This window comes from Sebastes fasciatus, chromosome 12 (assembly GCF_043250625.1).
Source record: "Sebastes fasciatus isolate fSebFas1 chromosome 12, fSebFas1.pri, whole genome shotgun sequence".
Classification (NCBI taxonomy): domain Eukaryota; kingdom Metazoa; phylum Chordata; class Actinopteri; order Perciformes; family Sebastidae; genus Sebastes; species Sebastes fasciatus.
Window position 1 is genome coordinate 32,419,271 of NC_133806.1, and position 288,358 is coordinate 32,707,628.

General features: G+C 42.3%; 3 protein-coding genes and 2 long non-coding RNA genes across 6 annotated transcripts; 1 reads left to right on the top strand and 4 right to left on the bottom strand.

Annotated features, from left to right (window-relative positions):
- Window positions 1–15,377: 15,377 nt before the first annotated feature.
- On the bottom strand, window positions 15,378–182,065 carry znf407 (zinc finger protein 407). Of its 2 annotated transcripts, XM_074654749.1 has the most exons (10): window positions 181,929–182,065; window positions 178,902–179,633; window positions 176,309–178,564; window positions 167,199–167,313; window positions 110,272–110,346; window positions 83,705–83,871; window positions 74,596–74,679; window positions 70,985–71,105; window positions 63,540–63,718; window positions 15,378–16,929 (listed from the first exon to the last, which is right to left on the bottom strand). In XM_074654749.1, the coding sequence occupies exons 2-10, from the start codon at window positions 179,572–179,574 to the stop codon at window positions 16,064–16,066; spliced, it is 4,536 nt and encodes a 1,511-aa protein (XP_074510850.1). In that variant the 5' UTR covers window positions 179,575–179,633; window positions 181,929–182,065; the 3' UTR covers window positions 15,378–16,063. The 2 variants fall into 2 exon arrangements, with proteins under 2 accessions (XP_074510850.1, XP_074510851.1); XM_074654750.1 differs by lacking the exons at window positions 15,378–16,929; window positions 63,540–63,718; window positions 70,985–71,105; ... (2 more) ...; window positions 110,272–110,346; window positions 167,199–167,313 and adding an exon at window positions 171,060–172,094.
- A 7,068-nt stretch (window positions 182,066–189,133) lies between these two features.
- On the top strand, window positions 189,134–192,494 carry LOC141778282 (uncharacterized). Its single transcript, XR_012596035.1, has 3 exons — window positions 189,134–189,261; window positions 189,895–189,977; window positions 190,902–192,494. It is a non-coding gene; the product is annotated as an uncharacterized LOC141778282 (long non-coding RNA).
- A 27,531-nt stretch (window positions 192,495–220,025) lies between these two features.
- LOC141779748 (homeodomain-interacting protein kinase 1-like) lies at window positions 220,026–224,397 on the bottom strand. The gene is made up of 9 exons (XM_074654754.1): window positions 224,080–224,397; window positions 222,685–222,878; window positions 222,410–222,601; window positions 222,091–222,272; window positions 221,874–221,997; window positions 221,663–221,782; window positions 221,501–221,593; window positions 221,227–221,396; window positions 220,026–220,441 (listed from the first exon to the last, which is right to left on the bottom strand). Exons 1-9 carry the CDS (start codon window positions 224,117–224,119, stop codon window positions 220,291–220,293), a joined length of 1,266 nt encoding a protein of 421 aa, XP_074510855.1. The 5' UTR covers window positions 224,120–224,397; the 3' UTR covers window positions 220,026–220,290.
- Window positions 224,398–231,355: 6,958 nt separating this feature from the next.
- has2 (hyaluronan synthase 2) lies at window positions 231,356–247,330 on the bottom strand. Its single transcript, XM_074654756.1, has 4 exons — window positions 246,638–247,330; window positions 234,410–235,036; window positions 232,647–232,748; window positions 231,356–232,537 (listed from the first exon to the last, which is right to left on the bottom strand). Exons 2-4 carry the CDS (start codon window positions 235,034–235,036, stop codon window positions 231,608–231,610), a joined length of 1,659 nt encoding a protein of 552 aa, XP_074510857.1. The 5' UTR covers window positions 246,638–247,330; the 3' UTR covers window positions 231,356–231,607.
- Window positions 247,331–250,036: 2,706 nt separating this feature from the next.
- On the bottom strand, window positions 250,037–254,179 carry LOC141779752 (uncharacterized). The gene is made up of 2 exons (XR_012596418.1): window positions 254,059–254,179; window positions 250,037–253,709 (listed from the first exon to the last, which is right to left on the bottom strand). It is a non-coding gene; the product is annotated as an uncharacterized LOC141779752 (long non-coding RNA).
- Between the last annotated feature and the right edge of the window lie 34,179 nt (window positions 254,180–288,358).

Sequence of the window (288,358 nt, forward strand, 5' to 3'; positions counted from 1 at the left end):
TGGGTTGTGCAACTAATATAATAGCTTTCTCCATTTTGAACTTTCTGGTTCTCTCTGACCCCTAAAAGGTCAGATTATTCGGTTTTCATTTGCCAACGTTGCAAATTTGCAAGTCAAAGTTTACAAAATATCTTCGCCTCCGTGAGCAAATCCAATGATTGCAGCGATTCCACTGAAATGAGCTGGTTTTGGCCTGAAATTTTGTTGTCATAAATGCCATTGACTGAACTCTTAGTCTTGTGTGTGTGTACTGTATGTGTGCGTGTGATTGCACACATGTATGTCTCCTGTCACTGAGTGTCTGTGTTGTCCTGTTCCAACCAAATTAATGAGTGCCAGTTCATTTTGTGTGTGTGTGTGTACATGTCTGTGTTACGGGATCTACCCGCTGATTACTGAGGGCGAGTCTCAGCCTTTGGGAGTGTGGTGAAGGACTGGCTAAGCTCTCGGTGATGTCAGTGGCGTTTATCGTAGAGAGGAAAGCCTCAGCGGCGTCGCCCACTGAACCGGACTCTGACTGCTGCGTGTTTGTGTTGGACGTCAGCGCGGCGGCGCTTGACGCTGAGCAGACCCCAGACCTCTGCCAACACAGTGCAAAGGGAAACGGGCGGAAGAAGCTGTGGCATGCTGGGTAACGAGATCCGGTGAGACCGGGGGCTGGATCGTGGCAACCTGCCACACTTTATGGATGTCAGAGTTTGGGTCACTATTCCACTTTCTGCACCGCACATTATTTATTACTTTGACGTCAGAGAGATGAGAGAGTGGGTGACATATACGACCAAGGCTGAATCTAGGCTGTTGCATCCAAAGCAACTAAATACATTTAACGTTATTGAGTATCTTGCAATTTTAAATAATTTAAATGATCAATTGTTTATTTTATTGTTTATATGTTTTATTCTCTTGCTTACCATGAATTCCTGTATTTACCTTAAAGGAACAGTGTGTAGGATCTGACGGTATATAGCGATGAGGAAGCCGATAACAACTTCTACCGTGTGCCAAGCGTGTTGGATTGCTACGCTGGCCGACGCGAAAACATGAATGGCCCTCTCTAGAGACAGTTGTTGTAAAAGTAGAGTGCGTAGAGTGTGTGTGTGGAGGTGGGAAGTGAGTGGTGAAGCAAGAGAGAGAGAGCGGCAGCGACAGAAGCGAGTAACGTTATCAACTCCGGCCCAAGCAGGAAAAGTTAGTGTTTGGTTTGTTCGTTCTGGGCTTCTGTAGAAACATGGCGGTGCAATATGGTGGACTCTGTGGAAAGAGGACCCGCTCCCTGTGTAGATATAAACGTATCATTTTAAGGTCACGAAAACACAACGACTTAGTATCACGTGATTATACACTAAATAAAACATACTTATTAATACTATATTCCATTTCTGCCAATAGATTCCCCCCTAATTATTACACACTGGTCTTTTCACTACTAAAAGAACAAGGCCTTTATTTAATATAGGTTTTAACTTGTGCTTCATGCATACTCGGCTTCCTCTGTTGTCTTAATAAATTCAGGATAATGTACTGTACATTTCCATCATACTGTAACAACAATACAGCCATGTCATATTCACCACTCATTTTTGTGTTTTTATTAAGCTGCTGTCAACCCAGCACATCACGTTCTCCACAAATGTTTCACATTAAAAGCCTTCCAGCATCTTCAAGGGGCATAATCATCCCATTTCCTGGTATAGGCTTTTAATGTGGAACCTCTGCAGGAAGTGATGAGCTTCACTTACAGTACAGGTGTTGAACAAAAGAGTTGTAAAGTGAAGTAGGAGTGATTGGATTTCATTTTTTGTCAAAAAAGATCAGCCTTTAGCGACTGGCCTTCATTTGTTTATGTTATTTACAGTAATTCAAATTTATTCTAAACTCGTATAGAGAATTTAATCTTCCATGACTGAGACTGTACTATAGCAAAAATAAAATACTAACATGCTAATACTAGCACGTATATTCAAAACAAAATACAGCTTTTACCTCAATTAGAGATCAGTATACCATTATTATTCATAGCCACTAAAGAATATAAAGACAGTGAAATTGCTTGTGGCTCCCGTGATAACAAGCCACTAATGACAGTAAGTATTAACAAAACCCCACAGCTTCTTGACATGTTAAAGCCGGGTTAAAGAATGACACACACACACAAACACACGCACACACACACACACACACACACACACACACACACACACACACATACACACACATACACACACATTCGCACATCAGCTCAGGAGAGGCGAGAGGAGACGCTAAGGTAGTGGCACGGGGGGAACAAGGAGGGAGAGAAAGTGAAGATCTGGGGGCCTTGGCAGGAATCAGCATGGCATGACAAGGCTCCCATTACATCTCATGTCAGCTCATAAACTAATGGAGGCATTAGCATAGCTTACACTACGACTATGAGTCAGTGGAGATGATATATAATTTAGAGAATCTGCAAATCGGCCCCTAAAAACAGCGATTCCAGTTTACAAAGCTCTTGTTGATGAGAGCCCTCAGCAGATGTGGGAATATACTGGTGTTCATTTGTGTGCTGTGCATTAAAACAGCATCTCCCTCTCTCACACACACACACACACACACACACACACACATGCAAACACGTACACATACTTGCATCAGGAGGCTAATTACTGTAGCTCATGCGTTACTGATACCATCTCTTATTTTTCTCCCCTTCCATGTCTAATAGTTGTGACAGTAAATGAAGAATGCCTTGGGGGGGGCATTTTCATTGTGACACATTTAAAAACGCCACGTGACTTTAGTGTGTGCGTGTGTGTGCGTGTGCAGCTTTTGCGTGCCTCTTTACAATTCTTCAAAGTGCTGTCACAAAACACAAACACACAAGCTCAGGCTTGATAAGATCTGTTCAAAATCTCCATCAAAGAATCACCATTAATTGTCATCTGTCACAGCTGAAGCGGTGCGAGGGCAGTGCCGTAGCGTTTCGATCAAGACGAGCACAGAAAAAAAGTGGCTGATAGGCTGTGACGGCTCCGGGGTGCGCCTGGCGCCTCGGGGGCATCTCCCTGCCCAGAATCAAGCCTTCATTGTGGGGGAAGGAGCTCTCAGGGCCCCCTTCTAATCTGACGCCCATTCTCCTCTCCGTCTCACCTGCAGGTGGGAGCTCACACAGCTAAAGGCCCGCTCACAATCAACTCCCTCTTTCTCTCCCCCCCCACCCCCCCCTACTCCCTCCTGCCTCCTCGTTTTAATCCCCCCATCCATCCATCTATCGCTCTCTCCTCACAGGTGCTTCCCTCCATTTCCTCCACACAATTAGCTGCTTTCACATTTTGGGGGGAAATTTGCAACATCGTTCTTTTTGGCGAATTCCCTTTCATGCCTTTTATTTTGTCCTCTCTGGATTTGTCTCACCCTCCTTCTCTCTACTGCTTCTTTCTTTTCTCCATCCTTTCTTTCTTTCTTCCTCGCCCTCCTTCCATTCCCTCCCCTCCCTCCCTCCCTCCCCTTCTGCTATACCTATCTATCTATAGTCCGGCAGATGCTGTCCCATTTGTACTCTCCCCCATGACATTCCTACGGGGGATTGCTTAAGGATTCAAGAGCCTCGGTGCTCATGGATCACACTGACACTTGGTCAGCATCAGCAGATTATGAACTATAGGCGCCTGACACCCCGCCATTGTTCCTCCATCTAAATATGAACAATAAGGCCCATCCGACGCCCACGCTGACAGCTTATTCGCTCTTATCACTCCTGTGGAGTCGCCCGGCATGATCTGGGCGCCTCCCCCTTTCTCCCCCCCGCCATGTACACGCCTCCCCCTGCCTCCCCCTCGATCCTCCACCTCCCACCACGTGCGCCAGCCTCTTCTTAGCCCAGCCACAGGGCAGGGGTGGAGGGACTGGAGGGAGAAAGGGAGGGGAAGGAAGGAAGGGGCAGAGGGCAGATAGAAAAGCTTGCATTCAAATGATGGCTAGAAGATCATGAGGGCCCTTCACTAGAAAAACTAGGATACCACTGTTTTGTTCATGGACACTTCGGCAAAGGGGAAGGATCCAAATTCATTTAAACCTCAAGAGCCCAAAACTTTTACTCTCTGCTGTTATGGAACATTCATATTAAAGCAGCACGGAAACGCTGGTGGGGCATCCTGGTGGCTCACTTGACTAATGTACTTATAATTGCAGCGCCCTGGGTTTGATTCTGGCTCAAAATCTTTGTCACATGTCATTACTGTCTCTTCTCTCTAATTGCTTGTCACTGCCAACTGTCAGTTAAAGCCAAAAGTCAAATACTGTTTGAGAAAAGATATTTTTTAATACACATAACAGAAAATGATGCTGCTATGGAGAGCTACGAACATTAGCTCAACTTTCATTTGGAGCTACTTTATATGCAACAAAACCACATCTTTGACATGGAAGACAAAACCCCAGATAATGTTCCATTGCAATGTTTGTTTGTTTTTTTACGTCCATTGCCAACAATTTCAGCATTTTCACTTTCTACTGTGGTCGTGGCTAGCGTTGCTAAAAATACCAAGTATCGACGGTTTAAATACAGATTTTCCGCAGTATCGATACACAGGTATCAGCTGCACTTTCTGCTGTCTCTTCTCTCCGACAGTGAGTTGACACACACACACACACCACTTTTAATAAAAATCAAAAATGTAATGCCGTCAATGTTGTGTTAATTTTTCTCCGTGGTATCGAAAATGGTATTGAATATCGATATTTTTCAAGGTATTGTATTGGCGGTAGAAATTTCAGTATCTTAACAACACTCGTCATGGCAACTACGGTATGGTTATAGTGAGGGAAAGATTGTGGTTATGGAAAATTAAATATAGATAAGGTACGGTTATGGGTAGGCAACTAAAACACATGAACTCCTGTCTCCTGTATGAACGTAGGACGCGCTACATGTGCATCCACCACCCCGACCTTCGCACCTTTACTTCCCGCCTTTCTTGCTACATATAAAGGCACGTTACTTCCTGTGTTGGCACTGAACTTTGCCATCCAACGTACAACGCGAGGTGCAGAATCGTCCACCATGGACTGAATTCCTGTAGATCCTGGGCGGTTTCCACATCTTCTATTAACCGAATATCAGCAGCGTTTGGTTAATGGACCGTTCCTCCAACCACGACACTACCCTGCCACTGATCTGCACGTCTCTGTCACCGTCACAACTTCACAACCTCCACCAGCTTTTTAATGAGACTGGCCGAGTTCCCTGTTGACAGCACACCTACATAAAGAACAGAAAGAAAGAGAGAGAGCCAGAGAGTACGATGGGTGGATGAAGAAGAGGAGGAGAGCAGTGTGAAGAGAAGGAGGAGGAGAGCAGTGGAGAGTGGCGAGGCTTTCTGAGCAGAGCAGGAATTAACAGGGCCCCGGGGACGGCCAGATCAGAGCCAGGGTCCCCAGAGAGCACTTACCACAGGGGCCCCCCACGCTTGTTACAGCAAGGCAGGGGCCACTAGGGGACTCTCAGGGCTACACTTCACAAATGCGGGGCTCAATTCGCCATGCAAGATGGTTAAAAGGCAGACGGTCAGGGTGGCTGGGAAGGAAGCACACCGCAATTATGTCCTGCTTTGAAATACCCTGCTATGAGAAAACCAGAGAAATTATAACAAGCTCAGATATGTTTAAGATCAATTTGGGAATAAATCCTCTCAAATGACGTATTCCTCTTCTCTGAGGACATTATACTCAAAGGCTAACTCCCATGCAGGGTTTTTTTTCTCGAGGGCTGAAATGCCAACCAGATCTTCGGGGATGAGGGAATTAGCCAATAATATGAGTCCTGTTGAATGACACAGACACCACCCATTGGCAGCACCATAAATTCGTGACTGCACTTCTCCAGTGGCACCGTCATGAGTACTATCACATCTAATCCAATATCAGCGACACTAAAACTCAATCCAGCAAATGAGATCACCCCGCGAGTTGAGGCCTGACTTCCTCGTTGTACATTAGGAGAAAGAAGCAGGAGACAGAAAAAGGAAAGTAATAGACACGAAGCGGGGTGACTAAGAGGAAAGCCTGCTGCGAAATACAACTTTGCCCATGCAAAGAGATATTTGACATTCTCATTTTAGTCACATCATTTTAATAGCAAAGATGCAAACACACATGGGCCCATTTATAAACATTTCACGCACTGCCGATAGTCCAACTGGACTGGAATGTAAGTGTAATAAATGAAAACAGAGCTGTGTTGCAAGAGCAGGCTGTGGGATCTTTTTTTTTTTCATCTGAAAGCTGTCACATCTCGCCCTAAGAAAAATATTCTTCCTGTTTCTCTTGGTGAAACAACATCAGGCAGTTAGTAAAGCTAAGGAAATCTGCAGCTCAAAGTTTTCAGCGGTTGTCGATATGCGGGTAGTTGAAGCCACAGGATGGGGCCTCACTGTGTTAAATTAGTAAAAGGATACCAACAGCTTTGTTTCCGTCCAACTGACAAACACATTTTCAACAACCTTTTGAAATGGTGCAATATTAATAACATTTGAATTGGGTATCCGCCAGACGAGTTGCGGTCAATCAATCAGCTTTGTGAATGTAAAAAAAAAAAAAAAAAGGCACATCCGCAAGAATAATGGAACAAGCCTTTCAGGATTGGATTAATATCGGTCAGGTTGTTGTTGTTCTTTCATGTCAGGAAATGTTGGACATGTTTTTTTTGCTATCAAAATAGAAAAAGTTAGAATGTACTTGGAAAAAATTCAGTGTGATAGTTAATTTTGACAACATATGGGAGAGACAACAGGTATGATATTTGTTGAGGTAGTGGTGGATAGAGGGGATATAAACTACTCATGTTTTCATCTCAGGTAGGTAACAGACAACACTATTCTTTTCCTCTCTGGTTTCTATTGTTTTTAGCTATGCTAGCAGAACGGCTCTCTACGGATGACAAATGCCGATCGATTGGTCCACCACGTTGGTTAAGACCATAGACATATATATGAGAAGTGGACGGAGTCACTGTGACGTCACCCATTGGTTTGTGGACTGCCGTTTTGAAGGCATTTGGCCGTCGCCATCTTGTTTTTTTGCAACTAGAAGAGTACAAGAGGGCAGAGCAAAGTACAACCACATGCTGAAGAAGACGTTTTCAGGCGACCAAAATGTTACAATTACCTTCCATGAACTGAAAACACACTGTGAAAGGGTTACGGTTTTAAGATGAAAACACGGACAACTCCCAGACTGGACAATGCCGTGATAGCGACCTGTCAATGGTTTATGTGACTCTCAATGGGACCATAATTTACTAAATGAACATCATGCTGTATTGAAGCGTTTGAGACCATAAACTCAAGTTTACAATGTTTACTGAGGTAATAAATCAAGAGAGAAGTAGGCTCATTTTCTCATAGACTTCTATACAATCAGACTTCTTTTAGCAACCAGAGGAGTCGCCACCTGCTGGCTGTTAGAAAGAATGCAAGTTTAAGGTACTTCAACATTGGCTTCACTTTACAGACTTGCAGGTAGCCCTCCGGTTCAGACTGAAATATCTCAACGACTTTGGAATTGATTACTATAACATTTTATACCAACATTCATTCTTCCCGGAGGATGAATCCAAACAACTTTGATGGCCTCTAAATTTTGACATGACACCATCATCTGGTCAAATTGTCAGTTTGCCTAATACTTTGGATTAAATCAAATACCTGCTAAACTTTTGATTCCCATCGGCATCAGATGTACTTGTGCTTTTTAGCAAATTTAGCATGCTAACACTCTAAAGATTGAGAAGATGGTAAAAATTAAACCCGCTAAACAATAACATGTTAGCATTGTAATTGTGAGCACGTTAGCATGCTCATGATTTAGCTCAAAACACTGCTGTACCTGTTACAGTTTGACTTAACTACTGATCATTTGCTTCATTTTGGTGCATTAGTATTTTCAGTGTTGGCACAAGTTGTTTTCTCTTTGCTGTAAGTATTTACTGTCGGAGTGACACAACTTTGTTGCCAAGCAAAACATTAAAGTTTCAATTTATCATGAAATATTTTCTGAATCAAGAAAACCTCATACCTTTTTTTCTCTCTCTCTTCATCCGTCATGCTGTTTGTTTTGATAAAACGAATATACCAACAGAATTAACCCCTATATGGCAGGACTGACATGAAGCAGATGGCTGCAGCAGCTATGTAGAAAGGTGTTATCACAGGCTGACAGTGAAAATCTGCTATTTAAACAGAGTGGCATGTTGGCGCAGGGTAGCGTGCCGACTTCTCGGAGTCTGTACACGTGAATCCGACTCTGTGAAGGCCGCTGATGCAAAATTGAGGATGTCAAATTGTTTAATTCAAGAAGGTAGATTTAAGGCATAACATTTTCTTGCCCTCAAGAGCTCTATATAATTTTAAATATTGTAAATCTAAATGGAGAAGAAACGAAACTGGAACTGTTTTGAGGGCATTTCAGCTCAATTCAATCTCAAGTTTCTCTTCCATGATGTGCGTGGTGTTGAAAAAGTGATGCTCTTGTAAGGGCAGAGGGAATAGGCCTCCCACTGATCCACTCTTTGCCTCATCATGTACTTTCCCTTCTGCTGGAGATACTCGTCTTTCACTCCCTCTTTTTTATGTTTTGAAGTGCTATTCCTCAGTGTTGTGTGCCTAATTAAAAAGCACTTACAGTTGTTTCTGGTTCAAGGTTGAAACGTTGCTATCTCATCATAGAGAGCTAATCAGATCCCTTTTCAATCACTGCTTCTCCTTAATGAAGTGCTGCAGACGGTCAATGGGACTGCCTGCCTGGTGTTTTGTTTTGTTCCTTTTTTTGGGGTTGGGTGAGAGTGGGGGGGGTAAGCTGCTGGGAATGGAGAATGCTTGCCATTTTGGAGGGGGGTGTGTGTATGTGTGGGATAGAGTGGGCTGTCAATTTCTGTCAGGCGCTGAGGTGTGTGTGGCAGTGAGTCTATGGCAGGGAGAGCGAGGGGGCGTGGGGGTGGGCGCTAGGCAGGGATTAACATGATCAAAGACACAAATGCAGAGCCACATAGGAAAAGTAAGAGAAAGGGAGAAGAGCCATGCAGTGCTCCCCACATACCCCCTCCTTCCCAACCCCCCCTTTTCCCCCATAATAACTCCCACGGAAGAGATGAACCGTAACTGAACCGCGGCATCCCCCCTGCACTCTACCTCTGCCTCAAACAACTATCGATTTACAGCAACAAAAAATGACAAAAACAAACATTGGATTCTGACTGTACATGCAACAATACGTGGCCTATCGATGTTAGCTATGTACACACCAGGATTCGAGGTTCCGGCAAGCAAGCAGGGGCACATGTAGAGGGAGACAGACAGGAAATAAACAAACAAGTCGGGTTTAATAGAATTGTACCTGCAGCCCCGAGGACATGCACGCACACACAAGCGGAGCATATCAGCCGGCATGCTAATACTGCCAAAGGGAAGCCAAAACTAATAGCGGAGACATTAAGAAAATGATCCCCAGGCTGATATGTTTTCTATAGATGGCGACTAAACAGAATTGCTATATTTATCATACTCAGGGAAACAGAGAGAGAGAGAGAGACCCCATCCACACTCCTGTCCCTCTCAGTTGTCCCCAGGAGAGTGATGAGAGTTGCCCCCGGGAGAGGGTGCACGTTACTGTTTCTATGTATGAGAGAGTGCATTTTATGTGTGTGTGTGTATAACCCAGCATACCGAGTTCTCTCCCATCCTCAGAGTAGCAATGCCACAATGTAAAATAATACCACATTACAAGTGAATATACTGCCTTCAAAGTAAAACTACAGAGGCATTAACCTTTTAGCACCAGCTGTTCCGCCTGAAGGATGTGAGTGGAACTTTTACGGACTTTCATGGAAGTGTAACCCACTCCTCCTGGGTAAGTACACCTCGCTCTAGGTTAGGATGGAGCTACGTTTTGAGTGCAATAACCATAAAAACGGCGACACAAGTGAATTCATTTAACTGCAAATTTAGTTAGTAATGGCAAAACAGATGCAACATTTACATGGATATGAAAAATAAAAAACTGGGCCCCTCAGTTTGGTGATCAGCTGAAGATATTATGCGTATTTGCACTAAAGTGGGATTTCCAAGTCAGGTTCTGATGACCATATAGGGAGAATTGTTCAAAGTCGAATTTGTTTGAGTTCAGATCAGATGGAGGAGAAGTATATTGTGTGTTCAAGTTGGTACCAATCCATGATGTGACCGGTACGATCCCACCTCAAAGCAGGAAGATCATCCGGCTGTTTCAGTGTCAGTGTAGTAGATCCGGGTTCCTGGAAATCCAGCTGGGAGGCTCATCATCTACTGGAGTCGTTGGATCTTCTTCTTCAATAAAAGACCTGACCTGCATTTACAAACAGGTTTATAGTCTCTGATCTACTTTCCTCCATATTTCATAAATGTTTCTCATACTAGATCATAACAACATCAAAGTAAGTGCTGACTGAATGCAAATACTTAAAATATTGAAAATTATTTGTTACTCTCCAGTTCAAATTCTCAAATGATATTAGAATGATTTTGTTCAAACAAAACAAAAGCTTATCATACATTGACATAATACAAATATCAGACATGAAAATATAATCAATGGTTTCAGCTTAGCCAACATCTGAGTAAGCAATAAAACACATTAAACCTACAAACCTTTACTATCTCAGTGAAGCAGTTATATTTTTCTGTAGAAACACAGCACCTGTTTCACAAACTGAATAAACACAATCATTTGACAAATACTGTTGGCAGCAACAATAAAACTACATTTGGTAGTCCACTATTTCTTATCAGAAATACTGTGTGATAAATCTCTTAATTCTCTCTAGCAACAGGAGGAGGAGCTAAGTGGTTAAGAACTCCACATTAACTCTTTTAGTACATTAATATGGTAAATATTATTAAGAAACTTACACTTTAAGCGTCAAATACATTTCCCTTAAAGACACCTGATATTTACAAACTACAGTGAAATGATAGAATAGTTTTACATGGAAATAACTTTGTTGCTAACACACAACACAACTAGCGAGCTAACGTTAGCTTAGCGAGGCTTTAAGATGAAACGGGTTCTTCTGGTCTCGTGGCTTCTGCAGGGAAACTAAACTGTTTCACTGTCAATTGATAACTGCTCCACTTCTACAACTGTTCTGTCTTAGTTCCTACTGTTCATCAACTTCTGGTCTTAGTTCCTACTGTTCATCAACTTCTGGTCTTAGTTCTTACTGTTCATCAACTTCTGGTCTTAGTTCCTACTGTTCATCAACTTCTGGTCTTAGTTCTTACTGTTCATCAACTTCTGGTCTTAGTTCCTACTGTTCATCAACTTCTGGTCTTAGTTCCTACTGTTCATCAACTTCTGGTCTTAGTTCCTACTGTTCATCAACTTCTGGTCTTAGTTCCTACTGTTCATCAACTTCTGGTCTTAGTTCCTACTGTTCATCAACTTCTGGTCTTAGTTCCTACTGTTCATCAACTTCAACTTCTGGTCTTAGTTCTTACTGTTCATCAACTTCAACTTCTGGTCTTAGTTCCTACTGTTCATCAACTTCTGGTCTTAGTTCCTACTGTTCATCAACTTCTGGTCTTAGTTCCTACTGTTCATCAACTTCAACTTCTGGTCTTAGTTCTTACTGTTCATCAACTTCAACTTCTGGTCTTAGTTCCTACTGTTCATCAACTTCTGGTCTTAGTTCCTACTGTTCATCAACTTCTGTGAAGCTTTATGTTGTTATATAGAGCAGCTACTTCTAGCTCAGTATAGCAACTCAGAGGAACTCTCTCTCTCGACATCACAGACCGACCCTCATGCACTCAAAATGCACTGCAAAACTTCCTGTTACTTTTAGTAAAAACTTCCTGTTACTTTTAGTAAGAACTTCCTGTTTGGTGAAACAAAAGATTTGACTAGGTTGTCACAACTGTAGTGTCTATAAAAGCCCATGTAACATAAATAAAAGCATTAAGTTAAAACGTAAGTCAATAGTTCAACTGTTTATAACTTTATTCATTAATATTTAACCCATTTTGTTCAGCTGGACATTCACATCCTGCAGATACAGAGCAACATTATCATTCATTTGGAATCATGTTTATGGCCACCTGATGAATCCAAGTCAAATATTCATTTTCCTTTTTATCCCTTTTCAGAATGTACTATTATTATTATTATGCTGCATATTATGGGCTATTATTTAATTAGCATTATAAGCAACATTTTGATCATCATCGGACGCACTAATTTGAACTATTTTACATACTTCTGGGTAGTTTTATTGTTAACACTGTATCATATTTCATAAGATGATTATAATGTAGGTAGCAAGGTAACTAGTAACTACAGCAGTACATTAAAGTACCTTAATGTAGCCTACTGGTGATAAAGAAGTCAAATTACTGCTGTGGATGATTTTTTAATAGTTACATTCTAACTGTTACTTAATACTTTAATGTGTTACTTCCACCCTTGCTCCCACTTCTTTACCCTCCTCTCTCCATCCAAGCCCACCGCCTCCTCCTCCCCCACCCCCCACCCCCTGCCCTTTTCCGGCTCTCCAATTAAGCATCAGCAGCAGGTTTCCATCAGCCGTCTGGTCGTCTGCAGCAGGACTCTTCGGCACAGAGGCCTGTCAGGAAATGAACTCATCACTGGGTGACAGCTGCTAATTTCTCTCTCTTCCATGTCACACGAGTGGCCTGCTGCAGTTAATAATGAGCCATCCAGCCCTGATTAGGGACGTACACGAGGAGGGTGGAGATGCACACAATACAGTACACAATCACTCAGCCAGACGTGTAGAATAATGTGCGACTGCACACGGGCGCAGACGGACATTCCTATTGAGGACAAAAACACCAACACACACGGTGAATGAACACATGAACCCAGTTTAGCTCAGGTCACTCACTTTATTATATGCATCACAGGGTTAACATATAGTTTAAAGTGGATATTAAGAGAGCATGTTAGCCAAACACATACAAAACACTCACATGTGAAACAGCACATCCAAAGTTATGAATAGAAATTAAAAATATATTTGATAATAAATCATTTTTATACTATCAAAACTATTATCTGGATTTCAGTGTGAAGGAAGTATCTCCACTTCATGAAAATAATCTGGTATTTCTGCAGTGGTCTGGAACCCCGTGAGAGGTCATGAAATAAATCTGGGTGGTCGCAAGACTGTTAGACAACTACGCTTCATAAAATAATACTTTTTTTCCTCCTACTTTATTCTTACCTCTAAAAAGAATCCAAACAAATGTCTCTCTTTGTTGACATAGTTATAACGTAAGCCATCGATCATAAGTAGACAAGGCTTGCCTTTAAAGGCACAGTGTATAGGATTTGGTGGTGTGGTTGCAGATTGCAAGCAAATGAGTACCTCTCTCCGCTCACTCCTCCCTTTACAAGACTACGGTTACATGAGCGGCTCATGGTTCGTGTCCACAGGCTCCGTCCTTTCCACGCTTCCCATTTATTGTCTATGTAAGCAGCCGTGCAATGCAATCCGGTAGCTTGGCGGCGCGATTCGAGAGACGGAGCATCACGACGGCTGTTCGTCATTTGCATAAAGTTGAGGTCTAGTCTACTTTATGCAAATCACGGGCATCTGACGCGACCCGCTGCCGCTCGAAACTCCCGAGAATCTTTTAAAATAAACGTTGTCGATCCAAGATAAAGACAGATTCAGTAACTGCATGGATTATTTCTTACCTTTCAGAAACACATTTTGGTGAACTATTTTGGTGAATAAGAGAAACAAGTTTCCAAATGAGCCGCCATATTGGTTCTGATTTGAAAGCTGGGAGCAGCAGCCCACGGAGGGAAAGCGTTCGTCCAATCAGGTGCCGAGTGTGTTGTGTCTAGTGGCAGCCCACCAAGCGTCCAATGCTTGGAAGGTGTCCCCGGTGGACATGTACCATCAGAGGACAATGCGCATCCTTACCATAATAAGTCAGACGGCAGCTAGCGGTACCACAGTTTTGCACTCGGCAGCTCACGTTACCGCAGTTTCACAAGTTTGTCGGAGAACTACGGTGGCCTCCAGGTAAAAAAAAAGGGTCTCTCTAGAGCCAGAGTTTGGTTTGTCCGTTCTGGGCTACTGTAGAAACATGGCGGAGCAACATGGAGGACTCCTTGAAAAGGACCCTCTCCCTATGAAGATACGAAGGGCTCATTCTAAGCTAACGAAAACACAATGATTTATAATACATACTGTTCCTTCAGGATAGTCACAAGCCAAAAAAAGAATTCCACCATTTTGCAATTCATCATGAAATGCAAACAAATTCAGGTTACATGGACTATTTGAATATTTAACCCCCTCCTACAGCCACCACACACACTGCTTCCTGTATTTTGATATTAAACCTGAATAACATATGGTAATTTAGCAATTTCAAATCAGACGGCGATGACAGATTGTGATAAATTCTATAAATGTGAGGCATTGTTATAACATGTAAATGTTATTGTTGCATCTTTTTACCACTCGCTGGGTGTTGACAAATTTTGGTTCCCGCTCACAGGCAGAGTATGGATGGTCACACAGAGAATGTGACCTCTGTTAAATGTGCCTATCTTTACCAAATGGGGAAAAAGGAGCATGAAAAGACTGTGTGTGAGTCTCTAAATGCAACATGGGGCTGAGAGCAGGAGACAAAGACAGGCTGAAAGGCAGACAGGTGTTATGTGAAATTACAGGCTCCCTTCTCTCTGTGCGGTTGTGGATTTCACTGCTCTTTCACTTCTCTCTGGCCTCACCTCTCTCAACATCCATCTATAATCCTCTAATTTTTTCCTGCCCACTCCTCCACCACCACTTTCTCTCTCTCAGCCCACCTTCTCGCTCGGCGTGCGCGGTGCGTGTGTGTGTGTGTTAAAGGGATGATCTTTTGATGCCCTCTGTGTGTACGAGTGCTTTGTCTCTCTACTTTCAGCGGTCGGCCATTGTGTTTGCAGCCGTCATACTGCTCTCCCACTCACTCCATCAGAAACCAGGCCTGTGTAGGGGCCTAAATGAATATTGATTCTCCCTCCAGTGCTGAATACTGCTGGGGGGGAAAAAGGATGAGTGTGTTGCATGCAATGAACAGAATGGGCCTGATGGGGGGAGAGAAGAGAGGATGACGATTAGGATGATGGTGATCATGATGACGATAATGATAATGGTGATGATAATGACTGTGTTAGTGATCAGCGAGCATGATGGGAGCCATCAACTGATGCATGTATGTGCATGTTGCTTGTATGATGGCGCTGTGCTGTACATGTAATGGCAGTATTGATGGCGAAACGTGCGCTCGACGGGACCATTCACAGCAAAATACTACGAAGAAAAAAAAATCTGGACACGGTTGTTAAAAATTAGACTCAATCTTTATTGTCAGAAATGAAATTGCATTAATGTTTTTTGGAGGTTTCCCAAAAGCTGAACTTACAAACAGCTGAGGGGCTGTCAAAAAACGGAAGTGTATAATTATCAACTGTATTTCATTACATATAAATCATCTGTGAGATCTGTTTTAGAGTTTTTCAAACTCAATCAAGTTATTATTTCATAACTAGTAACATACTAATCCCTACAAAGGATGGAAAGAAAAAAAATAATAAAATAATAAACCATTGTGTCAAAGTCAAAATTCTAAAATCATCTTTATCATATTTAAACAAAGGTATCATAAAGAAAACAAAAAGCAGAATACATATTTTCCTTTGTAATGACTGTCTGAATATTAGATGCATTTTCAAAAAAATATTTCAGGAGGAAATATATTCATTTCCTGTAGTTGCACGGCATTAATCAAGTGGTTTATGTAGTCTTGGTGGTTGTGAGGATTGCAAGTTAACTCACTTAGCACCAAAACCTGTTTCCTTCACTGTCCCTCTGAATAAATGATGTTTAACCTGAGTTTAGCGTCGCCCAAGACAAGAGAGTAAAAAACAGAACACAGAATATTAAAAAAAATCAGGCTTTAACAGAATTAAACAAAGAAAACTGAGATGAAACAAGAGATGTATGTCTTTTAGTGAATTCCTCTGTCCTCTACCCTTCCAGAACTATATTATGAGGGGTTCCATCCAGATAGACCACCATCTCCTCTCCAGCGTGCGACTCTGCCTGCTGCACCTCCCCGTCACATGCCACAGCCTCTCCATACACGCCTCCCTCCACCTGTAAGGTGCAGTTGTCCAGCTCCGTCACGATGTAGTGCGTTCCTTCATCGTTGACAATAACCTGGTGCAGACCTTCCTTCATCATCTGGGATGCGGCGAGCTGCAGCACCTCCTGCATGCCCCCCTGGCCGCTCTCCTGGATGACCTGCATCTCCTCCTGTTCCTGTTTGACGCTCCGCACCGCCTCGGCTATCTCGGGGTTCAGGACCTCATGAACGACGGTCGTCTCCCCCTCCATCTCCTCCTGATGGCCCATTTCGCTGACGGCGCTGAGCAGAGCGTCCAGAGCTGTGGACGACTCCGAAACAACGTGACTTTGTCCTGCGGCTGCTACCGCTACCCCTCCTCTAGCCACAGCCCGCAGCTCTTTCCTGGCCTCCCCCGACTCCAGCACCACGTACTGGGTGCCGCCTCCGGCCAGGTGGGCACCCGCGGATGCTACTTCCCTGCCCGAGGCGATGAATTGTCCGTCTTCTGTGATGTGGAGCACCTCTGCCACCTGGCCGGCCATGGCCAGCGTCTGCAGGGTGGCGGCAGCCGACTCTTCCAGGGCCTGGTCGATCGTCACCTCCCCGTCGCCGTAGCCCTGGATAATGATGACCTGCTGGACAGAATCATCGTGGCAGGACATCTCAGATGAGCCCTTAATGTGCACAGGGGACTCCACGGCTTCTGCTTCCACAAACGTAGCCCCCTGACCCTTCAGACGACACTCGAAAGACTTGGACACGATACCTGGAGAACACACAGAGACACATTCAATTGTTTGGTATTTTGCTTTTATTCAATTCCTGGATCAGTAAATCTTCAAATTTCAGAAGGGTGAGGGCTTTAAAGCATTTGAAATCTTCCTTTGGTCATGGCATGTGTTAGAACGGCTTAGAGATGGAACAGAACTTAATCGGCAAATCATTTATGGTCAAGTTCATATCCAAAAGACCAAAAACAGGCATGAAAATGACTGAACATACAGTACCACACATGGCCGTTTATATCCATCCTCTCTCTTAATGTTCCACAACTGTTAAACTGACTATGTTTACGGATTTATCACTGTGACAAAAAAGGGAGAAAAGCTATAAGGAAGTGGATATAAAAAGGTGATGCAACACTTCACATATTTGTGTCACTTAATGCATGAAAGGAGACAGAATATGGAGATATTAGGCTGGCGGAAGAGTGCGGTGAGATACGGCTGGTGCTAATTGAGCCACACTGTGCCCTCTCAGATCACAGGTTGCCATGGCGTTTCCAAGGTGATAGGAACAGTGTTAGAAATGCCATTGTTTAAACAGCGCCTGGCTCAGACATTTGTAGGCTAATCTATGCAGAAAAATGGGATATTTGAGACAGTGAAGAGGGGACTCTGTTCAAGGCTCGGCTTCAGAGCACAAATGAACTTATTGTACAAATACTGGAAGCACACACGTATTATGGTCCTGTGAAGGACTACGTTGACCCTCATTTGCAATGTTTTAGTTTCACCTTAAGGTTTGCACTTGAAACTTTGCAGATTCTACAACCCTTTAAAACACATATCAGAACCTCTCTTCAAAACATCAACTTTTTTGGGAAAGAACAAAAGAACTTTTGTTGCTTTTAGCTCATTTCCTGAAAAAGTTGACATTTTGGCGGTACAAGGTTTACCCCCCAGGGTGGCGGCGAGATCACACAGATCTCACAGTACATACAGGAACAAACTCATCAATCATTGATATTCCTATCTCCCCCTGACATTTAATGTCCTGCACTCACAAGGTTGACAATGTGATCAGAAAGTCGAGAGTTGTGCTGCGAACAGTCTCTGACCCAACTGTGCCCTGTCCTCCTCCAGTGGAAAACAGGCACCGAGACGTGGGAGCTTCAACTCCCGCTATTATTGGAAAAGTAGGCAGTGACCACTAGTCCTTTGGTGACATCAAGCCTGTTAGTCCTGCGCTGATCCACTCTCAAAATGGACTACCTGTACACGCTTGTACATGAAGTTAAAGGCGTTGTGCGTCATATAGTCAAACACAGCTCTCAGGTTCAGCTAAGAACTCAATTTTACAGCATTTACGTTATCAATAAAACACAAAATTAATGTGTTTTCTGGCATTTTCTAGCAGCACATGCATCTACTGACACATCCTGTCTGTTAAAGGCCGTAAAGAAATACTCTAGTTGTTGTTTCATTGCTCAATTTGGCCAACATCTGATGAGGAATATATGTATGTGAATCTGTCCTGTACTAATGTTCACGCTTTGGCATACAGTATTATAAATCATCATAAACTGGCATTCTCCTAGAAGTGAGAAGATGAGAACATGTTGTTATTTGAATGACATCTGCACACATAACGCCCACACCTGTCTACAACGGCCAGGTTTATTTTAGGAGAGCAGATAAAACAGAAAGAACACTGGACAAAAGACAACCATTTCAAGATTTCTTTCCACAAAGACCGTGCAGAAGGGTGGAAGAGTTAGCGTTAGTGTAGATGGACAGGGGGGGTTTTCTTCTGAGGATGAAGCCGTTTTCACTCATTCACTTCTAATCAGAAAATCGTTCATACCTGGTGAGAGCAGTTACTACAAACTCTGGAACCGTTTCCTTTGCCTAGATCAGAAAACATGCGATTCAACAAACCAGTCAGATGTGGCTCCCCTTCCTATGTCACATGCAGGCCCATTAGAATATATCACCCACAGCTTGAGAACTACCTTTGTAAAGGTGCACCATATTTTTCTTGCAAGCCAATCAGAGCAGACTGGACTTTATCACGAGGGGGTCTTAAAGAGACGGGAGCTAAAACAGAGTGTTTCAGACAGAGGGTGAATACAGGGATATTCAGACAAAAATAATGTGTTTTTTGAACATTAAAGCATCTAGACATGTTCTAGTAGAAACCCAAAATACAAATATGAACCTGAAAATGAGCATAATATATCCCCTTTAAACTTAAAACAACTTTTCCCAGCTCTGATTCTGATCAACAGAGAACAACTTTAGTTTGGCGGCCTGCTGTATTTGTCTTTCTCCCTGTCTCCAACTCTCTTAGCCTGTCTCTTCTCTGCCGCTATGAGTCTCGACGGAATTTGTATCTATACATCTACTGCAAAGCTCTCTCTCCTTATATATGTAGTATAAGATAACAATGTGCATTTGTTTAAAAGCAAATGAATGAAAAACCCACAGTGACGCCGCAGTACACAGGCAACAAGTCTGTGTAGTAAATATCAATTCGGACTCTGCTATTTGTATCTCAAGTGACAAGCACAGTAGTTAGTGTGTGGAGGGAGTCAGCACTGCCGAAGACAGCCAGAGGAAGTTGGCATTTTGAGCAGCAGAGGTTACCTATTTACACAGAGCTACGGGGCCGATGCTAACTGCCTACGCCGAAGCGCTGCGAGCTGAGAGGTCGGGTGGAGAGGACAATAACTCAATGGTTGTGCAGTTTCTGCTGCATTTCCATAAAACCTGTTTATCTATATGTGTGTGTGTGTGTGTGTTATAAGAGAGAGAGAGGGCACGTTAGTGTGTGAACTCCTGACTGTATGTGTATGTTCAGCTTGGTAAAGCTCGGGTTTTGCCAGTTTGTGCCAAATATGTGTTAATGAATATACGCATTCATGTGAATTCCCATGTTGTGTGTATGTGTCAATATGTGGGTGGAGTGTTAAGGTCAGGCTCCGCTGGTGTGATGTGCTACTATACGTATTTGTATGTATATCCCAGCCCCTGCGTGTGCTTGCTTATATAAGTGTGTGTGTGTGTGTAGCGCTGTGGGGGTGGTACGGCTACGCGTTGCTAGTGTGTGTCACATTAGCCATGGGGTGCTGTCGGCGGGACCCGGCGGCGGCCCGCTGAGGTTTATGGAGTGTCACTCAGTCGCCGCGGCCGTGAATCAAGTTAATGTTGCAGATCCCATCTCTTCAGTTGTCCTGTGCTCCCGGTGGAAGAACAACATTTGAACAGCGTGATTTGGCCCCGGCGAGAGGCTGATGCCTGTTTAATATGTGTTTTGAGTGTTCTGACTGACTGATTCCTTTAACAGGAAGTAGGAGAGAGGATGAGAGAGAGAGAGAGAGAGAAAGAAAGAGAGAGAGAGAGAGAGAGAGAGAGAGAGAGAGAGAGAGAGAGGCAGGCTGCTTTATTGGCTGTGATCTGAAACAAGATGGAGGCTCCCTGAGAGGAATAAAACAACAGGAGGAAGAAAAGGATACGGAGACGGGCGGTGATGTCATTTTGACTTGACAGGAAAGTCTTACATTAAAAGTGAATCAGTGACTAATGATACACGTGTACAGAGCTCATAGTATGTGTGGGGGAATATTACTTATTATATGAACTTAATGTTAATTCAGATTGGGACAACGTGCGGAGGGATGTGGATGACATTTTATTTCCCTATCCAGGTGATTTATGTGAGAACTTGTGGGAAAAACAGCAATATGGAAGACATCAGATACAAAGAGTCAGAGGGAAAAAAGAAAGAATGAGATGAGCGGAAGGGACGGAGAGATATGAATCTATAAAAAGAAGGAGCATTAATCACAAGTTTCATGACAATACAATATTATATTGATTCTTATGGACAACGATACTATATTTGCTTTTATCACAAAGTCTGCCACGATACGATTTATTTTCGATATGAGACGATGTCAAATGCCCATTTAACACTATCAGATACATTTATGTCAACTCACAAAAAGCAACTAAAATATGATTTGAACATGTTGTTACTAAGCACTACCAGACATTTAAATGAAAAACAATCTATTCTTTTTTTAATAAAAATACACCACAACAAATAGACCACCTCCTGTTGTTCACTATAAAGTGCTACATTTCTCATGTTAAACGCCGTTTGAATGTTCAGGAAGGAAGGAGGTGCGCTCGGACAGAAATGGTGACACAGAATTGTTTAAAATAAAGGTGTATATTAAAGATGACGATATGTATCAATGTTTTCACTTTGCATCGATGGATCGTTACACCCCTAATAAACAAGGATGACAAATGACAGAGAATAAAGAGCAACATTTTGAATTCTACATTTATCAAATAAATCTAATGTCAAATGCAAAGCATAGCTTTTCTTTGCAATTTCCATTGGCAAGAATTATGTCACATACTGTACATGTCATAAAAACAGTCCAACTGGTCCAAAAACGTGTGTCCCAGAAATGGGCCTGATTATTATTGGTGTGCTGAAAATCAATAATAGAGTTGAAATAGTTATGATTCTTTTTTATACTCTGCTTTGTTCTCACAGTCTTGTTTAAAGTGTCTGCACTGCGTGGAGATATAACAGTGATGAGAGTGAATCTGTTCTCCAAATGGAATAACTCCTATTATGAATGAAATGATACTGAAATTAAACTAAATATGATTCTGCTGGAGACTCCTGTGGAAGCTCTTTAAGGACCCTTAGGTGATCCCGGTTCGCCTCTGCTCGCCTCACACCAGTCGGTGTGTTAGCGTCAGGTCAGCGCGGGGAGCCTCCCTCCCCGCTCGGTGTACGGTACAGATGCAATTATCGATCAGCGGATCAATGGGCTGGCCGGCGGCGAGGGCCCGGGGCCTCTAAGTGGCATTACTTCAGCTCGGAGAGGCCGCCAGGGGAGCGGTCAGACAGCACTTACCAGCAGTTAGAGAAATTAACCTTAACACCGAGACACCGGCACACACACAATCAATTACACCGGCTGTAACACAGGTCAGCTCGCTGCAAATGTAAGCTCACTTGCACATGTAATCATGCCTAAATGTTAAGTCTTGTTATACTTGTGAGGACATGCACTGGTTGTAATCCCTAAACCTCACCTTAACCCTAAATATAACACACACTAAATCCTAACTGGTTCTCACAAGGAGAGACGAACACACACATGAAAGACAAAGAGATCAACCTGAATAGACACTAAAGCAAGCCAAAGTCAAATATCAAACCATAACACGAGAGCGGAGAAAAAAAAACATGCCCACCAAATCAATTACAAGGTCAACGGCGGGACCATGAAAAAGCCACGAGCTTATGATCAATTCTTAACTACGGCACAAAACCCTTTACAATCCTTTTACCAGCCGATTACCTTCAATTATAGATATGAAGCCGCCGTCTTAAAAAGAGACCCCTAAAACTGACACACACATATAGCTGTTATTTGTGGGGGGAGTTTTACAGACGAGGTAGTGTGTGTGTGTGTGTGTGTGTGTGTGTGTGCGCGTGTGTGTGCGCGTGTGTGTGTGTCATTGGTGCAGGCTTTTGAAGGTGACACTGTTAAGTAGATAAAGTGTCAGTTCTGGGTGTATCCAGGTCACCGGGGAAGGCCTGCATACGAGTGTGTGTGTGTGTGTGTGTTTCTAAGTGTTTATATTTCTGTGTGTATTTTAATATATATATATGTATCGCATGATTGTTCATACTGTAGTTAATTGTGATTATTTGCAAATGAATCACACATTTTGTATCTGTTCAAAATGTACCTTAAAGGTAGATTTGTCAAGTATTTAATACTCTTATCAACATGGGAGTGGACAAATATGCTGCTTTATGCAAATGTATGTATATATTTATTATTGGAAATCAATTAACAACACAAAACAATGACAGATATTGTCCAGAAACCCTCACAGGTACTGCATTTAGCATAAAACAATATGCTCAAATCATAACATGTCAAACTGCAGCCCAACCGGCAACAACAGCTGTCAGTGTGTCAGTGTGCTGACTTGACTATGACTTGCCCCAAACTGCATGTGATTATCATAAAGTGGGCATGTCTGTAAAGGGGAGACTCGTGGGTACCGATAGAACCCATTTACATTCACATATCTGGAGGTCAGAGGTCAAGGGAACCCTTTGAGAATGGACATGACTGTTTTTCCTTGCCAAAATTTAGCGTAAGTTTGGAGCGTTATTTAGCCTCCTTCGCGTCAAGCTAGTATGACTTGGTTGGTACCGATGGATTCATCAGGTCTAGTTTCATATGATGCCAGTATCTTCACTCTAGCTTTAAAACTGAGTCTAAAAATCGCAAGTCGCATTAAAGAAATTAGTTGCGTTACAACATATTTGTGTTAACGCGTTATTATGGCGTTAACTTTGACTGCCCTAATTTCATTATTTTCATTAGAAACTGATTTCCTTTGTTTTTCTACTTTGTATTTGTTTCAATGATTTCATGCATCATTTACTCATAATATCATATTATTCTAAGAAAGGTTCTATATAAACACACTTTTATTGTTGTTTTATATATCTTTTATACTGTATGTGCATGCTGTTTCTGTCTGTATTTTATTATTCAAACAGTATGTATGTGAATTTATTTACACATTACTGCAGGACATGTATAGTAATATACAGTATGTAAAGGTTGTAAGGTTTGTACGGTGTAAAGGTTTATGTTCATTTCTTTACATATTACATATCGGCCATGAGCTATGCTGTATGTGAAGACACTATTTAGTTTTATACAACTACATGTGTTGAATCTCTTTACATACTATAAAAAGACAATCTCCTGTCTGTGTATGTGTTTATTCACTTTAATGTGTGTGTGTGTGTGTGTGTCTCTTTGGATCTTCTTTGGTCGAGCTGTGTACATGACGACCTTACCTGCCTCTCCTCCCCTGTGAGGCCTCAGGCAAAGCTGCATGTGTTTCCTATGCGTGTATGTGTGTGTCTGCCTCTGTGTGTGTGTGTGTGTGCACAAACTAGCGGGTCAGCTGAGGTCTGGCTAGTGATGGCTCTACTTTGTCTGGTAGGGACAGCCGCTACTGTCACCTTTACAAACGCCATGAATCAACGCCAGGGAGGACAGGCCGGCCGACCAAAAAACAACCAATTATACAGCAGCCAGATTGACACCGGGTGGACTGGGCAGAGAGAGAGAGAGAGAGATGGAGACGCACTGAAACACACCCCAAGGACGAATAAACAGAAGAGAATGAGGGCACGCAGACTGACAGAGGGCCTTCTGGGCTGGAACACCGATACGGTGGCTCTGAAGGCCAATATTAATCCATCAGTGACTTCAGCTGGAAGTTAAAGAGTGAACGTCTTTTACATAATCTGAGTTGTTATTCTCTGCTGTCAGCTGATGTAACACAATGTTTAGTTTATAGAACACATTCATGAAGGAAGCAGAAATCCTCTGACACACAGGAAGTTGTTATGCGTGTTTTCTATAGTGTTTCCTGTGAAAAGTGTTTTCTATAGTTTAAAGTCTCTTTACTTTCTTTATTTTGGGTTTTCCACCATGAAGAGAAGAGTCTCAGGAACACCCCATAATGTGTTTTCCTCCGTGTCTCTTCACTGTGTATGGTGAGTAGTAGAAGCTAAGCGGATAAATGAAGTTATTTGCAATATCAAGACTGACGCATCGTCTATGAGCACAAATGTGAGAGTGATGTGAGTGCAAGCCGATATTTTAAGACGTTCCTGCTGCACCAGGTTGCAAAGACAACACACGTCTAACCAGGTAGAACAAATACTAACTGGCCATACAGCTACTTTAGTCATGTTTTCAGATTGCATAATAAATGTCAGGCCTCACATGAGCTGGCATGTTTCACCTACATGCAACAATAACACAGGGTGAGAATGATAGAAGAGCTTAAGAGAACTTTTAACTGGCAGTAATTTCAACAGAAAAGAAACAAAAACAGCTAAAAGACGAGCTGTGTAACTAAAACACTGTGTTTTAAGTCTTTCCCACAAACAGGAAATCGCTACCTCCCGATGTAGAAGTAAACAAGACTGGATACACCGATAAACTAAGATACTCCATTCATGACTAAATCATATCCAAGGGTGGATTTAAGGGCTGTCCCGAATACCATTTTTTTGGGCTCTGAAGCTTCGGTTGGAAAATATTCGAGAGTATTGGAAGTTTGGCGGAGCAGCGCGGCGCAGCAGGCTGACATGTTCTTCTGTCTTTCTGTCTTCATAACTAATAATAATTCATGTTGAATGCTGCGTCTTCATCAGAGTCAAAGGTTTTCAGTATAAACGGTAGAGCAATAATATTGGCGTCTGAGTAGGTGCGTGGAAAGATTGTCCGCGTTGCCGTTGTATTTTATCTGGCCTTTGCATATTCTGCAAACAGCGAGCGATTTATCAAGGACATGTCCCTTTTTACAAAAAGCCAAAATGTTTCCACAAGCTGGACTTCTTGAAAATGTTGCTCGTCTGGCTCTTTCCTTGCCATATCAGCCATGCTTCGTTTTGTTGTCGTCTTTCTGAGATTGGCGCTGCTGGCGCATGTCGATGACGTCATACGCAGGGAGAGTGAACCGGAGTAACATTTAACAGTTCTTTACTATTAAAAGTGCTAAGAAATACGTCCATATAAGGTATAATGTTTCAAACTGAACATGAATACAACACATAAAAAAAAACAGGAAACCGTATAAGCAAGTGATAGTCACAACACCATAAACCCTGGACAATGAAATATATTGTAGTAGTCCATAGATTGAGCTGGGAAGGGCTCAAAAGGTGAGAAGTATACACAGTATATACACACACATATATACACACACAGTGGTCAGAGGGAACACAGGTCAGTGTCCTGCTCTCAGCTCTTTTTCTGCTGACAGAGGATGACCCAGTGTGAGTATAATCTGGTCCACACTAACTCTATCTACCTCATGTCCCCCGGGTCTGCGCCCCCAGAGAGAGAGAGAGAGAGAGAGAGAGAGAGAGAGAGGAGAGAGAGAGAGAGAGAGAGAGAGAGAGAGAGAGAGAGGGAGAGAGAGAGAGGTGAAAGGGGAAGGGAATAAAAAAACACAATCATCGGGGAAACCATCCCCACTACACCTTCACTTTTCATCTTTCCAGCCTCTGAATAGCTGTTGTGTCTCTTGTGGCCATTAACTAAATTACAGCGTGGTAAATACTATTTCATTTTCAGCTGGGAAATTAGCATCAATAAATACACAAACACATTTTTTTGGACGCTGTCTAAATTGATTAGATGTATTCACGCTGCTTCAAAAGCAAATGACGGGCTATTTTAATTTCATAACACAAAAGAAGCTTACAAGAAACTGCAGCGACACTGATTTTTCACAAAAAGAAGAAACAGAAACAAACTTTTAGAAATGAAAACAAGATTCAGTTCAATATTTGGAAACGTAATGAGTGTAATAAATCCCAGAGTAACAATTGTTCTCAGGCAGTAATAAATAAATAAGGTAACAGTGCTAACCGCATCCTGTGAGAGAACCAGGTGGAAGGGATTTTCAAATTAAGACGCCGGTTAAGTATGAAGGCTCCGTTTAGCAGCAGTACAGTTAGTACAGGATGCAGTGCCTCTGCAGGAAGAGTGCCGCTCTGCTTCACAGGGAAGACGAGCGTCATCTACCACAACACACACAGAGGCTGCTGGGAATTCATCTGGTTGGCTGTGGATAAAAAGAGCAAACGTGTGGGAGGTTGCTGCACACAAAGTGAGGCCTGATCCACCTCAGTGGGGCTGCCAGCGAGAGGGCGTCTGATGCTGAAAAGGCCTAAAAAACACCTGATGACTGCAGGTTACATCACTGATTCTGTGCCCCAGAAAAACGCATCATTTCAACTTGAAAAATGACTAACCAGATATGACTAATGCGCTACTTTTTTGTTGGGAGTGCCGCTTGCTGTAAATCGCAGCTATTTGCACTCTGAAGATGAAGGTCAGAAATGATCACAGAGTGATGGCCTGATGCAGAAAGAGAGACAGAGAATAGAGAGAGAAGGCGTGTAAGAGCCTCATCCAAGAATCCAAGAGGGACGGTTGACATATGAAACAATAACAAAGATCACAACACTCTTCTCTCCCATGTCCCCCCCCCCCCCCCTTCCATTCCCTTCTCTCGTTCTCCCCATTAGGCCCTCTTTCTGTCTCTCTAGCCTGTTTCCTTCTTCCTCTCTCTCGTCTTTCTCTCAAAATCTCTGGAGGTGGACCTTTGATTGCTTCTTTAATTAGCCATGTCAGACGGCTCCGTGGATTTACTGGGGATGTCGAACTTCTGCAGATAATTACATGCCTTTTCCCTTTCTCTCCACCGCTACATCCCTCCATCCATCCATCCCTCCATCCTCTTTTCACTGTGTCCCCCTATATCTACCCCTCTCACTCACTCTCCCATGATTTAATGATTAATTATGGATGTGAGTTTGAGAATAAAAGCTTTTTTGCTAATCAAAATGAAATCCCCCCCCCCCCATTCTGGTAATTACAGTGTGAAGATGATGTTGCTGATGTCTTTTTGTTTCCAAGGCCTGGCCCGCGCACTGATCTGAGGTCCGTCAAGGCGGGATGGAAGGAATAATCACAACATAATGGCTCGCTTCAGAATAAAAAACAAAAACTGGGGTGGAGAAATGAAGCAGGCCGGATCGGGTTGGGAGAGAAAGACAATAAAAGACGAATACAGACAAAGAGACAGAAGCAGATGGAAGATGCCAGTACAGAAGCCAAGAGCGTGAATCAAAGAGAGGCCTAAATCTTTAAGCCTGACCGCAGCCATCAGTCATGGAGGCAACTTTTTCTTCATCCAAAGATAGTGTTGGAGTTAAAAAATTCTTGGTATCACATCACAACTGACAAGTACTTTATCGATTAAATGATCAATTGTTTGGTCGATGAGATTTCAGAAAATCACATTTTTCTACAGACCGAGTGGGCTTCAAAGTTTTCAATCAAAAATCCAAAGAAATTTGATAAAAACATTAACAAAAATATTTAAATTTAATATTCATCCACCCCACAATAACCAACTAATTATTTCAGCTCCAATAACATTGAACCTCTTATACTGACTTGGCATGATGAGAAAATGTATTGATAGTAGGTTGTCTTTCTGTTGATATTAAAGGAATACCTATTCAAACACTAGGGCTGCCCCCTCTCAGTCCAGTAGTCGACTAATCTGTCGTTTTGGTCTAAATCTACTAAGATTTCTTCAGTCCATTAGTTGTTTTTTATGCTGTTTTCATGCTGAGGGACTTATTTCCCAGAAATGTATGAGCACATCTCTGGTAAACACCAGATTTAAACTGGTGCTTTTGTGTGATTCTTCGTGGAGAAACTCAAGGATCTGTCGATTAAATCAACTAATCGATTAGTTGACGAAATTGTATGAGTGTTTGTTGACTAAGGATTTCTTTGGTTGAGGACAGCCCTACCAAACACACTGGTGTTTGATTCAGTCTCAGGTACTGTAGGAGCTGAAACAATTAGTCGATTAACGTCGACCCAAAGTCAAGCAACCTCTATTCCAATAATCAACGACTCAATTTCAAGACAATTTCACTCAAACGTTCTTTAGTTCCGGCCTTTTTCTACTCTGGGTTTTGGACCGTTGGTGGGACAATATACAGCGATTTAAGGACATTAAGGCATCAGTATGCTCCACATGAAGTGCCTTTCAGGAAGGGGGTCAAATACTGTATCTTTTCTCCCTTTACACTCCTGATGTCAGAATAGGGGCGGCTGCGTCCCACAGTCTCTCCAACTTTTTGAAAACCAACGATCCGACAGCAGAGATCGAAGGTGTGTGGAGGTGAGAAAGTCAGCACCTACCTGTATCTATAAAGCTGTCTTTTTTCATTCTTTACCAACTATTTCAGACTATTTATCACATTTGTGTGTACAAAATGAATGAATTAGAATGATTGTTGGGCTGCAGCCTTAATTTATGGACATTATTCTTCTATATATTATTAAATATGGGGCCAGCTTTTCTTTCTCTGTTGCTCCTCTATTTTGTATTAATGGTCATCCGGCTTGCGATCATCATCTAAAATAACAGGTTACCTACCTTTTGATCAAAGCCTGGCCATCCATACAGTATATCCATACAGAATATTGTACGACAAGTCCCTATTGTTCCCTGCTGAGTGACTCACACTCATATACAACACACACTCACAGACTCACAGGTCTGTTTGGCTTAGTCTCCGTTCCTCCCTGCCATATTTACTGGGTATTTACCTAACAGAGGCATGCTGGAGATATTTATCGTCCTGATGGCTCTATATATAGGGCTGAGGAGCTCGGCGAGAGGAGAGGCAGGCGCGGTGGGAGGTTGCTTCTCTAATCTCCATCTCCAGGCTGACAGGCCTGAGAAGGCCCTAATGAATGACTCTTTTCATCTGCACGCCCGTGTGTATGTGACAGTATAAATATTTAGCAATATTGGAGTCAGCTCGTGATTTTACACAGATGGAGTGATTGATGGCTCAGCCCCCTGATGCATGCCAAAGACCATCCTGGAGATGTTATATAAACCACCACAGCCTCTCTCTCTCTCTCCCTCCATCATCATCATCTCCATCTCGCTCCCTCTCTCTATCTTTCACACTGCCTCCTCTGCACTCCGCCTCCTTCCCAGCTTGTCTTCTCGCTGTCGATCCGCCCTCTGTGGCTCTGCCAATTTGCTTCACTGTTGAATTTCTATCATACAGCGTGGTGTCCCTACGGCTGCAAGACAGGCTAAATCAGAGGAAAACAACCTGACAGGGAGGAAACTCCGAGGAGATTGGCATCGACATGTTACAGTGCAAACCAGTTAAGTTATCGTAAACCTCGTATTATTAAAACACATTTTTCTCTACAAATGAATTCAGAAACAACTATTTCAATTCTTGGATTTTATTCATTTCATCTTTGCTGTGGCCCCTTTTTTAAGTTCTGTAAAGTGCTCTGTAAACTTTTTAAAAAGTTTGTGATTGATTGATGATGATTATTCTTCTCCGTACATGAGGAGTGTATACAGTGTGAGCACTGTTCCTATCAGCCCTTGCTTTGTAGGAACAGAAAACCAAAGGTCAAAGTCAACATGTGAGTGAGGGCTGCTCTTTAAGTCTGCAGACTCACACATAAACACACATGTACATTACATATGCATACACACTCACACACACACATTCAGAAACACATGCACACAGTGCTGTCATCTGTGTCAGAGAGAAACCAGACAAGAGCCACTATCTGTTTGTGCAACACACACACACACACACACACACACACACACACACACACACACACACACACACACACACACACACACACACACACACACACACACACACACACACACACACACACACACACACACACACACACACAGACACACACAAACACACGCTGCTGCCAATATGCTGCTGGAGCTCTCCATGAAGAAGGAGTGTGTGTGTGTGTGTGTGTGTGTGAGAGTGCGTGTGTGTGAGAGTGTGTGTGTGTGTGTGTGTGCGTGTGTGTGTGTGTGTGTGTGTGTGTGTGTGTGTGTGTGTGTGTGTGTGTGTGTGTGTGCATGCATATGCAGTTTGGTTTAGCTCTACTTGTGACAGCTCTCGACTACTTCTGTGAGGACATCGTCATAGTGATCTGTTCCCATCAGGGCTAGTCACTGAATAGTGCTTCTAAAAGTTACAGCATTGGTTGGGGTTATGCATGTAGTGGTTTTGGTTAAAGGTAAGACTAAACCTCAAGGGAGTTAATGTATAAGAATCTATTGCATTTGAGTGCTTGTGTGTGTGTGTGTGTGTGTGTGTGTGTACTGCGCAGACGTTCTGCATAGCCTCCGCATAGCCAATTAAACTAAAATACAAGAACAAAATCCCTGAACAAATATATGAGGACTTTAAGGGGCGATGTTGAAGATGTATTAACCTTGTAATTGCCTGTGTAAAATATGCTCCCCTGGTAATGAAATTTCTTGCTTTAATTTGGAAAAATTGGGGAAATATCTCCCCTTTTTTTGCCTTGTGTTTTCTCATTTAATTGCATTTAAAACTTCAATCTCAAACACCCCCCACTGCTTTACGGGGGGGGGGAAGGCCCGGCGCTGGACCGCCACATCTATTAATCTAACTGTCCTTTATCGGAATTAGCATTCAAATGTGATCGGTTCCACTGCGCCTTCGCCACCGCTTGTAATTCCAACAAAATCCACTCCTATGCAATAACTACAGTGCCCTTCAAGACCACTCCCACCCCCCCCCCCCACCCCCCTCGCTTTGAGAGGTATTGATTTTTATTTGTTCTGTAATGAGAACAATTAGTCTTTTTCCTGCCCTCCTTCATCTATCACCTCTATGTTCCCGTGGCTCTGCCACCCAGCCGGCCTCTGTCTTTAAGCCCAGCTGGAGGTCCATCCTCTGGGCAGAGGACACCACTGTGTCCCTCTGCATAGGAAGCACAACAAGCTCAAAGAGAGTTAACAGAGGGCATTTAGATTTTTCTATCTGACTAAAAACTAAGTGTCTACAACTAGTTTGATCTCTCTGTGTTCATGAGGTTTGATCCACAAAAAGTATTTTGGAGGATGATGCTGATACTTGTATTTTGCGATGGAGATGCTGAGAGACAATATTTAAGAAGAATTTTCATAGCAAAACAATTCCTGAAAATCATTGAGAATCCCTCCATTTTCTTTTCTTGGCATGCAGAAAAAGGTTTAGATTAAACAAAAAAATACAAAAATGTTCAATTCATTATTAATCAGTGCCACAAATACAGTATAATTACAGAAATAAATTGCATCCTATCTATCATACTGGCTGGTTAATCTGTAATTCTAATGAAAGGCCTACATCTAACCCAGGTGCCAGCCTGACTCTAATTGACATGGTTAGAGGAAATCACCACACTCTAGATCCAGTGAGGCCGGTGTTAACATGTATCATAAAACGTGAAAACACAATAAAACACTCACGTCTATCCATTAAGGACGCTTCAATTTCCGCTGTGGGAGCAGAGTGGCGTGCTGGACTGACTGACTGAGTAGCGGCGATCAGGAGACTTTAGCCTCTATAAACCACCTGATTGACAGGGTGATTTGTGACTGACTGACTGGATAAGTGGCTAGCTGCTTGCTCCGTGCAGCAGTTTGTGCCTGCATCCGAGCATGTGTGTATATATATATGTGTGTGCGTGTGTGACGTCAGGTCCTATTTCAGCCATGGCCGGTGAGGAATGAAGCAACGGAAAGAGTCCATTTCTCTTGCCGCGCTGCCTGAGCCTTACTTACCCTAATGATGTATAATAGCCTGCAACTACACTTAACCTGAGCATTACTGTGGCAAAGACTGAGTGGAAGAGGCACACACACACACACACACACACACACACACACACACACACACACACACACACACACACACACACACACACACACACACACACACACACACACACACACACACACACACAAGTCTAGTTTTTCTGAGGACGCTGTTTACCAAAAGGCTGCGAGGGCAGGAAACGACCTGGCATGTTGAGAAATGAAAGACTCGCAAATCGCACTCCATCAAATCAAATCAAACCCCGAGATGTGTATTAACATCGACAGCTGTATCCTCGCTTTCTCTCTGATCCTTCGCTCGCACTTCACCGTGCCGCTGACTCATTCTGTAGCTATAAGCTAAATGATACAAGCAGTTAGCATGCCGCATCTGTTGTCTCTTAATTAAACTCATTTTCCTGGATGCCTGTGTTATGTTCATACATGCAATATGGAATCTGCTCCTTTAACCTCTTTCGCATTCATTAGCACGGAACGAGAACGAGCTCATCGCTTACACGCACGCTTTCATAAGTGACTGAATGAATGTGTGTGTGTGTGTGTGTGCAAGACAGGTCGGAGACAAGAGGAGAGACAGTAAATGACAGAGTCACGTGAGGCGGCTACTGTATGAAACCTCAGATCTAATCAATAGGAGTGAGGAGGACGCCAGGCGCCAGCCAGAGGGTCACCACTCATCACTCAGGTCAGCGGCGAACACACACGTGCATGCACACACAAACACACACATGCAAGGGAGGGCACTGCTCGGGGCACATTACTAGACAGGACTATGAGGCGGTAGAGGATGGGTCAGAGAGGGGTTGAAGCACATAGCAACGGAGGGGGAGACGGATCGATGGGAGAGATTGAAGGAGCTCCGTAATACCAGAGGAGTCACGGATGTCCAGAATACAGCTAAGCAGGGCTAGGAGACAGGTCAGGGGGGTTAAAACAGCCTCGCACCGCAGGGAGGAGGCATCGACGGGCCATAAAAGAGGTGAGGGAACAGCGGAACTGACTGATTCTGATGCTCCTCATGGTCGAGTGCAATTGCGGTCACCATGGAGAAGCAGAGGCGATGGAAACGGCCGGGTTGTAGCTGGATATTAACTAATATGACAAATACAGCAGGCTTTTAGCAACATTTGCAACAGGAGACAGCCTGCTAAGCTGTGGGAGCTCGACTGAAAGTGGGGCAGCAGAGGAGCACACCAGAGTGTGTGTTTGTGTGTGTGTGCGTGGGCTTGTTGTGTGTGTGTGTGCCGTGGCTCTGCAGCAGAGAGACACCAACGGAGAGAAGGACTAGGCCTGGTGGCATTTAGCCCTGTTCCATAATGACACTGAGAGCTGGGGAGGAGACACAGGCACTGTTATTGAATTATTGAAGGTGCACGGTGAGGTATAAATCTGCCATGGAGATGCCATACTGTTGTAACACACACGCACACACACACACACACACACACACACACACACACAGAGGCCACCGACACACAGCGAGGCTGGCGTGACGACTGCAGGCTTTGACTTGCTGACCTTGAGGTTGTTAAAACAAGCTCTCCGTCAGCTTTTCTGCAAAATATGTTTACCTCGTGAGAGAGAAGGAGAGAGAGAGGGAGTGAAAGTGTGTACGTGTGTGCGGTGCTGACATTGCCGGAATAAACACAGCGACTCCATCAATTTCTTCCGGATTGTGAGGCAAAATAAAAAAAAGGAAGACACTGCGGAGGGAGACATAAAGTAACTACCAACCTGTACTAGCCAGCCAGCTTTTACTACACGGCGCCGTCGTGACTGAGAGAACAGATTAAGCTCTCGAGAAACAAACATTTGAATCCTGTGAAACCGCCGCGCACACACAGATTAAAAGAGAACGGTTGTATATGTGTACCTGTAGCGAATGCAGCCAAGAAACCGTACATCAACCACCAATTACTGATGTTTATCTCTTAAATAAAAAGAGACAGAGTATTGCTACATGCATGAAGACATCACTATATGTGATAATTCCCTTTTCTTCCTTCCAGCGGAAAGATTTCCGCCGCACGCACCGACACATTTTTATTTCCATTATTATTTCTGTATCTCTGTACAGATAGGGAGGTAGTGTTTCTCAGCTCAGCCGCCTCCCACCTCGAACAAACCAACGGCTTCCTGAAGAATCGAGGACGTAACGTACTGTATGTGTGTGTGAATGAACCGTGGGATTACAGAACGTTGTAAAATGCTTATATGTGCATTTGTTTTTGTTTTTTGGAGTGTGCGCATGTATGCATATTTGCGCATGTATGTTTGTAAAAGTGTGTGTGTGTGCACGTGTGTCCTGCCTGAGCTCTGTAGCCGAGGGGGGCACCTCTTCTTATTAACATCATCAGTCTGCATCATTACTAGGCTGCCTGGGTTGGGCAGCAGGTGCTATGAGAGTGCCAGGGTTACAAACGACCACGGGATTTCTCTCGGAACACACACACACACACACACACACACACACACACACACACACACACACACACACACACACACACACACACACACACACACACACACACACACACACACACACACACACACACACACACACACACACACACACACACACGCATACACAACACACACAGACAGACTCCGAACCCCCCTTTCAAATCCCCAAAAGGGATGTGGGGTGTCTGTGTCTATCTGTTATCCAGTGGGTTAGCGCTCGGTGTCTGGCCAGGTTTTCACTGGGGGGGACGGACTCCATCCATTCTCCTGACAACAGGCCGGCGATATGCAGCAGAGGCTGAGAGAAACTCGGCTCAGAGCAGGGGAGGGTCCGCAAGTCAACCAAAAAAAGAACATTACACAGGCTGCGTGCAAGACGGTGTGCAACTAACTGGAACATGCACACAACACAGTACTAAAGAAGAGAAAACAAAAAAACATGTACTGCTCAGGTGCAGGTGAAAATAAACACAAAGGTTGGACGGATATTCGTGGATGATACTGGTCTTTTAACAGAACTGTAGCATATGTTGACATACAAGAGTTGACTATGGGAAGCCTTTAAAAGTGCCCTATACAATATCCAGAACATTAATGTAGCATCAAACAACTATTTGATATGTAAAGATATATAGGAGTAATGTCTACCTGAGCAGAGAATGAAGTCTCCCTCTGTGTGTTGTGATCAGAGCTTCTCTGTGTTTTGTTGACATAGCCGGGCCGGCCACGCGCCTTTTAGTGCATGTTCGTGCATGTGAGCGTGCCCCACTGGCTAGCTCAATGCCGCCACTCTGCACTGCGCTCATATGGTGGTGACAGCTGATAACGACGTCCAGACTGACGGCGCCATAGCGGAAGCGTAGCACCCACCCGCCGGTTCCCCACCTACGTAAACACTGTCAGCACTGTTTTCACTGTTAGCACCGTTAGCTGTGCGCACCGTTAGCTGTGAGCCGCTGGCTCAGCCGTCGCCAGAGATCTGTTCTGTTTCTTTATAAAAATGAATTGAATTGAACGACTGTAAGTGGCAAGGTAACCGCTAACACTAGTTTTAGCAATTGAAGAAGAAAAAAAAAAAGCTCAACAAACTAACTAGCTTACTTACTCTCAGTTAGCTCATTAGCTTGGTCGCTAACCGGACAATAACTTCACATGGTTTATTCAAAAGATGTTTTTGTACCATCAACTCCTGTCTTCTTTTATGGAGCAGTTACTACTCAAATGGAGGAGGGGAAATAAAAGTGGATGGTGTTTCTGGTAAGACATACTGGATCTTGTTTGTTCAGAGAGGACCACAAATGGAATTCCATTTACCTCCACTGTATTGGGTTGGAAGCGAAATCTCAGAGACGGATCTCTCAAAACTTGAGCAAATAAAACCAAAATGATCTGTGTAGCTCGATCCCACTAAGTGTAAGTGAGATAATAGGATTTTTTCTGTGATTTGGGTGAACCAACCCTTTAACCTGAACTGACTGTAATGAAGTATTTTAATCAGTAACATACAGATAAGACTTGCTCTCCAGAATTTCAATGCAACAGATATAAATCTATGTATCTATTGGCTATCAGGTTTTTGAAATCTTAATAGAAAAACATGTATGCACACACACACACACACACACACACACACAGCCATGTGCACACACAATGCGACAACACAAACACATGGACATCCCATAAATATGAGCATGGTCATATTGACAGATGGATATCTACACCAGTGGAGTTAATGCTGATAAAATGCCCTGCGTTATTACGGCGCGTAACCAGAGAATGGTAATAAAAGCTATATGAATGGGGACTGGCCTGTTTCTCAGGCGCCTCTATGGCACCACCCATGACACCAAAGATGTGTCAAAGACAACAGACACTCAATACAGTGCTGCGCCGCTCTACCCTGCCCACCGTTATGGATTATGTAGCCGCCAGCGTGCGTTCATTTAAGATGTACACATTGATCTGGCATTGACGAACCATTTCATATTAGCCAGGGTTTGCTCTTTACGGCATCAAGGGCAATCAGACGCACCGTACTGCATCAGGCTAAATTTAACCTCCTATCAATCCAAATGTGATACACTCAAAGTCATCCGGCTTCAGTCACTCGCTGGTGGGTCACTTTCAAATAAACCTGGACATCAGGATTAATGCGAAAAGCATGCATTAATAATGGGATTAAAGTTAGTTTGGGTTAGATTGAGAAACTCAAGTAGCAAAATCAGTTTTGTTGATTGCACAATATGCTGATATATCCCTCAACCAAGCACTTAAAACTGAGTCAGAGCACAGATAGGTATGCCGCTGAATAAATCAGCATTAGAGCCATATTGATTTGACTGCAATTCAATGAAAAAAATGAGCAGGGTGGGGGTGCAAAAAACAAAATGATAAATAAATAAGAGATTCACAACAGGGAAAAAAAAATTGTATTCGGTTCTCTAATATCGAAGCCGCAGCAGAAATTAATGTCCCCGGTTAGTTAGTGCTGTTAATTGGGCGTGCAAAATTAAAATGTTAACGTCACTGCGAGCTGGGAACGCAGAGAAGGCCCCTCCAGCTGCGTTTGACCTAACAGAGCGTGCTTCTTCCCCTTCCTTCTCTCTCTGCTTCAAGTGTCTCCAAAACTAATAAACCCCCCCTCCCCCTTCTCAAATCCCCCCATGAAGCCCTCCATATGAACTGTCACATTAATAACACTGCACTTGTATTCAAATTTTCTGTCGAAAAGCTAAAGAAAGATTGAATGCCCCGCCGTCGCGCGGCCAAAGATTGAAGACGTGTCTCATTGACATTGTTAAAAGTTTATGAAAATATATGAATTCTCAAACGTGGCGGGCCGCCGTGCAGCTCCACTCCCAACACTTCTGTTAGAGACTGCGGCTTTTAATCAAAATGATTGAATACCACAAGTTTGGATTCAGGGATTCTAATAGAGGACGGATAAAGTGTCACGGTCCAGAACTAGAAAATCCACACGGGATCACACATGCATGCATAAAAACCTTTCTATATTTTTTTCTTCTCTCTCTCTCTCTCTCTCTTTTTTTAAACATATTCCTCATTGGAAGGTATCTTGTTTTCCTCTGTTTCTGAGTGCTTGTGTAAATGGCATGTGTGCTGACTGCAGTGTACAGTGGGCGACCGTTGGTCTTTTGGCTCTGTTCCTTTGCTTTCTGGAGCTGATATGAAGCTGTATCTGGGGAAAGAGACATATGGCACCAAACATGCGCATATACATACACATACACACACACACCTATAAAGTGTGCTGAGCATACAGTAACAGCTGCTGGCAACGTCACATGTGAAGACTAACGGAGTGACAGGCGGCCGTGTCTTTATGTGTCCATGCGTGTGCGTGAGGTCTGTTTACGGTGTGGCGTTGGCAGCAAAGGGCTGAGGTAGAAATGCTCTCTGAAGACCAGGAGCACTGCAGAAAAAAAGACCGCTCCACTGGGGATGACACATTTCATTCCATCTCATTGGACCACACACTGCATATCAATGGAGGAGCTAAAGCAAAAAGAGCCTTGTTTGATCCTTACCACTATATCTTTCTGAATTGATATAAACTGACCTTATTCCCACAGGGGTAATCTGGACTTCCCCTGGAGAATTTGGGAAGCCCTACATAGAATAAAACTACTACTATGTACTTTAACAAAAGTAAGGGGCTTCAAGTATACTTATGATGATTTATGATGATTTATTATTTTACTGGTGAGAGGAAGTCTCACAACAAAACTGGCAATATTGGCTAGGGGTGTATGACAATATCAAAAACATCAAAAATATCGCTATGTTATGTTTTGTGATACTGTATCGATTCTCAAAAACACTGTATTGAATTTAAATTTAAATTTAAATTAATAGTTTACATGCAAAAAGATGAACTCAGTCAGTTGTTTATTTCATTTGCAGAGAGACGCACACTCTCAAAGTAGTGCTATGATGTTACACGTTACAGGGACTTTGATAAATGCAGATGCAGATCCCACTGTTGTGATTGGATAAAAAGTCAACTTTTTTACTCAGATTTTATGCATATGGCGGTGTGTTCTTTATACTATGAAAGTTTTCCTAAAATTTGATTTAAAAAAATATCGCCTTGCTTACAGTACCACAATATATGGCGATATATTGAATCGTGATACGTACCGTGTCGCCAGATTCTTGCCAATACACAGCCCTAATATTGGCTGACTTTCCCATTTTTTGACTTTCCCCTAAAAAATAAGTTTTTACTGGGTGGAGCTTTGGTGGGACAGTTAAACGTAAGCTCCAACTACCAGCATGGATAATGACCATGATGCCTCTCTAACTTGTGCCCACCTCAACTACAGCCAGCTGGTTTACACACACGTGGCCAATATGATGACGTTATAGTTGACATGTTCTGTATTATCAGTTTCTTTAACGTCTTTTTACTTTTGTCAAGCATGTGCATGTTTATTTACATGACTCTGTTGCAGCAGAGTTAGGCAGAGACAGGTGGGAGTAGCTTTGCTTGGTAGGTGGTGGCTAAGACACAAACATGAACCCATATCAATTTGTGGTCTTTTGCCTGTTTACTTAACTGTGTTTTTATAGAATCTATATATTATATATAGTTTATGTATAGTCGAGCATCAAATATATGCAGCTGAGGCAGTAAAAGCTTTAGTTTTGCTTGTTATCCATCATGTGGCTAATTAATGTCAATTACTGTAGGTTACACATCCCCTCACATTCCCTGCTGAACAGGTAACAATCATCTAACAGTGTTGATTCTAAATGAATGAGCAATCATTTGTCACATCTGAGGTTTAGTTGATTACATTTGAATCCAATGTCCTTGACCTTTACCAAAGTGTATAGCGTGGAATTTAGTGTTAAAGTTGTTTTAATATTAATGTATAGTGAGACATAATATCATATTGTGAAAATTCTGGGCTGCTGTTAAGTTTGCCTAAACCCCTCCTGCACTGTCAAATGTTGGCTGAGCTTGTGCACTGAGTGACGTGTGTATACAGTATATATATGTGTGTGTGTGTGTGTGTGTGCTCTCGTACTGCTGTGGCAAGCAGGTGGTGTTTTTCTCTCACTCCGGGAGGCTCCTCAAACAAAGAGCTTTTAGCATCAACTTATCAATCTCTGCTGCGACACCACCACCAGCTGGGTGGAGGGCAGGTTGCGAGGTGGGGAGAGTACAGTATAAACACACACACACACACACACACACACACACACACACACACACACACACACACACACACACACACACACACACACACACACACACACACACACACACACACACACACACACACACGTATACACACATACATATGCACACAATGTAAGTGTTGCCTGGAGAGCGCTGTGGGAGGTGACTCATGTACCTGTTTATGTGAATGAGTTCAGCATGAGAGGACACAGGTGAGAGCAGAGGCAGAGCAACTCTGCTGGGAAAGAAACTAAAATATAATAATAATAATAATAATAATAATAATAATAGTATAATAATAATGATCACAGTTATCAGTATTATTTAAATGTCCTGAAATGTCCACACAGTCTATCTTCTGTGTTGCATGTGAGTAATTGCAATGGGCCAAACAACTGACAGAGGAGTCTTGTAAACTGTAGGAGTCAACTCACGTTGCAGAAAAGCTGCTCCACCTTAAAGGTGCAGTGTGTAGGATTTGGCAGCATCTAGTGGTGAGGTCGCAGATCGCAACCAACTGAAACTTCTGCCGTGTGCCAAGCGTGTAGGGGAACTACGTTGGTTGACGCGAAAGCGTGAATGTCCCTCTCTAGAGCCAGAGTTTGGTTTGTCCGTTCTGGGCTACAGTGGAAACATGGCGGCCGGCTCCGTGAAGAGGACCCACTTCGTAATCAGATGTAAACGACTCAATCTAATCTCATTCTTATTTTCAGGTGATTATACACTAAATAAAAGATAATTATTAATATTATATTCTAATTTCCATCTGTGGCCTTGATGTAAGCTAGCCTTTCCATAACGTTTAACTCAATACAATTTGCTTTATTTGCTAAAGATGAAGGAGAAATGTGGGACATTAATCACCTATAACATCAAACAAGTTACGACCACTACATGTACAGAGATCTCTACCTGCCTCGGGGAGAGGAGCAGAATTTGAGAAAGAAGAAGCCCCGGTGACAAAGAATGAAGACAGGGTATTCAATATGGATGAAAGAAGTATAGGCTCATCAGCACCGTTAGAACCTGAGAGTCAGATGGCCGGTACAAAAGCTTTTATTATTTGTTTTAATGTACTTATGTCACAGATGGGTTTGGGTTTGCAACACAATCAATCCCCTACGTCTTAGAGGATGCATTTGAAAGTAATGTCACTACACTCTCCACTAACTGACAAGCGACCTTACACAATTGTCTCCAGGCAATTATATCCAGCTACAGCATATCTATCTAAATACTCCTACAAGCTGGAAAGAAAAGCAAAGATTTAAACTCAAGTCTGTTATCAATATAAACCAGTCTACTGTCCTCCAATACAACAACCGCTACCTGAAATCAACAATTAAATCTGTTTGAAAAATGAGGAATATTAAATTGCTGGCCTGAACATCTCAATATAAAATATCAGTATCAAATTTGAGAAATGACTCCTTAGACTCTAGTCTTTGTCATGCATTTGTTTTGTCGTTCTGTTGGCTTGAAACAAGCTAGAGATCATTAAACTCAAAGTTAGTGCTTTTATTGATCATGTTAGATAAAGATAATAGATCATTTCCACACATGATGCACATGACTTCAAGTTGCAGTCAACTGTACACATTGAGACAGGGTTTCTCATAACCGTCATCAGTGTGTGTGTGTGTGTGTGTGTGTGTGTGTGTGTGTGTGTGTGTGTGTGTGTGTGTAGTTGGTAATAATCATGGCCAATCAGATTGGCTCCTCTCATTCCCTTTAAAAGTAGAGCTCCATCACTATAAACATGCTAACAGTTTGGTAGCGGAGAGGACAGTCTGGAGGAAGTCCTACTGAGACTGAACTCGTCTGGGACCTGCAGCAGGGTTGAACGTCCAAGACGAGTTCCCAAATGCCCAAATAAGCTGCCGAGGGCTGTCGCTTTTTCACTATATTTACAGTACATAGTTGCATAAATAGAAATTCCTGTAATAGATCATATTTACAATCTACATCTAAAATTGAAAATTGTCCCAGTCCCACCATGAAATGTAACCAACACATTCTACAAACAGCCAGGATGCTGTTCTACGGCAGCGACAGGTCTACCTCTATACTGCCATTAAAAATGTGTTGCTTCAGAAGACACTTTTGTGACACAGCTGTTGCCTTGGTAACCTGTTGTTGTTGGATGAGGATGTTTATGATGTTTGTCTTCTGATTACTCATGGAACTAAAAAGTGAACTGTGTGGGTCCAATGTGTCCTGAGGACGTCACCGAGAGTGTGAAGTTATTTTGCCAGCAAGCTTCATGCTGATGTAAATAACGTAAACGCTGTCTCTGGCGTGCACAGTTCCACTTTCATCTACACCCGCATGCTGCCTTCAGAAGGCATTGTGGAGGAAAGATGCTGGCAAAACTTTAAAAAAAAGTAACTTTATTCTATTCATTTCAGTTTGTTTGCATTAAGATGTGGACTCTGGTTGAATAAATAATAAAAAACTGAAACAGACAAAGAAGATATGAAGTAAAAGGATTAATTAAAAATGCTCCCTTACTGATCTCTAAATGTGTTGTATGGCAAGTCATCAAAATACAGAAAAGATGGAAGGAAAGGAAACAAAAATAGAGTCTCATAAGACATGAACACCGTGCCAACCCATCAGGAGATAAAAAAAAAAAAAGGATTGGAACCCACCGATGACCGTCGTGGGGTAGTTTAAGTCCATCAATGATGAGTGAGGTACGGCTGTAAATCCTGCCAGTGACAGGTTGGGGTAGAGATTGAGGCCCAACTAGTGAATGATGGGCTGAGTTGCAGTCAAATCCATCTACATCAAAGCTCCAGGCCTCGTCTTCCTTCCTCTAAAGAGGCTCAGGAGTCACAGCTATCACTCTCTTCCTCAACCTACCCCCCCCAACACCACCACCGACACTGCTGCTGCCTTGATTCACCCTTTCATTATCTCCACGGCGAGAGAAATGGGTGGAGAAAAAAAAAGACAGAAGAAGAGGAGAGTGGAGAGGTCTGAAGAGGTTTTCAAATCCAGTGAAGCCTGTCATATTACAAAAACATGTCGCTTTAAACTAAATGTGAAATATCAGTAATTGAAGCCATAAATCCACTGTTGTGTTTCCCCTCACCTCCTCCACCCTCCTCCCTTTCTCTCTCTCTCTCTCTCTTTACCCATCCCTCCCTTTGCTCTCTTTATTTTTTGTAAGGGTGCTTTTGATGAGCGGTAAATTGGAAATTATTTTGTGTTGTAATGCCGCTCTGAAACGTCTTCCCATTACCATGCGTCAGTCAGCGCTGACAGTGAAATTACTCAACTGTCAATCTGGCTATCAAAAGAGGTGGGTGGGGGTTGTTCGTGGAGGTGGGTGGTGGAGGAGAAGAAGAAGAAGAGGAGGTGGGAAGTGGGAGGGGGGGGGGTTATACTAGGAGTTAGAGATTGATCAATAAAGAGAGGATGATAGAGGAGGAGAGAGGGGGGGGGGGGGGCAGGAAGCAGAAGAAGGCAGGGTTGGGAGGATGTTTCGTCCGTCATAATACTTCTGTTGTGATTGAATAAATCAAAGCTGTTGCAGAATTTAGCTGTCACTCTTACCCTCCTCCTGAGTGCTCTTATTACTGTGTGTGTGTGTGTGTGTGTGTGTGTGTGTGGATGCCATTACTGGTACAGGCACCAGCTCGCGAGGGCAGCAGCAAATTAAGCATAATTGCAGATAAGGGACAATAAGAGGGAGAAATGTATAGAATCAAGTAAATGGAATAATTCCTTTGTATGGCAATAATTTACGGTCTGACCGGAGCTCCCGAAACTTAGATTCTCTCCTGCTGCGACCCTCCAGAGTGTGTGTGTGTGTGTGTGCCCAGAGGGCACAGCTGTGTGTTTGTTAGGGGTTGTGTGACTACATTTCTAGTGATATAGCTGAGAAATAACAAGCTGGATAGAGCATTCCCTCCAGCCGGTGATCATTATAAAACAAATATCCACCAATATCACCAAGTTTGATGCCTTTTGATTCAAATACTCTTCATTCAATACAAATAAAGATCGGTTACATTCTAACGATGGAGTAACTCGTTTAGCTTTCAATTAAAAGAAATTTCAAATTGGAAGCGACGGCCTCACCTGCATCCCTGCATGTTATACAATAGCTCACCAATGTTCCACTGTTATTACTGCAGCAGTGTGTGCGTTGTTGTGATGTGTGTCTGTAATGACTGGTGTGTTGAGAGCTCCTGCAGTATATAGGGAGAGAAAGAGGGGGGGTGGGGGGGAGAGTGAGAACTCCTTTATTGCTCAATGCTAAATTAATTGCACCAATTATTCACGGAGAGAGTTGTCTAGTGGCGGCCTTCGGGGGGCGAGGCCCTGACCGCTCTCCCTCATTTTTAATTGGCTGTCCTGTTGAATAATTGATTGGAGCAAATGTGAAATGGATGGGAAGGTCCAAGTGTCTTTCATCACAACGGGCTGGCCGCTCTGACAGCCGGCCACAAACAAACTCTGCTGCTGTATACGCAATAAACAAAACCGCACGCAGTTTTAATCCAGCCCGGCCGCTGCAGCGGGGGGTTAGAATAGCAGATATGACTCGTGTACGGGACGCTGCCCTATGAAGACACGACAAGATGCACAACACCAGTAAAACTGATACTGGTGGGGGCAGGAATCAAGGAGGGAGGCAGTGAGGGTGAGCAGGGAAACTATTTGTATCGTTGTGTAAATGGTGAGCAAAGGTAAACGGTGCTGAAATAATCTGAATAGTGAACTCTGTTTAATGTTGGTGACTCAGACTAACGGGGATTTCAGGTAAAACGCTTACTCAAAGTCATTGCAGGTACAATATCTAGCATTTTAACTTAAAAACCATACAATAGCGCCACCGTAACTTAAAATAGCAGGGTTTATGGGTAATGTAGTCCTGACACACACCAGCAGCTACCTAGACCCCTGGTATGACACGTCAAACTAGCAGTCTTTACATTAGGAGTGGAAGAAAACATAGAAAATATATCATGAGTATCACCATATTATGTTTTGTGATTCTGTTTCGATTCTCAACAACACTGTATTGATTCTTTTACTCAGATTTTATGCATATGGCCGTATGTTCTTCATACTATGACAGTTTTCCTAAAATTAGGTTTTAAAAAATCGCAATTTATCGCAATTAGAGCTGTCGAAGTTAACTCCATAACGCCATAATTCATTTTAATGTCACTAATTTCTTTAACGCATTAACGCAATCAATATTTCGGAGGTTGTAGTAGGCTTAAAGCTAGAGTGAAGATACTGGTATCATATGAAACTACAAAAAAGTAAAGAATCCATTGGTACTAACCATGTCATACTAGCTTGTCGCAAAGGATGTTAAATAACGCGCCAAACTTACACAAAATTTTGGCAAGGAAAAACTGTCATGGCCATTTTCAAAGGAGTCCCTTGACCTCTGAAAAATAAAGATAAAAAATGTGTGATTAATTTGGGATTAATGATGATTAATCATGGACAATCATGCGATTAATGGCAATTGAATATTTTAATCGATTGACAGCCCTTATCGCAATATATTAAATGGTAACCCCCTGTATCGTGATACATATCGTATCGCCAGATTCTTTTTACAAAAACTGAATTCACAGAATTACAATATATTTAGTGTTATATTTACTCTGACACTGAAGTGTCACCTTAAATAAATATTGTACACTGTCAATCCTTTACTTGAACCGATGCTCACACTGACGAATAAGGACATAATTAGAATTCATTATGATCACACTACTATTTCACGCCCAGAACAAAACAACTAATTTTCATGTTCTTCTGCAAAAACAATCTGATGTTATTGGGTGTTATGACATGCTTTGCATAAAAAAAAGTGACCAAAATTGTATCCGCCAAATTGTCACATTAAAAAGTGATTCTGTAGCAGAAGTCAAATCAAACACTCACAGATGTGATGAATGTTTAATATATAAATCTGTTCATCATTTTATACAACCCCTCGTTCTCTCTTACATGTGCCTCATCCACAGCCACACACACACACACACACACACACACACACACACACACACACACACACACACCTACACAAACATGCACACACAACCCCCTCGGTAATCAAAGGCTATTAACTCCCGGTGCTTTCGCAACAAAACAGATGTAAGATTCATGAGTCCCTGCCCGTGACTGTTGTCTTTGCCACAGGCTAGTAAAGAAACAATTAGTGCAGAGCTGGCCTCACTGTCCGCCACAATCAATAGTCCCTGATGGTCTCCTAAGCCTATTGACCGAGGCCCGTTCCTCTCCCTGACCCCTCATCTGTAGCGGCCGACAGCCGCTTCACTCCACCTATCTGGACCTTGGGAGAGGGTTACCAGGTTAAACAAGGCCGATCCATGTAAACAGGCTTTTCTTAACACTGTCTGCCTCAGTCTGCATCTGTATGCAAGGCGTGTGGTGGACGCTGTTTAATAGGGTACCAGCTTGATATAAAACGTCACACTTAAAGCAGCAGTGGGTAGATTTGGAGCAAATGTGATTAAAACAAAAATATTTTTATAAAACGGCCGCTATATCCTGACAGTAGTGCATGAGACAGGTAATCTGAAAGAAATCATGTGCCTCTGTGTCCTCCGGTGCTCCTAACGGCATCTGCAAGATTTCACAGACCGGAGGAAAACAACCAATCAAAGCCGAGCTGGAGCCTTGCCGTCTCTGAGCAGCTGTCAATCACTCACAAACTCTGATCAAACGGTCAAACTAGGCAGCGCTGATCAAATATGAATCAATATTCTGTTGCTGTAATGCCTATTTCTCTCCTCAAATGTTTTCAGAATCATCTTGTATTGCACTGTTTAAGAACCGCCCACCAGCCGGAGCACAGCCAATAGGAACGCTCTCTCTCTCTGAAATGACCTGTGATTGGCCAAAGTCTCCCGTCACAGGCTAGATGTTCTAAAGCCTGAAAACAGAGCCACGAGGAGGAGCAGATGTCTAGATTTCTCTCAGAACACTTGAGTTATGATATGCTGAAAGGTTATAATGGGATTTTTTTCCCAATGATGCCAAAAACATTTTGCCTATTGCAGATTTAAGGGTGCGCATCATACACAACAAGCAAAGTAACGGGAGTCATGCATGAAAAGGAAGCCAAAAGTCTTGAAAACATCACCTAATTTTTGTTCATCATTGAATGTTTGCATTGCAATTATCGTGAAAATGGGATTATAAACAGTTTGCTCCTGTTGCAGAAGCCTGGAGGTTAGAAAAGCGTGGTTGTGATGGTGTGTTTGACGGTCTGAAGCCCTGGACTGAATTGGAAAACGACTGACAATCTGTATGAGTCTCAGCAGGTTTATAGTTTAGGACAATAACACAACTCTAACTGCAACTTCATCTGCTCTTCAAAATGAAAACTTTATGTTGAACTTTGGAATAAATTTAGCATACTCCAAAAAAAGCGGTACAATTACTGTGTATTACTGTTTCTCAAACACATTGTAGGTCTGTGTGTTTGAAGACGGTGTGTGTGTGTAGCTCATGCCAGTCGACTTACACACACCATCTTGTACCAATCATCTCACTTAACAGCAGCCTTAGTGGCACTGAGGCAATCTGCTGATGTTACAGTAATTGTCTGAGTTTGTGTTTGTGTCCTGACAAAAACCCTCCTCCTTCCTCGCATGTAAGAACATCTGGACCGGTCCAACTCACTGCTCCCCGGCCTGCTGTGACGAGCTTCTTCTCCACTATGCTGCCTGCTAAGGAGGAGGAGGAGGAGGGCAACGGAGATGGAAGGTGGGGAAAAAGGTTGAGGCAGAGGAAGGGGAGCAGCTGTAAGGATGAAGGGGTGGGCAGCGGTGAACAGGTGTCACTCCCACTGACGGGCTGCCACCGTGGCCCCCACCCTGACCCCCCCCCTCCACCCCACCTGCACACCCACGCAGGGTAGTGGGTATCGTGGTGGTTAGGAGAGCACCCATCCCTCACCTGTTCCTTGCCCCACGCCTACCTTCCTCCTCTTCCTCAGATGGCACCCAAGCCTCAGCTCAATCTGGCTGCAGGGCCCACAGATTGACATACAAACACGGCACACATGTGCTCATTAGCACACACAAATGCCCGTACATATTCATAAGTGTGCCAACACGAGAACGCATGGGCATCAGCTTGCGGATGTGTGCAAACTAACACGAATACCCTTTTCTCTCCTCGTCTTCTTTAAACGGTGCTCAAGCTGCACAAACTTTATCGGTAAAACTGATAAAACTGGATTTATGTCAGTAAATCATCACATCATTCATATTGAGGCGTAGTATACCAGCTCTGATTGTGGCGGATGTCAGTGTAAAATGTCTCAAGTGTTTTTACTTTGTGAACCAGCAGCTCAGATGAACTGGATGTTACATTACAGCACAGAGCTGGAGGTGGTTGCTGTGATTACAGCTCAAGGCTGAAGTTTTCAATGTTGTTGGCAGACTGTCAGAAGACTGAAACGGTCACAGACAACTCAACTATTTACAACTACAGCAACATATATATTATATTATATTATCTTTAGTGCTAGTTTGATCAACTAATTATTTAGTCTATTAATGTCAGAGTCTAAGGCGGCATTTTGAAAATGCTTGTTTTGTCCAATCAACTGTCCAAAAGTAAAATATATTCATTTATAATAATATTAAACAGAGAAAATCTGCAAATCCAAACTTTGTGAGTATTTTGTTTATATATATTATTGTATATATCAGCTCCTATACCTTCTTTTGCTGCTGTGACACATTTCCCAGCATGGGATCAATAAAGTTCATCTTATCTTATCAAAACTGTTAATTTTCTGACAATTGATTAATCGTTTAATCAATGAATTGTGTCAGCTCTGAGAAAAAGAGAAGCAATAAGATGATAATAATAATAATAATAATAATAATAATAATAATAATAAGATGCAGAGAAATAATCCATCAAAAAGGTCAGAACTAATTAGGCCTGTTTAAAAATATGAAATGAGGAATGGAAAGGACTGTCTCCCCAGTCAATAAATCAATCAATCAATATCAAAATCTATTTATCCATTGACTGTATCCATCCATCTATCTGTCTATCCATCCATCCATCCATCTGTGTCCAATCATCACTGCCCTTACAGTCTTCATCACCCTCCTCACTTCACGCCGGTGGCGTTACAGGACAGAGTGGAGGGAGGGAGGGAGTGAAGGAGGGAGGGAGGGACGGAGGGAGGTGCAGGTGTGTGTATAAAGCACCTCCCCACCCCCCCACCTCTCTGCCCTCATCCCTCCTCCTCCACCTCCCTTCCCTCCCTCCCTGCCTCCCTCCGTTGCCGTGGTGAGGAGGGCAGTAATTACTCTGGTGTCAGCGTTGCCGGGTGCGACTCCTCCCCCGGCAAGGGGCGGCGGGCATCCATAACCCATCGTCCTGCCACGGGGTAAACGCCGGGCCATCCATCACGCACCCACTTGACAAATACCTTCCATAATAGAAGTTTATTTTTATGGGAGGCTGAATCAAGGACTTTCCCATGCATACAAAAACGTGTCAGAATTATTTATGGCTTGTGCTGAGACGCACAATATGTCATATCAAAGTCCCATCCCGCTTGCCGGCGCTGCTGCAAGCTGCCGGCGCTTGGCCTGTCGATATCTCCGCTCGCTATCAATAATGTGGAACACCGCCACGATAAGCCTCAGGATTCGGAGGTCATACTCGACACACACAGACGCACACGCATGGGAGCTGACACACGCACACGCACACGCACACGCACACGCACACACACACACACACACACACAGAGGCATCACATGCATACACAGACAGGGACACGCGAAAAAACTCACACATGATGACATCGATGTGTTTTCAAATGCATATCATACGAAGGCAAACATTTCCGTTTGCTCACACACATAAACGACACTCACTCACACACACACATACACGACACTCGCTCATACACACACACACACACACACACACACACACACACACACAGACAGGGAGGGGAATGTAATAACACAGAGTTGAGATGAGAACATAAATTCATACATGAGCCCACATTCCCACATGGAATGTTCTTAGCCATGAAAACAAGTATGCCTTTGCACTCGCACATAAAAACACAAAACAAGAGAAATACCAATCTCTGCGTAAATCAAGTGAGTTTTTTTTTCTGTTTCCGTTGAACAGTTTATTTTCTTTACCCCTCAGTTCCTCCCCCAAGAATAAAAACAATTACCCAAACAAAGATGTTCACAAGGCTGAACTTGACCCGCCGCGTGGCGAACAGGACCACGGATCTGCCGTCCGTCAGTCAAAATCACCGGCAAGGTCAGACGAAAACAAAACGGTTTGGAGACGAGGGAGCGGGTGCTGATGTATCCGCTGTGTCTTTTCTGTATGTGTGTAAAGTGTGTACCATGTTGCGGTAGAATAATCTCCGACAGTACGGGGGGGATAAAAAAAAAAGAAAGGAAAAACATAACAACTTAAAGGAAATCCCCACACTGCAGCCGGCAAATCTGAGAGCTGTCAGTCAGTGTGAGTGGCAACCCCTTTCGCCCAGAGAAATGGCAATAAATTGGGTTTCCTGATAAGGCCCCGGCATTCACCGGCACGACGTCTGACCGAAAAGGGAAAAAAAGAAAGAAAAATGAGCTGCGTTTCCGTAGGCCACTTGAGTGCTGTCAATCAACGTGACTGGCAGGCTCACATGTCGCCAGTGGAGAGAGCAATGGAGGGAAAAAATAGATTAATGTACAGAAGAAGGAGCGATGAGAGAGGGAGAGGAGAGACAGCATTAAGCCTGGCTGGGAGAAAATGAATAAATATGATAAATATGATAATTGAAATGATGAGATTTTGGTACTTGGTATTGGATTCCGCTATGTGCCCAAAGGGATTAATCCACCATTCGCTGTCATTTTCAGCCTGTCTGTCCCCTGTACGCACACGCACAAACACTGAGCGCCCATGCATGCTTAGACAAATACATACATTTAACAAAAACGATCTAATTCTACCAGGTGGGTTGTTGTATGTGTAAAACTCTGAGGCAGCAAGAGGTGATAAAAGTAGTCTGCGAACCCACCGACAAAAAAATAAATAGGGGAAAAACAGCGTCGGTAGCAGCGGGAGAACTTTGTCCTGTGAAGACAGAAGATGTATGGCTCAGGGGAGATAGTAGCAACAGTAAATGATTACCTTTTTACAAACTGGGCCTTTGTAATAAAATGCGTAGGGGGGGAGTATTATCAATTCAGCCGAGCCGGTGAAGATAGCATTTCTGAAGCCACGGCGAGGCTGATCACTATCTAGAGACGAGCCTGAATCTGTATTCCTCACCGCGAGTCCAGGAGGGAGAGGGGTCTGGGACCTGTATCGTGTGTTGGTGTGTGCGTATGTGTGTGTTTCACTGAGAGAGACATCCGTTAAGGCCTCTTATGCCTGCAGGCCCAGCCGTGACAGAACCAAGATCTATTTTCTTACACCCACAAACAGAAAGACATGCAAGCGTGTGAGTGTGTATTCCCAGAAAACACACATGAAATCTCTTATATACGTGCAAACATTACACACTTAGTCCTTCGGGGCAAAAGAACTATAAGATTGGAGTTCTGTGTGAAACTGTGTGCATGCATCTTTATACAGTATGTGTGTGTGTGTGTGTGCCAAGCTGAGATTCTCTGCTAGATGTCTGATTCTGGAGAAAGACACTGACAGATGACATGTACACACACACACACACACACACACACACACACACACACACACACACACACACACACACACATGCACGCACACACAAACACACACACTCTCAAACAACACTTGTCTGATAGCAGTCAAACAGGAGCAGAAGAGACAAACAGACAGACCGGCGAACAGATAGAGAGACAGATAGCATGGCAGAGAGCTCAGCTGCTGGCCCAGAGTCACATCACTCACTCTCAACACACAAACACACACCCGAATGGTAAGACATCATAACAAAAACACACGCACACGCACGCACGCACGCACACACACACACACACACACACACACACACACACACACACACACACACACACACACACACACACACACACACACACACACACACACACACACACACACACACACACACACACACACACACACACACACACACACACACACACACACACACACACACACACACACACACACACACACAGACACAGCACCAGAAGAAAAGAGGCAGAAAGCGAGCTGATGTACTGAGAGAGTAGAACGGGTACAGTTATAAAGAGATGGCAGTGTAGCTCGTGGCGTTAATGCACGCTGTTGAATTGTGGGATATTTATATGAAGCGATGATGTGACACTCGCCTGTCCCTCACATGTGTGCATGTCTGCTTTACGGCTCTCACTCTTTTTGCCAACGGGTATCACAGGTCACTGAATTAAAGAAAAATAAATCAGAAAATTGTGAGCCTGTTCTCGGAGACATCATATTTATAACAGAAAGTCTGCTTTATATAAACAGAGGGCAAGGATGTTTTAAATACTCCATATCTCATAGTAGGGACTTAAGGTCAGTATATCTCTGCCTGCTCTTTCAATTTAACACCTCATTCTTTTTTTAATGTGTCTAGGGGACTGTAACGGAGGGTTATTTCATTGTCAATTAATCTGTTGGTTATATTCTCGATTAAAGCTGCAGTGGGTAGAAATGGAGCGAATCTGATTAAAAAAAGTTATTTTATAAAACTTGAGACAGGTAATCCAAAAAAAATCATGTGCCTCTGTGTCCTCCGGTGCTCCTAACGGCATCGGCAAGATTTCACAGACCGGAGGAAAACAACCAATCAGAGCCGAACTGGAGCCTTGCCGTCTCTGAGCAGCTGTCAATCACTCACAAACTCCGATCAAACAGTCAAACTAGGCAGCGCTGATCAAACATGAATCAATATTATGTTACTGTAATGCCTATTTCTCTCCTCAAATGTTCTCAGAATCATCTTGTAGTGTACTGTTTAGCTGTAAAATGAGAAAGTTTGTGACTCGGCAGCCATGTTGAGATCAGCTGAGGAAATACCAAGCACCGCCCACAAGCCGGAGCACAGCCAATAGGAACACTTTCTCTCTCTGAAATGACCTGTGATTGGTCAAAGTCTCCCGTCACGGGCTAGATGTTCTAAAGTCTGAAAACAGAGCCATGAGGAGGAGCAGAAGTCTAGTTTTCTCTCAGAACACTTGAATTACAATATGCTGAAAGGTTATTATGGAGTTTTTGCCCAATGATGACAAAAATATACTGCCTACTGCCACTTTAATTGAATAGATTTTTTATCTATAAAATGTTGATCAGTGTTTCCCAAAGGACAAGATGACGTCCTCAAATGTCTTGTTTTGTCCACAACTCAAAGATATTCAGTTTACTGTCACAGAGGAGTAAAGAAACCTGAAAATATTTACATTTAAGAAGCTTTTCTTAATTTTTTTTATTCAAACAGATTAATTGATTATCAAAACAGTTGAAGATTAATTTAATAGTTGACAACTAATCGATAAATCGTTGCAGCTCTACTTGTCCCTAATTGTTGTGGAAATGCACGAATGCAAACGCCTTTCAAAAACGCTGCAAATAAAGCCCAAACTAACTGCATGGTAAGAGATTACAATTGAATTGACCCTTAAAAAGTTATCAAGTTAAATGAAATGTTTTATAATGTCAGTTAGAATTAAATATAAGACGTATTTCACAACATGAAATTCAGTAAAAGTTTAAATATTTTCGTTAAACATCCATCACTGATAACACAAGTTAAAGGCTGCTCTGATATTTTTAGGTTTCATATTTAAATACTAGATATTTTTTTTTAATTTTAATACATTTGTGGCCCTGCTGTCCTGAAATGATTTTGCATTACATTCATTTAGCGGACACTTTTATCCAAAGTGACTTACAACAAGTGAGTAAGTAAAAGAAGCAGACATGTCCACCAGCTGATCAGCCGACCCACGCACACACTGACGACCCGGCAGCTTCCCAAACTCTGATGTCTAATTCTAAATAAAGTGCCCCGTTCAGATTCTCATCTCAACAAATACATGGCACAGAGCTCCGCTATAGAAATACAAAAGTTTTCCCCCCTCTCTCTCCATCCTCCTTATTCTCCGTTTTTTCTTCTTTTTTCACAGGTGTCAGAAGAGATTTCATGGCCTGTGCGTATGTGTGAATTTGCCACACCCCTTTTGAGTGCTAATTTACCCTTTTAGGTTTAATCTCCCAGTGAGTGGCTTTCCTCGCCCTTTAATTAGGCTATGGGGAGTCGACACCAACACTAAACACACACACACTTAGACTTCCAGACACGCACGCAGACTATTTCTTGCTACCACACACACAAATATATATATGTACACACACACACACACACACACACACACACACACACACACACACAGAAATGCTGCAGTCCCAGACTTGAGACACGCTTTGCTAAGACAGTCCTCATCAGCCCTCTGTGGGCCTCTTTCACACTCTGGCTCCCCTCAACTGCACCAGTCACCAAGACAGGACAGAGAAAAAAAAACAAAACAGGGAGGGAGAATAAGAAAAGAGGAAGAAAAAAAAGTGAGATATTCTGCACATGTGAGAGGACAGAAAGAGGTGCTGCTGGTGGTGAAGGCATTCATCTCTGAACCTTTTCCATTTCAAATCTATTTGTCAAGTTAAAGCTGCATTAAGCCACATCAGATTTTTTGGCAGACCCAAGTGGCAGCGGGAGATAGATGTTGGAATTTTTTAAAGTTTAAAGACTTTCGCTGCTCATAAATTTTCTGACACGATTTTGGTGATATGTGCACTCATTGAACCCCAAATAATGTGGTGGAAACATCTCGGCAACAGATCCGGCCAGGCGTTCTCTTATGCTAATGAGATGAATTTCACTCATTAGTTTCATCACTAGGTTTGTGATTTAGGTGGAAAGCAGGAGGATTTTTACGTGAAACTTTTGCTGCGCGGCCTCAAGGTGGTTTACGAAAGCCCTTTTTGTTTATTGTGCGTCTTTGATGAGCTTGACTAACAAGTGCACCAGAAGAGCTTTCACAGGAAAGGGGGTCTTGGACAGAAACATATTAACCATAGAAATAGAATTAGGAGTAGAACGGACATTCCCATTTAAATGAATGTAGCAGGATGGTCAGAGCAGCGGCCATTTTTTTGTGTACCGACTTGCGGCAAATCGCGGACTCACTGAGGTGAGGTTTTTTGCAGTATTGACGACTAAACGAGCAGTGGAGTAGTAACGTTATGAGGCACATAGAATATATAAATGAGTCATATTGAACAACTTAATGCTTCATCCACACACTCTCGTCACAGCAGAGGAAAGCACATTGCTATCGCCAGATGAGGGACAACTTTGTTTGTCTCAGGCAGTGTGGCATTGAAGCATGGTGGAATTAACAAGCTAGCTAGCTAGCTAGCTAGCTAGCTAGGTAGCGGACAGCTGGCTGGTTAGCTCTTGGGCTGGTTCCGCCAGGCTTTGGTGCTGCACTGATTACGGAAAATGAGCCAAACAGCAGCAGCGCCGGGTCTAAACGGTCCCTCCTCCTAGGTACAAGCGAACTAGCTAACTAGCCAGCCAGCCGCCTCTGGAGCTGCATCCGTTCTCTTCTCATTGGCGTGGGTTCTGTTCTGTAACAATAATAGCCATTTTCTTTTGTACTAGTCAAATTACCACAAAAAAACAGTTCAATGACCCTTGTACCCATTTTTTATTTTCTGATCCTAACCAATGAGCTACATCAATCAGACAGTAGAAACACAGGCAGATCTGCTCTCTGGATTGTTGCCCTAATTACTTTCTCCATCTACAAGTGTATTTCTTAGAACACCACCTGTACCAGCGCTTAACTTAACACTGAAACTCCCTCTTTTTCTTCTTGTTCTCCAAACAGAATTTACCCAAACAAAACTGGCCACTAAAGAGGGAAACACAATAACAGCAGTGGTGATAGTGGCTTGTTATGTTGGAAATAAGAGGGCACTTAATTGGGGTCTGATAGTCTAATAGGCAGCCCCTCTGATTACCGACTCTGCACACTGGCTTAAATTAGCCCACTGATGAGCAGCCAGGGGATTCAATTATGCTGGGGGAGAAATAAGGGGCCCTAATAGGCCACTGTATCAGAAAACATGAGACTGGGCTGGGCTAAAGCGTTGGTAATTGGTTGTTTTAGTTGGGAAAGTTGAGCCTTTTGGTAATTAGAGACGCCGAGACGTTCGGAGAGCCACCAAACAGACGACACGCGGAGCCTGGAGAGGTGAAGGAGGAAGACGAGGGTCCTTGGCGCAGTAAAAGGGGGCAAAGGTCGCGGTGGAGATCTCAGAAGTGCACTTCAGCCAATGAGGGTGTAGATCAGGGAAAACATGTTGGTACTAGGAGCTGTGTTGACTCAGTAAAGGTCAAGATGGGGCGAACGGGGCTGAAAGTGAAAAATCAGCAGTCTGACCTCGTCTCACAACCTCCTCTCCTCAACAATTTCTGCTCTTCTTTCTTATCCTTTCTTTTTTACTCAACTTTCTTATCAGTAACCACTCTCTATCTTTCTTTCTTTCTTTCTTTCTTTCTTTCTTTCTTTCTTTCTTTCTTTCTTGTGTTAGACAGGTTAGCTGTTAGCCGTAGCTAGATATGTACAGTGTCTGAATTGAGGGGCGAAGGAGGATTGAATTATGGATGAGGCTTTATAGGAGCCGGCGGCCTGTCTGGTCCCATATTCACTGTCCCATACAGGAGGAGCAGCCCTGCCTGCCAGCATCTCCACCACACGTCACTCATAGGAGGTGTTTCTGTGTGTCTATGTGTGGGCTTCTGTCTGAGTGCTGTATGTTCACATGAAAGCATATGGCGTACGGAAAGCGGTGTTCCGACGAACGTTCTTGCAAACATAACAGCAAATGTTTTTTCCTTTTATCTCTTGATTAAAGAGAAAAGAAGTTAAGCATTTGAAGTGCGCCGACGCATTATAAACAATCCCTTCAGGATGTCGGAAGAGTAGTAGTTTATATAAATGATACTCCGATTCACACTATGGAATTGTTGTAGTGCATCCAAACAGAAACTGACGCCGTAGCTTTCTAGGAAAACAAGTTTCAGTGTTTGAGTCTCAGAAGAAGACGTTTGCACACTTTAACCAGTTCAGAAAAATTAAGATTTTGTGGCTAAATCTCATCGATACATGAGGTTACAAAAATATTTACTGTTGTTTTCCTTCTTGTGCCCTTGAGCATCCATCTTTCTACGTTCCAAATGAACAATTTTATCCTTTCGTCCTGCTATCGCACTGTGCAACTGTTAGGCTGTGCCCTACATAAACCATCTGCAACTTTTTAGAATAGTGCAACATAAGCAAGCACCTAACAGAACTGTGCCATTGCGACTCCAGGGAGCATATATCAAGTGTCATCAATCTGCCTCAAATTTTCTGACAGTGACAGAACTCGTCCAGAGGCTCAGACGGAGGCAGAGGTTGACCCAGTCTGTCAATGACACTACACTCCCAGTCATCATTTACCGTCTGTGATGGCCTAGAGGTGGCCAAAACACAATGTAGACATCAGGAAACCTACTGCCTCTAAGTCTTCGCACTGATTGGATGGGACTTGTCAGCCAAGGCTCTGAATGGCCACTAAACGGCTGAGCGGAGGTTCTTGGATTGATGCCAGGAGGACGGGAAGGGAATTGGAAAAGAAGAGGATGAAACAAAAGGCCGTTTGTTGTGGCTGATGGCTGATAAATGCGGCCGGTTGGGGGAGTTTTCACGCTCATTGGAGCAGGTCATTATGCAGGAATTGCTGCTTGCTCGGCCCAGACCGGCCCTGTATTGGTTTACTGAGACGCATGCAACCGACGGTGTGCATTTTCCCCCTAAACCGCTTACCCCCCAAACACACATACACACACACCCCTTGTTGCATGTCTCCTGGGACACACTGGCATCGAGCAGCTGCTTCTCAACTGTAATATCTCAACCATGGAGTGTATGGATTGAAAGAGGTTGGTATTAAACACAGAGCACCCAAATGTGTCCAAAAGAGGGACATTTGAGGGTGTGATGAAGGGGCACGACGAGGGATACAGTGTTAGGAGTTCAGAACAATTCCCTTCGGTCCTCAACGTGAGCCATTCAGGACCAGACGAAGCTGAAAGGTGTTCCTCCATGAGGGAATTCTCCAATTAACACCCCGACACGGGCTGGAGCTGATCTTCAAGTTTCTACATGCAGGCCTGCTGAGGTTGCTTAGTGCGGTCGGGAAAATTAGACATGATGGAGACAGAATAACAAACACGGGCACAAAAACAGCGAGTGTTGTAAAGTGTAAAGAAGTGACGACATACTGTGACTACAAAAGGCCACATTTATTCATGCTTTAGGCAGTGGTGGAAGAAGTACTCATCTTTCACTAAAGTAAAAGTATCAATACAACAAAGTAGAAAATACTTTGTTATATGTAAAAGCCATGCATATAAAATCTTATTTAATCAAAAGTACTGGCATCAAAATATACTTAAAGTAAGTGTGTAAAGGTGGAGCTAATTTTTATTCATTATATACACTGCCAGGTAGCTTATGAATTTTACTAAGGGATCAATATGGTTTTATCTTAACCAATAATACATTATAATTTATTTGTTGATTATATGTTGTATTATTAATCTGAATCTGCAAAGTAACTAAAGATATTGAATAAATGAAGTGGAGTAAACCAATACAATATTTCTCTCTGAATTGTAGTGGAGTAGATGTATAAAGTAGCATAAAGTGAAAATACTCAAGTATACTTCAATATTGTACTTAAGTACAGTACTTGAGTAAATATACTTAGTTACTTTCCACCACAGGTTTTTGGGCCATATTTATTGGATCTTGAGAAACATTCAGAGAACTGCATATGATGTGTTTTCTATGTGGGATTACTTTGATCATTTGGATTTAAACTACAACAGCTGAGCTCAACTCTGTCATAGTTTGCTCTTTCCTTTGCTGGTAAAAACATTTGTTGGCTTCCTGTTAAGCCAACAAATGCCTCATTGTTGACTTTCTACGATCCAACTCAAAAATAACTAAATCTACGCTGTGACAGCATCAGCACAAGGAGCCTCCCTGTTAATCTGGCTTTACATCGTACTGAACAGAACCACTTTTTTCATTAATGCCTATCATGTGAATGCAACATAAGGACGGTGACACAAAGACGCAGGTTCATCACTAACGCTGACGACTTGATGTCCTGTAGGTGTTTTTTTCTCTCCCAAAGAATATGTGATGCATTGTTTTTTTCCTCACATATTTTCCAACACAGAAACGTGTCACATGTAACACATTGTTATTAGAAACAGATGTTGATTTTATCGCCGGTGTCTGTGGCTTCTTTCACGACGTCGACACGGTGTCATATGCGCTGGGATACCAGGACACATTTGCATGACATACACACCTGTCCTCCACAATCCAACACGCCGCTGCAACACAATACGCAAGTAAAACTCAGGAGAGTAATGTTTCATTACATGATGAACAGAAGGTGAAAGCGAGGGAGGGGAGCCGGGGATGCATAACTTAAGTAAAAGCCATCCAAACCCAGATTTGTTTACAGATTTGTTTAATAAGGAGAAAAAAAAATATATGCAAACAAATGAATTTGCCTGTGGTTGTAACTGTGTATTAAGATCATCACTTACAAGGCCAGGTCTCCTCTAGCCCCCTACAGTAGCCATCCATCATGCATTATTAAGGAAAATAGAATCTGCATAAAGCAGCAACAATGCCTTGAAGAAGTTTATTTATTTATTTGTTTTATCTTTTTAGGCGCTAAGCAGCAGATCCTAGTACTCAGTCGCTGTTAGCTAATTACAAAGCATTTGATCGCTATGCCTCCAAGATGTGCAATTATAACCTTGGTTGAAAATTAGGAAAATATTTCACAATTTAAAATAGCGGGATGAAGATGCTGACAAAGCTAATGGCCACTTCTCACCTGTATGTGTGTGTAACGTAGGTTTGGGTACTGAACAAGGGAGGAGGCTGATTTAACAAAGCCATTGCCCTGAAACCACAGCTGACCTCGCTGGAGGGAGATAGCAAAGACAGAGGGAAATATGCCGTTTCCCAAAGCTGCTCCAGTCGTAGCGCACTTGCAGCATTTTAACTAGAAAGAAAGTTCTAGCAGAGGGGTAATTTAGCAAAGTCGCAGCGCTCTGAGGTACCTGTAGCTCGAGTTCTGCTGCAGTGCTATCTATGCCGAGATCACACAGGCGCCGCCACTTCTTTTCTGGCGTATCTCTCTGCACATCGCACAAGGAAGACAATTGTCATTACCATTTTATTAAAATGTGTCCTATCAGCAACATTTCCCCCTCACATATCTAACCTCCTTTTTCCTTCTTTTTCCCCCCCTCTAATTCTAATCATCATTCCCCTCCATCACTTGCTGGGTCTAATTCCCTCTCTTCCTTCGTTTGCAAAGGACCTCTGCTTTCATCCTTGAGAAGGGCTTTAATTCGAAGTGCGACGCTGAATAAAGAAGGGAAGACGGAGAGCGCGAGAGAGAGTGATATGGAAAGACAGAGCGGCGGTGGAGACGTTCGGGTGTCAATCAATCCGGCGCGAGGGGCTGCAAGGGCCCGTGACTAGGGTGCGTTTGATCTGTGTCTTTCAAAGGGGGAACAGCGGGAAGGGCCATCACAGATGATTTGCCTCTCGCTGCTGGCCCTGGTGCCACTCTGACAGAGAGCAATCACAAGCAGGTTAATTCAACATCTACCTTCTTAATCTTTTTTTCCCCCGTCTCTTTCTTTTGGTCTCGTTCTGTCTACTTAGATGAAACACTGCTCTTTCCGCTACCACCCCCACCTCCCCTTCTCCCTTCTTTTGAAAGAGGGAGAGATCACAAGTGCACTTTCAATGCCTTTTTCAAACCACCTATAGTTTGATTGCTTTGGTCTTAATCAGGTGAAGAGTTGTTGATTTCCTGCGGTCCTGCAATAGTTTATTTACGTGTATGAAACTGTCATGCATCAATTGAAAGCAAAGCGGGATCAATTATTTCTCTTTGGAAATTGGTGCAAAAAGATTTTTCTTCTCGGGTAAGAAACACCATCAGCTGCATTTTTGGATCATTTCTTTCGCTGTCATTCTTTGGGTTCATATCTGTGGTGTGCTGTGACCAGAATATGAATTAGAGCGTCATGATGACATCTTGAAAACATGCTGCTTAACTTGACTGAAAGAGGAAAATATGTTTCCTCCAGATGACTGAGATCTGACCTTCGCTCACAACACTGAAAACTGAAACCCACAATGTACGCTGCTTTCTAGAACTGGGTGGAATCTCATTAAGATCATAGAGCCGTAGCAGTGGCCTGGACACATGTGGAGAAATCTCCTCCTTTACTCCTATAACAGACCACACTAAGGGGGACACAAAGAAGGTCAGCCATGCATAAGGACAAACAGAGGTGAGGGAAATTCTGGGGTGAAAGGGTAAGAAGAAGCGTAAAGGTGTGCTTTGGTTAAAGGTGAGAGGGTACGGAGCATATGAAGGTGTTTTAAAGAGGAGTTGAAGGTAAAAAGGTTAGGACATGGAAGTAAAGGAGATCAAAGATAGAAGTTGGTCATTGAATTTGAAGAACAGAAATTATACCAAGAATAAGCCTGTTTGAGAAATTCAAAGAACATAAACTTTTGAGAGTCAGCACAAAGACTCCAGATCCATTCAGGTTCAACAGGAAATAAACCACAGTACTTCCAGTAATGTCCCTGCATGGCCTCTTTCCCATGGCGCTCCCCTCTAACTCCACTGCTTTTATGTAAGGTCAAAGGGATAACAGGATAAAGGCTGTCCTCTCTGCTCCTCTGAAGGACAAGCACTCGGCCGATTGGATTTGGTGGCCTTCAAGGACAAAGGGAGAACACTGGGATACAAAGGAACCAATAGTGGAGGAACACGATTTCATCTGTCTCTATGGCCTGAGTGATTGGCAGGGATGGCTAGACCAGCAATCTTTGAGTGCTGCCTCTTTGTGTCCGGCTGCCCTCCATCAGCATTGAACAGCGAGACTCGATCCATTGACAAAAAAACACACTCAAGGACTCTGGAAGATCTGACCTCTGCAGAGTGATAGAGCCTGGGCAGGGTGGCAGCCAGGTGGTTTAATTCAGTGGAATGATTTCAGATGTTGATTTGTATGGATATATATAGTGTGTAAGGCAAGTTGGAAAATGGAAAGATGTAGAGTTCAAATGCTTGAAATAGCAGAAACAGAATAATATGTTCTATGGTTACAGCTATGGTTAAGGTGCCTTCGGCAAGGCACTTAAAGGGGCAGTCCACTGATTTACTACGGCCCTTTCATTAAGTTGGGGGGACTCTAAAAGACAGATTATACTACAATTACCACCGTGCGGTTGTATGCCTCCGCCAACCAGTTAAGTTGCATGTTTGTCCAAAATGGTCATCACTTCATCATTTTATCCCTTTAGATAATTAACATTTGAATTCTTCAGTTATGGCCAACAACGTGTTTTGTGAGGTCATAGCGACTTTGACCTTAGACCACCAAAATCGAATAAGTCCATCATTTGTACCAAATTTGAAGAAAATCCCTTCAGGCGTTCCTGAGATAACGTGTTCATGAGAATAGGTCGGACGGACAACATAATGCCTCTGGCCTCCGGCCACAGCTGCAACAGCAATAGATACAGGAGGGGATATCCTGACTTTTAGCCCATAGTACCGGTAAAGGTCCAGTTTTTTAGTGTTTTTTTCTGTTAAAACACAAGTTGAGATAACCCTGATGATGTCATCAATATGACATCATCAGGGTTATTTTCCCTCCAGAGATACAGAAGAAGAATTACTTTACTTTTAATCAACACATAGGCCCAAAATACATACATACATGCACACACCACCCATAGACATACAGTTGTCACTGAGAGATGTTAGAGTGATGGGGCCGCCACATAGTCAGGCACCCTAAGCTGTTAGGGGTTCATTGCCTTGCTCAAGTTCACCTCTGCTGTGCCCAGGAGGGGAACTGGAACCTCTCCAGCTACCGGTCCACACTCCATATCAACTGGTCCATGCTGGACTTGAACCGGTTCCCAAGCCAAGTCCACACAGACTGAGCTCCTGCCACCTCATCATACAACTATTGTATATTACAATCTGAGTAGCACCCCCCCCAGAACTGATCGTCACATGTAAATTTGATGGAGCGTCCCTTTAAAGGTGCAGTGTGTAGGATTTGGCGGTGAGGTTGCAGAACAAAACAATAGTATTAGTGGGCAGCTAACAGATGTGTAACTGTGAAACTCAGGCATTAAGACATTACTGTAAATAAGACCTGGAGCTTCAATGACCTTCAAAAACAGAGGTGTTTAGGACTGTCTTCATGGCACTGTTATTTCTAAATGTGGCCATCTATGTTCAAGTCCCACTCCTGACAGGCAGTTTGTCATTAGGGGCAGGAATCTCATCGAATGTTATGGATATTGAGAACAGGAAACGCACAGATAATGCGGTATTTTCTCTCTAAACAGAGCCACCTCAAGTACAAATTGAACAATCAGTTACCTGCATGTAGGTAGGCGAGATCCGGGTTCTCAATATCGGTGTGATTATCCTTCAAGTGGTTGCGGAACTCCATGGGAGCGTTGGTGGCGTAGTTACATTTGGGGCAGTTGTACATCTTCACGCCCTCGTGTTTGCCCGTATGGAGAATGTGCTTCCGGATGTTCTCAGCACAGTTGGATCTGAGGGGGAGACAAACAAAGATAAAAGGCCTCATTCCTTTTTGGAATAGATAAAAAAAAAACAAAGATTAAAAGATGAGAGTCATGAGGGAGAAAACACAAGATAAACGCTTGGCAACTTTCCCAAGAAAAAGGTTTGCTGTACTAACATTTTATTTTGTTGCAATGATGACACACACACGCTAGAAGAAAAGTCAAACTGGGCTCTGGAGCTGAGGGAGCAGCCGTGTTTGGACAGACTCTCAAAGCATTCATCGCCTAAATGCGCCTCTGTGAAACAGGCCGCTTTCACAAACACAACTTGTTACACAAACAATATTTACATCCTGCAAATTCTTTGATATTCTGTCATGCTCTTGCATATCTCTTATTTTCTTTGCCTGCAGTTGTTCAGGTTTGGTGTGTAATAGTGGTGGGAGCAGTGGGTGATGCCTGCTGTGAGACTGTATGTGAATCTAGAGGCCTACTGAGTGCACTAGAGATACGTCTGAAGACATCTGTTATGCATTATGTATCTATTGTATGAAAGGTATAGAAATAGTGGTGTACGTTGTGTGTGTGCGTGTGTTTGTGGGTCTTTGGGCTGGTCAGATAGGGCAGGCCAAGCAGTGAGCTACTGCAGGGTGTACGATGTAATGATGTCAGCTCAGAGAGTCACACACAACCCTCTGCTGATTAATGATGCTGCCTGACCTGCTCCCAGGCTCTATCTAAACCTGCCCACGGACACACACACAAACACAAACACACACATGAGGCCCTGAATGGGCGAGACAAACATGCACATTCATACACAGACATGAACCTTAGTTTGTTGCCAAAATAAAAAAAAATATATATAAATCTCTGATATGACTACACAGGTGCAAATATACAGACATGAATGAACACACACACACACACACACACTCCACGTGCACAAGAGAGCACACACATAATGCATCATGCAAGCAAGCATGTGCGGTGTAGAACACCGTCTCATACACACACATAAACACACACCATCATGTGTTGATGGATGGGGCACTCGTGCTCAGTTTGGACCTGACATTCTCGGACAGTATAATACGCAATTACTCTCCCTTATCACCTTGGCCGGGACAATAAAGCCTCACAGTGCCATAGCTCACGCCAGCCAAGGAGAGAATTTGTTTTCACTTTTGCAGAGACACCTCTCTCCATCATGGGGCCACAGTCCAGCCCGGCTCCACTGGGGCCTTAAAAAAAACAGAGCGGGCCCTCACTGGGTTCTGTTCATGCCGTATGAAATACATAAGTACTAGTAGCCACTGGTGAACAATGAGGACTCTTCACAAAGCGGAACACCACAGTCGGTCGGGGCGCCGCGCTCTCAACAAAAAGAAAACGCTTTTTTAAAAAGCAGTAATCCACAGCGATGTAGAAATGTCTGCCATGTTTGCCAGATCACTGATGAATATAATTGACTATATATATACTATCATTCTAAATAGATCTAATTCATGAGAGCTTTTACATTTGCGTTGTGTCAGAGAGGACATTCCTGGCTCACAGGACATTCCTGGCTCACAGGACGTGATGTATTTGGATTTCTGTTTTTTTTTCTTCTGGAAATTAAGCAGAAGAGCCAAGTACTAGTAACGTTAGCAATGATTGCCACAGGGAAGGAACAGACAAATAAAAGGCATGAATGATGCCACAATACTGACAACACTTTGATTCACGGGACATGTGGTACAAAAACACTAAGCTTAATATCGAGAATTTAAAAAGAAGCTGCAGATGATGAACCTTAAAGGAGCAGTGTGTAGGATTTGGCGCCATCTAGCGGTGAGGTCAAAGACTGCAACCAACTGAAACTTCTCTCGTGTGCCAAGCGAGTTGACGCGAAAACGCAAATGACCCTCTCTAGAGCCGGTGTTTGGTTTGTCCGCTCTTGGCTACTGTAGAAACATGGCGGCCGGCTCCATGAAGAGGACCCGGTCTGTATGTAGATATAAACGGCTCGTTCTAAAGGCCCCGACACACCAAGTCGACAGTTGGCCTTTGGACAGTTACAAGGATATTTTCACAATGACATGAACATCTGGAATGAAGCTAAGTGGAGAGTGAGAGTAGTTGACAAACGCCGCTTTGTTTCATGTACGCATCATAACAACGGCTTGTATATCCGCAGTCCTCAGTCTTCCTGTTTCCCTTTTTGAATGACGAATACAGACTACCACCGCCTGCTGGTGTGGAGAGTTATTTCCTCTCATGCAGGTGCAGGACGTATGTGCTAACTGGCCGTCGGCAGTAATCTTTGCGGTGTTCAAATGCAATTTGTCGGCCACAGTCGGCCTTCATCGCTGCTAGTTCTTTGATGTCGCTTGGTGTGTCTGGGCCTTAATGCCCGGTTCAGACTACACAATATCAACCCGATTATAGCCCGACACGGCCGTCGTATGGTGTCGACTTGGATCGGGAACGATAAATGAGTGTCGTGTGCAAAAATCAATGGTTTTATCTTGTGTAGTGTGTCATAGTACACGACAACCGACGCCGCGTCTGGGACGCCTCACGACGTTCAGACAAAAGGTCTAGCATGTTTGATTTATTTTTTTTCGCTTTCCACGACGTGTTCCGTCACGGCTGTGAATTTGACCGGCTGAGCACAGATGCACATAGCTGTAAACAGAAGCACATGGCTACTTATTATGCAGAATGATGTCATCTGACCTTCCCAGCGCAACTGCTGCCGGACCTCGCGGTAGGATATTCAATCTAGGTTGTGTCGGAGTAAAAAAACACCATCGCCGTTGTGTCTTTGCGCATGGAGCATCCCGTTGCAAGCCCGCTTTCGCTTCTCCCTGTGAATTATATTTTTATTGTTTTCCCCAGGAGCCTTGTGGGCCCCTTTGCATGGTCGGACCCGGGGGCTTGAGCCCCGGTAAGCCCGTATATTAAAGACGACTGTGCCGGGAGTTTGTGTATTGTCAGAACAAGGGACCAACGTGTAGTCTGTCATGTGTCGCGGCCAAGTCACGACAAGAATTTATGACTCTCAATCGTCTAATCTGACATAGTGACCATCGTAACCGTCAAAAATATCGCGTAGTCTGATCCCGGTATAAGGAAATAAAAACACGATTCTTATTTTCAGGTGATTATACACTAAAGAAAACATGCTTATTAATATTATATTCCATTTCTGCCTAGAATAGATCCCCCTAAATGCTACACACTGTTCCTTTAACTTAGGCCTGATAGGAAAACCAGACATTTAAGGTCTTGTAGGTTTACATCAATGTCAAGTGTAAAGGATGTGAAGACTTTAAAGAATTTTAAGTATGTAATTGACTGACGGCTCATAAATATGTACAGTACATAACCCTTAATATTTACACATATTCTCAATCATTTATCCAGCAGATTGTCACACACACACACACACACGCGCATGCGCACACTCACACACACACACACACACACACACACACACACACACACACACACACACACACACACTGTTGTGATTACAGCAATCAGTGGCAAAACTATAAACAGGTTCACAGACAAATCATGGCCACGTCTGTTGACTGTTCTTCTGCTTAATGAATAAAAAAGACAGGACTGTCACATGCTCACGAATCACCGCAAATCACGCTGCTAGAAAAATGCATTTTATACTAAAAGTGAACTGATTTCTTATTCGAAAGTGGGAGCATAAATAGATAAAATTTGAAGCGGAGCTAAAAGGTTCTAAAGAGAGCGCGGGTGGATTCCTAGGGGGGCCATGCTATCTCTCAGATATGGTAATGGCGTAATTGTCATATTAAAACAACACAACGTGCATTTAGGAGTCAGCAGGTGTCACAGTTAGTGAAAGCCCACACCAGCCCTCCTACTATACACTGTATTAATTAGTCCGACACTGTTTCAACTTCCTCCCCCATCCGTGCACTCGCCATGGGAATCAGCCATACTGATGCTCAATGGATGCATCACCCCTTCTCTGCCTCTCTCTCTCATTTTAGCCATTTCCATATTCCTCCTCCCAACCAGTGTATGGTAATGGGAGAGGTGTAATTGAGAGGCGCTTCGTTAGAGGAGATTTAAATGCGTTTCTTTGTGTGTGTTAAAAGTTGGGAGGAGGGAGGGGGGGTGAATTTGGATCATTGGTGCTATTTGGATCTTATTCTGCCAAGAAGGCCCAGTTATCATCATTAATGTCTCCCCCCCCTCCTCCCTCATCTCTCCCTTCACTTTACAAGGTCGCAAACCCTCCTGGCATTGACGGTAAGCGTGTCATCCTCAAAGCCGCCGTCGCCTCCCATTGAAACCGTATTTTAACAGGTAGATTGAAACATGAATGCCGCAGCATTCAATAAACAATAATAGCCCCGGAAGGATGGCGACGTAGCAGGAGTCAGAGGCTACGTATCAATTAGACCGCTTAAGATGCCACTGTGACTTTAATGAGAAAAAAAAACCTCCTCATTGTGAACAATAGAAACGATTCCTTAAACACTGAAGTGAAGAAGTTTTGCGGCTTTTTGCATAAATAGCTGCAGAATAGTCAAATAGACATCATTAATTGACAGCCCAGGACTCCCAGTGCAATATCATTAGAATATTTTTACCACTACTCCCCAACTGTAATTATCCCCCTCTATCATCTATCTCTGTCTGAATAGGAGATGAGTGGCATTTGATAGATCATTCACTCCCGGCTCATTTGCATGCATTTGAGGAGCAGCGATGATGGAGATCACATTGTATCAAGTGGGGAACCTTCGATGTCATCCATAACATTTTAATATGGATATCTTAAATCAGATGTATACCTGTAAAACAGATATATATGTATATTTTCTGTCAATCACAAACAACTGCTCCATTTGTCTCACACCTAAATATGTCTTTACAACGGCTCCATATTTATTTCATCAGCTTAACACTGAAAGGTCAAACGTGCTAACTCATCTAGTCGCTCCTCATCGTGGTCGGGCCACCAGAGACGTCGGGGTTTTAAACATGTATTCAGAGTGTAAAAGCAGGGCGGAGGCGAGGGCGAGGGCCCTCGCGGCTGTCTGAGGCCCCCGCATTCAATTCCTCATCCTCACATTAGTAAGCCAGCGGGGCGTTTCCCCAACCTCCTCCCCAACCTCCTCCTCCTCCTCCTCCTCCTCCTCCTCCTCCTCCTCCTCCTCCTCCTCCTCCCACCTTGCCCCCCCCTTCCTTGCCCTCTGGACCTCTCAGAACCCCTGGGGCCACCAAAATGTTAATTGGACTTCTAATTTACTGTTTCATTTGCCACTATCTGTAATGATCATTAAGTATCAGTGCGAGGAACAATGGGGCCAGGACCATTTGGCTCGTATGTATCTCTGATAGCGGGGTTAGTCTACTGGAGAGGTTTGATATGGGACCAAAATTTGCCCTCAGGGGATTAACAATTTTACACATACAGTACATTTTCAATACTCAGAGCCTTTGACCCAATAAGCTTAATGACACATTTGGATAGGATTTAACAAATGTTTGCAAGATGGTGTCTTCTACATCATACAGGTTATTTTCCTGGGTTCCCATGAGGTACAACATTTCTGTCAGAGCAAGAATGCAATTCTGAGTAAAACAAATTCTTGCAGTACGCAAATTTAATATAGACTATCGGCAGTTCCAACCTAACAAGGCTAAGAGCCCAGAGCCATGCTAGCGGCTCTGTGATGATGTACTTGGGCACAGCGGTGCTTTTAACGTCAGCATGTTAACATGCTCACAATGACAATGCTGATAAATAGCTGGTATATTGTTCACCGTCTTAGTTTAGCATGTTAGCATTTTCTACTGAGCACTAAACACAGATTACAGCAGTAAGGCTGATGGGAATGACATTAGTTTTGCAGGTATTTGGTCATAAACCAAAGAATTGGAAAAATACATTTTTGACCTTATGATGGCGCTAGATGGAAAGTCAGGAGGTCATCAAAGTCAGCAGGATTCATCCTATTGATTCCATGGATATCTGTACAATGTTTTGTGCCAATCCATGACGTAACAGTTAAGATATTTCATTGGAAATATCTTAAGGTGAGAGGATCACCAGAGTCATTACAATTGATGCTCTGGACACCAAGAATGCCTGTGTACAATTCTATAGCAATCCACCCAATAGATGTTGAAACATTTCACAAAAACAAACAAAGATGTCAACCTCATGGTGACACTGGAGAAAGGGTCAGTGGATCAACAGCGTCAACGGGATTCATCCAATAATTGTTAAGATATTTCCATCTGAACCAAAGTGGTGGAATGACCGTCAATGTCACCCCTGGAGTTGTGCCGCTAGCAAGGCTGATAAAAATATCCAGCTATTAAATGATGCTAGTAATTATTTGAGCACAAAAATCCTCAAAGCATCTTAAATCAAACGTCACTTAAAATCCTCCACACTGGTCGATCCCTTAATTGATACAGTCAAGAGAGAGTTCACGATAACTTTGGGTACAAGGTGAGATAATCCTTTGATAATTGCAAGATAATAGCCTGACCACAATTATTACATCTCAGCATTTCACAAGTTGGACTGCACACAAAAGACTTATGAAATGAGTCGAGCGGAGCAGGTGTAGCAAGCTGCCGAAATGACTTTGTCACAGAGGGGAAAAAACGAATGAAGAGTACATCTAAAACCAATGATGGGTTTGAGATCATTCCCTTTCACACTCTTCTGCCACAACCTGACGAGGAAGCACGGGATGAGAGGATGAGAGAAAGAGAGAAAGAGAGAGAGAGAGAGAGAGAGAGAGTCAAGGGGAGACAGAGGGAGAGATAGAGAGAGAGATGGAGATGTGCAACGCCAGCCAAAACTTTTTCAATTTCACCGACAATTTCCTGTGTAATTACTGATCTGGTATGATGGTGTTTTAATGACAGGGACCTGCCAGTGACAGTGACATTGTGTGTGTATGTGTGTATGTGTGTGTTGGGGGGGATCTGGCTGGGCCTGTTGATGATGGCAGAGTGATGAGATGGAGCCGTGCTGTGGAGATTAGACCTGTCTGCCCTCCACCTCTCCCACACCCACCCTCGACACACACACATAAAGCCTCTAGCATTAACACCACCCCCCCACCCCTCCAAACTACCTTACAATGCCACCTGCTATCTCATCATCACACTCACTCACTTACATACAGACCCTCCTACCCCCCACCCCCCACCTATCAACCCCCTGATCATCAGTGCCATGGTGGCGGCCATCAGCGCCACCAACCATGGGAGGGGTCAATGAGCCGGTACCTGTAGTCGCACCAGGGGCAGCGGTACGGTTTCTCCCCGGTGTGAACACGCTTGTGCCGCGATAGGTGGGACTGCGTGGTGGAGGCGAAGTTGCAGATCTTGCATTTGAAGGGTCTCTCTCCTGTGGAGGTGAAGATAAAGGACAGACAATGGTGATGAGACCAAGATGACGGAAATGTTTTCACGAACAAACACACGCAGACACATAAATATACAATCCCAGGTTAAAGGCTACACCTGACGTGGTTTAGCTAACATGGGACAGCATTTTGCTGGCTTCATAAATGCAAATTTAGGACTTCTTAAAGCTTCAGTAGTCAGTATATCTTTGGCATCTTTGGGCAAAAATTCCATAATAACCTTTCAGCATATTGTATTTCAAGTGTTCTGAGAGATAACTAGACCCTCTTCTCCTCCTCATGGCTCTGTTTTCAGGCTTTAGAAAATCCAGCCTGTGACGGTGGACTTTGACCAATCACAGGTCATTTCATTGAGAGAGCGTTCCTATTGGCTGTGCTCCGGTCATGTGACCAGAATTTAGCGTTCCTTCACCAGATTTCACAATGGCGGCCGCGTCGCAAACGTTCTCATTTTATAGCTAAACCGTGCACTACAAGATGATTCTGAAAACATTTGAGGAGAGAAATAAACATTAGCGTAACATAATATTAATTAATATTTGATCAGCGCTGCCTAGTTTGACCATTTGGTCGGAGTTTGCGAGTGATTGACAGCCGGCTCTCATAGACAGCAGCTGGACAGCAGACTTCAGATCAGCTCTTACTGCTTGTTTTCCTCCGGTCTGTGAAATCTTGCAGATGCCGTTAGGAGCACCGGAGGACACCGGAGGACACAGAGGCACATGATTTTTTTTCAGGTTACCTGTCTCATGTACTACTGTCACGATATAGCGACCATTTTATAAAAATAACTTTTTTTTAATCATATTTTCTCCAATCTCGCCTACTTCAGCTTTAAGTTGTTCATAATGCTGTGTGAGATTAATTTGGAGACCAATTAATGACAAAAACAAAGCTATCAAGAGCAAATTTTGCATTATGAGCTCTGAATCTACTTTAAAGCTACAAAAGCTACTGTAGTATGTTTTTCAATAAGCAAATGAAGACACCGATTTCTTGAGTTGAAACTTGTCGTGTTTATTGAGAGAATGAGACTCCCAGTCTGCAGAGTGGCAATAATCCAACCCTCACCTCCTACATGCTCTTTTATACACTTTTGACATCGTCTTATCTATTCTTTCACTCCTTCACCTTGAACCATCAGAGACACATTCAAATGGTTATTTTCTTCACACAAAAAGCAGGACAGACGGAGGCCCGTTGCCGTTCACACAGGACACAGAGAACATGTTTTTGCAAAGGCTTTGGCATTTTACACAGCAGTAAATAATATATATATATATATATATATATATATATATATATATGTATAACAGTAAAAAGGCTGATTATACACTACACTACATTTTCTGAAATAAATTGAAGTGTGCTTGCTTACTTTGAACACCGCAGGTACAAAGACTGAAAAACAAGTTAAAATGTCTAAAAAGCAGTTTTTAGTTTGCTTGTGAAATGTTGAGATACAGTGGAAGTACTGAAAGGATTGAAATCACTTGAAGTGTCTGCTCATAGTTTCAGCCCTGTAGGCAGTTACTTGTCCATTTGTATGTAAACACTGAAAGTAGTTGAACCAGCAGTTGAAGTATACAGTCCTTTACATACAGGGGGGGTAAAAATGCAAAATACTTGCCTGTGAATATTATATATCTAGGGCTTTTATTGTGAAAGGTAAGAATGGAAGAAGTGGATCTAGTCTGCGCTGCCTTTGTCAAGCTTGAAAAGAGTAATAAAGTTTGCCGTCCTGGTTCATACTACAGAGCCTCTGTGTTGTTGTTTAATATAAATATAGCTGCAACCAGTTCCACACAATTTGATTGGTTGACGCCTTTGTTTGCGGTGCAAAAGCTCAGAAAATCTAATTTTCCCTGCGTAATATTCATATTCTTTGTGAAAGTAATCGTGATAAAAACGCCCTCTGAGTGTAAAAGGCCTTAGAGATAAAAGCAGTTGAACTGCCCCTTTAAAGAGTAAAATATGAAATGTGAGTTGAACTGCAAACAGAGAAAGAAACCGAAGTTTCAGTTAAGACTGAAGTGCCAGATACAGTATAGTTGAAGTGTTTGCACTGTAATAGTTGAAGTGTCGGTTGGTATGTAGCAGTGACAGCAGTTGAATTGTCAGCTGAAGTTTGAATGTGTTAGTTAAAAGTAAATATAGATTAGTAGAAGTGTAAAAATGTTCTCTCCCCAGACAGTTTATCTGTCTGTCAGCAGGATGTTTAAAACTTATGAATGCATCTCTATGAAACATAACTACAATTTTGATGGAAATCCAGAAGGGAGATTTCTATCATTAGATGATAGATGATTACCATATTTGACATATAGCCATTAATCTTACAGAGACTTGATTCTAAATTATAAGGGCATGCTCACAGGGTTATGGTATCAATTGAACTTAAAATCAAAGTGGCGGGATGGATGTCTGTGGGTGGAACAGCAAGTTGGAAAATTGTCCATAGCTGGCAGAGGTTTGTGTTCTCTGGGAGCGTTTTTTTATTTATTTTTAATTTCAAGTGGCAGACCAGAGTAGTGAGGGAGTGTTTTACTCAACAGCTCTGAGGATGTCAGGGTTTAAAACCAATAAAACGTGCCAACCTACAGAACATTGACCAAGTTTATTAACATTGGATTGACTCTTGTAGTGTCCAGTGACATTTCCATACTGACAAGAACAACATTAGCCACTGACTACGGGTACATTTTGAACACGAAAGGGGGAATATTGTGAAGGCACTAAATAATGGTGCAATGTGGTCTTTAAAAAAAAAAAGACGAACCACAAAAACATTGGCGTTAGCAGTGGCCTTTAAAAATCTGTCAGACAAGAGAAGACGGGCTGGTCCCTCCATGTGCAGCTGCATGACAACAGATTCGGATACGCAGCCAAATCAGTGGAATTGACACATGTCAACACGGGAGAGGAGGACAGAAATTGGAGGTTTCGTGGGGGTGGGGGGGGAATGGCAGAGAAACTGAGGGAGCAAACAAAATGAATTATGAAAACCTGAATGAATATTTATAACAGGATTCTTGATCCTTGGGCGCCTGCCAGACAACGGTTAAGAACAGTATTTGTTTCACTATCCCAATTTCCAAAAAAAAGCACTCGTTATTGACAGCCTATCTGAAAAATGCAATTTCCCTAAGCGACAGAATGACATGGTGAAATGATAACTGAAATTAAAAATCTCAGATTCAGTCAGCCACACTGGTACACATGCCTATCACTGACAGCAGCATGTCACACTGATGCGCCTGTGTGTGTGTGTATGTGTGTGTGTGTGTGTGAGACAGCAAACAGTTGCTAAAACTATGTGAAAGAAAATTGTCTGTTCAGATCTTCAAGTGTCAATCACCGTCTGAGATTATGAAGGTCTGCACCGTTACTGTGTGTGTGTGCTTAGATTAGTTTTGGACATGAGTTCAGGATGTGCGTGTTTGTGTGTGTGTGTGTTGTTGCTTACTGTACCTGTGTGTTGGCGTCTGTGTTTGGTGAGGGCGTGTCTCGTTCCTCCAGCAAAACCACACAGGTCACACAGATAAGACTTCTCTCCTATAGAGAAAGAAAGGGAAGGATAAAGCATTAGGGGGCTTCTCAGACAGAAAGAGAAAATCAGAGAAGACAAATTGGCAAAAAATTAATGAGAGGCAGCAGCAACCTGAGAGGGAAGGATTAACTTTTGTCTCATTTATAATATATTTATACACAAACCCAGAATTCTTTCAAGAGACCAATAATTCTTTACAGTAAAATTACAGTTTATTTGAACCTGAAAAACAACCAAACAACATAAGCAGTCAGACCATCATACATGTCTTGAGCTAACCTGGAGGTAAACTGTATTTACTTGCAAGAGTAAAAAGAAAACTGTAAAATTACCCACAATGCCAATTTGAAACATTCATCACAGTTAATAGACTTTGACCTTGATCAACCTCTGCCATACTTGACGTAGTTGTGCACACAAAAAAACAACAATCATGTGCAATGAGGGCTTAGTGCCGACATTTTGGGTGCACTCAATTTTGTTTTTCTTTAAAGGAACAGCATGTAACATTTCAGGGGATCTATTAACAGAAATGGAATATGATATTCATATCTATGTTTTCTTGAGTGTATAACCACCTGAAGTATTGTTGTGTATTCGTTAGCTTAGAGTGAGCCCTTCATTTCTACGTAGGGAGCGGGTCCTCTTCACGGGGTCCACCATGTTTCTACAGTAGCCCAGAACGGACAAACCAAACACTGGCTCTAGAGAGAGCATTTCACGTTTTCACATCACCTGAAGGCCACATAGTTCTCCGACATATTTGTGAAAACTGAAGTAAAGTGAGCTGCCGAGTGCGATACCGTGGTAAGGATGGCCTTGCCACAGTTTTGCACTTGGCAGCTCACGTTACTGCAGCCTTGGTAAGGGAGGAGTGAGCGGAGGGGTACTCTGTTGATTGCAATCTGCAACCACACCACTAGATTCCGCGTAATCCTACACACTGGCCCTTTAAATAAAGTTTTCTCCAAATAATCAGGCTAAGCTGTTGGCTTCTTTACAACCTGTCTGATCATCTGACCACTCATGTAACTTGCCCCAAAGGACTTTGCTCCCTGATCTCAAAAATGACTTTAAAGCTGCGGTGGGTAGAAATGGAGCAAATATGATAAAAAAAGTTTTATTTTTTATAAAAGTGTCACTATATCTTGACAGTAGTGCATGAGACAGGTATCTGTAAAAAATCATGTGTCTCTGTGTCCTCCGGGGTTCCTAACGGCATCTGCAAGATTTCACAGACCGGAGGAAAACAACCAATCAGAGACGGCCGCTGGAGTCTGACGTCCAGCTGCCGTCTCTGAGCAGCTGTCAATCACTCGCTAACTCCGACCAAACGGTCAAACTAGGCTGCGCTGATCAAATATGAATCAATATTATGTTATGTTAATGCCTATTTCTCTCCTCAAATGTTTTCAGAATCATCTTGTAGTGTACTGTTTAGCTGTAAAATGAGAAAGTTTGTGACCCCGTTAGCCATGTTGAGATCATTTGAGGAAATACCAAGCACCGCCCACCAGCCGGAGCACAGCCAATAGGAACGCTCTCTCTCTTTGAAATGACCTGTGATTGGTCAAAGTCTCCCGTCACGAGCTAGATTATTTAAAGCCTGAAAACAGAACCATGAGGAGGAGCAGGAGTCTAGTTTTCTCTCAGAACACTTGAATTACAATATGCTGAAAGGTTATTATGGATTTCTTGCACGATGATGCCAGAAATATTCTGCCTACAGAAGCTTTAATACATTGGCCGGTGTGACTGTTGGGATTTTTGCCCAATGATGCCAAAAACTTGTTGCCTACTGAAGCTTTAATGAGTACAATGTTGTGATAACTGATAGAAATGACAGCCACAGATATAAAAATAAGACCCAAGTTGTAATACAACAAAAACATTTCTTCTTTTAATAGGACTTCGGAAACAATGCTGTCCAATCATGCCACAGACAGGAGGAGGATACGTCTAAATGCTGAAACTGTAAAAGGGAATCAAACCTTTATCATTTAGGACCGTTAATTCCAATTGAGCTTAATGAACTAAATTCAAATAAAAGACAACATGTTTATGTTTTTAATGTATATTAAGCGTGTTATGTATTAACCTACATGTTGATATGCATTTGGATCAAGATTATTATGACACACTGCAAATGCAGGTCATCACTAATAAAATAAACTGCTGGTTTCATTTCACATGTGAATCTACACAATCCATGACGTGTGTCTCATACCAGTTCTTTCCCTCCGTCTGCCTCAACTAAATACGGCTCAGTATAATTAATCTGTCACTAATAGTTTTTAATTTCAAAGTTGCATCAACATTAATAAAAAGAAAATACAATTAAATGGTAAAATCACAAGCTCAAATATCAAGGGATGGTAACAAGTGAGAGGTTACTGAAGTAGATTTATGAAACCCATGAATCCTTCCCAGTGTCTGGTGGAGGAAGGAATGAGTGATACTTCCTTCACTCAGAACTACTGCTGATGTGCCACTGAGCAAGGGGAGCTAGAGCTCAGAGAAGTAAAGACAAAGAAGAAGAAACTATGAATGTGTTAATGGATTGGGAGAAATGTGTAAAAAGGAGGCAGAAACGGAGAAAAGAAAAAAAGGCAGACTGAGCAGATGAGCGGCGGGTCTAGTTGGCTAACAGATGAGCCAAGCAGAAGTCACAGATCACTAGTGTATATCCATCAGAGCTCTCACAGCTAACTAATTCCTCCAATCAGATGGATCCGTGTAAATATGTCAAATGGGGGACGGGAAATTGCCAGTGTGGTTTATTGACTGTGATAAAATCTGAAAAGCACCGCTGAACATAATTACATACTTGTCAGAGCCATAAAAATTAGCTTTATTATCAATGGGATGGTTTTGTACAACTTCATTTGGGGGCGATGCCTTCCAGATGGGGAGCGTGGAGAGCTTTTTTACACTCCTCCTCTCTTCCCTGCATCTGGCTCTGTCATTAACAGCATGATGGGCTCTCTCTCTCTCTCTTTCTCTTTCTCTCTGCCACTGCACACAGCCAGTCACACACTCCTGCACACACACACACACACACATACTCACTCAGGGAAACACATGCACATACAAACACATTTGTAGAAAGGACACAGATGTGCATGCAAATTCGCACACACACACACATGCAGATTTTCCCAAACAGCATGTGGTGCACGCCAACACATACATGCAAACACTGTAGGTTACCACGCATCCTAACGTACAGGCGCGCGCCGCATGCGTGTACATCATGTGCAGCCGAGATCCCCATCGCTTAAATATTCATCTAAATGCTGATGTTGAACTCCGGCTCTCGCCACACACTGATAACACATTTGGGTGACTCTTCCAGCTGGGCCGCAGCGGTTGCTCTGCTCCTCTTCTGCACAGATAGCAGCTTTCACCGAGTCCGCAGAGACGAAAGCAGCCTCAAGTTTCCTCTATTACACCCATTTAAAGCCACTCGACTGTGAGAAGAGTTTTAATGCAGTGCCACTTAGAGGGGAGAAAAACAGCCTTAAAAAAGGTGCATTCGTTAGCCGATTCGTACGGGTTCACTTTTCGATCCCAGCGCGAGTAGCCTTTTAAAGGAACAACGTTTCCGTATAAATAAATGTCCATTCTGCTTCTTTCTGTGGCCACATGAAATCACCCTTTACATTTTACTGTTCTAAATACCTGACGTCTGGTGTTCCCGGAAAAGAAATATCACTGGATGTGAAAATGTGCTACAGAGAGTACATTGTGTAGATTACATGGAAAAAAAACTGGGTTGAATAAACTTTTGTCACATTCAAATATGGCCAAAGAAATATCAAGGAGAGGAAAACATGCACATTCTCAAAAATGTTTGTGGTGCTGGGAGTTGATCCCATCCAATATGTACTTTTTAAAAAAAAATGACCTGCTCCCGCACACACTGTTCTCTGCTTTGAGAGCTTTGAAAGCAGAGAAAAGTGTGTGCGGGAGCAAGTCATTTTTTTGAAAAAAAATACAGAAATATGTCATGTGAAGTATCCAAATATGTTTGCCCAAACTTTGTCAGACAGGTTTGTGTTCATTTAGAGAAAATGGGTTTTATTGCCTTTAATGCAAAAACAAATGTTCTTTATTCTTTATTCCTGTTTTTCTAAACTCTGGAATAGTTACTAAGGATCTGGTCAGACCTTTTTCCCCCCTATCAGAAAAACAGCACCGGTCCCTCCTCCTCTCCTCCTCTCCTCCCCTCCCTCCCTTCCATCTCTCATTACGCCCAACGCTACAAGACCCCACCACAGAAAAATCCATAGCCATCGATCCCTGCTACCAGCTGCGGTCGCCACAATTATTCTTGAGGAGGAAACGTTGGCGATAAATTACATGTGTGCTTTTCATCTGCTGCTCTGTGGCGGTTGAGCCCTCTCGGAGGACCTGGGTGGGGACGGCGAGGTGGGGTAGTGGGAGAGTGACGCGCCGCTGTCAACACAGGAGGATGTGGCTAAAGCAGCGTGGACCCCCCCCCCCCCTCCCCACATACATACACACACACACACACACACAACCTTGCATTGACTTCATCCATTCCTGATTCACCTTAACCTCTAGCTTTTATCGGTAAACGAATAACACTTAATATCTTAAACTTTATCCTCATGCAGCATTAACCCTAAAACCACATTTATCAGCCTCAACCTTAACTCTAACCTGAACTCAATTCTTACTCTAAACTCTTAAACATTAACCCTGCAGACAAACCCAAAAGCTATAGGTCACAAACATCCATTTAAAAGCACACGTTTCCCAGTGTACCTGAAGTCTAGCGCCAGACACCAAAATGCCCTAAAAACTGTATTTCCTGCTAATGTGTCGGCACTGAGAGCCCTTCAACTTTTTGGCTTTTGGAATATTGGCTCATCGCTTCTTCTCTTTTGTTCCCATGATACACCTCAGCCACCCCCCCCCAACCCACCCACCCCACCAACCCTTACTGGAATTAAATGTGCCTTATTGCGAGACAATAAAAGAACTTTGAAGTCAAAATATACAACCTCTCTTTGCATGTGTGTGTGAATATATATATTTATATATATATATATATATATATGTGTGTGTGTGTGTGTGTGTGTTTTAAATAACCCCAGAGGCGTCTGCATGCAGCTATAATTGCCTCCCTCATTAGTTATGTTTTAGCAGGAGCGGATGGGAGGGCAATTAATTTTACCGCTTAATTTTTGACACGGAATCCGCTGCTGTATTGATGTGCTCGCCATTTTGGGTCTCATTTTTCAGGGAAATTAATTGACAAAGTGCGAAGATTTATCAGCATATCGCCAGATTAAGCGACAAACTGAAGCAATGAGGAAATCAATTGTGGCCCTGTCGCTGTGTTCAACCTTCCTCTACCCCCACCCCCCACCCCCCCTCCCTCCACACAACGCCCAGGAGCCTGGGAAAAGCTGGGTGGGTCAGATGCAGTGCACTTATTTATTTATTTGAGTCGCTCATTCATCAGCCGTTACAAATGACCCTGGCGGCTGACGACCACTGAATCCCCCCCCCGCCACCGCCCTCCCCCCCAGACACGACTGGTGTGTGAGGGAGGGAGTGATTAACATAAAAAACACACAAATCAGAGAGGAACAATGAATCCCGTTAGAGGCAGGAGAAGCAGAGCGGAGGTGTGAACTTTTTTTTTCTGTTTTGGGAGGGGGGCTCCGCATGTCACAACCAGCAACTCTATCCACAGGATGATGAAATGTAGCCCCTTACTCTTGGTTGGTTGTTTGGCTATAATGTTTTAATGGGTGCAAATAAAAAAATATGTATTGTTTGCTTTTATCAAGTGTTTATTGTTGAACTGACCACTTGCTTAGTTACTGTTGCTATGCCTGTCAAGCTTTCCATTCTCACATGGCACATACAATGATAATGGTGGCAGATTTACCACATACAATTTGCCATCATGTTACAAACGCTCCATTACTTAATTGAAAATACTAATATCCGGCTGACTTTTTAATGTTTCAAGCTGACTCATTTTAAAACGGGAACTCTGTAAAAAGGCCTTAACTATGCGCTTGATGGCTACATACGTGATATCATGCTAAAAGACTGAGGCTAAACTGCATGTCCCGGGCAAAAAAAAAGCATTTGCAGTTGTATTTTAGACTGGAAAAGGCTAAAAAAGACACGCGCCTCCACAGTTTATACACAGTGTACCATTTGGGAACCCATTGGTTATCGGTCTGACAACCATTTAGACACTGGAAGCAGTGGCCAATATTTCAGGAGTTCCGGTGTAGCCAGCGGATATCTGGGTTAAGACTTCCTCTTCCATGCGGCGGTCAATTGTTTAAAGTCCGATGAGCAACTTGAGACGTTAGACTGGAGTTGTAGTTGAGAGACGACGATTGGATTGCTTCGCAGGTAGCTAGTTTACAAGCTAATTTTAAACCAATAAAAACATAAATCATCATAAAGCGATAGCTGGTCTTTCCCAGATTGCATTTCGGCTGATGCGTATGAATGCAGAATCTCTTTTTAGAGATTACACAGTGTATGACTCTTACTGCAGTTCCATGCATACCGCCTCAACATGTGAAGAAGTCCAAAGCTTAATAGGTGTGCCCCGCGTTCTTATGGTTGACAATCACTGCTCGGTGGTGGGGTTTCGCAAACAGTCAATTATCGAAAGTTGTATCTACAGTAAATGTGAAGTTGTATTTCTTGGCCTTGTTCATGATGTATATCTTGTATCTACATCAATTTTTTTTACATTGTCTCAGTGCTCAATATGTCTCATGGTATTTTATTTCAGCATGAGATCACTGGCTGCTGTTCCATGGGATTATAAATGAAGAGATTATAAAACAGTAATGCACACTTGACAAAGACTAACTCATTCAAAATTTGCCACTACAAAGTTGTTGGTAGAGGGATAGTTCTTCTTTGAATTTTACAGTTCCAGATAATGAGCTAGATGTGTGTATCATTACAGTACAAACTCCCCAGTTAGTCATTGTCCTGTGAGTCTCTACATAACCCCCCCCCCCCACACACACACACACATACTGTAACTCACATCGCCTCCATTACCGACTGCTCTGTTCCCAGGAAAGATTAGCTCAACTTTAAAATCTCCCACTTATTTTATTAGTATTGCATCTTAGTGCCGTGAAGGAGCCGATTTATAACCTTTAAACAGATCACACACATGCAGATAATATTTCAGTGTGTCAGGTTGGCTGCTGGAATGTGATTGCAATGATTGTATAGCTGTAGCTAACCGTCCAACCCAGCAGCAATTACAACTAGCAAAGGAGTGTCGGGGGTCACAGTAGAGCAAATTGCGTTAGCTTTTTTTTTAGGGTGGATGCTAATCGAGTCAGGTCTTGTCGCTCACTAAAATGAGCTTGTTTCAGGTTCAATCTTAATTCTCTTATTTTCATATGTTCGTACTCGGTCACCCCTGATCTTTCAAGCTCTCTTATTTCATCACTCTCCTGTTTCCATCTCAATCACTTCGCTCACTCTCTTCCAGTCTGCGTTTCCTCCTGCCAAACTCACACAAAGACACCACCACCACCACCACCACCAACACACACACCACCCTACGCCTCTCCAGGTGACAGCTAGGTGACAGTGTGACGCCAGCCGCCTGATGGGGAATGATGAGGGCTGGAAACAAATGAAAATAAAACGTCTAATTATGTCAGAGGCGCCTTGACGTTACATCACTGTTAAAACACATTTAAAATAACATCCAGCAAGTCTTACACTCACACACACATACACACACACACACACACACACACACACACACACACACACAGCAGGCACCCGTGACGGATGGAGGGCTCTCCTGCAAGCGCTCAGTCAGGCTGTCAGGCCACTGGCTGCTGCTGCTTCTGTCATTGACTTAAAAGGGCATCAAGGAGCCGTGTGTGGGACATTACTGAGGCCGAGGGGAAACTGCTGGGCTGCAGCATAAAGACACTTTCAGAGAGCCCGACTTGGGCTCCTATCGAGGGGCTATTATTCAAGACAGTATCCTCCCACCGCCCACCGCACCATCTGTCTATCCAAAGCTTTTAGTAAGTAAAAAAGCACGACTCAGTGCAGTCCCACAGTGTACTGTACTGTACGTACAGAAATGAAAGGGAAGGATGGAATCTGAAAGAAAAAGGTACTGCATATATTTAAAAACATACAAAATGACAACACCCACTGATTTTAATACTAAATTTCGCGTTTTTTATCCTCTAATCCATTTTTTAAAAAATTAAATATTTCCTTTTTTTCCCGTTTTGCATCATAGAGGAACAAACACTGGACCGTTTCAATGTGGGAAAACACACTCTGGAGGATCAGATGGATTTGGTGAACACACACTTGCTGACCAGCTGGGTTTTGAGGAAGAAACACTTAGTGACCAGATGGATTTTGGGGAAATACACATGACGACCAGTTGGATTTAGGGAATACACACAATCTCAATTCCCTCATCAAGCAACCCTCTGAGTCTGGAGGATGGCAGAAAACAAAAACAAACATGAAATCTTTTCCCTTCTCTCTTTGGCTATTACTTGTCTCAAATATAACTGGCTGATTATACATCATATAACTGTGACGGTCCTGTCGGGATCAGGATGTACAGGGTTTACCCATCCGACAAAAGAGTGTCTGCAAGATGGCCAAGAACTAGTTCTCGACTTTGTCTGGATGTTGAATATCAGTACAGATGGACAAGTCGTGGCTATTATCAGCCAAAAACGTGTGTATGTTTTTTTTTCCAAACAAAGCTGTGAAGATTCATAATTAATGTGAGATTTTCACAGTTAATTTTGTCTGTAGAAGAATGAAAAAGCACATTTTGTCTGATCCAAGTTTAGTGTTTCTTGATAAATGACCTTTTGTCCCACACTCTGAAAACACTATTTGCCTGTGAAAATCATGAATTTTGCACTTTAGAGTGTCAGTCGACGTGTTTGTGGAGGAGCGCGGCAGTAAATGGCTCACGGTGGAGGTTACCAGCTCTCATCGTCTCACCTGTGTGTGTCCTGTAGTGGTCCTTCATGGCCGACAGGTTAAGGAAGGCGTAGTGGCAGGACGGCCAGGCGCACTTGTACGGTTTCTCCCCACTGTGCAGTTTCATGTGGTTGTTCAGGGCCCATTTTTCACTGAAGGAGCGATCGCACAACTCGCATTCAAACTTCCTGCAGGAGAAGCGAGGCAGAGGAAGGGGGTGGAGGGGTCGGGGGGGTGGGGGGGAGAAAAAACGAAGAGTTATTTACTGATCCCAAAGCTGACGTAAAATGCTCAACAATCTACCCTGCGAGAGAGGAAATGGGGGTTGCTGGGTATTCGCACTCGCAGCCACGGAGCACGGGGCCGTATGACTGCGTGCTGTACATCTACGCCCACGCTCTCTCTCTCACACACACACACACACACAAACACACAGAATGCAGTTGGCTGCTGGTGTGTCATGTCTGTATAAGCAGGCATTGATTTTTCTGTCCTGGCCTGCCACCTCTACCATTTATTCTCTGCTTTGCACCAGGGCCCAGAGGACTAGAGAAATTCTGTTACAGTCCGTCCACACACACACACACACACACACACACACACACACACACACACACACACACACACACACACACACACACACACACACACACACACACACACACACACACACACACACACACACACACACACACACACACACACACACACACACACACACACCCCCCCCCGCAGGGCCAGCGGGGAGAATAGAGTTCACCTGTCCAGCGTCCCTGACCACTTAGCCAGGGCTAAATGAACAGTTAGCAACATTTTACCTCCCGCCTCTCTCTTAAGGCTCCTGCACCAGAGCTTCCCTCCATCTTAACCTCTCTACAAACACGTCCTTCCGACCTCGGCTCACATCGCCATCTCTGCTTTGGATAGTCAGTGTCAATCCGATAACTGCAAATCTATCACGTGTGGTGTTTGTGGAGCCAAAACATGTGACTACAGTATATGCATGCTGTTCTTTCTTTACTCTGGACGTCCGTCTGCTCTTCGTGCCGACACCTACCACCCAACAAAAGCAGCGTTTTTAAGTTTACAATGTGTAGGATGTTTGCGCCTATATACATCTGCTGTGTTATTAAAGAAACACACACACACACACACACACACACACACTCAAGTAAAAACAATGGAAAAAGCCTGTGCTTGAATTAATCTTTACCCCTGCGCTATAATTTAGACACAGAATGACTAATGTGCGAGTCATAAACAAATGAAGTCGGGTTTTGGGGAGCATTCGTCTTGCAGCGAGGGCCATGTTATTTTAGGGAGGGCGGCTGTCTTTAAGTCCTGATTGTGTCGCTTAATCCCCGTGGTATCTGTTTCATAGCGAGCAGCATGACACTCACCTGAACAAATAATGACTCCAAGCAGCATGTAGCATGTGTCTGAATCAATAATTCAAACTCATACATCTTCCTTACTGGAAGAAGAAGGGGCGGGGGGGTTGGGGGGGGGGCAAAGGAGAATGAGAGGGAGGGAGGGAAAGGAGAGAAAAGCAGGGAATTAAAGATGGGGAGGTGGAGAGATAGAAAGGAAAATGTGTTCTGGCTTCCATATCAATCTATATGTTCCATAAAGATGAATCTAAATGTGATATGTCATCCGACGCTAGTTGAGAGGACATTTTAAGCTCACTTACCAGGAAGGATGGAGCAGCTTTAAAATGGCGCCTTTATCACCTGGCTCTAAGCTCAAACGCATATTTAAATAGTCCTGTTTTCCTCTCATCAACCGACTTGGCAGAGACTTTATTTGACTAGCAGATGTATGTCTGCATCTGCATTTCCTTCCCCTTTCCTTCCTCCCCGCGGTATTTATATAGAACAGCCCCGTCGCCCATGCCACCGTGGGAGAGGTAAATAAGATGAGTGAAGAGATGCTATCTTTTATTGTAAGCATTATGCACAACACTCCTGCTTTATGAGCTAAACGGGCCATTGTTTATCACAGGGCGTAATCGCAAAGTCGGGCAGGCAGGCAGGCAGGCCTTGACGTGGGCATGCGGCATGCTGGGATGGAGGGAAAAACGAGAGAAAAAACAAGGCAGGAGGAGAGGAGAGAAGATGGAGGAGTCAGGGCTGGCAGAGTTGACTATCAGTGGGGGTTTTGTAAGGATGAGAGGAGGGTTTGCGTCTGTTTTTATGGGATCAGATGGAGCGCTTTGATCTTGTCCCCGCATGTCAGATCCCGTCACGATCCACCGTCTCGCCCATACATATGCATACTGCCTCTAAACAGCCAGGCGCCATGCAAAACACACCAAAGGTAGGAGGTAGAGGGAAGGCAGATAGAGAGAGAGAGAGGTTGAGTGAATTTGTGTATGCATGTGTATAAAAGAGGGAGAAAGGAAAAGACAGACAGAAGTAAGCGAGAAAGAGAGGTCTGCCAATTTTAATTATCTCAAGACAATTTATAATGCTTTCGAGAACTGAATTTAAAACCAACAACCACAATTAATTCAGAAATGCTGCCAAAGCAACCTGTTTCAGATTCAACACAGCCTGAGAAACTTCTCAAACTCATCTCTTTTTTAGGGATAGAAAGTATATGTCTGTGATTTCTAACTGCATGTAATGAAGCAAAGGAAATAAGAACACAGCCTGTCTCGCAATCACACCTGCATAAGTAAAAAATGTGTACCACGCTCCTAAAAGAAGATCATGATAGGATTTTATATTAAAATATTCTTTAAACATGCATACATTATTATAGGATCTCTATTTTTAGGGCCTTTAAATTGATACATGTGTTTTCAAAAACCTGCAGGTACCCGGCCATGAATTAGATAGGAGGACACAAGCACATTTACATTACAATTATAGAGTGACTACTAATTCCTTGTGTGATTATGAAAATACATGCATTGGCATGTACATATTACTTTATAACTGGCTAGAATAGTTAGTGTGAAAGTCCACAAAACTTCAGCGGGAGAGGTGCTGGACACAAAATAGACCAGCATTTGCACGCTGGAGTGTTTGGACTGGACACAGGTCTTACTCAAGCAAACAACCCATGTGAAGGAAATTAGATGTAAATATGACTAAATAATATATCATGTTTTGGACATGTAAAAGGACAGCAAAGTTACGAAGCCCAAAGTCCACACCAAAGGGAGTTACTCTCCCCCACAGACACACTGTTCTTGAACTGCTTAAAACGTCTCACTTCTGTAACGTGATGATGTCACTAAGTAACACATTTGCATAATACCTGCCTAGCGGCTAGTTTGGCACGCCCTCAACCACAGCTAGTTAGGGTGGAGCTGGAGCGGAGTCCACAGAGTTCGGTTTGGCTGACCAATCACAACAGAGTGTGGGCCAGCTGACCAGTCAGAGCAGACTGGGCTTTTCGGGTACTCAAACTACGCGTTTCAGACAGAGGGTGAAAAGAGGTGCTGTAGCACAGCCGGTGTGAGAAAAATGAAGCATTTTTTGAACATTAAAGCATATAAACATGTTCTAGTAGAAACCCCAAATACAAGTATTCACCTGAAAAATAAGCAGAATATGTCCTCTTTAATTACAATCATGTGGGCCTAATCACAAGATAAATAAAATACATTAACACAAAGAATGATTTTGAGATGCTGCGATGACACAATTTTATCTTGAGATCTCTCGTTTCCTCCACATGAGGAAGTTGTGTGTGTAAAAAGGAGCTCTGATTTCAATGTTCGGGTACCTTTCTATTGTATTCATGTACAGATTATAAGTCTGTTTGAGTGCTCATAGCTGTTCAGGTCCAAAATTCAAATCAACGCCTATTTTATTGTTAAATTACCACACGCTAGAATGACCAAACAACAGTCAAAAGATTTAAAATCCTAGAGCAAAAACTTACAAAACTGAGAGAACAAAAAATGGAGGAACTGTTAGTTAGAATTATTTTGCATCGACTGCTCTTTGGCTTTCTCATATAACTGTCAAGCTCTGATCAGCAGTCACCACAACGGGCATAAACTGTAATCGTGAGCGAGTTCTACTTCCAGTCATTATATCTCTGCTCTTCTTTTTCCTGCACCTCTCTCTGTCCTCCCTCTCTCATTGCCTCCTCTCTTTCTGTTTCCTTCTGATCACGAAGCAAGGCGACATGATTGACACCCCGTGCAGATTTATTCAAAGACCCAGGTGGGCCTCTCTTGCCTGTACGTTCAGAAAGCTGCACGCCACTGTGTCTATACTGTCACTCATTACCATATCTATACTGTGGTGTGATCCTGTCATCAGTTCAGGCATATAGGGCTACTGTCAGAACATCACAGGCCACACTGGCCTTAATTGTGATAGAAATCCCTCAGGAGCAGTTACTGTACCTCTAACAGGGGTTGGAGTAAAAAAAAAGAAAAAAAGACCTGACTCATTACCACACGCTCGCTATCGCCCCCAAGTGGTGAGGTGGTGCTTGTTGAGGGGGAGTGTGAACTGTAATCGTGTGTTCTGGATGAAAACTAAACAGTGTGTTAAAAAGAGGCCAGTTTTGTTTGATAAAATAGATGAAAATGATTCAAATGTTTCCTCTTTCTCCACAATTCACTGCATCGGACAAAAACATCTTTCACTGCTGTAGTAGCTTAGTGATGAGCTGACACCAAAAGTTTGGTTTGATGCTGTGGAGCATCACACTAATCAAATGCCATGTTGTTTTTAATTGACTGGATTAATTATATTGTTTTTTTGGACAGTTCAGGATTCATTCCCTGGTTTATTTGGTGTTGTTGTGTTGGCCGGTCGGTGAGAGGAAATAATCCGCCGATGCTCTCGCACTGCAACGCTGAGACAGAAAGAGAGAGAGAGAGAGAGAGAGAGAGAGAGAGAGAGAGGCCGACTCTCGCCTCAAGCCAAACTGACACAAACAGACAACTTCAAAGTGAAGACTGTTGTTTATTTGGTGAAGGGAGAGGGGGGGGGGGGGAAGGAGAAAATTTATCTGATATGCAACTGTCAGGAGAGCATTTTCACATGCAAAATAGCGAGTGAGTGAGAGAGATTACCTAGAGGGAGGAACATGACAGCATTCACTAGGGTCAGGATGGATCATCATCTTCAGCCTCCCGCCCTCCCTTCCTCGTCTCTCTCTTTCTCCCTCCATCGCTCTATCTTTATCTCTCTCGCTCCCTCGTTTCCCCTCCCTCCTTCCTTCCGTTTTCCCCTCCTCTCCCTTTTTCCCTCTCATCCTGTTTTCAGACTCCATCACTCTGCACTTCGACAACCCGGCAGCTTAAATCCAGACTAAATTAGCTGAATGAAGATTAAATCATTTGGCCCTGAGCTCTCCAAGATATTGGGAGGAAGACTGAGTAAGCCTTAAATGGTGTCTGACTGGGTTCGGACCTATACATGTGTCTGAGGAGAGACTCTTCCTTCAATGGCAGTCAATTGAAACCTGATTAGAGGGGGGGCAGTTGGGTAAAAAATGGGGAAAAGATTAAATTTCTGGGACAAGTGTTTCCTAAGTAAGGACGCTGGCTTCGTTATTTTTCGTTTGCCTGCACAATGTCGACCGACGACAGGCTTGTTCCCGGGCTAAGATATCGAACCGGGCAACATCATCGCTCACGGTGCTTAGGAGAAATGCTTTAGAAAGCGCTGTAGTCAATGTGGTCTGCTGCGGGTACACAAATCAGATTCCTGGATGGTGCTAGTTTAACATTCAAGTGAACACAGACAACCATCTCTGGCCCGCTGCAGCAGAGACAACGACTGAACAAACTCTGCTGTGGAAGGAAGAAGCCGAATCTCTCAGGAACAAGTCCAAGAATTATCCCAACAGCAGAGCATTTTAAAGTGAAATATCTACGGAGTTATATCATACTGAGACCTGCAGGAGCGTGCAGCCGGCACGTCACACAAAACAACAACTAAAACCTCCGTGAAGAGGCCACATGTGTCTGCAGAGTATTGTAGATGAACCTCCTCTGAGAGGACCGCTGCTGCATATGACTGCAATATAAACAACGGCACACAACAGAGATGCTGCTGCTGATTTATGTTTACCTTCAATCCCGGGAGAAAGAGGGGGAGGAGAGAGAGAGAGAGAGAGAGAGAGAGAGAGAAGGAGAGAGACAAAAAAAAAAAGATAATGAAATAAATAATAAAAGACCAGGCCCATCAGATAAGCTCCTGTTTATCCCGCTGTAGGGCAAATACAAATTGTCAATTTAATGAACACGGTGGACGTGATGAAAGCGGGGTGAAGGAGCCTCCTGCCTGACAAACAATCAGGAAATGTTATCTTAATATTGTTGCGCTGTTATTCAGCTCATAACTTAGGGGGTGGGGAGAGGCCATGAGGAGGAGGAGGGAGGTGGCACGGAGGGGAGCGGGGAGCGAGGGGGAGCAGGGAGGCACAAAGGCCAGGTCCCTCTGTGGTGGCCCCGTTATTGCCTGTTTTTATTATGAGCCATAGCTCAATGGTTCCAAACACACTTTGAAACACACAGACCTAAATTTGAGCCTGGGAAGTGCGCGCACACACACGCTTTGTGCCACACACACACACACACACACACACATGCAACGTTAAATTACAAGAAAGTCTTTTTTGAAAGAGAATGAAACAACATGATTCTGAACAAAAAAACGCCCCGAAATGATCTCTTTCTCTGAGTGTATGCGCATACTGGTGTGATGTCTTGTTTCCACTCTCAGTTAATTTAAAAGCTTAATAGGTTTTACGCATATCAGACTATTAATCAAAATGTTTCGACCAAAAAAAGCTGCAAATCAAGAGCTCCAAAAAGCTTTGCGTTGAAATTAGCAGCCGCTGAAAAGTACCGGAAATCTGATTTGTGTGACACGGCTCGGTCAAAGGCCTCTTACCAAACCCCACCCCCCATCCCACCCCGCCCACACCATCCTTTAAACGGCACTTTAAAAAGTGTCCAGATGCTTCACAGCTCAAAGTTTTTTTTTTGTAAGTCTTGAATTTAAAGCATCGCAATCTGAGCAGCCACCAAAATTAACTATTATCTCCATATTTATATATTGCCGGCACTAAATTGCGTCGGGAAGAATTACTATCAATATGAATATCTGCAACAATAACTCAGCCGCAGTGCTGAGGACAGGATGCTCTTTATCAGGCTTCTGATAGGCCTTAAATACAGCACAAGGCAGCCATATCAGAGCTTTTTCTCTCTAATATCAGGCCGCATTAGCACCTCGTAAATCAAATTACACTCCTAGAATTTCATTAGGCTCACCTGCCAGCGCTGCTGTGCTGCAGAAATATTTATGTTTTTATGCTGCGATTGTGTGCTCTCAGGTACACAAAACGGAAAGAAAGGGGGGGTTGAGAGGGGAAAAAAACGGGTGATAAACCTAATTATCTTTTAAGAATACAGAGAAAATGTGTCATAAATTGTGGCGATCCTGAGGAGAGCTGGCGTTCTATCGCAGCCTGTGGGGCTGCGAGTTGGGGGACAAGTCTGCTCTGCTGTTTACCATCTTTAACCGGGGCTAGACTCCCGCAATCCAATTAGCGGCTTCCCCCCCTAAATTCGCTGGAAACAGAAATCAAACAGGATGATGTACGACGCCGATCACCGGGCCCTCGACAACGAGCTAATCTGATAAAAGCATGACTGCTAATACTTGTTCAAACTGGATCCAAATGTTATGATAGGAGTCTGTCTTTGTTATCTAATTACCTCAAAAGAATTTCACATTTCTATTTGTTTATTTGTTGCTGCTGTTTGTTAGATTATATTATCTGCATCGTAAGCATCTCCGGTAGCTTTTAGCTGAATATGAGCCGAGGATAGAGAAAGGTGGCCGTGCGAAAAAGGGGGAACGCCGACATTCCTGTAATTTCTTTCCCATCTGGCGCGGCTGGGTCTGGACGGTGGGGTTGTCTGGATATGGATTTTGATTAGACACAAAGGGAAATGACTGAGCCAGTGACCGTAACGACAGCCACTTAATAAAAAGGTACAGTCTATACATCAGAGAGCATCTAGCTGTAAATCATTCGGCCCTGTAACGACGTGCATTCCCGTCCCATTACCGAGCCCCTAACAGGCCACTCATATTTACTCTCTGGGCCTCAATATCATTTTAAAATAATGAGCTTTGTCCCTTATCTAATTAACAGGGGCCGAGGTTCATTTGTTTTTCTCCCCTCTCCTCTTTCTCTCACTGAAATTAGGAAGCTGGCACATTGGTTTAACACAAATATTAAGCACATTTGCTCCGTGGTGTGACCGGTAAAAGTTATAACGCAGATAGGGCGGGTTGTGACTATTGTTGTATGTTGTGTGTAATCGCTGCATGTTGCAACTGGAGGCTGTTTTGTGTGTGTGTGTGTGTGTGTGTGTGTGTGTGTGTGTGTGTGTGTGTGTGTGTGTGTGTGTGTGTGTGTGTGTGTGTGTGTGTGCGCTCCACTGGGCAGAAGTAAAAGACCAGGTCCATTCTCTCTCTTATTACTGGAATTGTAATTCAATGATCACCTTAGATCACACGCGTGCCATAAATCAGATAGGCTTGACAGAGGATGAAAAATTGTATTAATAATGTGAAACTTATTATACAGTCCCAAATGCTCCCTTGATAAATGACATTGTTTGGGCCTGACAATGATTGCATTTAAAACATTATTTCTGTTTTGCTGCTGGTGTGTGTGTGTGTGTGTGTGTGTGTGTGTGTGTGTGTGTGTGTGTGTGCGTGTGCGTGCGCTGCTGGACACAGCAGCAGCGGTGGCGGCGGTGGTTTACAGGGTGGGGAAGACGGAGGTGGGGTTCCCGAGCTTCATAAAATATTCAAGATGTTTCCCACCCTTCTCTCTGGAGTCAGTGGGCAGGCGATGGCCGTGGCAGTAAGAGTATAAAATGTGTGTGTGTGTGTGGCCAGCACAAGTGAAATGGCTGGTGGCTCACCGCAGCGCAAACACCCAAACTCCCAAACCACAGAAATGAGCTGTGCACATCTTCCAAGTCATACAGCAGCGTACTTGCATTATTATTATTATTATTATTATTATTATTATTATTATTATTATCATTATTACGACACGTCCTGGCCAGATATTAGCAAATGTGAAGAACTGCAGAGAGGAGGTGCACAAGGCTAATCATTTATGAACAAGTCGAGTATAGTTTTCTTTTTTTGAATTTAGAAAAGAGTTTATTTTTTTATCATAACTCAATTTAATACAGTATAAGAATGCTAATATAAGAAAAGCAAGTCTAGACATGGGCCGAGACATGAAGAAAGAATGTGTAAAAAGATTGAGATTCAATACAAATAATGTGTCTGCACTCTTTCTTTCTTTCTCTCTGCGCGGTGTCGTATCAGAACAAGCTGGACGGCAGGATTTAACTACATGAGTCCAGTCTGCATTCACTAACAACAGACGAACCTCTGAATCGGAGCGTTGTGTGGAGTTAGAAAGGCAGCAGAGAGAAAAGCGTCTGGCACAGGTCCTGTTTCTTTTTCACAAGGACGAACACATTAATTTGTGGCACAGTATTTTGGATAATTCTGTCTCATTTTCAACACTTATCTATACGAATTAACTGCCTTTTCTCTTAGTGTATAAGCCATCACGAGGGGTGTAATGTCCACAGCAAACCTCAACCTGACTGCCAATGCCGCTGTAAACAGCAAATTAAAACTCTGATGCTGATACACCAACTCTCCGTGTTCAAGTAACAAGAAGAGACACCAAATCCCCGGATCAGAAATCAAAAAAGAAAACACAAGTTACAATCTGATTAACAAAATATTGACAAATATAGTAGCAAAGCCTCCTGGAAAAAGCTATTGGCAAAATGTTAAGAGAGTAATACGAGTGTTTCAAAAACACATGTAGAAGCATCATGTAATATTTGTACAAGCAACAATAAGACAAGTGTGCTGGAGCAATACAGAATAGTTGGAAGCGATGAGGATGTGAGAAAACAGCCTCCAGACATCAACGGAGTAAAGTTAGCAGCAGAGAAAATTGCAGTGGTGTAATGTAACAAAGTCATAATACTTTGTTACAGTATTTTTGGGAGTATCTGTACTTTACTTGAGTTTTTATATTTTATATATATGTCAACTAAATTGGATTTTGTTCCTTAAATCCTTTAAGTTGTGTAATGTAGCCTCCACTTTTAAGATGGTGTACATGTAAAGAAGAATAAACTTCATAAATCTCAAAATCCGTGATTTTTATTAACAGCGTTTACTTTCATTTTCAATACTTAAGTACATTTAATATCAGAAAATTACTTTTGATACTTAAGTACAGTAAATATCAAGACTTTTACTCAAGTAATCTTCTAATAGGTGACTTTAACTTCTACTAAAGTCATTTTGTGGTTAGATTTCTGTACTTTTACTCCATTTTGGCATTGAGGTACTTCATCCACCGCTGGACAAATGTGAGAAACTTTGATGTGCTGGATGACCAACAGTTACAGTTGTCATATGGGGCCTTAAACGTGACATCATTTTATAAGTCTGACAGCAGATTGGACAGACTCTTCTTCACTGTAAAAAGTGTTGCTCCAGCTGAACAGATTTGCATATCACACATGCAGAAAACAATTTTTGCATGATGTTTTTTTTTCATAGCTTTCTAAAGTTAAGTGCATCTGATGGTTTATTAATGGTTTATCGTGGCTGGGTAGGTTTTGAAGAGGGAAAAATCAAATAAATAAAGGCGATACACTTGTTCTTGCAAATGTTTTGTAACAGGCCAATAATAGGTGGCATGAATAAGTAGTACTTTGACTGGTACTTGAATCTCCAGCTACTTATATCAGCTGGAGAAAACTGGTATCAGAGCAGCTCTGGGTTCAGGGAAAGTCTAATTAAGTTCCTGGACAGTTGGAGTCAGATCCCTGCACAGGGACACCGAGACCCAGACTGGTCTTTCCCTGTAGACTTGGCTTTCCCTGGCTGGCCCTGTCCATGTCCTCTACTGTACTGTATGTGCCCCCCCATCCCCCTCCCCTACTGATCTTATTACCCAGCCCACCCCACTCTCCCTTCTCTTCTCCTCCTCCTCCTCATCCCTGCAAATGACCATGATGGGAGGCCATTCATCTCACTCCTTCGGCCACCACAACGAAATAAATCAAGAATTTTCCCCCCAAATATAACAATATTTGTATTTGGGGTGGGGCGCACGTAATTGATGACTGCAGCCGTGCTAATTAAAAACGGCGGAGGTTTCATTAATCTTGGTCATTGGGTTGGGGGGATAGTAGGGTGGCTGCTACAGTGTTGGCTGGACGGTGGGGGGGAGACAGGCCCGCCTCCATCGTCCTCATCGCTCAGGTGATTTGGGCCATTGTCGAGCATATTAGCGCGACGAGGTTAATGTGAAATGGCCATTAATAATCACAACAAAAGTCCATAGTACACAAACTCAGTGTCTCCGTCTCTCTGGCCTTCTACGGCGACGCGACTCCAGGAGCCAAACAAGACAATATAGTGAACAATCACACGTGTTTACTGCCATGTCCCGGCTGGAGGAGTTAATTGCTTTTCTGACTTTGCTTTGTAGCAACTGTTGGGTTTCCCTGCCCTCCCCCCCCATCCCCTGACACACAGTCCTACACTGCTTTGGAGAATTAATTACAGTCCCAACTTTTGCTGCTTTGCCTGTGTTTGCGTAGTCAAAACTATCCGGCCGCAGAGGAGCAAAGTGTCACGGACTCTTCAGAGGAACACACAATATGAGCCTCATGTGTTTCACAAGATTCGACGCAATTCGACATGACATTGTGTATTTTGTATTTCATATTTTGATGCTTTGGCAACATTGTTTTTTTAAACTTTCAAGCCAATAAAGCCACTTTGAATTGTAATTGATAAATTTATAATCTTCACGCTGTGTATTTGAACATTTTTGACCTGCTGACTTGCCTAATTAGCTTAGACATGCAGATACTGTAGCATCATTTAGGGTGCTTTCACATCAGGGACCTGGGCATGGATCCGAGTACGCTTGACCTCAGAAGTCCAGTTCGTTTGATTAGTGTGAACGCTCCGTACCGTACTCGGGCACGGTTCGTCAGTTCATGTGTACTCGGGTACGGTTCGCATCAGGTGTGAAAGCCGACTGTACCAAAACACGGAAGTGGAGTGCTATTTAACACGAGTACCGTTAGCAGTCAGCGATTCGTTTTGAAAGGGCGGGCTTTTTTCAACGCCGCCGGTCTCCTCCGAAATCCTCAAACTGCATTGCCATGATTGACAAAGCACGGAGGCCAGCGAGAGGTTCCTTAAAAAATATAAACAATAGTAGACATTGGGGTTGAGCATGTTTGTTATTTTATTTAGCTAGTGTAATGGTCTGCCTCCGAAGAACGAGAGCTGCTCAGCTGCTCAGTGGGCAGAGAGAGAGAGACAGCGGGGGAAACAACGTTTAGATCCGGCATATTTTCACATCAAACTCTGTGATTGTTAGAAAGACTAACGACGACGGTGTTGGTGAGTTTTATTTTGTTTCTGTGGAGTTTGAATGAAGTGTTTTACGATGCTGCGCCGCTAGAACAGCTGATCTCAACATAAACAAATACATGTGGATGATGACGCAAGTGTACTCGGGTGCGGCACAACTTTAGTAATGTGTAAGCTGAGCGGCGAGGGAGTGGAGAGGGGGAGCAATAGTACTCGGATCAATCGTAGCTAATATGAAAACGCCCATAGATTATGACGACTTTGTTTATATACAGTATTATTGCTTTTATCACATTTGTGTATTTTATAAGTGCATTTCCTAAGCTTTCATAAAATGTGTAAGTTGTTTAGTTTTATTTGTATGAACATTGTGTTTCAGGAAAAAGGCAGATCGATTAGACATTATAAAATACAAAAACGATATCATATAATGTATAATGTGTGGTCAATCAGCACAACAAAAGTGCAACAAGACAAAAAGGTTTGCTAATCTATAAAAAAAAAAACTCAATAATATGACATAATGTGCATATCTAATGGTTCATAACTACACTTTGAAGCCAGGAGGATTAAAATGCGTTTCCATGACTCCGCTCTGACCAACAGGGTGGAACCACGCAGAGCTGCGACGAACCAAACACTCAACGGCATCCAGCAAATAAGTCACATCATGAGCATCTACTTAACGGAAGAGACGGGAACAGACCGTAGAGTTGATGAAACAGAATCATATTGTTACTGTTGTGCCATTACAGCGCAGACAATTTACTAAGTAGCACCTATGAACGGCGCAGATGGATATCATCATCACTCCGTAATGGCTTCTACATGTTAATTCACAACTTTAGCTCCTCCACCACGACTCCGCCACAGAATAATGGCTAGCCTGCATCTGGTAGAGGCAGTGTAGGGCAGTGTATGAAGCATAGAGAGGAACGGAGAGAGAGACAAAGAGAAGGAGAGAGGGAGAGAGAGGAAGAGATGGGTGGGTGGGGTGGAAGCAGTAGCATATGGTGCCACGCTGCCATAAACAAGCTTTATGAAAAGACTGGGGACGTTTATTTAATCATGGAATACCTGAGGAATCGCAATGAGACACACACTTTGTCCCATTATTGTTAGCCCATAAATTTAACTGCTTTACCAGAACGACGAGGAACCTGATACAGCCGCCGAAGACAACGCGGGGAAGCAGGTGAATTTATGTGTGTGTGTGTGTGTGTGTGTGTGTGTTTGTGAAGTGCACTGTGTCCTAGCTACGGTAAAAAGTGTGTGTGTGTGGCGTTACAGATGAATAGCCATAACTGCTACACACCGGTATCTGTGGATCTGCAAACACAGAACAATACAGTCTGTAAAGTTATCTAGCAGAGAACACACAGGTACAGATGAGTTTCTACTCTATTACTCAATTCCTCTAATTGTATTCTTCTAGCCGCCTGCATGCAGAAACATTTGATATTTCCACCTGTCGTCGCCCTCATTTTCTAGAAAGTAGTCTCTCAGAACCTATGTAAAGAATTAAAACATTCATTAGTGTTTGGACCACCCGGGTCAGACGAAAAAAACAAAACATCAGAAAATAACAAGGTGGGTCTAAAGGCCCCCCCACCCGCCCCCCGAGGTAAATGCATTTCTCATTTGTATTGAACTGAAACAACAGTGGACATCCAAATAAAGCTCGCCACTGCACTCGGGTCATTTCAACATCACGCACACGCTCACAAACACACAACTGTGCTTGCACGTAGACATGGACACACGTGCAGACAAAGATCACCATGTTGTCCACACACAGGACTATGCAACGCACACTCGAAAGTTCAGTACAAAGAGCTGGTCTTGCAAACACAAAAACAATTGGACTGCACGTGCAATTTTGTGTCCGCGAGCATACTTCCACACACGCATACACACACACACACACACACACACACACACACACTAACACACACACTCACATCTCTGGGTCAGGGGGACAGCGGTAGCTCAGAGCCAGCTGTGACCTGCCGGTCCAGGTGCTCAGGAAAACCGCTGTTAACGGCCACGATTGATGATCTAATCAAACTGTCACCACGGCGATCCGCTGCAGGGGGAGGGGAGGTTGGGATGGGTGGGTGGGTGGGGGGGTTGAGTGGGAGTGGGAGTGGGGTGAGAGCAGGTGGAGGGGGGGGGGATATCCAGGAGGCCTTGTGCATGCTTACCGTTAGCCCAAATTGAGAGTGACAGTCTCAATAGTGAAAAGGCCTCTTTTTTCCCCCTCTAAGTAATGGAGGAAACAACTCCAGCGGTCTTCCGGAGGATGTCACATAATCAAGGGAGCCCCCTCCCAACACCGCCACCCATCCCCCTTTCTATAACGTCTCTTCTCTGGGGGGGGGGGGGGGGTGGAGACTGGACATGGTTAGATGATGTGGTCCAGTGCTGGACAGAGCTGATTATGATGAGTTCTGCATTGTTTGTCACTAAACACACACAATGTGCTCCTGGACCTGATGATAGGCCTCATGGACCCGCAGCGTACTGCATCACTTTCAGTCCTTCTGGGCTATAAGGGAACATTTTAATTGTTGATTTAGTGATGAATTGTAGAACTATCTACACTGTACATGAAGAGATGATCCTAAACTTGCAATATACATTTTTTTTTCAATCTCTAAATGGAGTAATTTCCAGTGAATTATTCTGCAGTGAACCGAGACTGTTCCCCTAAAGGACCCCTACAGCCTGCTCAAGACTGTCCGCTGCACAGGCCCCAGGCCCGCTTTGGGAACTGCTGTCCTAAACTATGACGGATCAGCCATATATGATGTCCAACACATGAAACTTTACACACACTGCACAGGTACATCAGATACCAGAGGATACGTAAATGCTCGCTGTACGCCACATGTGTAGCTGCTGATTTTTGCAATAAGCCCATGAGAGGAAATGGTTTGTATCAGTGAGTTTGGAGCAGCAGCTGGTTTCCTTGAGGGTGTACTAAGGGGCGGGGGGGGGGCACCAGTAAAATGAGGAATAGTTTCATTTCACAATAATTTATTTTATCAAAAATGATCCCAAATTAGAGAAAAAAGTTGAGATGAGTGAGAGTGTAAAAGTTCTGCTCTAACCATCTCACGTACAGCAAACAGTTTTCATGTATGTGATGAGATTATATTTATAACATTTAAAATATTTTATTACATCCTCTTTTACTTATTCAAATACTAAATAATTAATAGAATAAATAAATATTAATTTAATTTTGTAATCCCCAAAAAATAGAAATGTTTGGGAAAGCTGTCTTAATAATAAGGACAATATCTAACTAAGTCATGTAACCAAATTGTACTTATGTGATGACAGGTGAGTGATTATTATTTTACATTGTTTATTTATTAGATACATATTAATATATACTGTATATGCCATTAATATGTGGTGTGAAAGTGTATATTTATTAGTTATTTGTTTCAGAAGATGTTACTTTAAGATGGCCGATATAATTGGAAAAAAAAAAGATAATAACATCTCAATCTCTCTTGAGTTCCACAGCATATTAGCGATGCAGAGTAGTCATATGATTTCTCTGGTCCACACAAAACAAAACGAATTAAGCTGTTCTATATTTAGCTGAAAAGAGAAAAGTTCAGGAAGTTGTCCAACTTAATAGTGGCCTTGTTGATCGCTGCCTGTTCTGCGTGCGTGTTAATCACCTTCCCCAGGATATATCCACGACTGCCGCTTGCCCGTCCAGCTCGCATTAATTTAATCGCTGCTCAGCTAATTCATTGATTAATTGGCTCATTAGTGATGCCTGGCAACATCCATTTCTGCCATGACAGTCTGATGTTTCAATAGAAAAGAAAAACAGGCTGGCAACAGCCCAGTTTTTTTCCACGGTCCCACTGTGCATAATGTCCGACCACTGTCAACAGCTAGCCGCACAATTGTGTCACTGTATAAACTGCCTGGTTTTGTGCCACGGGATGTGAAATGAATATGAAGGTGAACTGTGCACATTCTCCGTTCTTGTCCGGTTGAGTAATGTCACTTGGGTTTTTCAGCGGAGGGTGACATCATTCTAAGGGGGAAGAAAAACTTCAAAAAGCTGGAGGGACTGTTGGAGCTGCACTAGCGAGATGAGGTAGACGATGTTGTGAGGAGACAAACTACTGCTGCGGATTTATTCCACAAGTCAAGGTCACGTTGCTCTGACATGACGAGTGGCTTCCAACTCTGGGACGAGCTGTCGACCGCTAACTAACATTATTATTAGTAATAGGAGCCGATAGGACCCCGCTGCACCCTGCAACAAGGAGCTGGATGTTAGAGTGACCAACAACAATACATCGATAGGAGTGCTGATGTGACATCACGGGCCAAACGACGTGACCATAAAGCAGCTGAGACGTACGTGACCTCTGACCTCTCTCCTCCAAGACACAGGCCCAGATTTATAATTGGCATTTTGTCACAGTTGCTGCTACCAGGCTGTGGTAGCACTGAGCTTTAACTAATGGCGAGTTAAACCACAGAGGTAGAGAGTTTGCGATTAAAGTGTGTCAGCTTTTTCAGAGAACCAACATGTTTCCCTCACACACACACACACACCCACAAACACACACACTCCCACAATTCTGCACCATATGCCCATGACAAGTGCATAAAAATCGTTCCCAAGCGATAGCACAGGCCAACCCATAAAAACTTAATGCACCTAATTTTCCAGTAATCAAACTTTTATAGACTGCGATGGCTTTTAAACTAACAAATTTTAATTATCGCTTAATTTTAACAGCAATATTAACGCGATCCCTCATTCTGGGAGTGTTCATTCTCCATGAAATATTGAGTAGGGTAAACAGCGAGGCGCTGTCCGCTGGCTCCTGTTCAAACAAGGAGCCAGCAAACACAAAAGGTGAGCTAGGGGTCGCTGAGGCCTTGCCAGTATACCACGCCGTGGACTACGTGAGCTGCACGGACCTCTGGGAAATGGAGCTTCATGAGTGCAAGCACACAGAATCAAGTCCGCTGATGCTGCACTACGGTTATTACACGTCACTGATCACTGGTGTATGTTGGTCAGTGTTGTAGTGATCCTGCTTCGGTGCCAGACACTGGTTTATTATATGTTGTTGCACTGTTGCACTAGGTTTGATTTGACATGAGATAAAAAAAAAAAATGATTTCCCTTCATTTTTTTTTTCAGGATTTAAATATGTAACATCGCAAATTAATCGCACGTTTTTTATCTGTTCAAAATGTACATTAAAAGAAGATTTGTCAAGTATTTAATACTCTTGTCAACATGGGAATGGACAAATATGCTGCTTTATGCAAATGTATGTATATATTTATTATTGGAAATCAATTACCAACACAAAACAATGACAGATATTGTCCAGAAACCCTCACAGGTACTGCATTTAGCATACAAAATATGCTCCAATCATAACATGTCAAACTGCAGCCCAGCAGGCAACAACAGCTGTCAGTGTGTCAGTGTGCTGACTTGACTATGACTTGCCCCAAACTGCATGTGATTATCATAAAGTGAGCATGTCTGTAAAGGGGAGACCATTAGAAACCATTTACATTCACTGATCTGGAGGTCAGAGCCCGCTGCAACCTCCGAAAGATCGATTGTGTTCATGCGTTAAAGAAATTTAGTGACGTTAAAATGAATTAACACGTTATTATCGCGTTAACTTTGACAGCCCTGGTGTATAAATATTTCTTCTGTCACACCACAGAAAAATCTGTTGTCAACAACACAGCCAAATTTGATTGATTAAAATTGGCAAGTTTATAAAATTGGGTTTCAAAATCATGAAAAAATGAGCAGTATTCTCTGCTCTGAAACGCTGGGGGGGTGCGCGTCCGCTGCAAGCGCTGAAACCACGCCCAATCAAGGGTGAGGGTTGATAACATATATACAGTTACCGCAGTATATACGACACTTCTTGTTTGTCATCTCACAATCTCACACTGCTGCACGCTACTTTAGAGCATGCACACCAGAGACTTCCTGCCGGCCGAGCTGGATAACTTTCGGTTTAGCCCTATGCTAATTAGAATGGGGAGAAAATAATGCAATCAAGCGGCTCTTCTAGACTTTCCGAATGTTATCGGACCGAAAGGATCAAATTCTGATAGTGAAACGAGTCATTTCGTTGAGGTTGTGACGTTCAAAACAATTGATCTACTGTTTTACAGCCATAACAGTAGCAACGGAGTAGGCTACGGCTAAGCCTATGACGTAAGCACCAGTTTAACTAAGTCTAAGAGCCTAGACCTGGAACATGCACACAGCATGCTCTCATGCGCACCCTGAACGATAGGCACACTGAGAGGGCCGGTGGTGATAGACAGACATGGCTGGACGGCCGGTAAAAACTTTATGGATGTATTGATGACCCACTGGAATTGCTCCTGGTATGCCAGATAGCCAGTACACCACAACTAGCAAACTGTAGGCTGTGGTAAGTAAGTGTAACTCTCCATTGAGTGGGAGAACCACCGCTACCATGTGCTAATATAATGTTAGGGGATGCTAAGGATGGCTCCAGTGCATCATCGAGCTATAACTTCAGGCCGTTTCAGGCCGGCCCAAAAAATCCTGAACACGAAAAACAGTTTAATGGTCTAACTCCACAGTTCAGTACTACATAGTTCAGTCTTTTCACATACTTTCAGCACTTATTTTCTAACATGTATAATGTGTTCAGAAACAAATCTCTGGTTTTACTTTCCCCGGACTTTAAGAATATTTTAATATCCCACAGTGAGTCCAAATATCCTCGGCTACTTTCAAGTTCATATTTTCCTGCTGCCTTTCTCTGCGCTTCTCTGTGCTGCTAATCACATCCCTGCTTACAGTACCAGCAGAACGGGATGTTATTGACTGCTGCCCTTGGGTGGCTGAAAACTAGGCCTTACCACCCAACACCAAGCCAGAGAGACAAAGTGCTGACACAGGCAGATAAGGGAGGGAAGAAAGAGAAAGATTAAAGAGCAGATTCATTATCAATAATTAAGGGAAAGGATTTATTCTAATGAATTAGGGGTTGTCTTTATCTACTCTTTATCTCCCTATCGCACTGCTAACTCTCTCTTTTTTCCTCCCTCACACACACACACACACACACACACACACACACACACACACACACACACACACACTGGCCCGTGGTTTTTGTGTGACTTGACCCCTGCCTGCTCCGTGTGGTCCATATTGCCACCACGCTGGCTCCAGGCAGGGCTCTTCCGCCCCTGCTCCACCCGTCAAGCCTGGACGGTCCCGGCCCTCGGTGCCGGGGCAATATGGCCACGCTGCACGGCATGCTGGGACGCGGCTGCAAGCCCAGAGCGCGGCGCTGCAAAGCCAGATGCCCGCTCAGCCGAGCTCGGCCCCTGGCACAGCGACGTGACCGACCGCAGCAACATATAGTATGTATCAATATAGAAATAAACGTGGTGCATTATGTAAATATAGATTTGGCTACTGATGTGTCAGGACAATTTTTTTGATTTCAAAATAAGATACGATCATTGTTGCCCATTTCTGATTTGAGGTATATTTCCTGCAGATTTTTTTCCACCATGCCAAATTCTTGAGAAAACACTGACTATAAATGACAAAAATGGACAAATTTAAACACACAAATAAAGATGCTAAACATTTACATAAACTACATGTATTTACTATTCATCTCCTTTAAAAAGTCTCTACAATCTCCTCACTGCAGTTGTGTAATAACGGATGCTCTGACTATCCCCGTCTTCATTTTGTGAGTCATCACACCTGCGCTGCGTGCATCGTGCTAGCTATTTCTGGATCTGTATTCATGCCTTTTCACCTGGTTTCTCCGTTTTCTTCCGAGGGATTTTAACAACCGCTTACTTGGCTCAGGCATACAGTAATACTGCAGAAAAAAAGGCAACTGCACTTGAGCAAAAACTGTGAGCAGATTTTAGCAATTAGACATCTCCAAAACACTGAAAACATTCTCCCCAGCTGCTTGTATCATACCTCCCCCCCCCCCAACTCTCCTCTACTTAAACAAATATATCTTTCTTCGAGGTTGTCAGCACTCCTGTTTCAAGAGTGATGAGTGTATTAGTTCAAGGAGTTTATTATTATGAGCGTGAAAATGGCAGGCGTTTTAACAATTACCTATGAAAACAGGTATGTGAGACAGGTCAGTTGTCTTTTGGCGGCCTGTTTTTAAAGAACTAATTACGAGCAATTGAGGCAAGGTCGCTGCTGTCAATCACGCTCGACTCAAGCCACTCCCTTGTTATTGAAGTGTTGGTTTAGGTGCCGGCAGACCCGCCGTAACATCAGGTAACACACACACGGAGAAAGGTTAAAATGGTAAACTACAACAAAAAATGAAGATTGATGTAGATAACATCATTTCATAGAAGTCCGTTTGAGTCATATAAGAACGTGTTTGGGTTGTTACTCTAAAGAAGTGATACACTATTTATTCCATGTTCCTCCTTAGAGGCAGCTATTCTTTGCTGTAATTAACACCACGCATTCAAAACTGCTGGCTGTATCCTCTTTTTGTTTTACAGTCGAGATATGTTCTCATGTGAATGAGCAGGAAAAAAACATTCTTGATGTGCAACACTCAATCGCAATCAATAAAATCAAACTGGTGGGGATACTTTTACAGATCTGGAGAACTAACTATGTTCCCACTAGGCTGACTAAATAAGGGAGATTATATATTCAGATGAAAATGCACTGAGGAACCGGGATAATTCAACTCAGTGTGACACTACAAGTGGGTGATAAAAAGTGACAACTTCTTATTATAATTCTGAGCCGTAATGCAAAAAAATGTTACAATAAAAATCTTTCGAGATCACTGCGAGCCGTTACAATCAAGACACCATGCAGCTACATGTAGGTTTATGTAAACTTGCGAGGATCTCGTAAGAATACGGCTAGGAGAAAAAGCACACACACAGAAAAGGACAAAAAGCCCTCATCTCCGCTCAGCGCCTGCAGTGAGGAGTGGTGGTGTGACTGAGACGAAGACCCAGTTGTGTCACTTTATAACAGTTCAGCTCTCTCCCTCTCTCACCCTGAACCTGTCAGATAGTTGGAGTTTGTCATCTCACCCATCCTCCCCTCCGATTCCTCTTCCCCACCGGGGTTAGAACGGTATGTGGAGCTAATATTAACCTTGTTGACCACCGTTGCCGACTGCGACTCATCAGTGGGAACTGATTGTAATGAGACGCCGTGATTGGGTTACATATAATATAATTCTTCCTCATGTGAAAATAATCATGTTTGAATAAACTGTGTGTTTTTAACATGGCCTTCCTGTGTTTGTGTGGGTTTTCTTCAACACTAAACACATGTATGGTACGCTGAAAGTAGACTCCATATGACAAGAAAATGTGCAGGTTTGAAACCAAAAGGAAGTGCTTCATTTAGCTCTGATCGCTGCAGTGTGTACAGGACGGCCAGCTGAATGGTTTTTTTATACCGAAATGTTTTCGGCTAACCCGCCATAGAGTGCTGCAGGGATGAGTCCGAAAACACGGTTTTCTGGTTCCCTCGTCTTAAAGGTCTGTTTTAACACAAGCTTAAGAGATTTTAACGTTCTGTTCTACGATATAAAATATCAGTAAATATACCACTCGTGAATTCTGAAGCTTTTATTACGTGTCTTAAATAAAGCGGTTGCTAACGTCATCACGCCAACGTGTCCTCCTTTACAGCCTCGCTGTGTTTATTCTCGCGCTCACGTGACCCTGGTATAGTTCATCTATAGCCTAACGTTAGCTTTTTACTTGTAGAGATTGCATTCACACTTCCAAAATCATAAAAAAGTGTTCATTTGTGGAAATTGTCTTACGGAATAAAAATGTGTAAGTATCATAAACGCTTGTTTGGCCTACAGAAATATCCCTGCACGGCTCTATACTGGTGCATTTTGCTTCACTTTCAAATATATATTATGTGTTATTGTTGGGCTAAGGCTGCTCACTTCCCCCTTACTACTTAGGAAAGGTCAAATGGGAACAGATTTCCTCATGTGGATCAATAAAAGTTAGGCGGATAAACCAGAACAGACTACTGATACTAAAAATCGTCAGCACTTTGAGTCTCATAATAAAAGCCAAATCGGTGGGACTCTCTCCTCCTCGTAGATACCACCCAAAATAACTTGGCGTTTTGAGGCCCCAGACGGATTTGGCTAAGTGGAGCCTAGCGTTACCTACGGCTAGTCAGGTCTCTTCCTCCTCCTGCTCCTCCTCTCTTCCTTTGACTAACAGATCTCCCCAGTGTTCTAAAAATATCAGGTGAACAGGGCCGTAGAGATGGTGATGAAACTGCCTCTCTGACACTGTCCCACTGCAATCCATCTCTCCACCGCCTGCCAGCCAGCATATGTTTGCAATTGGCTCCCCCCAGCAACCCCCATTGCCTCTCAAACCCCCCACCCCCCTCACTGGTCCCCAGTTGCCGGTTCAGATACCCCCCTACACCCACACACACACACATTTCCCCATCCTTTCCCTCTCCCTGTCTCTCTTTCTCCCTCAGCTACCGTCCTAGTCTCCAGGCCTGGGCTTTCAAAAACCGGTGCAGTTATCAATCATTGAGCCAGCACTGTCATGTCGGACCAAACCGCTCATACACACATCGACACACACTTCCTCTCCCTCTCTATTTCTTTCCTCCTTTCTTTCTTTCATCTCCCCTCTCTGCCCATCTCTTTGTCATCCCACCTCACTCTCTCTCTCTCTCTCTCTCCTCCGTCTCCTCCGTCCTCTGCCTCCTCTCCTTACACTTGCCCAAATTTGTTCCACTTAATAAGCCCTCCCCAATGACCTTGTGCTAATTAAGCTGCACTGTGTTGGAAATATGATGGTTAATTAATGATGAGATAAATTCTGTCTGCAGGACTGTCAGAAAAATGATGACACCGTGTTTTACAGGTTTAAATAGAACAAACCTTGTGGCCGTCCTCCCTCTAAGTGCGCATGCAGGGGAGTGTGTGTGCGTGTGTGTGCACAGCAGGCATGTGTTTAAGTGTGCATGAATGGGTGCAGTAAAAATAATGGCGGAAAACAAGGGATGAAAGAATGATCTTTTGATGACGAGTGGGAGCGCACGGTTTGTGTGTTTATGCGTATAAACATGACTATATGCAAGTTTACATGGGTGTGTATTAACATGCAGTGACTTAACATATAGTAGTTCTATGTGTGTGTGTGTGTGTGTGTGTGTGTGTGTGTGATGTAATGATGCTGTGCAGCATGGTACTGAATGGCTGAGCAGAGTGACAAAAACACACATTGAGCTAAACACTATGAGGCAACACAGAGACCTCACAGCTTCATTCATGTCCAGTATCCTTGTGTGTGAATGTGTGAATGTGTGAATGTGTGTGTGTGTGTGTGTGTGTGTGTGTGTGTGTGTGTGTGTGTGTGTGTGTGTGTGTGTGTGTGTGTGTGTGTGTGTGTGTGTGTGTGTGTGTGTCTCCTCTATGACCTTGGCAGTGTCGCCACCTTCTATCACAAAAACAATGAGCACAAAAGGTCTTCGGGGGGGTCATGCAGTTAGAGATGGGATTTTTTTTACCGGATAGTCAATTAAATCCAAGCGCTGTCCAAGTTGTCGTCAAAAACTAGAAAAATCTGTGTTTTTTTTCTCGCTGGCTTCGGCTAAAACTGCATTTCTCACATGAACAAGGATCCACTTGTGTGGCAGACACAGAGACTAATCCGCTGGATGGTCTAAGTGTTCGCCACCATTACTGGGTAGGCAGAATCAAACTGAACGCAAATTCCCTGAGATGTTTGGGTTGATCCCGGTCAGTGATTACCTCCTCTGACAGATTGGTAGCCTGTGTCGACGTGGAAGTTATTCAGTCTCAAAACACGGGTGAGAAATGTATCTGGTCGTGTAACCTTCACCAGCTTTGCTTTTCTACGCTATGATTATAAATCAACAAACTTGCAATCCATGATGTTTTGCATTGTAATAAGATGTAACACATCACCTAAAAATACAAATCTGAAACATTTGGCAAGGAAGCCTATGCAGAGCGTACCCAGAACCAGCTAGTAAGGGATTAGAAGCACACTGTAGGCATGTCACTAATAATGCAAATATTAGCATTAAACAGAGTTGAATGAAAGTTGAGTTGATTTCATTTCAAATGGTTTGAGCAGCTGAAAGCAGCACAGTCCAGTAAGTCTGGTTTGGGGGATTTTCAAGTGAAAATAACTTTTCAACATGAAACTTGGCAAAAGTGGTTAAAAAGTAAAACCCTTTATATAAATTAAAGTCTTACTACTGTGTGGGTTTACAAATAAGATGTCACCGCAGTAATGGCAGCTGGTTTACTTCCGCCTTCAACCCGCATTTGTCTTTAGAGCCCACCAATACCTGAGGTTATGGCAGGTGCTAAATACGATATCCGGAGCATTAATATAGCAGCAAACAACTATTTGCTATGTAAAGATATAGAGGAGTAATGTCTACCTGAACAGAGAATGAAGTCACCCTCCCTTAGTGTGTATTGTAATCAGAGCTTCTCCTTTCTTTGTTGACATAGCCAAGCGTGCTTTTAGTGCAAATTTGTGCATGTGAGCGTGCCCCACTGGCTAGCTCATGGCCGCTGCTCTGCACTGCTCTCATATGACAATTTAAAGCTGATAACGCCGTCCCAACCGATGGTGTCGTTGCGGAAGTGTAGCACCCACCCACCGGTTCCCCCTAATATAAACACTATTATTTTTGTCAGCACTTTCGTCATGTTTGCACCGTTAGCTGCAAGCCACCGGCTCGCTGTCGCCGTGTTGAGAGCCGTTGAGAGTCAATAGAAATGCTCCCAATCTCGCGTTTAGCACATTTAAATAAATAGTTACATAAATGTTGTTAACCACTTTGACAGGAGAGGCTTCTGCTCTGGGAAAAGGGAAAAATACCCGTTTTACTCGTTCATCTTTAGAAAAGTAAAAAGCCAACATAAGCTGTTTCAGTATTTTTTTTTCTCCTCGGTTTGCTTTTGTTCTTTCCTTTACAACTGGATAACAGTAGCATAGATGTTGGAGTGGGAGGTCATCGGTTCAAGTCCCCGGTCAAGTGGCAAACAGCAGAAAACAGTGGTTGCACTGGGTAGGTCACAGATGGGAACATGTGTAACTGTGAGTGTGGTAGTATCGGTTGTCCTCGGATCAATAAAGGTTACAATAACAGAAACTGTGGATCACACAGAGACTTGAAGCAGCTGAGGATATGAGGATTTGTTTCCATCTAATCCAGATGAACAGCTGACAGTAGGAATTTAGTTGATAATGTCAGAGAGATGGAGAGGCATCTGGTCGGGTTGCTTACTTCCATATCTGAAGCCACTTGTCATATCTAATACCACACGTTGTCAAAAGTATCAATTTGGTTGCGGAGTAATGAAAAAGCGGGTCTGTTTCTATTTTAGCAGCTCGCTTGACAGATTGAGAGGTGTTTAACGTCTCGTTTTGGCTTGTCAGAGTGGGGGGGGGGCTTCACAACTTCATCTCCTCATCTTTCTCTTTCACACACATACACAACGCACATACACTGACAGCAGGGCTCTGCTTCTGATAGACAGGGCCAAGCGGGAGACATTGCACATACACAGAAACACACGCTTGCATACGCAGACAAAAATGGTAAAAGAAACATCATTCATCCTTAATTCAAGAGGGAGAGTAGAGAGTAAGATGAGGGAGGGAGCCAGATAAAGTTTGACAGAAAAAAAAAGGGATGTAAGCAAGAGACCGAGACAGACAGAATGAGTGAAAGCCATTTAACTCATTAGGGAAAGGGAGGATCTCCAGTTATATTTAACTTGAAATTTAACTGGAGTTTTTTTTAACTAGTGGGGACGTTTTTGCTTAAAAGCTTGCAGACCTCTGTAGGGGTTTGTTGGAGTCATCCTCCAAAATCTAGAATTAATTGCCTGCTGTGTTTACTCTCCTGAAAACAAGCTAAATTACTTGACAGTCAGGATCAGGAAATCTGAATCCAATGCTCTCTCTCTCGTTAATGTAAATGTGCTAGAATTGATTTGTTTTCTTTGACTGAAAAGCTTAAAGATTATGATATGTAGTGCTGGATGCTAGTGTTTCATTTACCTCTCTTTACGCTGTCCAACTCCATGTTTCCCCAGCAGGTGGGTGCTGAGGTGTTTCTTCATCACAAAGGCCCATCTACAAAACACACAAACAGAACACGAGTTAACGTACGTAGTTAAGTTTTACAAGAGAGTTTGTCCAGTATGGGTTCATTCCGACTCTGCGGGTCTTCTGCTGTTTATTTTAAGAAAATCCGGACCATAAATGCATCACTTCAGTACATACCGAATGTGAAACAGACAAATTCTCCCCAGGATTATAAAAGAAGGAACACTGGAAGACAGCCTCTGCAATCATGTGTACTGAAATGAATGAGCTAGAGTTCTTCAAGTAAGCTGGATAGAAACACATTTTCTGATTGTCAGTGTAAAACAGAAAATATGTTGTGTCTTTGCTTTGGTTATTCCTCCATTTTTCTTCCCGTAAAGATTGTGTTTCACTTTAGGAATAGGAAGAACTGTCTGTTGCTTGTCCTTTCGAACAATCGCACGAGAACATGAACCCGTCCATCTCTTGCATTCCAAGGCTTTTCCCAGGAAACCTTCATCTGACATTGAGTGTTAAATATAATCGGTCATAAATAGGTTTTCGGGTGGAGAAACTATTGTTCTGTTAATAGATGACAGACCGGCAAAAAACAGACAAAAATGTATATGAACACTTCGCACCGCAAGAGGAGTGTAAAAGTTTGAGAAGTGTTTGTTTTACGAGCACCTTTTTCGGTCAGACAGTAGAGTGAGAATCGAGGCAAAGAGTTCCACATGTTGTGCATCAATGTGTCAGACAAATATGCAGGCCTACACACGTGCAAGGATTCAAATGCACATGGATCTACAGTAAATAGAGTTGCACGCACACGCAGTCAAAAAATACCAGGGCACCATAGCTCGACGGTGACCACAATGTCCTGACTTTGTCGAGGGCCCTGAGTTTACCGTGTCTCCTAAACTGCATATGAAAACATAATGAACGGATGACAGGACTAACTACTCTGACATCCAAGCTGCTTCACCAGAGTTTTCATCCCCTGGCCTTTTCATTTAGCACCCATCACTTCCCATTATTGTGCGACTGAGAGACAATGACCACATCTGAGAGCTGAGGATGGAGCTACATGAAAGAGGCCGAGGGAGTTGAACCGACAGTCATGTGGTTGGCACTGTCACTGCACACACTCGCCCCCCCCCGTCACTCCTCCCATTTCTTCTTTTCTGGACGTTTTCACTTTTCTTTCTTCCAAGTAGATCATTATTCTATTTCCTCTCCGGCGAGCCCCGTCTGCGCCTTTCTGAAGCTTTCCTTCCAACTTTACGAGTCAGGCTTTCATAAAGCGAAAGCATAATTATTTCACTATTTATGTCGCTATGTCAGCTACTTGCCCCCCCCTCCAACGTCTGGACATACACACACGCACGCACACACGCACGCACACGCACACGCACACACGGCTGTGTCTTCCATCCCATCATGGCCCCAGAGTCCCCGTCCGTCACCGAGGCCCCTGAGGCCGACGCTAACTAACACCACAACATATTCAAACATGTTCCACTGTTTCGCCTCACTATCATCACTCTACATTTTTCTCAATCCTCTCCAACTCCATCCATCCACCCGTCCTGAGCTCTGCCTTGGAGTTAAACTGGGAGCGACTGTACGACTAAATCTTGTACACTCCAATCAGGGAGACTGGCAAGATCAAAAAATGCTGAGCTTCCCCGGCCTACTGGAAGCGCCTCTGACTGACGGCATCATCTATAAATAAACAAACAGCATAATTAAGATATTTCTGAGGGTAAACTAATTAATCGATATATATTTGAGAGAAAAGCACGGCCTTGGAACGCTCCACGCGTGCTTGTTGAAGTCGTCGTGTTTAGACGTGGAGGAAAAAAAAAAACAGAGCTTGCAAACATTTCTGTTAATTATGTATTACAGCTGTCCTTCATAAACCTAATTACAGAGTGCTGAAAGGCAACAGGGGCAATTTGCATATGCGCATGAAAGACAAGACATATGCAAAATATGATTTTAATTAGCATTCTTTGATAGCGAGGGGTACAAATCAAACTGGCATGTTGTGAGATTCTCATCTCGCCCATTTTTTACTGGATTATTCTCAGAGTGGCACGAGTGCAAGATGGGTAATGCCCTGTGGAGGCACCTGGCACAGGCTGCGCACACACACAGACACACAGACACACAGACACACACACAGACACACACACAAATGGGTGTTAATATTCACAGAGATGCACAATAACAACATGCACGACTAAAAATAACCACAAACAAATGGAAAATGGGCATAAATGGTGATGATAACACATTTACAATTAGCTATTCACCATATGATTATCTAATACACACAAAATACTATTCTTGATAATGTTGAGATAAAATACAGGCAGCACACACGCACACACACACACACACACACACTAATACATATTCCGACAAATGACAGTCCTTACTCACAAAAACAGGCATCCACAAGTACCCTATCTCTCATGCGTACACACACACACACACACACACACACACACACACACACACACACACACACACACACACACACACACACACACACACACACACACACACACACACACACACACAGAACGATCCCATATCTAAATGTTAAAGGGGCAAATCCATTTGTTTAAGGCAGTGTGTAATCAGCCCCCTGCCCTTGGTGTGTGTGCATCCTCTGCCATCCAGGTCAAGGCCTCAGCTTGTCGTCCTGCTGCCTTGGGCTGCATCATCAGCCCGAACCATCAGCCTTGATGGTTATTGTAACAAAGGGATACTTTAACATGCCATTCATCCATATCAATTCTCTTCCCCCCCATGAATTGAACTAATAAGGCTGTGCCTCTTGCCCTCCAGGGAGGCTCATAATATCCATTGCAGATATGAAAAAAAAAAGAAAAAGAAAAAGAAAGACGGAGACTCTGGTGTTTCACGTTCGACTTTCCCTTCAGACTAATCGGCGCGCCACAGCTCGTTAGGTCCGTGACGTGCCGGAGCTTTACCGATAAGCAGGGGAGACACGGCTCAATTACCCACAGTTACAATCTTTCTCTCTCTCCTCCCTCCCGCCGCCTGATGATGAAGAGATAACATGTCAATATTTGATACAAACAACTTCATTTGCCTAATGGTGTTCCTGGATAGGCCCATCTACAGGTCCGGAAGGGATGGGAGATCTAAGAAAAGGCCTGGAGCAACGCTCGGCTTAGACGCACCGTAGCCCGCCGCCCCTCAAAATCACATACACACCCCGTTCCCCAGAGCTGTGCACAAGGCATGCTGGGATAAGAGCCAGGTCAGACATGACATACTTTGCCAACTTTTGCTTGAGTTACTTTCAGCTGGTTTCTTCAGGTTTTGACAATCAACCTTGAAAGGTAAAAGAGGACAAATGTACCTGTAGAGTCTGTCGCTTAATTCTGACGTCTCTGCACTCATATTGTTGCCTTAAAAAGGTCACACCAGATGGGATAGCAGATAGTAACCGGATCGGTTATTGGATCCAATAATGGGTTAATTTTACCCGGCACCCACAGGTAGAAAACCACCCAACAGAAGGGTGGTTTAGATCCAGTAACTCTATAATAATATAATAATATAACACCAACAATAATATAACTACCCCGTTAGTGGTAGGTAAGGTAAAGTTAACCCAATATCTGTGCTATACTGACCCATGCTGGGTCATTTTTTTCAACCCAGTGATTTCTACTGTGCGGCATTAGGTACAAGAATGACATGACCGGGAAATATAAACTTCTGTCACCAATCAATGTGAACCTGTGTGGTAGGAAACACTCTACCTCGGCGGTGATGGAAAACAAACTTCTTGTTCAATATCAAATGGGCACCACTGTCAATGTCAGACAAGTCAATGCACACTAGAGCTGCAACGATTAATCGATTAGTTGTCAACTATTAAATTAGTTGCCAACTACTTTGATAATCAATTAATAGCTTTGAGTATGTTTTTAAGAAAAGAAAGAAAAAAAAGAAAAAATTCTGATTCCAGCTTCTTAAATGTGAATATTTTCTTGTTTCCTTCCTCCTCTGTGACAGTAAATTGAATATCTTTGAGTTGTAGACAAATAAGACATTTGAGGACGTTATCTTGGACTTTGGGAAACACTGATCGACATTTTTTTTTTACCATTTTCGGACATTTTATGGACCAAACAACTCCATTCTTATACATTGGGTTCTAATCTCTGCACTGGGGAAATGGAGCGCATTACCAAAACCAAACTTATTTTCTCCGAGACACTACAATGAACAACCAGAAGACTAAATCAGAAAAGAAGCAGGAGGACGAAGCACGCAATGCGTATATTTCAGATTTTTAAACAGCTGTGTTGTCCTAACTATGGCTGTAGAGGACAAAAGTGAACAGTTGGCACAATTTCTTATTGTTCTTCCTTTAAAAAACGACTGAACATCCAGTTTTTCCGCCTGCTGTGCGCCGCCACAACGTGAACGCAACATAGGAAAAGCTATGAGCTGAAAAATTAAGCTGAAAGTGAACAAACTGCTGTATTGTAATTGGTTAAAAGGTAACTGAAAAGCCATTACGAGAGAGCCACCAGATGTAGGAACCGCTCAACCCTCGCCGGGCGAAGCCGGCGAAACCTGGCGAGGAAGAGGGATTCCATGTGGGAGAGATGAAAAGGGGGAGGTGGGGATGAGCTCTGAAGTTATGGGACTATGCTCCAGCTCTTTTTGAGGAGAAGCGCACACATACACACACATGCTCTTCAGTGGTCCGCTGGGCCCCAAAGAAATGAGTGTGTGCGGGCTCATCCAGCCTCCTGTGCCAGTCCTAATGATGGCCTCCACCTGCTGCTTTAATGTCACAGCTGGATCGCCCTCCATCCCTCACTGACTCTGACTGCCATCAGCAGCAGGTAGCTCCCCTTTGCACACTCCTCCCTCCATCTCCTCTGCCATCTCAGCTTCCTTCATCTCTCTTCGCTTCCATCTTCTGTTTCTCCTACCACTCATCTCAATATCACCTCCTCCCATCCGTCTCTCTGCTACACTTCTCTTTCTCCTCCCCTCCTATAGCACTGAGCCTTGCAGCACCTACATCGCTTTACCACACCGCCCTTCACCTCCTCTCCTGTCCATCTTTTCCCACTTCTTCCCCTTTCTGTCTATTCGTCATGTTTGCCACCTTAAATTGAACCCGACTCTCATGCAGGGTAAGTGAAGAAGACCTAGGATTTATGCGAAATGTGGTCTTAATTTAGAAACACGTGCAAGAACACCGATGTGACAGTCAGTCACACATTCTCATTTATTTTGTTTTGTAAAAAGCATCACAACTAATGTGACAATGATCTACTGACAGTAGAACTGCTATACAAACATTAGGACATTTAATGTCTAAGGATACTGCGCTCACAAACTAGATTTACCATGGAAGAGGGAGACCCATAGCATGAAAAAAAAACTTTTCTCAATGTCACAACTAATTTACTCTTCTGAGTAAAAATAATGCGTTTCTTCCTTGTTTATTTTTTTTATAAACCCGTCCTGGAGAAGCGGAAAAACCTGGAGGTAAGTTGACAAGTCTAATCTGAGAAGCTTTGACAGGCAGGTGAACTGACAGAAGAACAGAAACCAACACTTGGCTGACAGCAACCCTGGAGCGCTGAGACAGCTGCCGACGTGTCAGAGAGACAGATAAACAGACAGGAACAAGAAGTCGAGAGATAAGACATTTATTGACAGACGGAGCGACTGCTTTCCTGACAGACATCCTGACAGACAGACAGACAGACAGACAGGAAGACATCAAGAATAAGGGCTGAGGAAGGAGGGATTCTGCTGAGTTTACAGGCTGAGTTTAATGGATGTTCTACAAGCGGGCCTGTAGCAGTAGGTGGGGTGAACTAAATGTGGTGTCAAATTTGCAGATGTGGAGATAGATGGTGATGGAAGGATGGAGAAAGAAAAGCCACAGGAGAGAAAGAAGGGGAAATGAAGGAATATGAAAAATCATGATGGAGCATCCAGATAAGCTGGAGTGAACGTGAACGAGGGGAGAGGAGCGGAGGCAAATGCAGTTTGCGGTGCTGTCGCTTTGTTTGAGCGAAGCGAGAGGCGACTTCGCATCAATATTGCTCGGGCTTCTAAGAGATCCGCTTATGGAAACATCCCATAATGTAACAGATATTGGGCAGGAAAAAATAAATAAATAAAACATCCGAATTGATTTTGTTTTCCTGCCCGTGCCAGAGCAAAAGCAAGCACTTGATCTATTCTAAGATGATCCTGATAAAAATAAAAAGAGAGGCAGAGTGTTTTCTCTGACGACTGATCAACGTCAAGCCTCTCAATGAAACAGACACCTCTCACTTATGATGCTGGCGCTTTGTGCGTGCGCGCCCGTGTGTGCGTGTGTGTGTCCTCTAGTCTTAGAGGAGGTACATAAAAAGCTCACTTTGCCTCTCCAAAGGGGTTTTTGGATCATCTGCTGAGGCAGGTGATGGGGCTTGACGGATTGATTGAGGCGAAGTTCTCATCGACAGTGGCAGCGCCCCATAGAGTTCCCAGCTCCAGTGCACACTGTTCCATTAAAGGATCATTTAGAGGGAGAGCAAGTTCCACCTGCACTTATGCAGAGCACACCCTAATGTGAGATGAAACAGACATTTTCGAGCTACGGAGAAGGGGAGGGAGGAAGGGAGAAAAAAAAAAAAAATTATAATAATGAAAAATAAAAATTCAGTCCCTTCCCAACAGCGCATTTCCATCTTGGAGAGAACGGCGATTGATGAAGTAATCTATTATTGATATCATCATCGTTATGCGCCGATGGCAGTTTCAGTGTTGCGGAGCCCCCAGCTCTGAGCGTCATAGCACTGTTTGCATATTATGCTACTCAGCATCATTATATTTTCTAATTAACTGCTTTAATTTGGAATTTTAAATCCTAAGTGAGGGGAGAAAAACTTGAAAACGCTGAACAAGAGAGAATAATACTGTATTTGGTGTTGAGATGAAAGGAGAGGTGTAAAAGGAACAAGGTACAGACAGTTACACGAGTGGCTGTAGCACTTTTCAAAATAGGCTTGTATTAGCTGCCACATTGTGTGGGATCAGCACAAATACCACTCACCTTTATGGATAAAACAGTATCGGGTATGAAGACTGAACATGTCCTGAGAAACATTTGAAATGAAATACATATAACATAGTAAAATACTGCTGCGTTATGGCGAGGTGAGAAAGTCTCATCTTACACAACAAAACAAAATGAATCAAAAATGCTGGTTGTTAAAGGCCGTTAGCTTCTCCTGCTAATGCATCTCTCTCTCCTTCCTTCCCTTCCTCTCTGCAGTGCAGTTAAAGATATGAAAAATATATGTGCTTTCCACCCCCCCGCCCCCCTCCCTCTCTCTCTCCTTCTTTCCACCGCGCCGTGTTAAATCATTAAAGAGAAGTCCTGCTCATTATCTCTCTAAACAAAACTTCTCTTAAACCAAATAAATCACCGTTGCGCGCCGCGGCTAACAGCCGTGAAGGGATAAATTACAAAGCGCCTCACTGGCAGCGCTGGTATTTTAAAAAGCTTGCTGCACAATTTCTATGATGTGCAGTAATTTGTAATGCAGGTTTCCTTATGTTTAGAAGGTCTCCTCAGGTGTGTGTGTGTGGTGTATGCTGGGAGAAGAGGTGAAGGGTGGGGAGTGAGAAATATAAAGAAAGAGCCTATTTATGTTCTTTGTACTTTCAATATTATTAAGCTTGTTTTGGCACTAAATCTAGCGCTAAGCAAAATTGTTTTACATTCCTGAATATATTTTTATAAAGTTGATAATGCTACTTAGACAGAAAAAAACATGATTATTGGTAGTAGAGTTTGACTGATAACATTTGAAATACTGTATTGAAACTGTATGTTTGGATTGAAGGTAGGGGTGAGGGGACAACATCGATACAGCAGAGAGTAAAGAGATTTTTGCATGGCAATATTGTATCGATACACGGACGTCAAGTATCGATCTTTTATTTTATTAACTCTTAACCTCTAGGGCTGCACGATTATGGCCAAAACGATAATCACGATTATTCATAGATTTTAGGACAAATTATTTCATTGTTGTTTCACATTAAAAAACCAGAGCACTGATTTTACTTCCATGTTGTGCTGCATTCCAATATTGACATCTATAGTGGTTATTTGCAAAGGAAATAAAAGATTGTATTTTTCATTTAAATATTTACTTTGATAAAAAAAAATGTTGGCATCAGTAGTTCTAATTATATGTTATTAAGCTGCTTAGAGCTAGTGTTATTAGTTCTACTATTTCAATCTCTAATATCTATTTTATATTGCTGTGAAAACATCTTCAAATAACTGGATTTATTCAAGTTTCACACCAAAAATTACATTTTACAAGATTGCATTCGAACGCATCATGATAACGTTTTAATTTACCATCGCGCGATACTCATATTTACTGAGTAGAGCTTGAATGCACCATAATGTGCTCCATGCTGTCGGCAGACGAGCTGGTCATGGGAATTAATTAGAATATAATAAGAAGTCTGATTACCTGAGTTGTTCCAAATGTTTTTAAGGTTGTCCCTCCCTACACGGCATATTTTGGACTTTCAGTTGTTACAAATTATTGTTGTCGACATGTTGTGTGTGAGACGTTACTGACTGTGCCGCTGTGTGCCGACATAAAACCCTCATGTGGCGGCACGTGTGTGTGTCTGACCGGCGAAAAACTTGGATGTGTGAATATGAGACTGCTGAAAAACGTCCGGCTTCGATCGACCAATGATTGACGGTGCATCTCTAGCTGTTAGTTTAGGAAACGCTTGATTTACACAGCAGACACAGTTTTCTATGAGCCGAGCACGTATTTTAAACATCGATATCACAGTTGATCATCTTCATTTAATTGTTGGAAGCCAAAATCGTGATCGTGATTAATATTCGATTAATTGTGCAGCCCTATTAACCTCTTAACAATCCAATGGCCGGCGGGCATAGGCGCTATTCTTTTTTTCAGAGGTAGTAGCGGGCTCTCTTAAAGCTAGCGGGAAGAACGCTTGATAACGCTACAAAGTTACGCTAAACTTTGGCGAGGAAACACTGACATGGCCATTTTCAAAGGGGTCCCTCAAGATATGTGAATGAAAACTTTGCGATACGTGACTTAAGTATGGTGATAATATCGTATTGTGTTGCCTCTGGTGATTCCGAAACCCCTAATTGAAGGTCACAACTTCAGCTAACATGCTGCATTAAAAAGGCCCCCAATAGCAGCTAGCATCTTGTGTTGATATTAAACAGCATTAAATGTAATCATTTATGGTTTAAAAGAATCTGATTCTGCTAGAATAGTATTCTTGGCAGGTAGGAAACACTGAAACAGCTTAGACCATCACAGGATGCAGCTAAAGGACACATTGATATAATTCATTTAGAAGGCTCCTTAAGGCGAGAGGTGTTTGCTTTCATTTCCAGATTTACGCACTGATACTACTGAAGCTGTTAACACTGAATCCTTCCTCGCTGCCCCGAAATGACTTCTTTGAAGGAGTAGCAAGAATAAAACCTGTGGTCAGAGAGGTTGCTGCGTTGCATCAGAGGTAGACAAACACTGCTGATGTTAGCGTTATATTTTTAATCAGCCAGTCAAACTGATATATTGGTGGAACTGGAACCAGTTTTTTTCCAGCTGACCACGGCGTCATTATAACGGGAACACACAGCAGCAGGGCCTCATCTCCCGTTAAAGAGTCTAATTTGAGGGGAAAGACACCAGCCAGCGCTCTCACCTCTGTCCTCACCTCTGTCCCCACCTCTGCACCCTCTGTGCTCCTTCAGGGATCAGGAGCTGTGATGAGCCCCCCCACCACCCCGACCTCTCTCTGGCCCCCAGTGGGCAGATTAAACTGCGGATAACAGGGCTGCACTTGGGTCCGTTTACAACAGCAAGCCCCCCCTGTGCCTCCTGGGGATAAAAACCAACAGTATCCCCGAGACCCCCCCACAAAAAAAAAGAAAAAAGAAGAGAAGAAAAAAGCTCAAACATGATTTATTCAGTCTGTTTACTGTACACTGTATCTGCCTGTCCTCTGAGAACAAATTAAATGTATGAAAAAGAGGGTGAAGAAAGGGAGGAAGAAAGAATGAGCGAAGAAAAAAGAAAGGGAGAGAGAGAGAGCTATCAAAATAAATAATTAAATCCCGGAAATAAAAATAAAATACGCTAAAGTCTAGAGGCGTGGAGCGTGTTTAATTTGCACAGGAGATTTAGAATAAGAGGCTTTGTTCAAAACACACACGACACTGTGTTAGCAAAGATCTATTCTAAATGATAACTTATAAAATTAAACATAAACCCCAAACTCTTCAAAATCAGGTAGGAAATGTAGGTTTTTGGTAAATCAAAGAACAACCAGGTCGCCGCGTTCCAACCGGAGCGATCGGGAGACTGAGGAGCGAGAGGCGGGGAGAGGGAAAATTGAAAAGAAACAAACAAAGGAGACAGCCTCTAATTTCGACCGTTGTTTGTTTTGGCGAATGGTCTCGCACATTAAAAAGAACTGAAGCAACATGACAAGCGAGAGTTGTATTTCTCCCACTATAGTTTTGCTAAAGCAGATAATCCATAAAACATAAGGCCTCCGTATTGACGTTTTTCCTCAGCCAGCTGAGTGAAGGGCGTAGCTGGGGATGTCAGGCCTGTCTGTCGGCCGGCTACCACTCTCATTATCCCCCGCGCCTCTGTGAAGGGCGGCTAAGGTCACACTCCAGAGGAGCAAAATAAACCGCTACGGTACTAATCTAATATTCAGCGATCCTATCAAAGGATGACTTATTAGGCTCAAAGAACCAGAACTGTTGATGGAGAGGGGAGATTGTACAAAGTGGAAGTTCACACTCTCACTACGTATGGAAAGTTGAACTGTGAATGTGACGTCTGACATCTTCTCTGGTTGATGATATTGAAAAGTACTTTTCTCTCAGCCAGGAGGAAGTTTTCTGCGTATTTCCTCCTCAGTGTCAGCTGTCTGAAGTCTAATAAAACAATGGAGACTTTCTGGAGATTGAGTGAGAGAGAGTACAGTTTAGGAATTTATACAATGCACCATTCAAGTGTTATTATAGATGCTGTTGCCTCCTACTCAAAGCTAGCGCACTTCTACACCTCTCAGAAAGTATGCACGCACACACACACACACACACACACACACACACACACACACACACACACACACACACACACACACACACACACACACACACACACACACACACACACACACACACACACACACACACACACACACACACACACACACACACACAAGGATGTCTTTGTTTGGCTATTGCTGCCGTTGTCTTGACACCCACCATCTGCCGCCCCGGCAACAGAGAAGAGTGAAGAGAAGACTTTCTCTCTGGAAACTCGCCCTCCACCCCGCAAACCCCACCCCACCGACAAAAACACTCTGCAAGGTTTCACTCACAGGAACGAACGCCGGCCTCCCTCCCACCGCCTGGCGCTCTCCGATTGCTCTACAGGTTGAATCACCGCTCAATAAACAGCCAATTTCTACCTTTTCTAATGCCTTTGTTTAAGTCCTTGCTGAAATGTGTAAAGTGGTAAACAAACGGTTTACAGTGCGAGCCATCTAAACATTCCTCCTTTTCTTTTCCAAGAGCAAAGAAAACCTTGTGAAAGCTCATTCAGCTATTTAATAAAGCCTCGTCTTATTGAAGTGTGTGTGTGGGGAGAGAGGGGAGCGGGAGGGTGGGGGGTGGGTAAATTGCAAAGGTCCTCCTCAGTCACATCCTACAGACGAGAGATGTATCGCAGAGAGCAGGCACTCAAAAGTAAATGAATAAATAAATAAATAAGTAAATAAAGTGTGCTATGCAGATGAGGGTGACGAAGCCTCCATCTCGGCCTATTCGGCGATGCGCCGGCCATTCATCACCTGCACATGCAAAAGCGCCGGCTCTGGTCCTTAGCATATTCGCATATTCTAATGAAGGCTTGCATGCAAATGAGGACGACCTTTTCCTTTTGGCTTTTTCCTTTTTTTTCTCCTTCTTTTTTTTTTTTCTTTACAACTTTACATTAACAGGAAGGGGAGTGGAGAGTAGCGGCTGTAATGGCTATTAGAGCGACAGGCTGAGTACGTGACGTTGTGATCTAAACTCAGGGACGCTGTAATTAGGCTAATCTATTACCAGACGGCGGCTGTCAAAGATCTTTATGGCAAAGGACGGACTTGTCAGACACTTTATTTATTCAAGCTGGATCTGGATTTTGTCAAAGGATGGTCAGTTAGTGCCACAGAGAAAAAAATTTACCTGCACGGTGACATGGGATCAGACGTGGATAACAGACCCAACACAGGCACCCATGGGACCTCAGCGCTGCCCCTGGACCGTTGAGGTGCTACATGTTGTGCAACCTAATATTTGCTGAGGATGTGTCAAACCAACGGACAGATATTGGCTTCGACCTGAATATTATATATTGTCCAATAAGGCTAGATGTAATGCAGCTTTTTTTTTTATCAAATCCACGATTGATTGAAGATTACACACGTTTGTCTTTGAAAAACACTTAACTTGAGCAGTTGCATAGTTATTATTAGAAAAAACACATGCTTTTTTCACACTCCTTTCCCTTTAACGCCTATTTTCAAAAGGATTTATGATAAATATCAGCAAAAAAATAACTGTAAATAGTGTCAATCTAAGGTCTGTCTGTGTCGCCGTAAGCTTTAAAATCGGTTACAGTTAAGTTCTAGCTGTCTGTCTTTGCATTCCCGAGCCTTGCCTCTCCTCTCTCTCTTTCTGTCACCGGTGACCAGCGGAGGGGAGGGGGAGACCGGCCGTCACCAGCCCTCTCCTCTCCTGTCCACCGGGCAGGGTCCTGCGCTGTCGGCGGGGAGGCGGGAGAAAGTTATGCCTCCTTACTGTGACTTTGAACTTTCTCAGATGAGGCATAAATATTGAAATATTGAAATGAAAGATGCGGCGGGCGCAGAGGGGATGGGAGGGGGAGGAGGGAGGGAAAAGGGGGAGAGGGAGAGAGAGAGAGAGAGAGAGAGAGAGAGAGGATAGACGGATTGGGGGGGTAGAAGAGACAGGAGGCCCACTGAGAGAAGAGACAAGGCCCTCACCCCTCTGCCAGGCTGCATTCTAGCAGGCCGACAGTTATGGATAGGAAACATTACTGCTGCTGGTAATTAAAGCAAAAACTAATACTGTCTCTTGGATGAGGGGGTTTCATAGTGAGCATCCATTTGTCACTGCTGCACACTCGCCAAGGCCAGATTAAATCACACACATATTTAGTCCTGCTGTGCACAGAGGCTATCTATCTATCTATCTATTTATCTATCTATCTATCTATCTCTCTATCTTTTTAATGATAATTTCTTCCTGAAAATGGTAACTGTAAACACTATTGTCAGCTTCAATCCTCAACACTGGTATCAGTTTTCAAACACACATGTAGGTCAGCTCCTACTAAAGACTCCTCAGTGAGGCAGTAAGTGACTGACTGAGTGACTGAGGAGGAGGAGGAGGAGGAGGAGGAGGAGGAGGAGGAGGAGGAGGAGGAGGGGATGCCATGTCACCAGACGGAGGGGATCGGTGACACTGAGCGTGTCACAGGGTGACGGCTGCACTCTGCTCGGACCAGCGGCCCCTCCAGCGCTGTCAGAGGAACCAGCAGCTCCAGATACTGACACTAGAGCCACACTGACAGGCCAAACATGACTCGTCTCCGCTCTCGCCACAGACGAGGCCTGACGGCGCACAGAGACACCGAGAGAAGAAGGAGGGGTTAGAATGTGGGGGGGAGGAGGAGGAGGAAAGAGCAAATATATGTATACAAACTGAATCTGTAGTCTCCTGAACTGGACTAACAGAACTGTGTGAGACCAGGAGAAGATTCAGTGAAGAGTTGATTGCAAAGGCAGCACACTGTTATAGGTGAAAGGAACAAAAACTGACTGGATAGAGACCAATCAATAGTTTCCTCCTTATTTCACAATGAGTGGACAAAGTTAAAAAACAGTGTCTTGAAAAGTCTCTTTTCTGATAGTTCTTTGACTGATAAGGGACTTTTGACAACTTGAAAACGCGCTCTCTGACTTTTCTTTGTTTAGCAAAAAACACTTTGTTGTTCAAAGAAATAAACGTTGAGCCTTAAAATATGTTTGTTTTGGAGGAATTTCCTCTCCTTTTTGAAAAAAAAGAAGGAAGATGAATACATGATTGGTCAAAAAAGTATTTGATTTGTAGAGTCCACACCAAGTTTCTATGGAAACACTTGAATAGCAGCCAGGATAATAGCTAGACAATACATAGTTTTTTTTTTCTCTTGAAGCCTTCCTTATATGTTTTACAAAAGAAAAGGTTATATTGTTCTATTTTACACGCAACACACCAAAGAAGACCATGTAAGTTACACCTGACGTTACATGAACAGCTTATGTCAGACTATCCTTACTTCTTGTGATTTCACATCTGAGCTGACCTCATCATAGGGAAGGAAGAAAACATTTTTAGGCTGTTTGGATCCAGCGAGAGACGCAGCATGGGGGAAGGTGGGAGAAAGGCAGGATGACAATGATAAGATGTAGATGGAAATATGGTGATTTGAGGGGGAAAAACACGAAAGGGGGGAGGGTGGTAATGCCAAAAGGGGAGAGGGCAGAAAACAGAAAGGAGAGAGAAAGAGGGAGGAGATGTAGAGGACTCGGAGAGAGAGAGGGAGCGCAGCGGCGAGACTGATCGCTGTTGATCTTCACGATAAGCGCTCCCGACAACTTGTGACCAAAGTGGCGCTTCGACACTAATCGGCCGTGAAGGCTGACCTGCAGCGAGGCAGCGAAGTTCAGATCGCATAGGGCCGGTGCTGCAGCTCAGACGAGATGGACCCAGACAGGAGACATCCAGGCATCAAAACTCCCTGAGAAATTGCGACATGGCTTCAGTGCACTGTGAGAAGAACATAAGAGGAGGGGGAAAAAAAAGCAAGCAGTGATACTCGGTGCTCTTGGCAGTCGAGGCAGACTTATCTGGCTTAAGATGAAAAGAGAAGGACAGAGGCAAAGGAGAGTGGAGTGAGGGAGTCAAGGGAAGTGTGTAGGGGAGGGGAAGAGGATGGAAATATATGAGCAGGGTAAAAAAAAAATAGAAAGATCAATTTTATTGACAATTATCTGTGAGCTGGACTGAGCTGAATTGGAGACTAACCTTGAACTGTGTGTGTTCAACCTCTGCAAGACATAAAGGGAGTGTGTGCAAACTATGCCAACAGGTCTGAATACTCTCATGAGCAAAGAGTAAACAGGTCAAACGGATACAAAAATAAGTAAACTGTGTTACATGTACACGGCCTTACACTGTGCACATCTCTCTGTGCTATTCTACTGGGACGTTTTTTTGTCGAAACGGTCCCACCTTCTTAACAGTGAAAGAAATGACTTGCTGTTGCTTAAAGGAACAGTGTATAACATTGAGCCCTTCATATCTACGTAGGGAGCGGGACCTCTTCACGGAGTCCACCATGTTTCTACAGTAGCCCAGAACAGACAAACCAAACACTGGCTCTAGAAAGAGCCTTTTGCGTTTTTACGTTACCTGAAGGCCACCGTAGTTCTCCAAAACCGTGGTACCTCCAGACGCCGTCTGACTTCCGTTGCTCCTAAAGTAGAGTTATTATGGTAAGGATGACCTCTGAGCGAGTTGAACGGCTTTAACATGGTTTTACACTCGGCGGCTCATGTTACCGTAGTCTTGGAAAGGGAGGAATGAGCGGAGGGGGACTAAGTCGGTTGCAATCTGCAACCACACCACTAGATGCCACCAAATTCTACATACTGTGCCTTTAAATAAAGTAGAAATATTTTATGATTTAGAAAATGTTTTCCCACCAGATCTGTAGATCCATTATTAACGCAAAATTACAGAAAAATCTATCTGTTGGCAAACTGATATGACGGCTGCACGTAACCCTCCATCTGAAGAAATAGTCCAAGAAATCCCCATCATTAGCAACTCAACGAAGATGTCAAAAAACAAGAAACTCAAGAATTACTACTTCAACTATTTGTAGGCTTTTTTTTTAACTGTTTTAGTTCAGTTTATTTGACAAATTCCAAATACAGCAGTAAAAATGCAAGCGTATAAGACATAACACGACACAGTCCAGAACTTATTTCTCGGGATTCAACCATACCGGATCGGATCTTGGGCCAGTTCTGACTCAGATAGCTGGATCGGGTATCGGTGACAATGAGGCTGATCTGTTTCTAAGCTATATATACTTTTAATTTGTGTTTAAGTTTTGACCAAGTGCATTTAAAAGGTTTACACTTGCCTGATGTTTCCTTACACATAAAACAATGATCCCAGTCACTTCCACACAGCAAGGCATACAGCTTGTTAATTAAAGACAGGTATCAGATCGGTACTTGGTATCGGCCGATACCTAAAGCCCAGATATCGGTATCGGAACTGATAGAGTCGGATCGGTACATCTCTACTTATTTTCATCGTGGTCATGGTGTTCCATCAGTTCATCCTTGGCACAACAAGACGGAGACAGACGGACAATGTCCATAAAGGGGAGACACGCGACCACATCTTCCAACACAACAAACCACTCACAGTCCACATACTTTAGGACGGACTCATCTCCCACTAAAACACTATCTGTCCACGATCCGGGTAAATTAAAGTCACGGTTTTCATTTACCAGAAAATGTCCATTCCATGCTTTCTGTCACAAGCCCCGCCTTGAAACAAAAACAGATCTTCAGTCATATTACACATTCTTAGATAAATATTTTCACTTTCACTCAGAGCCGGTTGTCCTCTGTTGCCAAGGCGGCGGCGCCGCCACGACGGTAATGGGGAGGAAACATGAAACTGTATTATTTTTAATAAGTAGGGAACACGCTGTTTATTCAGTCGTTAATGACTACTGTCTCCCACTTAAGGCGCCACATGCAAAAATGTGTCCGTTGTGTAAAAATACATGGGATCTAATCATATCTGGCACCATAAATCATCTGTGGCTGTGTCCCTTTAGGACAATTTACGGCAAGTAAACATGAGCTAGGTGAAGAGTGGGGGTGGTGGTGGTGGAGATTGTACGTGCAAGACGGAGTGCATCCACACATGTGTGTGTGTGTCAATATTTCATAGCAGCAGTGTGCATGATTCCAGAGAGGACAGTATAGTTGGGCCTATATTTTATATAAGAAACAGTACAGCGGGAGTGTATTCTGATTGATTGATGAACACATCACAAACAAACAGGAGACACAAATCTAACCGGAGTTACCCTTGACTTAAGAGCTCAGACGAACCCACATATGGCTTTTCTGAGTCTGATAATATGCCAATAGGTTCAATAACGGCAGCTAAGTTCAACCTAACCACCAGCACACAAGTGAGGTTGTCAGTCTAAGTATTCGTCACACACACGCACACGCACGCACGCACACACACGGTTTGGTTGAATTGGAGACAGAAGCAGGGATTCTAGAAATATTCCCTTATTGATCTGTTGTGGGAAGATGCTATCTCTTTACATGAGGAGCAGACCACTGGAGCCAGCACACACACACATACACACACATGTACAGACACACCTAAATAGTATCACTATAAACACATGACACGATGAGTGTACGCTATCATCTACAAAAACACAAACGTGCACGATACATTTGCACATTTACAACCCCCGAACCCACCCCCGCAAACCACACACACACACCAAACACGCATGGCATAAATGTCCTCAAAAATAAAGCTTACCAAGTACAACTACAGCAGTCTGAAGACACAAATACCATTCAGCGCAATTACAAACCGGCCAAAACACTGTTTACTTATTTATTGATGAAGTTAATTGCTCGTTAAAATTGCACATGAATTCTTTTGCACAAACTGCATAAACATTTCATGTTCCGTCTAAAAAGGAGGAAAGTTTGGGGGAAATGGAAAGAAGAAAAAAAATAAAAAGAATCACACTCTTCTCTTCACTTAACACATGTACACATCTTGAATTCTTCACCACAACAAATTGCTTATATTTATTCTGCAATGCTGGAAAATTAGTTATTTTAGAAAGGACTGGGAGAGTAGTTTTTTTTTTTCTCAAACCAACACACCAAAAAGGACTGTCTGGGAGACGTGCAGCACAGTGCACGCTATTAGTTCTGACTGCTCCGGCTTTCCCATTCCCTGTACTTACAGTATACCGCAAATAGGACCATCACTTTTCATTACCTACTGTTTCCAGCGGAGCCTCACTCTATCATTGCCGCGGCATGCTAATGTAAAGCAGGCTACTGTCATGTAAATTAAACTGTTTGTTTTGTTTGCCTTTCCCTCCTTCGGCTGATTGTCAGAGCGACTTGCCAGGAGCAGCAGGTGTGTTTGTTTGTTTGTGTAGGAGTGCACCGGTGTGCCGGGTTTGCTGTTTGTGTGCCACCGCCGCGGCTGCTGCTGCTGCTGCTGCTGCCGCTGCTTTACGCGCACAAGGCTCCGGCAGCACAGCAACAAGTGAGCTCGCGAATGTGTGTGTGTGTGTGTGTGTGTGTGTGTGTGTGTGTGTGTGTGTGTGTGTGTGTGTGTGTGTGTGTGTGTGTGTGTGTGTGTGTGTGTGTGTGTGTGTGTGTTACGGAAACACAGAAATGACACGCCACACACACACAAACCTCCCAGTCAACCAGATGTGCTCCTGACCCTGAGCTCAGCCACTGAAATGCAAAGTCGGATGCCTACTTGGCGCTCTTCTCCCCCCGGCGCAGGTACAACCAACTGTCACAAACAATGGGGGAATATGCATACCGTGGGCTAGGGTTTGCTACAACATGCTCTCAATGTAAATCATATTTCACAGGTTTCCAAGAGACAAGCCAGTCAGCCACAAAGTCAGCCACCCAGCCAGTCACCCAGCCAGCCAGCCAGCCAGCCAGCCAGCCAGCCAGCCAGCCAGCCAGCGCAACGCTCTGCTGTACCCACGAGGCTACTGCCTCTGGGTAATTGACAGTGCATTTAAAAAAAAAGAAGAAAAAAATACAAGCGACCCTGTTTACAGCGCTGCCTTAAAAAAAACCTTGTCCCCTGTTCATTTGTAGACACAGTGAAATATCAGAGAGAAATGAGAAGCCTTCATGATTCCTCATTATGAGACAGATGACAATGACTCCTGTCTCTAATTAGACAGAAGGGGTTTGTTGAGCGTCGACTGACATGCGTTAACTAGATAAACAATTCTTCAACATCTGCAAGGAGTGTCGTAGGAAGCTACCATTTCCCTTTGCAAAACAGAAGCAGGCGAGCGGCTTTGAAACTCTTTCTGCTCAGCTGAGAGAGCAGTATGTTAAACTAGAGAGGTTTTTACACCTAGTTGGTTCACAGGAGTTACTTTAAAGCGGAGGGGGAGGATTTCTCAGCAGTTGGACCGTGACCTCGGTGAGAGGAAGGTTTCCCACTAGTTTTAAACTCTTGGACTAAAACTGTGATTCAACCAGAACAAGCACTTTACATTAAAACCTACCATACGCTTTGGGATCTATTCTCAGTGAAAGAAAGCCTTCCACAGCCGTACTGCTCAAGCAAATCACCGCATCTACGTTGCTTTTGTTAATAAAATGTCAGTGAAATAATCAATTTCAGCAAATGAAATGTAGCTGAACAGATGCCTGTTTGGTTTGTGTTTTATTACTTTAAACTTTGAGCAAAAATGTCACCGAACATCAAATCGTTTCCTACGTAACTGTTCAAGTTTGTTGGTTGAGCAACAATTAAATGTCTTAATTAATCATCTATGTGGCTTCATTTAAATTTTCCACCTGGCGAAGTGCAAAAGTTGATAAAAGCAATTCAAAGCTTTTTCTTCAGTTATTTAAATAAATAAATAAGACATAACGAAATAAATGATCAAATTAATAATATGTAAATGAACCAATATATTGTTGAATAACAGATTATTAAAATTCAACTAATGATTACTGGATGTTATTTTATCATTCTTAATTCATAATATGAGGCTTTTAATTAAGTTTATTTTGATTTCATTTTACAAAATTTAATTTCAAAAGCCTTTTGATGACAGCAGTGTTGCACCGCTCCCTCGTCTTTCAGCCAATTACGTGCAGCAGGCTCATCAACACATTTAGCCAGTTAGCTCCTGTTAGCTAAAGCAGCAATGATGCAAAACCATCCTGAATCAATCAACCAGCTGCAGCTGTAAACAAACACGGGAAACACTAGCTATAGGCTGTGTAGTGAGCTTTGGGTTTATTACAGCTGGTTGGTTCATTCAGAGTTACCTCAGCAGAGTTTTGAGTCTAAACATCTTTCTCAGAAAGACACACAACTCTGAAGAGAGACAGTCTCAACAGGAGCTTGTTAGCTAGTTGTTGAGCTTGGTGAGTCAGAGGACATGTGTTTGACATGGAGATGAAGGGGTGATGACATAAAAGAGGCATTTGGACAAATGTCATTATGAAATTAAAAACGGACTTTTTAAAATAGAAATGTGTCTAATGAAATAAAAATGAACTCCAGCAAAAACACAAGATTTACAGGAAACATCTGATCACACACATTCAGTCAGGCACATCTACCTCGTTGTTCAAAAAAAATGTGAAAGCAAAGCAAGGTAAGAGTATTCTCATTTACACAAAGCAGTTTAATCCATGTAAATCCAAATAGCTGCCGAAGAGCCCTCGCAGGTTTTAAGCCCATTCAACAGTTGTGCCTCTTCTAAACAGCTTGATGAGACTGGCTGAAAACAATCAAAAGACTCAAGTGTTTAGAAGAAAATCCATGGAAAAACTGTCTTCCATTTCTACTTCAAGTAATGGTAACTCACACACACACACACACACACACACACATACACATATATATACACACACAGCAGCCTGTGCCAGCTCCGTCCACCAACAACAGGCCCCGTCTGTCAGAGAGCGTTACACGTCATACCTTATCCCAGTGTTTAGTGCCCAAAACAAAACAACAGCAAGCTATAGCAACGTCAACGTGATCCCGTGACAAATCTGAAGCAACACAAACGTGGCAGAACTTAAAGTAAATTAGCCCTGCGTGATGAGTCGACCATGTCCGTCACTGCGAATCGCTCAGCTCTCCTCTAAAGCAAAGCAGATGCCATCAGAGCAGGCACAGAGAAACGGACGCTTCATACCATTATGATAAAAACAACAGAGATCTTTTTATACCAACACAAAAGTACAGTATGAGTTTCGGCCGTGAGACTGGAATGACCTCTCCACATGTAATCTGGCGATGACCCACCCTTTTGATTCTGTTTAGAAGAGTGTGTAATCAAAACATACATCGTATATATCAGAGGTCATGGACCCAGACGCCGATCTATCCGGACCCGGACCTCTAACCGATTAACTATTGAGAATTATTACATCTTGACGGAGCGTTCCTATTTAAACCGCCGCCGCTTTTCTAGCCTTTACGGCGCTGGTTTAGCGACCCAGTAAACTCACAGACCCATTGCATGCGTTGTAAATCATCTCACATGATGCTTCTCAGCCAATCAAATCTGTGCATTCTGATAAGCGTTGCGACTCCAGTCAGTGAGTGAGAAACACACATACTGTACAGGGGAGAGACGAGACGAGAGACCGGAGTGAGTCAGAGAAAAGTCATTTCACATTGCGTGCTCTAAAAGGAGAAAAGTAGACAGCGAACAGAGCTTTTAATCAAGGAAGGACACACTCTTACATGTTCATTCTTCCTATGGGAAGTCCAAAACCAGTATGTCTCATATGTTCAGAGGCTAGGGATGCAAATTCTGGGCCGATACCGATATTTAAAATAACAATTTGTCTGATAGTCGATGCCAATATTGTTTATTTTGTTTTTGCTGTAATTTATTCCCCTTTTGTGCCAGTGAACCAAAGAGATCTATAAAAAATAACTGAGCCGTTTGAAAGTCTTTGATTTGTGCTTATTCAAATTTATGAAATAAACTTTAATATAACCTTCTTTCACATGAAAAAGATTATTTTTATTTTTTTTAAATCACTGCTTCAAAAGGCTTTTTAGCTTCTATATAACTACCCGCTCAATGAGAAGAATGTTTAGCCCAACACAAATATTAGTTTTGTGGAACATGTAATTAAATGTAATTAAATGGAAATGTTGCAGGAATTAGAAACATAAACAGTGTTTCCCACACATAGACTTTGTATTAACGGCGGCCCAAGTATATTTTGGTGACCTATTTTTATTTTCATTTTTTCATCCGTCAAAGAGAACGACGCCATCCGCGATCGATTAACTAGCGGACTAGTGGTGGCAAACCGCCGCTGGGGGGGAGGATGAAGAGCTCCGCTCTGATGGTGCAGCCTCGGGCCTCGTTGCCACAGCTGTCCGGGCTGGATGGACCTCCGCGGGACTACGATGCGGTGGCCCCGACGTGCTGCTGCACTCTGCTAACCCGGTCCTGGATCCCCAGTATGGAGGACGGACCGCTGCACGGGCCGCACGTAATGGAGGATGTTCCCATAGTAACGTTCTGGGTGCTGCGTCGACCCTCGGTGGACTGACTGGCTGCTAGTGACATTTTGTACGCCGTTGTTTTATTGCTTGATTTTTTCGTTGAACATAACAATGTTTTTGTTGCTGATATTTCTCCGAGACACGGTAATACTCCCGGACAACTTTTTCTTTCACTTTTATTTGTAAACAGCAGCACTCGTTGTCATGCCAGAGTTGTCATGCCAGATGCCAGACTTCTCAGAAGTCAGAAGAAGAAGTAATGTTGTCCGCAAATAACCAACACAACATTTAGCCGGAGCAAAATCAGGCGGTCAACAAGGCGAATATCAGCCGATACTGATGTTCAGCAAATGAATCGGTGCATACTCGTGGCGATGATTAAAAGCGTCAATGTGAAGCATCACTACGAGATCAAGCTTTTGAGCAAATGATCTAAGCCTATAATTTCAGTATATACGGCACTGGATTTTACCGTAAGTTAAACATTATGACATAATGTTTCTCTATCTGGACTGTGAATTTGAACTGAATACCTCTGGTATACATTATAGTAAAGATGTATCCCACTGATGGTACTTTTAACCCTGATCTGAAAAACATAAAAAAAAACTCAATTCTGAATGTATAATACAATTTTTATTGATGCTGGAGATTGTTTGACTTATGATGACAACTGACTAAGGTCATAGCTTACCCAGCCTTCTCTCTGTTTATTGAATGTAACTCACAGTGATGTACATTCGAGTGTTTGTGCACATTTCAATATTCAGTTGCATGGAAGCCCTGCCTCCAAAAAAACACGGGTAAGAACACTTAAGTTCTTGACAAAATGCTGAAACAAAAATCCACATGTAGCTCATGTAGGTGTCAATGAAGATAAAACGTCACTGATAGTCACGTCTAGAGACAGAAAAAAGAAAAGGATAAACATTTGGGAATCGTGGCTGCGGACGTACTTGTGCTGAAATTCGAGATGCAAAACAGAGAACTGATTTCTCCATGAGAACAGGAGGTTCAGTTTGAGAGAAAAATAAAGAACATGTGACAAGTAACAATCAGGTTAGTTCTTTGAAAAAAGAGATTCTGGGCTCTCACACGTGCAACACGTTAGTTAGTGTTGCACTGCAGATCTCCACAGTCAGGGAAAGAAATAGAAAGTTAATAAATAACTAACATGTCTTGTCAAGAAGGCTGCTGCTAATAACTATGTCACTTCTGCAGCAGAGCTAATGTTGAAATAATGACAAGAGGGGGGTTTCAAGTTGCTAACAAAATATGGGAAAAAGTTAAAGTAACAGAGACAAGGAAAGATTTCTAAACGTGTGTGAGGGCATGCTGGTACTGTTGGTTTTAGCCTGGTAACACATTCCTATAGGGCTACTGGTTCCTGCTGGTGTTAACTGGGAGAGTTTGATCTGGTAGTTTCCACTGACTCCTTCTGTCGCTCTGCCCGGTTATGCTAACGCCTGGCTGGCTCTCCCTCACCGTGGGCCGGCCTTAATGACTCACAGGGTGGAGGGGAGCAGCCAAAACAACTCTCCCTAGTGGGTATCTTGTTCAATTAAAGACTCCGAGGCCACTACGGCAACGGTGGTTTGCCAGTCTCTGAACTACTGAAGGACTGAAGCAGGAAAAACAACTTCACTGAATAAACAACAGCGGGAACTCAACTCGAGGTGGGTTATCTGATACAAACAGGCAAATGAATATGCAAAAAAACAATGGTGTCAATAGCGCAAAAAACAAACATATGCTTATTAGTTTGCAAAGCATGGAAGTGAGAATATTTTGATAAAGCAGGAAGCGTGTATGTGAGCTTAAAGGTATATGTGGGGTTTGATAGGTCAGTAACAATAAAAGCTACGCGTGGGCAGGTGTGAGTTTAGCCGAGTAGGTCGGTCAAGGATGTCCAATCTCTACTGGCGTGGAGGTAGGTGGAAAACAAAGTAGGGTGGGAGTGTGTACAATCATCCTTCTTCTCACACACACACACACTGACGGACACACCAGCCTGCACTCCGAAGGAAAACTACTCACACACACCGCGGGACTCTTTGCCCTCCTCTTCCTCCCTCCTCCATCTCTCTTATTCTAATCTCAAGCTAATCTTTTCTCATTCTTACCTCCCCAAACCGACTCATATTTCACCGCCCGTATCTTTACATTTTCTATTATCCACTACTGAAAAATGTGACCAATGGAGGCACTGTTTTGATATAAAATATGAATCATCTTAGATAAAGATATGGTGTGGTGGTTATTATTTATTTATTTTGTGTGGTGTTTTTTTTTTTTTTTAATTCCCAGTTAGCCATCGCTGGCTGTAGTTTGCTGTGTTTACCCTCCTCTTCCTTCTCTGTGTGAAATAAGTTATTCTTTCCCCAACTCGCTGACATTTCTGTCAGCGGTGCAACTAATTTTTCTACATTTTTCCTGCAAAAACAAGGTTTCTTATATATATATATATATATACATATATATATATATATATATATAAAAAAGAAGCAAGGTCTGCTGACCAGCTAGTGGTGTCTGATCAGATTGGGACACCCAGAATGTAATACAGTACTCACACAACACACACACACACACACACACACACACACACACACACACACACACAGCTCTTGTATCTACAACTCTGCCAGATATATATAATAGAGAGAGAAATAGGAAATATGAAGCCTTCAGCCACAGCGCAGCAGCGTTACATATGAGGGGAGATCCCATCGGTCCGGCTCTGTATTTAGTATTTCTCGTGAGTAATCTCTTGTCATTTTATCACAAGAAATGAAATAATGGGGCAATCCTCTAATGAAAAATGAGGCCGTCGCTGCGGCACAGGAGAGACCGAGAGACAAAGAGGAGAGAAAAAGGGTTCTGAATTTAAGGCTTTCAAGGATAACAAACGCCTCTATCCTACACGGGGAAAAAAAAACTACTAGGTGCATATCCTTAATTAGGCAAAATTAAATATGAAACTGTTGTAAGTGATGAAAGCAGAGATTAGCTGCTTTTGGATAAAGAATAAAAGAAACTCTACGATCAAAAAGTAAAATAATATTTAGTAGTCTTGACTGAGCTTGGAAACGTTTTAAAAATAGAAGGTTATAAGATTCAAGAGTTTGATTTAGACACTGAAAATTTTTTTTTTTAAAGAACCAACAATGTATAAAAATACACTCTAGTAAACATTTCAGTGTCGGAAGAAAGTTAAGTAAATGAATGGTACAAGTACTTATTCAATGTTTTACTTAAGTAGTGAAGTATCGGCAAGTACTTAAAGTATTGAAAGTAAAAGTTCCCGTTAGGCAGCAGAGCGGTTGTAATACTACATTATCATATATTAGATTATCAGATTATTATTACTGATGCATTAATATGTAAGCAGCAGTTTTGATGTTGTAGCTGGAGTGAATTAAGAGTAAATTGTTTTTTACCCGTTCCAGTCACATGACTGAATGTTAATCAAAGAGCCCAACACGTTTGCTCAAAACTGGACTTAGTTCTAGATATTTGATTATTTTTTGTTCTTGAAGTGATATTTTTTCTATCAAAGTCTTGTCAATGATTAAAATTGGCTTCCTCTGCTTCCTGCACATGGATCACATCAATCAGACGTATAACTCGATCCAGCATAACAGACAAAAGAAGCTGAAATATAAGAGAAACCAAACAAGTGGGATGATAAACAACATGATAATTAGCAACAACATATATTTAAAGGCTGACACGTAAATAAATAAAATGAAATAAATCAGAAACCTACGCCAACTTTTAAACTCCTCTGCAAACACGCACAAACATTTAAATCACCCGGCACATCTGCACCTTTTAAAGCCAATACATTTCAGCCTTAATTTAGATTAAGTTATTTATCCGTTAGCAGAGCGGAGATAGAAAGAGGTCGTTTCCTCTCATACAGACACACACACACACACACACACACATACCGAGTCTCTTACACTCTTTCATCTTCTTCAATTGTGTGTGTGTGTGTGTGTGTACGTATCTGTGTATGTGCCCACGCTTGTCTGCATGCGTGCAGCTGCTGTTAAAAGTGTGTGTGACAGACAGTCTCTCCTTCCATGCATCTGTGTTTAATTAAAGGCAGAGTTTCGGCATCCCGAGCCACCGCCACACACACACACACACACACACACACACACACACACACACACACACACACACACACACACACACACACACACACGACAGAGCGAGCAAGGGAGGGAGGCTGGCCCTAATGTGCATAATTAACTTAACCCCCATCACTTGACTTTAAAAGGGCTGTTTGGAGGACTGAGCCAGGCAAATGGAGGCTGGGAGAGTGGTCCTTTATGTCTAAAATATTCATTACTGCATTTCAGAGCATTTTCGAGCATCCTCTGATTTTTGTTTTCTCGTTCGGGAGGACAGATTGTTGCTAAGCGCCTCGGAGACGACAGGAGAGGCTGGTGGGAAATGGGACGAGTCACCGTTTCAAATAAGTCACGAAAACACACACACATTACAAGGGACGAGCCTGGAAGTATCTCATGTGGTTACACTCTTCTACTTCTGACTTTTGTAACAAGAGACGAGAGAGTGCTTGCATGTGAAACACGGTGTAAACCGGCCAAGGGAGGCTGTCATGACTCCAGTCGAAGAGGAGTTGAGAGGGGAAAGGAGGACGGGAACAGGAGTGACTGGCCAAGAAAATCTCTCGCCCTGCGGCCTGGTCCTTTTCCTCCTGTTATTCCTCCTCCTCCTCCTCCTCCACCTCCTCCTCCTCCTCGTCCTGCTGTGCCAGTACTGACTGCTACCAGCCACACACTTCACCTCCCATCAGGGTCAGGGCGCCGGCGAAAAGGTCAGCTCGCCGACAGCTGATTGGCCGGGATGGCTCCGGTCGGCGGCCGGTAGCCAATGGGCATCCTGACGCACCTGATGTGACACACACCGCTCGGAGCGTCCTCTCTGCACAACGGGCCAGAGTGGAAAAACAACAAAAACATGCAGAGCGGCTAACAAAGGGAAACAAGAACAGACTGTCCAGTCCTGCAGCAATGCATGAACACACACACACACACACAAAGGAAAAGTTTATTAATTGGCTTTTTAATATTCTAAGCTTGAATGCAAAAAAAAATATTGGAAATAAGACAGTGAAGCCCCGGTGAGGACTGAATTAGACCTCACAGCTGCAGCTGCTGGAGCAACTCCTGAGGTCGCCTGCAGGCCACCAGCATCACTTGTTTCTAATGAAGTATTAAAGTGACTCTGCATGGAATACAGCACTGCACATAGAAATACTGAACTGACTGAAACTGTCCACACAATGACGAAGATGTTTCCATCCCATAACAAGGTTACCTGGTTAGCTGACTGTGATCCCTGGACGCTGGTGAAGTAACCCACGATAGCCTTTAACTCACTATCATGAAAAGCACGACAAGTCAATTGAGGAAAATTAAGAATGGATATATTCATATTTCCGTGTGGGGAAATGCATATTCATGATGGGCCGGTTGCTAATTATCCAGTAATAGGAGTGCGCCAGTGTGTGTATGTGTATGTGCATGTGGTTATTTAATGGGTAATTAGCTGAGATAAGAAACTAATAAGCACTGTACCTCAAACACTGGCTCCTATTACAGAGAGTCTACAAATGTATCTGGGAAAAAAAATCATGTGGATGGAAAAAACAAGATTCCCGCGTAAGTCAACCCCCCCTCCACCCACCCACCCCCCTCCCACCCACACACACACACACACACACACACACACACACACATAAAGAGAGAGACTGAGCAGGGCTATAAAAAGTGCAAAGGGCCAAACTGCAGGGCTGTCTGTGTGTGTGCGTTAGTATGAGTGTGTGTGTGTGTGTGTGTGTCTGTGTGTGTGCGTTAGTATGAGTGTGTGTGTGTGTGTGTGTGTGTGTGTGTGTGTGTGTGTGTGTGTGTGTGTGTGTGTGTGTGTGTGTGTGCCTGGCGGCGGAGCTGTTCATGTGGCTCACACTGGAACAGATCAAAGGAGACGCATCATTTTTGGGCATGTGTGCACCAGCTAACCCCCCCACCCAACCCCACCACCGCCACCCCTCCACCCTCCACATCCACCACCCCTCCATAATAGAACACAATAAGAACCAGCAGATCCGTCGTCAGCGGCTGATGTGGACGGACAAGAGCAGGAAATGGATTTGGAAACCTCCTCCAGCGCTCTGTCACATTTCCTTGCACTCTGTTGCTGACAAACAAGACGCATCACCGTTCTGTTTGACCGCCCCCTTCGCAGTCTTTCTCCTTTCTCCCTCTCTCGCAAGTATTTGACTTATGCAGGAAATGTGGGTGGAGTTAGCCGCCCGCCACTGTTGTTGTTGTTGTTGTGCCCTTGGGCCCACATGCCAACCTGAACAAGTTAATGTCCGGCTGAGTAAATGCTATGATTTGTTTGGGAGTACTGGGTGGGCTGTACAGTGTGTGTGAGTGTGTACGCGGGGGCGTGGACTGCGGAGTGTCAGTCATATACTCATGAATGTTACGCTTTATTTTCCACAATTCAATCATGAGCCAGTTAATGGTTGGACCAACATTTACAGTCACTACATTAGGCAACGTTTCTGATAACAAATTTATTCTTTGAGTCCATTTTCAAGCAAAACTGCCAAAACATTCATAGTTCCTACTCGTCAAATGTGAGTATTTTCTGCTTTCCTCTGTTTTATATCTTTGTAAATCGAAAATATTGGGTTTGTGGACAGTTAGTTGGACAAAACAAGACCTTCACGTTGGAATGATGAGGTGGCATTTTCCACTATTTTTTGATGTTTTATAGAGAAAACAATTACCAGATGAATCGAGAAATGAGTCGATCGATTTATCGTCGATAATGAAAATAATCGTTAGTTGCAGCACTACAGTCCAAAATCAGATATGGTCGTTTTGTTAACAAAAAATATGATTTAACTCAAGCCCTACTTATTTGAATTGTTTTAAACTTCCTCCTCTGCTAAAAAAAATATATATATAAAAGAAATGATGTTAGAAGTAAGAATACATCCTTATTTTGTGGCAGCCCATTTTTTGTTAAATCCACCAGTGTTAGTGATATCAGAGCAGCCTGGTAAACTCCTCCCATCACACACACACACACACACAGACACATACACACACACACACACACACAACCATCCCAACGCCGCCACTCTGCCACTGTAAGGCAGTGCTAATATTTGCCCGGCTCACTTCTAATACACATCAGCATCAGGAGTGTGTTTTCACTATGCTGTCGCAAGCCAGAGAAAATATTTGCTTCCCTCAATGCTCCCCCACCTCCTCTGAAAAGCCCTCCTCCTCCTCCTCCTCCTCCAGCCGCCACCCCCCAACTTTCTCCAGACGCACACACACACACCAACAGCCCCCCCCGCACCCCCCTCCCGATAGATAAATGGCGAGTGGATTTGCTTAGCAAATTGTTGTGCCGCCTAAAACGACAAGACTTGTGTGGTAAAGATACATGTAAATAGTTGACAGGCAGAAAATGATTTTCCGTGATAGCCGGCCATTAGGCTGGTGCTCTCCGGCGTGGAGGGCTGTTATTGGAAGGGAAACCCTATACGGCTGCACAGACACACGATGAGGTAGATGGTCCACCAAGGCTTCACACATGTAGACGCTCAAACACACACGAAACAGACATGTGCTTTAACACTCCGCAAATGGGGTGTTTTGCTTCTCGTTTTTCCTCTGGCTTGTGAAACATCATGACATTGTGGAGCCAGCCCCATTAAGGTAGGCCTTTAAAGCAAACATTACAGTGTCATCACACCACTTCAGACCTCCCCTCTCACTGGATATCAAAGCCAGAAGAGCTGTCAGAAGCCTATATTAATCAATTTCAAACTGAACAGAAAATTGTTTCCTACTCTCCACTCCGGCAGCTCTGATTTAGAGCAATCTCCAACCCTCTGGAAAAAGAATTCACCTCCGAAACTCCGGAGTGAGAAAAAGAGAGGAGGAGAAGAAGGGAAAGAAAGAAGTGAAGAAAAAAAGTCAGAGTCTAATTAGGAGTAATTACAGCCTTTTCATTTCCAACATGATGAAATAATTTGATTCTTTTTAAAGACGGGGGTCTGGTTTGGCTCAGCGCAGACAAAGCGCCCCTACGTCGAGAGTTGAGAGCTGAAGCAGGACAATGGCGGTCCTTCTGAGAGCCGAGCGTCACACCGGCCCCATAAATCATGCCAAAGGTAGTTTTCAGACACAGCTATTTGACTGTGCCTCGCTGATGGCCGCCATACAGGGGTGACCCACATTAGCGAGATAAAATAAATATGGGCACTGGCAGCGGTGAGATGGAGGGGAAGTGACATGTTAGAAGGAGAAAGGGGACATACGTCACCACAAAAACACTTTTGGCTTGAACAGACACCCGTAGCGCATCGATAAAGGGCCATGTTGTTCCAATTCACTCTGCAGCGATGAAGTAAGAAACTAAAATGTAGTTTGTTTCATCTGGGAGGAACTACTTCTATAAGGATGGAAGTAATCATATGCTCTTTTGGTGAACAGAAGACGAAGGTCTAAAAGATGTGGCTGGTGTTTGAAAATGAAGAAGATGGAGCAAGCGGGAAAATGTTTCATCAGCAATAAGAGACAAGTAGGGAGGGTGCAGCTGGAGAAGAAAAGAGAGGAAAGGGAAAGAAAGGAGGATGCTGGGGCATAATTACAAGTAAAATGCAGAGAAATTAGCATAGAGAATAAGGGCTTCTAGTTTGTCTCTCTCTCAGGCATCCTCCCAAAGGTTCTCCCATTGGAAGAGCTAAGGTAAGAAACAACTCCGGCTAACTTCGACTCCTTTTCATCTTACTAAGGACACAGCACATTTAGGGCTTTCACAGCTTAAAAGGCCTCCTTAATCAACACCAACTCTTTCATGTGTTCAGCAATAAAGAGAAGAAATTCCCGTTTCCAAAGGCTAACAAGAAGAGTATTGAGAGTGTCTCGACTCAAGTTCCAAACTGAAGATTGGTAGAAGGAAGAAAATACCCACCGCAACACAACTTTGTCGAATATGTTTAGAAAAATATATCAATCTAGTTTTGTACACAAGACCCAAGGAAATAGTCCTGTGCATTATGCAGGATTTTACTCGACAGCTTCAAATCTGTTAGTCTGTGCAATCTGCAAGACTTCTACGAGTACTAGCTGATCTAAACACCAATTACTTTATTATAAAAGCTGGTGAGTGCCCAGTACTGTCACAGGAAATAACAAGGCTGCTCTATATTTTTTTTATTCTCTACAAATCCCCTGAAATGACAGAAATAGGGCTGCAACTAACGATTATTTTCATTGCTAATTAATCAGTAGATTATTTTCTTGATTAATCGATTAGTTGTTTGGTCTATATAATGGAGAAAAATGTCGATCAGTGTTTCCCAAAGCCCAAGATGACGTCCTCAAATGTCTTGTTTTGTCCACAACTCAAATACATTCAGTTTACTGTCACAGAGGAGGAAAGAAACCAGAAAATATTCACATTTAAGAAGCTGGAATCAGAGAATTTTGACATTTATTTCCTTTAAAAAAATACTCAAACCGATTAATTGATTATCAAAATAGTTGGTGAATAATTTAATAGTTAACAACTAATCGATTAATCGTTGCAGCTCTACACAGAAACCAAAATGCATCAGCCTATCATTCAATACTTTGACTTTGCCAGGTTTCACCGTCCATTGGTTCCCACTGGCCCTAAATCTTTAGAAAACGTTGTGAATATTAGAATGGTTAAGTAATTTCCTGAAGCAGCTGTGCAGTTATTTTTAGCAAATGTTACTCAAACAGGAATAAATAGTGCATTTGTTAAGGACTACTTTCTGCTGCGGACTTGGTGCTGTAGTGAGCACTTGCAGTAGCAGGACAGTGGATGTGGGATGGACTGAAAATTAACTACAGAGCGTGTAACTCGGTGCAACAATGTGGCTCATTGATGTGTTTTTAATCAGTTTTTTGGACACCAATGTAGCTGTGTGGTGCAGCGGGATATAAGATGCATCAGGCTTTGGCTACACATGTTAGTAGGATCAAATCATTGTTTGTTTTTTGGTGCAATTTGTTAACAATAAGGGAAAATATTGAATATCTTTATCCTTTAAACGCAACTCAAACACAGAGAGGCAGGCAGGCGGGCGGGCTGACAGGAGCTGGCGGAGGCTGACTGAGCCCAGACAGAGAGGCCAAGTGAGGAAGTTGAACACCAGCATCCCTGCTCAGCATCAACAGCCTGCCTACAGCCAGCTTGGAGCAATCTCCTCCAACTCTACCTGCCAATCAATGGACCCGGACCTCTCCCCCAAGGCCCAGTCGGGGGGCCGGAGGGTGGCCGCACCGCGTCCCCGGAGGCCCGTCCACACCAGGGTAAATAGACAGGAGAGGTAAAATAAGCTGGAACTGTTGTTTGTGTTTCAAATAAAGTGACTGAGCTCTGTCTCTCTCAACATATGGGAAATGGATGAAATAGCAATCACATAACATGTAAAAATAAATAAAAAAGTATTTAATAAAGAGTTAAGCTACCTTTGAGCTTCAGTCCTCATTCAAAAAGAAAGTTTCTGGGGTTTTACAAAGAATGTATTTTATGTATTTTTGTATGGTTTTATGACTATGTTGGCTCACTTATTGGGTTATTTAAAGCTGAAGTAGGCGAGATTGGAGCAAATAGGATTAATTTCTTTTTTATCAAACGGTCGCTATGTCGTGACAGTAGTACCTGAAAAAATTCATGTTCCTCTGTGTCCTCCGGTGCTCCTAAGGACACCTGCAAGATTTCACAGACCGGAGGAAAACAAGCAGTCAGAGCTGATCTGAGGTCTGCTGTCCATCTGCCGTCTATGAGAGCCTGCTGTCAATCATCGCAATTTCCGACCAAATGGTCAAACTAGGCAGCGCTGATCAAATATGAATCAATATTCTGTTACTGTAATGCCTATTTCTCTCCTCAGATGTTTTTAGAATCATCTTGTAGTGTACTGTTTAGCTGTAAAATGAGAAAGTTTGTGATGCCGCCGCCATTGTGAAATCTGTTCAAGGAACGCCAAATTCCGGTCACATGACCGGAGCACAGCCAATAGGAACGCTCGCACAATGAAATGACCTGTGATTGGTCAAAGTCTCCCGTCACAGGTCAGATTTCTAAAGTCTGAAATCAGAGCCATGATGAGGAGCAGAAGTCTAGTTTTCTCTCAGAACACTTGAATTACAATATGCTGAAAGGTTATTATGGAATTTTTGCCCAAAGATGACAAAAATATACTGACTACTGCTGCTTTAAGGCTGTGATCTTCTTCACGATCTAGTTAAATGTCCTCTGTCACCGTTGGTGAGTTTCCTCTCTCCTCCCGCAGGTTGCTCATGTTCATCTTATGCTGTCAGGATTTTCCAAACTGTTCCTCCTGTCACATTAAATATTTTTAGGAAAGATGTGCTTGAAATTCTGTCACCAACCGTTAAACCGTTTGGCCGCTTTTGAAATCTAGTTGCTTCATTCTCTGCAGGTTCCAGTCAAAACCTGAAATCACTGAGTAGAAATCTGCTCTATGAAAAGTGATTTTTTGCCTACAAGATCATGTTTGACTTTTTGTCAGGGCAGTACACCCCTGTCTGCACAGCTTCACATTTATCTATGTGTGTGTGTGTGGGTACGTCTGTGTGTATCTGTGTCCGATTCCAAGAGAACCGGAAAATAAAAGCAACAGAGATGATGGAGGTCAGAGCCCCCTTTCATGCTTACAATCATAGCAGAGGCCCCATTGGGCGTGTAAAGCTGAGCCGAGCATCTGTCTGTCTCTTCTCTCCTTTCCAAACCCCACACACACACACACACACACACACACACACACACACACACACACACACACACACACACACACACACACACACACACACACACACACACACACACACACACACACACACACACACACACACACACACACACACACACACACACACACACACACACACACACACACACACACACACACACACACACACACACACACACACACACACACACACACACACACACACTAGCTGAGATATAGACCTAACTACCCGGGCAGGCCTCCCCTTCCTTGCCTCCCCGTCCACCTGGCCGTTTGATGATGCCTCACTCGCTCATGACAACGCATCGATTTTACTTCTAGCCGCCGTGTAAGCCGTCCGCCTGGAGGAATCCATTAGGGCCAAACAGTTCTCATCCTCCCATTGAGTGACAGCCGTGACAGCCCCCCCCACCCCCAATTGCCTCATTGCAGACTGACAGCTCTGCACTCAAACGGGCCTTTTTCACAGCAGCTCTAATAGTTTAAAACGCTTACCATTACCAGGCACAGACACATGGGGGGCCGGATGGCGGCCAGGCGGCGTGGATGAGTGTTGGGGGTAAGGTGTTTTGGCAGGCCGGCCTCTAGTCGCAGCCTCACCTCCACCTCCTCCTCCTCCTCCTCCTCCTCCTCCTTCCCCTCCTCTTTCTTACATGCTTGCATCCAATGTGTCTGTCCCCTATCATTTCCTAACAGCAGCTATCTGGAGAAGCTCTCATGAGGGGGAAGTCCTTGATCTTCCCATCAACCTGCCCTGCATTTTCAGTAGAAAACCAACTGACATAAATACTACTATTTAGACCCTCCACCAGTGAGAGGTAAACCACTGACAGCTGTAACAGTGAGACATTTATTCGCCGTTTTTGACCGTGACCCCAAGGATCAGCTTACGCCTTTGGCAAATTGTGCTTCCCAAGGCTACTACAGAAGATATGAATACGTTCTGTGTGCGCAACAAGCCGGCGGTTGTCCTTCTCTTAGAGTTTGAAGTGTAGACTCTAATTTGCGAATGCATGTGTGTGATTGGGTGTATTAATGCCTTTATATCTGTGAGTGTGTGTGTTTGTGAGTGGGGCTGAGTTGACCATTTTATTCCACATTTAGAAGCCACACGGTCTCCCGGGTTAAGGCCACGTCATTTGGCTGATTGGGTTCAGCGGTGGAGGAGGGATTGGTTACATGCTTGTTTTCTCACCGTGGTGCGTAAATGCTTGATGTTTCGACACCGGGATAGTCCGCTGGATGTGTGTAAACTGTGTTCTGATTTCTAAATTTAGTAGGAATCCCACATAAACAGGGAAACTGAGAGGTAAGGTCTACTTCTATCCAGCCTCAAACATGTAAATACCTGAATTTATATATGTACATCAGGGGTGGGGGGGGAATCGATACAGCCTAATATCACAATATTGTATTGATACGCGGATGTCAAGTATCGATCTGTAATTATTAGGGCTGTCAAAGTTAACATTAAAAGACGTTAACGCAAATTTGTTTTAACGCCACTAATTTCTTTAACGCATTAACGCAACTTGTGATCTTTTGATGGTAGCGGGCTCGGTTTTAAAGCTAGAGTGAAGATACTGGTATCATATGAAACAAGAAACCTGATGAATCCATTGGTACCAACCATGTCATACTACCTTGTTGTGAAGGAGGCTAAATAATGCTCCAAACTCTGGCTAAATTTTGGCGAGGAAAAACTGGCATGGCCATTTTCAAAGGGGTCCCTTGACCTCTGACCTCCAGATATGTGAATGTAAATGAGTTTTATGGGTACCCACGAGTCTCCCCTTTACAGACATGCCCACTTTATGATAATCACATGCAGTTTTTGGCAAGTCATAGTCAATTCAGCACACTGACACACTGACAGCTGTTGTTGCCTGTTGGGCTGCAGTTTGACATGTTATGATTTGAGCATATTGTTTTATGCTAAATGCAGTACCTGTGAGGGTTTCTGGACAATATCTGTCATTGTTTTGTGTTGTTAATTGATTTCCAGTAATAAATATATACATACATTTGCATAAATCAAGCATATTTGCCCACACCCATGTTGATAAGAGTATTAAATACTTGACAGATCTCCCTTTAAGGTTCATTTTGAACAGATAAAAAGATTATATTATTATAGTTTAATCGATTGACAGCCCTATTAATTATATAAACTATTAATCTCCGAGGGCCCGACGGCAGGCCTGGCCACTATTCTGTCTTTTAGAGGTTGTAGCGGGCACAGTCTTAAAGCTACAGTGAAGATACTGGTATCATATGAAACTAGAAAACCTAAAGAACCCATTGGTACCAAATAACGCTCCAAAGTTACGCTAGATTTTGGCGAGGAAAAACTGTCATTGCCATTTTCAAAGGGGTCCCTCCTTGACCTCTAACCTCCAGATATGTCAATGAAAACTCGTGAGATGAACAGAGTGGAAACTGTCTTATTAGACAAAACAGATATTGACAAGCTGCATAATTTGCAGTTGAAAAAAGGTAATATATCGCAATACTCAGCATATCGCAAAATGTTTAAAATTGTATGTAAAAATTATGAAATGTATCATGACTTACAGTCAGTATCGTGATATCTTATCGTGATTTCCCCTCCCAATGTACATATTCACATCGAGTCCGTTAACAAAATTATTTCTCACAAGGTTTTATGTGACCTTAGATGCTCTAATATTCTCCACATCAATTACTTAAAAACACACTGTTTATCCTGTCCTGAATTCTGTATTCACGCTCTCGATACATGACGTCAAGACTTTAAAACTCACTAACTTTTCAGTTTCACCTGAGCCGCGTGCCGTCCGGCTCTACCAGAGGCTCTCTACAGCGCCTGTTCTCCGTCTCAGCAGCCACTCAGGAAGAAAAAGCATGACCTCACATAAAAATGACCCCGGGAGGAAAATTCAAGTGTCAGACACACACAGAAATATGCCCGAAAAGAGGGGGAAAAAGGAGGAGGGGGAGCGAAGACTGAACAAGTACCCGGTGATTAATTAGCTAATAATTAAGTCACGGGGTAATATGCATTTTTCAATTAATTAAACCTTGCCTTGCGCCATAAATCAAGCGAAACTGTCATTGTTTCACAAATTAAATATATACATTTCCAAGCAATAATACTGTTGATTGCGTAACTGCGGGGCTCATCGGGGAGGGAAGGCATGACATGTGTGTGGCAGGCGTCGACTCAGTCCAATGCCCCAAAACCTTTGACAGGCCCACGAGTCAAAGGCAGCCAACGCGCTCGAGGCCTCCGCCAGTCAGACTCCACATCTACACGGGACAGCGCCAGTGTGCCTGAACAGCATTACAATCTATAGGAATATTTACGCATTTACATACAGGGCAGTTACTTCGCATTGTTCTTACTATAAAAGGATTTTTTTTCCCCTTACAGATACACTTTATCACGGAAATATAGTCCATCACGCATCCAGGAAGGCCTATTCAAGCAAACTGACATAATACCTCTGTTTGCTTTCATTGCTCACAAAGGAAATTCATTACCGCACATTTACAAACGCAGAAGCCAATAGATGCAATCATTATCCAAAATATATTGTTTGTCACCGATGGCAAATGATGGTATATTTTTCTTCCCAATGGTTCAGACGTTAATTTGCTGAAACATGATGTTGTAAAATGACAAAAACAAAGACGCGCTCACACACACACGCACACACACACACATAAATTCAGAGTCGTGTGACACCCAGACGTATAATGAACAATATGAACCACTGCCATCATTATCCTACACAATGTATTTGTTATCACTGCTCCCATAATGAAGTGTCTGTTTGATGGTTGCTACAAAGTCCCATTGCTCAATTGCTTTTTCATAAAATGGCATCAATATATCCATGTGGACACACACACACACACACACACACACACGGAAACTCACAGTTCACATGCAATTAATCAGGAATAAAAAATGCTTGCGTGCGCAGAGCCGAGCACTGTCTTGTGCTACATTTGTTTTAGCTCTAAAACCATGTTACCTTGCCCCTTTTTCTTTTAATTCAATATGAAAAAACTTGTCCATTAATTATTACAACCTGTACAAAAGTGGAAAAAAAATCCTAATATGTTAGTGTAGCTTAAAATTATTTTGAAAATAAAAGCTACAGTTTTCCTGTTGTATAGTGATAACAGTCCACTGTAGAATTATCTACGACCCAATCCTCAATTCAGGAGGTGTCTACAAGTTGCAGCCTGATCTTTTCACTCTCTTTTTATACGTGTCGAAGTTTTTCTGAGGGAACTTGGTCTTGTCGTAACCATTTTGCCCTTGGCTAGCATACTAATATGGCCTTGGGTTGGAATAAATTACTGCTCAGATTAGCAGGAAGGATGAAGAGGAGGTTTTATTTTTAGAAATTAGAATATTTGTTACATTATTAAAAGGGGGAACATCCTTTGATTCCTCTCGTCTTTCTTTTTTTCACCCCCCTTCTTCCTCACTGAGATAGTCCCCAAACTGCCTACCTGTGTAAAAACAGAAGTCTTCAGTGGACGTGAACATGGCTTAGGGACATGAAAGCAGCATGTCTCTCCCTCCTGTAGCCCGGCGTTATGCTCGGCACGCCACACAAACTCTGAATTTACTGCCACAGCATATTTCTCCCAACCCCTCCATCCCCCACACCCCCCATCCTGCCTTCTTCATTATTCAATCAAATCTTTTGTTGTTAACGTATGTGTTATTAATAGAGGATCGACAACTATATGCAAATACACAAAGACACATTAACACGGCCAGTGATTTAAATCCTTTGTAAATCCATGTACTGAGTACTGTTTATTGTTAAGTGCCAGTGAGCTCTGCATTCTTTAACATTTGATCAGATTCAGGTGGGTTTCCACTGTCTAACACCGTCAGCTGTGGCGATAACAATAAACTGAGAAAGTTTATTCCCTCATCTGGTCCCACGGGTCTGTGTGGTTGACCTATCAAGAGAGTGAAAGGAAAAAAGAAAACTCGCTAATGTTGTTTTTTTCTCAAATGATTTTATGACAAGGGAGCAACAAGGCTGAAACAGGATTAGTGGACTGTGTCTGAATCCATTTAGCCAAAAATTGACCACGTACTGATTTTATTTTAATCACAACAGACCCTTTTAATTATTGCAGTAATTAGTAAAATATATGTGCCTTCACCTCATATTGATCTATATTGTCTGTACAGTTAGTGATGCAGAGGTCTGAGTATTGACTAAGACCCCCCCCCCCCACACACACACACCCCCTCAACCTCCAACCACACACACACACACACCATCCCTTTAACAACCCCCCCACAACCCTCTCCTAACCCCTCGAGGGCTCTGATATCTCTCTCTCTCTCTAACACACTGCCTCTCTCTTCTGCCTCCGGGTGCTTGGACGAGTTGGTGGGGGGGGTCAGTGTGTGTGTGTGTGTGTGTGTGTGTGTGTGTGTGTGTGTGTGTTGGGTGGGCTGTTTAGGCTGATGGGCCCTGAAGAGGACAGATGACCAGCAGAGCAGAAGAAACCGCGGAGCTGAATAACTCCTCCATCCCTCCGTCACGTCAGGAGGAATTCAGCGCCGCGCGAGACACCCGGCCTAAGTGTTGTGACGCCTAATTACCACCAGCATCAGCACCCGGCGGCACCCACAGTAGAGCGGACTCCTTTTCGGACGGACGGCCCTTTGTAGTTTCACACGCAGGAGGAAGGAGAGAGAGAGAGAGAGAGAGAGAGAAAAGAGACGCCCATATGATGCCGGGGGGGGAATGTGTGTGTGCGCGTGTTGGGAGGTGGGCTAAACAGAATGTGAGGTCTGTTTGAAGTTTGGAAGTTTTAGCTGTTTTTTTTCTTCTTCTTCTCATAGGAGTCACTTTTCTGACTCATCAGAAACGCCTTTTCCTTTCCTTCCTTTGTTTTAACAATATTGTTTTTTCTCTTCCCACTACTGAGCATGACACTTTGTCCTACTTTCCCCCAGACAAGGCACCTTTAACAGCACCTCTAAAGACTCAGATGGACTCCCTTAGCTGCTGTGTGGGTGGTGGTACAGTGTGTGTAGCCCTTGATTTGCTTATTTTTACTTGAATTGACATTTTAATCCAAGGGTTGGTGGAAGAAAATGCTGAAAACCCTTTGAAATGTTTAATTCAAGAAATATATTTTTGGTGTCTAAATGCCTGAAAAACATGGCCGCTTCTGTGAAGTACACATGCGTGGCAATACAACATCCATCCAGCGTGTGTGGTCTGTGCGTGGTAAATGGTCAATGTGCATTACAGCCAAATGACGTGTTTTCTCGCTCTGAGGAACATTCCAGCAGAACCAGTCCTTTGCCATTAGCTGTACAGCAAATATGATTTCACGGCATCCATTGAGTCCTTCACCAAGAATTTGCGTTGAGGCGTTCATGTGAGGAGCAGCAGGGCCATCACACTTTGGTCCATCTCATTTAGAGCTGGCATGCTTCACACAGCCTCTCTCACACACACACACACACATGCACACACTCGTCCAGTGGGGAGGGGCGTGAGGGCAGAGCGGGTGTTCCCTGGCACACTAATCGGCATGACAGAAATAAAATAAAGAGAGTTGGACTCCGTCAAAACATGTATGGCCCCTTAAACAGAGAGCTAATAAAAGAGCTAAAGCTGCTTGTCCTTTTCAGCTGATCACACACCAACAGTCACATTATCTTAATTCAGGGGATTCTTTTAAGTGTCTCCTTAAACAACGGAGAGAACGCTGCTCGGGAAAGACAAATGAGTTTACCAGTTTTAGCAGGGGTAAGTGCCTAAATCCAGTGCCATCGATCCCTATCTGGGTTATTACGAGGCTGCGAGCTGCCACCGGAGCTCCGCTGGTCGAAAAAAAGGCTTAAAATATTACGGGCTAAAGAGGGAGGAGAGATGCGTTTGAAGCAAACCACCTCGTCCTCTGTGCTGGTCAATACCTGCAGGCGCCACAGGAAGGGCATTCACACATGCAAACACTCACGAGTGACAGTCGCGGCCACCCCCACGTTACTCACACACACACATTGGTATCGGTAAAGGGATGCCTTCAGAACCAGCAGATCGCCCCTCTGACTCCACAGGGAAAATTGATTTTTCTCTCTTCTTGTCTTTTTTTTTTTTTTTTCCCGGGGAGGTGCTGGGCAGGTTTTTAACCTAACACTCTAACCTGAGTGTTAATGCACAAAGAGACATCATGTCCATTGATCCGGTGGTGCCGCCAGAGCGTCTTTAAATGTCTGAGAGGGTGGGGGGGGACAACATGGGGGGGTTTTATGCTAAACTAGAGGGATCATAGCTTTCTTGTGGAAGCCTTGCGGAGAATTATTTACAATTTACAACACAGTTATCTCTGTTTGCTACTGCAATCATCATCAGTTGATGGGGGGGGGAAATAGTAGTAGTTTTAATTGTACTATTTCTAGTTTGGGCGGTAAACTTCACATAAACAGCTGCTGCTAGATGTAGAGCTTCATGCAACACGAAAACTAATTTAGATTCAGCAAAAAGTTTGGCAAAATATACAGCACCTGCAACAGTAGGACAAAGAAAGTACTCCAACCCTGCGGTGTAGCACATCCTGTCTGCTAATTATTGTTAAAAAAAAAAAAAATACTAAGGATTAATAATACATTAAAGACAACCAGAAGAAAAAAAAAATCCCAGCCATAAAACATATGTATTTTTAATATGAATCTCACTGAATCAATACCCTCAATTAGCAACAGCAAGCAAATTGCCAGGCGAGGCGTAATTACTCGAAGGTCAGTAGGTATTATTCACAGTCACTTTAGTTTACCACATTAGAACAAGACAGGACGTCGGGCTAAAATTATAAATTCCATTCCCATATCTGTCCTTTTCTGATTTAGATGGATGAAGAATAATTAACTCCTAATTATTCAGATCACTTAAGGCACTTTCTGGATCCACAAAAGAGATGCAGTCGTGTCTGTCAGCCCACTTCAGCTGCTATCATTTAGAACGATCCAACAACTTGACCAATGACAACGAGGGAAAAAAATAAAAAGCCACTCCGGCTGCCTGTCTGTGTCCCCCCCCCCGAACCCCCTCCAGCTCCACCCGTTTCTACCTCAGAGGGTCTTAAGGAGGCACACTTCCTTTAAATTCATCCATATGCAAATTCTAAGATGTGATTTGCATTTTAAAGTATTTAACTCCCCATATTTATTGGGCTCTGAGGCCTTGCTGATCATTGATTTATGTGCTTCCGGCAATCATATTTCCATATTTTGTGTGGTTTTTAACGACAGTAATAATTCAAATATGCAAAAAGTTGTTCTTTGAACGATATCTTTAATTATATCCTCAAAGCATCATTCCTTTTCGTTTCTCTTTTTTTTCCAGAGCTGAGATTGTCTTTGAATAAAAAAGGCTGAAGAATCATAAATTAGACTGTGCGATGAGACGTTGACGAGTAAAAACTCCAGTCGGTTACCTTATGCACGGGGAGACGTCTTAGCATGTTCTGCCTCTCTCAGAAGCCACAAACAGACTCGGGGTGCTCTGCTGTACAGGGACCCGTGTGACCTTGTCCCCAAAGCCCTTTATTAATGCTGACATTCTTTCACCACAAATCCAGCCTCAGATTGTGAAATTCGTCTCTTATGCTCAACCAAAAACACACGCAGAAAAAAAAAAACAAGGAGACCTTCCCCCTCTGTTTTGCCGCTAACACAGAAACTTTCTCTGTCACCTCTCCTTATTAGAGTTGTCAGAGTCGCCGCGTGCTCTTATGAAAGCCGTCACCCTCCGCATGATTAAAAGTGGCGGGTTCCCACCACCGTTTGGCCTATCAGCATCACGGAGCAGCCGTCAAGTGCGTCTGCAGACCTCCTTGGCTATATTCCCTTTGTCACCTCGGCACGGCGTGGAAACTTTTTAGAATAATTGCTCACACATACACGAGCATGGGTGACTAATATATTAGATTAGTAGTGTTTGGTTGCAAAAAAGGGGGTAAAAGGGGGTGTTTCATTATCTTGTTCACTTGGTAGGCTGCATACTGTGAGAGTCAATATACAAATAGAGAAGAGATTCATTCAGCAAGAGAGCCTGAACATTAGAATAATGAGCAGCACGATAGCCTCCTACAGTCTCATCAGACTGCATGTCAGAATCCTGCAATATCAATATCTACAGAATTAAAATAAAACATTCAAATTGATATTATAATGATAAAAAAGTTGAAATGTATTAAAACACATATATATATTAAATACATGAGCAACATAAATATATAATTTTCTTTTGAATATTTTTTGTAATCACACATCACCTCATCAAACCTGCATCAAAAAATGTTTGCAAGCACAAGCCTGCACATTCTCTCTTTTTCCCTCTCCCTTTCTCTCTCACACTCACACACACTCTCACACTCTCTCTCTCACACACACACACACACACTCACACACTTTCCAAACAAGAACATGAAAATCCAACGTACCGTCACCTATTAATCTGAATGGCCGATGATTACAATAGTAAAAATTAACGTGGTGAACTTAAATAATCACTTCCTAAATTGTACTTGAAAAATAAAGTGGTAAACTAATTACAAAATATTATTTGTGTATTAAAGCAGCATCATAATTAATAGCCACAGTAATTATTGCTATTACTGTAATAATTTCTTTTTAAATTTTCGTAATAATTTGTATCATCATCAAATCCACTCCGTGTGGGCGACGGTAGTTTTAAACGCGGGGATGTTGAGGGGCTGAGTTCAGTACAAGCCAAACACATTAACACGGAGGCCCCTTGGAGGATGCATTTCACCCCAATGTTTAACTATCACTGCTGAGTCTTGCACCGAGTGCACGTAACATATGTTACACACACCCCCACCACCACCACCACCCCCGAGACTCCTGGCACACCAAACTCCACTCCGCAATTAAGCTTTAAGCCTCACTTCAGATTTCTGCACAGTGGCTCTAAAAGTGATCACTGCGGATCAGTGTTATTAAATTAAATTGATTTAATGTTTATGTTTGTGACATATATATACACATGCACAGACCTTACAAGTAGCACCCCACACTCCGGAGCATCTTTCTGCTTTTATCTCTAAAGGAGATTACGGCGGGCGTATGTTCAAAAACTAAATTGATTATGTGTCATTTGAATATGTATTTAATATAAACATGGAAGTGCACATTCACATTTACACACACTATCACACAGAGGCCAGTGCACAAACACACACTTACGAGGAGCGCCAAAACAGCACGTCAAACGCGGTCAATGAGGAGGTTGAGAGCTGATCAATTTACAAAGCAAATAAAAAAAGCCTAATGATAAAATCACTGTGATGCATCGCAAATCTGTATAAACTCCTCTAACATCCGTTCTAAGTCGCGCTGGTGAGAGAAAGGTTTTTTTTTGTTGTTTTTTAGTTAAATCAGGATAAAGCAAATCAATTAGGCTCTGTTGAAAATCCCTCATCTAGTGTAGCGGAGCAGTGAAACAGAGTGTAAAACTATTCTCTCTCCCTCTCCAGAAAGGTTATCGCATTGTATCTTATTGCCTTTACCTGCTCCTATTCACTGTGAACATGCACTGATTTGAATAAGCACCGCTCCAGAGGCTCTCTTATCAGATCCCAGACGGGTGTGCCAACACAGCAGTATATCAGGTACACACCATCTCTCTCTGCCGCCCCCCCAAAAAAAGAAGAAAAGAAAGAGAAAGGAAGAAGAAGAAGAAGAAGAAAAAGAAGAAGAGTGTTGGTGCATCTGGGATCTGTTGCCTGATAACATGATCTAACTATAATCACATCCAGGCTGGGTATGCAAAAGTGACCAAAAGAGGAAAGCAGTTAATCCTTCTCTGGAAATGATTCCCCTTTCTCCGTTTTCATTTTCTTCCTTTTTTTTAAACTTCTTTTCTCATCCAAAATATATTTTCTACAACTGCTGACCTACACACTCATCAATTTATTTCACGTATAAAATGCAGGATATAATGTACTGAATTTTTAAGTGGGATATTATTAAAAAAATCATTAAGTGGTGTGATAAAAACAAATTGTAGATCCGCTAATGTGCAACAATTACCCACCGAAGGCATGATATTTTAAAGATTTCATTTTATTAATAGCTTGCATTGGGAGTTTTCTTTCTCACTACACACAGCCACAGGAATACAATTCCCTAAAGATGCACTGGTTTCCAGTTTCATGTCGTTGTTTGCTTTTGCTCTTATGAGGGGAAAACACCAGCTCGGGAAGGCATCAGTCAGTGAGGTTAGCGAGCGTGGTAGCAACATGACCTCAGAAAATGTATCCTCCTCGGGTAGGTTAAACACACACAAACACACACACCGCGCACAAACAAACGCACGCCGAGACCACGCTCATTTCCCTGGTCCTCTTAACAGGCTAACCTGCTCTCTTCATTAGGGTGCTGTGGGGACTTATCACTGTGTAGTCTTTGTCCTTGCTGTAATTGCCCTCTCGGCATGACAGCCCCCACCCACCACCATCACATCAGCCCCACACCCAGCCAGCCAGCCCAGCATCAGCCCCCTCGTGACAGGCCTGGTTAGACGGCGGTGCGGGGAGCCTCTCCTGAGACCTGCTGATCGGCCCCTGAGGTCCACCGGTATAGAGAGGCTTGTCCTAGTTAAAGCAGCACCGGCAGGGACACCCCTCTGAACGCTACGTCTGCCCTGCCACAAGCCCAGCCTCCAACTCCGCTCATTTACAACTGCACTAACACCCACCGTGGTAGTCTACCTTCTCGCCAAACATACGGGGAGAAACACTCTGTTAACAAATTCCCTACTTTTGAAAGTATACCTTTGGCAAGCGTCGGGACACTAATGCACATTTAAATGAGCCATCTCCCTTTGTAGGCAACTACACATTTAATTAACTGTACAATTTGCTGAAATCTGAAATAAACCAGCAAGAAGTTTCACTTCATTATCCGTCTACCACCAGTTCTGACATCGCCGCTAACCTACACAATTATACCCATGCATGTTCCACTTGTATTTTATTTATTTTTTAAATGACAAAATCAATTGAGATAAATGCTAAAAGAGTCACAGATTTGAACAAACCTTTAAACAGAACGAATAGAATCTTAATTGCGTTTCATTCATGCAAGAGATCCACATGTATACCACACACACAGGCTGCCAAATATTGCAAATGAAGTCTGGGACTGTGGGTTTCTAGCAAGTTGAATGGCGCCATCTAATGTCCAATAAAAAGACAACAAGCCAAACTGGATTCAAAGAAACAAATTAAGTTTTTCTGGCTCTACTTGAAGCTTATGTAGACTGTAAAAGTCCAAGTAATCAGATTTTGCTGGGGGGCTTGGAAGGCAGCAGGCAGGCTTTGAAGTGACCATAAAAGTGTACAGAGTGAACCCCCTAATTTGAAATTTAACTGTAATAGACACAGAGCTATCAGTGTTGCGGCATAATCCTGACCTCTTGTTTGTTTTGCTGAATAAACAGAATAAATGAATAAATGCTTCCTCTTCACACGGCACGCTCCTCCTCATCACGCTCAATGTTTTGTTTTTTTCTCCCCCGTGGGGGTAATCGATGTGTCAGCGTTTTCACAGCCGGCTGCAGGGGTTCAGACCTACGCCTCGGTCTGGAGGGGCTCAGTGGCGCGGGGGGTTAACGCGGCGCAGTGTTGGGGAGAGCGAAGACATCGTGGCCGGGGTCTTCTACTTTTCTGGCCACATGTCCACTCCTCTTTCCTGCAGGCCTCGACACTTGTGGATGCCGGACTGGAAGGCAAGCAACTCCCCCTACCACCCGTTTGCCCCCTCCTTACACTTTATCCCACTCAAAAAATTACCCCCATCTGACCCCGTCGGGAGCTTCGCCACAATTTGGTGGCGACTGTGCAGATGAGGGGATTTTAGTGACAGCCACAAAGCGTGATCCTAACCTCTTCCACCACTAAACCCAACATCAGCTACCGAGGCCACGGAAGATTCAGGCGAGCAAACAGCGAGACATAAAAGAGATGTGATATGCCGTATAACGTTTTAATAACTTTGTTGCACCACATCTCAAATGCAAACACATTAAAGTGGACACAGTGCCCCTCTCATTAAACACACAGCAGTGTAAACATTATCTACCCCCCCCTGTCCACACTTGCATAAACATACACAAAGACCTCATTGCCTTTCTGCATCCCTGCATCCATCCAGCGGATGCCACCAACAAGCCTCGGGAGTTTTTCTACGAGGGTGTTTTATGCGTCCCGCGGGGCTCGGAGACAGTGAGATGTGGCTATAGCACACAGAGGATCCCAGTCAAGGACACAGGCAGCATCACTCACTCCGCCATTATTTGCTCATATTTAAAGCTGTGGCTACCTGAGGGACTGTAGCTACACATGCAGAGGAGGATGGGTGATTTCAGAGTCCGACGGGTGTGCTGAGCGACTGAGAGCTAAAGGAGACACAACACAGGCGAGGAGAGAGAGAGAGAGAGATAGAGAGAGAGAGAGAGAGAGAGAGAGAGAGAGAGAGAGAGAGAGAGAGAGAGAGAGAGTGACGGAGGGCTTTATATGTCAGCCCGGTGATACCAGCGTTTTTATGGCCGAATATTTTTCCTCTTGTCAGAGCTGGATAAGGAATCACCATAAGGTTGGGGAGCATGAATATTGCCCTTGAGGGCCCACTGTGGCTGCTCCTGTTTATGGTTGACTAGCAATCAGCCACCGATTCAGGACCCGCAACCCCTCATCCATCCACGTCAGCAATTAATCAATTAAACGGGCAGCGGGGAGGAGTGGGATCGGCTAGGTGTGTTAATACAATAGCCTGTTAAGGTTGATGTAATTTCATCACTAATGTCAGCCATTCATCACGGCTTATTATCTGTTTCGCATAGACAATGGTCAATATCGCTTCATAAATCTGAGAATCATCTGGATCTCGTGATATTAAGCCCGAAGGATGCTGCGAAATGATGGACTACAGAGAACGAGACTCCAACTTAACGAGGAAACAAGTGGCACACATATTGAGACATATTATAAAACAGGAGGACAGACATCGTATGGAACCTCTCAATAGATCCGCAGCAGAACATTGAGCCGTATTCATAAAGATTACAGCTAACAAACGCTGTCTGAGAACAGTTTTGTCCTTAAGATATTGTGTGTCTGATACTGAACTGTCCTTGTGCTGTGAGACTGCTGAGAGTGGAGCCAAAGAAACTTCACATTGCACATTCAGTCTCTGATTAATCCTCATGGGTTGAAAATAACAATAAAATTAGCCTCCACACTGTGGATCCCTGCTAGCCCCCCCCCCCCACACCCCATTTTGGGAACCAACACATGACGTTAGAGATATCCTGCCGGTACAGACTTTTATCATAACAGAAAAGACAAGTTTATGTGTGTGTGAGAGTGTGTAAATAGATGGTAGCGTGTAGGAGGCCTGCTATGAGCATGTGTGGGCCAGACCACATGTGATACACAAAGTGAGAGTGGTATTTTGGCGTACCGATGGATATGAAGGCTTTATCACTAACAATGTTTTTTTTGGACCGGAGCCACTGACAGCAGTTTGTGCCAGTATTTTCCTCCCAGTTATGGAGGGGAAAAAAAGCCTTGGTCACAACACTGGGACAATGGATGTTGGTAAGAAACATATTATAATGCCACTGTTTGAATTTCTATGTCTTACAACTGTGTATCAAATCTACTTTCCTCAGCTGGTTTTCATCTGGATGCTGTGGGCTTGTAAAGCTCACTGAAGCACTACTGGGCTACACAAATGAACTTGACTTGACCTATCCGCTAATCATAACCATAATCCACGCGTAATTGTTTGGAATCTGATCAAATTGTTTCATTAGACTTAAGAGCTTACCTCAGACAGGCAGCATAGTGTTGATTAATTCGACGATAAATACGGTATGTAATCAAACAAACTACATCATATCCATCATATCAGTTGGACAGCACAAACTGGCCGACATCCAACTTTGAACAGAGGGCTAATACCTGCCCCGTATATCGGTCTAACGCGACTAACGGCTTCAGTCAGACACAAAGAGCCTCCCTTCCACCCAAGCCAACATTTCCCCAGCACTCCCAGCAGGTACATCAGCTCAATTATGATGATGGCAATGACTGATTTCATTTTACCTCTCCCTCCGTTCCCACCAATAAGTCTGGCCATCACACAGAGAGAGAGGGGGTGAGAGACAGAGACCAAGATAAAGGCGTCATCTCCGGTGAGCTACAAGCATCCCAGATGCCAGTCTCCGGGACGGTATCAAACATCTCGGTGGCAGACTCGCCGTGAAAATAATCTATACCTACAGGAAGTCAATTAAAAAGTGCCAGGGGAGATTAAGAGCAGCGTGACAGCTTTTCGTCAGGCCACGGGTTTGTCTGGGAGAACCAGCGTGTTGCGTTGTCTGCTGCGAGCGTGCGTAAGGTAAAGTGTGTGTATTTGGTAGTAAAGACATGTTGGCGGCGGAGGGAGGAGAGACCGAACACCCTTAAAAGCCCCCTCATGAATATTAAAAAGGCCCTTGGCAGCCGGTAGCTCTGCCACAAGTTTGCAAACCAGCGTAATGTGTCTGTTTGCGCTGAGGAAGGGCTCAGTCCGGATATCAATTAAATCAAGCGTTGTCAGTCTGATGGCCCTCTCAATGGAGGGACAGCCCATTCCCCTCTACACATCAGCTCAGCTTTGTGTCAACCATCCATCTCTCATCCTCCCCTCTCCCGTTTGCCATCTTTATCAGCCCCGACCCACTCTTCCTCTCCCCCCTCTCTGTCTCTCAAGCAGCCGGTAACTGAATGCACAAATTACTCTCCCCTCCACCTTTAACTCCCACTAAATCTTTCCCCTTTTCCACTTTGCTGAGCCGGGATATTTTATTCCTCCATCAAATATGCATCCCATTAATTAAGTTAAATTACTCCTGACTGCCAAATATCCCCTGCCCCGATGGGTGTCAACACAGAAATGCATGACTGTGAACCTGCAATGACACGGCCCCAACACTTAAACATGAGTTACAGCCTTTTGCAGCTCCATCCATGGGCAGATTACCAGACACTTTGGGCTGCTGGAATTAAGCGCCGTTTGCTCCTTCCCCTCCACCCAGCTTTTTAATAAGTGCACAATGGATGACACTCGCACTTCTGACAATGAGAGGACTGATATTTTAATTACACCCCTTTTTTCATCTGCCTTCCTCTTCATCTTTTAATTGCTGTTGTTAATCACTCATTAACTTTCCCCCTCTTTATGTTTTTTTCCTCCTACAATATACCTATGACATGATTAACTCTATAGAATGGATTGTTCAGCAACATTTTTAAAATAATTCAACTACTTTAAAAGGATAAAGTTTGTACTTCTTTTGTGGGAACTTGGTTTATGGGGGCAAACTTTGCTCGTGTTTCTCTACTGAATGGAGCTTAGTCGCCTTTGTTAGCGGATATTAATCTTTAGATGGTAAATTCAAAGTGTATAAATGCTATCAAGACATGACTACAACTCTATTCGTATTACTACTACTTCATTTTTGTCCTGCAAGTTGAGATTTAACCAAAACAAAAAGTGATAAAAAGCTGAGAAAGGCTGAGGCCACAAGAAGTTTAATGTTTTAGAAAAGAAACCACTGACATCATACATAGTGCAAACAATAGCCTCTTAAGTTAGACGGTCCTCAAGAGTAGTATAACTTACTATCATAAGCCTATGTGCTGTGTTGGCTCCCTCGCTTAACTACTGATCTTGCCGTTTAGTGTCTGGACCCAATGTTTGTTTTTGTTTGTCTTTGATTAAAGTGAAATGCTCTGATTATGAAGCCCCCAGGCCCCAGTTGTGGGCCCACTAAAGAATATGAGATTGTTATTAAAACCTAATAGGACTGATCTGCTGACGGAGATTCCGCTCTTTGTCTCTGGCGCTCGGAGATGCTGCGTGGGGTCCCATTCAAACTCTTCAGAAGCATCCGTTCACCAACACGAGACTGACTGAGCAAACAGACTTTATCTCCCTCAAGTACTTGTGCTGTGTAATTTGAAACACAAATCTAAATAGCATTCATCGCCTTTCTGCTGAGTATTGGGTCTGTAATCCAAACCCGACTAATGAAGCCATATGTTTGTTGTCATCTCTTCAGCTGAGAGATATCTGCGAGGACACGACACTTGTGAGGAAATAAAGTTTGACAGTCCAGCGGCAAAACAAGTATAAAAAGTGTAAAAGTGTACGCTGCTGGATTTATATTGATACATCGATGCTGTCCGGAGTTGATTTCTCTCTCTCTCTCCTCTCTTTTTCCTCTCTTGCCTTTTTTTTCTGTGTGTGCATGTGTGCCTGTGCACGAGTGTGTTTCTATTGCAAAAAACATTAATTTTACAAACATCAGCCCAAGGCTACTAAACACATCCAATCCATTATGCTGCGCTTTATCGTGTTATGGGGGGTAACGGGCTGTAAAGCTGTCTCGGTCATAAAGAGCGATCGCAGAGTGCCGAGTCAAACCAGAACGCCGGGCTCTCCGAGCCGTACGCAGCCCCTCGTTATCATCAGAACAGCTCCGTCACATACTTAACCTTTCCAGACCAGCCTTTCTGCATTATTTTCCAAATGACCTTTAGCGTTACTTATTTCATTTCCGATAATGGCACACTAAATTTAGTTAAATGCATCAGAGCAAAATGTGTTTATTTTGGTGAAGGGGACTACGCTGACTGACAAGGACCATGTTCCCAGACACAAACTCTTAAGTGTCCAAAGCAGTAAACATTAATACGTCTTCCTGATGGGACTAAATACCGGGCCCTGCGTCTGATGAGTACAAATAAATTAGATGGATCAAAACAAGTAAAAAAAAGAAAGAGCCATACCCATTTAGATAAGGAGTAGATAAATAAATATGTGGTTGCAATTTGATCTATACAGAAGTTCAGGGAGACACTGGAGGGCACAACACCTGCGTCAAGGTTAGCTCGCCAACTTTTAGGCCTGAGGTATATTCAAATACAAGAAAAGATTGGTGGTAGTTTGCCTTGAGGTGGTCATACTTAATGTTTTCTCACTTTACATGCCTGCAACTACATATTTACAGGCATCTGAAGGTTACTAATGAAATATGCAAACACAAAAGGCTCATTGAATCGGAATCGTCTGAGGAAAATATTCAGTGTTTACATCTGTTGTTGTTGTGTTAATGAACTCAAAATTCCTGCTTCGGGTTCCTGCCAACACATGGTGCACGCTCTTGGTCACACACACACAGCGTAATCATTTAGGACATTATGAGCTTTCAAAAGGTCTAACTCTAACATTAATACGTAGCTACCCTAGAGCTGTTGTATCGCAGACTCAATCCCTCAGCCTGTAAGGAGCAGTGTGTTTCACGCCGTTGCTGTACGAGCGGAAGAGGGGCAGGGGGGTGGGGGTGGAGGGATCTTAGCGAAATCGCTAATGTACGTGATGATTAAGTGTAACTCAAATACCGAGTGTGTTGTTCGTAGGCCTGACAGGCAGTAATTTGGTGTATTATATTCTGCGGTTTTAATTGCACGCCACCAACGTGTCCCTCTGACACGTTATGAAGCGATGATGTACAATTATTTCGGGGCGGCGGGAGATCAGTGGAGTGACATTATAATCATCCTCATAGGGATCCCTCTCTTCATCTGCAACAACCATTAATGTTTAAATGGGAGGAAGGGAGGGAAAAAAAAAAAAACATAAAAATAGTTCTCAGGGAGTTCTAACCAGAATCTGTTTGAGGATTATAGAGAATCACGTCAGGGGAGAAGGAGAGGGGTGTGGATAGACAATAGAGGGGCTGAGTTAAGTGACGGCTTTCTCTGGATAAGCAGCGAGCTAAGATGCTCCTCCACTGTCACTGCCAGGCCTCACACTACTCATACAGGCCCGGGCATTAAGGCACATTACAGCGGATGAGCCACGCAGGGCGGAACTGATGGGCTATTCTGGGAACAGACCAGACAATCTCACAAGACAGGGGGGACATAAAAACCCTGACATGAGCCAGCCCCATCCTGTTAACAGTCAAATCACACACACAACACCCAACATGAAATCATGACTATATATACTCCCTCCAACACTAAGTCAAGAAAACTGAGACAAGGAAGGGAGGGAGGGAAGAACACAATGCAGCCTCCTCCACTGAGGAGACCAACTTTAGCACAAACTTTTTTGTGTTGTGAGAAAGCAAAAGGTTTTTTTATAAGTTTTGTTCAGATTCCTGAAGTGACACTGGGAAACGGGCAGCTTATGACCCATAATCATAAAACGGCAGTCCACAGGAGGACAATCCATGTCCATGATAGTGTTAATACTTCTAAGGCCCGGGCTGAGATATTAAACCAATGCCTCAAAGCATTTAGACTGTTTATGCATAATTTAACACCTACAACAGCACTGGATGTCCATTGCATCTTTGGGGAGGACGAGAGAGCGGGAGGGTGGAAATGCTGAATCCAGGGCCTTTCTGTTAGATGATGGAGGAGAGGAGGAGGAGGCTCATTAAGTGGCCGAGCCCCACTGTGGACAAAACACGCCGTGAGGAAATGCAAGAATCTGCCGTCTCACATGCTGGAGACTTCTTCTTTTTTTTTTTAACCAATTAAATATGAGAAATCTTATCTTGTATGCTAACAGCCAATTTGTGTTTTTCTGCTGTTTTTGCACCTTAAGAGTTCTTTATAGGCAAATTAAGACGGAGCAGTCTGTTTGAAAATAAAGACACGAAATAGATAGGTAGAAGCACGGACACGGATGTGTAAAGGAAGTGAGAGAAACGGCGAGGCGGAGACAGAAAGCCTATAAAGTGTTGGCAATGATGAGCGAGGCACTAACCAGCCCACTCAGGTTTGATTGGCAGCGTGGTCAAGGGTTCCAATCTGTCCTGGCCTTGCATTTGCATTTGTTAATTAAATGCCACAACAATATGATCTTTAACTATCAACAAGTCCCCCCCCCCGCTCCCGAGGAGAGAGCGGCGGCGGTGTGCTGAAGCTAAAGTGAGGTGGACAGCCGAGGTGCAGCGCGTCCGTTCGATCACGGCGTCAGAGCCGAGATAATCTTCTGGTCTGAAACTTTAACAAGGAAAACACGGCAATCAATGGCAGTGTGTGTGTGGGGGGGGAGGGTGGGCTTTTTTTAAAGAAAGGAAAAGAAAACACACAAACAATATGCTGAGCTGGTGCTCTAAACAAAACGGCAATAAACTAAACCAGCAAAACTCCACGCCCCGTGGAGGCCCCAGAGTCTGTACGCATGAAATAAATTAATGAAACACAAATGTTATATTGTAAAAAAGCAGCCTAAACATAGTCTTGTGTTAATTGAAATGATTAATGGTGATCATAAACAAATATCCGGAAAAACTTTGTTTAAGAAATGTTGCCCCGTCATTAGTATCCGCGGAACTTAATCGCACTATAATCTCACTTTAAACATTACACGCCGAAACACGGCCATCCATTAGTAGCGTGCTTTAGATTCAGGTTAAGGACATGTCATCAAACGTGAGAAGTTTGGGGAAGGGGAGTGGGCTATGTGTATGTATGGCTCTGGCCTTAATGAGGGTGTTTCTGGGGGTTTCTTTGTGTGTTGCTGCTCTTTAGTCAAGAGGAGGGATGGCCTGGTGATCAGTCAGCACTGAAAGCACACACAGGGCCGATTTGTCACCAGTGGCTGGCACTGGCAGCACACGGCTCCTCCGTCCGCATGATTTGTGAAACCAGGGGCTGTATTTAGTAGTCCCATTTAAAGGCATATTGGGGAACTGTTCTATGTGTGTGTGTGTGTGTGTGTGTGTGTGTGTGTGTGTGTGTGTGTGTGTGTGTGTGTGTGTACTGTAAAGCTAGACGCTTGGTCAAAGCCCAACACATTTGCAGCACTTGGGAGAAGAGGGTTTTCAGCTGGAGGGGCTTGTGAAACATGAGCCTTTCCTCTCATTAAAGGAGAAGCTGTGTTTAAACCAAAAGCTTGTTTGCTCCTGCTGTAATATGTTTGCGAACATCAGCGGGAGCAAATAAACACATTCGCTCTGCTCGGCTTCAGAAGAACAAAATCGTCCCGCGACTTGAACTAAATGGAACGGTTTACACAGAATTACACAGAGGGAGAAACTAATAACTCTGCATATGTCTTCATCTTAGCGAGAGTGGAGCCGCAGAAGCTCGATGGGCACAAAGCTGGAAATCCCACAATTTACTCTATTCCCCGACTGCATGTTAAACAGCTTAACACGTCCATTTGAACATGGCAAGGCAGTGAGGAGGTCTACCACGGGAATGAAACGAGCTGAACACAACATATGGTCTACATGTAGGGGGTACAAGGTAGCGGGATAGAACTGTACTCGTGCACTACTGGGTATTTATAGGCTCGTGGTTACGACATAAACTTCCAATTAGGGTTATTTGTACAGCTGAAACGATAAGGAAGGTAAAATAAACTCTTATTTCTCTTATTCATTTGTCTTTTTAAGAAAGGCCTGGGAGCAGTTAAAGGGTAGAGAAGGTTTTTTTTCCCACATTAAGGTGAAAATACTACTATAAATGTTTGGATTGTTTTTGGACTGCAGCTAGCTTTTGTCAATGTTAAATGCCTTTAAATTGTTTTCTTTCCTAAATAAATAATAGCCTATGTATTTAGAGTTTCAACCAGAATATTCCATAAACACCAATATTCTCTAAAGATGATTTTCTTTAGATTAGCAGCTCATTTGTGTGTATAGAAGGTTTTAATGTTTTTACAGATTGAAATCTCTCTCTCTCTCTTTGACAAGGAATCTACATCAGATTAGCATCACTTCTCTTATTGTGGTCGGGCAGGGTTAAATTGGATTGAATTATGAATTAGCTTGAGACAAATGCAATTTAAAGTGGGCTGTACGATAGATAATTAGCAGATCGCTCCTCAGACACCAACGTGAAACCTGACGGGAGCGACGCAGCCATTCGCTGGCTGTCACTGGTGTTTGCTTCTCAATTTAAACTCTCAACACGAAAGCTAGGGCAGTTGTTCTGGAAACTATACCAAATCCCTCCTAAACTATCCCTAAATATGCCTCCAAATTAATATGAGATGATTATAAAAGGGCAGCAGGTCATGTTCATCATCTAAAAGTTAATTTATTGGTCCTGAACTTACCTGATCAGGCTGAATAAATTCGGTTTCTGGCCTTATAACTAGTAACAATATCAGTTTAATGCCAACATATAACATCTTTATATATTAAGTACTCTAATGATTTGACTGTCCTCTGTCTCCAAGCTTACTTAAGTCCTCCTCAACTCCTTGCCAATCTCAATTCCGCTGCTTTCCAGCGTAGAATCCCATCCTTGCTTTTTTAAATTGTCTTCAATGATTTTTAGAGATTTCATTTAAAGATGCTGGTCCTTGTTACTCACCCACAGATGTCACATTTGTACTCTCTCATGCCGAGGTGTCTCTTGACGTGGTTCCTGGCGTCTCCCAGCTGAGCGGTTGCAAAGTTGCAGATCTTACACATGAAGGGCTTGGATCCTGCAAAACAAAGTGTGGAGAGAGTTCTTCATATCCAACAATAATATTATGTTTGAAAGAAAGAGGTGGCAATTTTAATAAAACATGACTATATAGCCGCTGGGCAGAAATCAGATTTTACATTACAGATCATTTTTCAATGCCAGGCGTGTGAGGCTGTTATTAGTTCTGTGCCAGGACTTCAACCTACTTCAGAGCCACAAAATGACTTCAGAATTATAAAAACAGATGCCCTTACTACAGTCCCCATAAAAAAACTACAGTCACACTCCAGAGTGCCAGGCGTCTCCTCTTTCCACTCTCTATCTATCCTTGTCACTCTCCTTCATCTCTTACCTACTCTTCCTTTGCCTGTGGATGCGTAAATTGGATTCCAAAGGTCAGGGCGAATACGTAAATCAATTCTGTGTGCGCTCACTACCTTCCATTCCATCATTAAAGCGCTAATCACTCTGGCGGGCTTCTCAGGGAGGTTTCTCCCTAATTATTGTCATTAATAAGTCCAGGGGGCGGGGTAGCGTTTGAGAGAGTGGCAGAGCCTCGGCCTGCCATCCGTCATTTAAGAGCAGAGCTGCGAGGGCTGATGCCTGCGCTATCGGTGTGACACACAAACATCTACAAGCTCATGTTAAAAGAGGGAACTGGGTCCTTCAGGGAATATAAAAATGGTTGTTTATGTTAAGACAAAATCACTTATTCATATGGTTTATTCCATGGCGTCCTACGGTCAGTAGACTATGTATAACAAAGCGTTCCTATGGGCGCAGTCCTGATGTTGGACTCTGGAGGACTGTTTTTTGTCAAATTATTGATTTATTACGTAAGTAGCCGTGTAATAAGCGGGATAATGTACAGCAAGCCGGTCAATGTTGTAAAATAAATCCCTTCAGGCGATGCAAGAGCCGCACTGCCCTATCAGGGTTTATTTCACAACAATGACCGTTTAAATGTACATCATCCCTTACTTAACAAATATTATTAGTATTAATAGTATTGTTGAATACTCAATTCTGATTGGTCAATCATGGCGTTCTATAGTTTGTTATTTCTTTATAACAGATCATTGCTATGTATATAAGAGACCGTTGCTTTGGATGCAGTTCTGATCTCGGACTCTGGCGGACCGTTTTTGTGTCAAATTATTGATTTCTTTATTTTAGTATGAAGCTGTGTAATAAGCGAGATAATGTACAGCTAGCGGGTCATTATTGTGAAATAAACCCCATCAGGGCGATGCAAGACCTGTTTGGGTTTATTTCACAACAACTACCGGCCCGCTGTGCATTATCCCTTACATAATAAAAGGATATTTCATTTAGCAGGCTGGGCCGGATTCAGGCCAGCATCACACAGTGCGACATTCCAGTCGAAGCGGCGGCCTGGTATATATCCACGTACGCATCTTTGAGCAGCAAACCCTCACCCTCTCGCAGTGAATATCCCAAGACGTTCTACAATATTTATTCCAGGCCGCAGCCGCTGATTTGATTAAGCACTTTGTGTAGATTACTAATTCGTTCATACACGGTTCACTTGCTGTGAGCTGGAAGTACGACACATCGAATTTTAAGCCGGTAACGAAGATTGAAAGGCAAGCCTGTGCTAACAAGGCCCATAAACACAGACGGGGGGGGGGCAGAGAGAGAGGGCACACATGGGCAACCGCAAAGCCAGCCTCTTCATTTCACATGTCCCTACATTACACTACACACACACACATCACACACACACAAGAACAAATAGAGGCACATAAAACCCCTATACATAAACACACTTCACACCTAAATGTGCAGACACTTTCACACACACTTAAAAAAATAAATCACACAATCATCAACACCCGTAAAAACAAAAAGGACAGACACACACACTCACACCACACCCACCATCACACCTACAAATACCTACATCTAGATTCAGAGCCCCACCTCACACCTATGCATGTGCATCACAGACACACGCATTAAATTCACAAGACATAACCACCCATGGACAAACACAGAGAGAGAGAGAGAGAGAGAGAGAGAGAGAGAGAGAGAGAGAGAGAGAGAGAGAGAGAGAGAGAGAGAGAGAGAGAGAGAGAGAGAGAGAGAGAGAGAGAGAGAGAGAGAGAGAGAGAGAGAGAGAGAGAGAGAGAGAGAGAGAGAGAGAGGGAGGGGGGGGGGGGGGGGGGGGGCGTGTGGGGAGCTGATTTGTCCAGATGGCTGGCTGAGTATGAGACATGGCAGAAAGGAGAGAGATGTAACGTCCCTCAGTTCCCACATCTTATCACATTAATACTCCACCACTCCACTTAAACAGCCTCTGTGAAACTGAAATTGACCATCAATGCAGTGTCATGTTAAATTAATATTGCCATCCACATAGGGGCGATGTGGCTCCCTCACATCCCAGATGAGACAGGGAATGACTAATTCATTTCCTGAGAGGAGAGAAGAACCTCATGTAATGTTTCACTCCCCACACACACACACACACACACACACACACACACACACAAGGTGATGTCTTAAGCCTTGCACATGCCACACACACTCCTGTCATAGCCTTGGCTTTAATCTTAAGGTTTGGAGGAAGAGAATTACACATGATAATTTCATATAAATAAATGTTTCTTTCTACAACCAGCTAATATACACCGTTAGCACTTGAGAGTGTCCGGCTGCAACAGTTTACGCAGCAAGCACTGTATTAATTATCAAAATCTGTCACACATGGGGTAACGGATATCCAGAAAAAAAATATTTTTATCCTTCACATAGTTTTCAATTACTGTAGACTACTAATAGATCATTTTTATATTACAGTGAGTGGATTAGAACATCGATAATGCAGTGCCTATAATGGGAAACTTCACCTGTGCACATCAGCACAAATATGTAAAAATATACTGTTAAATGGAAGCGAGAGGGAGAGAAAAGCATCCCTACCACCTCGCAAACACAAAGTTTCATGACGTCTTTGAACTGTCTTCAGTAAATAAAAGTAACAAACTATTAAAATATGCAGCTGGATTAAAGAAGCACTCCGGCGATTTTAGTGGAGACTCAGAAATACGCAGTAAAAAGCGAATTGTCAAAATTGAAGGAGCGTAGTCAAAGAGACTTCGACTTCACTCCAGAGCAGCGGCAAAGTGCGGCCTGCAGCGAGCTTCCATGCAATTTCTATGGAAAGCTGCGGCGGCCGCTCCCGAGCTCAGCAAGCTGCGGTTGTTTGATTCTGCGGCCAAATTAAAAGTTGGGAAAAAAGTTTAACTTTTAGCAGTGAAGTGCAGTCAGAGAGGACCCACAGCCAATCAGTAAGCAGATCCTGTCTCCTGTGACATGTTGACATATGTTACAATGAATTTTTTTCCCGACTGAAACACGTAAACACGCCTCCCAGCTGCAGAAACATTTTAATTATTGCAGCAAGCAGCACTTCCCCAATGCCTGGTGGGAATTCAGCATTGGATCCTAATATGGGTCAAGCTCCAAAAACACTGGATCCTTCATTTCCCATAATGCAACATAAGAGTGTCTTTCTGTTTCATTAGACCCCCTGCCACATACACGCTCACATCTTTCAAACCCCGTTTTCTATTAAAAAAGTTAAGTCGAGATAAACTTGATGACAAATACTTATTTTTTAAACTTAGGAAATTTTTCCTCCAGAGCCGAAGAAACGGAAGTTTCTCAAATAGCTAAAGAAACCTTGAACCGTGCCTCCTTCCCTCTGCTACAAAAAAAGCCAGCAGCTGTTAACACTGAGATTTGACATTTTATAACAAACAGTACATATCAAAATGTAATATTTGGAAATAGGCCTACACCCATTAAGCCATGAATATACATGTGATTATACACAAAAAACACCAAGAAAACCGGAATTTTCTAATAAGGATGTTATTTCCCCAAGGGGATGAATAAAGTATCTATTTAAAAAGCAGCAAGCACCATCAAAACGAGTCAGTGTACAGCTATGTCACTGTCATTATCGTTAAGAGAAGGTGGGATGTACAGTAACTCTTTTTTTTCTACGATGAACTTTTCCTCTCCTCGGATCCATCTTCCTGGATTTTCTCAGTCTTTCATTAACACGGTTTCTAATTTCTTTCCATTCGCGGACTGAAATGTCCTTGTAACGGTGCTGAAGAAACTCCTTCAACTTGAGAATGACATTCCTGGGAAGGGCTTGTTTGCCGTCCGATCCGGTCCAATTCACGGTATGTTCCCAGGACCGGTATGTCGAGAAGTCCACAATCATCATAAACATCTTTGCTGCATAATCATCTGGACGTCGGCGGCCATTTCCGTGTTTTGTATTTCTAAAAATGTTGTCTTCTACCTCTGGATCCACGGTCTGCAGAACAATGTTTGGAAGGACAATAGGGGACGGCCGAGTTCGTACAGCCTCCGTAGAGGTTTGAGTGGATTCCCCGTTTAGCGATGATGGCAAGTGAGGTGAAGATTGTGGTTGCGCACACCTTGAGCAGCAAGCCGGTGTCTGTGGGGATGGAGTTAGAAGCCGCTGTTCACAGTTCTGGTCACTGGGGTTTACCCTCTTCGCCATCCTCCGGAGAGTCCGTCGGACAGACCTGTTGTCCTCGCGAAGTCTGGCCAGCTCCCGCCCCAGCTCCCCGACCGTTCTCCTGAGAGACGAGTTGTCCTCCAGTGCTTTCTTGTGCTCCTGTGCCAGCTCATCCAAAGACTTGTGAAGCCTGGAGACCTCCCTCTGCACACACTGATTCACCAGTCCCTCCACTGCCTGCGTGGTGACGGCTGCAGCAGGAGGCTCCGATGCTGGCATGGAAAAACAGCAATACTTCAGTCTTGTCCCAGTCTACTTTCTCTTTTCACTTTGACTCCGCTTTCACCTTTTTCTATTTTTTTGTCATCAAAATGCCTTGCACTGATTAGTTGGATGGTGAGTGATGGTGACGGTTAATCGAGAACTCATGCAGACAAATAAACTTCTCCTCCTTCATCCTTAAAATTGTATTTACATTTCGAATACCCATTTTGCCCTTTTCGGTCTACCCCGTTTGGGTCTGGATCTGTTGTAAGATGTAGTGCTGTTAAAGTTAACGTGTTTTAATGCCACTAAATGCATTTTGCGATTTTTAGATTGTACTGTAGCTTGCTCCAAACGTACGCTAAATTTTGGTGAGGAAAAACTGGCAGGGCCATTTTCAAAGGGGCCTCTTGACCTCTGACCTCCAGATATGTGAATGTAAATGGGTTCTATGGGTACCCCCGAGTCTCCCCTTTACAGACATGCCCACTTTATGATAATCACATGCAGTTTGGGGCAAGTCATAGTCAAGTCAGCACACTGACACACTGACAGCTGTTGTTGCCTGTTGGGCTGCAGTTTGCCATGTTATGATTTCTAAAGATTGTTTTTGGGGCTTTTATGCCTTTAATGATAGTGACAGTGATGAAAGGGGGAGAGAGAGGGGATGACATGTAGCAAAGGGCCGCAGGTCGGATCTGAACCCCGGTGCACTGCTGTAAGTACTCAACCTTGATATATACATACATGTTAATGATTTGAGCATATTGTTTTACGCTAAATGCAGTACCTGTGAGGGTTTCTGGATATTATTTGTCATTGTTTTGTGTTGTTAATTGATTTCCAGTAATAAATATATACATACATGTGCATAAAGCAGCATGTTTGTCCACTCCCATGTTGATAAGCGTATTAAATACTTTACAAATCTCTCTATATTGTACATTTTGAACAGATTAAAAATGTGCGATTACTTTGCGATTAATCATGATTAACTATGGACAATCATGCGATTTAATTGTGCTTAAATATTTAAATCCATTGACAGCCCTTGTAAAATGGACTTGGACTTGACTACAAATTAAATAAAATATAACACGTAGCTTACAAGTACCACCTACTTTCAATTTGATTCAAGGTCGTCCCTCATCACAGAGTGTCTGGGGGCAGACATCTCTTTCAGTGAAGATTTTAATGTCCCATGATCCTTTTAAATGCTTTTATACTTCATAGAATATCAAATCCTGGGGGAAACACTAAATAATTTTAAGGATTTAAGGATCTTAGAAACTTCTGTATCAAAATCCCATATGTTTGTAAGTTCTACAGTTTTACTTTTCAGTTATTTCTACAAACACACATCACATCCTGTTTGCGAACGTGCATGCATGGCGTGTGTGTCCATTACTTTAAGGCTCAGTCTGAGGTCAGACAGCTCACTCCAGTGAAAAAGTGACCAATTTACCTCAAAATGCAAATTCCAGCTGTACCCTCATTGGCAAAATGCAAGCATGTGTACACGTTTCCTTTAAGGGACAAATTGACAAATCTGTGTGCAGCCTCCCACCACCGTCTCCTGATTTCACTGATTAATCAAGTGAATAAAAACTAGGTCTTAATTAAAAGGATCTGGACGTGCTCCCGGCCCAGAAACTGGCAGACCCCCACCGTGCAGCTCCACAGACCCACAAACAAACTCCCAGAATAAATGACCGCCATATAAAAGGTGAATAATTCACTGTAATGAGGGAACTTAGCAATAATAACAACTGGCATATGTTGTCAAAGTGAAGAGAAATAGGTGCTTTCTACAAATAAGAACAACATAAATGAAAGTAATCTCATAAACAAGAAGATAACTCAATAGAATAAAAAAAAAGGTAAACCTAAAAAACAAAGTCCTCAGGATGTGCCCTTGACTTGAAGCCATCTGTTGGGACCTCAGTGTCACAGCTTTCATTTTCTTAAGTAACACTAAGTAAGTGACCTCAAAACTCAAGAATTATGACACAGGGTAAAATTATGGATATATATAGACTATTCGTTAATAAGAAGAAAGTGGTGGCTTGACATTAATCATCAGGATTTTAACCTCCAATCCTTACAGCTTTAAGCAATCTGATTTTTAGCAGTAAGCAATCTGACTTTGGGCACACAAGGTGACTGGCATACATACTATATAAATAAAAGGAAAAAACATGTTTCCTTACAAGTGAGTTTTTCCCCCGCCCCAGCAAATGCATTGGTTGGTTATCCCTCTTATACTACTGAAGTAACAGAATATCAGAATAATTACTACAACACATTTTTAGCCCATTGCATTTATGGGAATATGATGACATAATGGAGAGAAATCAGCTCACTGTTTTAAGTACTTCATCAGTATTCAGCGAGGGAATATTATCTCTGGGTTTTCTAACAAAAGCTATAATACCTACACCTAAACAGTCTGATGTCACAGAGTCTGAAGGTGGAAACAATCCTATTTTATCTCCCGTACACACACAATCACATACAATCACATACAATCATGGACACACATGGTAAGCACAGCGCATGGACTTCAATTAAAGTCCCATTAAAGTTTGGGCTGAAAGGGGGATGAACCATAGGAGGCAGAGAAGGGCATTTATCGATGTCGCCCTCACATCTCGTTCCTGCATTAAGTTGATTTTAAAAGCAATTAATACACATGGTCAGGGAAAAGTAATGGAGCGCCCTATGTTCTTAACCTGCCGGACATCTCCCAGCCGAAGCCCTGACCAACGCAGCCCTGCTTTGCATTATAAATGACAAGATAAATCTTAATGGATTGAGGATAATCAGCTAGCCATGAAGGCTGACATATACACACGTTGGCGAGGCATACGAGCGCTCACACACATATACACAAACATGGACGTACAGACACAAGGGAAATTAAGGGCTTTGAATACGTCTGCATTGATTATTTTAAATTATTAGCCCACCTCTCTTTGGACCTCCAATGCTTTTAGCCTAAGCTTTAACACATTTACAGAGACTTATTGACTATAATTACAACTGAGTCTTGGTAATGGACACATCAATTATGAGTCGCACATGTCTCTGACCAAGCGTTGCTCAGGGAATCCCAATCTGGGGTCCATTAGCGTCTCTCCTGCTGGTCTGAAGCTCAATCAGTCTTTACCTTCACCTCTACTGAAACAGCTATTACCTGGCTGCAGTAGATAGTAGCCTTAACATTAGCTTGAGCTGCCAAAGAAGAGGCTGCTTCTCCCTGCTCAATGCAGTTGTACCTAAAAACAAAGGCCTAATAGCTGAGCAGCTACACAAAGAGATTATTTTTTTGTTAAAACTTGATTGTGTTCAGGTGCTCATAATGCATTAAAAGGCCTCATATCTCATATCAGTTACAGGAGGTTAAAGGTCACATATTATGATCAATTTCAGGTTCATACTTGTATTTTGTGTTTCTACTAGAACATGTTTAAATGCTGTGATGTTCAAAAAAGCCTTTAATTTCCTTATAATGTCTGTCTGAATACGCCTGCATTTACCCTCTGTCTAAAACACTCCGATATAGCGCATTTAAAAGGAATTGCGTTGCTAGGCAACAGCCTGTGTATAGGTTTACTTCCTGTCAGCTGATGTCATTCATACACAGTTGTGACATCACAACTGTACGTATATCTTGACGGTTCATAGGCACAGTTTTTGAATATGGGCTGTGTATTTCTCCATGGATTGAGCATATCAATACTTCCACAGTATTTATATTGCACTTAAACTTGGTTTATATTTTAAAAAATCACAAATCTTCCTTTTTACAATATGGGACCTTTAAATAATTTATGCAATATGTACTACAAAACTAAATTAAATTTTTCTGATCAAAATCTTACTTCCAGTCCAAATGAGTCTTGCACAATGCATTTAAAATACAGTATGTGATACCAGGTTACTAACTCAAATATTTGCATGGAAAAAAACGCAGTATTAGAAACACCTTTCCAATACTGCGTTGTCACATAGTGTTTTAACGAACTGGTAGTGGAGCTGTAGGGTTTAGGCACACTCCTTGAATTCTTTAAACCTACATAAAATGAGGGATATTAGCTTTGACCTGCTTTTACACAGCATACATACTGCATTGGTGTATGTACAGTATATTGTATATGTGAGATACAGAGAGTAGCAGAAAGAGGAGGAGTGTGTGAGTAAATAGAAGCAGGTTACATACCGGTGTGCGTGCGAATGTGTGCCAGGAAGGCCATGGAGTTGCTACTCTTGCACACCTTGCCACAGTATTTGCACACACTGCCCTGGTTCTCCTCGCGCTCGCGGTTAATCTGCTCCGTGTCCTCCACCACGTACTTGTTGACCTCCCTCAGGAGCTCCTCATGTTTCTCCTTGATGTGAACAAACAGTTCCTGCTCCGATTCGAAGCGGTCTGTGCATTTCACGCACTTGAAGCTCGCGCCCCCCTCGGGCAGCGTCTCCACGCTGTTCTGCTCGTTGCGGAGATGGGCGGCGCTGGTCAGGTGCTGGTGCAGGTTGCTCTCGGTGTAGAACGACTTGCCGCACACCAGGCAGTGGAAATGCTTCTCCTTGGACGGATGTTTCATGGAGATGTGGACGTTGAGGCCGCTGATGCCGTCGGCCATGAAGCCGCAGTCCTCGCAGCGGATGCGAGGGCTGCTTCCTTTGGCTTCCTCTCTCACCCTAATTTCTTTGCGTTTGAGCTTCTTGACATATGCAGAATTGGGGTGCGAGAAGCCAGAGGGCACCGGTGATCCTCCAGTCAGACATATCACAGCAGCCTCGCCCTCCAGAGCCAGACCTTCCTGCAGCTCCTGCTCCTGCTCAGCAAGGGCCTTCATGGATAAAATGCAGGCATCAAAGGGAGGGGCTTTGGACATTTGTGTATCTGAATGACAGCTGTCAGTTTTTGCTTCTAAAATCATCTCATCTGCATTTGAGTGTTCTTCATCTGCTTGTTTACCCTCTTCCTCTTCCTCTTGGTTCTCTTGCTGTGCAGACTGATCCACTGCAGGCTGAAGTTCTGCTGGAGACTGCTGGGCTTCACACAGCTCTGCAAGTACAACTGTCTCGTTGGTTGGATCTGGTTCATCACTACTGGAAGATGTAATCTCTGCTTGTTTCTCATCTGCACTGCCAGCCACACTAACCACAGCATCGACAGGCTCTGCGGTGACTGAGGCTGCAGCCGTATTCTGACTTTCCATTGCTTGGCCGTCATCAGAACAAGAATCGGACTCTTCTGTGGGGCTAAAGTGTTCACATTCAGGGTTAGAGTTTGCCCCAACAAGCTCAATGACCTCCTTCAGCTTCAATGGGAGTGCCAAAGCTCTTTGTCCCTCACTCCCTAGTGGTTCCAGGTACTTCTGGCTTTTCTGTTTGTGCTTTTCTGTGTTGGCATGGCGAGACATTTCCCTGCTCGTTACAGCATAGTAGCTACATGCTAGGCAGACATACTCAAAATCTTTGGTGTGCTTTCTCTTGACGTGAAGATGGAGCGAAGGGATTGATTGAGCTACAAAGTCACAATGGCTGCAGGCATTAACAGAGTCATATTTACTTTTTTTCTGGCTTGAGTCTGATTGAGTTTGCTCTTCTCCGCTGTGTTCGTTGGAGGCTGTGTTGTCAGATTCTGGCTCATTGTCGGTGGTCTGTGACGCTGCATTTGGTTCCTGGGCTCGCGTAGTTGTGGGTTCCTGCTGTGACGCACTTGTGTGATTGTTGACCGGGTTCTTATTTGCGCACTCTTGTGCACGTTTAACGTGTTTCTTCGTGATGCAGTGGCGATCCATGTCTCCTTTGGTCACGCAGCTATAGTTGCACAGAGTGCAGCTGTAGCCATACTCCTTGCTGTGTTTGCGGCGGACATGGACGCTGAGGTTAGTAGCGTTGGACACTACCAGGCCGCAGTATCCACAAGTGGTCGTGGACCCTTGCTTTGGTCTGCCCCTTTTCTTTCTGGGGGATTCAAGGTCTAAGTCTTCCTCCTCATTCAACACAGCTTTGGCAGCCTCATCTGCCTCGTCAGTTTCCTGATGTTCTTCTGTCGAAGTAGCTACCGCTTCTCCACCAGCAACCTGAGCCACATCATCTACAGCAGCAGCATCACAAGCACCGTCTCTGCTTACGCTCTCAACGTACACTTCGAATGAGGCCGATTCTGTGCTTTTCTGCTGCTCCATGTGACTATCTGAGGATAGGTGAGCGTCCATCCACTCAGATGTGGCCGAAAGGAAGTTGCACAATTTGCAACGGTACCACTCCTGGTTCAGGTGTTTGAGTCGAGTATGGTTTTCCAGCAACGCAGGGGTGCTAACCCTGAAATCACAGTTTGAACACTTCAGCTGGAACCTGCTGAACGTACGTTTCGCTGCCACTCTGGCTGAAGTAGGAGCCTTCGGAGTGCTGCCAGGATCCTCCGCTTCCTTTTCTCCATCCATGTCCTCATCAGCGTCAACTGAAAGACATTTCAAATATACACTTTTCAAGTCTTTTTTAAAACAATCAATTTAAACAATTCAGTTTAAAAAAAAATTGCAATTCTAACTATAAACGAGGCACGCAGAAAAAGTGAAAAATATTATATTTTTTATATTTTTGTATATATATATTTATATTATATTAAGTGTCAATTTCCCCGAAAATTTAGATTTCATTAACATGTAACGCATAGATCTTGTAAACAAATATCAACATTTTGATGAAACATTTCTTCTTTAAAAATAGGCCAAACTATCTTACATCTTTAGAATGGCATGTAATAAGTGGGAGGCTAAATTATAGCAAATACTCACATGTGTAAGGGATGTCTTTGGTGTGGGATCTCTTGATATGCACATCTAGAGGGGACTTGTCTCTGAACTCTTGTCCACAGTAGTTGCAGGAATATATCATCTTAGGTTTTGGGGTTCGCTTGCTCACTCTTCTCTCCAGGCTAGGGATCGCCTCCTCTTGATCTGCCTGCTGATTGTCTGATACAGTTTCCTTTTTATTTAAACTATTTGTGTTCATGGCATTGTCACTGGCTGCTGATGTCAGCTCATCAAGATCAGACTCCTGGTTTTGTTTAACTTCAACAGCACTTTCTGTCTCCATGTCTACCTCCTGTTGGATTTCAGCTGGACTCACGTCAGAGATTTTATCACTTTTTTCAGCTGGCTTTGCAGTTCTATTGGTATTCTTTGAGTTCTTTCCATGCTTTCTTGCAAAGTGAATCTTCAGTGATCTTGGACATTTGGCTGAGAAGCCACAAACTAAGCAGAGGTTATCCCCATCTTCAGGCACGGAGTCCGGCCGCAGCCTCTCAGCGAGTTCCTCGTTTGCTTCATCGGGCTCGGCAGTCCTACTGGGGGAGTCTCTTTTAGTTTCCTCCATTTCCACATCTTCTGGCTGCCCTTTCCCACTGGTGTCATTGTCAGGCACTTTGTCTTCAACAGCCTCCTTTCCTGATATCAATGTTTGATCCATATCATATCCTGCTATAAGTATTTAACAGTGAAGTTGATCATCAAAGCTGGATCACACTCCTGGAAAGAAAAAACAGAAATTATGTTTCACATCTTCAATTGTCTGAAACACAATTTAGTGAATTGAAGAGAATTCTGGAAACAAGTTAACTGCATTTGCCACAAATTGTGTGATTCAACACAAGCTTCTGAAAAGTGCACTACACTATCTGCCTTAACACAAGTAAATGTCGCCATCTAGTGCTTCCAGGCACAAACTGTTTGGTAAAAACATGCCATGAGAGCTGGCTTTTGCTGCTTATTTACTGGGAAAAACAAGTCCAATTAATACACGGGCATTTAATGGAGCATACATATGGAAATGCCGGTTTAAAAATAATTACTAAATGCTTGTAAACATGATTCAATAAAGCTACAGCCATTGCCACAATTAAACCAGTGAATGTATATGAAGTATAGCTTAACATTTAATTATGAATAACTAGGGATGCACTGATAAAGGATTGGATATTGGGCTGATACTGACTCAAATAGCTGGATCGGGTATCGGTGACAATGAGGCTGATCCATTCAATTCAGTTCTATATTCATATACTATATACATCATATACTGGAATTTGAATTCCTGTTTAAGTTTTGAACAATTTGTTGCTGCACCTGAATTGTAATTCCTGTTAATTTTGAATATTTTTTACCAAGGTTCTGGTGTACGATTTATTACCTTAATAATAAATAACAATCAGGAAATTTGTATCCATTTATTTATTTGTTACATTTAGTTATAAAAAGCAATGTTTAAGTTAAGCCTGATGTTGCCTTACACATAAAAGAATGACGCTTCCACACAGTGAGGCATAAAACGTATTAATTAAAAACTTGTATCGGATCAGTACTCGGTATTGGACGATACCCAAAGCCTAGGTATCACTATTGGTATTGGGACTGATGCATCCCTATGAATAACCATTTTCTAGGATTTTAAACAGCTGCAATAGTCTCAAAATGTGTTTGTTTGGGGCAAAGATTCAATATCATTTTACTGCGGTCGAGACAGCTCAATGCACCACAACTGAACAAGTGTTTCTCTATTTGCTGTGTTTCCACCATATTTCTTTTTGCCACATAGGTATACTTAAACCTATGACTCAAACTGATGAGTGTGTTTCTTAATTTTTTCTCAACCACCATATAATATATTGTTTATATAAAATATAGGGAACATCCTGAGGAACAAATTTGTTTCAGCCCATCCATGTCTAAATTGTCACAATGGTTCATAATCATTTTTATGTAACTTCGATCTACATTTCATCCTTTGTTATTGGTAAGGAATTGAATGAAATCTATAATGAATTGTATAATGAATAGATTTATGTGTGTGTAGTGGGTCATGCCTTGTTTCTGCTTATAAGCCTCAGTCTATTTGTGCTTTTCAAATGTAAATGTATGATCTGTATGAGCGGTTCAGGGGGGTTCTGTTAAGGTCTAACTTGAAGAAGGGGCTCAATACCGCCATCCACTGTGGATTTTGGCAGAATATGACAACAGGATTAACAGGAGGAACACCATGTGAAGTTGTAATGTGTTTATTAAGTAGACAGGACGCCGTGACACTGAAGAGGGACTTCTATGTGAGTTATTAAGGCTCTCACTTAACGGTACAGAGCAGAGAACGGACAGCATCTGGGCAGAAGACAACTGTGTGTTAAAACCGCATTCATGGACAAGTGTCTCTACCTCTGATACAGCTCCGTTGTCATTTAACAAGACTTGGAACATAACTTCATCACACTGTCGCCTCGCTACCTCCATCTATCATCTATTAGCAGCAGGTTCACCAAGAGACACCCGACGCGAGCTTCAAAGTAATAACAAGTAAGCCGGACATGTTTTTAAACTGCACGTTAGAAACTGCAACGACACCGCAACCCGTCCAGTGTTGCGGTGCCAAACACTCGGTGAAACCTCTCTTCGTGGAGTAAATGGCTTCTTGCACCTGCATGAGAATCGGGTGAAGTTGTTGTGGACACTGCTGCTAGCTACAGCAGCTAACTTGCTAACTAGCAACATGTCTCTCAACTGGCACTTTGAGAAACGCACCGGACGTCCAATTAAATCGCTACGTCGGCTGCGTCGTCCAATCACAGCGGGACAGAGGCGGGACTTAGAGCGCTCCATGGCTCGGAAAACGACGGCAGCACAGAGGCCCAAAAAGGAGGCTAACATCGACCTCTGAAACAGTGCTCTATGTTGCCGAAACAGTGCTTGAAAACACCCCAGAGAGTCGTCTATCGACTCGGTAAAAACAAACCAAGTAATGACGAGATAATACAGTCAAACCTCAATTGAACTTACCTCTTGTTATACGACTATTTCCACTGTCCGCGCGTTTTGCTGCTAGACACAAATGGCGTACCGTAGCGTGAGCCATGCGTCAGCGTCACACGAGGAGGCGGCGCCATCAGCTGATTTGGTCACATGATGCATTCCCGTTCTGTGGGAGAAAAAACAAAATTCACTTCACATTCAGTGAAGACAACACAATAGAATTGGTGACATTTGAAGACTCCTTGGAGAAAAGAAAAGACGCCACGGGTGGAAATGTGAAAGCTTTCATTGCTGCTGCTCCTCACTGGGACTCTGACAACACGCTCAAGTCAAGAAGTGATGCATTTAAGGTCACGTTGTACAGCAAAGTCCCCATAGGAAGAACTGGGAATGTAGCACATTCAAAATGTACCTTAAAGGAGATTTATCAAGTATTTAATACTCTTATCAACACGAGAGTGGACAAATATGCTGCTTTATGCTAATGTATGTATATATGTATTATTGTATGAATTAAATCAAATAAATAAATTGATAATAAATTAATAAATTAAAGTGGCAGTAAGCAGTATATTTTTGGCATCATTGGGCAAAAATTCCATAATAACCTTTCAGCATATTGTAATTCAAGTGTTCTGAGAGATAACTAGAGTTCTGCACCTCATCATGGCTCTGTTTTCAGGCTTTAAAAAATCGCCCGTGACGGGAGACCTTGACCAATCACAGGTCATTTCAGAGAGAGAGCGTTCCTATTGGCTGTGCTCCGGTCATGTGTCCAGAACTTGGCGTTTCTTCAACAGATTTCACAATGGCGGCCGCGTCACAAACTTTCTCATTTTACAGCTAAACCGTGCACTACAAGATCATTCTGAAAACATTTGAGGAGAGAAATAGGCATTACAGCAACAGAATATTGATTCATATTTGATCAGCGCTGCCTACTTTAACCGTTTGGTCGGAATTCGCGAGTGATTGACAGCTGGCTCTCATAGACAGCAGATGGACAGCATATCTCAGATCAGCTCTGACTGCTTGTTTTCCTCCAGTCTGTGAAATCTTGCAGATGCCGTTAGGAGCACCGGAGGACACAGAGGCACATGATTTTTTTCAGGTTACCTGTTTCATGTACTACTGTCAGGATATAGCGACCGTTTTTATAAAAATAACTTTTTTTAATCATATTTGCTCCAATCTCGCCTACTTCAGCTTTAACAACACAAAACAATGACAGATATTGTCCAGAAACCCTCACAGGTACTGCATTTAGCATAAGAAAATATGCTCAAATCATAACATGGCAAACTGCAGCCCAACAGGCAAAAACAGCTGTCTGTGTCCTGACTTGACTATGACTTGCCCCAAACTGCATGTGATTATCATAAAGTGGACATGTCTGTAAAGGGGAGACTCATGGGTACCCATAGAACCCATTTACATTCACATATCTTGAGGTCAGAGGTCAAGGGACCACTTTGAAAATGGCCATGACAGTTTTTCCTCGCCAAAATCAAGTGCAAGTTTGGAGCGTTATATACTGAGAAAAAAAAGTTTGGAAAATTGTGTTTGATGGATTATTTCTCTGTTGTTACAATGCTAATTGGCAAAATATTTACATCGTTGGAAAGCCTGTTTATTTACCTTCACAATGATGTCCAACTTGTAAGGATCATGCATTTGTGGGATGAGCAGCACAGCTGATTATGTGGGTAGCGCCCAAGAAAAATTTGCCAAAATGCTCCGTCAATGGTAAACAGTGTATTCTCCTGTTGGTATTGACTCTTGTTTTGAGTTGTTTGGTGGATTGGATGATTGAACTCTCTATCAGTAACAAGGAACAAACAAGACATATTGGCTATTTTACACTTTATTCATTTAATACACCGTCAGGAGCCTCAGTAGCGGTGGAAGATCCATACGCAGCCACAACAGCCTGGCACCTCCTCCTCATGCGGGTCACCAACCTGGTCACACGTTGCTGTGGGATGGCGTTCCATTCCTCAACCACGATTCGTTGCAGGTCAGCCAGCGTGGTTGTGTTGGTCACTCTAACACGTACAGCACACCCAAGCTGATCCCACATGTGTTGAATTGGGTTGAGGTGTGGACTCTTGGCAGGCCGTTCCATTCTCTCTACTCCCACATTGTGGGGGTAGTCTGTGATAACCCTGGCTCTGCGTTGTCATCTTGGAGGATGAAGTTAGGTCCCAGATTGTGGAGATATGGGATCGCCACTGGCTGCAGAATCTCATTCCGATATCTCCCTGCATTGAGATGGCCTTCAATGATGACAAACCTTGTTTTGCCAGTGTGGGAGATGCCACCCCACACCATGACACTGCCCCCACCAAAAGCTGTTACTCCATCGGTGCAACAATCAGCATAGCGTTCTCCGCGTCGTCTCCATACTTTGACCCTGCCATCCGACTTTAACAGACAGAACCTGGACTCATCACTGAACATGACATTCCCCCACATGTTCAGGTTCCATTGTCTGTGTTGTCGACACCAGCGCAAACGGGCCTGACGGTGAAGGGCAGTCATTGCAGGCTTCCTGGTAGCCTTATGAGAATACACTGTTTAACATTGGCAGAGCATTTTGGCAAATATTTCTTGGCCGCTACCCACATAATCAGCTGTGCTGCTCATCCCACAAATGCATGATCCTTACAAGTTGGACATCATTGTGAAGGTAGATAAACAGGCTTTCCAACCATGTAAAATACAATGACCATTAGCATTGTAACAACAGAGAAATAATCCACCAAACACAAGTTTCCGAACTTTTTTTTCCCAGTTTATATCCTCCTTCTCGAGTATGACATGGTTTTTACCAAGTTCTCTTGCACATCTTTAAAATGTTGTCATATTGTGATGAAAATATTTCTGGTAGTCTATTGTTAGAGGGTAAAGAAAGAATATTCAAACCACTAAATACAGGGCTATAGTCTTCGATAATGTAAATGTTCATGTTTCCTTCAGAGTTATTTTTACCTTTTCTGAACTGTCATTAAAATGTTATAGGCTAGTAATATAAGAAATATGTAATCATTGTATTTATAGAGGCCGGTTCAGCATGTGGCCTATGCAGAGAGACAGTGTGTATTTTTTTCTCAAAGGGTCATCCTGTGATGAATCACCGCCTCCATTTGACATGCAGTGTTAGCTTTATGGAAAGACTGAAGATGGATTAATGCACGGGCATTAATTGATTAAGTAGTCTGACAGGTCAGGAGGTGATAAATGATACCTCCTGCAATGAATACACAGTTTACTTTGCAATAATTTTCTTTAATTCATCACAGTCAAAATTATATGACACGGATGGTTGGAAACACATACCCCCTCCTGCCTCGTCCCCCATTTTTCATTAGGATTCATCATTCATTTTTCTCCATTAGTTGTCTATTAAAAGAGAGGAGGCTGGCTTTGGTGGACAATGCCTCAGTCTCTGCTCTTTTTCAGCTGTTTCAGTCGTGCTTCTTGTGAAGTTTTGCCCTGAAATCAACTGTGCCCCTTAAATTTACAATTTTTTTAGTTGTAATCTGTTTTCAATCAATTTGTTTCCTATAGTTCTGGATCCAAGGCGATAATGGATATAAGATAGATATTTAGAGATATTACTCGTTCTAAATATACTGTATATTCCTGTAATTCATATTGTCTTTCCAGCCTTAACAGTATAGACCTACTCTCATTCTTTTTCTGAAGCAGAACGCAAATACGCTATTTAAATAGTATGTTTTCGTAAACTCAAAAAAGACTCGCATCTTAATTACAGCCAGATTTCACTTTGGTTTTACATTTATAAAAGGGCTCACTGCAATAAAATTTTGTTTAGAGCATTTAGAGTTCCCCAATATGTTACATTTTCACATTCTAGATACATAAGGCACCTTTTTAATCTTTAAAAGTCGCTAGCTACTAAGGCTAGACCAGTTAAGACCACTTTAAATAATGATAGTGGTCTTAATATCCACATATAACAGCAGTTATATGATGTAAAGTAGCCATCCTGTGATAGATGTCTTGTTAACCCGGACGTTTACATCAGATGTACAGACAGTGATCAAGCCCTGACACTGTCTCCCACTGCCCTGTAAAATTGTTCACAGACAAAAAATATTTAACTGTATATACTGCATATACTACATTAGTTTTTAATCATCTTGGAAACAAAGAATTATACTAATTATACTAGTGAATGTCAGTGTTTTGTCAAAAATATGATGAAGATACCAAGTTACATTTACAAAAACAATCTATAGCCTAAATACTTACACAATTTGTGCATGTACATTTCCATATATTACTGTACCTATAAACATATACACATACCTCACAGTCTTGTAACTGTTTCCAGGTGATGCTCTATAAAATAAATAAGTACGGAAAAAAACAAAATGGAACACAACTAAAGTTAACACCCCTAAATATTTGATATGAACGTTTACAGAACCTGTATGGTCCACCCACACAGGTGTTTTCAATTTGTTGCCTAATTAGTCCTCCTCTCAGGACTGTGGGCCGGACTGTGCAGGATGTGTTTGATAGGTACTAAAAGCACAGGTGTTACTAATAACATTAACGATGGCTCCGTTCTATTCAAGTGTAAGCCGTGACAGTGAGCTAGCATATATCAGGACCCTACTGACATCTCCCTGACTTTAGTTTTATTGTGCACTTCAGGCAAGGATACAATTACACTTTAATCATTCTTATTAATCAGTTAGGTTACCTCAAGTAACTTTAAAATGAGCACTTCCGATCTACCAGAATACGATACGATACGATACGATACGATACGATACGATATGATACAACTTTATTGTCAGTTTGCACTGAAATTCATTTTGCATCCATAGGCAGCTTAGTTTGAGAAAAAGTACACATACACAATAGACATACTGTTACCATAAACAGACAGACAAGTAAGACCCATCAGACAAAAAAAAAAAAACACATCACCATTATTCATACACAACCCATTACAAAATGACCATCTGTCCTCTGGATTTACATCTCCTTAGCAGCACATTAATCATTATTTAGCAACAAGATGGACTGATGGACAAAAGCGTTCTTCAGCCTGATGCGGTTAAATGTAGGGACTCTGAAAAGTCTCTTGGAGGGCAGAAGTTGGTATTCCCCATTTAAAACATGTAAGGGATCAGAAGAGATGCTGTTGGCCAGTCTGAGCAAGCTCTTGTTGTGAGCTGCTTGAAAGAAGGCTGTCACAGGTTAGCCAATGATCTTCACACAAATTTTGATTTGGCTCTAAAGTTTAGTTCTAAGTTTTTACAGATAGACTACTGAGCCAGGCTGTGCTGCAGTACAACAGGACACTCTGAATCACTGAACTGAAAAATAGAAAAATGATCTAGCTACTGGCTCCAAAAGATGTGAGTCTGCGAAGAAAGTAAATAACAGAATAACATATAACACCTGTGCGACCACTGGGTCGTCAATTGACTAAACCCTGATGTATGGCAAAGACTCAGCATATTAATTTTCAATCAAACTTTGAAACAAGCGCAGCCTATATAGTCCATGAGCCAGGGGGTTGGTCGTGCCACTTTGAAAGGATCATGTCTCAGTGATTTTTTAAAGGTCTGTGTCCCTAGTGATGGAAAATGCATGATAACATTTTTGTCTTATTTTGTGTTTCTGTTGCTTAGAAAGCCATTTACAACTGCTCCAATAACAGAATTCAATGCAAAGTTCTGAACATTCTATCAGATTCAAACTGCACAAAGTTAAGTTTATTCTGATAAGAAATGTTGCTTTTGCTGTTAGTCATGTAATATATCATTTTAAAGATATTTTTGTGCTCTTTATGCTGGAACTATCCATGGGCACATCAGATATATATGAAGCTAGTTATAAGGGCATTTGCAGTGGCATTCAGAATTTGCCCCATTGCAGCATTAGAGGTCAAAGGTCAAATTCTCTTGATCTCAGTGTCATGACAATGTGACAGATGGATAGATTATAGTCTAAGTTTTACAATGATATATGACTTCATGATATTGTGTGTTGGTTACCCTCTTTTATACTGGATCTATGTGTAAATTGGCAAAAAAAAAGATGGAAAAATTATAATGATGGAGAGATGAAAAAAGGAGTGATAGCACATATAAAGCTATCATTGCTGCAATGCTATTGTGCATTTTCCAACACTAGGGACATAGACCTTTGAAATAATCACTATGAGACATGATCCCACCAAAGTGGCACGGCAGCCAAATTTTGGGGGTCAGGCTCATGGACTAATATACTAAAGTAGAACACGATCACTAAGAGTGGGAAACTGCATTATGTTGTTATGACACAGACGCAACTGGCAGCAGAGACTAACCCTGTTGTCTCTCTCAACAGGAATGATTGAGTGGATGAGTCACCGTTGTATCAGTGGGATGGAACATTAAGTATTTGGAGGGCAGAACCTGCCAAAATCAAAAATAATTTAATAAATTACTTGATAAATAAATTAATATGCCATTAAATATACCAAAATAAAAATCTAAATAATAAATATATGCATTAATCAATTGATCAACTGATGTGACATAAATTTATATTTTTGTTTTAATTTGCTTCTTGACTTATTTACCTTTTGTATTAATTCCCCTATTTATCTACTCTTCTATTTGATTTTCCGTTTTATTTATTTATTTAACTTAAATGTATTAATTTATTTTGGCATTTATTTTTATTCATTTCAAATGTATTTTAAAATGTATTTATTAATTATTAAATGTATTTATTTATGGATCTATTTATTTATTTATTTATGCATTATTTTCCCTTTGCAATTTCCTCCCTATTTATTTCCCCAAACTTATTTATTTCTGTGTTGTCCTCCAGACGCATCCTGTGAGTGAAGGTGAGCTCTTACGTGCAGGTCAGAGGTCGGATTTCGATCACTAAGCTCAGAAAAGGAATGATAATGTAGTGATCTTGATTACCACGTGTTTACTTTTGCCAACTCCACCTGAGAAAAAGTTACTATATTACTCAAAATATTGCTCATAAAAGGATTATCTTATAATCTTCAGCATTTATCTGATAAACACAGCGCATGTGCACAAGTTTCACTGTAATAGAGACTAACTTCAGCCCACCAGAGGGAGCAATCAGCACATTTATCACACTTCGGCAACTGTCAGCCACAGCTGCACAGTGTGTGTGTGTATGCGGTGCCATGGTAACCGCCCAGAGACACATCTCACAAAAAAACAGTTTGCTGAAAGACAAGACTCCTGCCAGAGGGTGATAATGCTGTAATAGTGTTTCAGGGAATAGAAGTAAAGGGAAGAAAGGGAAAGCTCATACAAACACAATTACAGCCCAGTGATACCAAGTAAGGACCTTTTTGTCTGAAATTTACAGAACCAGCCAACATTAGACTTTAAATGGACTTCGTTTTACAGTACAGGAACAGCCTTCTTATAGTTTTCCTGTCAAATAAATATCTCGTGTTTGTCACATAGGGCTAAAAATATTACTTTCGGTTGTTTTGTGAACAATGCTATACCAGTGCAACCTGCTAACTACTGCTTTACCCTCTAATAACCATTGGTTGTTGGTTAAAGTTGTGATTTATGCAGTTTCTAAAGAGTAAATTAAAGTGTTGTACTTGCTAACACCAGGTGTACCTTTTCCCCATAAAGCAGCATTAATGGTGGTAACCATGACAACTGAATCAGCTAATAGTGTTGAAACTACGAAGCTGGGTCTCTGCAGTGGTGGTCAAGTGTTTTATCAATACCTTAAGCATTTTAAATTGAAGGCTAGGAATTGGTGGCATGAGGAAATCCAACCACTTCATGCTCTCTGCAGCTTCAAGCCTTATGAGTCCTGCCAACGGTCCAATGGCAAAAACAGCAACCTTTTCCCACCCTCCATATACACTACATTACAGTGAAAACTATTTTTTCTCTCTCTGTGATGTGTGTGTGTGTGTACGTGCATGTGTTTTCTTTCATTATCGTAGCAGCAGCTGTTTTAAGACCATGAGGTCACAGCAGTCCCAAAATGCATCACCTCACTGTGTAAACACACGGCCGTGTTTAAAAGGTGAGTCTGAGAATGGGGGTGCAGGGATGTTTGGGTTTGAGGGTTTCAAGGACACACACTGGGGAACATTGTAGCTTTGATTTAGTCTTAAAGGGAATGTTTGAAAAAACGTGGAGTATATTAGCGACCCACAACCTAAACGGTCCCACAATATGTAGGTATTGTAAAGACTTTCAGGGACACACTCTGATGCTTAGTGGTGTTCTATTTTAAAGAGGACCTATTGTGCTTTTGTGCCATTTCCTTTAGTGTGTTATATAGTTGTTGTGCATGTAAAAGGTCTGCAAAGTTACAAAGTCCACACCAAAGGGAGTTACTCTCCCCCACAGAAACACTGCTGCAGAACTACCTGAAATGCCTCGCTTTAAGTCCTGCCTTTTCTTCCGTAACATGGTGATGTCACCAAGTAACACATTTGCATAATAAAGTGCTACAGGAATAAGTCCTGTAAAACCCGGAAATGAGTTAGCATTTTAGCACTTCTGGTTCCCCTTGTCTGGTAGTTAATGTTTTTTTTGAAGGTTTGGGTTAGAGCGGAGCTGGAGCGGAGTCCGAAGAGTTTGGTTCGGCAACAGTAAACTGACCAATCAGAGCAGACTGCGCTTTTCAGGCAGAGGGTGAAAAGAGGTGCTGCAGCACAGCAAGTATGAGAAAAATAAAGTGTTTTTTGAACATTAAAGCATATAAACATGACTAAATGCAAGTATGCACCTGAGAATGAGCCTAATACGTACAGTAGGTCCTCTTCAATCTAATTTACTGTACTGTTCTGATCTCAGTTATGGTCTGCTCCTGTCCTCCCAGTACCTTTATCCTATCTGTAGTAAACCCGCATCCCAAATAGATGGCATGGGCAGCAGTAGCATTCCTTCAGACTAGCTTCACTAATCCCTGTCACTCAAGTTCTGACATTTCCCTCCACAGATCTGGGCCAGACCAGGGCTGATACACAGATCAGGTTTCTGTTGGATCTAAATGAAGCTGCCTTTTCTATGTTCGGATCCGGAAGTGTGTGGGATTAGGGTAAAATTGGACAGAAGAGAAGGGAGGATGACTACTATCACTACTGCCCCTGCCACTACAATGTCCCAGTTCTGCTGCAGTAACATGGAAGAAATTGCATATGAAGGGTGACCAAGCATTAAGGGGTTGCGTTGTGCTGTATGTTCAATGGGAGCGTCTGAGTTGAAACAGTCTGATGATGAATTCAAAGGGGGAGATCATTGTTATCTGGCGTCAAACACAACACATGCAAGCCACACAGCTGCGGGACACTTTTTCTCCAGGGTCTCTCTCTCTCTTTCTCTTTTTCTCTCTCTCTCTCTCTCTCTCTCTCTCTCTCTCTCTCTCTCTCTCTCTCTCTCTCTCTCTCTCACTCTCTCACTCTCTCACTCTCTTACACCCCAGACACCCCCATCCCTCCCTCTCCAACCTCTCCATCCTTTCCTAGAAACATTACCTCATTAGGCTGAGTCGGAGGTATCACCTGGGGAGCGCATTTGTGTGTGTCTTAGTCTGCGTGTGAGTGAAAGGGAAAGCAAGAAAGAAACTGTTTCTGAGGCATTTCTGTTTAAATGTGCCATTTAAACAGTTTTGGGTGGAGCACAGTAAACTTAATCCTTCTTTCTCTCTTTCTCTCTGAATTCTGCTCACTCTTCCAGCTACTTGAAAAGCGACAAAAAAACAAGTAAGGACGAATCACTTGCAGAATAAGATCAGTCTTTCTAACTTGGTATTTTGCATGTATCCTGCAAAGGTTTTGGCCTTTTTCTGATATTAAACATTTATGGTTTGAGGTATTTGTCTCAAAGTGGACAGCTATCTTTGCAACAAGACCAAAGCACAAGAAAAAAACAGAAGAAAAGCTGCTATTAACATCATGTAACCGATGCTTGTTCATTGGATCATCCGAGCTCAAGGACCCAATAATTCTCACAGCATTAAACAGCAAAGCATCACTCAGCATAATTACTACCATGACCTACAAGTAAAAGATGTTTCATTTCACTCCAACAATCATATAATATGATGACATTTACTGAATATTGTTGTGATTTTTGGTGATGGTAACCTAAATGAAGGCTATGAGAAAAGAGGAGTTAATTGTTCTTATAGGAGAGGTTGCCGTTAAGAAAACCATAAAGTACAGAGAGCAGAGCTCAGCACGTTATGACTGCTGCTGGTCATCTAAACATCCTCCAGGCTGAGGCTCATGAGAGTGGCTGTGAGAGGCTGTAACATCAGTCAAACAGCCGTGATTTAAATCTCAGTGCCTCCCCAGGGCCACCCAAAGAGACAGGAGAAATTAGACTGAGAGTGGTTTCTCTTAAAGGGATAGTTTGGGTGTTTTGATGTGGGGTTGAATGAGGTAGTTCTCCGTAGTCAGTGTATTACCTACAGTAGATGACGGTCGGCACGCCCCAGTTTGGGGAAGCAGACAGGAGTTACCGCACGGAAGCAAAGCAATGTACTGCTGTGGACGGGGGCAGCAGCAAAACGTATTTTAGCCACTTAAAAGAAAGGCCCTCTTAAAAAAATCAATATCAGTTCAAGTATATGCTATATTTAGAATATGTTTGCAGGTTTACCTCGCTGTGAGACAGCTATACAGTCTGTGTTTCCAACAGGGATTGGAAGCCTATGCTCTCGCCAAAGCAACCAGACTTCATTGAAAAAAACAGTAATTTTACGGTTAGTTTGTTTGTGCTATTGTGTGACTTTGGTAAATCTGAACTAACCGAAGTCAAACAATAACACGAACAAACTAACCGATCAAGGCAGCGGTATAAACCAGCAACTCGTGTGTTATGCAAGGTAAAACTACAGGTTGAAGATTGGTGGCTTTGGTGAGAGTGTAGATGGATATAGTTCCCCGTTGAAAAGGGCTATCTGATGCCAAGGTGAAGCAGTGAAAATATTCCAACTAAACTAAACAAAAATAGATTTCTTTTTAGGTTGGTCTCTCTTTCTTTGCTTCTGTGTGGTAACTCCTGTCTACTTCTGCAAACTGTGGGCGTGCAGACCGTCATATACTGTAGGTAATACACTGACTACGGATAAGAACCTCATACAAACCCACTTCAAAGCACCCAAACTATCCCTTTGACATCTCTCATTATGTGCTTATTATAATCTCCTCCTTTCAGCTTTAACCTCACTCTCAGTGTCTCTATATTAGTCTCTCTTTTTGCTTAGTTTTGCCAGATAACCTTGCTTTTATACAGTGGCTGCATCAGCAACCCCACTGTGCCAACGCAGTGGTCTCATTGAAATGAATGAGGGGGATGTGTGTGTTTTTTTTTACACACTGCAAGGTCAGTCTGAACAGTCTCATTAATGTTAGAGTACAGTTGAGATGTACATGAGTTTGGTCAATAGTTTTAATGGTGTCCTTCAGCGGCAGTCCTAGATGTGTTGCTGAGAGGCACACTCTAATTAGGACCCCCCCCCCCCCCCCCAACAGGGCTCCTATCATGGTTAAAAAGTTGTCATGGAGATGAGCTTTTTTTTTTGCAATTCAGCAGTTGCTGTTTGCACTGTAACGATAGATGTGCACAGCTATCACTGGATCACTCCCAGGACACAGAGCGCTGTTTTTCTAAGCTGATTTATGGACATTTATCCACAATTCACATTGAAGATATTTATATATATGAAAAGCCACTATCTAAGGGACCAAAAACAGATGGGTATACTGTATATATAGAGTATACTGTATGCCACAATGGATCAACATGGAGTTCATAACTTTTACGTCCTACCATGACGAATGTTTTTCTGGGTTACAGACTGCAGCTCTGAAACTTGACAGTTATCCAGAGCTCCTGTCCGAGATGGGACTTCCCCGCCTGCAGTACAGAATGTTTTTATTTTCCTTTGCAGGTTCTTGTCATAGCGTTGAGGGGTGTGTGTGTGTGTGTGTGTGTGTGTGTGTGTGTGTGTGTGTGTGTGTGTGCATGTGTGTGTGTGTTTGAGGGTGATTATGGTGTCATGACGTCTGCTGGTGTTAGGGCTGAACCCGAGAAACCGTTCAGACACAGCAACCCCCACAACAAACAGCCCCTTTCCCAAACACACACACTTGCTCCACTTCCCTCAGTTAAACTCACATGCATGAGGACTCACACTTCACAAGCACGTTCACACACACACTCTCGCACACGTGATTACCAATAAATGGCTCCTCATAGTGGGCGAGTGTGTTTAGGGGGGACTGCAGACCCTCGACAGCTGATGTTTGGAGAGCTTTCTGTCGGTAACAGCCACATCAAACTGAAAGTCAACTGGCTGAGAGACTATGACTCAGTGTACATGTATTTACGTTTCAGATGTGTGTATATATGTGACTGATATCGAGTCTTTATGTAAGAAGACTGCTTTTATGACTCTGTGAAGTAAACTGCACTACCCTACAGTACTTTGCAAAAAAGCCAAGCCTTCTACTGCAACACTTATGCACATGTGGACCTGGACATATACAGAACTCACACAGGTAGAAATGGTCTAGGGCAGTGGTCTCAAACTCAATTTACCTGGGGGCCGCTGGAGGCAGAGTCTGGGTGAGGCTATTTATACATTTATCTGAAAAATGTCGGACAAAAAAATATCTGAAAAATGTCCGAAAAAAAAAAGTCTGAAAAAAAATAAGACCTAAAAAAATTTCTGGAAAATCATATCTGAAAAATGTCTGAAAAAAAATATCTGAAAAATGTCGGACAAAAAAAGTCTGAAAAAAAATATCTGAAAAATGTCTTAAAAAAAATATCTGAAAAAAAAGTCTGAAAAAAAAGTCTGAAAAAAAGTCTGAAAAAAAAGTCTGAAAAAACATATCTGAAAAATGTCTTAAAAAAAATATCTGAAAAAAAGTCTGAAAAAAAATATCTGAAAAATGTCTTAAAAAAAATATCTGAAAAAAAAGTCTGAAAAAAAAGTCTGAAAAAAAGTCTGAAAAAAAAGTCTGAAAAAAAAGTCTGAAAAAACATATCTGAAAAATGTCTTAAAAAAAATATCTGAAAAATGTCTGAAAAAAAATATCTGAAAAATGTCCGAAAAAAAAAAGTCTGAAAAAAAATAAGATCTAAAAACATGTCCGGAAAATCATATCTGAAAAATGTCTGAAAAAAAATATCTGAAAAATGTCCGAAAAAAAATATCTGAAAAATGTCGGACAAAAAAAGTCTGAAAAAAAATATCTGAAAAAAGTCTGAAAAAAAATATCTGAAAAATGTCGGACAAAAAAAGTCTGAAAAAAAATATCTGAAAAATGTCTTAAAAAAAATATCTGAAAAATGTCCGAAAAGAAATGTCTGAAAAATGTCGGACAAAAAAAGTCTGAAAAAAGATATCTGAAAAAAAAGTCTGAAAAAAAGTCTGAAAAAAAGTAAGATCTAAAAAAATGTCGGGAAAATCATATCTGAAAAATGTCTGAAAAAAAATATCTGAAAAATGTCGGACAAAAAAAGTCTGAAAAAAGATATCTGAAAAAAAAGTCTGAAAAAAAGTCTGAAAAAAAAGTCTGAAAAAAAATATCTGAAAAATGTCTGAAAAAAAGTCTGAAAAAAAATATCTGAAAAAAAAAATAAAATTTGCGGGCCGCACTAACATTAAACTTTCATATCAAGGTGGGGGCCACAAAATATCGTCTTGCGGGCCGCAATTGGCCCGCAGGCCGCGAGTTTGAGACCCCTGGTCTAGGGGATGATGGGTAAGGGGAAAAAAATAAAGTAAAAGTTCAACATTTAAGAGAATACACATTCGCTTTTTGTCCAGAGTTAGATGAGAAAATTGATATCACTCTCATGTCTGTACAGTAAATATGAAGCTATAGCACACAGACTGGTTAGCTTAGCTTAGCAGGCAGACTGTAAGCAGCTAGCCTACAGTACCAGCACCTGGTAGGGGGGTTATGTACATTCATATTCCTTGGCTGGGACCAGTTGCCAGGCAACCAGCCAAGAAATAGTCTGGCACATAATCCTTATAAAAGTGTTGTTTTTACACTTCAGTTTTTGCAAAGATTAAACAAACGAGATCTAACATGTTACCTTCAGAGGTGCTGGTTGGCGGATTGTGTTACCTTTGGTCAATGCCAGGCTGTTTCCCCGTTTCCAGTCTTTGTGCTAAACCAGTTGCTTGTGCCTACACACTAATGCACATGTGGACATACAGTATACACACATACACGAAAATATGCACACAGGTTGAAATGATCTATAGGGCATAATGTGGAAGGGGAGTAAATAATGGAAAAGTTAAACATTTTAGGAAATACGTATTCAGTTTTTGTCAGGGCGGCTGTGGCTCAAAGGTACTGCGGAAGATTGGCGGTTCGATCCCTCCAGTTCACACGTTGACGTGTCCTTGGGCAAGATACTGAACCCCAAATTGCCCCCGAAGGCTGTGCTATCGGTGTCTGAATGAGTATGGCAGCCTCTGCCATCAGTGTATGAGTGTGTGTGTGAATGAGTGAATGCTGACGTGGTGTAAATAAACGCTTTGAGTGGTTCGGAAGACTAGAAAAGCGTTTTATAAATGCAGTCCACCTACCATTTGTGTGGTAGCTTCATATTTAGCATACAGACGAGAGAAAGGTATCCATCTCTTCATCTCACTCTCAGTAAGAAAACAAATAAACACATTTCTGAAAAGATAAAATAAGATAGAACTTTGTTAATCCTGAAGGAAATTCTTGTGCCAGAGATTGCTCAAAATTACAACAAGTTCAGGTGTATGAAATAAAAAGTACTATTTCTAGCACCAGTGCCCTAATAGAAATAACAATAAAGTAAGATACATTTGGTAAAATAAGTAAATAAGATAAGTAAAACAAAAAAAGGTAAAGTGAGCTAAAAGACAGAAAAGGAAGTAACATTGCACACAAAGAACAGTGATATTGCACACGAGAATGGAAAAAGTAGTAGCATTGCACATGATATTGATATTATTGTTGTTGTCAGTGTCCGGTGTTTTCAGCTATCCTTCCTGCAGAAGGGGGAGGAGTTATATAGTCTGATGGCCGCCGGTAGGAAAGACCTCCTGTGGCGTTCTGTGGTGCACCTCGGTGGTCTCAGTCTACGGCTGAAGGTGCTCTGGTTTGACTCAAGTGTGTCGTGCAAAGGCTGAACTATTCCTTTAAGAATGTAATAAATAATACTCCAATGACTGTATCAAGAAATACGTGTGTAATAAATACATACAAACAAACATATGTAGACGATACAATAGCATTGAGAGTCACCGAGTAACTTTTTGTTAATTAAAGGGACTGTTTGTAACTTCTTACACGTATAAATCAATCCGGGTTGGTGTCCCATGCGCGCTCGCGTGTGGCTACGCTGTTCAGACTCAGACTCCAACACAAACTACACGGAAGCACCAAAACCGCAAAGTTCTATTTAGTGAAGCCCGTCTGTTAAACAGTGTTGGCCACGGTCGGAGGACGCGGGGGAGACCGTAGCTTTGATCTCCAGGGCCGGAGTCTCTGCTGTACTCTGCTCCTCTGCCTGTCTGCCTGCCTGCCTTCACTCACAGCTCGCTCCACCTCAAGTGCATGCGCGCACACTCCACACTGCAGAAGAGTTAGTTTAGCTCTGAGAATATCTAGTGAATGTACAGTGGACGTTTGTGCAGAAATAACTGCTGCAGCTCCTCCAGACCAACAGAGGTTTCCCGTGTCTTGTGAAGTGACGGGGCTCCGCAGAGAGAAACGTTATAGTCTCCGACCAAAACTCCGGTGTCTCCCCTGTTCCCTCTGGCCGCGGTCGGGAGGCTGAAGCAGGAAAAAGCCAACACTAGGATCAGACCTTCGTCTGGTCAGCTAACATTACTGCCAAGCAGGTGAAATATAGAGTGATATTGTGCTTTTAGCTGACGTGTGTTGCCTCACTGTTTTGAGCGATGCTCACTCATATTCAGGTGCGTGTGCACACGGTCAAGCGTGAGCAACAGGACACTGACTTTCGTTGATTTAACGGCCACAGGACGAAGAAGAAGAAGAAGAAGAAGAAGAAGAAGAAGAAGAAGAAGAAGAAGAAGAAGAAGAAGAAGAAGAAGAAGAAGAAGAAGAAGAAGAAGAAGAAGAAGAAGAAGAAGAAGAAGAAGAAGAAGAAGAAGAGCAACATCAGCCTTCAATCAGCACAAATTTTGAAATCACATTTTCACATCAGAGTTCAAAGTTTACATAATGTAATTTGTCTACACTCTGTGTTTATAAGATTCTCAGTATATTTTCAGTTTCTTTTTCCTCAAAAAGAAAGAAATGTGGTAGTTCTTTAGAAATAATAATCTGTGGTTACTCACGGTGCTGCGTTTAGGGAATCTGGAAAGTTTGCATGAGTCAGAAAACATTTCTTTCATTAACAGGAAATTCACAAATTGTCTATTCCCCATTCAGACATGAGATCCAACTACTTCACACCTATTTCCTCAAGTCAAGTAGTAGTAGAGTATAGTATAGTGGTATTAATACTGTAAGTGTGGCTGTGGTGTTTTGTTTTTAATAAATCTGCTGCACCATTGCATCACTCTAAACAACGTTCACCACTCCTCTTCTTGCATACTTAATAGGCAGTGAATGTCACTCAGCGTTACTTATCCGCCTTTGATTTGTTAAAATGTGGGGCCAACTGTGATGTTGCATCATGGGAATCTGTGTAAAACCGTACGCCTGTTTGAAGCAGCGACCTCTGCATCGGTTTCTCCAGCAAAGGCAGATTCCAGGCCAAAAAAATTCTGGTCTATATCATAGGAGGGAGGAGAGAAAGAAGGAATGGATGGAGGGATGATTAGATGGATGGATGGATGGCTGGTGGATATTTAAGTATCCACAAAGAGACCAGGATGAACTACAACATAAAAACAACGCTGCAGTGTGGCTTTGTTGGTTGAAATATCAAACCAGATGTGGAAATGTGTCCTTTTTTATCTCCAGCAGTCCAAATCTAAGTCAGAAGAACTTTCAGAAGAACTGGGAAGTGATGAAAAGCCGTCAAAATGAATCGATTATGTCTAGTTTGATTGATAGTGTGAATATTTTCGGAATGAGCGACTTTATGTCTTGATTTACAACAAGAACCTGTATCGAGTTTCAAAATACCCTGTGCCCATGAAGCATACTATACAAATTACATTATATTTGAAGAGATGAGATGATTTACTAACTGATATGATATGAAATATAAAGGGATTTGTCACCCTCAATGGAGTTCACAGAGTTGTAAGCTTTAGTTTATCCATTGAGGACACAACACACCACCTTCCTTCGTCTCCTTCTCCGTTCCTCTGTCCTTCTCACTCAGACACACACACACACACACACACACACACACACACACACACACACACACACACACACACACACACACACACACACACACACACACACACACACTAGTGTTGTGCTGGCTGAGAAAATGTTTGTATCCGCTGTGGTTTACTGAGTGTTTAGTCTAGAATTACACCAAAGCGGGCCAGCAGTCCCGAAAGCTTAAGTGTGTCACAGCCTCGAGGGCCTGCTTTGCCCCTGGACAGCTACACCGGGAACGTCCACGCAGCATGTAAGATCTTATCCAGAGAGAAAGAAAGAATCTTGAACCAATCTACTTTGCAAAGTGGCATTATGCTACTTGTAGTTTCCCACATGCTTTGAACAAGAAGAACTGCTTCTGAGTAAATATAGAGGATGAAAAGAAGATTGCATGGTATTCAGAAGTCTTTTGATCACTATTTCAAACCACTGCAAAGGTTTCTCTCAAAATTGCATGCATAAATAACCTTCCAAAGATATTCATACTACTGTTTCAGGTCATGGATGCAGTTCTGAGGGGGAAAAAAATGGTTTCAAGCTCCACTAGAAAATAGTCCAACTGATTGTTAACAAGGGGCATCTGCTAGCAATTTTTCATAACTGAAACATGTGTTTTTCATGTCAGAGGGAGAAATGTAATGAGAACGAAAAGAAATACTGAACCTTAAAAAAAACAGGTGAGACTGACACCTCTCGGAGTCCGGTAGGGTGAGAGAGAGCAGGGGTGATTTTCCCAAACAGATTTAGTGCCTTGATCTCTTTCAGTCTATTGTTCAGTGGATGGAGGGCTAAGGGTTTATAATGTTACTGAGCTTTTTGGGAAAGTCGCCTGCAGCGACCATGCTTGGGAATGAAGAGAACTTACTGAACTGCATATTCGTAAAGAAAAAAGGAAAAGAAAAATACACCTCTCCTTCATTTTGCACCCAATTTGACTGTTATCAGGCCATTGAATAGGCGTTATCGGTCGCTACCAAGAAACAATTAATCAGAAATATATGGGAGTACGAGGCCAAACAGACTTTGACTGAGGAAGGTAGAGAATGATAGAAAATGAGAGAGGCCTGTCTCTCTATGTCACCTCTCATGTCTCTATATTCAGTATCTTGGTATTTTCCATCTGTGTGTCCTCACTCTACTCAGCTGAAATTGCCAGTCACAGCTGTATTTAGTGTTAAATTACACACAAACAATACATCATCATGTATCCTAACTGTCTTGGAACAGGATGTGCTCAATCCTCTTAGATAAAACCCTTGCAGGACATGACTTTGCAGGTCAGTGTTGTTGCTGTGATGTACTGTATGTGCCAGACAGCACTCAGTAAGTCTGAGCTGACTGAGGATGAAATACTGCCCAGAGGTTTAGGTCTCTGTGTTACATGTGAACATTTAGTTGGAGACGACAGAAAGGGGAAAGCTACTCCCTTTAAAGCTTCTGTACTCCAAAAGGTAATATTCTAGTCCACCTTTTCCTTATCTCCCCATCCCTCCTCTCTTCCCGTACATTTCTCTTTTCTGGCGCTGCATCGTCAGCTTGTCTCAGTCTTTATTTCATTTTAGATATTGGAATTAAATCACTGTGTAAAAGAAAACGATTAAAAGAAAAAGAAGATAACGGCACACATTAACAGCTGCTGTAATTCAGAGGGGAATTAAGAGCTCATGGATGAGCTCAGACGAAATGACGTTTTAAATGATGGTGAAGACATTAAAAGGCTGTTTGATGTGTGCTCAGCGGTTTGATTCCCAGCAGCGTGTCACTGTGATCTCGGATCATAAGGTCTCTCTTGATCAACTGCGTTCAAGTCATTTTACAGAGGGAGGAGTGAATTGCCTGTCGAGTTTTTTTATAAAACCTTTCTTAAAGAACTTTTCATCTCCACATATGTAAACTTTTTAGGAACTGGGATCAAACCTTTTTACATGTCAACAGTCAATTTAAATCACATAAAAAGTGGCATATTCTTGCAGGATAATGATGAAATCTGTTTCTGCTTTGTTTTGTTGTTATAGAGAACACACTGTCCTGAGAGCAGAACACTATAACTAGTGTTCAAGACGGTAACCTCTCGTCCATTTGGCCCCAACAAACTCTCAGTTTCTGTGCTGTGGCAGAGATTTGAGCACGTTGCTGGAACCAATATGCTCTTTTTAAATTCGTTGACAGTGAAGGAAGACAGACACATTGGATTAACTAGACTGGTCAGTTTTGAGATTTCGTCTTTCAGACTACTGGAAAGAAAACTTCCAAAATACACATTTAGGTGTTTATTTTACTACACTTTGTCTACCTGCGTTCATCAAACTCACCTAAAGTTAGTAGTAGCCTAGATAATGCCTCATTTGCATATTTAAACATACAATCTCAGAAAACTTGTGATACAAAAAGGAATTGTCTTAATATAAGTAATTAACTGGGGAAGTTTCATGGTGGTATCTATTTACCTGTGGTGTCTTTTTATTTTATAATATATATCTTTAAAGGCTTAAAGGTTTTCTCAAAATGAGGTTTTTCTCATACTCTTCATAAACCAATCTTTCCAGTTTCATTCCTATCTTCATTCTGAAGGTTTTTCCAGAGGGGTTTGTTCATATATAATTTCCTTTTAGCCCTAAAAACATGGCGGAAATGGATTTTTTTTTTTTTACGGCTGTTGACAGTACTTTCAAATTTATGGAGCGACAAAAACGAGATATCCAAAATCCCCTCTGTAAAAAACCTGAATTGAAACAAGAATTTTGAACCTGGCTTTATCCAATTTTCAGATTTCTGCTCTGGAAACATATGCAAATTGGCACATTATTTGATAAGATAATGCATCATTTGAATACTTGAACATGCATTTCCAGAAAACTTGTAATGCGAAAAATAATTGTCTATCAACTGGGGAAGTTTCATGGCGATATCTATTAGTAAAACATTTTTTTACCCTATTTACCTGTAGTGGCTCCCCTTAATCTGGACTCAAAACACAATGGGAACATTGTAAAGTTAATCATGTTTTCTAAGCACTTGAACATTCTTGGATTACTGAAATGTGAGCTAAACTCAAATCACACTACGTGTGCACTTGCTGGCTTTGAGGTGATTTACAGTATTATAATTTTTCATTTTGCTAGACAGAGTCATTAACTGCCTACAAATCACAGATTTAGTAGACTAAGATTTAGATAGCAGGAACAGCTGCGTCAACTTCCTCCGACTTCCTCCTCGTGCATTTTTGTGCACTTAAACAGACAGAATATTCCAGACAGAGTATCGAGGGTAGCGGGCTACATGAGAGGAGCAGGTCCTCTGTGGAGCGATCAGCAGATCTTCACTGACAGTGTCCGTCCCAGTGGTTCTGATGCACAGAAGATTATCTTTCAAAGCCTGAAAGAGGTCCAAAAAAGAGCCTAAACTGGATCTCATTCTGTGGATGCTTGGGTGGCCGCTTGTGGATTACTGTAAAGGTCATTTGGATGATAAACCGTCTGAGTCAGGACATTCAGGTTTTTACAAGTAGTCAGTTTTTGTCTCTTTATTTACAATACCTGCCATTCCTTAAAAATAGTCACAGACAGTATGAGAACATGGTGTTAGTCTCTCTGAGGCTTTACACCTAATCTTTGGACTTATGTGGAGAAACATGTATGAAGACATTTTCCTGCCTGCCACTATACGCTTGGCTACTATACACTTAGCCACTATCCCAATAATCTATTTACAGTGTACTTAATGGACTTTGTCTGTGAAAACAATGAGGAGAGGTGCATGGGCTCCAGCTGGTTTCAGCATATTGAAGTCCTACTGAAAATATCCATTAATAAACTGTCAAGAGATTATATTAATATGGTTTCTGCCTCATGACTGCATATAAAGTCATTCCCAGGGCGTCAACTACTGAGGCTTTGTCACGACCGTCTGCAGTGGGTACCCCCCACACAAGGCACCCTTTAGTGCCTTACGCACCTGGCGTTCCATTAACTACATTGTAAACCAATCTGCGGCAACAGTAAACACTCCACAAATGGTTGGTGGGTGGATGGAACACATGGCTTTCATCCAGGAGATCGCTGTTCATGTCCCGTGCGTCACGTGTTCACAACCTTCAGTGTCATTTTCACTGTACAAACCTGGTAGTTTTAAAGCCCAACCATTTAGTTATTTTTCCTAAACCGAACTGTAGTGGATTTGTTGCTCAATCCTAAAGTGACGCCAAGAGGCGAGACAAAAGCGACGAGTTGGGATGGGAGCATGTTGGCACATCCATGTCCATCAAAGGGGAGAACTCAAACTGTGTGTTCAAAGATGCTTAAACACGCTATAGAGCAGAGGACAATTGGGTGATAATTTTCGTGTTCGTTCGTCGCTATGAGCAACCCCTTTCACATTACACATGGTCATTTGGTCCATTGTTAATATAAAAATATTGATTAGTGCAGCTTTAAAGGACCAGTGTGTAACATTTAGGGGGATCCATTATCATAAATCGAATATAATATTAATGAGTATGTTTCGTTTAGTGTCAAATCACCCGATAATATGAATGGTTGTGTTTTCGTTACCTTAGAATGAGACATTTATATCTACATAGGGAGAGGGTCCTCTCCACAGAGTCTGCCATGTTGCACCGCCATTTTTCTGCAGTAGCCCAGAACGGACAAACCAAACACTGTTAACATTTCCTGCTTGGGTCGAAGTAGATAACGTTACTCGCTCCGGTCGCCACCACTCTCTCTCTTCCTTCACCCCTCACTTCCCACATACACACTGCTCCAAATGACTCCAGAGAGCGCCATTCACGTTTTTGCGTCGGCCACCGTGGCTCTCCGACACACTTGGCACACGGAGGAGGCTTCAGTTGGTTGCAAACTCCTCACCTCAACGCCAGATCCTACACACTGGACCTTTAAGCACACATAGTTATTTTTTTTGTTTCGAGTGCTATTGGTAAGACATAACTGTGACACTATAAGATCTTAAATCTTGATATAATTGTAATACGTGAAGTCAGCTGCTGTGGCTCATTTCTTTAAATTGCATACTCCAGCTCACAGCTGTGATGTACAGCGTGCTCCCATTCATTCCTCATTCCTTGACATTTTCATCTAATAAAGGAGAAATGTAATATAAAGGGAATGTTTTAACAGGCCAGACTCGTGGCTTGAACCCAGTGACTCGGAGAAGCATGTCGTGGTGTTTTACGATAGATGTAAACGCTCAGCGGGATCTTGTTCTGTGTGTGCATGTGTGTGTGTGACAAGATCATTTCAGTAGCCCTGTAGACACCGCTGTTTCTTTCTCTCTGAATCGGATTATGTTGCTATGTTTCCGACTATTTTCATTTGTCATACACACAGGCTTTCCTCATTCTGTGTTCTGAGATTGTGGGTGTGTCTGTGTTGTAATTTACACTCCCTCCTGCTTGTGTGAGAAGAAGACAGAAGAAAACGTCCTGTCCTACTGGGAGGGGTCGGTTTGAAAAAGGTCTTTTTCTGATGTCACACACATGCCGGTGGAGTTACAGCTGACGAGCATTTGAAGCTTCTAAGAAATAGCAGCACACACACACACACACACACACACACACACACTATGAAGGTTGACGTGCACATCCAGTCCTTCAGGAACCAGGAAGTCCCCTTGTTGTTCATGAAACATCTGGAGCACAGAATCCCTGAATCCCGGGTTCCCCTGGCAACACTAAATCAACACTGCCTGCCCTAAATATGTGTGTGTGTGTGTGTGTGTGTGTGTGTGTGTGTGTGTGTGTGTGTGTGTGTGTGTGTGTGTGTGTGTGTGTGTGAGAGAGAGAGAGAGAGAGAGAGAGAGAGAGAGAGAGAGAGAGAGAGAAGAGAGAGAGAAGGGGAAAGACGTTGCATCTTTGTTAATGTGTGTATGCGTGCAACCATTCAGTTTACAGCCTCAGACACTTTTGCTGTTCAAACAAGAAACTCCATATCCAGGTGGTCATAAGTGAATAAAACTTTCTCACATTACTTTTTCAATCAGTTTGGGGGTTTCAGGGTCACTCCCAACTCGTCACATACTGAAGCTCGGTCAGTGGCCCCTCGGCGTCTGATACCGACGCACCGGGGGCACCCTTTAGCGCAGTGGTCTCCAACAAGTAGCTTGTGAGCGACCTGTAGCTCGCTACCCATTTCTGAGTGGCTTGCTAACAGTTCAAAGAATGATAACACAAAGTCACTTTGTAAAACTGTTTAAATTACTACCCAATCAAATTCACAGACATCCCGCCCCCTTCTGAGACCAAAAGTTTATGCGATTTTCCTGAGGAATCGGTATGTCTCACATTTAAAAGATGTAACATCGAGCGCCAGGTCCGTGGCAACTTTCCACGGGACTTTCCGGCTGGTAGCAGTTTACGAACGGAGAAGGTAAAGGAGCCAAAAACAACGCTTAGAAGACGACAGTCTCTGTTTACCAAATTGACGAAGAAGGCCAACGAAGCAAAGAGGCTTCGTTTAGTGGCGCACATCCTAATGAAACACAAAAAGCCTTTCGCCTATGGAAGAATTGTAAGAGAGGCGATGACTACGGTGGCTGAAACGCTATTAATAGACCATAAAAGTAAAACAGAAATTATGTTTGCTATTGGCAATGTACGACTTGGTGCTTTGATTAGCTCTCGGCCCATCTGTAAACCCATCTGTGTCATTATTAGATAGTCAGAGCAACGTAGTATAAACGTAGTATAAAAAGCAACAAAGTCCACATAGTAGTGGTGGGAGCAGAGGTCGGACGGGTCAAACAAACACAGGACTTTCACCCAGGAGGCCACAGTTTGTGTTCCGTGGGAAACCGACTCAACGTTCACTTATTTTACCGTAGCTTCGTTATTTAACTTACGATTCATTTATGTAACAAACAAGCCCAAAGCATGATCTCTCCCTAACCAAGTAGTTTTGTTGCGTATAAGTAAACCTAAAAACTAAGTAAACCTATATGTTGGAAGTTTATTTTGAAGAGACTGTATGCAGGAAACTGTATGTTTCCTGAGAACATGGAAGTTTATTTTGAAAATACAATGAGCAGAAACTGACAAGCCGTCCCTGACTCCAAAAGAGACGCTAGAGGGGGGTTACCTAGAGCGTCATAGTTTGAAGCGTAGGGCCACTGAACAAAGGTCGGTGTTTGACAGGTTTGGAGAATGATGCTTTGGTAATAATGTCCTTGTTACATTCATGCCAATAAAGCGTATTGAACTGAATTGAATTGAATTGAATGTGTTGTAACACAGTAACATTATTGTGCTTGCAGTCAAATGATTTCTAAAGACCCTTATAAGGAAAATAATATGAGTTTCCGCGAGTCTCTTGTGTGCAGTGGCAGGCCCAATGAGGCATGACTGACCTTGGGAACATGGAAGCACAGAGTCTGAGGTCATTTCCCAACCATCCCCTCTTAACCTCCCTGTGAGAGGTTTTTATCTCTTCTGCCTTCTCTCGTGAGTGAAAGTCAATTTCCTGCTTTTCTTTATTCACACATACTTTCATGGACATTTTGAATAGTTTACAAGCCAGTTGTGGACCAAAAGGATGTTAAGAAAGTTACTTTTTTATCTTCAATATTTATCAGATTCACCATTAACTGAAGTGTTATTGACCTCCAGCCTCTCAATCCTCTCAGCCTTGTGTGTCTGACCTTTCCTTTCATCCTTTCCAAAAGGGAGTCAAAATAACATGAGCCAAACCACAGAGACATCTGAGAGCCGGGATCAACGTGATGCACTATTTAAATTCAAAGTGCTTTTAAATCTCATCGATATATATTCTTGCTATTTGACTCACTCGCTTCATCTGACCTCATTTGAAGGTTCTTAATCTCTCTGAGAATTATAACCAACAGTATCTATGCTGAGAACAAACGCATGGTGTGTGAGAGTGTGTGCATGTCGAGTGTTTTTGATGTACTGTGTTGACTTTTAACTCCCTGGAGATATACATGTCGGTATTAAGCACATTACTTATACTGGAGACAAATCCGTTATCTTCCATCTTGTCATATATGATGTATGTGAGGACTAAAAATCTGTGGACAATGCCAAGCTCTTCAATTCTTTTGTCGTGATCACTTCCTGATCACTGAAACTTCAGCCTATCCTCCGAATTTAAGCCTCAACTATGAAGAATTCCTCCGTGATCTTTCTGCCAGCTTCACGTGAGCGATGCCAAAGTGAGTTTTGTTCTGTTTTCAGAGCGCCAAGTGTCTTTTTATATTATACAATAATAAGGTCAACAAGGCTACCTGAAAAACCTGAAGTTACCTATTAGCTTCTCCTGAGTGGTGTGAAGAGATGTAATCTGAAAGACATTAAAATAGCACCATATCAACTGGTCGTTGCTTGATTTAATCCTAATGGGTACATAGGCTGAGTAGTGTGTGTGTGTGACAGAGAGAGAGAAAGAGATGTTGAGAGGGAGAGCATGAATAGATTCGGTTGTGGCATGATTACAGCATTCACAGCACGTCCTCTTCTCAAAACCAGGGGCCAAAATCGGCACATTATTTAATCTGACAAAGCTTTTCTTGGCAGACAACATCTTAACAGCCACTCATCATCATTAGCCACACTCATGCCAACGTCCCTCCCTTGTAAAAGCACAAACACACACACACACACACACACACACACACACACACACACACACACACACACACACACACACACACACACACACACACACACACACACACACACACACACACACATATCCAACAACTCAAGAGCAGCCCTGGATGAGTTTCTGTTTGCAAATCTAGCACATCATTTTAAATCATAAAAGGCAATGTGTCTCAATTGGCTGATTTAGAGAGGATAATTGTATCAGACTATACCTTGGCTTGGACCAGTGATTTCCAGTCTCCACATAAACCCTCGTAAAACAGAAAATTGCCGTTTTTTTACACTCTGCGTTTTGTACAGATTAAAGTAACGTGAGCTGGTGGGCAGATTTTGTTACCATTAGATAGAACCAGGCTAGCTGTTTCCCTCTGTTTCCAGTCTTTGTGCTAAGCTAAGTTAGCCAGGTCCTTGCTGTAGCTTCATACAACCTAGTGTAAGCGGCATTAATCTTCTCATCTAACTCTCGGGAAGAAAGTGAATAAGCCTAAACCCCCGAAATGTAAAACTTGAAGTGGGGTCAGATGATTTTATGAATAAGTAATAAGTGTAAATGGATTCATGTTGAAGAAACTGGATGAAGTTTGACAGAAGCATGTTAACCTTGAGGAGCTTCTTACTGTTTCATTGCAGCACTGGTGGCCAGCATTATGGGAACATAAAATAGAGGCTTAGAATGAGTCATATTAAAATACTTCAATACTGTTGTACCACTAAAGCTACTAGAGAGAACAATCCTGTAGCTCGCTGATCTATTGCACATGTTACATCATCTGAACAAACGTCACAAGCCTTACATTGCTGTGGGTACACATATTGTAACCCTGTAAGTCACATGTTACAATCAAGTCCAGTCACGTCCTTCGAACCCCCCCCTGCCTGCTTTGAAGACCTCAACCGCATCTGTAACTGGTAAATGGCCAGCTTCCGTTTGGACTGAATACATTTCTATTTTAGACGATCCTTTCTATTCGAGTGACTATTAAAACCGTCTGTCGGCAGAAAAATTAGCTTATTCTGAATTTGTGAGATGACTTCAAGAGAAAAAGGCTGTAAAGAGGGCGTGGGGGGGGGGGAGAAGAATGTGTCGTAGTGATTTTGTGTCTCGCTAAGAGGTCAATTTGTGAATCTAACCTCACTTTATTCATACATATAGTGCACGCATATGCAGAAGCACGTCAAACAGCGTCGTTAAACCTTCACCTGAAGGAGGAAGTTTCAATTCCTTTTAAGATCTAAAGGAGTAAATTCTTAGTGTCGCACTCAGATGACCTTCTGATATATCCGCCTGGGTTTGGAAAACCATAGAAATTGTGAAGATGTAATGACAGTAAATTCATGAATACTATGTCTTAATACAGCTGTCACTTGTAATCACAGATGTCTTCTGTTATAATAACTTGCCGTTACTGAAGTCAACCATCTTCTCCAATAAGCTAATTTTCAAGTTTAGGATCTGTTCCTTTGATTATTTGCTTTCATTTAAGTGTAATTGTTTATTCAGAGCACATTAACGGAAGTTAAAGGAACAGTGTGAAACATTTTGGGGGATCTATTGGCAGAAATGTAATATATTAATAAGTATATTTTCTTTAGTGTATAATCACCTGAAAATAAGAATCGTTGTGTTTTTAGTAGCTTAGAATGAGATGTTTATATCTACATAGGGAGCGGGTCCTCTCCACGGAATCCGCCATGTTGCACAGCCATGTTTCAAGAGTAGCCCAGAACGAACAAACCAAACACTGTTAACTTTTCCTGCTCAGGCTGGAGTTGATAACGTTACTCCCTCCCGTCGCCATACTTGCCAACCCTCCTGATTTTCCTGGGAGACTCACGTTTTCCATTGCTCTTTCCCGGTTTCCTCCCGGGGTCACAAGTTTCCCCTGTTTCTCCCGATTTATGACCATTTTTCACACCTTTTTGTCCTTTTTCTTATCTCAACCTGTTTCTGGCACTATACAGCATTTATATATATGTATAAGTTTCCACCCTGACAACAATGCTGCTACACCTCAATGTTTTAATGTTTTTTTCCTGGCAGAAGACAGCTGCTCGCGACACAACATTGGGCTACAGCGTGCAGCGCCACAAGTTGGGCTTTGCTCGCAACGCAGAGAAAAGCTGTCGTGGAGCGGCACAAACAGTTGGAAATAACAGGTTTCAGAGCGCAGTGGTGCCGTTGTCGTGTTGTCTGAAAGGGCCTTCAATGAGCGAGAGACAGAGAGAGAAATTGAGAGTACTAAGAGAAAGAAATACTCAAGCACGTGCAAAAATGAATGAATGAAATGAAAGCTGATGAATAGTCTGTTAGTTTATACCAAAGATTCACACAAGTTCACGCCAGAGGGGGGCGAATTATTCAGTTTTCTTTCCTGAGAATTAAAAGTAAAATGAAAAGTAGGCGTAATTAACATAAAACATGCTGTTGCAGTGAACTTATTATTTTATTATTTTCATTCTTTTAAAGTCGCCAGAATGCAGGAAACTAAATTTTTCTGGGGGAAACCCCCCCGCTTTGGTTGCAAATCCTCCCTACTATTGAGGTTTCAAAGTTGGCAAGTATGCCCGTCGCCGCCGCTCTTTCTCTCTTGCTTTACCACTCACTTTCCACATACACACACATATGCACTTGCATAGTCGTTGACCGTTAGTTTGGATATTGTGTGTCAAATAACTATTTTCAATGTCAAGAAAGAAAGTAACCCTGGTGTGAACTGCATTATTAGAGTGTGTTTTGCTTCTTATGTTCTTATTGTTGGTCCAGCTCCAGAGTTCTGATGGGTTTTTTGTTCACTATGGAAGTCAAAGTTGTGGTGCTGCCTCCTGACTTGCATGCAACAGAACTCTCTGTCCGTCTGAATCCTGTTATGACTGTCTGTTGTCAAGATGTGCGTGCCCCATGCTCCCTTCATCTCAGCTCTTTCTCAGTTCACATACGTACATTGTTTTCTGCTATAAATGGTTCCACTGTTTATGCCGCTGGGGATTTTGGTGTTCAATATAAAGTCACTCCACCCTCATTACACATAATCATCATTGACAGCATTACAGAGATGCTGCATTGGTTAACGGTTTTATTGTGCATGTAAGGCCACTCGTTAACATTATTGTATTTGAAAAAATGATTCAAACACCCCCAGTATTGTCCTAGAAACAAATGCAAACAAGCTCCACATTGTGCCTCGAGGATTTGATGATTTTTTTTTTTCCCATTATGTCCACGCAGTCCCCAAACTGTCGTCATCTTTATCACCATCCAGAACCTGAAGTGGTCATCAAGCACGCATAAGGAGACCCTCCCTTGCAAGAGTCAGTGCTCCTTTAATCAGCTTCCGCTGGGAGAGGTCAAATTTACTCAGCTTTATCAAATTAGAGTCTGTGCGATGTGCACTGTGGGATTCGGATGTGAGTGTAAGACAGAGAAAGAGAAAGAGACAGCAAACAAGAGACAAAAATTGAGATATAGAGAGAGTAAAAAGAAAGAGGACACATGGGTCCTGTTAAGGCAGGGAAGACTGGATATACCTGACAAACTGATTATTACACCACCCCCCTCAGTGTCACTGCTCACTGTTGGCCACATTTAGAGCTTGACTATTTGCCAGTTGAGACTGTATATAAGATGGTCGTTGTCAACGTGACGTCACCGACTGGTTTATGGACTGACGTTTTGAAGCCTCGAGTTCGGCATTTTGGCCGTCGCCATGTTGTTGTTGTTTTGCAACCAGAAGTGACACAAGAGGGCGGCGCTGAGCACAACTGAACGCTGAATAAGACACTTTTAGGCGTCCAAAAAGGTTATAATTAACTTTCATGAACTGAAAACACACTGTGAAAGGGTTGAAGTTGTAAGGCAAAAATGCGGACAATTCCCAAAACCAGACAACGCCGTGGTAGCGACCTGTCAATCACAAGGTAGCCCCGCCCTAAAGCATCCCCTGCTTTATGGTCTATTTGACTCTAAATGGGACCATAATTTACTAAATGAACATCATGCTGTATTGAAGAAGATTTGAAACTAGCGATTGAGACCATAAACTCATGTTTACAATGTTTACTGAGGTAATAAATCAAGTGAGAAGTAGGCTCATTGTCAGACTTCTTTTTGCAACCAGAGGAGTCGCCCCCTGCTGGCTATTATAGAGAATGCAGGTTTAAGGCACTTCCTCATTGACTTCACTTCTCAGACCTGGAGGTAGCTCACTGGTTGAGACTGGAGTTACAGTACAAGCAGGGATATGTGGCCTCCAGCAAGAATGATTATAGTAACATGCAAATATAGTTTTTTCCACCATCAAATTATGATTTGGAGATGTTTTTATACATGTACTTTATTTGCACCCTTGCCTCTTTATGCACTTGAAACCCAGATGTGTATGTCTTCTCAAACTGTACAGTTGTGACCGGTGTAACTGTTGCATAGAGCCTAAAAAAAACACAAGTTATTTAACTTAAAACATTATGTAATTCCACTGGCATGTAATTCATATAAAGCCAGTGCAATAAACCATGTGAATATGAGCTATAACAATTGTCTCATCTCATCTCATCTCATCTTCAACCGCTTATCCGGGGTTGAGTCGCGGGGGCAACAGCTCCAGCAGGGGACCCCAAACTTCCCTTTCCCGGGCCACATTAACCAGCTCTGACTTGGGGATCCTGCTCTACTCCGAGTCCCTCACGGATGACTGAGCTTCTCACCCTATCTCTAAGGGAGACGTCACCCACCCTTCCGATCTAGTTCTTTCGTTCATCACCCAGTCCTCATGACCATAGGTGAGAGTAGGAACGAAGATTGACCGGTAGATCGAGAGCTTTGCCTTCCGGCTTGCAATACCATCCCCGCTGCTCTGATTCCCCGGCCAATCTCGCGTTCCATAGTCCCCTCACTCGGGAACAAGACCCTGAGGTACTTGAACTCCTTCACTTGGGGTAAGGACTCATTCCCCACCCGGAGTAGGCAATCCATCGGGTTCCTGCTGAGAACCATGGCCTCAGATTTAGAGGTGCTGATCCTCATCCCGGCCGCTTCACACTCGGCTGAGAACCGATCCAGTGAGAGCTGGAGGTCGCAGGCTGATGATGCCAACAGGACCACATCATCTGCAAAAAGCAGCGATGAGATCCTCAGCACACCGAACTGCAAACCCACCTCCCCCCGACTACACCTCGATATCCTGTCCATGAATATCACAAACAGGATTGGTGAAAAAGCGCAGCTATATTTTATTATGTTTTATCTGATTATTGTCCCAAGATGCTTGCTAATTTAATATTTGGGTAATGTTCTAAACAGCACTGAATAACAGCAATAAACACAAAAAGGAAAAAGTTCAATTCCCCGTGATCTGTCTGAACAGAGGAATAAAATAGTGTTCATTATGAAGATTGACTTTTCCCTAACACACACTCTGGTCCACAATATCACACACACACACACACGCACGCACGCACGCACGCACGCACGCGCGCACACACACACACGTACACACTTTTACTCAGTGCCTCATCCTCCCAGCTGTGAACTCCTCTCCAGGCATTATCTTATTTCCCCCTCCCTGTGGGAATCAAGCCACAGCTGGAGATCTCTCTTTCTCTCTCTCTCTCGCCCTCTCTCTGTGTCTTGGTCTCTCACATATTGAGTATGTGGATACACATATACAGAGATATTACACATGAGTATACCCCAGTGACCATTACTTGTTTCAGGTTGATCTTTGGTGATGCCCTCTAAACTCGATTAGCACAACGTCCGTCTGTTGGGGAACCATACCATTAACACGATCTATGCTGTTTTCACAGAATAGGCTTTCAATCAGCCCATTTCTAAATAGCTTAAATTTTCATTATCTACAAGCTTACCCAACACCAAAATGATGGATCTTTCCTGTCTCATTTACAAACGCTTGCACACAGCATGCCAAATGAAATTAAAAGATAATGTTCAAAACCTTAAATATTAGGGGTGTCAAAGTTAACACGATAATAACGTGTTAACGCAAATTCTTTTTAACAAGGTCAAATTTCCATTGGTACCAACTACTTTTTTGCAAAGGAGGCTAAATAACGCTCCAAACTTGCGCTAAATTTTGGCGAGGAAAAACTGTCATGGCCATTTTCAAAGGGGTCCCTTGACCTCTGACCTCCAGATATGTGAATGTAAATGGGTTCTATGGGTACCCACGAGTCTCCCCTTTACAGACATGCCCACTTTATGATAATCACATGCAGTTTGGGGCAAGTCATAGTCAAGTCAGCACACTGACACACTGACAGCTGTTGTTGCCTGTTGGGCTGCAGTTTGCCATGTTATGATTTGAGACTATTGTTTTATGTGAAATGCAGTACCTGTGAGGGTTTCTGGACAATATCTGTCATTGTTTTGTGTTGTTAATTGATTTCCAGTAATAAATATATACATACATTTGCATAAAGCAGCATATTTTCCCACTCCCATGTTGATGAGAGTATTAAATCATGATTAAATGTTTTAATCGATCAACAGCACTATTGAATATATTATAGTCTCCACTTTTAAAACAACAGCCGCTCAAATGCTTTACTGAAAAAGCTGATAAGCATTTATAGAAGGAACAGATCACTGAAACATTGAGAAATAGCTGATTTACTGTAAGTTGCGTGAAACAGACTGCCAGAGGTGGCTAAAGCACGCCAAGTGTTTCTAACCAAGGTTCATAGCGAGAGAGAACACATACAATGAGATGTGATGTGGATGAGAACATGTGGCCAAATGCTGAAGATCATATAGATTAGAACAAGACTGAGCATTACTTTATTATTCATGAAGTGATTACTATTTGTTCTACTGTACTGTACTTCATGGAATATAAAGTAAAGATGACTCATTCTTTTAGATGGTATGTTGCCAGAAATGCAAACATCTGACACTCAACGAAAACATGTAGAGTGGTTTACAGTAAAAGGAAACTGAATTAAAAAAACAATGGAATTTACATAGTCTATTGTATGCAGGTAGAACTGAAACATGAATAGTTGATGATATCTGCCATAACAGTATGACCACCTGCCTAATATTGAGTAGGTCCCCCTTTTGCCGCCAAAACAGCCCTGACCCGTAGAGGCATGGACTCCACTAGACCTCTGAAGGTCTGCTGTGGTATCTGGCACCAAGCCATCAATAGCAGATCCTTTAAGTCCTGTAAGTTGTGAGGTGAGGCCTCCGTGGATCGGACTTGTTTGTCCAGCACATCCCACAGATGCTCCATTGGATCGAGATCTGGAAAATTTGGAGGCCGAGTCAACACCTCCAATTCGTTGCCATCCACATGATGTAAAAGAAAACGTGATTCATCAGACCGGGGCCAACTTCTTCCATTGCTCCGTGGTCCAGTTCTGATGCTCATGTGCACATTGTAGGCGCTTTTGGCGGTGGACACGGGTCAGCCATGATAATAACTGAAATTTGATTCACTACTGCTGTGTTATATTAGTGATTGACGGTTGTAAAATGGACATACACCTATCAGCCATAACATTAGGTCAGCATGGGCACCCTGACCGGTCCCCATACGCAACAAACTGCTCCTCACTGTGTGTTCTGACACCTTTCTATCAGAACCAGCATTAACTTTTTCTGCAGTTTGAGCTCCAGTAGCTCTTCTATTGGATCGGACAACACGGGCCAGCCTTCACTCCCCACGTGCATCAATGAGTCTCGGGTCTGACCCTGTCGCCGGTTCACCGGTTCTCCTTCCTTGGACCACTTTTGGTAGGTCCTGACCACTGCAGAACGGGAACATCCCTCAAGAGCTGCAGTTCTGGAGATGCTCTGACCCAGTCGTCTAGCCAGCACTATCTGGTCCTTGTCAAAGTCTCTCACATCCTTACACTGGCCCATTTTTTCTGCTTCCAACACAAAGTTCAAAGTTCAAAATGTTCACTTGCTGCCGGACACCGGAGGACACCGGAGGACACAGAGGCACATGACTTTATTCAGGTTACCTGTTTTATGCACTGCTGTCAGGATAAAGTTAATCTTTAATCGTATTTGCTCCAATTCTGCCTACTGCAGCTTTAACTGACTGCAAAAAACAGACGGATGTTGTGGTTAGACTTTTGAAAATGCAACTAGAGATTGGACAAAAGGATGTTAGAGATTTAAAAAAAAAAAAACTGTAATTACATTTAGTTGATTATACTTTGCAGGAGTATTTTTACATTGTGGTTTTGTTACTTTTACTCAAATAAAGGATCTGAATACTTCTTCTACTATATGTTGAGTGGTTATACATGTTGAAAAAACCTCTACTGTCCTCCTACTCAATCCTACTGGTTATAAGAACATTTTATTTCCAAGGGGAATTGTAGAGAGTAATATCTTATCAGAACTGATAAACACGGATATCAGAACCTAAAACAAAGCACGCTTTTCATCACCTGACTGTGTGTGGAAAATAGAGAGTGTGCTAAGCTGTGGGTGGTCAGCCATTATTTGGCCTGTGGGCTAACAGACGTCTGGACTCTACCAACGTCACCCACTAAAGCTCCACTTAGCAACTCCAGTTCTACCAAAGACAGACACAAACCACCATCAACTATTGAACAGCATCTTCTGATTTGTATTTTTTATGAAGACCCTAATAGTTAAACTTCAAATATTTGGAGCATGCCGTGCAAAAAAAGAAAAGGGTTTTACTATCATCAATGACCGCTTTAATTCTCTCTGAGGCTCTGGAACACATGGGAGTTTTTAAAACAATTACCCTCCGCTGAATGAGACTCATTATGTGGTCAGAGGGTTCAGAGGAGAGGAAAAGGAAGAGAAAGGTAAGATGGAGGAGGAGGAGGAGGAAGAAAGAGTTAAAAGACACGGGCGAAGAGCAGGAAAGGGAGGAAAAGAAAGCAAATGAAATGAGGTGGAAGAGGAAGAATCACGGTGGTGAAGGAAGCATGGGGTGGAGGCTCTACTTAAATTATCTGAATTAAAGTGTCTTTAGCCCCCAAAACACAGTGAGAAACTCCACAGGGCATGGGGTGTATGGGATGCATCAAATTGTGAAAAACACCCCACCCTGACATGCCAATTAACCAAGACCCAAGGGACCATACGCTGATCTCAAATCCATGGTTTATAACGAAACATAACAGCTTGGTCAACTGAAAAGTATGAACAAATGTTTATGAGTAAAGAAAACAGGAAACCAGTCTTTGAAGGGATCAGTTGCTGCTGACGGCGATGTGGTCCCATCACCCACCTGAAAACCTGCAGCAGACTCAGGAGAAGAAACTGATACCGATCTCAGCCAATCTGCTCATGCAAGATTGGGTTGTACAATTTCAACATCAGCAAATCATTTTCATGCATGTTTTAGTGCATTTATTGGAGAATACTTGGTTTTCTATATCAATAGTGAACGCATTAGCTTGCATGGCAGCTGGATTCTCGCGATGTCACAAGTTCATGGGGTCACGAGAATTGAGTGATTACAGATCACACAAAAATCTTGTCAGGCTTCAAGTAATGCGTTTGTGTCCGGCAAGGCAGACCACTGACCAATTGGCGCCCTGTGAGGCGTGGGAGACTACTCGGAGGAGAGGTAACCGTTCGTTCTAAACAACAATGGCGGCTCCTGAAGAGATTAGCGTGGGTGCTGCAATAGCATCAGTTATATCAGAACTGGAGAGTATTTCTTCATTGAAAGAAGAGCAAAGAACGGCACTGAAGAGGATGTTTTTGCTCTTCTCCCGACTGGCTTCAGCAAGAGTTTGATTGACAGGTAAATCATCCAATCACCTGCCAAGTGTTTTTTTTTTTAAAGTGCCTGCCTTTTTCCAAACAGTTTCCAACGACGGCTTCTCGGATGTTTCTGTGAAACACCCCATCAGGCGGGTCAGGTTAGTGATCACATATGGCCTGATGCAACTTTATATTTCTTTCCACCTCCACGTCACACTCCCTTTATGAAGTGGCAGCAGCATATGTTTTACTCAACTGTTTTGAAGTGAAATCTAATACCAATAAATTAAAACTCCAAAGCCTTTGTAGGGAATTAATTGCACTAAGTCAGTCAGGAAGTAACATAAGGCATGAAGTGACACATACTGTAACTTCTATAGCCAAGTTTGTGGTCAGTTTGCCCTCCAATTTCACAGCCTCCTGTTTAATTAAACCTCTGGTGCACAAAACAAAGGGTCTGCCGTCACTTCTTTTTCCATGCTCCACCTTTAATCTAACATGAGTGAGGACTCTTTCTGGTCTCTAGCCTAAAATTTCCCATTCATGTACTATATAATTTACAGCTCATCTTTCGCACATGTTGGCTTCAGTATTGAGACAGTATGTTCTCAGATTATACTGCTCACGATGCAAATCCAGTACTTGAGTGTACGTACAAAGCAACATTCTTCACTGGAATTTATGTTTCACAATTTGGCACTATTGCATTATACATCAATATTACTGGCAATCTGTGAGTGACTATGGTATTATAGATGGCCACGGTGCAAGCCAGCAATCAGAAGCTGATGCAGTTATCCTACTATATCCTCCAGTAATACACCCAGAGTCTATGATTAATCGCGATTAATTGCAATTTTTTTTATCTGTTCAAAATGTACCTTAAAGGGAGATTTGTCAAGTATTTAATACTCTTATCAACATGGGAGTGGACAAATATGCTGCTTTATGCAAATGTATGTTTATATTTATTACTGGAAATCAATTAACACAAAACAATGACAGATATTGTCCAGAAACCCTCACAGGTACTGCATTTAGCATAAAAAATATGCTCAAATCATAACATGGCAAACTGCAGCCCAACAGGCAACAACAGCTGTCAGTGTGTCAGTGTGCTGACTTGACTATGACTTGCTCCAAACTGCATGTGATTATCATAAAGTGGGCATGTCTGTAAAGGGGAGACTCGTGGGTACCCATAGAACCCATTTACATTCACATATCTGGAGGTCAAAGGTCAAGGGACCCCTTTGGAAATGGCCATGACCGTTTTTCCTCGCCAAACTTTAGTGCAAGTTTGGAGCGTTATTTAACCTCCTTTGCGACAAGTTAGTATGACATGGTTGGTACCGATGGATTCATCAGGTTTTTTAGTTTCATATGATGCCAGTATCTTCCCTCTAGTAACAAAAAAACTACAATTTCCGGGAGATTGATTGCATTAATGTGTTAAAGATTTATTATCGCATTAACTTTGACAGCCCTAATAAATGGATAGCTACCTCTGTAGAAATGGAAGAGTTAAATCTCTTCTGGTTTGTCATTTCACAACATATTGCCTACTATTGCTCAACTATCACGCTCAGATCCTTCAAGAACAGTTAAACCGCAGTATGTGCTTAAACAGTGTGGATAAAATATGCACAGTCATGTCAGTGATGGGAATCTGTCATTTTTGATTTGATCATTTTTTTAGTGTCTTGCAAAAAAAGTACATCAGAAAAACAAATTTCTTAACTCCAAGACTGTGCTCTCAGACGCAGAACTACAAGCTTCCAATAGCTCAGCTCATACAAAACACATTAGACATAGTATCACCACATGGGAGCTGTGAAGCTAACAGAACTTTATGTCAGCCAAGTAGTGCAAAGTTTAAAACCCTGTGGTGCAATCCGTCCTATAGTGAAGAACATTTGTTGTAATGGTGCAGTAGAAGTACGTAGGGTTATGGTTGGGGTTTAGGGGTAAGGGGTAGGCAGTGATGTTGCAAAACCCCAAAGAGAAGTATAGTGACCAGCTGAGAGGGACAAGCAGGGTATGATTCGGTCAGCTGCTGGAGACAGTTTGCCAGTAGGGAGCCATTAGTTTGCAAAGCAACGGCGCTAAGCAGTGCTGTAATGTATTTGGCAGAGATGAAGCAGTGATGGCGTTGACTGCTGACGCACTGAGAGAAAAGCTGCTTCTACTGTGCTGCTGCTCTGCCCACATGTGCTATTCTCCTCTGCATGGAGGAAAGTTTACTTCACTGAGAAAGCTAGAAAATGCAAAAAGAGAGAGTTTGTAAAAGAGTTGGTGAGGATTTTCTATCTCATATATAGTGGGAGGTGTGGGGTAAAAGTCAGTTTAAATATTTTCAGCAGTAGGAATGAAAACGACACAGGCAGTGACAAGTTGTGGTTGAGGCATTGAGAAATTGCTATATTTAGTATACTTTGTGCAGGGTGGCTGATGTCAACACAGCTACCTATATTAAATGCATGCAAAAATAATTTATACAAGGCATGCTGTAGTTATATAGATGTTAGTCCTCCATCAGAAGACCAGTCAGCTGGATCTTCATCAGCAAGTGACTGCGTCTCCCTCAGGTGACCGTAGGGTGGGACCATCGTCTTTGGAGACAGTGTCTTTGGTTCCATTAAAATGTCCTGGTGGTGGCTTAAGCGTCGTCATCGGAACCAGAGGGTAGACCTCTGACATGAAACCCAGCACCTGACTCTTGGTGAGGTTTGCAAGCTGCTGAGGTCTTCCCCCTGTCTGCTGAGGCCTCCGTCGGGCAGACGCTCATCATAGTTCCAGAGGTGGACAAACTGGATGAAGTACGACAATCAATTAGTCCATCCAATCTCATGTGTTATCTACTACCAGTGTGAACCAGGGCTGTGTAGTCAAGTCCAATTTAATCGAGTCCAAGTCAAGTCCAAGATCAGGTCCAGTCAAGTCCAAGTCAAGACTAAGACCAAGTCAAGACCGAGTCCAGTGCAAATCGAATCCTGTTCAAGGCCATAATAGTGTCTTTCCAATGCTAATCTAGTGATTAATGAGTTAGGATGGACAGAAATAATCTATCTATAAACAATACTGATCTATCTACTAACATCAAACTAATCAATGCATAGAATTAAGGTTTGAGGATCATTACAGTCTAATGTTACATTCAGAAACCTTGAATTGATCTGATATTTTCTAACATTTCTACCCTGCAGCCACCCCCAATATGCCCACAAGCAGGGACATTTTCATTTTCAATTTATTTATTGGGAATATTATTTATGCAAATAGCATGGAGGAGGAAGTAGGTATACTGCAGCACCTCCTAAAACAAACAACCCTCAATTGATAAAGTTTAAACTTGTTTTTTTTCTGTTCATTACCATGGTTGCATAAAGGGTGTAAGAAACAGGTAACGTTCTGTACAACTGATCCCAAATCAGTAGCCGGGAACAGCTTCACCAGTATAGCCAAACCAGACCAAGACAAGACCAAGTCCAAAAAGGCACGAGTCAAAGATAAGTGCAAGACTTCAAAAAAGTGGACTTGAGACCGAGACCGGACTGAAGTACTACAGCCCTGGTGTGAACACAGTGTCACTTACTGGGCTCTGCCGTCAGGGTGCTCAGTAAGGTGGGACTTTGTGACGAACGAGTTCTGCAGAGCTCGATGGGGAGAGATTCTCTGACCCCCGTCCAGATGCAGCAGCTGTTTGATGAGATCAACAAAAGCCCTCCTGTCCTCAAATTCAGCAGCCTCCCATTTTGGATAGATCTGGATTTGGAAACAGATTCAGGTCAGTTGATCCAGCCCCGACCTCTCAGACACAGGTTAATAACTGGTACTGGTTCGGCTTTTACTCAGCAGAGAGTACCTACATTAACAAGGTCATCCAAAGAGCTGGGAAGGTCAATGAAGCTGTGCCACTCTACTACTTCCACATTGTTGGCAGCTGTGTATTCTTCAGGCATCTAAAGGAACAGTATATATGAGTACTGTGATTCAACCAACTCAAACAAAGACGAGCATGGTTACTCTACCATCAGCCTCCATGTTGGACCGTCAGCAGCCTTTTCCTCATTGAAAAAATACCGAGTATATTTCCCAGGACGGAGCAGGTGGTCCTCCGGCTGACCCAGAACCTCCACCATGCTCTTCATCTGCAGACAAAATATACAGAATCACATCAGCTGACATTCTGCAAAGTGTCCACTTGGTTCTGGACATTTGTCTGAGGTAAAGCTGACCGACCATCTGATAGTCACAGTCGACAGAGAAGAGATTTTCAGCGAGATAGAGGAAGGCCAGGATGCAGCCGACTCCCCACACATCTATAGCCTCGGTGAAGGGGAGGCCGAGGGTGACTTCTGGAGCTCTGAGGAGGCAAAGACAAGGGCCAAAGATGAGATAGTAAGATGATCTGTTTGCAAGCGTTGAGGACCAAGAGAACAATGAAGGATGAACCCACCTGTACCCGGTGGGCTGAAGATCCATCCCAGGTTGGACGTTGGAGGCTGGAATGGCTTCGCTGAAGTCTATTAATTTCACTCTGAGGGGCCGCTCCTGCTTGTTGATGAACATAATGTTGTCCGGTTTGATATCGGTATGCAGGATACCGAGACCCTTCAGGGCATCCAAGGCCTCCAATAGCTGCAGGGACAAAACAAGAAAGGGATTTAGTTTCCCATGTGCTGCTGTTTAGGGCTAAGACTTAGGATTTCTCTTATTGGTGAGTGATAGATATATAGAACTATAGATAACTGATTCCATATTACAATAATACATACCTGCTTTGCGATCGGCCGGATCTCGTTCAGAGACAGTGGATTCCAGTCTCGTTCGTGGACCAGGTCATAGAGACTGCTCTCCAGCATCTCGAATGCTAGACAGGTCTGTCCCATATAATCAAACCGCTCGAAGAACTTCACCACGTTAGTGTGGTCTGGATTCAGGACACTGATTGCCTCCAACATGGACACCTGGGGGAAAAGAAGAGGTTCCTACTCTGATGGAGCAGATGAAATCTATAAGCAGGAGAATACCGTATGTCCAAAAAATCTACCTCTTTCTCAGGGTCCTGGATGAAATCAGTGTCCTTCTTGAGGATCTTAACAGCCACTGTCTCTTTTGTTGCCATATTTCGGCACTTGGCCACTTTACCGGAGCAGCCTTCACCGATAAACTCCAGAATGCAGTAACCAGAGGAGCTGCTTAGCAGAGTCTGACCTGCTTGAACCTCAGCTGCTGTCAGTGTGACTGCGGGAGTGAACACACTGAGTCAGTGAATTTAGTAATTTAGGAAAACAGATTTAAAATGGGCAAGATAAAGTCATTGTCAAAACCAAGTAACAAACACTGGTATGATATATTCCTAACAGTATTTTTTAATAGGGATCCCCCTCTTGTGCAGACAACTTGTGCCACAGAACATGACATAGAGCTGCTCTGTCCTGTATAACATTGAAGGACCAGTTCACGTGTTGGCCTGTGTATCGGCCGGTATCAGCAATCTCTCGCAACCTATTCCTATTTATTCATTATTTCTTTAAGCATGTTATAGTAATATTTACATAGAATGAGAAGTATAAGCAAAATAAATTGTCAAACACTTGATGCATTGAATATTTAAACCAAGACATCAATTTCTTTCACTTGTACTTTTCATTGTATGTAAATATTAGTTTTTTTTCTGGCTGTCCACTTGTTTGTATGATCATTCTTTTTTATTTTTTATATGTTCGAAATAAATTTTGAAATGAAAAAAAAAATACTGTGTCAGTCATAATCAACTGTGTTTTTTTGTTTGTTGCTATTATTATACTGGGGCTATGCACCTTCTATAGTAGGCCTATAATACTTCAATAATACTCCATAAATTTGACAGTTATTAAAATGTACAGGAGATATTAAGTTTGAGGGTCCTCCCCCCAAAAAATGTGAAGATTTTTTGACTTAAAACTATGCAATTTGACATAATTTGGGACCTTTATTATTACTAGTTAAATGATTGTTTTTATTATTTATGACAGCCTTCGTCTGAACATTTAATTCTTCTGGAAATGTTTGCCCTTAAAAGAGCAGGATCAGAAAACCTTTTAAATAATGTTTCATTAATTATATGATGAACAATTCACTAATTATTTTACAAAATGGACATGAACATTGTATTGATAAATTAAAAAACCCTTCATTCTCACCCCCCACACCCTCGTGCCGTGCTTCGGCTCGTCCAGATGTTTCCCACATACAATTTTAATGTTAATACGGCTTATGAGGCTTAGCGTGCAAATACGCTGGCGCTGTGCCGTTATGAATCGGCATTATGAATCTCCCAGAGAACCTGACATGGAGAGTCACAGTAACGCCAAGAAGTAAAAAGACTGAGCACTGGTCCCCAGTGTGCTTTCAAAGCAGAAACATCCAGCATCATGTTGTGTGTTTCGTGTGTCTATCTTACCTGATGCACCAAAGGCACCTGAGCTCAGCCACAATGACATTTTTCAAAGTAAAATCTTCTCAGTTTTGTTTATCCATCCGAGCTTTTCAATTTATGACTCTCGACAACTTAGAACACTGCAACTTCATGCTGGAAAACACGTTTTTATTCAAACAATCTACTAAATATATGAGTTCTGCTCCTGACAGTTTGAAGAAGAAAGGTTTCCCAGCACTTCGTTAGTTTTTACAGACTATTTAGAAACTATTCGAGTCAAAACAGCACCACAGCACCTGACAACTGTGTGTGTGTGTGTGTTCGAGTGTGTACCCAGTAAATAAGTTTACTTTTGCCCTGACAACCGTCCACCCTCTGACACACTGGTGGATAAAAGACCTCTGTTCTCCTTCTCTCTCTCTCACACACACACACACACACACACACACACTTTCTACAAGAAGTCATCCCCGTCAGCCAAATCACTGTGATCATTGTGTCCCAAATGTGTTTACACATGTTGAGCAGCATTTGTGACTTGATGTCCGTAAATTTATGTGTCTGTATTCCCCTCTCTTTAGTGTTGGTTGCACACACCTTCTTGTAACACACATTTCCTCTTTAGGGCCCCAAATCCAAACCCTCTGGGAATTCTGGCAAAATTCAGATGAACTGACTCACATTTGGACTGCACACTTTTCTCACAATTCACTTATTTAATAATGATAGCATATTGCATATGATTCCCACAAGTATTAGGAAAAAAGCCTCTGATACACAGAAAGTGATGAGCAGTGATGACCGTTGGTACTATTCAGACCAGAAGAGCAGCCATCTGTAAACTAAAAACCCATCTATTCAGTCTGGCTTTTATGTAGTGTTTTATAGTTTTATAATATTATAATTTTATGTTTTTTATTGTTAATACTTATTTCATTTATCATCATTGTTATAGTGTTTATTTTACTCCATTTTATTTAATCAACATTTTATTGCTGATTATTATTCTCTTTTATTTTATTAAAATATTATTTTAATACCATCTGCTTATTTTGTGTAGTTTCATAATTTGTATTTATTTTGCAAATTTCCCCACTATGGGACTAATAAAGGAATATCTTATCTTATTTATTTTTATTGTTATTTTTATTTCCTTGTATTTTATTTAACTTTCACTATCTTAAATACCCCATCTCTTATTGCTTTCTTATTCAATGAACTTTTATATTGTTGTTTAAATCCATTTTTAACCCTTTATATTTTTTTCAATCGGCTGTCCAGCACTTTGAATTGCATTTGACTTGTTTGAAAGGTGCTATATAAATAAAGTTTGATTGATTGATTGATTGATTTAGGGAAACTCAAATCAACAGAAATCCAATGAAAGGAGATAAAATGATGGTAATGGCAAAGTTCACATTGTATATGTACAAATACTGCTTTATACTGTAGTTCTTCTGTTTGTCTAAATAAAACTCTGCATAGTAAAATCATACACTAAATATTTTAGGTTTAATTGTTGGTGGAGAATACAGAGCTGTTATACTGACGATTTCCATCAGAATTATGACTCAATTGTTGGTATGCTATATTTCCTCAGCTTGCTCAGACATTGAAGTGTAACAGAAGGAGAGTCAGTAGTGATCAAGCAGTGAAGAATGGTTTGATTACCAGTGTTTGTATTTCCATTACCCACCTGCTCAGGTAAGGCTATATAAAGTCATGTTATCAGGCTTGTTTCATAGCTTCGGCACGTGAAGCTTTCATGGACTTTGATGGACGATATGTGTCAGATTGATTTAGAAATGAATAATAATTAAATTCATTGAATCAAATGATTCAAAATTAGCATTTATTTTGATCCAACAATTTACACACTCATGCTGTCGTGGTGTGGGGTGAATTTAACATGGAACCCAAACGCAGAATAACAGGCAGGAAAGTATTTGAAATAAAAGCGAGCTTTAATAAAACTAAGCTGAATATTCAAACAACCAAAATGCAGGGAGGGGAACAAAGTACAAAAGAACAAATAGAAACAAACAACAAAAACCAAACAGAGGACCAAAACCAAAAATCACTAACCAGGGAAACACGAGGATCAGAGCAGGAGGTAACAGGAAACATGGAGGACAAGGTAGACGGGGCTGGAGAGACAAACGAACCGACAAGGACAGAGTGGAAACACACAGGCTTAAATACAGGACATGATTACACACAGGTGAAACAAATCAGGGTGGGGCAGACAATCAACGAAAGGCGGGAAAACAAACAAAGGAGGGAAGTAAAACCAGACAAGACACAGGAGGAGTGAACTACAAAATAAAACAGGAAACACCGGAATAATATAGAAGACACCAAATCCAAAATCACAAAAGTAAATAATAACAAGAGACTCGCACAGCCAGAACATGACACATGCCAAACCTTCACCTCCCACTCATGGACATCGGCGAAGAAGAATACTCTCTATAATCTTTGCACAAAAGATGGATGATGTGTTCCTCCTCAGAAAATTGTTCCGACAAAACTGGCAAAGGCTGATAATAATAAACACGAAGCAAAAAAGGAAATCAAGAACATTAAAGGGACTGTTTGTAAGTTCTTACACATATTAAACGCTTTTTAATTGTTTTTTATTGCCAATGTGTGAACAGGTTGTACCCTAACCTAAAAAATTAGGCCGTCCGCGATATTCTGTGTTTCCTCTATCAGCCTGTAGACTGCTTTTTATGTGAAGAATGTGGGCCGTTTTTTCTGGGAAAATCCAACGTATGTGACGTCATGCACGCCCGTGAGTGCTTTTACTCACTTCAGCTCCGCAACAAAGCTAACAGTGTGCAACCACAGCTAACGTTCGGTTAGATACGGAGTTGCAAAACAAGAATGTGACCGACCCTGGGGTGGGTGGGGGGGGGGGGGGGGGCAGGGATCAACATTGGCCGGGCCTTCGATTCATGGAGGGACCTTCGTTTGTTTTTGTTTTTTCATGTGAAATATTTAGTGATATTGTGGTTTTAACTGGCTAATGTTGCTAACGTTAATCAACATGATACCTGTCAATCACGTTCAGTCTCGCGTGCGTCATCTCACTGTTTTGACCGATGCTTACTCGCGTCTACGTAGTGCGAGTTGTGGACTTAACGGCCACAGGTGTCACTGTTAACCTGCAGTTTCTGATTCTTACATAGAGCCCATTTAAGTGTTTTGTGTTGGACTAATCGTGGCTTCTCTCCAGTCATGATGGTTAGTTAAAGATGGGGCTGGGATACAGCAGAAGTGTGTATTGAAAATCTTTGTTTCTTTGATTGCTGCTACCTTCTTGGTACACCAATAGCTATAAACTGTTCTAAAGACATTTTCAACACAACTTCAAAACTGATCTGGGAAACCCCGATCCAGTTCACTCATAAGTTAGGAGTCATAACCTGAAACTGGTGTCACGGTCCCATCCGTGTTGTTAATTTTTTGATCTCGTGCTCGTCCACTAATGTTTGTTTCCTGTTCCCAGGATCTTCTCCTGCCTGCCCTGCTCAACTCCAGCCTCAACATTCCCTCAGTCCATTCACAATACCTGCTTTTGGCAATAAAGCCTTTTGTTCCACTTCTACTCCGCTGTCTGTGTCTGCATTTTGGGTCCAAAACCTAACTGATCGTAAAAACTGGTTAATCTTGGATTTAAGTTTTTAACAGTGTGGTGTCTGCTGCCCTTCAGTTGCATTATGGGCTGTTATTGTTATGATCATGCATGGGGCAGTATCGCGCTTTAACTATCAAATAAGATACCTTAAATGGTTGGAGGAAGCTATTGAGAGGAAGAGGTCCAGGTATGAAGACCTGGTGGAGGTGTGTTTCCACCAGGGGTGCTATCCGATGGAAGTGGGATGTCGGGGCTTCAGGCACGTCCCTCAGCAAAGTGCCTAGTCTCCTCAGCGGTGACAGGAAATATGAAAACAAAAGCCATCAGAGTGACACTGAGGCATCGGAAAAAGATCCTCTAGATGGCTTTGGATCAAACGGAGCGAGCCTCAGAGTGTAAGTGCTATACTGGGACACAAACCAGGCCTTGATCAACCCTGGTGAGGTGGCCTGGGTGAGGGTGTCTGATGTTGAAAAAACCCCAAACACCCAATGGCCCCTAGGTTACATCACTGATGATGTGTCCCAGCACGTCCCAAGATCCGTCAATTAGATGGGAAAAAAAACTAAATAAAAACGTCCAACACCAGCAAATTAAAAGAAAAGTTGTTTTTATTTGGCACAACACAAAAGTGCTTTACGATAACACTGCCCATGACTAGTTTGGCATGAAAACAACCTCATGGTTCAATCGTTGGTCTCATTGATTAATAACACCTCTCCTTAAAAGAGTATGAAAATGTCACTCAGTTTTTCTGTTATTGCTTCACTCAGGGACCTCACAACTATAGAACAAAGAATTTGCAGATATAATTACATTTTTGTGCAAATGTTTTGGATGAAAGTTTGGCTTTATTGTTCATTGTATTACTGTAAGAACTGAACATTTGAGGCACGACTCCATGTAGTTTCAACACTGCAAAATATCGAAGCCTAGCAATTATGTTCACGTGTTATGTATATTAAAATAATTTCCAAATTTATTTATTGTTTCTGCAGTGTAGACAGATGGAACCTTAGGGGTTTTACATGTATACAAGAGGACAGAATCCTATAAACCACAGAATTATATTACATAAATATGCTAGTTGCTTATCTAAGTACAAAGTACAAAACACAGGTTCATCACTTCTCTTGAAATCAATAACTTATCCCTACAAATTGCATTTTTATTGTTGTAATTGCAGACAAACCCCCCAGCTCATAATTTCACATTGTTTGGTCAGATATCACAAGTCATTGTCAGAACAGTTGAAAGCACAACAAATACATTTTCCCATTTTTCTTATAAAAAATATGAGTGAAAATAAAGAATCTTTGGTAGCTAAGCAAAAATAGAATAAAAAAAAATGTGTATATATAAAATGCACTGAAATACATAGAAGTACACGGCTACAGCAAAGGGCCGACAAGGCAGAGAAATCCAGCTTTGACTTAATAAGGAACTGCGTATAAAAAAAGGACACCTTTATATTTAATATCACAAACAGATCATAAATTACTTGAGACCTTCAGAATGCATCAGTCTTTGGACGGCATCCTAATATGCCCTTGATGCAATGCAAAGAGAACCACTGAGGTATTTCATCTTGATTACGGGAGAGACATAAAAGTGCATAAGAATTAAACTCATGTCTGCTCCTGGTCTGTAACAAACACCGGACTGGTTTCACTCCAAAATGCCGTTCCCTTCCATCGAGTGCCCTTATTCACATTCCTGTTATCAGGTTTTCTCCCATTTGGTGCATTAATTCTCACATTTGCTGCTGAGGGACGCTATCCTCGATACAGTATGTGAAGAAAGGAAGAGAGCAAGGACACATGGGAGGCATAAAATCTTTGGATTGGAACATGTCCGCCGTGTCTACTTGGTGGTAATCATTCAACTTGGTAGAAAGAAACACATTAACAATAATAGTGTTAAAACCATTTTGCAACATACACCCATCATTCATATATATATATATATATACATTATATATATATAAAAAGTCATTGTTTCTGTAAAAATAAAACAGTCACAGTAGCAATGATACACCATCTCTCTTCTGGTCACATGTTCACCTGGTCACCTGATCTGGTGGAGATTATATCTACCAATCAGTGATCAGTTTGAGATTCTTCACTTTGTAAACCTGCAGGAAAAATACTGCATTCACGTCATATGGGAATTACAACGGGACAATGTGTCCAGACATTCAAACACAATGCAGCCTCTTAATAGCATGATTGGACACTTCTATGGATGTTGCACTTTTTCACATTCAACGTGTACCACAGTGAGTAATGTGTTTCATTTAAAAAAAAAAAAGCAAAACAAGAATTGTAATGTCAAGCCTGGATGAAATGGCTGATATTTAGGAGTTGCAATTAGGATTTGCCTTAATAAGTGATGACAAAAAATGTCTTCGGTTGAAATAGATAAATACATCTATAATGCGTGAAGACTATGCTGAAGTATCTTTCCCATATGACATGAGTGCAACAAAAGAAAGAGAGCAGCTTTTCATTTTAAAGCCCTTTCTGCACCCTTTCACTCGTAAATCGATGCTCAAGCTCTTCCTAAAACAGATTGGAAAGATACACCAACGCTTTGCCCCCAGAGAGAAAGAACTTTGAAGTTGTGGCATTAAATCGAGATGCAGTATAACTCATAACATACATTTCTCTGTTTGTTTTTTAATGGTAAAGTGGCTAACCTCACCTATTCATGAGATCCACACAGCGTCCATGTACTTGTAGATTACAAATACACCAGCTAGAGCTGGGGTCTCCAAACTTTTTTCCTCTGAGAGCTAATTGGACAAAATGAAAGTGGCCGAGAGCTACACATAACGCCACCAAGTTGCCAATAGCAGACATCATTTCTGTCTTACTTTTATGGTCCTTTAATAACATTGCAGCCACTGTCAGATCTTGTGTACGCTTGCTGGTCTGCTAACATCGCCTGATGTTACAGCGTCGCTGATGTCATGAAATTTGAAAGCAGCGCAACTTGTTTAATTGCTGATTGGCAAATAATCATTTTGTGTCAGAAGGGAGCGCGATGTCTGTGAATTTGATCGGATAGAAATTTAAACCTGTTTGCAATTTGACTTTGTGTTATCAAATCTATGTCTGTATTCTTTTAACCTCTAGTGAGCCACTCAGACACAGGTAACGAGCTACTGGTAGCTCACGAGCTACTTGTTGGAGACCCCTGAACTACATAGTGATGGCGGTTGCCTTTTAGAGTTAAGTATGTAATCCTTGACAGTGGAGACAGCCTGGCAGGGCAGGATGCTGGTGGTTTCAGTTTGACGTGAACTTGAAGCTATGTGGCAGTGTTTTTTTGGCTTCCCTTGGTGGGGGCAATAAGTAGATTTGTTTTCTAGTCAGGATGTACAAACATTTCTTTGAGACACACTCATGCTCTGGAGGTAAAATATTTGCACTGGTCAAGTTTAACCCCAATGGGTGGAGATACAAAATCCACAGTTTCTTTTGGCTGAGTTGCAAATGTTTGACTGAAGACCCAGTGAAAATGACAAGGATAAGAGGTAGCTAATATTACAAAGCCTAGCACTCTTGCTAATGTTGCCATACTGAGCAATCAAGTTCAGCTAGTTAGTTTACAGTAGCTGATCTTCAGCTAAACACGTTCAAGGTATCTATCTAATAGGTAAACTAATTAGCTAGCATGCTTTTCCAAAATCATGAATGCCATTTTCACGAATGAACAGAAAGAAGCAGCCACTATCAGCCACTGTCCTTTGCATGTTTTTTTTCCCATTCAAGTCTGAAAGAACCCTGGTTCTTTGCCCATTTAGGTTGAACTCAACCAATTTTGCCTCCAGAGCTGCTCTGCATCTGAAAAACATCTGTATAGTGAGTGAAAAACAACCATAAAAGAGAGTTCAGTGGTAAATGATGATCATACATCCAGCACCATATCATAGTGTGGTTCCTTCTTCCTCTTCCCACACTTATTTATGAGCACTGTATACAACATCAACAGTATGACCCAGTAACTGGCGTAGACAACCGCCCCGACGACCAGGACAATCTTTTCTGAATCAGGAAAGGGTTTTTTAGTCTGCAGGATTACTGTATAGATAATCCCGATGAAGAGGATGGTGAACCAAACTGATATAGGAATCAGACCGATGAAGTTCACCACCACCGTTTTCCTCCCAGAGGTCCCCCATCCGGACTTGTTGATTGTCGCTATTGCGAACATTTTGGCGGGCAACAGGCTCGACATGTACAGTACTGAGTAGAACGACATGAACACCATGACGATGTTGCCTCTGAGGCAGCTGGCGAACGAGGCCTTGATCAGCGCCACCGCCTGCACGATGAGCAGAAACAACAGAATATTCCAGAGCCTCCCTTGGTAGAAGAGTTGGATGGCGGTGGCGATGAGGAAGAACGGGAAGAAGCCCGTGATCACGGCCTCATAAGTCATCCACAGGTGGTGTTTGTGGAACCACATGGAGTTGTATAGCCATTCTCTGAAATACGACTTACTCCATCGAGTCTGTTGATTGAGCCACCGCAGGTATGTGATCGGCGTCTCGGTGAGGCACTTTGATCGGGCGGTGTATTTGGTTGCATAGCCGAGGCTCAGAACTCTGTTCGTGAGATGGCGGTCGTCCCCAAAACTGCAGTGGGACCCCATGAACGTCTGATTGTACCAGTCCTCGAGGAACTCGTGCAGGAGGGAGTTCCGGTACATTCCTAAAGGCCCGCTGATGCACTGCACGCAACCAAAGTAGGACTGGCAAGCCCGCTCAATGTTGAAGGCCATCCAGTACCGCACGCTGCTCAGGAAGGAGATCCACGACTCGTATTTGTTTAGGATCTAGGGAGGAAGTTGGAGGTTTAACACAATAAAAATTATATGAAATGCTCAGTTTGTAAAATTTGTCACTTGCACGGAATTAGAAAATATTCGTAGTGTTGTAACCAACCTGTACATCTCCTCCGACGCCTCCGACCATAGGGTCTTCTTCTAGAACCTTCACCATCTCCACCGATGATGCCGGGTCCAACATGGTGTCAGAGTCACACACCTGAGTAAAACACACAAAACAGACAGTGAGTTAGGGCCAAAGGTCACGTGTTACAGTCATGTAGAAAGGTACACAGCTTGGGGAGTTTTTCCTTATCTGAACGGAGGGTCTAAGGACTGTAGATTGTAAAGCCCCTTGAAGCAAATTTGTGATATTGGGCTTTATAAATAAAACTTACTTGACAATATGGCCAGTGACCCTGCAACAAAGAGTAACTGCTTTAAACTAATCTTTCTGATGCTCTTTTTTTTGTTTTTTTAGCTCTCCATCTTCTTCTATAAATGGTAATTTTCCTCCCTTACAAAATCAGGTGATGAGAACAAACCTCCAATCCCCATTAAAAAGACACATCTGTTACAGGCCGAGCCTGATGATAGTAAAAAGGCATGCAACCCTCAGTTGTTGAACACTACTGGCATGATTAAAGTAGGTTCTTTTGAAATCTCCGTTAAACCAGAGGGTTTCTGGCAGGCTGCATCCAGCTGCAGGTGTTAGACAGCATCATATCAAATAGTTTTTAAACTTGAAGTCCCCCTTTTTTTGTAATGTAAACTCATTAAAATCATTCTAATGTTATTAGAGTAATGAGTTCTTGGTTCAGTTTTGCTCATTGCTCAAGATGTCTTGAGACCAGCTGAATATTACAGAACTATTATGACGTGATGACACTTTGGCCAAACTATGGAAGTTATATAATTCACACTTCAATGGGATATAACTATGCTCTTACTTCCAACCATACTATCTATTTCCACAACAGCTCATATTTATTTTTAATTTGACTGGGTACAGGATAAAAACAGGTTTCCTGGTACTTCATCAGCCTGTGTGTTGCCAAGCTTGGCACTGTGGTTAATGTTTTTAACTCCTGTTCATATTTTAAGCCACACCACCACCACACAATATTAGCATTATTAGACTGTATTTGCCAGCCAAACACCCCTTGGCTTTTCCAAAGATATAATTAAAGCGTCATTAACTTACATCGGTCTGTCTTATTCCAGTTAAGCTATTTCAGATTGTTCGCCAGCAGACCACATATAACCTTTTTTTGACACAGTTTTGGGCCCTGACTCTGAATACCTCTCATGTAGATGATGTAACACTCAGCTCTGTGAAACAGGTCTGTTATTACACTTAGACATAAGCTACTGCCGCCCCTTCTTCACGCTACACTTCACGACACGATGCACACAGCCACCGTCCGTCTACAGTAAAAGCAGCACAAAAGACTCTTTGTGTACCCCATGTTTGGTTTGGCAGAGCCCCCCCCTCCCTTCCCGTCTACAACCATCTCTTTCTCCATCTCTCTTCTTCACTTTCAGCTCACACTGATGTCAACTGTCCTTGTCTTACCTGTGTGTAAATCACTCAGGCACATACCACTGCATATTTTATCTGTTATATAATGGTGTCTAATTTGCCTCATTCCCTCCTTCTTTTTGTCTCTCTTCCCATTTTTGTGTTCCCTTTTTAAATTCAATCTATTCATTTCCACTATCCCCTTTTCCCCCCTTTAATCATTCCTTTATTCTTCTCATTTAAACCCCTCTCTTAAAGGTGCAGTGTGTATGATTTGGCGGCATCTAGCAGTGAGGTTGCAGATTGCAAATGACTACAGACTTCTCCTTTAATATCTATCTCTAGTTTAACTGACTTACCTGCACGTAGTCTATGCTCCTCCCCAGTGCTTTGAAGGGTGTGTACATGACCTCTCTCTTCCCTCCCCACTTCTGCATGATGCACACACACTTGTTGTTCAGGATCAGCTTGGAGACCTGCTGAACGCTCTCGGCGTAGCTCTCGTCTGTCTCCGCGGGCCCCCTGCTGTGAAAGTTACTCCGCCACACGTACGTGGCCGATTTGTCCCTTCCCATGACCTCTTTAAAAATATCCATCATGTACGAGTCGTCCTCGTTGTTCCCGTCGATCACCATGATCACCTTGATCCCCGGGTACGTCAGCCTCTTCACCGACACCAGGCATTTCCTCAGGTAGTTCGGGTCCTCCTGGTACGCCGCGATGCACAGCGCCAAGGATTTATTCAGTTTGATCGGCGTCTCCAAGGACCGCCGCATGTTTCGGTGTTCCAAGAGCGCAAAGAGGCTCTGGATGGTGAGGTGGACGACCAAGATGGCGCCGTACAGGCCGAAGGACACGTGGTTGCGGGCTGTGGTGAAGAACTGGTAGCCCATGATGTAGGCCGTGGAGATGCCTACCAGGAGGGACACGCCGAACATGGTGGTCCCAAATATCCGCAGGTAGGTGAGGGCTTTCTGACACTTCATCTAGGGGACAGAATGAGGAGAGGAGGGTTACATTTAGTCAATAAAGTACACAAATGACTGTGTTTTAGTGTATTAATTACAAGCAGAATGCTATTGGATGATGCCATTTCATTCCTTTTAAATTAAACAACAACAAGAAAGTGACTTCCTATGTCATGAGGACGCATTTTAGGCTTTTTGCGTGCCATTTGTATGCCACGCAACAACAATTATAGTAACTTCCACAGTAAACCACATAGTTAGGTTTTACGAAAACCTCATAGTTGGGCTTAAAATAAGTACGTGAACTAAGTAAGATATATGTACGGAAACAACGTAACATAAGTACAGGAAACATGTCACAAACGTCACTAAAAAACACGTGAAAAACATTTATGTTCACATGTATAAAGTATATTATGCGCAGCATACATAGAAAACGCTGACTTCCATGCAGCAGTAGAACTTATTAAGCTTTACTAAGATGCAGCATATGAAAGCTTTTCACTCTTCTATGGCACACACACAACCTTGTTTTATTAGAACAAACCCAGGTAGAGAAAGCAGTAAAGTTTCTTCTCCCTTTTCTACTCCCTCTTTCCCCCTCTCCTCCCCTCTACCCCTCCCCAAAATCCCTGTCTAAATGTCAGACAGTTGTGAGTAGCCGATTGTTCCAACTCTCCTTTAGTGTGGGTGGGCGCACATTACAAGATTTCTTGACCTAATTAACCAACATGCCGGCCGCCCCTTGCCAAACGTCTGACTGCTCTCTAAATGCCCGGGAGAAACTATTATGATTTATGTTTTTTCTTCTGGTTCAAAAAGATTTTCGGAGGTGAGGAACTCTGATTTTGAAAGATGATTCTGTGTGTTTCTATGTGGGGAACAGAAAAGAACATCCTCAGCTTTTGTGTCTAAACTCTGAGCGACGTGAGCCCCACTGCACTAAATCTTCTGCTCAGTATCCTGAAGTTTGTTTCCAGCCCTCATTACGTTGCTACCGCCATCTGTTTGGCAGACCGGCGGAGACCCACTCAGCGTGGCTCAGCTCGGCTCAACGCAGAGCGGACCACCCTGTGATGTCATCTGTTTATATCTCCGTGGGAAGAAGAAGAAGACAAGGGCTTTTTAGATTTTTCTAATGCTGCACGTGTGCCTCTTCCCCCTCTGTGACTCCCCATAGAAAGGACAACTACGACATCACTTCTCCGACTAAATAGATGCAAAGATAAGCATTCACAGTGAAGAGATGGAGGACATTATATCGCTTTAAACATTATGACGAACATGCTTTTTTTCATAGCATAGAGGAAAGATCGACAGGAGTTTGACCCCTTGACATTGTGAAGGTCAAAGCATGCCTCTACGGTCGCTGAGTCAGCAGGGCACCCCCTTGTGGGACATCATTTTGACACATTTGGTGCCCTTGCATTGGTGCCGTTTAATGAGCCTTACCGTGCATATTTCATCGTCGTATATCATTATGTGTAAGTTACATGTGTACGTTTAGTCAAGACAAGCAAAGCATGTAAATCAGGACGAGCAATAAAGCCGTCAAAAGCAGAGTACACAAAGCCCAGCAGTGTTTGTGATTTGGCAGAGGGCTCTTCACGCCACACCTAAACACACAAGACAGATGGAGGGAGGGAGAGAGCTATAGGCAGGGTGAGAAAGAGAAGGAATCGTAAAGACAGAGGGGCAGAGAGAAAGGAAAAGAGAGACAGACTGATATCTAGAAAGACTACAAGAGGAGAAGAGACACAGAGAGAGCAGCAGAGAGAGGAATCTGTGCACACACCCCTTGGCTCAGACATAATGCCTTGTGCATTTGATCACTGGATGAGAAAGCCACAACCATCGTAGCAGGCCTCCTCTGGCACGTGGCGAGGCTCTTAACGTCAGCCGCTCATTTACAAGACCCCTGACGCACACACATACACACAAATGCACATATAAAAGCTTATTACACCAGGGAAGAGAGGGGGAGAGAGAGAGAGAGAGAGAGAGAGAGGAGAGTGTGTGTATGTAAAAATACACATTATTAATTGCGTTAAGCTGAGTGCGTTTCACCTTAGACCCCCCTTTAGTTTGTGCACGTATGTGTGTATAACGTTTTACAGCTATATAAGGTGTGAGGAACAAACTCCTTCACCCTGTCTCCCTGCATCCACTTTGGACTGATATATAAATGTGTAAATTATAGGTATCTAATGGTTTTTGAATGTTTGGATTATATTTTCATCAGCTTCATCTTCAACCGCTTATCCGGGGTCAGGTCACGGGGGGGGCAACAGCTCCATCAGGGGACCCCAAACTTCCCTTTCCGGGGCCACATTAACCAGCTCTGACTGGGGGATCCCGAGGCGTTCCCAGGCGTGTTTGGATTATATATTATATTATAAAAATCTTTGGTATTAGGACAGGAAGTCATCACAAATCTTTTGATATACCTCAACACCTACTGGGAATTTACAGTTTCCAGTTCACCTAACCTGCATGTGTTTGGGTTGTAGGAGGAAATCTGAGAATTTGGACGAAACCACCTGCAGACACACGGAGAACATGCAAACTACACATAGCGTTTGTTGCTTTTTTGACTGCTTGTTTATTCTTAATCCGCACTTTAGTGACATGACATGCTCGCTCTGGTTAAAAGTTTGTGGTTAAAAATACAAAATTCAAATCAGATCGTAATCCACAGATGTAAAGTTTTTGCTATTTTCTCTTTGCAGACCAACTGTCGAACATATTCAAGTGATTCAGTGCAAAGAGACACAGCTCAGACAGACGTTGCCACTTGTTAGGATGCTTTGGTCTTCATAGCATTAATTTCATTCCATGGTTTATTTAGGTGGTATGGTTTATTCTATAGGGACAAATACAATGTACATAGACAATTTAAAAACAGCTATCTGATGCAAGTATCACAGTGCTTATAGCGGATGCTAATTTGCAACACCTGTCCCTAGAAGGGCTTTTTGTGAAAATAAGAGATTAAAACAGGAATGAGTACAGGAAAAATAAATAAATACAATAAAGCAACACATTTAAAAACATTACATTCTAAAGCTAGACATGAGTTCAGGTTTGTCGCTGAATTAAACAGGATTTGGTTTCTCTCTTAAAAGTAATAAAGTTTGTAGCAAATGTCAAGTGATCAGGTAGCGAGTTTCCAGGACTTCCCTCCTTTCACAGAAAAAGCTGTCTGAGCAAAAGATGTTTCGCAGAATGGAACTTTGCATCTCATACACCCTCATGGGTGTGTGATCCAATGCAAAGGTCAAGACTAACAATTAGCTCAGAGTGACTGCAGGAAAATTAACTGCAGACTAAAAAAATCAGTCGCAACGGTCGCCCCCAGCCCCTGAGACGTAAAGCCCCTAATCAGAGGAGTATCTGTGACAATGAAAGTGTCATTGACGTGCGTCGGTATATGACGTGTGTGTGTGTGCGAGTTGAAGGTGTCATTAGTACATGTGGATGATATCAGCCCGGCTTTCTGTTTGTTTTTATATCATGGCACATGTGAGGGATGGAACCCCATCACTATCTGTGTGTGTGCGTGTGTGTGTGTGTGTGTGTGTGTGTGTGTGTGTGTGTGTGTGTGTGTGTGTGTGTGTGTGTGTGTGCGTGTGTGTGTGTGTGTGTGTGTGTGTGTGTGTGTGTGTGTGTGTGTGTGTGTGTGTGTGTGTGTGTGTCCAACCCTACGGTGACCTCGGGTTGGATGATTCAGCAGACTCACTCTAACGTCATTAACAGTCTCTGGAGTTAAAGTCCCCCTGGCTCTGTATCGGAGATAATTTTACAAAAATGTTAAGTCAAGCGTGGATGGAGAGTTGACGGTGGGTTAGCAGAGAGATGGATGAATGAATGAATGAATGAATGAGTTGTCTTGTTCTGTCCTCTGGTGAAAACTTAATTACAGATCATGTCCGACAGTTAGGAATGGCAGCAGCCTTTATGTTGGAACCGTGTTCACTTGGGTAAAGGTAACTGGTTTGAATACCTGGATTAGGTGGGAAAATGCCTACGCACCATTGAGCAAGGAACTGAACCCTCCAACTGTAACAGAAACTAGATGTTGGTAATCGTACTTCCCACTGTTGCTGTATCACTGTGGAGCAGAACATCTCTGGAGACAATAAAAATCAACATGTGATCTCTTTTAGTAATTTGAGCTACATGATCTGAGCTTATAACCCTATTCAATTCTGTACAATACATATTTACTGTGATCTTTACTGTGGATAAACACGCTCTAAACATTTGTTAAACATCTGTCCAATATGTAAGGAACAACTGGCAATGAGTTGTGTGGTTACTGACAAACAAGATGAAGAGTCCTGATGGGATTACCACAAATGTGAGCCTCATGGTGGATGTCAGGGGACCACCACGGTGGGAACCATGAATGTGGGAACAAAATTCCAGCCGAGATATTTTTCTGAATAAGCGAAAACTTTGAACTACAAGTGTTGCTAGAGGTAAAGTCAGGGGATCACCACAGTCAGCCCGATTCATCATCCGAGGATCATGAATGTCAGTACAAAATGTCATGGCAATCCTTCCAATAGTTGTTGAGATATTTCTGACCAAATTGGTGGAAGGACCAACCAAGAGAAAAGTATTTCCATCCATAGAGCCACGCCGCTAGCATGGCTAATAATGCATGATGCATAGACAGAAACCCCTTTTTCAATGCCATGCAATTATATGAAATAAATGCCCTTTAGCCAGTTAGAATTCAACATTCTTCATAGGTATAACGCAGAGGTGGGACCAAGTCATTGTTTTGCAAGTCACAAGATAGTGTCAAGTCTTTCCACTCAAGTCCCAAGTCTAGACTGACACAGTTTTGAGTCCTAAACTTGCACTCTTCACTAAATATAATGCCATTTGCATCTCCGTCTGTAATTTTCGACTCACGTCGTATGCTGCAATTTGGTTTTTTTTTACCTCCGTGTAGTGTGTTTTGGCAACAATCAAAATTATCTTTGGTATAATTTTTTCCAACTAGCGCTCAGTAACGTAACGTTCGTTTTTCATGGTTCTCTCCTGCAAACCTGATTGGATGCTTTCGGGCTGGTTCAAACAAAGTGGATCTGGGGAATTAAGTGATGATTTTCTGGGAATGAATAGAGTTAACGTTAGTTGATTCAGGAAATGAAGGTAAATGAATTGACTCGTAGTACACTTTATAAATAACATACTTTGTTAATCCTTCTAAAAGGAAGGTATCATGTATTTTTTTCAACGGGCTCAAGTCCAAGTGAAGTCACGAGTCATTGGTGTGAAAGTCCACGTTGAGTTTTTGATTTTGTCAAGTCGAGGCTAATGTCATTGAATTTGTGACTCGAGTTTGACCAAGTCATGTGACTCGAGTTCACACTTCTGGTATAAAGTATGTATAATTGTGTGTCAAAAGTTTGACATTAATTTAAGTTTCAGATTAAAGGTAGGGTCGACGAAGTTGGAAAGCTAGCATAATTTGAAAGTAGCATCGCCTCTGGAGCTCCATCTAAACCCCAAACACACATGCACGAGCACCGCCGCATCGTAACTACTTCACAGACACAGAGCGGAGAGAGGACCTCAACTCAACAACGCTACCTCATGACAAGTAACCGCAGCAGTTTTCTCTTCCATTCTCCAGTAAACGTACGGCGGCGACGCGCTTTGAGTTCAGGCTGGTGCACGCCAAGGGTAAAGTACGAGCAGGGAGGCAGGGAGGCATCTGATTGGTTCTTTCCAAGCAGACCGCGAGGCAGTGATTGGTAGACGTTTTTACAGGATTGCAGCAGCTACAGATGACGGCTCTTTTCCGGTCGTTTTTCAGAGCTCATCAGTAATGGATCGCTGTCGGGGTGTAAAGACCATTTCAACCAATAGAACAAATAGTGTAGACTGGAGAACATTTTCAACCCTGCCTTTAAGCATTTTAGGTATGTACTGCACGTAGGGAACTCTGTGACCCATTTAAATTAATAAGTGATTTAGTAAAGACATGAGAATTTCCACATGCTGTAATATGCCTTATGTACGTTATATAACAGTGGTTAGATGTCAGATATATATATGTGGCTTGTCTCGGTAAATGTGAATGCCATTAAGTCTCGGTGTTGCTCCTGAACGCTGGCCATGTGCACGTGTGTATTTATGTGCAAAAATGTGAGTGAAGCATAAACAGTGTTTTTGTTTAGCCAGTGTGTGTGTGTGTGTGTACATGCACACAGGAAGAGATGTTAGTGTGTGTGTGTGTGTGAGCGTACAGTATGTGTGCTGAAGAGAGGAAGAGATGGTTTGACTAAAGTCACAGGAGAGCAGAGGAATCCCTGCCAGCAGGGTCCCACTTCCAAGGCCTGTGATGGGACATAAAATATTACAAGGCTCGCCAGACTGTGTGTGTGTGTGTGTGTGTGTGTGTGTGTGTGTCTTTATACAGTAACTACTTTATGTGTACTATGTGAATTTGTGTGTGTCATTACTGTATTCTCTGCAGTATAACTCTGAAGCAGAGCCAAAGAAGACAGCTTGCTAGTCTGTGTGGAGCTGAGATAACATAAAGCTTACATCTTTATATTGTTGTGACTCAGCAGTCACTGGGCTGGAAGTGTAACAGCCATAAATCAGCGGCTCTGGCCAGATGAGTGCTACTCATATTAAAACTTTATGCTTGCTCTGAAGAGTGATCACCTGTGGCTGGTACACTCTGGGCATGAAGAAGTCTGAGAAAGGGCTATAATATAATAAACTGAGGGCTTAGTTATGACAATTATCTCCACCAACCTACAATATATATATATATATATATGTATATATATATATATATATATATATATATACAGGCTAATGTAAAGGCTAATGTAAAGGATATTCATGGTTCGCTAAAAGCCTCTTAGTGTTGATCCATCAGAGAAATATACTGTAGGACAAACTCAATGCTATTGGAAAACCAGACCTGCTGCAAGTCATACACACCTTTGAAATCTCAAACGCATGATGTTCTGCCAACAAAACAAAAATGTGTGTGTGTTTGTGTGTGTGAGAGGGCTGGGCAGGACTGGAGAAGGCCAGGATGCATTTTAAAAGCATTAAATGTGGGGATGGCCCTCGTGACAGTTGCAGCAGGATGCAGGAAAAAAGGGGCTCATATGTTCCTACAGTAAACAGATGATGAGGCAGAGGAGAGGGAGCGGCTGGGAAACACTCCAGAGTTTGGCTGCTGACTTTGTTGGCAAGACACACTCGACACACTCAAGGCCGGCTCGACACTTCCTGTCTACTTTTCTTGAGCTGCTTTCTGATATAAGGTCTACTACAAAATTTGTTGAGTCTCAAAAGATAGCATGAATGCAGTATTAGATGGCAAAAAATGTCAAATATACACATTAGGGCTGCCACTAATGATTATTTTCCTTGTCGATTAATCTGTGAATTGTTTTCTCGATTAATCTATTAGTTGTTTGGTCTATAAAATGTCAGAAAATGGTGACAAATTGTCAATCAGTGTTTCCCAAAGCCCAAGATGACGTCCTCAAATGTCTTGTTTTGTTCACAACTCAAAGATGTTCAGTTTACTGTCACAGAGGAGGAAAGAATCCAGAAAATATTCACATTTAAGAAGCTGAAATCAGAGAATTTAGACATTTTTTTTTCTTTAAAAAAATTACTTAATTAAACCGATTAATCAATTATAAAAATAGTTGCCGATTAATTTAATAGTTGACAGCTAATACTTTAATCGATTAATTGTTGCAGCTCTAATATACATACAGTATATTTAATATACTGTATGTATATATACAGTATATTTAATATATGGATATAAAATCAACAACTGTCATGTAGCTGTATCTTTTATTCATCATCTTACTGTACATTGCTGTGAAACGGATGCTGTGCTGTTTTAGACTCCAGTATGAATGAAACTGTTCACTCCGACTGAACTGAAAGGTCACAGGAGTTTTGAAAGGCGCCGCTAGGAAGTGGTCGACCCCCCTCACTCCTCCCCTTTCTCCTCCTCTTCCTTCTCCCTCTCATAAACCCCCCATGTGGTCACAGTGCGCTGCTGTTGTGGGAGGGCTGTCATTATGAGAACCAGGGCTAAACAGTAACACCTCCCACTGCGCCACTTTGCACCACCACCACCCCTTACTGTACATGACTGGAACAGGGCCACAACTGGCAGAGGTACCATGTTACAACATGACTTTAACCTTCCCTGTCTCTTTATTTCCTCACCTTCTGTATGCTATTAGAATCAAGTGTGATAAGGCTCTAACTGGCAAAGGCACAAAGGTTACGACATCCTTGGAGACTGTTTTGTATTACTCTACGTCGCTTTCTTCGTTGTGCGTCATCTCATTCTTTTACCACAACAGCTGGGGTTGCATCATTTTAATTTAATTTGATTTGAAAGTGAAGGTGGGCAGGGAAGCTGTAATTCATTATTCAATAAAACATTGTGGTAAATTCGTTCAATTCCAAAGCCAAACCATGCTGTTTGGTGTTTTGGCATTTTCTCCGTTTGACTCATCCCTCAAGCTCTCCTTTTTTTGTGAATGAGCAGAAGGAAGCAATGCAACCATATACTACGGATGTAGGTGTTAGAGGAAGACTGAGCGAGGAAGAGCAGCAGAGGACTACAGTATTCACTAAGAGAAGAGAGAAAGTGGGTTGGAAGGAAGTGAGTTAGTGAGAGAGGGAGGGATGGCAGACACCAAAAGAAGGAGGAGGAGAATAGACTGGAGGCACTTGGCTCAGATCACTGCCAGCTGAGGCACTGGACTTACGTCGCTGTGGCAGACTCCAAAGATTTTCAGCCAAATTACAGACGCGACTCAGTTGAGAATGCCTCGCTCTGCAGCCACTCATCTGCCTGGTTATTTATTTGGTTTTCAGTCGTATATAGTTTCACAAAGACAGCAAAAATGATATTTTTTAGCCTTCACTCACGTATGAAAAAAGCTTCTGTATGTGAATAAAAAAAGTTTTAAATGGTTTCTCCGTTTATGCATCCAGCCTGTCTCTGTCATCCATTGATCCAACACATCCCTTATCTGACTGTGGTATAACTGTCTGTGGACAGTTATAAATAACGGACTTCCTCCCTACATGGTTCTGTATTACCACAGTTAATTACAGCTAACAGATAGCATAAGAGACAGAGTCCATAGCTAGCCTGAAAGAAAGCAACGATGTGACTCATGAGATTTAAAATTGCTGACCTTTTGTTATCTGCTATCTATCACCAATAACATCAAACATGGAAATGTCCAGGAGCCAGCGATACTCAAACACAGCTTCCTTTCTCCAGCTCCTTCCTTTACCGTAAACTCCTGGGCCTATGCATTAACACTGGCATCATCGCTCCCTGTGAGACCCTGTGACTCAGTATGAGGTAGTGGGAATCTAACTCAGAACCTCGCTGACATCCAAATTTTCACTTTTACTGGCTGCTTCACTGCCTCCTTTACCAAGGGGAACCTGGAAACAAACTGTGGCATTAATGCAGAATAGATGAGGTAGGTAGGAGGTGGTGTTGTGTGTTTGGGAGGGGCTGCTGCACATATGCACTCTATATCCTAACTCAAGTAGTTATACCTTGCCGGCCCCGAGGCCCTATACCCTGAAGGACCCATGCTGTGAGCAGTAATGGCACGTGGGACTTGTTGTGTGCTCTAATGGAGACCAGCCATGGAATGCCTTCCTCTGTTGAGTAGTAAACTGCTCTGTGCGCTGTGCGGAAGAACATCCTGTAGCAATGATGGGTCTACAGTGAACTGAGTCACCTATTGAAGAGTGCAAAAAAGAGTTACTTTTCTTCCTCTTTTGGCATCACCAACTACAGCAGGCAACCTTCATGGACTACCCACACTGCTGCACATACAAATTAAATCTCTGTTTAAGTGCTTCATGTTCCACTAACAGGCAGCAGAGATGGATTGCCTTCCTCTCTGTACTGTAGCACACGGAGCCAAATGCTCAGCAGAGGAACTCCCCCGAGGGCTGAGATTAGGGACAGTATGTTGGTATTAGTCTGGATACATGTGTGCATTGACAGAGGTCCACACATGCACTGATTACACAAAGAACTTTTGTCCTGAAACTATAATTTAAAAATTGACATGTGCATTTTACATTAATAATAATTAGTGTGGTAGCTACTGTAAAAGTTTCTACAGAGGTACAGTGATAGTGGACACATTTAAAACACTGCACAAGAGCAGCTAAAGTGAACAACATGTGTTGGATAAACGGTATTTAGATACTCTTGGAAAAGCCGGCAAGTTTAAGAAGTTCCTGTGTGATAGGGGACGCGGGGACCTCTCACATTGACATGTTCATACTGACAGCGGACTAAATGCTGCATGACTCCGTACAGGTGGATATCAACGTGGTTGCAGCTTGAACAGCGTAATCACTAGTCTAGAATGCATCATGAAAAGATAACTGCAGGTTAGTAGGCAGTAGATTCCATGTGTAGGGTAGAAACTCTGTACTGTACATCATATATCAATGGCAGGAATGCTTAGACATCCAACTCACAGATGGGCATTCCTTGTGTGGGTTTTATAGGAGCCAATATTGGCATCTGCACAATGAGGTCAGTGTAGACGGATTGGAGGAAGACAGTATGTCAAAGGAGTGTGACAGATGTTCATTTGCATTAGTGTATAATGTGTAGTGGGTGTGCAAGCAAGACATGTGCAAAAATGACGTCTTAATGTGGCTGTGTTTAGGTGGCACCTGCATAAGCTTTCAGGCATGTTTGCATGCATCTATCTGATCACTAACACAAGATCAGAGCCACTGGATGAACATTTCAGTGAGGTAAATGTCTGCCACCACTACCCCGCCACTCAGAGTACAATATTATCAACAACTACTGAAGTATTGTATAAAACCTGAAGGCCATTCAGTCTTCACGTGTGCGCACATGCCGGTCTTTCACATTAGTCATCAAATTACGCGCTCCAACCATGAGGCACTCTGGACGTGTCCAAGTCCAGCCTTCCCATTGGCTCACACTACCTTCAGACAATGACGTTGACCTACGGCTTGCGACGTCATCATAGTTTATTCTTCGGCTGACGATAAGTGGCTCGTGTAGTTTTGTATGATTAGGAGACTAATCTGGGCGGATATGTTTCGCACATTTCCACAGCTGGCACAGCTGGGCAAAGAGGAATGCAGATGTTCGTGCCAGACATATTCAACTTTGGAGACATTTCTTTTTCTAAGTTTTAATGTCGGAATATTTTAATGCAGTATCTAATATCTGAGAAAGAAAAAAAAGACGCAATTCAACTTAAAACCTTCCAGAGATGCTTTGCGCGTTTTACGCACGACCCGTTAAGGCGCATGAAGAGAAAAAAGTGACATCTGACATGCATGACTCCCTTTACTGAGCTTCAATATTTGACAACACCCTTTTTATTTAAAATTATGAAAGCAACATCATATCTGAATATATTGAAATGAAAGTTTGGAGCAACAACGTGTCCAAAAGAATAATTAAATACAGTTAATTATGAGTGGCTTCTGTTGAGCATCTATCACCGTCTCTCAGCGAGCAGCAGGCTGCAGGCTCACCAGACCAAACGCTCAACGGCCGCCTACCTTGGATCAGCTGTCGTCCTCTGGTTCGTCCTTGAGAAGGATGCGGTCAGCTCCGGCGGCTCTGGGACCGCTCCACGGAGAGGAAAAGTCTCGACAAAGTTTCACAGGACACTTGTGTAGTAATGAGTCTCATGAAGCCGCTGAAATTGATCCTCATTAACAAGATGAAAAAAAATTGACGCCCGTTCCTCTAAGTGTGCTCAGCTGGATGCTCAACAAGTATTCACGACTAGTATCTACCAGTTTGTCTGCAGTCATCACACCGCATGCTTCTGGGGTGCACACACGCAGACATCATGTCAGTCAACTTTGGCACCATTCATATAAAAAAGTATAAATAAAGAGTAGACTATGCAAAAATGATAAATATTTTTCTCCATCAACTTCTGACACTTTCATTCATATTTCAAAAGTTCTTTAAAAGTTACAAAAACTCTGGCAGCGTCTATCATAATCTGAATAAAAAAAAAAAAAATTTCCAGCAATGACTCTAATAATCAAATGTGAGTCAGATCATTAGTCTTGAGGGGCATGTAGGTATTCTCTCTCTAGTTTTCCCAAGCATCCAGGTTACACACAGCGCAGAGAAGTGGCCAGAAGTCTCTCTGCTGTCTAATTCCTTCCAGACGGCTGTGTGTGTGTGCGTGTGCGTGTGTGGAGCCTCCTTTGTGGCTGCTTCGGCTCCCAAAGCCCTTTTACCGGGCTACAACACATTGGACTGTTGTTTTAATAAGAGGGGATGGTTTGGGGGGTATAAGGAGGAGCGAGGAAGAGGAGGAGGAGAGAGAGAGAGAGAGAGAGAGAGAGACACTCATTCAAACTCCTGAGGTAGCTACAGCAGAGAGAGAGAGAGAGAGAGAGAGAGAGAGAGAGAGAGAGAGAGAGAGTCCTTCAAACCTGAGAGCAGATCATAGCATGTTCCTGAGAGACAGTTAAAGCTCCACATATTGCCTTTAGTTATCTCTCCATAGTGTGAAAACTGGCTCAGCTCTTTACATTGAGCCAGTGTTCGTTGCCTTGACATTGAAAATGACACATATCAGAAATATTCATCCAATAAGAAGTCGTTTCACACTGAGAGAACAGCTGGAAGCAGAGTAACAATCCAAACATCTGTATAACAAGCCCACATATACTGTATATGCACGTGTAAGCTGGAGCTTTGGATGTGATGGAATTCCAGTCATTTCATTGATTTACTATAAAGCGCAGTTCCCAACTTTGACCAGCAGGCAGTGCTGTGTAATACAGAACCCAGTCTGAGCTCTACACTGTACAGTGGCTCCTCAAGGGGAATATCCAACCAGAATCAGGACTCATGTCACTCCTCCTCACCATCATGAGACGAAGAGTGTTCATCATCATCATCTGGAACTCTTCCCTTATACATGTGAAAACTGTAGGCTAAAGTTAGTCTTAGCTTATCTTAAACAAAAGGGTTGCATATTGTCGCTTTCCAATGAAAACCACACAGCTCCAAACTTGGTGATTTTGAATTATGCAGATAATCTGGAATAAATGTCCCGATAGTCTTTTTTCTAGGATCTATGAGTGATGTAGTGATCTTGTGCTGAACTGTGCCAATTATTTATGTGGACGCTGACTAGTTATATCTGTTTCTTGTTTTATATTCATGGGCTCATGTGTATAGATTCCTCCTCTTATATATGTTGGAGCTACATCCTAGTTTTGATATAGAAACGCCTCTATTTCATTCTAACCAATTAGAAAGTATGACAGCTGTGGGCTTGATATTATTCTTATGAGCTGAGAGCTTACCTATATTATGAATTGATTAATGTTTGAATTTTTGTATATATTGTTGCATACTATGTATATATGAGTTTTGCGTAATATACATGTAACATTATGTTTGATTATATGTGGGATACTTGGGTCACTGGCGGTATCATGTGACCAGAGCACTTACCTTTTAAGATGGAGTCTCTGTGCAGATTTATTAAAGGGACTGTTTGTAAGAATCAGAAATGCTTGTTAACAGCGGCACCTGTGGCCGTTAAGTCAACGAAAGTCAGCGTCCTGTTGCTCGCGCTTGCTCGCTCTAAATAGACGTGAACGAGCATCGCTCAACACAGTGAGGCGACACACGTCAGCTAAAACCACAATATCACTCTATATTTCAGCTGCTTGGCAGTAATGTTAGCTGACCAGACGAAGGTCTCTCCATGAATCACTGCTGATCCTAGTGTTGGCTTTTCCTGCCTCAGCCTCCCGACCGCGGCCGGAGAGAACAGGGGAGACACCGGCACCCGGTCGGAGACGATAACGTTTCTCTCTGCGGAGCCCCGTCACTTCACAAGACACGGGAAACCTCTGTTGGTCTGGAGGAGCTGCGTTTATTTCTGCACAAACGTCCACTGTACATTCCCTAGATATTCTCAGAGCTACGAAGTCTTCTGCAGTGTGTAGTGTGCGCGCATACAGTACGTCACTAAGATGTGCCAATAAATTGCACTTAAAGGGAGCTACAGTGTGCGGACTTTCTTCTACGTTTTTCATTGCAAAGAAAAATCACTGTTTAAATATCTGAAAATGTAGTGATGCAAAGACGAAAACAGAACTGATTTCCTTAGTTCATGAAAAGTTGACGTTTTGGACACATGGACGATGACGTACTGCATGTGTGGATATGTTGGTGGTGATACAGTAGATTGTGTTCATTTCCGGATGGTGTTTGAATGAAGTCTACTCTCTCATCTTTATTTTGGAAGAAATCTGTTAGTGTACACATGTATGAATTACAGCCTATCAATATAATACTTCAGCTTTATTTATTCAGGAATTCTCATTGAGATCAAGATGTCTTTCACAAGAGAGCTTTAGTCACACAAAGCTGTCGTCTCACACACACACAGACGCACTAATTAAAAGTATTATTAAAGATATATCAGTAAGTAGAACCCTCAGAAGAATGAATGTCTCTAACTTTAGTTTGTTTTGCAGTTCCAGTAGTAACATAGCACCAGAAATCATCAGGGTTATTTTCTCAAACTTCGGAAAGCTCCTTTAGAGCTACAGAAGATGTTATACGACTGTTTTCATAGACTCAGTAGTAAGGTGACTGTAAAATTGGAGGAGTGTCATTTTAACCTTTTACCGTATACATGAAAACACAGAAATTATAGAAATTACATGTGAAGTTTAACTATCATCACATTCAACATGGATCGGTTTGAACAGATCACTTTAGTGTAAATCTTTTTATTAAATTTTTCAAAGTACATAGTCAAAACAACATACCAAACAATATAAGGTGCACAACATATCAGACAAGTACATACGTAACTAAAATACTAGAGAGAAATAAAAAATAAATAAAAAATAAATAAATAAATTGTGGAACACTACTAAAATAACATACATTTATACATCCATACTTGTGTGTGTGTGTGTGTGTGTGTGTGTGTGTGTGTGTGTGTGTGTGCACGTGTGGGTGGGGGATGGGGGGGGGGGATCAGGGGAGCCTACATCTGCTGTTTAGATACATATCCATGTTCAAAGTAAAAGAGAAAAGGCCGCCACACTTTGAAAAACCTCTTAGATAAGCCTCTTGTTGAGTATCTAAGTTTCTCTAGCTTTAAATATGTCATTACACTTTCTATCCATTGAGAATGCGTCGGTGAATTGTTGGATTTCCACTGTAGTAGTATTAGCCTTCGCGCTAGCAGTGAGGAAAAAGCCACTGCATCAGCTTGAACCAATGACAGTGAGACTTCTGGAGGAGCTACCCCAAATATTGCAATTGTTGGGTCTGGCTGTATTTCTTTACCACAAATGTATGAAAAGGTTTCAAAGATAGCGGTCCAGAGTGGAACCAGGGCTGGGCAAGTCCAAAACATGTGATAAAGGGTGGCATCGTCTTGATGGCAACGGGAGCAAGTTGGATCTGTTCCTGGGAACATCTTTGCGAGTTTGCTTTTTGAAAGGTGGAGTCTGTGAATAATCTTAAATTGTAGTAATCCATGTTTTACACAGATAGATGTTGAATGGATCCGTTCAATTGCAAACCGCCAAACTTTATCTGAAATAACCGCTCCGAAGTCTTTACCCCATTGTTCCCTGAGATGGTTCAGTGAAGGCGATGCCACCCTTTGAATTTCACTGTACAGTCTAGATATCAGACCACGTTCAAGAGGATCCAAATCTAAAAATTCCTCAATCCAAACATTTGTCGGGCGAGATGGGAAGGAAACAAAAAGCTTTCTGACTAGACTGCGCACTTGCAAATACCTGAAAAAATGAGATTTAGGTATGTCATGTTCTCTAACAATGTGCTCAAAAGACATAAAGTTATTATTTTGAAAAAGATCCCTTATACATCGTAGCCCCTTCCTGAACCATAACTGGAATGCAGAGTCTATTAATGAAGGTGGAAATAGCCCGTTAGATACGATAGGTAGCAAAGTGAGCGCCTGTTTATGTTTGAAATGTGACCTAAACTGGGACCATATTTTCAGTGAGCCATTTACAATGGGGTTGACTGTCTGCCTTTTTTTGCTGAGAGGTAGTGGTGCACAAAGCATTGATGGTAAGGATACTGGATTGCAAACAAATTGTTCCATCTCAGCCCATAATAGTCCTGTGCCCTCATAGAAACTTGATACCCAGTGAATAACTTTATGAATGTTGGAAGCCCAGTAATAATGCAGAAAATTTGGCAGTGCCAGTCCCCCCGCATCTTTCGGTCTCTCTAGATATGCTTTTCTAATTCTAGGAATGTTTTTGTTCCAAATAAAGGAAGATATGTATTTATCCAAACTCTTAAAAAAAGATTTTGCAATAAACACAGGAACATTCTGAAACAGGAAGAGAAGTCTAGGTAGAATGGTCATCTTGACGGAATTTACCCTACCCGCTAGGGAAATGGGTAGTAATGACCATCGGTTTAAGTCTTGTTTGGCTTTCTCTAATGCTGGCAACATATTACATTTGAACAAGTCCTTATATTTACGTGTCACCGAAACACCCAAGTATGTGAATTTGTCTCTAGCTACTTTGAATGGGAACCGGTCAAAATCAAACTGCTGTACATGATCATTTATCGGAAATATTATACTTTTGGAAAGATTTATTTTATAACCTGATATTTTCCCAAATTTGGATATAATGTCCAGGGCTTTAGGGATAGATGTCTCGGGTTCGGAGATATAAAGAATAAGATCATCCGCATATAATGATACTTTATGGGTGTGGCCACCCCTGTTTATCCCCATCAAGTTTACCTCTTGTCTTATTGCTAAGGCTAAGGGCTCTATGGCTATATTAAACAAGAGTGGGGACAACGGACAGCCCTGTCTAGTACCTCTGTAAAGAGGAAAATAGTCTGATATAATCTTGTTAGTTCGGATACACGCTTTTGGAGAGGTATATATGACCCTGATCCAAGAGCAGAAAGTGGGACCAAAACCAAACTTTTTCAAAACTGCAAAGAGATATTCATATTCAATGCGATCAAAAGCTTTGTGGGCGTCGAGGGAGATCAGCACCTCTGGTAAGGGCGGTCCATTAGGGGAGTAGAGTATGTTAAAGAGTCTACGTAAATTACCAGAAAGTTGTCGCCCGGAGATAAACCCTGACTGGTCGGGATGAATTATAGAGTGAATGACGGAGTCAAGTCGTGATGCAAGGGCTTTAGTTAAGATCTTATAGTCGTTTGAGAGCAAACTTATTGGCCGATATGAGTCACATTTCAAACGATCCTTGTCTTTTTTATGTAAAACTGAAATTATGGCTTGTGTCATGGTGGGTGGTAATAACTTCTTTTCAAGTACTTCTGCAAACACATCTCTCAAAATGGGGACCAGTTTAAGTGCAAATTTTTTATAAAAATCAATGGGAAACCCATCAGGTCCGGGGGCTTTTCCACTTTTCATTCCTATAATTGCAAGCTCAATTTCCCTAGCTGATATAGGCTGTTCAAGATTTTTTTTTTCCTTTTCACTAATTGGAGATAGTTCTAGATTGTTAAGAAAAGTTTCTGTCTCTGCTCCACCACAAGACTCTGACGTATATAAATCCACATAAAATTTCTTAAATTGATTATTAATATCCAATTGATTCGTGGTTATACCATGAGGGGTTTCTATCTCTGCTATATATCCAGCTTCAGTAGCTTGTCTTAACTGGTGGCTGAGTAATTTACTGGCTCTCTCTCCATATTCGTATTCCCTCTGCCTGGATTTTAGATACAGCTCCTCTTCTGACCCTGTAGTTAATATATCAAGTTCTGTTTGTAATGCCACTCGTTCCATGTAGAGGTTGGTATGGGGATTCTGAGAGTGTTCTCTATCTACAGCATTTATTCTGGAGATGAGTTGATTGGTCCTTTCCACTCTTTTTTTATTCACATTAGCGTTATATGAAATTATCTGGCCCCGTAAAAAGGCCTTCATTGCCTCCCAGAGGGTGTGTTTACTTATGTCTGGTGTCTGATTAGTCTCAAGGAAGAAATCTATTTGCTTTGACATAAAAGACTCAAACTCTTTATCTGCCAGTGGGCTAGGGTTTAGCCTCCATACACGTCTTGATGGTATATTGTCTGTGAAATTAAGTTTCATAGAGACAGGGCTGTGGTCAGAAATAACTATGCCTGTGTAATCGCAAGATTTTAGCAAGGGCAACATTCTCTTGTCTATGAAAATGTAATCGATTCTAGAGTATGTCTGGTGTGCTGTAGAAAAAAAAGAATATTGCCTGGATGTTGGGTTCTTGTATTTCCATGCATCTACCATTCCATAAGTTTGTAAAAAATCATTTACACATCGGGCTGATCTGCTCAGCGTCCCAGATAGAGATTTTGATCGGTCTAAAACTGGATGTAATACACAGTTTAAATCTCCACCTAGTATAAGCTGATGACTATTCGGGTCTGGGAGACATGCAAAGAGGTCACTGAAGAATTTCACGTTGTCCCAATTGGGGGCGTATACATTTACCAACACTACAGGTAAATTGAACAGCTTCCCCTGTACAATCACAAATCTCCCATCCTTGTCTGTAATTACTTTTGACTCTTCAAACACAACATCTCTATGTATAAGGATGGCTGTACCTCGACTCTTTGCTGTAAATTTTGAATGGAAAATTTTGGAAAAGCCACCTCTGAGTAGTTTATTGTGGTCTTTTGGGAGGAGATGAGTTTCTTGTAAGTAAACTATCTCCGCTTTCTGTTTGGTGATGTGGGAAAATATTTTACTTCGTTTAATCGGATGGTTAAGACCACGACAGTTCCAACTCATCACAACAGTGTTATTTCTATCCACCATTCCTTGCTCTTTTCAAATGTATCGCATTGTGGGCTCCCTGAAGTGTTGGGGTGGGGGTGGGATACAAACATACCATAAAACAATAATAATAATAATAACAACAACATATATATAACATTAGGCTGGCCTCCAAACGGGAGGCTGCCAGTAGCCTACCTACAGCTACAACTCCTAACCTACTTCCCAAGCAACTCCTCCAACAGGCTTGAGCTTCAACCAAAACTATCATTGAAAATATTATTTCAAAAATGAATTTGAATTTCTCTTTAACAAAGTTACTCTTATTATCATAACAGTCCCTTTAAGTAGCCTTTAAGTAGCCTTTCCAAAATGTAAAACATAAGCAGTAATGGGGCTTTCACCAAATTATCATCATTTTGGAGTACAAAACTCCCTAGCCAGGTATCCCATCCATCACCTCACCTTAACTGTGGGTGGTATATCAAATAAAACAAAAACGAACAGACTTATGATAGGATTATGCTTCTCACACTATTTTAAACATGCCAAAACCTCAATTAAACAAACATAAGTGAGAAGGTTGAATAACAGCCTACCTTCATCTTTGAGTAGAAAACTTTCAAAACCCCCAAAAAATTAAATAAATAAATAACAGGCTACTGTCCAAGCTGTCCATCTATGTTAGACTAGCTGTATCCCTCTTTCGTCGCCTCGGTGTATAGCCATTTACATTACTCAAACGTAGTTCACTGTTATATAATGGCCAACATGTAGTACACCAATATCCATTCATTTTATGACTTTAGCTTCCCCTTCACAAACTCCATGGCTACCTTGGCGTCCTTGAAGCTCCGTCTGATCCCCTCCGTGGTCGTGATTCTCAGCTCCACTGGGTAAAACAAGCCGTAGCGTACTCCGTCGAGACGCCGCAGCTCACCGCGCACCTCGTTGAAGGCAGCCCGTTGTTTGGTGATCTTCTGGGTGTAGTCGGGTTGAATGCGTATTCTTTCACCATCTGGAGTAACAATCTCTTTTTTCTGTATGGCCGTCTTCATCAGCAACTCCCGTTCCTGAAAGTAGTGGCACCGCACTATCAGTGCTCTCGCTGGCTGGTCATCTCCCGGTCTTTCCCGTAAAGTGCGGTGTGCCCGGTCCAACAGAGGAGCTTTATCCAGCCCAAGAGAGTCCATAAGCAGTTGTGAAACAAATTCTGGAACATGTTTTCCATCCTCTCGTCTCTCCTTCACACCGATTATGCGCAAATTGCAGCGACGGGATCTAGCCTCCAAGTCCTCATTCTTCTGCTCCAGGCTGGTAACGTCGCGCTTCAGCTGGGCTACCTCTTGTTGAAGGCAGGTTATAGCGTCTGAGTGTTCGTTCCCTGCTTCCTCCATATCGGACACCCGGGCTTCCAGTGCCGTGGTCTTCATGTTTGACTGCTCCATCGCATTTTTAAATTCTCCTCTTAACTGTCCACACTGATTTCTGATCTCAGTGGCTTGAGTCTCTGCCTTCTCGTCAATTTTCAAGAGTAGCTCCACTTTCAGTGTCCTTATCTCACGGAGAATCGCCTCTTGGCCGCTGCCAGCTACTTCGCCCGAGCTCTCCTTGCTAGCTTCTTGTGTCTTGTGGCGCGGCATGGTCCGTCAAGTTCTAAACTAACGTTACAACTCTGCTTCTAGTGCTATTTTATCTTCCCCTTTCACTTATAATTAAACAGAGACACTTTACACTGGTCGAGAATGTATTTCTGCTTTGATAAGTCAAGTTTGGTGAAGCGCTCAGCCTGACGTCTTCACATGGTGTCGCTCAACCGGAAGTCAAGAACAGATCACTTTGTGGAACTGATGATCATAACCTCTGAATCACATTTTCCTTGTGGAGATTACAAAGTCTGTTTCGACAAAGTTGTGTTTTTGGGGAAATGTAAAATAAAACTGACTGATCTTGACAATATTGTCATGAACTCGAATGTTTTTGCTCATAATGATGTCATCATTTTGTGCCAACTCTGGAATGTCCAAACTCACACGATAAGCATCCTTCTTGTAAAACATCACGTTCAGAATCGTGAGCGTGTACGAGCCGAGGTGATGAATAGAAAATGGGGCCTGTGGTAGCAAACCCCCTGCAGACTTGCATTGTTTATGTATGGGGCAGTAAAAACACACAGTTTCCGAGCCCCAGCGGGTCTATCCCTGACTGTACCAGTCAGTGAGCGACATTATTGTCACAGGGGGCCACATATTGTTTGGAGCCAAAAGGGCCCTCATGCTCTTTTGTACAAGCTCATTTACTCAAGTATTTATTTAAACAAGGAAATACACAATCACATGCAGACCTGAAGGCTTCCTGGAAGAGAGTGTAGAGCTAACAGAGTATAGAACAGAGATGCCATGGGAAACTTTCAAAGTGAGGGCCTGAATCAGTGCTTAAAGGTCATTTTCTGAACATGTTTTAATTCAGGCCTTTTTCCTTAGGTGTGTTGTTGCACTGTTATGTAGATAGTATCCATGGCAAAGCAGTTTGTTAGGCCTCTGTTGAAATAGCAGACGTTTATTTCTACTTGGAGGGCAGTAAGTTAAGTTTAGCGAAGCACGAGTGCCTCTTCTTGAGCCAAATAATTTGGGACGTTTCCTTTCCTGTTTGTTTGAGCATCAACAGGATGTTTCACTCAGAAAACAACAAGGGCTGATGGGAGCAAATGGTAACATGCTGTCAATGCCGATATTTAACAATATCCATCATACACTGTGTGCTAAGAATGAAATTGTCAACCCAATTTCCATCAAAATCAACATAATGCACCATATTGTAGAGTGTCCATATGGAAATACACACATTCTATGTATTCTACGTCTACTGCTGTGAGACTCTACAGGCAGGAAACAGCAGAGAGCATTGGGGAATATATTGAGCAATTATTCTGGGAGGTATAGTTAGCTGTGGGCCTATATGTTCACAAAACATGTCACACTGTCAATGTAAAGGTTTGTTTTACTTTTGCCTTGTCCAGTATGGCAGCCTGAGATTGAACACAATTCCCCCACGCTGACACAACCACCCCTCAACCAAAGTGTAGCTTGAACATTAGAGGAGCAGAATATAATACGGCTGATTCAAATACCTGAATCGAGACTTGAAAACTACCATCGGGAGCAGGTAATGGTGTTAGGAAACACACTAATATTTTGCACAAGTGACAATTCTGCAACTTTTTACACAATGTAAAAGTGCAAAGGTCAAGATTTGACCCTGTTATATTACAAGAATTTAAATCTTCTCAAAGTCTTTACATCAAAACAGAGAAAGTTCCCTCACTTCAGATAAAAACTATGGCAAAGCTTCACAGCTGACTGTCAGATAAGATTGGAAATAACATGCTGTATATAATACAATACAATATTTATTATTTTTGGAAAATTCCATATTCATAAGACAAAATGGTCAAGAAGCAAGCCAACTTTCCTGCACTTTATTAATGAATTCAAACAATACAGCACCATCATACCCAGTATTAAAAACAAAAAAGCCATTAAGACTTATAAATTATTAAATCATTACAATATGATATGTATGTAACATAAACACAAACTCTGACATTTTGAAATGTAAATGTAATTATTTTTGTTTTGTCTTGTTTTTTTTGTTCATGTCTATGTATCTGTACCTCTGTTAATGAGCATGAGTTCAATAAAGAAAGCATTATAAACATAAATAAATAAATAAATATATAAAATTACCAAAACGGCCATCAACATTACCATCAACACCCAGTGCTCTTATATATTGTCCACATACAGTATGTCTTTATAATGTAAATTTTGTTGTACGTTTCAAGTGTGCTTGTTCAGGAAGTTCATTATATCAGTTAGATGTTTGACTTCATTACTTACACAGCACTGTTTGGTCCTCTTGCATGTTCACTTAAACTGGAAATTAAGCAGCAATCACTTTTGCCTATGTACTTAGCCTACATTTGAAGCGATATACAGCTTATAAATACCATGTAACCCAGGCCACACAGGGTTAATAATACGGAAGTGCCCTGGCCAATCAGAATGCACGTCCGCAGCAGCGTAGACAGGCTCGAGACAGCGTACATTCAGAACTCTGCTGCCCGTCTGCTCACCCATTCCCACTCCCGTGACCACATCACCCCTGTCCTCCAGAACCTCCACTGGCTTCCTGTCCAACAACGCATCCAGTTCAAACTCCTTCTCCTCACTCACAAAGCCCTCCATAACCAGGCCCCGTCCTACCTCACAGACCTGCTCCACCATCACACTCCTTCCCGCTCCCTCCGCTCCTCTGATGCCAACCTCCTGTCCACATCACTCAGAACCAAGCACCGGACCTGGGCCTCCTCTCCACACCACTCAGAACCAAGCACCGGACCTGGGGCGACAGAGTATTTGCCATAGCCGCCCTCTCCCTCTGGAACTCACTCCCCAAACACATCAGAGACTGCACCAACCTGTCCACATTCAAATCACTCATCAAAACTCACCTTTTTAGAACTGCTTTTAATGTGTAATTAATATTGTGTGTTTTATATTTTTATGATGTCCTTGTTTTTATGATCATTTTATCTGTGTAAAGTGTCTTTGAGTATCCAAAAAAGCACCATATAAATAAAATGTATTATTATTATTATCATTATTTTTCAGCATTTAAGAGACAAAAGAAGATCCGTTTCATCTTTCGTGGCAGAGCGCCGCCATGAGTTACACAGATACAATGGTAGAGACCGTGAAAGACAGAGACATGTTAAAACCAAGGACAAAACAGTCCATTTGTTGCAGTGTACTGCAGCATGGCAGCGCACTTAACACAAAAGCTTAAATGGATCTTCTATGGTTGTTAACAAATATATGCACCATCAAGTTAAAGAACAAATTGTTAAGTTTTAATATAATCAGCAATTAATTTGTTTTAAAGGGACTGTTTGTAAGAATCAGAAATGCTTGTTAACAGCGACACCTGTGGCCGTTAAGTCAACGAAAATCAGTGACCTGTTGCTCGCGCTTGTGCTCGCTCTACATAGACACACGTCAGCTAAAACCACAATACCACTCTATATTTCAGCTGCTTGGCAGTAATGTTAGCTGACCAGACGAAGGTCTCTCCATGAATCAATGCTGATCCTAGTGTTGGCTTTTCCTGCCTCAGCCTCCTGACCGCGGCCGGAGGGAACAGGGGAGACACCGGAGTTTTGGTCGGAGACGATAACGTTTCTCTCTGCGGAGCCCCATCACTTCACAAGACACGGGAAACCTCTGTTGGTCTGGAGGAGCTGCAGCAGTTATTTCTGCACAAACGTCCACTGTACATTCACTAGATATTCTCAGAGCTACTAACTCTTCTGCAGTGTGGAGTGTGCGCGCATGCACGTGAGAGTGGAGCGAAAGAGTGAGAACGAGCGCGGTGTGTGAGTGAAGGCAAGCAGAGGAGCAGAGGAGCAGAGTACAGCAGAGACTCCGGTACTGGAGACCAAAGCTACGGTCTCCTCCGCTTACTACGACCGCGGCCAACACTGTTTAACAGACGGGCTTCACTAGATAGAACTTTGCGGTTTTGGTGCTTCCGTGTAGTTTGTGTTGGAGTCTTGTCTGAACAGAGTTGACTGAAGTTGAACCCTGGATTCCTGAACTGAAGATCCAAGAGCCAAGACCTGCCCAGCATTCCCTCTTCCTGTCACGGCGGCAGACCAAGGTTAGCACCACACATACATGTATGCTCAACTCCCCAACTTACCTAAAAGCTTTGGTAAAGCTGTGGTTTTGACAATTGAAATGTTAATAGTGTTAAATGTAGCCTATAGTGTAGTGTGTAATTGCTATGGTTTAATACTGAAGTGTTTATGCTGAAGCAACGTCTTAAGATTGTTGAATTTTCAATTCATTGGCATAGTGAATCTGACCTAAAACTTGAGAAATTGACCTCAGAATAATACAGTGTCATGTTAACACCCAATAGTTCAGGGCATAATGTAATTAATGTATTATTCTCTATGGTTGTTAAATACTATATGCATCATCAGGTTAAAGAACAAATTATTTTTTATTTTAATCAGAAATTCATTTGTTTTATAATAAGGCATTTTGATATTATGATATACAGTTTAAATATATATATATATATATATATATATAAATATATATATATATATATATATATATATATTGAAGTTGAACTTTCCCTGGTAGTTGAGAAAGACAATCGACTAATGATCACTTTTGGCCATGTTAATAGCTGCAGGTCAGGTTTATTGAGTTGATTGAAGTTGATGACAAGCCAGCCCGAGCAAGACCTTTAGACCCCTGGATTCCTCAGTTGATGATCCTTGAGCCAAGTCCTGCCAGACTTTCCCTCTTCCTGCCACTGCGGAAGACCAAGGTTAGCCCCTAACACACACACACACACACACACACACACACACACACACACACCCACACACACACACACACACACATGAATGCTCAACTCCCAGCTCCTCATGCACACACCACAATTGCTAGAATCTGACTTACAAGCCAATTTAACTTGACTCAGAGGAGACTTTTTCCCCTGTATTCCTCTTCAAACTCATTCTCTGTGCGTGTGGGAGGACTAAATCATTAACTATAACTGGTTATGTGGATGGACTGAGTATTCGAGGTTGGTGTGTATCTTTTTATTACTGTTACCCTAAATAGTGAACTACAGTTAGGTTGGATTGATATATGATAGTTGTTAACTTATTAAGGGAAAGGAAAAATATTGAAACAGATGTTTTGTTTGAATATTGTTACCTACCTTGCCTTGGATCCGCAAGTGAGAGTTGAGATTCCAGATAACAGATAAATAGGTGCATCCAGTCTGACAAAAAAGTAATTTAAAGAACGTAGTGTTTGATTACTAAAGGAACAGTTGTTGCTGACTAAACAATCTTTTTTGGAAAAAGAGTATATTGTTGTATATTAAGTTTACCTTTGATATTGTGCAACTGACCATGTGAACCGATCACAAGTTCTTTGTCTCTGGCGTGGTCATTGAATTTTGCAAATGGCCTTTTCTCCCTCCTGTTCAAGTAGTAGTATCTTCTGAATCTGGTCCAGCGCAATTATTATCACAAGTAACTAGTAGTTTACTGTGTTATGTCCACTACTTTGTAGGATCTTTAGATTGTTATGAACTTGGCTTCGTTTGTTAAATGAAACATCTAATTGTTGATGGAGGTCCTGCTAGAATTTTGTTTTCAAAACCCCCCAATAAATAGTAGATGGATCCATGTTTTAAAACAGTCCATGTTGGTGTTACTGCAAGGTTTTTCCCAAAACAAATTTAACATGATCTTTTCTATAATCTCTTTGAGGAATCCATTCCATGCCACACAGGTTTGATAGCTTGATTTAAATGATTAGGGCAACAGAGTATTTAGCTCCAGACTTGGGATCCAAGAGATTTTGTATTTACAAGGTAAGAAGTTGGTGAAATTACTGAATATGGAGATCTCATTAATGTAAGTGAAGGTGGGGTCTAAAAAAGTAATAGTGTCAACGTTAGCAAAAGAATCATAAATTAACTTGAGGTGTGGATGAAAAGCATTTCAAATCCTGGGAAAGACCGTTAGTCTGTGTAGAACAAGGTGCAAAAGCAGAAAATAAAGTGCTCATAATCAGATCATAAAACATACATTCCGATTTTTAAAACAATAGTAAAGCTTGTTCACCTCTAACTATGATAATAAGTGAAACTTTATTAATAAATCACAGCTTCCACTTCCAGTTCTACCACTTTCAGCTGTCTTTACCAATGTCGGCATATTGCACTACTTTGACTTCAGGTGTGGGGATGAAAGGTTGCAGGTGTGTAATGGTGCTGAAAACACTGTAGCTAGCTGTCGTCTCTTGCTCTTCTTGCCTTAAATAGTATGTGTGTCCTGTTTTACTCATCTTCTCCTCTTTGAAGTGAAGACCGTACATATCATCTCATCGCTCATCACCACTTTGATGATGCAGTGTTTGAATCAACTAACAGCGGTTCCCAACCTTTTTTTGCTGACATACCCCTTTAGCCCTGTCAGATGAACTAAAGTATAACCTTCATCGACCGTACCTGCTATGCTTAGAAGTATAATGTTATCGGTACTGTTAACTTCCTACTTGCCGTCCGTCTGTCACACACACTCATAGTCTGTCTCTCTCTCTCTTGACCGCACACACCGACACTCGCTAATGTTAAGCACACATCCTATGCACCGAGTTATTCCTTGAAAGGAGTTTGCTACTTGTATAACACATTTTAGTTTAAAAAATATCTTTAAAATACAAAATCCCCAGATGTTTAGGCCCAGCGGGCCGCCGGTCTAGCAATACACTGTCGGGAACCCTGATATATCAGCTTGAATGTTCCAAAATAGCTTTCTATTGTTAAAAGTGCACTCAATACACATGAGTTTCAACTGGGTCAGATATTTAAAAATTACTTAATGTCCAAGGGATAGGCCTTAAAGGAGCTGAACGTTTCATTGAGTGAGGTTGAATGGGTGAGGGGTATAAATCAGAGCTCAGTGAAGTTTAACCGCAGTCGCAAATCAGCTGTCTCAGGGCGTGGTTTTAGGGCGTGAAGTGCCATTTTCTAGACGACTCAATCAGAACGCCACCAAAAACAGGCCGCTGACTGGATGTTGACATCGGGTCTTGGGACCGGTGGGATTATTTCAGAGAAGAAATGGATTGAGCCGGGCGTGACACAGTCGTATAGTATTATCCAATACACACACACACACACACACAAAGAGCAGGCTACATTGGTTTCCCTTCTTCTCTCCGCCCAGACATAGAGTGTGTTACTCCAGGAGTTTAGGTCCAATTGGTACCACATGCTCTTAAATACGTTGCAACCTTCAGTCTATGATTTCCTCACGTCTCTCTGGAGGGCTGTATGTTAAGCTGTGATTTTCCCAAATTTAAGAAAATGGGGAAAATGTTCTTTGCCGTCCTACCCAAAAATGCAATCAGTCAGAAGGAAGGAATTATATTAAGGCAGGGCAGAAGTCAAGCAGGGACTTTGTGTCATTAGAAAGCAGTAAATCGTACAATTTAATAGATACATCATGCACAGATAAGCATATTCAGCTGAGAGGGAATGTAGAATTGTTTAAACGTTAGTGTTTTCACCAAGTTACAGCCTTGATCTTGGGAAAATGTTGATCCTGACACTCCCAGAATAATGCTGGAACTCGTCCTTCAAAGCTATGGTCGCATGACAGCTGCAATGGATATTATATAAAAGTTGATCCAGCAGTTTCCCCCATCAATTCATTCATGGCACTAGTGTGACCAAAGCCGGAAGAATAAGTAAACCAATCAGAGGTCTTTGATGATACCTTTCATTCACACTGAAACCATGTTTAAAGCAAAGAAGCTCAAAGTTTCAGAAAGTAATTTGATTTTCTATAAAATAACAAGTGCTGTGTTCACTTGGATCGTAACATTCAACCTCATCTTAACAGTTTAGAACTATTACTTTACACGCAAACACATTTTGCATAGAACATTTAATAGATTGTCAAAAGCCATACAATTTATATGCATCTTATGTAATACTTTCAATGTCCTTCCTGAGATGGTGCAATCATTTGTAGTTGCTAAAGTCTATAAAAGAACAGAAAGGAAAAAACACGTAAACCGGGCTGACGCCTACATGCAGCAACAAAGATTTAGTAGACGTTGTGTAAAATATTCCAAGGGGACGTGTAGGTGGGAATAGTATTCAGCATGTAAGGCGATAGAAGAGTAAAGACGCTTTCTGCAACCTTCAGTGATCCTGATGAGGCAGAGATGAAACCACACGTAAACGTTTTAATCTCGGTCAGTTGAGGTGAAGCAGTGTTGGTAATGGATAGAAATAGCCTTTGAACCCTGAGAGGAAAGCATCTTCCTTGTCTTCCTCCTCCTCCATTCTTCCTCTCTGAGTGCTGGCTCAGAGTTTCCACTAATGCCATGATGACCTGGTCAGCTGCTATCGTCTGTGGAGGGAACCTGTAGTCAGACACACACACATCAGCTCAGCCATAGCGATACTCTTTCACAGAACGAAAGAGACTGAGCAAGAGAGAGAGACTTGATTTCTAGGAAAAGAGAGAGAGAGAGCAGAAGATTGAAGCAATCAGGATGGTACTTGTGTTGATTTGCTCAGAGTGAGTGTGTATACTCATTAGGGAGTTGTGGTAGGACGTGAATGCCTCAGTGCAGGAGAGAATGTGTGTGTTGAGAATCAGAAAGAGTGGGGGAAGAAGGTCTGTATGGGGATACCCCACCCATCTTGTTGTGGTATTGTAACCATGGTGATTTCTAAAACCAGACCACCGTGCAGAATTAGGCGAGTAATTTAAACGTTTTATAGGATAACTCTCTCCTTACACTTCCCTTTGTCTGTCTCTCTCTCCGTCTATCCTTCTTTCTTTCTTACCCCATACTGTTTCCATATCTCGCTACCCCCCCATCCCTCTCTCCTCTCCTCCCGTGGGCCCCATCCTCCTCAGTCTGACATCTCAGCCTCTGCTGGGTGTTATTTGAGGTCACACAGACCTCAGGGCCGCAAGCTCTGAGAATTACAGTCGACATGTATTCAATCATCATCCCCCCCTCACAGGACAATGAGCAGCATTTACCAACAGCTCCATATGTCTGCAACATGGCAGCACAGAGAGATTATAATATTACAAGACAAAAAGTACTCACATCTGCATGTGTGCCAAATGTGTATGGCAAGTGTATACTGTACTTTGTGACTGGCAGCACAGTTCCTGTTGAGATTTCAGCAGAGATAGATCTAATTAAAGCCTTTTTCAGATATGAAATATGTGACATATTCCACTTCTCCTTAATGAATCCTCTCATATAAAGGGATGCATTCATTACAGTGCACTTAATACGGCAAACAAGATGTGCTTTTAATTTCTGTGATGACGTTAAATTTGGGTGTGTGTTCAAAGTGTTGCAATATCTGACATAGTAAGAATTAAAATTACTCTGGTGCTTATTCAGACATGACACCGACATGTTAAATTGCCATCACATTTACGTAATGACGTGCATGTCTGAACGGAGCTAAATCACAATTTATCAAAGTATGTCAATTCCTTGAATGCTGTTATGAAGCATAGCGTTTGTTCAAGCAGAGCACTGAAGTCGCGCTTGTATTGGCTGATTGGCATCAACTGTTTGCAAATACACTTCACAATGATTGGCTCATTTACTGCTGTGTGGCTTGCAACATCTAGTTATATCCGACATTATAACCTTACAATTCATCACTGTTACTCTGATAATTACACTCATACCAACGTTGTTTGCAGCCGCAGCTCCTTCCACTGCACCAACCCCCTTATGTTGTGGTTTGTATAGTTGATTTAACTAAGATTTAATGTTGATGTATGTGTGTATTAAGGGGGATTAGCTCTCTCTGCAGAGTCCTCCTCACTGCACAGATTTATTGAGTGCTCCCTCAAACAGCAAAGCTACTTCCACCAAATCTAACTACCATTTGCTATAATGATCAATTTCTTGATGTAATAGTCTCTGACTGAACTTTTGGTTATATAAGATTATGTATGTTGGTGGAACAATATCAGATGATCCTCACAAACATGTTTAATGTTCTTAAAGGACCAGTGTGTAACAATTAGGGGCGGAAATGGAATATCATATTAATAAGTATGTTTTTCTTTAGTGTATAATCACCTGAAAATAAGAGTTGTTGTGTTTTCGTTACCTTAGAATGAGATGTTTATATCTACATAGGGAGCCAGTCCTCTTCACATACACACATACAGTACACTTTAAACACTGGCTCTGCTCCGAATGACCTAGCTACTCTTACAACAACTGACTCTAGAGAGGGACATTTTCGTTTTGGCATCGGCCACCGTAGTTCTTCTACACGCTCTGCACACCGGAGAGGCTTCAGTTGGTTGCAATCTGCAACCTCACCGCTAGTTAACACCAGTTCCTACATACTACTCCTTTAGGCTGATTACTGCCGTTTTAAATATACTCATTCATACTCGTAATTCATACGCGTAACACAATATATTTTCACGACCTCCAATATACAGCATATGCATTCCTAACTTACCACTTGGTAACATATACAGCATGTAATGTTGTCTGTTACATATAGGTAATGATTTTCAAACTTTTGAAGAGTCATTAAAGCTGAAGTAGGAACAATTGGAGCAAGTATAATTAAAAAAAGTTATTTTTATAAAATGGTCGCTATATCGTGACAGTAGTACATGAAACAGGTAACCTGAAAAAAATCATGTGCCTCTGTGTCCTCCGGTGTCCTCCGGTGTCCTCCAGTGTCCTCCGGTGCTCCTAACAGTATCTGCAGGATTTCACAGACCGGTGGAAAACAAGCAGTAAGAGCTGATCTGAGGTCTGCTGTCCATCTGCTGTCTATGAGAGCCTGCTGTCAATCACTTGCAAACTCCGGTCAAACGGTCAAACTAGGCAGCGCTGATCAAATATGAATCAATATTCTGTTACGTTAATGCCTATTTCTCTCCTCAAATGTTTTCAGAATCATCTTGTAGTGCACGGTTTAGCTGTAAAATGAAAGTTTGAGACGCAGCAGCCATTGTGAAATCTGTTGAAGGAACTCCAAGTTCAAGTCACATGACCGGAGCACAACCAATAGGAACGTTCTCTCTCTGAAATGACCTGTGATTGGTCACGTCTCCCGTCACGGGCTAGATTTTCTAAAGCCTGAAAACAGAGCCATGAGGAGGAGCAGAATTCTAGTTTTCTCTCAGAAAACTTGAATTATAATATGCTGAAAAGTTATTATGGAATTTCTGCCCAATGATGCCAAACATATACTGCCTACTGAAGCTTTACATTTTCAAAAATCCCCAAATATAGTTTATGTGACTACTGTTCCGTCTTAAAAATATATTTCCCGTGTTTTTACAGTTGCAGGCGCTGCCTAATAGTAACCTTACTACCAGGCGGCGGTAAAATGTGTGTGGCACGTTCAGTTTGGCTCTTTTCTGTCGCCGCAGGTCCGTCTGCGTGTGCGGCGCGGCACCACACGCCCTGTAGTTTCAGCTGGGATCTTCGAAGAATGATCGAATAGTTCCCAGTGATTATCGAATAGTATTTTTTGCTTGAAATCCCCATCTCTATTGTCTGTGTTGTGTGTGATATGTTTAATATCAGGTTTCTAAGCAATTCTCATAAAATGTGGAGAAGTCATTAAGGTGATAAAACTTTGATTTATGTGCTGTTTGCTGAGAGCAGAGGATGCTGTGATGTGCTAATGACACATCAGTGTTGCCATGTTGTCATCTGTGTAAAATACCACACCATCATCACATCTGGGTCTTCTGCTCCTGTAACTTTTTCTAACATGTACACACAATAAAAAATAGTGTAGTACAGTTTTGTCAGTATTTTTACTACGCAAGTTTGAGCTTTATTCATACATTTTACTGTTAATTACATAAACAAATTGGTGTTGAAATGTTCTTTATTTTATCAGAACAGATTTAGGGTAGAGCTGGGACTGTAGTTTATGTTTTCATCATCATATTTATTCAAAAACCACCAGAGCTATAGAAGCCATGATTTTTTAATAATAACTTGTCAGTCATTTTAACCAGGCATTATCATTTTCAAGACCGATTGAGACACAACTATTCCCTGTGCACAGAACAAGTGCACGGTGATTTGACGCTCGGTCCAAGAAGATGGCATGAGTAATAATCAGTATTCAGGACAACATGGAATTAAAGATTCAGATTGATTGATTACTCCATATATAATTCCAGAGAAAATATGTCATCAGAGCCCCCCTTAATGTCCTCTGAGAGACATCCATCTTCTTAACAACTTCACAATCCTGATGCCAAGAAATTGAACTGTTGTTGAACTAGCTTTTTACGTTATGTGTGATGGATTGGTTGAGTCCATAAGGTTATATCTTGAAAACTTTTAAGGATGCTAAAGGGGCACTCCACAGATTTTACACATGAAGCTCAGTTTGTACTGCTCAGCCTGTGGAAACAGTTCTATAATGTGTTTTGTGGCTCTGAAGGGAGCTTTCCAAAATGATGCCACTAGGGTTACTTCGGTTTAGGCTTGAGACTTAGGCTGTGTCCGAAATTACTTTCAAGTGACTATATATAGTGCACTATATTTATTTTCCATTATTTTATTTGAGTGTGAGGATTCAGAGTGTGAAAATGTGTCCACTATGTATAGTGCCCTCAAAATTTCAACAATGGAATAATCCCACAATGCAATGCCCTGCATTTTATAGACAAGAAAATGACTGTTGTGCGACTATACACTGGGCAGTGATGACGCAAAAATTATGATGACACTCAATATTGTGTAAACTATTTAGTGTCTGTTGTACAGGGAGTAGAGAACGAGTGAACGAGGAAGCGTTTTCGGACACGGCCGTACAATTTTGAACAAAAAGTCTGCATTACAAACTGGAGGTGTTTGTAATGGGAATTTAGAAAGACGCGATCAACTTGCATCATGGGAAAAGTATGATGCTTTGGGGTTTGACCCATGTTACGGATGAAAACTCAGGATATCTCAGCCTCTATTGTTTCAATTTTAACCATTGTTTTTTAAAAATCTCTCACAAGTTCCCCAAATTTATGGAATCACAATATTAAATCACTGGAGTAGCCCTTTAATAACAAACTAATTTGTCTTTTGTGTAACGATTAGCTTTGCTTTAAAGGGGCTATATGTAAGAATCAGAAATTGCTTGTTAACAGTGACACCTGTGGCCGTTAAGTCAATGACAGTCAGCGTCTTGTTGCTTGCGATCGCGCTACGTAAACGCAAACGATCATCGATCAAAACTGTGAGGCGAAACACACAAGACTGAATGTGATTGACAGCTAAAACCACAATATCCTTATATATTTCACATGCTTGGCAGTAATGTTAGCTTATATGTCCAATAGGAATTTTGCCAGCTCAGGGTCCGTTTTGAAACCCAAAACCAAACAAAGGTCCCTCCATGAATCGAAGGCCCGGCCGATCCTAGTGTTTCCCCCGACGGCGGTCACATTCCTGTTTTTCTTCACTAGATATAACTGTGTTTTTTTTGTGCTTCTGTGGAGTTTGTGTTGGAGTATGATTTGTGGTGGGGGCTTCTCATTTGTTGGCATTAGCGGACTCCATTTCTTACCAAACGTTAGCTATGGTTGCACACTGTTAGCCCTGTAGGGGAGCTGAACTTAAAGGTACTCACAGCACGCATGACGTCACATCAGTTGGATTTTCTCGGAAAAAAACAGGCCCACATTCTTCACACTAAAAGTAGTCTACAGGCTGATAGAGGAAACCCAGAAAGTCATGGAAGGTCTAATTTTTTAGGTTAGGTTACAACCTGTTCACACATTGGCAACAAAAAATTATTAAAAAAAAATGTAAAAACGTACATACAGTTCCTTTAAGAGTTTATTAGACTACATGTCAAAAGTTGAAAAATTACCATTTATTTAAAAAAAACATTCAAAAGTAAAAAAAAGAATAGTAAAAGTTCAGTAATAATTCCATTCCATTAATTATTTAAAACATTTGGTTCGTTACATCATGACGAAGAATAAAGAAACATATGAGTATTGATTCATTAATGAATACTCTCTCAAACTTCTCTGACAGTCACAGTCCAACACACACTCCTACTATAGCAGAGCAGGTCTGAACGACCTGTGTGAAGCAGGAAGTCTGCTGGCCGTTCTTTACTGCCTCTGCTGTCCTCTCCTCTGCTTCAAAGAGCTGCTATTATCAGAGTAACGGTCGCACTCGGGGGACTCGGTAGCTTTTATCTGAGAGCTAAATGACAGCCGTAAGTCACGAATGGGTTCTTTTTGACTGTTTTCACTGTGGCTGGAAAACTCAAAAATCACCGACATACAGTGTACTGTCAAAACTATCATGAATGTTGTGTTTCAGGATTCCTTAAGATGTGTTTTTACACAAGTTGAAGTCAGATTTTTTTATTGCCCCGTGTTAAGCAGTAAATGACATAAATGTTAGGAATTGCCAGTAATTCATCAGAATCATTGGAATCCTTCCTCGTAATCACAGTTCAATTGTTGAGGAAATCTGTTCTGCCTTGCTTCACACTCATTCAGTTACACACGTAAAATGACATTCCAGTTTTAGCTGACAAATAGGTGTTTTGAACTTGCAGCATAACTCTAGATCTGACATTGCTTTCTATCTGACTATCCTTGATGAAGACACATTACTCACTGGTTAACTGCTGGCCTTGAGTTCAGTTTTGTATCTAAAGCTGAAACTCACAGGAAAACACTTCCAGACTGTCTGGTAAACATTTTTCACTAACAGCAGTGAGACTGGAAGCGGATATTAAAGTGAAACAGGCTGCTTCCTGTAATGGATGCTACAAAGGATGGAGCAAGTACTCCATGAGAATTATGAGCCTTATTATTGACCTTAACGATGATAGTGTCAGTGTTGGATGACTACTGGCCACATGCTCCAAACAAATAGGGGGCAGTATTTCACCTCCTCCCACTCTCCTCCAAAATTCAACCAAACTACTGAAACTCTGAGAGCCGGTCAAAATAACACTGCTATCTTATAATCTTCACGTGTGGCGTTGGCCTGTACAGTTTAAGTTATAGCTTGCTTTGCTCAGTTTTAGCAAGATCATAGTGTTGACATTAGTTGCACTAAAGATAAGATAAATAGCCAGATAGCTAAACGCTAAATAGCCAACGTTAGACTTAACAGTCTAAAAGGAACGTTGCAAGGTCAGCATCAAACCGCATCTCTTTACTGGCCAAGAGCTGTCTCCAGCAGTGGAAATCCACGCCAATGTTTACTCTTGTTTTGCTTCTTTTTACATCACTTCTTTTCTTTGCTGCCGAACGTGGTTTCTTGCCGGGAGCGGGTAGTTAGGAACGGTGATAAAGCGTCGCTTGCCAAGAGCTTCAGCCATCTTTGTGTTTACTGCGCCACTAACCAGGGGCTGTACCTTCAACGTGAGTGTCGAGCCTTCGGGGCAGCTCTACTTCTTCATCCTCTCAAGTTGGGCTGATAGAAGACTGGATGTCTGTAACACAATACATAGACCCCTTTGACGTAATGTCAACACTGTAACTTCTTCACATTCTGTTGATAATGTTAGATCATATTTTTTATCTTTTAAACTAAAATTCTGGCCAGATCTTACACATCCTGCACTTTTGAGCAAAATAATATTACCTAAACTCTAACTGACCAAAGTTTAATCACATAAATATTCTTGCAATTTTTATTCTTTTTTCATAGAAATGATAAGAAACGTTGTGCTTTATTCAACATGTCACAAAAGCCACCATGGTACTTTGGAACAGCAAGCAGCCGACCCTCATTACCAGGCCTGGAATTTCATCATTTTAGGGGCAAGGCCACTTGGCCTTTGTTGTTGTCATTTTTTTGAGGGCACAAAGGTCAAATGCCAGGGCAGCAAGGCCATCAAATAAAACAATGATTTTATTTCCAGGGAAATAAGGAATTTAACTTAAAGGTTAAGGATGATTATATTTTTAATATACAGTATAACTATCAGTGAAATAAATAAATAAAAAAGCTGTTTATATCACAAAATAAATTGGTATTTATTTACAAATTACCAATACCGTATTTGTAATTAGAAATAGAAAGAAAGAGAGAAAGAGAAGGAGACAGTTTTGGGTGCATCCCCTCAACCAGCAAAGGAGACACACTCGACTAGGTGCGTAGCTTTTGTGGAGCAGAGCCGCTTCTGAAACACTTCTGAAACATGCTGCAGCACGTTTGGTGGAATCACAAGCATTGTCAGGAGTGGCCGTGATCAGCTACGGCGGTCGCGTTGCAGGCGAAACACGGCGCAGCTACGCCCGGTGTCAAACTATTGTCATAAATAGCCCGGCTTTACAGTGGTTCATACTGGACTCGAAATCAAACCCGCCGCCGGTTATGTGTGCAGCGTTTTAATTGATGTTGCCCAATTAAAGACACTGGTGTCTAAAAACCATATTGACAGGAAAGAGGCAGAGGAGAAAGTGGCAAAACGAGCCGAGGCAGGGCGGGCGGGGCATCAAGGCCACTGTGGCTGCAGGGCATACGATTTTCAGAAGGGCATCAAGGCCAGACACAGGGGCCAAGACGACCACGGCGGCCGTGGCCGTCGGGGGAATTCTTGCCCTGCTCATTACTGTCAGTCACTTACTCCATTATCTTCAAGTCATTATGGACTGAGGAGCTGCCTGCTGCATGTGGATGAGGTGAATTTATACTACAGGCTGCACTATCCTAATGCACAGGACACTGCAGTATGTACAGGATGTTCAATTAAAGAATGCAGACGCTGGATAATACAATGAATTGCAGTGGAGAGTATCAGGTTTGAGAAGACTCAGGACACTCCCTTTGTGTTCTCAACCCCTCTTTCCAGCCACAAATCTTTCCTAAAGAATGAATCCTTCCTTAAACACTATTACATGGTCATAATTACTGCAATTACAAAAGTAGACTGTCTGTTTGTTGTCAGCTCTTCAGAAACCCCAAAAGTTGCTCTATAGAGCTGCAGGTCATCCCCACTACAGATTGTCAATCGATGTGTAAGATTCACCTTTAAAGGACTGCCTATGCCCTAGTTTTGATTTAGGTTTAGGTTTTGATTTTGGCTGAAAGGTTCGTCAAGTGTTTTAAAACTGCTCATCAAATGAATCTGTTTAATACATTCAACCAGTAGAGGAATCAGTGAATGAATGAAACAATCACTGTGACACAAGAGATGGGAGAACAGGCGAGGCGGGGGGACGGCCTGCTGTGTAGATCACAAGACTTCAACACACGGCAGCACACAGAGAAGCCTTAATTTGACTGTACAACGGTCACAGAGCACACAGGGGTGAATAATGATCACAAGCGTGACATTAGTTACCGATGTTTCACCAAAGTCCTGCCCTCCATCTATCATACTGTGTTATGTAAGAGGTCTTCATAAGGGCAATAAGAAGACATGTAGAAATGATGTATGTATCCCGTGAATTACCCACTGAAACAATTTTGCTTCACTTCTTGGTTGCAACTGTGTGAAAAATACTACCTGAATTCTAACTTAGTTTTATCATTGAGTTAATGCTGCACCAGCTGATTTTCCTCAACAGTGGGGTGTGATGGGGAATATGGGAGACACAATATGACGTACAATGAACTGGATATAAACCCAGGAACACATGCATATACAGTATAATGTGTACTCTGGATCCCTGCATTATAGGGAGATCCTGTAGTTTAGTACTTGTACAAATCAAATTAAGGACAAAGAGGGCATCCGTTATGCACCCAACTAAGCCTGCTGCTTATCCACACTGTCTTGTATTAGCTTTATTGTTGTGGGCTTAATGTTATCTACACCCTATTTTAACCTTTCAATTATCGTTATATTCACGTCTTGATTTTGAGATTTCTTGATTTCGGTTCTGCTGCTGCAATGATGTGATAAAACCACACAATCTCATCTTATTTGCGATGTGGATAAGACCCATGTTGGCACGTGATATGTGGGCTTTAACTCATTACATTATCAGAATACCCTGCTGTCTGAGCACGCTGTGGACCTTTCTCTGTGCTCGCTGGTCTTATCTGAACAGACAGGCAAACATGTGACAGAACTGGACCCCTGCTAGTCCGGGATCAGAGGAAGTTTGGGTCAAATTCTTCTCTTTCTGTAACACCTCCACCTTTGGTGTGAGACACGCAAGCTCTCTCATGCAGAAATTCTCTCTCTCACACACACAAACCACCTCAGCACATGTACTGACATCCTAAAGTTGATTTGTTGACTGAACGGCCATAATTATCCGCATAACACACTCGCACATAAACCAAAGCCCTGCTTTCCCTTTGATTCAGACGTGGTCAGCGGCCAGACATAATCAGCGACGTGATCTCTAACCTTTGGAGTCAGAGTGCAGAATGTCCGGGATCCCAGAAGTTCAAAGGTCACATGTGACCCTTCAGGGCTACGGTCACAGAACCAGCTGGAAAGTCATGTATGAAAGAGCTGCAAAATGAAGGGGTCTGAAACCTTTATAAGCCTCCAGCAAAAAAAAAACATGAACATCTGAAAAGGCTGCAATATTGACAGGTCTGGACCTTTTTTTGGCCTGTGGTGCAAAGTTGTCTGTTTAGAAAGATGATCATTTCAGATGAATATTTAAGTCACAATTTGCAACATCTCTGCTCATCATTTCACACTCAATTACTGGCAATCATACTTTACTGAGCAGCATTGCATCAGAAAGTCTGGAGAACTACTGTTTTCCTCTGTGATTTCACTACCATTTCTTTCCTCTTTTGACAACATTTGTATTTTTTGGCATGCATACCCCAGTATTGTTTTATCAGGAATCAGCCGTCAATACAGTCTTTCCCAGCTGCATGTCATGAAGTAATCCACCTCGGTTTCTTCTGCTTCCGTTGGTCTGAATCTCTCCCACCGCAGGGATTAGAACCCCATGTGATCTATTGATATGAAAATTGAGATGGATAATGTAATATGATGACCAGTATATCTATCTGACTTTTATTTTGAAATCAGGCCAAGGCCCCTGGAAGCTCCTGGAAAAGTCTGTTTAACTAAAACTAACAAAAAAAATGAAGTTAACTTATTACACGGCTGTGTTGAATACTCGATTCTGATTAGTCGATCCAGCGTTCTGCGGTCTGTAATTTCTGTATGTATTTCTGTAGACCGTTGCTATGTATAGCAGACCGTTGCTATGTATAGCAGACCGTTGCTATGTATAGCAGACCGTTGCTATGGGCGCAGCTCTGATGTCGGACTCTGGAGGACCGTTTTTGTGTCAAAATATTGATTTCTTAAGTAAGTAGCCGTGTAATAAGCGGGATAATGTACAACTAGCAGGTCACTGTTGTGCAAGAATCCCCTTCAGGGTGATGAGAGACCCCGACGCGAAATGCAGCATCGCCCTGTCAGGGATTCTTTCACAACAATGACCGGCTCTCTGTACATTATCCCTTACATAAATATATAATAAAGCATGTACTGATACCATAAGAGCCAGTCATCTGTATAGTTAGCAGTATAGATTGACCAAAAAGAGGAATGCTCCATCAGTACAGTATCACAGAGACCAAACAAACCCACAGAGAGGCCTGTCAACTCGACATCTCCCAGATACATCACTGTCACTGATTAGTAAACACTGCGTCCTACATTCACACTACAAAGAGACTCCTTTAGTGCTGTCATTCCAACCAGTCATCCTTCAGGATACCTGCTAAGTTAGTGATAAGAGGCTCAAAGAGCATAAATGGTGTTGGAGGCAGCGTCTTACACAGAAGAATGCGTAGGGGAGGTATTTAAATTGCACTTTTTCAGCTTTCATGTTAAAGGCTCTGCAGTCCTGTCTTGTCACAGTCTTTAAAGAGAAGGCCTGTCCGTCTTCTCTTTTTCATTCCTCTCCCAGCAGGCCTGGTGGAGATAAAGCAGAGAGAGAATATAGGCCATGCTGTTGAGGTGCAGGTATATTTCTTCCAGAGGTCAGAGTGGACAAGCCACAGCTGTCCAGGGGCGAGATGGACTGGTGCCTGCAGTGATCAATAATCTGGAGGTTTCGCACCCCCCCCCCCTGTCTAACCCGCTGACTGACCCATTGATCTCTCACTCAGTGGCTCTCAGACCTTCTCATTCACGGTCACCTGGTCTTTCACACTAATTTTCTCTGACCCAAAAACTTAAGTGTCTTAGTCATTACTGTCTCGCTGTGTCTCCGTCTGCTTTATGTGGGATCCTTGTGTTTAGTGTCCATTCTTTAACCAGCCCTTAAACAATGTCTACTTCTCTGTGCCTTTAAATAGATTTTCTTTTAAGTTAGCACCACTCACAATTCTGGCAGTATTTCCAAAGTACAGCTGTAATGATTAATCAATGAATCGATTACTTGGCAACTATTGAATTAATCGACAGCTATTTTCATAATTGATTAATCGGTAATTGAGTAACTTTTTAACAAAAATAGTAAAAATTCTCTGATTTCAGCTTCTTAAATGGGATTTTTTTTCAGGTTTCTTTACTCCTCTGTGTCAGTAAACTAAATATCTTTGAGTTGTGGACAAAACAAGACATTTGAGGACGTCATCTTGGGCTTTGGGAAACACTGATCGACATTTTTCACCATTTTATGACCATTTTTAGACCAAACAACTAATTGATTCATCGAGAAAATAATCCACACATTAATCGATTCGATCAAATATTTTTTTGCATCTTTGATAAACAAATTTAACTCTGCAGCAAAAAAGATTTATAATACAAACGCTTTTTGTTCAAGATTATTTCTAAAAATCAACACGCATCTTTAAGTCCCCATGAAATGAAAAGTAAATGTTCTTAGTTTTAATCCTGTGTCTCTATGTTATTTGTTCATATATCTCTTGTTATACGCCAAATATATGTAAAAAAAAAAAAATCTGTATCAGAGTATTTTTACATCAAAAACTGTTCAAAATCCCAGTCTTTTCACTTCCTGTACACGGTTTCAAATGTTTGATGACGTTCAAATGTTTGATGACTCATCCTGCACTCTGGGTCGACTAGCTAGCCACACTGGTCGTATAAAACTGGACCATCTGTGGATTGTAGTAGCCAACAGAGCAATATGCAAAGATAGGAAGAGATGTGTGTTTGGATATCAGTGGGCAAAAAACGTTTTCATTTCCCAAAACAATGTGGCTGAGGTCTAATTCATTCAAGGGAAACTTTGCCAATTTTCAACTGGCTCTGTGTCAGCAAGGCCATCAAATAAAACAATGATTTTAAGTCCATGGAAATAATGAATTTAACTCAAGGGTTTAGGATCATTTTATTTTTAATGCATAACTATCAATGAAATAAATAAATAAAAAACAGTTTTATTATTTCACAAATAATTTATTGGTATTTACTAAGTCCAAGTAAACACAATAGTAACGCGTTAACACAAATAAATTTGAACGCCACTAATTTCTTTAACGCAAATTGCAATTTTTAGGTTGTGGCAGGTTCAGTTGTAAAGCTAAAGTGAAGATACTGGCATCCTATGAAACTAGAAAACCTAAAGAATCCTGTGAGGGTTTCTGGATAATATCTGTCATTGTTTTGTGTTGTAAATTGATTTCCAGTAATAAATATATACAAACATTTGCATAAAGCAACATATTTGTTCACTCCCATGTTGATAAGAGTATTAAATACTTCACAAATCTCTCTTTAAGGTTCATTTTGAACAGTTCAAAAATATGTGATTAATTTGCGATTAATCGCGATTAACTATGAACAATCATGCAATTAATCATGATTAAATATTTGAATATTTGACAGCCCTAGTAGTAATTACTGGTTTGAATTAGGTACTTCGGTCAGGTTAGAGGTTGAAGAAAATTGAGCACAGCTCCATTGAAGAAGTGGTTCTGGTGCTATTAGCTTAATTCTTGGCATGAAGGCAGGTTAAAGGTCAGCTGATGTCAATCTTGGCTCCCTTGTCTCCGGTCTAAAACTGTCCAACGGTATTTGAACCAATTATGTGAAGTATCTTCTTTGGAAGTGGAAATACAGTTTAGTACTGAGCTAATGGACTTATGGAGCTTCTGTTGTAAGTGAATCATGCTTCAGCCGGATCAGTTTGCCTTTTTTTAGTGTGTCCTTTGAAGACGGTGATTAACACCTTCAGGGCAAATCCATCCTCACTTTGTGTTCGACATGGTATGAGTCAGTCCAGAGGGGCATGTCTCTTATGCTGAGTAATACTTTACCTAGACCTTGTCTGAACTTACAAAATGTGACACACTCAAACGTAGTTTTTTGCACTGCAGCAATACAGGAACTACTGTTCGCCCTGGTAGCACTTATAAGCAGCAATGAAACCACTGTCAGAGTGTGTGTTTAAACTGCTGACACTAAGTGCACTAATCTGCTGTGTCTGTCCCACTTTGCTCCTCACCAGATAATGGCTGCAAAGCACAATTTTGTTGTTTTGTAAACTGAAAGTGGATGAAAAAGAGATTTAACCTTTGTGTCTTTGTCTTTGGCTCTTAGTGTGGGAGGAGAAAAACACCAGTGTGGATATTTTGAGATTCACCTGATGAAAGAAAACATGTTGCATTGATATGCTGAAGTTTCAGGAAGTGCTTTGTATTAGTTTTGTCTACTCAAATAGAAAAATGACCCTCTTGACCAATGACTGTGTTCCTAGATGTGAACACTTAACACAATAAAAGTGGAAATCCACCTGTTTGGGGCGGAGGGCGTTGATGAGACGCTACAGATGATTACTCTCCAGTCGGATTTGGTTTCAGGAGATGTGCTTGACACAGAGGTTTGGGTAGTAAAGTGAAGTCTGTCATTGACTGATGAAAAGCAGACTGGACACTCACCCAGAACTTGTCATGAACGCTGCCAATACAAATGTTTAAAGGGCGTGGATAACATTTGTGCTCAGGTGCTACGGATATATTCTCTATGATACAGGCCTGTTTTACTTCAACATGTGACATTTGTAATGCCCAAATACATTTTCAAATCAACAACTATGTGAGTTCTAAAACATCCCATAAGGTCTGATTTGGGTCCATGTTTCTGTTAATAGAGGAATACCTCAGATGATGTGGCATTGTGAGCTAGCAAAGCAGCCTGCAGTTTTATATCTGAAAAGGATCTATTATGGACTTCTATTGATTTATGTCTTTCACCACATGTGGCACATGGAGATTTATGATCTTTTACTCGTTGTACCCCATGAGGGTCACTGGATCATTTCTACATTAGGGATCTATCAGATGACAGCAGATTAAGTAATTTATCCTGACAAGTATTCTGGTTATTGTCACTCACTATCCCATACATAATGGTTCGGATTGAGTCATAATGTTAGGAAAGTGCACGGTTTGGATGAGAATGTCTCAGAAGTCAAAGATAATGTGGGTACAAGGTGCTTGGAAATCTGGATCTTGTAACAAGAGTGTGTGACACTGGACACTCTAGGGCCATAAGAAATCTGTGTTAGAGTTCTGCTAACCATACTTCACCTCTGTTTTACTTGAGGAAGCCCAGAGGATTTTCCAAAAGGGTTGTTTTTCGAGAGGGGCTGCACTGTACATCGAGCATCTTAACTACATCCAGCTCTTGACATTTCTTTGCTGGCTGTTTTACAGTAAAAATGGACAGAAGCAAAACATGAATTATCCAGATTCCACTGTGTAAAGGAGCGCATGCATATCCAGCAGTGCAGCAGTAGTTAAAGGTCACAGCCAGGTCTGGGAACCAACTGACAAAATGTGACCTATCTGGATTGAACTTGGTCAAGCTTCGCTTTGGATTTTTATAACCAGTGCATTTGTATTTTAAATAATGCAATACTGGTCCTCCTAACATGACTATAATTAGAACCACAACTTGCTGAAACTCTATCTTTAAGAATCATGTTGAGCAATAGCAGTTTCGCCTGGAGGCAGGTTTTTGATGTCAGGATTATTCAGAAACATCTCGGTCAGAGGCATTTACATCAAGGAATATGTTATTCATATTCATATTCATATTCGTAAATGGTTATACGTTCAGGTTTGTTGGAAAAGCCACTGCTTTTTACGGGGGCTCTCAAACCCCCCCCCCTTACGAAACACACACATGAGCTGTAAATCTCAGTGAAGTTAAGTGGACGGAGCTGCAGCAGTAAACCGTGTTGGAATGAGCATATCAGCATAATACTTGTGAGAAATGTCAAGTTCTAATGGGCACCTATGATTGGACGTTACTAATCAGCTGGTTGCTAAGCAGCCGATTAATTAGCTAGTTAATATGAATGAAACTGATGAAGCTAATGCAAGCACGACTTCAGTGCTTTGCCTGACCTAAAGCTGTTCACGTGCTTCTTCAGACATAGTAAAGAAGTAAAACATGGTCTCTCAGGTCAGGGAAAGCAATGCCAAGGGCGGACATCATTCATTTTTAAGTCACGTTTTGCGAGGGAAAACTTGCTAGCTACTGCTACTACTTATAGCTTTTGCCGGGCTTGTCTAAAGACCCTGACACACCAGGCCGATGGTCGGCGTACAGTTTGGGGCCGTCGGTGAGCATCTGTCGGCCTAGTTTTTGCGGTGTGTCCTACACAGACGACTCTAGTCTGCCCATGTCTGAGGTTTTTCGGCCTATTCAGCATGTTGAATCGGCGGCGGAGCCTGTCGGTGAGAGAAATCACAGTGATTGGCTATTTCATCTTTATCTCATCTGATCATTTCAATACACAGATATTTTCACAACGACATAACAACGGCTTGTATATCTGCAGTCCTCGATCTTCCGGTTTCCCTTTTTGAACGAGACTACCGCTGCCTACTGGTATGGAGAGTTAGGCTATTTCCTCTTAGGCATGTGCAGAACGTACTTGCTAACTGGCTGTAGTCTTTAGTCTTTGCAGTTTGTTCAAATGCAACTTGTCGGCCAAGTCAGAGGTGACGCGAGGTGACGATGAACAGTCGGCCTTCATCGCCGCTAGTTCTTTGATGTCGACAGCAGGAAGAGGCACCGATTTTTGTTCTTAAGAACGTGGTCACGATGCATGGATTGAGTTTACACCTGATGAAGATCTGATCACAATGTGAACCAGACTACCTTCAGATGTGGTTTGGCCAAACCGTACGCAGTCTCATAACAGTGTGCTCTGCATGCATTTGTGCCCTTACATGAACATGTGTTTTTCCTTCTCCAGATACAGATCAGCTTTTATCAGGTGTAAATGGGCTGTATGATAAGTGTCTTGCTTTTGAAGATAGACATAGCTTTTTTCAAAGTTGTTCTGAAAGACCACATATTCACCTTGACAGTGTTTTTACAGTGTCACTCTGGCCTCTAGTCCACTAGGTTAATGGCATTGATTTTGTTTCCTTGAATGTTTCCATTTGTTTCTGAAGGCCAAACTGAATCTGCATCATTTCAAAGAACTAGCTTTGTAATAACAATATTACAGCCCAATGAACAGAACCATTATTTGCGATAATGAGAGACCTCATGTTTCCAAGCATCCTTTATTATTTGGTCAAACGCAGGGATGAATTAGGCCAGTGACGTTGTGATGCTGTGTATGCGTCAATAGCGGAGTTGCCTTTGATGATACTCATTCACACCAGGGAAATGGTGTGTGGATTGTGATGAAGTGAAACAGAGACTAATAGAGGGACTCGGGATAAGAGAGAGAGAGTTGGCTGTGGCCCAGCAGTGGTTCACATGGGATCTCTTGTTTCATCCTCTGATTTCCCAACACTAAGCATGAACATATGAGCCTTGCAAACCCTATTTTTTTCCTACTCTCTCTTTCCCCTCTTAGTTTCATATTTACCTTCTTGTGTTACACCTTCCTGTCGCTCTGTCACCTTCCTCCTCTCCTGTTTCTTTTTGACTTTCTGCCTGCCTCACACAGGGGATAACTCCAACTCCAAACACTGCAGAGTTAAAACAAACCCATTTTGCCACAGTGAAAATAAACCACTTTCTCTTCTTCTCTCTCCCTCTCTCTTTCTCTTCCTCTCTCTCTCTCTCTCTCAGTCCCCCCTATTTAGCCACAGTGCAAATAAACTGCTCGGTCTCTATTTATTTTACGTAGGAAGACCTGACCACCGCAGAGTTTCCTTTGGGCCCTTCCATCCTTAACCTGCTTAATTTCCCTGTTAGAACAACGTAATCTGGAACCTCACGCTGATAATTTGTGACATGCGAACGTATTAGGGAACCAATTAGATATCAGTGTCCTCGTGTGCCACCATCCCAATTTGGTGATTACCTTTGACTTGATCTCACAGCAGATGTGATTTCCTAAATAAAGACACGTTGTTTCTACATGTGCAGTGATGATGCATTGTCCCATGTCAAAAATCTTTGAGGTCAGTGGTGAAACTGAGCAGCTTTTTCCTCTATTCCTGAAAAGGTGACACATTACAGATGCCAGGAAGTGCAGCATGTATGTGGACGTAAGCGAAGCCGTGGCTCATGCACGGGAGATGCAGGGAGAATAATGATAGGTTTGCACGTGGTTGTGTTATGGCCAAACATGCGAGGGGGTTTCAGCATGTGTTAAAGACCGAGGGGTCCCAGGACACACTGAACTTGCTCATTCTGGCTTTAGAGGTTGAAACAACTCAGCAGTTGCTGTGGTTACACGGGCCAAATGTTTTCTGTCCAAATATAATTGACGACTCCCACTAATGTATTTACATGAGCACTGAATAAAAAGACGGGATACGGTGTCCTGTTTACGTACTCTATTGTAATTAGAAAGAGGAGCTCTGACATGCATAGTAGTCTGAATTCAGCACTCCAGCATGGGTAAGCTTTGGAAAACAATGAAACCTGCATCGACTGGGCTATTAGTTTACATGTGTGTTTTTCACTAAACAAGAATAGCAGCGATATTTTGCAATTCCCATGGCACGTCTGTGTTACTATTTCCCTCAAAGCGAACCTCCTTCTTACAGAGCCCAGTAAGAAAACTGTCATATCATATTTTAGTTGGGTTTTATGAGTTAATATAAATGTAAGTCATTGTGTTAAATGGGCATATGATATTGTCTCATATCGATCGCAGTCCCCTGAATTGAAACAAATCTAAATTGTATCGTGACAGACTTTGTGATATCAGCAAATATCATATCGTTGTCCAAAGAATCAATATAATATGATATCATGGTGAAACTTGTGATTTACATCCCTATAAAACAGCCGACAATGAGGGCGCAAACGTGCATGTGAAGTTATATATACATATACGTGTATATACATAATACAGGAAGCTTAAAGGAATCAAAGTCCAAGGCAATAAGCAGGGTAAAAGAAAGGAGTCTAACAGTCCAATTAAAAAGAGGGGGAATCAATGATCAACATGTGCTGCAGCCCTCGGACTCCTTCGCCGGTCCTCTCTGACTACCGACCCCCAGAGATACCTGGGAACAGAGCAAACTTACGGCAGTAACAGGGTACACCTCGAACACCGCCGAGCTCATGACTCACATGCTACACAATTCCCAAAGGTCACTCAGACCCTCACTCTGCCGCTGTCTCTGTCTCACATTGTAACACTCTGGACTTCATGTCCGCCGTGTTGTTGCCCTCACGCTCCTGTTCCTCCATTCCTCTCATTCCCTCCGCTTCCTCTGCTTACTTTTTCCTCCCCCTGTAGTTCTGCTCTACCTGTAAAAGTCCTCCTGCGGGAAGGGAGATCCTCCCCTGCAACAACTCCATTGGGCACCATCACCACCCTGCTCAGTCGACTGTCTATCACTCCAAGAGTCAAAGAATAAGCTATAAAATATGTCCCCTTAAAAACTATACATTTTTAAAACATGCAACAAACAATTGACCCTAATATTGAAAAATATTGTCTGGTCAATGATTGGTCAATATTTAAATAAAATAGATCTTATTTACATATGTATATGAATTGTAATGCAATCTAAAATCAATAAAAAAAAAACTGGCACCTAAAAAACATAATTACCTTAAGTGGAACTAACAACCTTCTGACACAGTGTCAACAACATCAAATTGTTTGAAACCATTTAGCTACAGAGTTTTACACAATGATGTATTACATTACTGGCTTACAAGGACTCTATTTTTCCGTTTACTCAGTGTAAATGCAGCTAATGACTTTTGAATGAAGCCTCTATTCACTCATTCAAGACTGCTTACCTCACATGCTGTCAACAAATCAGCAAACATTGTATCCCCACATTATTTGTGCAGGCTGATTGCAGGTTGATAGATTTTCTCTGCCATCGACTGTAGAAGGTTGGCAGCTCAATACACACCAAAAATGTTAATACTTGATGCCAGCAAGTCCCTCTGCAGCATCAATTTCTCCATGTTTTATTTATAATTCTCTCTATACTATATCTCTTACTCCCTTGTGCAACTTTCCATTCTCCCTTTCTTTTGTTGTTTTTCTGTATTTTCCCACCTCTTTCTTTCAGTCTCACCGGACTCTCTTTGAGTTTCTCTTACTTTTCACATTTTATCTCCCTCCAGCTCTCATCTTCCATCCCACTTCCCGGGAGCTCTCATATCTGTTTCTCAATGCCTCTCCATCTCCCGCTCCTCTCACGCGCTGCCAACTCTCCTGCGCTTTCCAGCTACACCATTATATCATCATCATCTTGTACATGCAGCATAGCACATTGTTCAACAGTAGAGCTTGAACTGTGTAAGGAAAAGACAGACTACCTTTTGTCTTGTAAAAATCACTACCAGGTTGTTTCCAGTTTGTTGGCCAGGTCTGTATTTGGGTGATAAACAGCACTGTCTCTTCTTCTTCTCTATTCCCAGAATCTCATCTACTTTGAGTTGATTGTTATTCACTGAGTGACTCATTAATCATTTTTTACCCTCTTTGAGGGTTTCTTCTTTGGAGGTAACATATACACTTTTTTTTTCCTGTTGGCTGTTCCTCAAGCCAATGTGTGCTTTACAGTTTGTGTTGTGAAAGGCTCCTATTATTTCAAGGACAATGACCTTAACTCAAATAGGAAAAGGATGGTTGGATCGTCAACTCTGTGCTGACAGCATGTTCAATACAATACGGGCACACAAGTGCTGAATGTGAATGGGAAGTGTCTTTGTGTGCATGCATATGTGTGTACACACTTCCAAGAAACCTGGACAGAGAGTTTATTCATCTGTGCGTCTTGAGTGTGTGCCTCTAAATGGAGATAGCGGGTCTGTGGTGTGTCACTTTGCTCGATCAAATGAGGAACACATTGAGGGAAAACTGCGTGTGTGTGTGTGTGTGTGTGTGTGTGTGTGTGTGTGTGTGTCTGTGTGTGCGTGTGTGCGTGTGTGTGTGTGTGTGTGTGTGTGTGTGTGTGTGTGTGTGTGTGTGTGTGTGTGTGTGAGAGAGAGTTTTAAAGTCCAAACTGGTAGACAACTAGCCTGGCAACATCTGGCCATGCATCCTTTATAGCTCCTTTAGCACAGAGAAAGACAGTATTGTTTTGAGGCAATTAGACTAACACACACAAACATCCTGCAGCAAAGCATGTGTGTGTGATTGACCTACCAGAGTGTAGGCAAGCATGGGAGTGTTTAAGTGGGCAGGTTAGTGTAGGACAGCCAGAGTGTACTTTGACAGTTCATATTAACATGTAACTTCTGTGTATGTATTACTGCAGCTGGTGAATGTAAAGCGCAGGTTACCTCAAATACTCTGCATCAAAGGTTGTTATCAGGCACCATGAAGCAATGCTTTCTACTGTCTACTCCTGCAAACTGCATTTGCTGAACTAAACTGTGTCTGAATGGCTCTGGGTTTACACAGTACCTGTCGTCTTGACAACAGTGACCCATGGTTGCCTTATGACATCATTGCTGGGACTAATTAGGTTGCTGGGGAAAATCCCCTGCTCTCAGCCCAAACAGCCAGACCACCACGCTTCACATCAGCTAGCTCGCCTTCTAGGAAACACTCTGTGTTTGGGTGGAAACTCGTGCACACATAAGTGGCTGCGCTAAGATAAGGATGCACTCAAAGACGTTTGACATGCTAAAGCATGTATACGGGTAGACAATATCTGCTGAAAATATACATAAATACACCTTATGATGTCCAAATACTTTTCAGGTTCCAATATATATATATGCATTTATGTTTATCTGTGTTTAGCCACACACACACACACACACACACACACACACATGCACTTACACGCATGCACAGCACAGCAGCTGTGAGCAGAGAGAGCCAAATAACAAAAGCATCCCACCAAATGTTTTAAAGCAACACAGGCATGCTTGAAGCACATACAGCATGTCACTTCTACAGCACAAAGGCACTCTGTTTCTTCTTCATTGTTTTCAAGAAAATAAATTGTTGCTTGACAAGTCACATTTGAATTGTTTTTAGTTTGTAATTCTTGCCAATTTCCCCACCCCCATTTTTCTGTAATTATAAATTTTTCTAATGCACTTTAAGTTCAAACATACTCTCCTATACTGGGAATACCAAGCCAAAAGACTACAATATCTATTAGGTATAATATTTTAAAGGATTTATTTAGAAAGATTTTGTTCAATTCTTCCAACTGCAGCTGTCACAGATTAGGACAGAAATAATATGTGTGAGACTTTTTTAGTACACTTAACTTCCCAAACGTGGTACAAATGAAGGTCTATTTTGCAGAGATGAGAAGAAAAATGTTTTGGAACACAGTGGCAATACTGAGCCAACTACAAGACACATAAACAGGAAAAAGAAAGGAGAACATGGGTTAATGAGTTTCTGCAACTTGGCATGTTTGATGATTCATCTGTCAGTATCCTCATTGTGTGGGTTTTTTGTGTCCGTGCATGTGTGAGGCTGTGTGTGTGTGGTGGGGGGGGTGCTGCTCAAAATGCCAAATCGCCCTCATCGATATCACCCGATGGGAAAATGGGTTCTTGCCCACTGCGTCCAATTGGAACATGAGCCAGAGCAAACAGGGTGTAACCTCGTAATGCATCAAGGCGCGACTCCGCCAGGGTGTGGTCCCTCGAAATTTATCTGTAACTGCATGTGTGTGTTTGTTAGAAAGAGTGTGTTTCTCAATCTGTGTGTGCTTGAAAGATGAGGGGATGAGAGAGAAGAGGGAGGGAGAAGATGACAAGGTATTTAAAAAAAAATGGGGAGAGAAGAAGAGGAGCACAATTAGGGGAGAGGAGGAGTGGGAGAAGGAAAAGCAGAGGGACAGAAAAGAAGAAGCAGAGAGGGAGACAGAGAAGGAAACATGTTCATTATGATGTGGCTGTGACTTCATTTTCTCCCTGATTTTAGTGCTATATAAATAAGATTTATTGTTGGGCTATTATTAGGCATATTGTTGCTTTTTAAATGAAAAAGACAACAGTTTAAAAATGCATTAAATACTAAGAGTGACAGGGAACAGTGCAGTGTTTTACTCAAATTTGAAAAATGTTCAACTCTCGGTTACCAGAGAAAAAACATGCAACACTCAGCGTAGAAAAGATGCTCAGTGCCTCGTCACGCTGCTGCCGTTTTTAGCATAGTGTAAATACGCAGTGCTCACTTTGTAAAGAATTCAATAAAAGAAAAAACCTTGAACACTGTGGTTGTGACGGTTGCTTGCCATCCCCTGCGGATGGCTTGTCAATACAACAGTATTTCAGTTATTGCGACAGCCTTAAACCTGTCTCTACTTTTTCTACAATGCAGGGTGACATCAATCAGCAAGGCGTTGCGTTGGTCAGTCAAAGACGAGCAGGGACACATTTCTGGATACTGCTGGGTAATTCTACTGTTTACAATGCAGTCGTCAAAACAGAGAGGAGTAAAATAATTGCCACCAAGATGACTTGGATAGTTGTAAAATCTTGTCTCATAGTGTAAACCATTGTGCAGTGTTTTGGCATCTGGAAGATCTTCAAACTTAACACTCAATCAAACTGGCCTTTCTAGATTCCATTTCATCATCTCACAGGTAGCTGAAGCAACCTTCACTTAGCAACACAGGCCCTTGGTTATCATTTTTATCTGTGCTGTTTTCAGTCTGACTACCTGGTCAGCCAGATATATTTTAGCTTAGTTTTCAATAATTATGCTCACAGTGTATATTTGAAAATAATGTTTAAAGCCCCTGAAAACTTCTTCAGGAATTTTTCCATTTCATTTAAGCAATCAAAGTTTATGTTTGTAATGAAACCTTAGTTATTATTTATTAAGAGTTAAACACCATTAAAATACGATTTTATCCGATTTTACTAGCAGCACCGGCAAGATAAGACAACAACCGTACAACTGTCATCACATTTGATTCCAACGTTGCTAAACTCTGACTTACGGAAATATGTGTCATCGACTGTAAACAAGCTGTAAAAACAACACTGACATACTGTATTATCAGCCTTTAAGTTGCTTATTCACAGATCCAGCAGGCAAGGAACAATATGAGCATTTATTTTAAGTCATGTTTCTGTCCGGCCAACAAATATGAGTTGAATTATCACACTCCTTAAACTCTGTTTTGATCTCCACCAAGTCCTGAGGGATATATCTGGCTTTTTTACTGCTCCACTATCTTCACCAGGTAGTTGCTAGCTGTGTCTGTCTGCTGTTTGGTGCTAAGCAGGTTAAGTAAAGTTTTTTTTTAGAGTTTGTTTTGCTGAAAACAGCCTTCTGCTGCAGCCAAAAATGATGCTGCGAAACCAGCAAGAGTGAACCAAAAACAGTAAAGTAACATTGACCCCTTTCACATCAACACATGGATCATTTGATCCCTTGTTATTATAAAAATGTTGATTGGCGCAGCTTTAAAGTTGAAACAATACAGTCAAGAATAAATCCTTCTTTTCAAAATAAAAACTAAATACTTTTTGCTAGCAAATTAATTTGTGGATGAGTCAAAAATCATTTTCT

What these genes read in the sequence shown, in the direction of transcription:
- znf407 (XM_074654749.1), bottom strand. Translation starts at nt 179,574, where the DNA reads ATGGATCAAACATTGATATCAGGAAAGGAGGCTGTTGAAGACAAAGTG. An exon ending in GTTGGACAGCGTAAAGAGAG is followed by an intron (nt 83,872 to 110,271) that starts GTAAATGAAACA and finishes CTTCTCCTGCAG; the next exon opens with GAAGTTTGAATGCGAGTTGT. An exon ending in TCTCGCCTACCTACATGCAG is followed by an intron (nt 16,930 to 63,539) that starts GTAACTGATTGT and finishes TGTGTTCTCCAG; the next exon opens with GTATCGTGTCCAAGTCTTTC.
- LOC141779748 (XM_074654754.1), bottom strand. Translation starts at nt 224,119, where the DNA reads ATGTCATTGTGGCTGAGCTCAGGTGCCTTTGGTGCATCAG. An exon ending in GTCCAACATGGAGGCTGATG is followed by an intron (nt 221,594 to 221,662) that starts GTAGAGTAACCA and finishes CTGTTCCTTTAG; the next exon opens with ATGCCTGAAGAATACACAGC. An exon ending in CACCCTGACGGCAGAGCCCA is followed by an intron (nt 220,442 to 221,226) that starts GTAAGTGACACT and finishes TACTTCATCCAG; the next exon opens with TTTGTCCACCTCTGGAACTA.
- has2 (XM_074654756.1), bottom strand. Translation starts at nt 235,036, where the DNA reads ATGAAGTGTCAGAAAGCCCTCACCTACCTGCGGATATTTGGGACCACC. An exon ending in GGAGCATAGACTACGTGCAG is followed by an intron (nt 232,749 to 234,409) that starts GTAAGTCAGTTA and finishes TGTTTTACTCAG; the next exon opens with GTGTGTGACTCTGACACCAT. An exon ending in GCGTCGGAGGAGATGTACAG is followed by an intron (nt 232,538 to 232,646) that starts GTTGGTTACAAC and finishes CTTCCTCCCTAG; the next exon opens with ATCCTAAACAAATACGAGTC.